This window comes from Xiphophorus maculatus, chromosome 11 (genome assembly GCF_002775205.1).
Source record: "Xiphophorus maculatus strain JP 163 A chromosome 11, X_maculatus-5.0-male, whole genome shotgun sequence".
Classification (NCBI taxonomy): domain Eukaryota; kingdom Metazoa; phylum Chordata; class Actinopteri; order Cyprinodontiformes; family Poeciliidae; genus Xiphophorus; species Xiphophorus maculatus.
In genome coordinates, this window is record NC_036453.1 from 23,042,570 (window position 1) to 23,330,927 (window position 288,358).

General features: G+C 37.3%; 1 protein-coding gene across 1 annotated transcript; it reads right to left on the bottom strand.

The window, feature by feature from the left end:
• Positions 1-20,834: 20,834 nt before the first annotated feature.
• Positions 20,835-146,669, bottom strand: LOC102218453 (protocadherin-1-like). The gene is made up of 5 exons (XM_005803611.2): positions 146,046-146,669; positions 133,260-134,074; positions 128,850-131,036; positions 60,121-60,340; positions 20,835-26,931 (listed from the first exon to the last, which is right to left on the bottom strand). Exons 2-5 carry the CDS (start codon positions 134,052-134,054, stop codon positions 26,561-26,563), a joined length of 3,573 nt encoding a protein of 1,190 aa, XP_005803668.1. The 5' UTR covers positions 134,055-134,074; positions 146,046-146,669; the 3' UTR covers positions 20,835-26,560.
• Between the last annotated feature and the right edge of the window lie 141,689 nt (positions 146,670-288,358).

Here is a 288,358-nt window from a genome sequence, read left to right on the forward strand (position 1 = left end):
TTTTGTTTCCTAATGTGCAAAGCAAACATTTTGCAGCTGTCATTTCATTTTTAAAAGGTTTTGCAATGCATTGATTTAGTTGGGCTACATACTACATATTATATTTTTTATTTAAAAAACTGAATAGGAATAAAATCTATTGAAGTTGTGGTTGAAAAATGTCACAATGCATTTGTTTTAAGTTTAAAGAGTATGAATATTCTTGCAAGGCGTTTTACTTAAAAGATTCAACTTACCTTGAGGAGGTTCAATCAGATATTCTACAGACCAAATCTTTGACCTATTTATGTGGGAGATTTTCCTAACAGGACTGAGAGAAATAAATATTCTGTTTCCTTGAACTTATCAGAAAAGATTCACGTAACTCTGACTGTCAACAGCAAATAAAAGTTTCCTTTTGAGAAGATGACAGTCAGTTGCATCATCATGGATTTAGCGATTAGCTGCAAAAATAACAGTACACTTTCTTGTACAACCTGTTCTTGTTTTCACATTCATTTACTTCATTAAAATTAACATTTCCGTTCTTGTGGTTTTTAATAACTTATTTTGGCAAACCCAATCTGAGTTTCTGTGTGATAGCAGCATGTGTCTTCCTTTGAATTAATTTTGAAACACTCTACATCACCAGCTCTGTTAAGACAAATTAGCTTAAGTGAGGGTTTTAACTCAGGCATTTTGTTTCCCCGATATTGTCACAGAGGGACGGGTAATTATGACGAGTCTTGGGACCATTCAAAGGGTTTACATTAGTCGAGTCAAAGTGGATGGAAGTAAATCTGTTTTCTGTGTGGTATAGATTAAGTTTATCTAAAGCTGCAGCTGTTAACGCTCGCACACATGAACAATTACCAAAATATGTTTTTTAAAAGCAAATGTCTTGAAGATAATGTGTTCTAGTTTACAGGACTGATTAAAAAAATGGCAACTATTTGTTTAAGGATATTAAAATAGCTATTGGAAACAGTCTGTGTCAATAACACAGGAGTGTCATAGCAACAAACCATAGATTGGAATCTCAGAGGACAAAAAAATCTCTAAAGAAAAATAAAGTGTTATCTCAAAAACAAACCCAAAAAAATAACTTGTGCAACTGTTAGTCTTTACGCTGTTTTTTTTTCTCCTCCTTTTGTTTACAGCTCCCTTGTTTACTGCTTCCTCTCCTTCTCCCTCTCACTGATCAGACCTGCCCTCTCTGTCGGCCTTGTGGTTATGCTGCCAGCTCTCCTATTTGAGCTGCCTGACCTTGTTTGCAGTTCCAAGGCAAGCTTCTCGAATACTCCAGGTTGTTTTTTTTCCCCCCTTTTTTTCTCCAAATGTGTATCCTGACTGGCCTATAAGTGTTCAACGTTTTGTCTTTTTAGAGAAATCTTACTCTCCACAGAAGAGTCCCCATTACTGCCTCTTGAATACTTGCTTTTCACTCCACAGCAACACTTGTCTCTGTGTCTGCCTTCCTGTGTGAGCGGCAAAAAAGAGCAGAACACCACAGGTGAGTGTGTCACCATCTGAAGCAAGTCGGCGTAAATGGTGCAGCAAAGCATCATAAAATGGCACATGCATGACTCACATCTCACTGCAAAGTCGCACAGATATTCTGAAGGGAAAGGAAATACATACCTATGTTTTTATCCACAAGCCAACTGAAATTAAAGCTTACCATGGATTCTGTTGATTGGCTGATGACCAAATATATATGTTGATTGTTTATCTGACTCATCATATCTTTAAATTTAGCCACCTTGGAGATTAAGTTTCTTTCAGAAGTGTTTTCCAGCAGTGCTTTTTCATGGTTTTTAAACATTTTTTCTACACAATTGCTTCAGTCCACGCCTGCCCAACATTGTTCAGAAAAATGGGAGTTTTCTTCAGTCAGTACAATTGCACTTACCCTTAGACCAAGGGTCTGAAACTCTTGGCATTGAGTGCCACTGTAAAGCAACTTCTGGAGGCATCCCTGAAGGGTTCATCACTAGGCCTTTGAAAAGTTTGCTGATATGCCAAGGATGTAATTCAGCCTTTTGATTCAGGTGTTTTGAGCAGGGATTCATCAAAAGTCACAAGACAGTTGCACTTGAAGACTGGAGTTGCAGACCTCTGTCAAAAAATCTAATTAAAATCAAAGGATGAATCGGCACCAAAATTTTCATTAAATGTAAAATATTTTTACAAAGAACCAGCTGTAATTTATATCCTGTCATGACATTATTTTCAGACTCGAGTCTGATTAGTTTCTGTTCTACAATTGAGATGTACAATGTAAAACATTTTTTCTGTCTCTGTCAGGAGCCTCAGGCTGAACCCAATTTAAAGTATTTTAGAAAGTTGCTTTCTGCTGATGGAAGGTTAGAGAAAAAAGCCTCAGAGTGATCAAGAGTTTGAACAACACAGTGTGGCCCCACCTGTTTCAGACAACTGCAGGTCTTCTACTGCATTTGTCTTAAGTACAAGAAAGACAGATTCGGCTGTTTGGAAATATTTCCAATTGGAGAAAATTCTGATTGCCATGGTGTGGAGACTAAAGAAGAGTCTCGCTTAAAGTCTCCCAAAATTGCTACTAAATACGGTATAGTCGATGCTGGTGAAATCCCCAGTATAGGCAAGTTGCAATAAGAAGTCATTTTACTTCAAAAGGATTTTCTAATTAATTAAAAAAAGCAAGACAATAGCAATTAGGTGCCAGGAAAAACATGGATTTTAAGATAATACAAAAATAATAACAAAATCATAACAATTAAAATTTTGAGAGCGGTCATTAATAATAATGGAGAAAAAGTAGTTCAAAATATATCTGCTTGACAAACCATAAAAAGTTTTCAAACACAAAATAAAATTGATTCTGTACTTCCCAAGAAGCCAGTGGATTGATGCTAACACAAGTGTAATTTTGTCTCTTTTTCTGGTTAGAAATATGGCTACTGAATTCTGCCAGAATTTAATTCCGAATTAAAGTGAATTACAATCGTCTATCCTTGAGGTTATTAAAGTGGTACTAAAAGTTTTGTGTTTTTTTACTAGTGAGTTTTGAGATATTTCTGAGTCATAAGAAGCAGCTCTTTGTCCACAGATTATTAAATTAATCAAACTTTAAATGGCTGTCAAAAACAGCTAAATTTAATTTATTCTTCCCTGGCTTGGGAAGAATAAATGAAAATGACACTTAGTGGTGGTCTACTAAGGGGTTTGGAGGACAAAAAGAAAAGTGATCATCTCTGATGAAGAATGTCATAAGCAGTCCAGCGTTTTACCTCCTTTATACAGTTCTGTCAAGGGCTTGAGTTGTTTGAATTTGTTTTGGGTTCTTAAGTTCTGATCTGATCTATTTTGATTAGATCAATCTGTTTCTCTTTTTCTTTGGTTCACTACTTTCTTAGTTACTCTAGTTTAATTGTGTTTTTTACCTTAGTTTTTCTTTAGTGTTAGAGTCATTTCCTAGACCCCAGTGTTCTCTCCCTTGTCCCTCACATCCTTTAACTGATCAGCCCTGGTCCTTTGTTCCAGCAGTCACTCTCCCGGTACTTACACACCTATTCTCCTTTTACTCCTCTCTTGTTCTTCCTGTTATCTCCCATCATTCTCCTCCTGTACCTGGTTCCAGTTTTGTTCCTGGTTTTTGTGTTCACCTTGATCATCATAGTTTAATTAAAACATCGCCATCATCAGGATTTAACGTTATGCAAACCTCGATATCTTCTGCAAAACATGAAAAGAGGAAATATTGGAATTATGGAGGTTATGTCCCATATGAGACATGAAGAGTCCATTTAAAACTTTCTTTGAAGAAAACAACTTGCAGAAAATTAAAAAGAAGAGAATTTCAGCTATGTACATAGCATATTAACATGTTGAGGGCTGTGGTTAGATCCAACAAAAAACATCAACAAATTTACCATTATCAAAACACCAGGTTCACCTGTAACACACACCACTGTGTGCACTTTAGATTGTGTGGACAATCTGAATGTATCCATTCCACCTCATTCTTGTGCTGCTATTTGCTAATCCCCTTGTTCTCAGTCTAAGTCCTGGACAGTTGCTGTCTTGCCTGTTTTGTTCATTGTTTTGCTCTAGTTCATGCTGCACTGTCATCTCATGTATTGAACAGGGGATCCGTTAGTACATGAAGAATGATGATAAAGCTTCTTGATCTTGACAGGTTGAAACCAGAATGGATTTTTTGTTCCACTGTTATTATTTAGAAAAGATAGCAGTTGGATATATCTCCTTTACCTCCCTCTGCATAGAGTTTTACATGTTAATCTCTCTGCATACCTGTCTTCATCTGTGGGTACTCCAGCTTTTCATGTTGAAAAACATGACTATTGGGTTGATTGGTCTCTTTAACTTGTCTTTACATGTGCCTAGTTGTTTGTCTTGTGTGTTTCTATGTTACCCTGTGATGGACTCATGATGTGTCCAAGGAGAACCCTGCCTTTCGCTCAATGACCAATAGAAATAGGTACCCCACATCCCTATCCAACACACGCACCCTGCAATGATAAAGTTGGAGATTAGTTTGAAATGATTTAAAAAGATTTATAAATGTAGGCTTTTTCTTTTAAATCATTAGTTGTATTATTGCATGCTTAAATGGGACAAAACAAGCAGCATTAATTCATCACTGCAGATCTAATTCAAAATAGAACACAGATTCAAAAAGGTGGAGCGTGTTACAAACTAATCACTCTGACCCTCTCGTAGTTCGATTTCTGAACACCGATCACATCAAGCACAAAAGCATAGCCAATTTTACACTGGTCAAGAAACCTATGAACACTACTTACATCAGGGTGTGAGTGTAATTAGAAAACTGTTTGATCAGCATTCAGTCCCACATCAAATGACTCAACAGTTCTCAGAAGTATTTACTGGCATGGCTTCTTATTGGCTTCAGAACTGGATCCCCATGTTTTAACTGCAGGTGCTGGACGACTGGAAGACTGTCCTTACCCCTTACCTCACCTTCTTTACACTAACATGTGCTTACTGATCTTAACATTAAATGCAAAGGTTAGGAAAATTAGAGCAGCAGCTTGCGAACTGAAAGACTTTCATTCTGAGAACAAGCTTGGCTACTTACAGAGGGTCCTGATTTTTAGAAACATTACTATAACACAGCCTGTAAGATGGAATAAACCCATCTTTTAATTCTGCCAGAATGTACAGTCCCCATGGATGTAGCAGTAGCAGTGTATTCTTAGTCATCAGTGCACTCAGAGTTTAACAATCTGCTACTGGCCGTTTTTAAATGAGCTATTAAAAAAAGAATTAGGAAAACATTTTTCCAATTTTGCAACTGTGAAATATAACTACAGTGCTTTGCAAAAAAATATGTATACTCTAAGCAAAAAACTAAGAAGACTAACATAATAAAGCCCCCTCAAACACATCATTACCAATGTGAAACATGGTGGTGACAGCATCATCCTGTGTTGATGGTTATGTGAAGATAGATGGACTTAATTACTGACCCACACTGAGGTTACTAACATTTGGGATTGGGGCAAAAGGCTACACCCTCCAGCAGCACAACAGTACTGATACACAGTCAAAATAAATACAAAGTAAATGCAATGGAATAGTTTAGATCAAAACATATTTACATGATGTAATGTCCAGGTCAAAGACCATATTCAAATGTAATTGAGGTTATGTGGCCAGACATGAAAATGACTGTTTGCAGATGCCCTCCACAGAGTCTGACTGAACCTGAGTTACTTAGGCAGACGAATGGGAAAAATCTTCACTGTCTTAATTTGCAAAAGTGATTGAGACATGATTAGGTAGATATGCAATTTTGATTGCAGTGAAATGTGTTTCTACAATGTAATCATTGGAGTGATAAAGAAAGAAATACGTTTGCATATTTTGGTATTTAAAACATCAGTTTTTTGATTGTGGTACTTTGTGTAGGTCTATCAAATACAATCCCAATAACATTTGTTTATGTTTATAATATGACAAAATATGAAAAAGTTTAAGGAGTGGAAATGCTTATGGAAGGTAATGTATGAATAATGAAGTGCTTTTCAACACAAAGCAAGATCTATGTGCTCATCCAAGAGAAGTGAATGCTGTAATCAATGCAATCTGATGCATTACAACCGAGACTTTTTAATCTACTTTAATTAATTAATTGAGTATACTGTACTTTTTGATAACTAGGATCAGTTGAAATGTAATTATGATTGAATTGAACTTATGTTCTTGTAAAGTGTCTTGAGATGACAGTCATTGTCATTGTGAATTGGCATTATACAATGATTCTTATCTAAGAGTTCTTTCCCTATCATTTAGACAAGCTAGCTTACCCCAATATTATTTGCAAGCTTTATGTCTATTCAACAATGTATTTCTATAACAGTCTACAGTACATTCTAATGGGTCTATGGAGAGAAGACCACATACAACTTTAAGAATCAATAACAAAAAAAATCAGGCAGCACAAATGAATGAGAGCCTAGCTGGTAATGACAGAAATATTCTGAACAGGCAGAGAAAGGGGAAAGAACATAAAAAGAAATACAGAATCTAAAAAAATACTAAGTTTAAACAGCTTAATATGGGCTTTTTGTTTACAACATGCTGGGCAAAGTATGGACCAATCCATTAGAGGGCTGATTTAGCACACCAAGCTTGGGTTATAAGTTTGACTTAGTTAGGCTTTGGCCTTTGGAAAACATCAGGACTAAAGATAAGTGAATTGAAATGAATCATGCACATCTCCACATATCTGGATTAAAATGTTCTTTAATGTAGATCTGCATGAAATATGATCACAATGGAAAAAAGACAACACAGTAATAAAGTCCTAAAAGGTTTTCATTTACAAAAAATTGAATTCATATAAGGGCTGGATGATGCTGCATTTGATAGAACTGTTGCATTGCAGTACAAAGACCCTGAGATCTAATCCTTGCCTGAGGTCTTTCTGCACAAAGTTTGAGTCCTCTCTCTGGATATTCTGGCTGACAACAATGCATGCTTGTCCTGGTGAACTGTCCAGTCTGTACCTTCCCTCTCACTCAATAAATATTAATATCTAATCTGAAAATGCCAAAATCAAATGAATAATTAAACATGTGCAGCAAAGAAAAAAAAAACTTTAACATCACAACTGCAAAGACACCTGAAATAGAAATTAATACAGCGTCTTAGCCTTTCTTTACTGTCTTTATGATCACACTATCTTGGCGTAGGTGCAAGTAAGTGAGCCTAACACCGTTTGTGTAAAAGACAGGTATAAAAAGTTTTTAGCTGCAACTGGAAGGAAGGATATATATTCTACTAACGTTAGGCTGATTTATTTAAATTTCCTTAAAATAAAAAAATAAATAAATGAATGCACTGATTATCCTCTGTACTCTGCTACATTTGTTTAACCAGTCCCTTCTATAAAGTATGAAAACTGAACATAGCATTAGCTTTCACTTTGTAATTATTAGACTAATGTTGTCCTAATTGAACAATTCCCTCCTATGAACTGAAGTCAATAACACAAATTACTAACATTAATAATATCACACTGATTTTTGCTATGTTCCCATTTTAAATTTTTTTCTTCTTTTTTTTGTCCAGTGGAGGATGTTTGTTGAAATCTGAGTAGGACATTGCATAATTTAAAGTGGTGGTCTGTGAAAAATGAGGAGGCCCCCTCTGATTGAAGTAAACCAGCAGTTTGTTTAGTTTATCATTATAACTCCCCCCTGTGTACATCTCTGTTTTATTATGTTGATACAAATCTGATTTCATAAAGAGCGAGCTGATTTGGGAAGCAATAGAGCAATAAGTGATTGTTGTGAAAACTATAAGGATGACACAATGGCCACTTTCAGTGTCCACTACACGGTGTGTTTTTCTCTCTATTTTTAGCAACATATATGTAAGGCCAGCTGCTGGGCAAGATTAAATAATTTATGATATTTTACATGAGCCTAATGGGCCTGCTTCACTGGAGTACCCCACGTTCAGAGCAAACGTCACATAATGATGACCATTTCATTTTACTGCAGGAATTTAACGTCAGAAATAGCCAGCTCACATATCTCGCTGAAGTAAAACAAATCATGGGAAGAGATATAAAATGAAACGTCTCAGAAAGCCGAAGAATGAAAGCCTACTTTATGTCAGTGATATTTCAGTTATTAATCATATATACAACCTTGAGTTGAGGAGTTTAAATTATACTTTTCTCTGTGAAGCAGAACAGCTTAAGTGTAGATAGTTGAAACCAAATCTATACATACACTGCATAAAATAACATTATTTATTTTATTGGTTGTCATTAATTCAGAGTAAGCGTTTATTTTTTTAGTGCAGTTAGGATTACTGTAAATTTCAAACTATTGAGCACACCTAAATTTGAAAAGGATAAAGTAAAAAATACATAAAGAAGAAACGATGTGGATGGATAACCCAAAACGTTATTCAGCGTAAAGCACGAAAGGTATGAAAACTTATAAATTTAGTGGAAGAAATTATGGAAGAACTGAAGAAATCATCTTTTTTGATGATTCTGTCATTTATCAAGTAGAAACAATGTTGGTAATTCTACATTTCCTAAAACAGAAAAGACTTAATCAGATTAATTTATGAATTGAAGAGAAAAGTTATTTTTTTTATATTCAGTGTAGATTTAGCTGCATTGCTAGGCTCGTCATTCAGGTGCCCTTCTTTGGTGCTAAGATAAAAATAACTTCTGTAACTTTGCTTTGCTTACCTTAACACAAAGCACTCTTCAAAGAACATGTCATACATAACCAAGCAAAATCCAATCCTTGCTTCAATCCTGTTTTTTTTTTTCTTTTTTCTAATAGCAGACATAGGTTTTGGAGACATTTATTGTTACAGTAACCATAGTGCTGTCTTTTAGAAGCATGCAGGTCCCAGGTGCATGGTTTATTATATTAGACTGCACATGTAGCTAGAAGAAACATTGCTATGTGAAAGTATTTAATTGGAGACTGCATTTTGAGACATCCAGCCCTGCCGCCAGTTTTATTCTAATTGCCAGCAGCAACGCACTTAATGAAGCAAGCGATGAAGAGTGTGGGTAAAAGAGCAAGAGTGACCACGTTTCCAAGGCAACAGCAGTGGCAACAGAGTGTGGGGTTTCATCTTGAGGAAGAGGATACAGGAAAGCTGTGTTTCCCTGCAGCTTCGCGCTGAATAGCTGTAAAATAATAGATACAATTGTGAAGCTATTACACAGTTGAAAAATGTATGCAAACCTGTGGAGTAAGTCCTCTACAATTCACCAGAGGAACAATTTTCCTTAAAAGCAAAGGCTTGTGTAGGCTATTTCTGATGTACACAAGCACCATGTCTTGAAAGCAACTCTGCTGGGATGGAGCTTTGATGTCTGTCTGTCTTAAGGTTGAAACAAAGAAGCAAGATTTTTTTTTTTGTCCCGGTTTTCTTACTGATATATATCTCCCTAGAGCATTGCAGCTTAAGGGACTGTGGGTGTTGTAACACCCCCACTTTTCCTGAAACATTTACCCCTCACACCTTCTCCCCCAAGCATCATCCAGACTTTTCTACAGGTTTAAACAAAACTAGAATACTGAAAGCTTCCCTAGAAAAAGCATACATTGAATGATCTATCGCTGACTCAAAATCACAAGCCTAATCTTGGGTTCATGCTCTGTGTTTCCTCTCCACTGTTAGCTACATCTGACTTTGGTTTGCTGCTTCCGTTTTATATGAGTGGTTGTTACAGCATGACACAAGGTCTCAGTGACTTTGTTCTATGGCAAAAGTAAGCAATATTTTTTATATTTTTTCCCAGTGGGCCATTGTTACCAGGCCACTGGCTGAGCACAATTTTATAAGTATATATTTGATAATAAACTATAAATCCAATTATGATCTTCTAGGGGTACTAGGCATTGCAACTTAACAATAAAACATGGCAATCCATACCAACAACATAAATTTAAATTTTTTTTCAACATAAATACTGTATTTTTCACAAAAGCAATCAAAAATGTGTGCCTTATTATGCTTCCTTCATGTCTGGTTTGATTATTTAAATTCAATTTAGAATTCCTGAGATCAATAATTGTTTCCGGCAAACTTACCACACCACTTTTACATTACTGAATAACTACTTATGTCCATGTTTTATTAAAAAGATGGACATCCTCTATCAATCTTTCTGCTACGTTGCTATAAGACTATTTCCAGCCTTACGTAAATAATAATAATAAAAAATCCTCATAAGACCATAAAAGGCTTTTTCAAACAAAAGGTGTATTCAAATTAGTGGACAAAATAAACACTGGCTGTAAGTTTGACTTCTATGGCGCTGGATGAGTTTACTAACCCTAAAATGCCTAGGTGTGTTCTACAGTAATTGGTTGAATGTTCAAACTCTTAGATCCGAGAATTATTGTGGAAAAAATTTATTTAAAAAAAAATGGAGTGAAAATCGGAGAGGCACTGATCTGAAATGTGTGGCTAATTTCCAATGATTGTTTTTTGTAAAAGTTTAACCTGCCATTTGTATCCAACTTTGATTGGAAGAACCACACCATACTAGTGTTCAAAATATATCTTACTGGCTTTCTTGTCCTAAGTAGTCATGAATGATAGTACCATCTGTCAATTCAACTCCTCTACTCATGTTCTCCAGATTTTATTTCTTCCTGACCATAAAACAATACTGTCCAATATGTGCTTAAATGATGAGAGAAGTTGACCAGTAGCGAGCAAAAGAAAAACTGTAAGTCCTAAAACGCTATCTACAGCAGATGAAAACCATGTGTTAAAAGGGGCAAAAAAAATAAATATAAAAAGTTAAGCTCTTAAAAAGCTTCAATTATCCCACAGCAGAACAGATCTTCCACAATACTTCACAGATGGATTTCAGTGCTTTTCCACATTTTATATCATTTGGTTCATACCAGACCTGCACCTTTTTACAGTTGTGATCTGTGGGCACAAAAGACTTTTTCCTGGCTTGCCATCCAAATAACTAGGTGGCAAGTACAGAGTGTGTAATGGCTGTTATGGGGACTTTGTGACCTGACGATTTTTGCAGTTTTCTCACAGTAAGCTTTGGATTTATTTTGGAAACCTTCTCACAATTTCCTCACTGGTGACTGGCAGAACTTTTTTTTTTTTATCGAGCGTTATTTGTCACACTCGAAGTAACTTTAAACCCTTTTTTTATTCAAGGTCCGGAGAATCTTTGGTTCTTTTTTTATTACTCTTGTTTTATCCAGGGAGTTTTGACATTTGCTTTAATTTGTTAGTTTGAATTGATTACCCTAAAAAAAAAAAAAGTACAGACTAAGCAGAGTTGTAATGATGTGTTGTAAAACCATAGCGACAGGTCTGCTAGAGTTTGTCCAGCTCTGCAATACCAGAGTCACAAAAAAAGCTAAAGGTATTCTTACTGACCCAAATCGCCTTCTTCATCACCTTCTGGTCATATACATTGCGATTTAATGTAACACAAAAAGGTATAAATATTAATTTATCCCCATTAGTGTCTGCCTTCATAATAATTTGAGATAAGCCCAAATAAATTCTGTTGCTATATGATGCTATGTCGATGTTGGTGTATACTATTATTGTGTATTTATCTGCAATTGTTCTTGCTGACTGCAAAGTAAATAGCCCCTTGGGGACACTAAAGTTTATCTAATCTTAAAAAACAAAAAACAAAAAAGAAAATATCTTATCTACAGATATTGCCACGTCTCACAAATTAACACAGAATTTCCTCTCACCACATAGTGTTGTAATTTTCCTCTCACACCATATAGCCCAATTAAATTTTTTATTTAAATTTTTTTTCTACGTTTTCCCGTGTGACATTATGCTACTCCAATAAAAGGTTGGGTTTAAGGCCTTTCACACGTTTACATGTTTATTTGTGCGAGGATGTGTCTAGAAGTCCTCAGGTCAGGTTCAGTTTTGTTCATCTATGAGGAAATTGTTCTCCCTCTTTTGCCCACTCTATCCATCCATGTGTGTCATACGTTCCAAGTAGGACACACAATGCCCTACAGGAAATGCAAGATAAAATTGGTAGAGTGTAGCCAATGTGTTGCATTAGCCCAATGGTTAGTTACAAATGAAATAAAGCAAAACTTTGCTTAAGGGAATGATGCAAAATCCCAATTGATTAAGGGAAGCCTTCCCTAATAGGCAAACATTATGACCTTCTGTTATCCATTATTTCGCCTGTGCAAATAATTGTTAAGTTCTTCAGAGAACAATGCTTATTGTACAAGCAAGTGAGAATAAAAACCTATTTTTAATTTAAAAAGAAAAACCAAGTGTGTGCAATGGGAAAAACAAAAGCTTATTGATATCTACTTATCTACTACAATTTCAGTTATTCAGTAACTTTGAGTAAACTCTAAATAACAAAAAATGAAATTCACATCCATCGATGTGAATTTCTTGTTACAGTCTTATTGTTCCTACTAAGACTGTACTGAATTTGTAAGACTCACTGACAAGGCATAGATTGATTTTTTTTTACCTGTTTTAACATCAAACAAGATGAAACCGTGTTCAGCCAATGCCAGCCAACTACATTGTTAAGTGAAAATGATCTGTAGAATTGAATTGTAACTTAGTCTGTTCATAATATATATATACAGTTATTGATTCAATTTAACGTCTTCAATTTATCATCTTCCTGGCTTCATCTTTATAGGGTTGTCAATTACGGCATGATCCCAGAACTCTCCCGTCCCGTTTCTAGGTGACTCCCATGAATAACAAAACACTTCCATGAGTCAAAAAGCAGATAATAACCATAATACTGAGACAGCACATCCTTCAAGGTAGATTGTCTTCAGCAGAACATATAGGCATTAATAATTGATGGACAGAAAGCCAACATGCAGGACAATGCTGAGAGGCTCAGTGACTACACTGGATAAAAACCTACAAATGAATAGTTTCTTATATTGCAATAATGTGCAAGTAGCTTATACTGTGGAGAAATACAGCTGATACCAGATATTCACATATACTAAAAAAACATATTTGTCTCACTGTCTGACAGTAAATCAGACTACACATTTCCTATTTTAGGTCAGTTAGGTTACCCAAAACTTTTGAAGGCCAGAGTTATGAAACATATAATCTCTTAAGGATCTTTTTTTTTTTTACTTTTTGAGTTTAGGAGTTGACCAAATGATAATGACGCTCTCTTATCAGGAGTAAAAGAGGTCAGTGCCTTTGTTCTGTGGTTGATATGGATACTTCCCATTAACATGTTGTTGGATTTTGTTAGATTTTTTTCTTGATGTCAAGCAAGAAATCTGTGTTGAAGGTCTTGCCTTAAAATATTCACAGAAGTGTCTCCATTTAGTAGAAAGTTTTTCCAATCAAAATATGTCTTCCTTTCATCATTCTGGCATTTAGAACATAAAACTGAAGTGACCTAAAACCAGAAATGTTTAGTCTCATACAAAAAAGAAAGACAAACACAAACAAACAATTGAGATACTACCACCATACACTAAAGTTTTAGTAAAAAATACATTTTGGCCTTCAATATTTTCCCCACTGACCATTACCCTTCTTTATTTTTAACGGTGAAATTTAGGGAAAAGGCTGAATCCCCAAGTCAGTTCCCCACTGCAATTGAGCTCCTGCATGGAGGCTGCAAGAGCTGCAGTCGCTGTCAAAGCTGTCCCTGTCCAGCTGTAAGGTTACGTAGTATTGATGATATTGGCTTTCCCTCACTCCCTGGGATACAAGCGCAGCTAAAATTAGCACCAAGCTAAACCGCGGCATCAGAGCAGATAAACTCAAAGAGGTATTCATGCAAATATTTTGGGAAGGAGCTAAAAGGAAGGCAGCCTTCCAAGGAAGAATTGAACCTATTCAACATCTTGGACATATTCTACCTCCTTCCCAAAGTTGGATGATAATTAGATTATCTCTGCTTAGATTGTAGCTTGTGTAACAGTTGTTTGGGCTTTTCTGATTTAATAGAGATTTTTTATGAGTAATACCACAGAGCCACAGCCTGAGGCAACTTGAAGTTGGCTTGCCAACTTGAAGAGACACTTTGCCAGGGTGTTAATGTTTTACATTATTTTCAGACTGTAATCGATAGTGAGATGTTTCAGTTGTTGTCAAGTGACTCTAGTTATTCACAACAACACTCTGTCATCTGGTCCTTCCATATTTTCTAAAACAATAAGGGGAATCCCACCCTGGCAAATCGTGATCAAGGATTGCTTACCTTGGCATGTGGTTTTACTATTAAAGCAACAAGCCCATCAGACTGGAGGGCAGTGGCAGGAATCAGCCTTCACACACCAAAGCACAAGGAGTGAACTTATATCCTACATGGTTTACCTGGATATGTTTAATAGAACCTCTCTCAAAAGGAGAAACTTAAATACTAATTCCTAAAATCACAACATTTAACTGTAAGTCTATAATATGAGCAAGATTTCAGCCAACCCATCCCCCACATAACCACTGAGCATTGTTGTCTGTGATGCACATCCCTCTTTCCCAGCCTGCACTAAGGGTCTCTAATAAGGCTGACAGGAGCAAGAGTCCATGCACAATACCCCAGAACACTGCATCCTCAGGAGGCCTGGATACCTAAGCTTTGCTATATGTTTAAATGACCATTTTGCCTTTGTTAGAGTTTTGCAACATGTGTGCAGCATGCATTGTGGACATTACAACAATTAATATTTAGAAAATAAATCATCCCTCTTTACTTAAATGGAACCTTGACTATGCAATCCTGTATGGTTATTATGAACATTTATGTTGAATGTAGAAATGAGCAACGTGAAATAATTTTTCATTTTTAAAATATCAGAACAAGGTCTGACCAGTATGTTGGGAAAATGCTTTGAATAAATAACTAAAGTTGTTTCATCCTATATATATATCTATATATCTATCTATATATATATATATATATATATATATATATATATATATATATATATATATATATATATATAGATATATATATACAGTAGATAGACTGTGCAATGATGAATTGCAAGGCACTCATAATATTGTGAAAAATTATTATTATTTTGTATTACTACAAAAAGCCAATTGAGATTTAAAACCTATATTACATGTGTTGACAGAAACAGCACAAAAGTCAGTTACATAATGACATTTTACAACCTTGGTATGGGAAACTATAGAGACTTCCTTTTATTTTTTTGTAGGATTTTTATTCAAGACATAAAACCAACATGCCAACCTGTGTAAGATTTTATATTACACTGAATTCCAGCTAACTCTCAGAAGGCTCTTTTTATTTCTTTGGAACACAATATGTTCATCATTTTGCTGCTTTTATTCTTAAATAACCTACTGTAAGTTTGAAGGATAGCTGTAGTCTGTCGAGAGAAGCAGCGCATTTTGAATATGTTTAGACAAAAAAGAAATGCTGAACATCTACATTCAGAAACCAAGTAAAGAATTCAAAGCAAATGAGTGAGTACACTCACTGTCCTTGTGTGCTTTGATGTGTTTTGGCTGTTTGCGGTTTACTTGCTGCTGGATTGGAACTTCAGTAATGTCAAAGCTAATGGTTTGCTGTATATTTGCAGTTTAATTATTTCCAAGAGAAAACTGTGATCCTTCACATCTGAAATTCAATTAAATTTGATGAGCCATTTTGTGTAGCCATATTGTTTGCCAATGTTCACCGAGATAATGCGAGACAAGAAAGCAGACAATCACTGATTTCAGTGACATCTTTATTTAGCAAAGCAACGCACAGACTGAGCCACAGTGTTCACCAGCAGCTATAAATGAGTGTAGATTATACAGCGGAAGAGGGCCTTTATTTCCAGGGTAGGTATTATGGGCAGTGTGGCCGGCTCAGCTGATAAGCAGCCACGGGTATCTGCTTGATCGTTTAAGCCAATATTATGTGGCTATTATGGAATTTATGATTCTGTCTTCCCCTACGTTGAGTTCTTTGTTGGTTCGCATTTAGCTATTTTCAGTAACTTTGGAAAAACAGCAAATAAATAGAATTTCTAGAACTCTTTTTCTGGCGGAGGACATGAATAAAACATGTAGGGGGTTTTGTATTAGGAGTATGCTGGCATCACTCACCAACATTTGTGGATCACACAACTTAATGCAACATCACACTGTTGAAGGGAGAAGAAAAAAATACCCACAAGTCTGTAATAATTGGTATTTATGCTTCTGCATGCTGCTCAGAAACAGCTGTTGGCCTGGAGCAGAATGTGATAAAGATTCTGTGCTTCTAAACATATTTTCACACATGCAGAGGTGAACCACTAACAACTCACTGATGCTACTCCTAACACCCCCAAAGTGATGCATTTTAAAGTGACGATACTAGCTAATACATTTACAAAGTCTGCTTTCTGTCACTCCTGTGAGCTTAAAAAATACAGGGACTGTTCTGTCAAATGACCTCTTGAAGTACATAAAATACTGGCCTGTTCGGTTATGCAGTGTATGTTGTTAGGTACATGTCCCTTTACCACAAGTTAAATGTAATCCACATCTTATTAGAAAAGCATTCAGAGGTTAAATTATTAACAAAACTGTAAAAGAAAAAAAAAATCCTTTACTTAAAGTTTATACATTCAGACTGTGGACTATTCACAAATGTCCTTTCATTCCTTTCTTGGAAGCTTTGTACAGCTTTGTACAGGGTCGGCTTTTGTTGTTCTTAGAAACTGAAAATTCTTTAGATACTGATCAACAGATGGAGTCCAAAACCAGTAATTTGGAATTTAAATGTCTCATTTAGTTGAAACTTGTAAAAAAAAAGAAAAAAAGCTTAAATAATTAGAAACATTTTGAATTCCCTTCTTAAATTCTTGGCATCCAAATAGGCCTATTTCTTATTGCTAAGAGCTTAATAAGGATCTTGCAGGATCTTACAGTACTAAAATGCCACAATATTTTAATAAGGTGAAGTCCAACTTGTGAAACTCTATTTGTAGACAGCATGAAATAGATTTAAGACATTATTACCAACCCCAGATATGAGGGTGGATACTTTAGGCAATTGACACTCTGAGTTTGTTTGATATGCTTATTCTCCAATAGCACAGAGAAGATCATTTTCAAACCAATACTTTCCTGCCCCTGAATTCCACATTGAAATCACTGCTCCATGTACAGTTAAAGGCCTTCTATGTTATTTGTTTTCTTTTCCTTTATTATAAACTCTGAGTTGCATTTGTATCTGCTGTCGAATCCAAAATATTTAGGCTAGTTAAATTTGAATTTGATTTTCCTAGATTGAAAATATATTTTTTTTAAAAACAGGGTGTTGGAATTTGGCCACATGTAGGAAGGAGGACTCAGATTTCAGCTAGTGGTTTGGTTTTATTTTTTTCCCCTACCAAGTGGAAGCTCATTGTGTAGATAATGATGATAGTGAAAAAATAAATAAATGAAAATATACTTACAAAAAATACACATCCAAAGTCTCCAAAAGAATAAAACTGAATTCACACTACAATTTTCTAAGGCTATATTAGACCCCTGGCTATTGAGCTCCAGCAGTCTGTGCTTCCTGAGGCCAAAACTGCACCATCCTCATGAGGGAGCTTCTACTGCAGGCTTTATATTAGAAACATTTCCTGCAAAAAAAAAAATCATTATTTTGGTGTAATGAATAAGGAAGATAACTGAATAGGAATATATGTAAGTGATTTTACAGTGTCTATATGATACGATGCAATCGACTATGTATTTTTGTATATGAACTTCAGCCGTTTGTCTTCTAAAACGCTTTGAGATGACATTTTTGTATGCACGTAATCTGAATTGAAACAGAGAAAAAAAACAAGAACGGCTCACAATTGCGACTCAGTTTCCATTGTGCTAGAGTAGGTCAAGAGATTTGGTTCATTCATCAGTGTCCCAATTGTAGTACTTTTTATAGGAGGATGTTTTGATTGAGAAAGTCACTGCAAATGTTGACTATTTTTAGCTGAACCAAGATTTTAGCTGATCATGTGTTCAGTTTGTTTTGCAATATTTTTCATCTTATGTGGTACCAAATGTTTACTTTTCTGAGTGAAATGCCTGAAAAGTAAACTTGCAGGTTTGGCACTTTCTACAGAAGGATGCTGATGTACATGCCAAATGTGATTTCAGATTTTATTGCTTGAATAAGGAAGGCATCCTTGAGATAGATGTCATCTGGATGGCAAAATATGTTGCTGCAAAGCCCGCATAAATCATTCAGTATTAATGTTGCCTTCACAGATGAGACATGCCATGTGCACTAATGAGAACCCATTAAAGATTCTGGCTTTTGAACCTTGTGCCTATACCAGCTCTGATGGCTTATCCACCTTTCATCTCTACATTTTCATTTATTAATTTGTTAAACTTTTCTAGATCTTTCTTTCAGCTGAACTGTTTTAAATAACAATAAAAATACCTATAACAGAATTAGATCGGGAGATGTTCAAATTAAAATCTGAACTAAATATTTAAAATCTATGGACATAACAATTTTAATTGATTTTGGAAAAGGGTTCCCTGTTGTGTGAAGGTACCTCATGGAGTTTGAGGATTTGATTGAATTCTTTTTAAAGTTTTAGCCTGCAGCAGACAGGATCAGAGTTATCTCCGTTTGGAAAACAAGGAAGAAACTTTGCTTGAGGAATCAGTCAGAGGGTTTTTCCAAGCACGGTATATTTGGGATTCAATTTCTGCCACCTTAATCAGTTTAAACCACAAACACTACTGCTTAAGTAACACTATGAGATTTTGTGAAGTTACATCTTTGCATCAGATACAGTGGTTGGTTAGACCAGGTAACCCTATGAAAAAAAAATAGAAAATCCTTTTCCCAGCAGACTACAACCCATCTTCTGAAAGTCTTCTGAGAAAATACCAACATGTTGCAAAACTGATGCAAGGGAAAACTACATAACACATTTTCTTTGACTACAGTGAAACTTTAGGGGTTCAAGTTGCTTTCCGTGGTAGAAATTTGCTGTTCAGTGTGTCCTCTTCTGGAAAACAGTTGACTGGACTCCATAAAAGTTTGTTTCTGCATTCCCAGAACTGAGGTGGGAGATTTGATGATTTCTAAATTTCCATGCTGGTCAAGTCTGATTTGGGTAATATTTTAGCAATTGCAGATACTTTAAAACACAGTTTGGGATTTATAAACCCTGTTTGTAGAAACAAATATGAATTCTTATTTGCTTTTATGGAATAATCCCAGACGTAATTCTGGTTTCAACAGAACCAGAATTAAGTCTGGTTCTGTTGAAATGTTACATGCAGATATTCACTAACTTCCTGCAGTCTTATTGTCTTCATTTAGCATAAGGCAAAATGTGTTGATCAAAGTAGCTAATGCTAGCAACTAGTTAAAATGAGGCAGTGACCAAAGCATACTGCTGCTGTCTCAAAATACCTCAAATCTCAAAAATATTGTAGCGATATTCACAATTCTTATTTCACTAACTTTTAAATTGTCATGTTATCATTTTGCAGCTTTGAAATTTTTAGTCATTTCATACCTAAGTTTTATTTTCAGCTTTAAAATTGCACTCATTCATCAGTTTCTACCTGTCTTGGGGACTTATGAAACTGCAGATTTTAAGTTCAAATTCAAATGCTAATCTACCCAAGGAAACAGAAAATACAATATGTGAGACTAATAAATAACATCTATCAGCAGACTATTATTATGATTGGATCAATGGTCATATTCTGATATATTTTATGAGTCAACTGTCCCACGCAGAGATCAGAACCCAAAATAAATGGAAACTTTGTTATTCAATATTTTCAGACAACAATGTACTCTTGAATTGTATTACATATAATATTTAACCATTTTTATGACTATGTATTGTCATAACTCTTTTAAAAATAACGCACTGCTGCAGTGCATAAGCCCTTAATTTTAGTGTAAAATGTCGACTTGTTTGAAAACCACCCAAAGAAAATATGACAATGGTTTCACAAAATTACATTTTCTTAAACAACTATGACGTTGTTAATATAGGAGTTGGTTAAAGATGACAAATGTTAACTTGGATTCAACCTCATTCACCAGTAGTAACTGATCCAGTCATTGACTATGCATACATTTTAACACAATCTCAAAATTCAAAATTACTATATCAACAATATTCTTAAAATCTCGTCTCGTTCACTTAAATCTACTTCTCTGTGTTGTGTTGTCTAATGGTCTGAATGTATCGGTACACCTCCACCATCCTGACATCTCATAAATGAAAAACAACCCCCCCCCAAAAAACCTTGGATGAACTGGATAAACATTCATTGTTTATTACACAAAGTCATGTAGAAGCAAAAGTGATTATGAGTATCAAGTTTTAGGGTACAATGTTTTACTTCACTGGCTTGTGTTACCCTAAAGGCTTAAATTTTAAATTATAGCTGAACTGAAGAAGACAGCGTTCTCATATTCATAGATATCTCAGAATTAATATTACAAGACAGCATCACCCTTGTGAGAAGGACTTGCGTGAATATACAGCCATAGAAAACAACGTTGTGTATTAAACTAAAAGCATAATGAGATTGTGTTCCTCTTACCCGGTGTTTAACTTGTTGAAGTGGTGAATTAAAGTCCAGAGGCTCGAAACTTTTAGCCCTCAAACAACTTGTTTCTGGGCTCTCCTGAATCAGAAATGAGCGGCTGTTCCTTGCATGACAAGAATACAAGTTCTTCTTAATTAGCTCTTGAGCGAGACACATTTCAACTCAAGATAGCTGCAAGGCTGCAAAACCTCTTAAAAATGTAGCAACCACAGAGTTAAAAGTGATGAATAATAATAGAAATCAAAGAAAGTACTGACAACATTAGTTTTTTTTTTCCCTGAAGTGATTTTATTACAAAGTTCATGAGGACTTACAGTATTACAAGAGAATTTGCCAACATGCGGAAAGAGAACAAAGCAGAACACAGGAGTTTAACAAACTGGTAAGAGAAGACAATCCACTGTTCACAATAAACAGAAAAACTGATTAAGTCCTCAGGAGGTGAGAGCCGGTGAATGACTACAGTGCAGGCATAGAACGGCCACATTCACACTGACTCAGCAAAGGTCAATCCAACCAAGGCAAGATGTGCACATCTCAATAAAACATGTTACAATTTTTATATGCCATCGGCTTTTCTCAACTTTTAGAAAGCTTCACTTGTATGTACATAAAACTGTACAAAAACATGGCATCACAAGCATTTTATCCTATATAAATATACCAACATTTAGGATAACAACTAGATTCTCTCTTGCAAAGACATATTTTCAAGGCAATTGTCTTTGTACTAGATGAACTGTGGAAAAAAGATGAAATGTTCAGTCGATTTCAGTTCCGTCTGGGGGGAGTGGGACGTTGAATAGAACTAAAACGAGTAAACAGTTTCTACCAATCATCTTTGGGATTCATGCTAAAAATCGTCGCCCGCAGAACAGCAGACTTGGGGTCGTGAGAATCTATGTACACTAACGCCACCGACAGATTTCATTTTTTCACACAGCCAGTTTGCAGAGAGTCTTTGATCAGTAGGAGAAAAAACAAAACAAAAAAAAAAAACGAAGGGAAAACAAACCGCCTTTGCCAATTTTGTTACTGTAATTTGTCCATCTGTGCACAGAAATGATCACCATACAATACACATTACAGAGAGGTAAAATATACTCAAGTGAATCCAACATTAAATCAATGATAAAGTACAAATTAAACATTATCCAACACACTTCTGAGTGTATTCAGGTGCATCAAACTTTTATCAAGAGGAGCATCTTTGTTTCAGAGAGAAGTAAAAACAGTTCACTTAGCTTGAGTTCAAAAGAAAGGGCATTCCTGGTGATATGTATTTTTTTCCCCATTTGTGGACAGCAGGAGGTCAGGCTGGCTCATCAAGCCAGAAGAAAGGTGGACAAGGTGGGCTTGGTTTTTTATTATTATTTTTATTTATTTATATTTTTTTAATCTCCTGTTCATCCATTTCTGTTCAAACAAGATTTTTACAAATACTGTCAAAATTTAATATAGCTTTAGGACTCATTGTTTGCCATTAAATCAGGCTAAACCTTTTCTGTTATAGATCAGCTGGACTACCAAAAATATTTCTTAATTGCCAGAAAATAATAATGAGAGACAGTTTTTAGAGAATCATTGCAAGTCAGGAGTTTGCATACATTTCCTTAGTATTTGCTAAAATTGCCTTTCAAACTACAGTATATGTCTTTGGTGAAACATTGTGGGTGTGCTTCCTCAAGCTTCTCACAAGAGATTACTAGAATTTGTCTCAGTCCTTCTAACTGAATTTGTGTAACCTCAACAGGTTCATAGGCCTCTTCACTCATACACACACCTTTTCAGCTCTGCCCATAATTTCTCTATAGGACTGAGATAAGGGCTTTGTGATGGTCGCTGACTTTGTCATCCTTAAGCCACTTTTGGCCCTTGTCTGCTAGTGCCTACTCAGTGAGGGTTGACTTGGCTCTATACGGTTCTAAGAGTTTTCCACTATTAAGGGTTATGTGGTACCAGCACCTTTTTTTAGAGTCTAATTTGCTGGAGTACCAAGTGTGTAGAGTTAGGCTGAAAACATGATGTCAGGAGACTGTTGGTCACTGATTGGCTAGTGGGTGGAATCACTGAGTCACAAGATCAACTCCATAACAATAATCTGTAAAAACTCACAATAGCATCCGAGTTTATTTGGAGATTTTGGAACCTGGGACTGCCCAACTCTATGACAGCCTCTCTTATTAGAGTTGTTTCTCAGTTGTATCAGAAAACCAAAACTTCTTGGTTGATGTTGCTTCAACATTGCCCCTTGACCTTCTGTCTTCATTATGACATCTATGTTGCCAAGTACTGTTCACAGTTAAACTGGTGTTCTATGGCTTTTATGTTCCCCCTTTCTTTACTGAATATAGGGCCAAATCTTGTGGCTAAACATTTACATTTTTATGAGACCACCGAACATGTCTACCAAGATTCAAGTCCCTGCTTGTAATTGCCAGTTAGCCTAATGTAAAGTTATTTTGAGGAAACACTTTTTTTTTTTTTTATCAAAACAAGTTCTTCTCTGGGAACCAGAAATTGCAACCTTCCTTAAAAGTAAGATAATTGGACATTACTTAGACGCTTGAAATTGTGGATAATTGGTTGAACAATGTGGCACCTTCAACCATCTAAATTCAAAATAAACCAGACTTGTGGAGATTCCCAATCCTATTCCTGAGATCTTGGTTACTTTTTTTTAATTTTCCATGTATTCCCATCAGAAAGCAGTGTGTTTTAGGTGTGGCTCTAAAACACATCCACAGGCGTGTCTACATGTAAACATGCAATCTGTATGTAAACTTCAAGATTTTAAGAAAGTAATACAAAAAAAGTGTCTGTCTCATTGTTCTTAAATTTTACTTTTTCCAACTGACCTAAAACAGGAAAGGATAATTTAATCTCAGACAGAAAAAATAGTTGTCTTTTTATAAACCATATTTGTGGTATTGGCAATTAAAGAGACCACCAGGGATATTTTGAAGATTTACTTTAGTGATTGTTAGGCTAGAAAAGGGATAAGATTTGATCCTGTTGGTGAACCTGAATAGTGTGAACGTATTCGAATAGACAAAGTTGCGACTGAGGCTTTGTGACATTCATTTTATCACTCATTGCTATCTTTCTCACTTGTCATTAATTCCAGGTCAGCGATCTTACCCGCTGCTTTCCGTTGGTGAATCCACAGCTCCGAGATGGCTGGGGGAAAGGAGGTTAATCACAGTGTATCATGGCTTGTTGTTTGAATTTTTATTTCGGTTGCTAAATGGCTTTGAAAGTGGCATAATGTGCTTTCTCCCCCTGAAGGCAGGATATTTGTTGAGCTTATTTAATCATGGCCATGTCCAGTAATCTCCATATGTTTTCTGTTTTAAACAGCCTAAATGCGGCTTGCAGCGGGCAGAGCGATGAGGTAAGTGCTGTTAAAAATACCCCCGCTTTAAATGATTGTAGCTCCGTGGGTGGATTTGCATTGTCTGGTGGGTGCCTTGTCCTGGGGGTGCACTCACACATGCCCCAGCTCAAGACTCATTACTCACCCTAATTAGGAAATGTCCATTCTCGGCTCCTCCACCCTCACTCGAGGCACAATCTCACTATGGAAATACTCTGCAGAGGTGAAAGGTATCTACAAATCTAATCAAATCGATGTTTAAATCAAAGACACCGACGATCGCTACGATGTTGTAGTGCAGGTTAGTGGAGTCATCATTAGCATCCAATTACCGCCTAATACATAGTGCCCTTCATACATATCCTTCAAATTTACTTGGAAAATCTGTATAAAGATAAAAAAAAATACTCTATTTTAATTCTATGTTCATGAGTCTGAGAATGAAAATGCCTAATAAATGAATAAAAAGTATTGTCCTCAATATAGAGAAACTTATATCTAAATAAGAGCAACACCATAACCATGCTTCGATCCTACACGTGAACTTTCTGTTTAAGTTCAACCCTGTCTTGCACAATGCCTTGCAAGGGTCTGCATACTCTGAGCATTTTCACATTACAATCATAAACTTAAATGTTTCATTGGAGATCAGTGTGACAGACCAACATTTTGTTGCACATAATTGCCATGTATAAAAATAAAGATGCATGGTTTTCAATTTTTTCTATAATTAGAAATCTGAAAAAGAGTTTCCACAATGAGTCAGAACTTTGTAAAACTACCTTCTACTGCAATAGAAGTGCATTCTGGGGATGTCTTTGACAGTTTTTGCATATTTACTATAGAAATTAGTTTGTCTATTTTGTTAAATGATTACCTTGTATACAATTTTAGCCATCTTCCCCTCAACTCTTAACAACTTTTATAAAGAAAAGCAGCCTCTACAACATAATACTGCTACAGCCATGTTTCATTATGTCATTGTGTGTCTTTACCAGAGATACAAAAGCCGGTCAAATTTGACTGATGCATCTAAAATGCAGGCATAATCTTACCCACTTCTCTGCTTCAGACAAAGTAGTTGGACTGCATCATACTTCCACCACCTTGTTTCACTGTGAGAATGGTATATTTAGACTAATGTGTAGTAACAGTTTTGTATCACACACACAACATTATTGGTCTATTCCATGAAAACTCAATAAAATGCATTGAATTTTATGGTTGCAAAGTGAAAAAATCTGAAAAGAATAAAAGGTTTACAAATAATTTTGTACTGAATTATCAAGAATCAAAGGCTGATTTGGAATTCAATCTTTAGTTTAAATATAAATTTTATATTCTTTCATGTCAGGCCCATATTTATTCTTACTGCAATGAACTATGAATTGAATTCCGCATTCAAGGTAAGTTTACCTATAGTGATGTGATAGCTTAAACAAATTCACTGGTATGATATTCGGTTCCAAAAGTAACTATAACCCATGTAGCTCTCAGCACTCAAGTACCCCTTTCATTTTTTAAACAAAAAGTAGATTATCATTCATTAGATCTACATCAATTCTTGTGAACTGCGAGAGTAAGCGAATACAAACAAATTGTGTCTTGCACGTAAAGCCCATCTGATTGTCTCAACAGACAGAAACTTTCTGCAACTGGTGCACTGGTATAATCTCAAGTAGGGAGCAAAAAGCCAATCAGGATGTATCTGGCGAGCTCTGCGTTTGGTCATTGTGACCCTCCGGGTTCTGTGGCCAAGTCAACCGTTTTCATGATGAACGACAGGTCACAGTGCTGCAAGTCAGTGGGACATAATGTCGCTTTAAATGCTGCCACATAGTTTCTCTCCAGCAGTGGCGGAGCTCTACAGGGAGCGGAGGTAAAGGCCATTCTACTATGATTAGGGGTCGGAGGAGTCTGTGTGTGTGGGTGTGTGTGGGGGTGAACGCGCGGGGGCGCGTGGGATACTGCAGAGCAAATACATGCCTTCCACAATATCAAGTCCCTCTCTGGGAGATGGTTTCAGTCAAGTTTACACAGCAGCAGTAAAGAAAAGCTTAAATATGCTAAAATTCAGAGGCATTCTTTGAAGATTATGCCAGACGAAAATATATGTAGTACACACCATTCAAATGTATTTACAGCTCTGTACATTAAGAACGACCATTTGATCTAACTCCTGGTCTCAAGTGTTCTGCCTTCTGATATGGCCAGATTAGCTGTCTATTAAATAATACCTAGAAATGGCACAAGAGCACTGATCACAACTTTCAAGAACTCACTTCACAGACTGGGCCTTGCCTAACTACAACAAGAATTAGTCACTGCTAAAGTCGCTATTTCCACTTGTGATTCTTGTCTAACTTTCTGGATTGTATCCATTGAGAGCTTCAATAAATAAACGAGGGAGTGCATCAATTATCTTTGTGGAATCATTCCAAGATTTGCTGATGAGCTGATAATTTGAGTCAGAAATGACGAGTGTTCATGCCAGTGATTAAATGAGTTACGACCAATAGTTACTTACAACCCAACTGTAGGCTTTAGAATGTGGACAGTCTTTTTTTCCTCTCTCTTCTTCTGAAGTGGGTGTAGCTTTTCTTGGTTTGTGTACCGATCTGTTTCTCACAGGTAAATCTCTCGTTTGGGGGTATGAGCAGAAGGGGACGTGGGCGGGAACTCAGAGGCCACACTCAGGGGCATCTCCTCTACGGGACAGTCCTGACCGGGGTCCTGGCCGCTGCTGGAATAGGCACTGCGGGAGGGCGGAAGGCGCGGCCGGTGCTCCTCTCCACCCAGCCTGGCGCTGCCGTTGGCCAGGCGACCCAGACTCCCTCTCTCCTGGTAAGGCACAAATGTGGAGAGCTTGGGGGGGTTCCTGGTCTTCCGCACGGGGGAGGGATGCCCCGGCATCCAGCAGGCATCCGAGTGACCCAATTCACTGCATTCGGTTGTGCAGTTTCCGGTCATCGCCACGTCAGGGAGGGAGCGGATGTCTGTGGGCAGGTGAAAAGAAAACAACACTTTCAGTGAGAGCTTTACTCTGGAATAATACTCATTGTGGAATTAAATTAGCAAAAAATGGGATTTGTGAACAGAAATGGTGTCATCTTATGCACCCCATGAAACCCCTGTCCCCCACCCCCATCCTTGAGGTCTTTGCAGCTGTTGCTAAGCAGTCAGCAGCAGTTGCTATGTAGCTGTCGCTATGCACTGTGTAATGAGCGCTACTGTGTGTGTAGTCCACAAGCTGGTGTGGTAGATGCAAGAGGCGACCTGCTGTGTCTTTGTCATTTAGAAGTATCCCCCAGCAGTCTGTCTGTTATATTTGTAATATATCATCATATCGTTAATATGTTCAACAGCAACTTATTTCTATTATACGTGATCTCCGTCCTGTGAATAGAACACTCAAAATGTTCCAGCATGGAGGAGGAAAAAAAAAGGAAGGCAGAAGAAATACACACATTACAACAACACACACTGGAAACATGCAGTGTTCAGTTACGGAGGGAATATCTGGATCCTTTAGGGGAAGGGAGAAGAAAAAAAACATTGCTGAATGAGTTATTGATTGACAGCGCTGAAATGAGTTCCCTGCCCTTGATTATCATCCATTTTTTATTCAGCTACTCCTAATTAAATAAATGGGTCCACAACCCAGTGACCTCATTTTTTTACACACAAGTTGAGAAAGCTCCAAAATAAGTTTGCATGAGCTATCACTTCGGCGCAGTCTCACACTTTCTGAAGGCAAACACAGCTCCGGGGAGGCACTCTGTTTGTCGGCCAGAAACGTGCAGCTGGCCATCGGTGGGCTTGCCAATCGTGCACCTGTTGACAAGCTGAGCATACAGCACGGATTAAATGAAAATACCACTCTGTTTATTATTTCTTTTTTTTTATCCCTTTACACTCATGCTGGGACAAGTCGGATCAGTGTCTGAGAGAAAGAGAGGAGCAGATAGCAAAGATCTGTGTCTCTGTGATGCTGCTGACGAGAAAAAGTTGTGATTGCTGTGATAAACGCATTACGCTAATGCCACAAGGCTGTCCACACCATGCGAGGACGTGTCCATTATGGATGCTCCGTTCTTGTTCTGTGGTTGCAGCACAGCGTGCAAATGTTTACACATAGGCCACACATACACACACACAGACACGCATACACAGCAAACTGAGGGATGCGGCTGAATGGGACTGATGCAACCACAAAGGATGACGTACTGGAGGTAGCAACAAGAGTTCAAAGTTAACAGACAGTGCCAGCTTGACGGTAAGCCTGGGAGACGTTCCGCCAGTATTGTACTCATGACCAGTGGCAAGATAATTAGCCCACAAAATGTCAGACCACTGAAGGCAGGAGAATTGCATCTGGTTAGCCACTGCTTCAGTCAATCAAAAGACACAAGTGAGAACAATGTCCCTACCAATTTTCAATGTCCAAATACATACTTATTCAGTCTGAAATGTTCAGACTTCTGTGTTCTTTAAAGCACATTTCAAAAGTAAAACATTCGCCTTTGAATTTATGGCAAATGATTTTGCAAAGTGCTGAATTTAAGCATAAAATGTAGAAAAGCCCACAGACAAAAATAGAAATGCAACAAGGGGAGGGAAAGAATAAAGGACATGCAGTTTGAAGGAAGAACACAAGTAATGAAGGGAATAAGGACACAAGGCATAGGGAAGAATAGAAAAAAATGAAGGACATTAAGCAGGAATAAAGGAGAAACACAAAGAAATAATACAACAAAATATAGAAGGAAAGGACAAAAAGAAGAAAAAATATTAGCAAGAAAGAAAGGGGGGATACAAAAAAGTAGGTGACAAGGAAGAAAAAAGAAACAGAGGACATAAAGAGGGAAGAAAGGTCAAAAGGAGGGGAGGAGAAAAGGACACAGAAAATAAATCATGAAGAACAGACACAAGGTAGGAAGAATGGACCTAGAGAAGGAAATGGAAAGAAAATTTGAAGAGCAACATGTGAGGATAGAAGCAATAAAGGGGACATGGAGGAAAGAATGCAAGGAAGCAGGGCTGATTCTTGGCATAGGCCATATAGATTGTGGTCAACTGCTGTGAAATCAAAAATGAAGAAAATAAAACAAAATAAAATAAAAATTAGGGGGTATGTACAGCTCTGACTTGCATCCTTTACTCATGCTCTGAATTGAAATTGAGAATTCAGAAGCTATGAGCAGCAACCTGGTCTTCCTGTTTTTGCTATTGTCCTTCATTCTGAATGACCTCCCAGAGCCGTCAGTCACATGTGCAAAAAACTTAAACCTACCTACCAATGCACAACTGATTCAACATAGAAGTCTTTAAACCAATTACGTCAAGTTTAAATAAATGTGCAGAGTTTTCAGTAGTGAATGCCAATCAATACTCATTAAAAAGCCATAACTATATTTTTTACTCTATATAAGACCCACTATTATTTATATTGTCACAACATAATTTTTATATTTTTTTTGCCTCTGTCCACACATAGATGCTCTAGTCCTGTTTTACTATGCCAATAAAATCCTGAACCTCTAAGGCTTTCTAAACTCCATGGGGCAAGAACACTAAGTGAACTGTAACTTTAAAATTAATTCAAATTTTCTTTTTAGTACAATTTTGAGACATATTTGACCTTCAACAACCCCATTTTAGAAAACCAACAGTATCTATAATTAAAAACTCTCTTAGAGCTCAGTCTGCAAGGAATGAAGGAAAACGAGGACCAAACGACACAAGGAGGAAAGGATTCAAGGACTCACAAGGAGAAAAGGAGACAGAACACCAGGAAAAAAAGAAGAAGGGAACAAAATAACTGATAAAAGGGCATGAGTGAGACAGAAAGGAAGAAAGAAAGTAAAGAACAAAAGAAAGAAAGGAAGCACAAAACAAAGTAATACAGGGGAGAGTGGCACCACAGAGGATGACTGAAGGAAAGACATAAACAATGGGGTAGGAAATATCTGGAAATAAAAATATTTTCTGATAATCAATTGTTTGTTTCTTCAAACTTATCCAGACCTGCAAAAGACTAAAATCAAATTCCAGATTTTTCTTGGCTGAATATTAAGCCTCTGAGACAGTGTATTTGTGTGTGTGCCAAGACTTTCAACTGCTTCACAACTAACTAACACATAATGGAGGGTATTTCTTTTTATTTCTTTGTCCATATTGATAACTATTAATTTCTTACTTGTAATCCATATACAATTGCCCCATTGTTTATTGCAGTAATAATAACTGGGCGAAGAAGAATGCATAGCTTGAGCCGTTGTTGCAGCTAATCTCATTGTTCCTGTAATCCAAAGCAGCAGGATGTTTAGGCTATTTAATACATTCACCGCACAATTGGGGAATGTTCTGCCTTATTCATGCCTAATTAATTACCAGGATGCTTAAATCAAGGCTTGTTTATGTTTATGAGGCCATAGTAATTAAGCTAGTACTGTTTTCAAATGAATTACCTATAATAATATGTTTGATACAGAAGGAAAGAAAGCTGCTTTATTAAAATATTCATAGCGCCTGAACTTTTCTGCAACAAAACAAATCCCACTGGAACTGCAAATAAATTTCAACATATCATTTTGGGATATTACGTGAAGTATCATTGTAAAATGATTCTGAGCATTTTCTCCCTCTCTCTCTTTTTCTAACAAACGGAAATCTGAAAAGTGTGGCATGCGTTGCTATACTATCTTTCCCTGTGATTGCTTTGCATAAGCAAAACCTTTAAAGAATGTCTCTATGACTTTTAAATAGCAAAATACCTCTGACTCATTTTGCATGGAGAGCAGCTCTTTCCATTTCTACATCATCAGTTGGATTTAGCACTGGACATTGACTAGGCCATTCTATCATGTGGATATGTTCTAAGTTTGAGCCACCTTTTCATTAAGTCTGACCTGTTGCTGAAGAAAAGCATTGCATGACGCTTCTAGTACGGTGTTTCACTATGTTCATGGTGACTTGCGATGTCAGTTTTCCTCTACACACAGCATCGTGAACGAAGACCAAAATTTTCTGGTATTATATGACCAGAGCGCCTTCTTCCAATTTCTTCTGAACACAAATGCACGCCATGCTTTTCGGCATTTTATTTGCACAGAGAATTAAAAAAGAAAAAAAAAATCATCTATCATTTCCCTTCCACTTTTGGTTTGCCTATCACACAAAATCATAATGAAATGCATTGGAGCTTTACATTCTTTTACATTCTGAAATGTAACAAAAGAATAATTAAAAAAAATATCGAGGGATTTGAATACTTTTGATACAGTGGCTGCATAAAATGACGAGCAACTGAGAAAAAAATTTGATCCACATGTGCGTGCCCGTGTGCATGTGTGCCACCTCCTCCTTGATGAGCAGAGTCTCATTTTCACCAGCTCTGCTATCTGCAGGCGTGGTCAGGATGCATCACAGCAGCGAAAATGGACTGGAGCTGCAGGAGAGGTTCACAGGAAGAGAGGTTTGAGGAGCGCGCTTTAAAGTACAAGTGCAGTCGCGTAGGCATCTACCCCAAAACGGATTTCACACTTGATTAAAACTTCTCCACGGCTTCTAGGAGGTTTGCGTCTCACCATGAGGCAACATGTGCAAATCGGAGCAGCTGCACATCTACAAAGCGTTGTACGATGATGGGTGGGGGAGAGGAAATGGAGCACCTTTTTTCAGGGGGGGAGCTTTTAAAAAATGCACCACATGCAACACATATTTGTGTCTTGATGAATTAGAAATTACCAATAAAGATGCACAAGTGATCAGAACTGGCACAAGTGCACGCATCCACATTCACAGTCAGCTTCTGAATCTCTCATGTTTGCCTGTTTCATGAACGCTTTCCCCTTTTAACTCCTGAGTCCAGAGAAAGAAAAGATGAAAGAATCTAAGGTTAACACTGATTGCTGTATCTTGACTGACTGTCAGCCTGGTGATTCACTTCAGGTTGAATGTGTTTTTAGAAAAGATAACATGAAGTTGTTTAAAGGAGTGCCAAGCGAAAGAAAACGCGTTATGAAAAATGACACATTGCACCGGTGACTGGAGTGCGCGCCGCTCACGCTGAGCCCTGCTCGTCATTATCAAGGGGCAGAAAATCTGTGGTGACAGATAAATACACAACTAGTACGCCAAAGTCATGTCACTTTCCTCCAGTATTGCCAAAGCATGCGTTTCATGCCAACAGTTTTCAAGGCCATTTACCGTGTTGGTTAGTCTCTCTATCCCCATTTGAATTGGTTTTATTAAGAGTGGGGCTCTGAGAGAAACCGTCTGTTCTTAACACACAATTTAACAGAGTAGTCTATCGTCAGCTCTGCTCCGTATGATCATTAACGTCCTTTATTGAACGCCACTTTCTTTTACGCACGTCGGTTTTCCCAACAAAGAGCCACTGATTATGTTGCACTGATGCCATTTTATGACAGGGTGTTTTATCGCCATAGCACAAGTTGTGGTTTTTTCTTTTTTCTCCTTTTTGTTTCTCTTTTTTTTTTACGTTGAGCTGACCTTTCTGTCACACTCAGATCCATTTCCACAAAAAACAATCAATGCTGATAATTACACTTTTGTGTCTGTCTTTGTGTCATGGCCATTAGCCGGTAGTGGCTGCGGTGCAGTTCACTTACACCGTGGTGAATTGTTGTCCACTCTGCAAAATAAAAACATGCACCCACACAAAGGTGTCTGAATATTTGGAGGGTGTGATGAAGTAAATGAGTCAACCTCAGGTAAGAGGACCGAGCTAGAAGGGACTGTGGGAAAATTGGTATTTTCTCACCCACTCAGGCCCACATGCTTTTTGTATACATACCTAGAATAACTCAGCCCACACTCTATAACAAGCCTTTTGGATTTTGGAGTTTTCATTTTCATAGACAGAAGGGCAGACAATGGAAAACATATCATCTAATCACAGCACTAAAACAGTGCAGACCACGTGAACTCCTTTTTGTTCACCCGCCTCATTGTATTTGATTGAGATTTTATGTGACAGACCAACAAAAAGTAGTCCATAATTGCAGAGTGAAAGGAAAATTATATCTGCTTTTCAACTGTTTTAAATATAAAAAATAATAGAAAAAAATGTGGCAGGTGTTTGTATCCCCTTTATTCTGATAGCTTTAAACAAACAGTGCAAACAATACAAATGCTCCATGAAGATCTCAGAGGGGGTTTAGAGACAATCAGCGAACAAACAGCATCATGAAGACTAAGGTACACAGCAGAGAGAGCAGAGAGGAAGTTGTGGAGAGAAGCTTAAAGCAGGGTTAGATTATAAAACAATATTCCGAGCGCTGAGCATCTCACAGAGCCCTTTTCATTATATCTATAAAAAGTGGGGAGAAAATGGGACTACAGCAAACCTGCAAACCTGGCAAGAGACGACTGTGCATCTGATCGTAAAGGCCAAGCAATGATAGAAGCAGCTAAAAGCCAGTAGTAACTCTGGAGGAGCTACAGAAAACCACAGCTTAGATGGGAGAATCCACTGATAGAACAACTATTAGTCAATTACTTGATAAATCTGTAAACCAAATAAGGTAAGGCATAAGAAGTCCAGTTTGAAAGTCGCCTTGTTATATGACAATGGCTAATGCCCAAAACACTGTGTTTAACATAAATCTTGGTGCTGCATAATACCCTAAGCAAACTGACAGTGGCAGCATCATGCCATGGGGATCAAGTTGGCCAGAGTAGACAGGGAGATGAAGGAGCTAACAACAGGACGATAGGTCTCATGTCTGGAGAGGAAGACAACTGAGCTAAGTGGTTTAGATCAAAGCCTCTCCAACCGCTAAAATGTTTCTGTCAATCCCTGTTCCAAAATTGAAATGAGAATCTGAAACAACCATTCAGACTACTATAGCAAAGGTGCCTCAGACAGCTTCTAACCTAAAGCTTGTTGATGCATTTCACAGATAAAGTACCAAGGACCAAAAAAGCTGCAGTAGGTAACTTTTATAAAAATATGTTGTTAACATATTGTCACTGCCATCTGCAGTAATACACTGACCAGTAGACTGCAGCTTTGCTAATGGCAGAGAGTTACAGAAACACTGTGGCCGTGTTTGTTAGCCTGCACCTTCACGGTGGGCTCTGCTGTGGAGGAGGATATTTAGCACTGCGGAGAGCAAGGGGAAGGGTTTGAGCCACACATACATGAGCTTGATTGACGATGGTAAGACGCTCCTCCTTAGCATCAGAGGACATTAAGGATGCAGCATGGATGCAGATGGAGAAACACACTGCATTTACTTCCCCAGATGGCTGTAAGACCAGAGGGTCCAAGAGGAGCAGATCATTCCCCCCCAGATTATCCATTTCATATTGTCAGAACACTGACAGTTTGAGAAAATATGTAAAAAAGAATACATTTTTATAAAAGCTACCTAATACCATCAATTTCTGTAAGTTATATCCAATTGTGCCTAATTTATATAATTTGCCTTCTAAGCAAATAGTTAAAATTTCTTCTATAGATAGCTATTCATCGGCACTCTCCTGCCGATCTGACTTAACTTGAGTGATTTTGCAGCAAAGAACAGACAAATACTTCAGCCTCTAAATGGGCAATGCTTGCAAAATACAACAAATGCGCATGGGTGCCAATACATTGCAAGATGCTGATATTACATCGGCTGGCATAGACTGACTAGAGTTGCTTTAAAGAGCAGTGACTCATTGACATTTCTTCCTCTCTGCACAGCAGAACTCTTTTTCCTGTTTGCCTGGAGACAAACTGCACCTCTTTTTACCTTACGCGGTGGTCACTCCTGTCTGCCTTCTTACGGTGGCATCATTAACTAGGAAAACAGCAAAAAATTTACCTCCTCCCACCTTTAGCTGTGTCGCAGTCAACTCACACTGGACATTTTAAAGGTACCTCGACTGCACTAACACAACATGTACATACTGAACAGTGTAGTCACAGAGAGGGGGCTACACATGGAAGCTTAACCCACCGGCCTGACAGATACGTGCAAGGGGTGGGTTTGCATGCTGCTTGCATCAGGGTGCCAGTGGGAGGTGTTGAGTGTCTGAGGCAGGCTTCCTCATCGTCTGATCCCCTGCCCACGGGCATAGAGGGAAGCTGCCTCTTCCTGAGATTTCACACTGCTCCCTCTCTGTTTGATTGCAAATGCTGCCTCTCCCCACCGGCTGCTTTCCAGCGCGAGCGCCACACCGCTATGATCGATGGCGGACAAATATGAGAGAGCCGTGGCTCGCGGAGGGAAGCAACGGCTGGGGAAAAAAACACAGCAGCTCGCATTTTGGGGGAAGAGTGCCACGGATATAAATGTCGCATTTGTGGTGCCGGCAAAGAGTTTATGTGGTAAATGAGTGGAGGAGCTCCAGAGGAACAATGGGAAGCGAGGAAGAAATATCCCTATCTTTGCAGACAGTAGTTCCTGTGGTGGCTATCAGTATGATAACTGGGTGTGACTGCATTCTGTGGTTGTCATCCTCGGCAAGGAAAAACAAGAAACCAGGGTTTTGTATTTATTTAGCTGTGACATGTCAAGTCTTGTTATTCAAGAACTCTCAGTAAGCACAGTAAGCAGAAGCTACCAAACGCAGCTTTTCTTATCTACTTTTATTTTTACTCCCCCTGCGGAGGGGTACATTTTTAAAAGAAAGAAACTTGCTACAAGTGCACAAACATAGTGTTGACATGCACATTTAGCTTGTTCATTGTAACAGGAATCCAGAAAAAAAACAATGGGGGTGTTTGTAACCGTAGATACACACTTTAACCATCCCACCAGCAAAATTACAATGTACAGCAAACTTTTTGTTTTACCATAGCTCTGCAGAAAATTATGTGTAAAGTGATAAAGTGGTATATACCATTAGAAAATCTTCTAGATAGGCTCGGTGGATAATTACAGCATATTTATTCTAAAGCTGCTGTCCTGTTAAGCTTTCCTTTGTGTCTTAATAAAAATAAAGATTGAATGCATCAGTTTTTCAAACCCGAACAGGGATTTCTTGTCTGTCTGAGAAGCACAAGGTTAAATGTTTTAGCAGACACAGGTTAATCAATTCTCAGTCAAGCTGTCTGCAAAAGGTGATGGCAGGATAACAATTGGTCAGAAGCAAAAGTGTCAGAGTATCTCCTTCGCAGATTCACTGAGATCTAAATTCTCGGCTTCCCGAGGAGGCGAGCCTCCCTGCTGACAAATCCTGATGAGTGGACATGTCGGGCCAGTGGCACATCAGGAAAGGAGAAGGAGAAGACAGGGGAAAAGAAAGAAAGGAAAAAAAAACTAAAACGACGCTGTAGCTACTTCAATGGGAGATGGTGAACCTCTTGTCAGATCTCTCACCATCCACCATTTTGTGTTAGACTTCCTCTATTTGAAGACTGCCTTCTGTATCAGTGCATTTGACAAAGCCCTAGCACCTGCTGACAGATCACGCTATGCACCAGCTCCTCCAATTGAGGAGCTGATATGCGGTGTGATGTGTCAACCAACACTAAGGCTTTGTCAAACTGCGGCACGCGCATGCAGCATCTTCAGATAAAAGCGATTCAAAACACTGGTGGAAAGGGACAGGGGGAGTAAAGTGTGCTAAATGATGATATAGTTCCTTTTTTGTAAGGAATAGAATTGTTTCTCCGCTGGCGTGCAAAGGTGTTTGTTGAATGCATGAGTGGAGAGCAGCTTTCAGCCTCTGACCATGTTTGGCTTGATGGTCAATTACTGACTGGAAATTGTGTTCTGGAGCTTCACAACAAGATATTGATTCTTAGTACCTGCCAATGTGAAAATAAATAGAAGTAGCTATTAAAAACATTAAAGAGTCAGTGTTATGATTATCCCTGCGAAGTCCAGTGAACTATTTCCAAACACAGTACCATTTTCATTTCAGAGGTCAATAGCACTGAAATAATTTATTACTTTGTATTACCATTAAAGATGAATTGAGAAATTAGATTATTACCAATATTTGGCCAGTTTTCAGTGCTAACCGCCCTGGCAAGACTAAAACAATCGGTTTCCCTGTCAGGAAACGTGCTTGTAAAGTTGCAGAAATAACACTGTTCAGTGTGAACGCTGTTACTGAGTGAAGATGGGTGTCATATTACCAGTATCAACAAGGGGTTCAAAAATAAAGCTAGATGAAGCAGGGACGTAAGGAGATATTCAAACAGCACCTGTTATTTTCTACATTATGCCAAGTCATGTTTGCACTGAACAGAGTACAGTAACGTTGCTCTGTATTTTTCTTTTTGACTTTCAGCCTCTTTCTGTTGGGAACATAATGTTTGGAAATGCTGGGAAGTCTTCAAAACCTACAAAAGGACCAACATTCTCTATCAAATACAGGGACAGCTGTTTACTGTTGCAGTTTGTGCTAAACCATGCTAACTGCTTATATGATTTCAACATTGTAATCATTTTGTCTTTGCTTTACAAAATGTTTGTAAACACTATTTTACTGCAACCACTCTTACACACATGGCGGTACCAGCGAGGAACATTAGAAAGATCATATTTGGAATGCTCTTCTTTTAAATTTCTATATTAAAGTTGTAGAAGAGAAAACAAGATTGGTTAAACTTGGCTTTGGAAATCTGCAAATTTGTATTTACAGATCTTCTGTAATAATAACACAACATATAGGACAGTACACGTCTCTATCTTATATAAACAATCTAACCTTGGGAGAAGAAGCAGCTTATCTCTTTCACAGAAGTACCAAGGAGATTTTAAACAGTTTTTAAATCTGATATTTTATGTATGGCTAAAAGGTCAAGCTGGGAGTAGTTGATACATAATGACTATTTAAAATTAACATGAGCTGTTTTCCATTTCAGTGAAGCCTTTTCAAATGAACATAAGGAGCACAAAAACAAGTCCTGAAAGTGAAAACTGTTTTCTAAGGACGCATGTTGGCCATTCATTCAGGCTGTTAAGGGAAAAACAAGACAACATTGCTTGCTTTAATAATTTTGAGTTTTTAAACAGTTTTTTAAGAAACATGTTGAACTGGGGAATATTGACAACTTCTTGGAAAATGTCAGACTTATCTTAATAATATGAAGAGAAATGCTTAAGGTATTATCCATCATGATTTTTTTAATGACAAAAAATAGAAAACCGTTTTACAGCTACACTTGCAATGTGACATCTCTTTGTATGAATATGTAATTATTTTCCCAGTCAAAAGGCTAAAACAGGGGCGTGACGTGGTGGCGTAGTGGTTAGCGCGACCCATATTTGGAGGCCTTGAGTCCTCGACGCGGCCGTCGCGGGTTCGACTCCCGGACCCGACGATATTTGCTGCATGTCTTCCCCTCTCTCCTTCCCCATTTCCTGTCAGCCTACTGTCATATAAGGGACACTAGAGCCCACAAAAGACCCCCTGGAGGGGTAAAAAAAAAGGCTAAAAGTCCCGAATGCTGATAATGATAACACTGTTCATCAGGGAACACCAGAATCAGAAAGTAACCAATGAAATCTTGGAAACTAGCCAAAAAAATCTGATCGGTGCATGGCAGATTCTATATTAAGATATTGACACATCTTCCTCTGTCTCATATGAATGCTTCCTTAATGCTGCATTCAAACAATTACAAATGTTGTTCAAAATAGGCTAAAAAATGGAGGAAAAAAAAATTAATTTAAAAATCCAAATGAGGAGTAATGGGGCAAAAATCACTACAACTTAAGCTTGATGAGTTTTATTATTCCCGACTAGCTGCTCATTCAATCTCATATTTAAACTAGCCCAAATAATTACATTTCAAACCATCCTGCTATCCTCTATCCTCCGTTTGTGTTTCTCCCTCCAAGTGAAACAGGAAACCATGCATTTCCCAAAGTTTTCTGTGTAATTTAATTGCAGACGCTCAAGGAAATGCAGACTGCTTTCTCGTGGTGAAGGGTTGCAACTTAATACTATATACAATGATCTTTTCTTCTCTACTCTATATTACCGTACAAGTTCAACGCTAATCTTGCACAGTGTGAAAATAAAGGCAAAGCTGGATAGCAGATGTGCAAGTTAGCTGCAGTCTAGTCGCTTTAGTTTAGCTGAAGATTAAAGTAAACAAGGAGCTGATGAAACTGAGCTACAAAATTGCAAAAAAAAAAGAAAAAAAACATAATCCTTTTGTGAATGTTATGACTGATTTGATAGAAAATCCTGTCATGATAATTAAACACAACGTTTTATCTTCCGACTCACTCTGATTATTGTGTGACATTTACTTGGGAGAGATACTTGTCTATTTTCGTCTAACACCCAACTGTTCCCTCTTCCTCTCGAGTCAATGTCTCTCTCTGTGTCCTTGCCTTTGAAGCTTTCAGCGTGTTTTCGGCCTTTTCTGTAGCCCTTTCACAGCGCCGGCTCTCAATAGCCTCGTGGAAGTTGGTAAAAGACGTTGCATTTTCCAAAAAAACTGAAAGAAAAACCTCAGCATTCAGTCTTCAATCTGTTCGTCTTTGTTGTATTTCAGCTGTTTACTTAATTGATGAATCCCCCCGCACCCAACTCCCTGAGGCATAAACAGATTTGAGATTTTAATAACTCTACTAAAAATATTGAAGCGATATTAATAGTTTCTATCAAATAAAATTACGTTAGTAATATTTTTTCTTGGAAGAAAAAATAATCAAAGGCTTCCTTTCATATGATTTACATCTCTGCTTTTCAAAAACTGTTTTTTTTTTTCATATCTGGGATTTTCCCCATAGAGTACCATCCAATGCACGTCTTTCACGCTCAATATCTTTCACTGACTGATCTTCCTGACATGTTAAACGGTTGTCTTCCATGATCCGTTTGTTGTTCTTCCTCCTATTTCGATTGGGATGTTATCTCATAGCTAATTCTGCCTTTGATCCCCACACCCTGCTATGCAAAACATGGTTAACATGGAAGCACTAACATTAGCTTCTAATTAGCCAGAAACTTGACTGGATTTTTAAGACCATGAATGTGATAAAGTCACTCCAAAACCAACATATTTTCCCACGTCTTCCCATGAAAATAGTATGTCTCCCATTTCAAAAAACTAATCCAAACTTGTCCAATGTGAGTAGGTACTTGGTTTGGTGGGAGCAACTACTATCAAGCATGCAATATGTTTTACATAACTGTTTAAGAATTTTGACCCATTTTTCTTTGCATATTTTGTTTTTCATTCAGCTGTATTGGAGGATTTCTGAGAATGAGTGTATTGGAGGTCATGTCACCATTTCTCAATTGTATTTTAACTAGGGCACTCCAAAAACCTTTTTATTTTGTTTTTGTATGGTTTCATCAGTTATGGCAAGTCACAGAGGACCTGCAAAAAACCCCAAAACTAAACCCCACGTTTGAATGTCAGCATTCCACTCTTTTTCTTTTTCTAGTTTGACACAATGTAACAGGATGCAGACACTTTTTGTTCTCACTCGTTCACAAGTGAGGCAAAAGTTGTCTCATTTGTCTCAAAAAAGTCTTGGAGATCATTACCATGTTTTCTGGAAAACATGAGATGGGGCTTGTGTGTGTTGTTTTTGGTCAGCAGTATTTTAGATATCGTTATCTTCTGTGAGCTCCTTGATGAGTCATCAGTGAGCTGAAGGAGCAATTTTGGGACACCGACCACCCCTAAGTAGGTTTACCACTGTTAAATGTTTTCCTCATTTGTACATAATGGCTCTTCTTGTGGTTCACTTTCCAAAGCCTTGGAAATAGCTTTTTAACCCTTTTCAGACTGTAAATGGCATTGTTTCTTATTTGTTCTTGAATGTACAGTATATAAATTGGTCCAAGATGTGACATTTTAGCCTATCTATTCTTCAGACAGGTCATCTTAAAGTGAATATTTAAAAGATACATGTATGGCAGTAATCAGGTCTTGGTGTGGCTAGCAAAATTGAATCACAAAATTGTTTCAGATTCAAGTTCTACACAGGATCAAGGTTGTTTTGAATAGTTGAATAGCATAAAAATGTCAGTTGAAAACTATGTTTTTTATATATAGAAATACTTTTGATGAATTCACATTTAAGTGTAACAGAAAAAAAAGCAAAGAGCATTTTCTGTTTCAGAGCTGTACAACCTTGCCTTTGGCTGTTGTTGTCTCTTGATATCTTTCATCATTTACACCGTGTTCCAAATTATTATGCAAATTGGATTTAAGTGTCCTGAAGATAAATTTTTTTTGTACTATTAAATTTATAGATGGTATTGTGTGTCAGGGCTCTTTGAACCACTATAATTAATTTCAGAGAGCTGGGTTGATTAGTTTGTCTGGTGAGCTCAATTAAAGGAAATCTACTTCAGAAGGATGTTCCACATTATTAAGCAGGCCACAGGTTTCAAGCAATATGGGAAAGAGGAAGGATCTCTCTGCTGACGAAAATTATCAGATAGTGTAGTGCCGTCTGACAAGGTATGAAAACATAAAATATTTAACGAAAACTGAAGCGTTATCATCGTACTGTGAAGAGATTTGTGGCTGATTCAGAACAAAGATGGGTTTGTACAGATAAAGACATAATGAGGAAGGTTTCTGTTAGACAAATTCATCGGATAAAGAGAGCAGCTGTTAAAATGCCCTGACAAAGCAGCAAACCGTTATTTGAAGCTGCTGGTGCCTCTGGAACCTCAAGGTGGAGGATCCTCCAGAGGGTTGCGGTGCATCAACCTACTATTCGGCCACCACTAACCAGAGCTCACAAGCAGAAACGGTCGCAGTGGGCCCAGCTGAACATGAAGATTAATTTTCAAACAGACTTGTTCACTGATGACTGCTGTGCAACCCTGGATGGTCCAGACGGACACAGTAGTGGATTGGTGGTGGATGGCCACCACACCCCCACAACGCGGCTGTGGCATCAGCAAGGAGGTGGTAGAGTCATTTTTTGGGCTGAAATCATGGGGACAGCATCATTGTTCGGCCCCTTCAGAGACCCTGAAGGTGTGAAAATGACCTCAGCAAAGTATATGGACTTTCTGACTGATCACTTTCTTTCATGGGTCAAAAAGAAGAGCCGTACCTTCAGTAGCAAAATCATCTTCATGCATGACAATGCACCATCTCATGCTGCAAGGAATACCACTGTATCATTGGCTGCTATGGGCATAAAAGGGGAGAAACTCATGGTGTGGTCACCATCCTCCTCTGACCTCAGCCCCATTGAGAACCTCTCGAGTATCTTCAAGCAGAAGATCTGAGGGTGGAATGCAGTTCATATCAAAACAGCAGCTCTGGGAAGGCAAAGAAATTCAAGCAGAAACTATCCACAAACTCACAAGTTCAATGGATGCAAGAATTGTGCAGGTGATATCAAAGAAGGGGTCCTATGTTAACATGTAACTTGCTCTGTTAAGATGCTTTTGATTGAAATAGATTTTGATTTTAATACATGTGATCACTTAATGCTGTGCATTCAAAGAATGACCGTTTGCAGTTCTTTATAATCCGTAAAACGTTTAGAAAATCTGCTTTGCAAAATAATTTGGAACAGTGCATTTTGAGTTTTTTATTTTTGAAAAAAATACTGTTCCCATGAGGAGCTTTGTTCAGTAAAATTTGATTTATACTGTAATAGTTCATGGCTTGAAAATTATACTGACCATCATTTGCATTGACCATTTAAGAAAATCTGAGAAAATATCACTTGCATAATAATTTGGAACACGGTACAGTCATATATCATATTGTTTAGCCAGACACAAAATGGTAATGGTGAGATTTATATCAGAGCGCCGTGTGTACTTGATGTTTTTCAGGGCGAAATGTGAGGATCAGCGCAAGTTCTGCTAACTGTGACTGTGGTCAAATACTTGCAGATTTAGATAATACCATCACAGGAGGTAGATAATTTCCATGTCCAATATGGACAAATATCAACATAATCTCACAAAATCCGATCTTTAGAGCTATGTAAGCTGCCTGTGCTGCAGCTAAAAAACCAACCCCAGAGAGGCGAAGGCTTTATTTGGCCATTTACTGCACATAGAGACTTGCTGCATGACTGACAATTCTCATGGAAAGTCAACACACTATAGGCAGTCAGATGGAAAGCCTCCGCTCCCACAATGCTCTGAACAATACAGCCATGAGTTAGGAGCAGGACAATTCAAATTTATGCTGTGATGGAATATGAAAATTGCCTTTTGTGTAGCAGGAAAAGAACGACAGCAATCTCCACACACGGCTCCACTCGCCATGGCCCGATGCCAGGCAATAGCTTTTCTGTCAGGGCTTTGATTAGTGAGGAAATAGCACATGGGGCTAAATAATATCACTGAATGTTAATCTTTAAAAAGGGAAACTGTACATTTTAGTCTTTAAATATAGATTTGAGGAAAACTACAAAACACAGAAGGCAGTGGGGATGGTCATCAAGGCAGCTTTTAAGGACAGCATGATTCTTCCCTCCTGTGGTCTTCCTTAGTGATGTGTTGTATTCAGCTACCAGTACTTGATGTAGCAAGGTCAAGATCTATGTTCTTTGATGGTGTTGATAAGATCAGACATGTGGTACAATCACTAAAATGAAATATATTCACTCTTATTTCAAGGAACAGTAGGGAAGAGAAGGGGACACTCTAGCTAAGTAAAGTCAACACTTGCACTTTAAAATCCTCTTCCTTATTATAAGAGGATTAATACCGCGATACAACTGTTTTATTATAATCAACAACACTATGCGATTAGGAAAATCTACATTATCAGATAATTACAATTAAGCACATTTGAGAACAAAATAGTTCAAGCCCAAGATGATTGTTCGCATCTGAATCAGTTTCTATTCCTGTTTGGTCAACATCCAGTAGATTAAATGTTACAGTTTGTAGCCATTTGACTGAAGTTGACAATACTTGATTGACGTGTGCCAAATTGACAACTTTATTCAGTTTAAGCTTATTTTGGCTTTATTTAAACCACAAGTCATATTTCTTTAAAGCATTTTTTTATAAGTAATATGATAAAAGGCAAATGGTCTGTACTTGTTCAGTTCTTTATCAAGTCGAGAAGAACAAATGGGCTTCAGACTACATTTAGTGATTTACCCATTCATCCCCACATTCACAGACTGAGAATGAAATCAGTGTACCTATCATTCTGCTATCTTTCACTCTGTTGTACAAAAATGTCCTTGTTTCTGTCTCATTTTATTTCCATTTTTTTTTGTAATCTGTCAGCTTTAATGGGGATTATCACTAATGAGGAGAGTGTCCTTAAGTGGCTCTATTCCCACTATATTTTTGTATTTTTCTGATTGTTTTCAATCTTATCAATTCTCTTCTATCCTTTACTGTCAAAGCATAGAAGAAGAGCACGTTGTGTGTATAGGGTTGAACACCACCCTCTATCAGTGAGGTAAGTGATCGATTAGATATGGCCATCGCAAAGCCCTGATCACAGTCCTACTAAAGGAGCAGTATTTTACAAAATCTGGTTATTTTAGCTTAAAATCATGTTATGAATTACATTCTCTCATCAAAACATATCTGGAGTGTTGCTTTGATTATTCCATGCATGTTTGAGAAGTCCTGGAAATAAATCTCCCATGGCAACTATTCAGCTGTGCAAACGCCTGGTTGGACCTAGTGCCGCCTTTGAGGCTCAGCTCCTTCTCAGAGCCAAACTGTTTGACCCAAGTCAAACAGTTTGTAAACTTCTGATTTTGAAGACTTTGATATATAAATCTCTGGCATTCTCTCTCATTTTTGTGGCATTTCATAAATATACATAATTTTGATTCCATCTGTCTTAAAACAAGATACGTTTGGTCTGATTTAAGTTAAATCAGACCAAGAAAATAAAAGATCTCTTTGTATTCTCCATTTGTAAACTTCTAATTTAATTTTGTGGTTGGTTAATAGTAGCACTAAGTAGATTATAAACCATTTTGTTATTTACAAAATCTCTTCAAGTCCCAAGTTCCTCATAAATTTTGACTCTAGTATTATATTTTAATAGTTCAGTGCATCATACTAAATTTTGAAATGCAGTCTGTTCAGTTATTTTATCATGATGTTCATTTAAATCTTTTCCACAGAATGTTAAGGACAAAATAAAAGTCCAATATTAAAACCTAGAAATTAAGGCTCATAATGTGGTCTAAGTACAATCATCTTGCTCAAAAAAATCTTTTTAAACATGAAACTTTGATGCTTACCACTTGTTCCTGTCACAAACATAATGCCCAAGAACACCGAAACAAAACAATAAAGAAGTCAAATGCACAAGAAGAGCATCATTTTTTTTGTTTCGTTTTTCTTTTCTATGTTCCGTCTCACCATCTGTTACGATCTTGCCTGAGGTATATGTATGATGAGTATCTATCTTCAGGCGAGATAATTTTTCAGTAGACAGCACATCAAGATAAGTGACACATGTTGGGGCATGGAACATGGTGCAGCCATCTGAGAAGGAATGACCCAAAGGAAAACATAAGACAAAGAACAGAAACAGTAAAGAAAAAAAAAACAAAAAACTTCTGATGATTAAGAAACCTTTGCATGATGACGGGCATTTAGACTGTAGATTCTTTGTGGTGAAATCGCACATGCCTCCTAATTAGGTTGGAGATTCTGAAGATGAATGTTGAACCATTTTACACCATCATGTAATATTCTGTCAGAGTTACTCAACTTTTGGCTTGGGAACAAGGGTTCTTTGGAAGTAACTCACAGAGAATACGATTTAAGGTTATACAAGTCAAAAATTCCAGCATGGCAAAGTAATAACTAAAAGTGTGGCACTGAATAAAAACTCTCTGTCAAGGAAAAGTAAAATGTGCTTTGGATTCTTTGTAACGGGAAAGTAAAATGTTACTGTTAATGTTTCAGTGTATTAACAGTTACATTTGTGTTTAGAAAGAAAAGCTAGACTAATTAAAGTATATATTTTGTTTTTAGCTGAAAGCATAAAGATTATTGACTGCATGATACGCCATGTTAACACAACACTGCAAAGTAGGAAATGACACAGGGGTGAAAGTAGAAAATATGTGCTGCCACTTTTGTTTTCCAGAATCTCTTTTCATTTTTACTAGATCCAGTCCTCATCAAGCTTGTGATGCTCTTAAACTGCGGGGAATTCTGACACATCCGCGAGAAAGGCTTAGAGCCACAACGTTTCCACTCCTGCGAGACTCACTGGAAATAAGGAAATGCATGTCAGACCCATACCGTACAACTCCAGTCCCTCAAGTGCCATCCATCATTGAAGGGCAGAGCACTAGTTAGAGGGAGGTTCAGCGACTCAGACTATGATGGAAAGATGACCCTCCGGGCTTTCCTCTGATGCTGGCTTGAGCAGCCCCACCAACTAAGGTTGAAGTGGAACTGGCCCCAAGCCAGCATCCCCTCCCTGATGCACAGCAGTCTATACCTGCTCCACGAATCACATCTGGGGTGAGACTGGGTAAGACCCAGTGAGAGCAACAGAGCTCTACCTCCACTTTCTATTTCTGCCTCCATAATTATCCTTCAAGTTTCGACTTAAGATCCCCTGGAACTGGCCGTACAAAGTCAGCTAAAAGGAACCCCTCCTATGGAAATGAGAGGCACCGGGATAATAAAGATTCTTTACTTCATATGTCTTAAGAAACTTGTCCTTTCAAGCCTAAATTTATACACACATTACCACCTCCGAACCTGCTGCTTCAGCATCCTGCTGCCAAGACTCATTGGCATGGCAGAAGTAGACAGCATACTATCCAATTTTTAAAGCACACAGAGCCATCCACTTTTGTTAGAGTAATACATGAGCACATTTAAAGCTTAGGGATACTGGCTTAGGCACACTGGCTCACTCATTCATTTTACAGGCTTAGTGCTAAAACCGAGCATGTTCGGTGTCCGCATGGTGCTAAAAGCACTATTTATGGAAACTAATGTGAGCTTATATGCATGCACTTTTCTTTTTAGATGTAATTCTGAACATTTATCTGGATTTTCATCCATGTCATCTTCACTTAAGTGAGGAAGTAGATAAGTAAAAATGACCAAAATGAGAAATGCACTACTGGGAAATGTTTATGGCCAAGAACATACAGCCACCAGTGCCTTGGAAAAGTCTTTACGTGCCATGAACCTTTTCGCAGTTTATCACCGTGTACTGTAAACATTTCCTTAATAAGGATTCAATATGCCGTATTGACTCGAAATAGTGTAAAATAGTGAAAAGGATTTCAAGATTTTTTCTTAAATAAATAGAAAATTGTGATCTTTTTTTCCCCAAAGAGCTCCAGCTTAGTCAGATTAGATAGAGACTCTTGAAAAGTATTAGGTGCAAAGCTGGTGAGGCACTGACTATGTAGACCACATGCATTATTGTTTACATAAGGAAATTTCACACAAGCGGACAACGCTGGAGGGGAAAAAGACAATTCTTTTACATACCATCCATAGCCGCGCTGCCACGGTAGAATAATTATGTTAACTCAATGAAACTTGGAAATGTAGATATTATTAATTTCACGCTATGCTCCACAGCAAAGGGAAAAATCATTGAAGTACAACTCAAAACCACTTCTTTCTCATTCTCTGCATTGGCCAGGCTACGCGCAGACTCGTTGCCATAGCAACTGACAACAACGCCCCTAAAAACATTGAAATATGTCCCACATAAATAGCAGAACAGATTCAGTCTGTTGCAGTAGTATGGTTTTAGGCTTAATGTTTATTTTGTGATGTGGTAAGAGGAGAAAACTATAAATATATCGCTGCACTGTACTGTATGGCTAGCTCGCTGCTACTGTCTCTTACTCTGCAATTGAGGAGTCACAATGTCAGGGATCATGAGCGCCCCCTGCCATGAGGCAAGAGAACTACCTGCCTCACCTCGAGTCTGTTCTCTGCCGTTTCTGATCGCTCCTCAGCACACGAAACACGTTACACACACAGTTGGTGACAAAAAGCACTGTACATTATATACAAAGCTAAATTATAGAAAATCAGTTCATATATTAAATGTTTTTTAACTATTTTATTGGCGACGTACAGACAAAAGGAACATGCTCTCAAAGAATGGCAGCCAGTGCAGTTAGCGAAAGGTTGTGCAATCCCAGGTGAGGCTCAGCTCGCTGCTGCCTCACCAGCTTCGCTCCTGAGCGTTTGAATGGCAAAAATTCAGCAATTTTGAAGAAAGAATAATCAAAATTGGTTAAGCTAAATAAAAAATAAATACTTTATAGTACAAACCACAGGGTGAAAATAGCTATATAAATTATTTTATCATTATATTTTTCCATTATGACAGGTGAGGCTCAGCCTCACTTGCCTCCACTGACTGCATGTCACTGTTCCATAAAGCACAGTGGCACCAGAGGGTCAAGAAAATGCAAAAGCCATAACACAACCATAAAGCTAAAATGTAAATAGAAATGCCTCAAAGGAAAAGCAACCAGTTATGTATGATGAACCTGCTAGCACAACTCTGGTTTTAGCATAGCTTCTTTTTTGTCATTTTGTTGTTGTGTTGTAACATTTCATTGTTAACTTTTCTGGGCTACAGTAATAAATAGCAGCTTTGATGAGAGAAAAACTGAAGTTAACATGTTCTTTCACCTGAGCAGCGAGTCTCTGCAGCGAGATGTACAATGGCATTTGGTCCTTTTTTTAAAAAGAGCAATTCTATTTTTTTTTCCTTTTACAACACACCTTTTTCCTATGTTTCATTGGTCTATCACATGAAATCCAAATAAAACACCATAAAGTCTCTGTTCGTGATGTGATGAAATGTGAAACAAAGATTCACTGGTATAATTACTTTTTCAAGGCATCACAAATGAATGCTCTAAGTGTTAATAGTGGTAGAAACACTGACAGACGTTATGACTGCATGAATGACCACAATACATTTTCAGGACAAAAGGATCCTATTATCAGTTATGTTTCCCCAGTCTTCAAGTCAGCTGGACAAAGTGATGTAACTGTGGAGAAATCACTTTAATGTGTCAAAGAATCTGGTATGAAATGAAATGCAAGGGGGGGTTATTGAGATAATGGGACTCCTGCTTGTGTTCCATTTCAATTTCAACATGTGGCTACAATCCTTGCCACACAATAATTTAGTTCAATCAGAAAGACAATAAGCCAATTCTTTACAGTGCTGTAGTTAATGGCCTGAGATGCGATTACATGCCACAAAACCCCCTTTCAAAGGTTCTGGCCTGTCTGCTGTCATTTCACAAATACTGTAATGTGTGTGGTCTAAGTTTAAACGGGGTGCCTTCGCTCTCATTGTCAGCGATCAGACAAGCGAAAGCACATTTTCGATTTCAAATTGGGCGAAGGGAAATGTAGACACATTCAAAACTATGACATGATGACACATCATCAGCGCCACTGGATTCAGCTCCATTGTCCCATAAAGTAATTTGTTAAAAGGGCTATAGTTTACCAGAGTCTATATAGTGTTGGAGCTTAATGTGGGATAGAGAATTTATTTGCGCTCCAGTTAGGTTCTTCCAATGACCTACTTGCTTTAAAATAAAAGCACAGTTGAATCATGGCAAACAGAAGCAGCTAAGTTAAGAAAGGAACAATGATGAAATGACCGTGGAATGATAAGCATATCGCCCATACCAGCTTTCCAAAAGCGAACACTCTATTGGAGCCATTTCAACAGGAGTATCCAAAAACCTACTAGTCCCATGCCCTGTCTCTTTTCTTGTTGCAATAGGCCACAGTGCTGGTTCAGGCTGGAATAAAAGAGGCAGACACTCTGGCAAAGCACAGTGACCTCTGTTTAAGGAAACCCACACCTTTGCATCAGCATTTCAAACTGGCACCTGGGCATCGACCCAAGTTGGCATTCATAGGAAAAACAAGGTCCATTAGCGCTATATTCTGCCCTCCAGTCAAAACAATGTCTTGATTTAAGCCTTTATTTGATCACGCTTTGTTCACAAGAACAAGATGTTCATGTGTTAAATCAGCAATGGCCAAAACAACCTTGCCCTTTTCTGGCACTGATATAGCCAGCAATGAAAGTGCAGGGAAACCCCCTGATGGGAGTTCAAACTGAACAAATATATAATGCTAAAAACATCATCTGTAAGATCTAAGGGAGGAAAATCAGCCAGCATTACCGAAGAACCTCATTATCATGCAAATGCCATTTATTCCATTTTATCTTACCCTTCTCAATAGCCCATATGGCACCGAGTCCACACAGAGGAAGACACAGGGAGACCTCATGCTGGGCAAGCAGCCACATCAAAATTCCTCCATCTGTGGTCAATTGAGTTTGTGTGTGAATGCGTGTGTGGGGGTGTGCAGGGGTGTACACATGCTAGTACCTGCCTTCAGTCCAGCAACACGAATGCTAGCCCTCATATCACTCTGAAGATGACTAACCATGGATCCCCCAAAGGAGTGATTATTGCTGAGCCTGGGCTGAACACAAAGGGATTGATCATCAAATGTGTGATGTGTGCCCCCAAGAAGAGAGACGGGGCACATCGCTGGCCCCAGATAAGTCGAGAGGTTAAATTAGGCTACTGAAGATGTCTGTTATCGGATTCCAAGTGTCTTCTGGAGTGCAAAAAAAAGACTTATTTAATAAAATAAAATGATATGAAATGGGGAAGAAATGTCTTTGGTATATCCCTTAGGATACATAATTAATGAAAGTGAATAAAAGATCATGTGACAAATAAATAAATTCTGATTCTAATCACTAGTGTGTAGAACATATCAATGTGTGGATGAGTCATAACTTTCTCCAGCTGAACAGATACAAAACTGGTACCACTGTTGCCTTGCAGCAAGGCGGAAATGTTCCAGGTTCAAATCCCAGGCTGGGGTCTTTTCTGCATTGAATTTTCATGTTCTCCCTGTACATGCATGGGTTCCCTCTGGGTATTCCAACAATCCAAAGCAATGATTAAGTTAATTGGTCTCTCTAAATTGTAATTAGTATGTGTGTGTGGCACACATACCATACATGTTGTTTGACATGTGTGTCTCTGTGTTGCAGTAGACTTTCGACCTTTTAAGGGTGTACCTAGCCTCTTGCACAATGACTGCTGGATATAGACAACAGCCCCTTTAGGAAAACCCCATAAGGAAAAATGGGTTCAGATCATTTAAAAATATATATATATATTATGGAAAAATATGAATCCTTAGATGTGTCACTTACAATCCCAAAATGGAGGTTTTAAGTTTGCTTTTGTAATGTGACGATTCAAAAAAGTTCAAGGGGTGTGACTAACTTTTACTTTTTTTAGTGAGCATGTTAAAGAAAAGGCACTAAATAGTAATTTCTCTCTGAAATACAATAATACAGCAAACCTTTCGCCATTACAAATTAAAATCTGACCAGAACTGCCTGAAATACAAACAGACTCACTGTACACAGAGAAACCAGTCACCGTTTGTCTGATGTGATTACGGTGCATGATAAATCATGAATCTTGACACCAACCAGATATATAAGATAAGCAGTTTTCATGTTGTGTGAAGCAATCAATTTAAAGGGAATTACAGAGCTCACTGATTATGATCAGAGCCTATTAAAGTTAAATGGCACTGTAATCAAATTGATTTACACATTTGGGTTGTGATGCGACCTCCTTCATAACCCCCAAACACATACCCACTGCTAACAAACACTTCCACTGCACAAACACACTCATGGTAGGCAGGCGTGAATGCATAAAATGTATGTACACAATCCTTGATGCTGCATGCACTAAAAGAGGAATGAGAAATAAATACAGGCCAACTGAAACGGAGATCACTATGTTATCACAAAACAAAGTGAGAACACTAGAACAATGTGAAGATAAGAACTAGGAAATGAGAGAGATGGTTGGGCACATAGAAAAAATAATCCAGAAATTAATTTCTGCAGATAAGGAAGCATCTATAGTCAAAATTGTATTACTTTGATTGGAATTTTTGCTTACTTTAATAGCCAAAATCCATAATGGGCTGTGTTGATGTCAGATTCAATGAAGCTGAGACTGTGACTGACCACACACACACACGCCCATGCAAAAAAAAAAAAACATTCTCTAAGCTAGTAGGTCCAGCTCAAATTTATCAGTTCTGTAGTGAATCGAAAGAGCTCAGTTCTCATTTTGTATAACATAAACAATATAACAATGCATGTTTTTCATTTGTTTTGTGTTAAATGAGAATTGAAAGTTTGATTTAAATAATTCACCAGGGTAAAAATGCAGATTTCGGTAACAGGACAAATGTATAAACTTAGGTGAAGTGCAGGGCTTGTCATAAAGACGTTAAATGCAAAAAGATGTATGAACATCCAAAACATCCATATTTACCCAGTCAGGTAACAAATAACAATAAATTAAAACCCTTTTGGGGGCCAAAGGGGACAGGCTCTTCTTTGGGGGCCATACTTGAAAAGAGCAGAACTTCCATCACTACAAGGTTATATTTCATCAATTTGCAAAAGTCTTCAAATGAGTACAAATTCAGGACAACTTCTTGCACCAGATAAACCCTCAACTACCTATAGCTTAATTTCTAGTATTAAGGCACACCAACGTTTTAGTAACGTTTTCAAAAGCACATAGATGTTATAGTTCCCATAATTTAAAGTTCTTTTAATGAGGCGCTAGCCTAATGGGGGGCTAGCCTGCTGCAGACTGCACACCTGCCTGCAATTCCTCCAACAAAACCATCTCTCGAACACAAATCTTCATCGAGACATCTCCATTCACACTCCACCACTATCCTCACCTACATCCTTCTACCCTTCCAGCCATACTTATTTCAGTACCTCCTGTTATTATTCTTCATCATTTTTATTTCTCATCCAATCTAACTGCTCTTCTCCACTTCCTCCTAGTAGTACTCATATTTCTGGTAAATACTGTGAATAAATCACTTTGCATTCTGCTGTCCTCTGTGCAATTCCATGCGGTGATCAGGAAAATACCTCAAAACCTGACATGTTTATTATTTAGGGAATTTAAATCAAACTGTTCTTACCCACTACCAGCTCTCTCAGGGGACTGTATGTTTAAGGAAGTTTCGATTGGAAGAAAATCATATCCTAATAAAACTTGTTCTCAGTAACAATTATGATGCTTTCTACAGAGGTACACAAAATGTTTAATATAAGATCAATTAAATGCTCATGCATATACTAAAATGCTAAAGGCACAAAGTACAGACAAGTTGACAAAGTTATGTTTAATTAAGCTATTAAGTAACCAAGTAAAGTTATTTATTTTAATTCATGTAGATCTTGAATGTAAATTGAGCTATACTTAGAAGTCAAGATGTTACTTCCAGAAATCCTCTTAATATAATGCCATTTGCAGTTACATTTAGCAATCTGCAGGTAACCTTGTTTCTTACCAAGCCAACTGGAGGATAAACCAAGCAGATAGCCTGTCTATCTAGCTAATTTTGTGTATAATTTATGCAAATAAGTAAAAGAACAATAAGATACATCAATTTTCTTTAATCCACATTCTTATTAAATCAGCCCTGACTATAACCTGCATATAATCACAAAAATGCAACGAAGCCAAAGCAAGAGCTACTGAAATGTCACACAAATGGCCCAACAATAAAACAAATTTTCATGTTAAACGACACAGATGCTCTGTCTGCCCTGATAAAGAATCAGCTTATCTCAGCTGACGAGTGTGATCTTTACACCCCGCATCCCAATGTACATCAACTGTACAAACAATATAAGTGACCTAATGGTGACACCAACTTTACTCCTACCAAGTCTATGAATCAAATAGAAAATAAAAAATAAATATTATGTAGAATATTATAACAGCAATAACTAATGTGCATTTTTAGAAGTTGTAGTATAAGCAAGTAGATTCTGTGATTTTTAACAAAATTAAATCTTTGTAATAATACCATGACTCTAAAAATCAGGGCATTGTTTTTTTCATTAACATACCGTGAGGACCTCATACCAGCCCAAGTATGCTCGTAGCTAATAATATATTCAGCTAATACACCACATATGGAAATTATTTTCACTGTAAGAGATCTGTGCCATTGATAAAGACATTGCCAACACCCCAAGGACCAATAAGTTAATTCTAACTGCAGGCGAGCTGCGCCTGACTGCAAGCATCACTTTGTTAACCAGCAAAACTAAAATGGATTCTGAGAACGTCATGTTCCACTGCGAAGCACCAGCAGTTTCTCAAAATGTAGATTCCCAATTGTCAAAATTTCCCTAGTATGACTAAACACACATCCATGTCAATATTTCCAGGGCCAAGTGATGCAAAAGCTGACAGTCTGGGGTTTATATATTGCGTTTTATCCAACTTAAATGGAGTGACACATCGTGCTCTCCTCCCCATTTTTTGCTTGTCAGTCATCTTTACTGCAATGAATAAAGCTTTGCGCCGGTACAACCTGTCACTCTGCCACTCAAGCGCTTAAAAAAGACTTCATGTCACAATTCAGGTGGAGCTGGGGAGGAATTCCTGTGTCTCATTTGATTTCTCCTTTCCTGTCTAATCTTTCATTTTATGTGGGCTCGGTGTTATCTCCCAGAGGTGGGAATCACATTTTAATTAGGTCTATCCTTGGTTAGCAGTTTATCTCTGCATCTTTCTGCCATATGTGCTCATGTTGTGGGATTTGCCTCTTTGTTGAGGGCGCTCAGTCCCCCACTCCCTGTCAGAACATTACATATCCTCCTCCCCCCCATCTTGTGCCACCTTTTCATTCTTTAACTGCTCCATCTCCTCTCACAATCTTGTTCTCCCGCTGCTGACAACAAAGAGCACCCAGTCTCACAAAAAACCCCTGTGTTTTGCAGATGGGAATAGCACAATAAACAGGCACAACAACAGAAACAATGGAGGGGGAAATGCACGTCTTTCACATGCTGAGGATATGGAGAAAATGGAAATGATCAGCTCCTGGCTCTTGGGTGACCAGCAAGCCTGTATATGGAATGACTAAATCTATTTAATGGGTTCTGAAGCAATCTCTGACCTCCACTGGGCCAGAGGGAAAGGCAATATTGGCAAGACTTATCCCCTCCTGCACAGCCACCACCAACTCCATTCTAGAAGTACGGTGTCTCTAATGGACACAAGCATTTCCAAAAGAGATAAATAAACTAAATAACCAGACTCTACCAAGCTGTCAAAAAGTCCATGCATCACAACGCAAATTGCTGGACTAATAATAGAACCCTGCCGTCTGCTGTTCTGCCGTGACGGTGACACGTTTTATTATTTGATCCCTCAACAGGCTCCTACATCTCTTTGCCTTGAAGTAGTCAAAGATTTTGTTGCACGCATAGATAACAGAGCAGCCCAGAAAATATCAGTTAGAAGGTAAAAATTATACACCCATACAATTAGCTTTATGTCAAATTACCTTAGACAAAAAAAAAATTCTTCTCCCCCTTTTAATAAGGTTGTTCAGATAATCTGACATGGATTATTATCTCTGAAGAGATCATTAGCAGTTAATATTGCACCTGTTATACAGGAGATAACTCTCTTAGTGTCTTTGCTTTGATAAAACATTACAATGAAAGGTCAAAAACAGTTGAAATAACAGAAAGCTTATTTATGTGACCTTACAACAGTTTTACTACAAAAGTGTTAAAGCAATTCATCCTCATGAGGTGAACCGTCAGCACCCTCTTGACCCACTCTGAAAGCCTAGTAATTTTTTTCCGTTTTATTTTTATTCACTTGATCCAATTCTCAAACACTAAATTTTACACTTATACATTAAATATGTTTATTGTAGATTTTTTTGATAAACAAACCAATTGAAATAATATACAACACACATAGCCTACCCAGGGAACTGAGTATATGTTTTTATTTCTGACCAAAATTGTACTTCAGTTGGCTTAAGATTCTGTTGTTTATATGTTGTTTATATGTTGCATATATATATATATATACAGTATATCGTTATCACGCGGTTCACCTTTCACGGCCTTGCTGCTTCACGGATTTTTTTGTGTCGTGTTTTTCACAGTGCATTGTGTTCTGCGTCCTGATTGGCTAAACAGTCTCCGTGCTTCTTCTCTACCTGTGTGTCAATAACGATATGGTATTTAAATATACGTAATACAGCTTGGCAAATATTTTTGCCCAGAAAAAAAAAAAAAAGAGCGGCAACAGCTACCGATAACTATGTTCTTCTCTCGAACAATCACACATGCACCACAGGCTTCAGAAGAAAAAGTCAGGCCGTAGCGTCACAGTCCTCTGACTGTGCACAGTGAAATACGCGAGTCACAATTTGTCCCACTGTACTTCGTATTGATGATTAAAATGATTATTTTACTGTAGTTATTTGTAAGAAAGCATTCTATTTGTTTAAAAAAATACTTGGGCCTGAAAACAGATTTTGTACTTTGGATTCAATGTAGAGTATTTAATTATGCTTTATAATGAAAACAGTTATATATATATATATATATATATATATATATATATATATAAACACATTATACAAACAAATTGTACAAACCAACAAAAAACAAATGAATGCAGGATTGCAAACAGAGTTTGTATAAGGAAGAAATGGTAATGATGCAAATGTTTTAAACCGTCTACCCACCTAACTTACCTTCAAAGTCATGTTGAGTTACAAATTCAATTAGACGTGAAATTTCATTTTAACATTTCTTTCTTGTTTTTGACTGTTTTCATTTTATGTTAAAAGCTTCAACAATAATGTGTAAAATTGACTGAGAATAGTATGTTGAATTTCCTTTTGTTTTGACTATTTTTTAATATCCCATGTAAAGTACTTTGCATTATATTTAGCATTATGAAAAGTGTTCTATAAAAATATGACTGATTGAATTCTCGATTTGCAGTGTACATTTGTAACTTTCTAAGAGTATCATAGCATCAGTCTTATTGCTGCTATTCAGTTAATTGTAGCTCTTAAGGGACTTTGGGAAAGGCTTACCCTCAAAACTGATAACCTATGCACAAAAAGAAAAAGCCCTGCATGATGGTGAGATAAAACCACATTAATGCAACAAAGCAGTGATATAAAAACATAATGAGAGAGGTGAGCTGCAGTAAAATACCGGTATGTTGAAAAATGGAAATATACCATGTGAGTCACTAGCATTGATAATAAATGAGTACTGGATTATGTTTGGCAGCTTAAGATAGTACATAGTTAGTGGTTGGTTATGACATTTTCTTTTTTTTTAATGGACATCCGCTGAGATCATCAGCTTCCGTAGGGATTATTGTGCACAGAAATAATGGCACCTGCAGATCTAAGCTGCTGTGTAGCTTGTGTCCACCCACAGCCAAACATTGTGTTGTCTGCCGGGATGTCATAGGTCAGATTTATTTAGAGGGCAAATGCTCCATTAGTTGAGCTTTTTTAATTAGCACACTTGCGAGAGAGGGTCATTAAGGATGTCTGACAGAGGACCTGCTGATGAGGGGGGATGGAGGCACTGCTTAGACAACACTCACGGATTAGACACACACACGCAGACACTCAAAAAGGCACAGATCTGCTTAAAAAACAATTTTTCACACAGTCAACAACAAACACGCTCAATGCACAGGTGAGAATATCTGCACTACGAAATGACTACAGAGCACAGAAACATCCCTCAGACATACTGTCCTTAAAAATAATGACATGATAAACTATTCATTCTTCTTCAACATTTTCAGTATCTCATGCTGCAGTCACAAGCTTTGATGTGTCTTACAGTTAACTACAATATTTACTTGGCTTGAACATAATGCAAGGATCAGGAGAATGAAACACTAGGTGTGTTTTATTCATATGACAGATCCCATCTTGTTGGAGTAGATGACAAACCCTCTTCACACTCCAGGGTTGCATGTTGAGTTCCACAGGGCTCGGTGCTTGACCCAATTCCCTTTCCTATACAGTAAGAGTTCTGATGAAAATCACAACTTCAAAAGAGCAATCATGTTTGTCCTTTTTTATTTTTTCATTGGCTCCCTCTTAAATCAAGAATAGATTCCTTAATAATAATCAAGCTCCATATGTCAGGGATGTGATTGTTTCATTTGTTCCTAACAGAGCAACTTGCTGTCAGACTGCAGGTTTACTGATGGTTCCTAGAGTTCCTAAAGGTAGAATGGGAGACAGATCTTTTAGTTATCAAGCTCCTGGTGTTAGTCTGTGAGGCGTGCATTGTGTCCCTCTCCAAGTCATAGCAATTGGCTTTTCTTATGACTAACTCTATGTTCTTTCTTTCATCCTACAAACTTGAAAACTGCTTCAGAGCCTATATGCTTAGTTTTGTTTCTCTTCTAGATGAAGTCACAAAAGGAGCTACTATTGTCACTAACTGTTTTAAGATTTTTTGTAATATATAAAATACATCATTGATTTTAGCATGAATGATTGCTGCAAGTCAGTGAGTTAATTCAATCTGCTGGGTTTCCTTAGAAAATCATTAAAAGTTGAATGCATTGTTTGACAGATACGATCAATTTGTAACTGTTTTGGAATTTGTTTGAATGATTGGATTGAATTTACTTCTTTTTTTTTTAATGACAACTGCAAACCTTCCAAGTGCCCATTCACCTGCAGGAGCAGAAAAAGGATTTGATAAGAGAAGCAGCAAAGATCCCAAAGATAACTTGGGAGGAGTTGCAGAGAGCCACAGCTCATGTGGAAGAACCCGTTAATAGGACAATCTTGTTCACAGTCTACCCCACAAACCTGACTTTTATGGAAAAGCAGAAAGAATAAAGACATTGTTGAACGGAGGCCAGATGACCGCCATGCCTGCTTCTTCCTCCGGGGAGGAAGAAGAAGTGATTTCCAACTCTTTCTACTTTTTCCCCTCTTCTCTAGTTGGTTCCTTGTGTAGCCCAATCTCTTGATGTTTGCGTCCAAATCCTATTGCCAGCTATTTTGAGGGAATCCTATCTTCCTCCTTCCTGTGGGGCTCCAAGTCACAGCTTGTCTAGTGATTTTATAAGTGGGCTGGAAAGGAGTATTGCAATTCCACAGCCAATGTCTCCCTCCCAATCTCCCTACACAGGCAGCTCGTTTGTCTATTTCCAAAGGTCACTGTTGTTGATTTTATCTAGCCAACCAATGTTTAGCATGGTTCAGAAGCATCTGTTGATAGAGACTGCCATTTCTTCAAAGCCCTGGTTGTTATCCTTTGAGTTTCAGCTTCAAAAAGGTGTTTCGACCCAACAATGATGTTCACATCAACAAGCTTCCTGAATTCCATTTTTTTAATGTTTTTTTTGTTATGGTTGATTGAATATTGTCCTTGGTTTTGCTAATGTGAGTTTTTACAGCTGCATTTGAGTCACAATGCCTGGTTAGATGAGACCAGAAATAAACTTTTTGCTCTGACTGTGCGTCGGGCAAAACTTTAACTTCACACCATTCAGTGAAACACAGAGAAAGCAGATTTATGGTTCTGGTATGCTTTTATCCAATAAAAAGCAGAAGAAGCCCAGCAGAAATTGGAGAAGTGGTAAGAGAAAAAAAAAATCCTCTGGGTTTTAGCTTCAAAAAGGTTTTTCGACCCAACAATGATGTTCAAATCAACAAGTTTCCTGAATTCCTTTTTTTTTTTTTTTGTTATGGTTGATTGAATATTGTCCTTGGTTTTGCTTATGTGAGTTATTACAGCTGCGTTTGAGTCATAATGCCTGGCTAGACGAGACCAGAAATAAACTTTGCTCTGACTGTGTGGTGGGCAAAACTTTAACTTTGCACCATTCAGTGAAACACAGAGAAGGCAGGTGTATGGTTTTGGTATGCTTTTATCCAATAAAAAGCAAACGAAGCCAAGCAGAAATTGGAAAAGTGGTAAGAGAAAAAAAAACATGATGGAACCTGCATAAGACCTAAGACTGGGATGTAAGTTTACCTTCCAGCAGAACAATGAAACTAAACACATTAAAATGATCAAAGTTTAAACCTAAGTTCTGAACAAAGCACTTCTAATTTCAACATTTTATAAACAGAAGATGTTTGTTAACTGTGACTTTAAGTCAGTACTATTCAAAAAAAATATTTTTTATTACTTTGAGAGTGAAAAACTAAGACTTTTTGGCATTACAATTGGCTTGGAGTCATGATAATAATTTTCTTTCACTTCACAGTTATGCTCTACTTTGCATGAACCAATGAATTTAAATCCCACTAGAGCACACTGAAGCATAAGATTGTGCAAAAATTAGAAAAACATAAGACACGGCACACCATGACGTTCAGCACGCTACCGTTTTCTGGGTGTTCTGTTTCTCCAATGCTGCCATCTGGGGTGGTCCTCTCGTAGTGGTCCTCGGGCAGGGTCAGGGGTCCGATGCGAGGACCAGATGAGGACTTGCTGCTGGGGGTCTCCGACTCCTCTAAGCCGCTGTCATAGTAGCTGTGCTGCGAGGCGTCCTGCAGGTCCTGCACGGGGTTGGCGGTGGAAAAGGTCACGCGACGATGGGGATGCTGCAAAACACAAAGCAACAGATGTTTTTTTTTGTTTTTTTTTCCAACATAAGCAAACATGGCTTCTGACTACATTTTCCAGTTTTGTTGTCTCTGCAGTGGATCGCTCCCCAGTGACAAATGTTATACCTGAAATCGCTCCATTTAACATCACTGAACACCGCTCTCTATAAAGTTCCCTCACCAAAAGTTAGAAAATAGTATCAAATATTAAAACACTATTAAATATTAAAAAGTCTTTTGTACTATTATTATTCTAAATTTTACATAAGGTATAAATATGTGAAGAGGATGGGGATATTTATTTCTGTAATAAGAATGTGCAAATTGGCAGCAGCAGAAATGAATAAACTATCACAAAAACTCCACACCAACTCAGAAGACTTGAATGTGTAAATAGCAGGCAAAGACTGAAACATATTAAATATTATCAGTGCTAATATCAAGAAGGTTCAAAATTGGTTATTATCTGAGAAATAAAGTATAAATTAAGACAACCGACTGGAAAACAGGACCCATGTTTCAAACAATTATTTTGCCATATTCATTTTGAAATCCTATCTATGTTTTGTGTACATAAAACCATTATGAAAATGGTTGGAGTGTTATGAATAAAGCATGTACATATGAGATGTTTACCTACAGAGACAATACCTATTCATATGTATGAACCTGAACGCAAACATTAAAAGACAAACGTCGTTGGGGTGTGTGGGGATAGCAGAAGCCGAGAGCGTCAAACATATTTTCATAGCTGTTATTATCGTCATTAGTCAGTTAGAGGATTCATTTTCTAAATCTGTCACCACCAAATGAATTCTGATGACAGTGATTGGTGCACTAATCAGTAGCCCCAGTGAGCTTCTTCCTCGCAACACATTTTAATATCCCCCTCCCCAAAGCCTCCCATTTCTTCTTTGATGTTTAAACCAGCAAAAAAAAAAAAGAAAAAAAAAAGCCCAAACAATATTTTCCACAATTTAACGCAATACCCAAGAGGCTCTAAATAAGTATAACAAAAAAGAACCTCAGAAGAGTACTGAGAAAACAGTTTGGGACAGGCATCATTATGCAAACGTTAGAACGCGTTATTAGGGGCTCTTTTGTTGTTTTATGCCGATAAGGTTTAATTAAAGATTAAAACAGTGAAATGAACAAACAAAATAAAAAGATGAATTCCAGAATGCGATTGCTTGAAGAGGAGCGGAGCGGCGCGTGATGAATCATTGGAGATCGCACCCTTTATCAAATTGAATGGCTTGTAAATACAGTTAGGAGACCATTAAATTTCCTCATCCAAAGATCGGTTTACTAATGGCTACTTACCACCGATCCACAACAGAAAGATGACTCCTTGCAGGGCGCGTGTAGTCTCACTTGCTGGCCACTCCCCTCCCCGCCCCACACCCACACATGAGCACCTCTCGTAAAAGTCAGGAAAGCACTGATACAGCAGAACAGGCCTGCCTCGGCTCTACTAGTCAGCGCCGATCAATACAAAAGGCCTGCACTTTTTACCATTTCACCACTTTTCGAGCAAACAGTAAAGAAAATAAATGCTTTTAAAGCTCAGGTAAGAGCCATCAACACCCTAATGCCATCAGTAGGCTTCCAAGGTTTCCAGAAGCTCGTGCGTCTTCCCATCATCTTTCTTTTTACAGACAAACAATGCATCTGTAGTGAAATAATGATTATTAAAGTACTGGAGCAGTGAGCAATTTTATCTGCCTTCACCCCTCCTTTTCTGACAGAGGTACTACCACAGAGTCCAGTCAATAAACTGCACACGCTACTGGGTTGAAAATCTTGGATTTTTCATTTAACGGCAACATTACAGTGCCTTGCAAAAGTATTGAACTTCTTCATGTTTTGTCCACTTACAACCACAAACCTCAATATATTTTCATAGGATTTTACACAAACTACCAACACAGAGTTGTGCATGATTGCGAAGTGGAAGGAAAAAAAAGATGCTTGTTTTTAAATAAGTATGAAATGTGTTTTATGTACACACCACGTGAAGGGACTGGGAGCTTTTATAAATTTCTTTGCCAAAATTCACATATAATGGAGTAGAGCTCTGTTCGAGTCTTGGCTCAGATTTGTAGTTTGATTTGCTTGAACAGTAAAAGGTTTGATTTAAACTATTCCTGTTCTTATTGTACTGCTAGTTTTGTACTGTTGAAAGGTGACTCAACACCCCAGGTTCCAGTCTTCAGCAGCCTGTATGAGGTTTTCTTCCAGGATTGCCCTAATTCTCAACATCATGATGCTACCGGACTTCCATAAAGCGCAGTTGTTCTTTTATCAGATTCCCCCACCTGAGTTGAAGATCTTTGCAGCTTCAAACATTTGTTTAATGCCTGTCAGGTTTCTAAGGGGGGCTGTCAAGTTTTGGTAGTTTCACAGTTGTACCCAATAATAAACATTTTTTGAATGACGTATTTAATCCTATGCTGTAAAATGTTCGAAGGTTGGATTATTGTTTTATAACATAACTCTGGTTGAAATTTACAACCTTGATCTTTGGTCTTGCTGTTTGTTTACTAATGTTCTATAACAAACCTCTGAGGGATTCACACAACAGTTGGATTTTTGCTCTTCCAATTACAAACGTGAATTCTTCGTACAGCGTATGGATCTGTTGAAGGCAATTGGTTCCACTGAAGTCGACGAGTCAAAGTACAGGGGGTAGAATGCATATGTATGCCACATTTTCTTATTTTTCGTCATAAAATTATTCCTCCACTGCATGATTATGAACTGTGCTTTGTGCTGATGTCTGAAACAAAAATCAGGTTCATGCACATTAAAGTTTGTGATTGTAACATGGTAGAATGGAAGGGGTTGAATAGTTTTGCAAGGCACAGAATACAGAAAAGAAAAATGTGGAACAGAGCTGTTTTACACAGGAAAATTGTGCTGCATATTTTTTACCGGCATATCTGCATGTAGGGTTCTCATAAAAGAGAAATAGGGCATCAGGAGACTGTAGCTTGTTTTCTTTGGTTTAAAATGTGCTCCGTCATCGGTACATCTACTGTTGTACAAATATGTGCTTAGTAACTCTGCTTCATTCTCAAGAACACACTTTAATACCTAAGAAGTACATGAATTTTATGGACTATTTTAAATAATTCCATACTAAGCAGGAATACGCAGCAGTAAACAGTAAGCAGCAACACATCAGATGAATATGAGTCTGTTTTCTGAAGCCGACTAATGTGGCTCCACCTGATAAATTACATTTGCCAAAAGTGTCCATTCTTAAAATGATTGGACGCTCCCATTAATATGTGAATTTTAGGTGATATTTAGCTGCTCAAATATGGATTCAAGCTTAAACTTCTCCTCAAGGCATCACTCCAAAGAGTCAGCATGATATGATAACCAACTAAAGCTGCAGAGATGTTAAATAGATTCTCATTTAAGTCGGTGCAAAAAAAAAAAAAAAATCTTTTGCCAGGCCTTGGGGGGCTGCCGGGGTGCAGTAAGACGGAAGGATGGAAAGAGGAGGCTGAGCGGGATTGCGGGAGTTGGTCAGGCAGACACGGACATCGCTTTGGCTGGAGGGGACAGGCAGACGGATTAGATTCTGGGAGACTGCAGGCGGGAGAGAGCGGGGTTGTTTGGGCATTGTTGTAGGAGCAAGAAGCTGTGGCGCTGAGAATGGGAGAAGGGACATTAACTGTGACATCTGAATTCATAACCCCATTTAGATTGAGCTAAAATGACCTCGTTTGTAATAAAGCAATCCCAAAGCAGATGGAAAGATACAGCCGGATTGTGTCTTTGCAAGGGGAACAAGACACATTTTAATGCTGTAATAAAAAGCAAAAATCCACTGCCTACCTAGAGCCCAGATTTCTTTTTTTTTCGTTTTGTAAGACTGCCAAAAATATTACCCATACTGCAGTGCCACAGGGCAATTTCAGGCCTATTGATATTCAGTTAGAAACAGAAGCTGCCAATTAGATAACAATGTTTTTATGCCTTTATTTCATTACCATATGCAAAACGCTGTGGTCAAGTAAAAAAAAAAAAAGAAAAAAGTGAAAGTGACTAAGAAAGCTATTTAGTTTGGAAATGTACAAATTAACATAATTTTCTCTTCTTTTATTTACAATTTTTGTTCGAGAACGGTGCCATTAGGCTCAGTGGTGGAGCAGCGTATGCAGAGGCTTAGATCAAGGTTCAATTCCCAGCGCTGGACCGTTCACTGCATGTCGTCTCTCTTTGCCCTTCTTCTTGTGTAGCTACAAATGAACAAAGGCCACCAGCGCCACTAAAACCTTTTAAAAAAATACAGACCCCATGAATACTTTTCATAGTGTCTGGAAAACATGTTTAATTACCTCATTTTTAAACATTGATTCAAGACCTCGTGAAGCAAATAGACAGTTTCTAAACTCAAATAAAAAAGCTTGCAAGCTCTCGTTTAAGAATGTCTCCTCACTCATTTGCAGAGGTCAGTCTTGTTTATTTTGTAGACTCTTGTCCGTACAGAGAATGGCTAATTTTGAATTCTTGAAGGCCTCTTTTAATATCTGACCACACTCAAAGGCTGCTGCACTATTCCTTCTGAAGGCCTCACACAGCCCTTTTAATCTTGCCATGGTGTTCAATCATACTTCAACAGTGAGAAGCATGACAAACTAAATCTCTAAGGTTGGCATAACAAAAATCTGTAACACTTTATTTGAAGGGTTGTGCATAAGACTGGCTTATTACTGTCATGAACATGACATAACACCTGTCATAAACATGAAGGCGTCGTTGTGAATGTCTGACAGTTGTCATGAAGTGTCATTCAGTAGATAATGACACTTCTAGTGCAAGTTGACATTTTTAATGAACTTTTAAAAGAAGTTTTAGTACTTTGCATTATAAGTGTTGTTATTTACCGAATAATGCAAGTTGGCTATTTTAATGGACTTTTAATGCAACTCTTACTACAACTTTGCAGTGTCATTATTTACCAAATGACCCTTCATGGCAACAGTCATACCCTGTCATGTGCAATTTTAGTAATTTTATGTAGGAATAAACATGGGGGCATATTTTTTATTATTATTCTAACATTTTAAAATATCTCATTTTCAGTTTTTGTGCTGTTAACATTTATATTGCACATTCATATGACCAAATGTTTTGTTGTATGGTTTTGATATTATAATCTACAAATGACCTGTTCCAGGCTCCTCTTTACTCTCTGTTGTACTTTAGTAGTTAATCTAAAACAGTGGCTGTCACACATGAACCATGTCTATAACTACAGCAACTGAAGAATTGGCAGAGACAGAGGAGAATCCGCCTGACTCTGGCAAGACGGCGGGAGAAAGGATTGAAATTCTCTGAGAACTTTTATACAACTGGCAAGCTCCACAGAAACATTTGCTTGTTATCACCAGAAACTTTCCTGCAAAGTGTGACATGAAGTTTTGGATTTTGTTTGCTCATTTCTGGCTTTAGTGAGAGAAAGAGAGAGACAGAGAAAGAGAGAGAGAAAGAAAAAAAAATCCATGCAGTTCAGCTTTTATCTCTGGTCTTTGATTGAATCCCCAACATTTTCTTTTTTCTACTCCACCTCTGTTTAATTTTCCAACCCAGTTTCTACACCTGCAGTTGCTCACTAAAACTGGTGCCGTAATTGTCCTGATATCCTTTCCAACCACTTCTAAGTGTGTGTTCCCACAGACGATATTGTTCGGTCTAAAACATATTTTTGACGCATCAGATAAAGCATATCTGATACAAAGTCGAGAGCAGACAACAAAATGGTGCCATAATCTGGCCTGAAATTGGAACTGATAAGGAGTGAAATAAAATCAAGCGCATGATTGCAAGTTATGATATATGTGATGTAAAAGTTGGCTAGGAATATTTGAATCGTATAATTTCAAATTAAAAGTGCATTAAAGGTTAAGTTGAAACTGAGCTCTCAAATATGTTCTTCAGACTTAAAAGCTAGAATACAATCAGGCACATTTTAATACATTTAAAGATAATTGAAAAGGTGTCTCATAATTCAGAAAGGATATGCGAGTATAGACAATGGATTGATGGATGGATTCATATTGCTGTATTGTACACCTTGTAAATTATAGGGTAAATACAGTCATGATGGACAGTATTTACCATATGTTCAGGGGTTTATTTTTCTTTAGAAGTCTGATGAATGTTGCTTACAAAATTACATAAGACTTCCTCAGAATATTGGATACTTCACACTGGACCTCAAGCAGCTTGGTTTGTGTGCCCTTTCACTCTTCATCCAGACTCTGGTAACCTGATTTTCGAATGAAATTTTAACAAATTATCTCAATCTGAAAATACAATTAAACTATATTTTCACTAACAGTTCTATTCCTCTTCAACACAGGTTAGATTTCTTTGACGTCTCTGGTTCTGGAATTGGTCTAAAACAAGGACTGCCATAGTTGTACTCCCTTTCCGCCATGCATCTGCTCATGGTAACTCTTGAAACACTCTCTCCTTCCACTCAACCTTCCATGAATATGCTGGGAAATTGCACATTGTAAACAGAAATTGATGTCTACCTAGCAATAGACAATGTTCTCTGTAAATTGTTGGTGCTATCATATGTGCTTATCATATTAAATAACATTTTTAGAATAGATAGCAATTTCTGGGGTTTTTTAATTAATTATAAGCAATGATAATCAAAATTGAAAGAAAGAAATTCTTGAAATATATCACCCTGTAAGTAATGAATCTGTGTAATTTATAGGTTTCACTTTTTGAATCAAATTACAGAAATATATTAACTTTTCAATGATATTCTGATTTATTCCAAGGCACCAGTGCTTCATTTACTGAGAAAAATTTGAGGCTGGTATCCGGTCCAAAAGCTTTAAGCCATCCCAGCAAGGATGATGAGGGCCAAACCCTCTGCGTAAGCAGCCAGGATAACATCTTGGTGACCAGCATCTCTTTTACAACTGCTGATTTGCAGTACCGATTCCTGCTGGGATAGCAGGTCTCCACTACTGCCGTGCTATCATGTTGCATCGAGTTTCCCCCCCTTCATTCAGACTGCCATGGAGGAATCTGAGACCTCTCTGCCATCAGGTGCCCTGTCACCCGGCCAAGTCTTGCTGATTACAAATGTACTGCACGGCTCTAGAATAGAAAACTGCTTGATTTTGTGTAGGGTGCAAGGTGGTGTTATTATTATTATTATTAAAACAATTACTGTTATTATTTTGTTCTCTAGCATCTAACTTGAGATTAATGAATTACATTAACCAATGAATTTTAATCTAAATTGTCTGACTGTAAACTTGATACAACTCTGATTGCATTTCCATTTATACTATTCCTACTGCGCCCCATAACGTATTTGTATCATCTTTAATTAAAACATTCAAATAATCCATTTAATTAATCTAGTAATCCACATTTTGCATAAAAAGATATGCTAAACTGCTGTATAAAAAAAGGATGCATCCAATACATAAATCTAAATGAATTTCAGTTTACTGCTCTGTATTCCAACACTGTATTGGAAAATAAAATAGTGCGTTTCCTGGAGATGAATTGGCAGCGGCGTAAAGTTGAGTAAAAGTTGTTGTTCTCTTCTGTGTCCAGTGAGAAATGTTGTAGTCTTCACAGGTGAAGTGTTGACAAATGTTTTCAGTTAAATTTTTTATTACACTAAGGTGTTGCTCAAGTTCCTCCACCATTGCCAATGAAGTGAACTGAATCTAAGGATTTACACTTGTAGAAGCGTAGCAAACATGTCTGCATTTTAGATAACTGATAAATAATAAAAAAAAAGACCTCCCACAACTATTACTGAGTTGGCTTCATCTACGAAATAATTTAAAAGAGAAATTTACAGCTTAGGAATAAACAATCTTTTTTTTTTTTTTTTATATGAGAACCATAAAATAAGGACCAACGGGTGGTTGATTCAGTGATTTAAACTTACCTGTGAATGTCATCCTAATCATGGTCTTTTAATTATGCATTTTTTAAATGTTTTATTATAGTGGCCTCACACTAAAACAAAAATATTTTAATAAAACAGAGATTTTATATAGGAGGTGTGAATTTATTGTCAATTTCCCCTCCTTCAAAACAGTTGAATTTATTTATTTTGACCCAAATAAATATGTACTCCTATGCTACTGTTTGACTAAACTCTGTTTTGATTAACAGAGAGTAGGTCATCCCAGGATCTTAAGGTTAGCTTTGTTTGCTATATATACATATATATATATATATATATATATATATATATATATATATATATATATATATATATATATATATAAATAAAACATCTCTGATGTGTTTCGGATTGTGTTTTTCTGAAGCAAAAAGAATTGTCCACCTTTCAACCCTCTAGTAGCTGATTTCAGGTGACGTTTGGGGGTAATCATTCTTTCATCAAATTTTTACCATGCAAAAACAGAAACTCACTCTCAGCATGATGCTACTCCAAATATGCTTGGCAGTTAGTCCCTAGTACTTTGTTCTGAAAGCCTCACCTTGACTCCAAAATAATATAGCATAATGTTTGTCTTCTTAACATAAAACTTTTCTCTAGATCCACTAAGTCTTGTGATGAATGTGGAATTTGTTATGAAAGTTTGCCCATCCATTAGTTGGGTCGCAGGGCAGCAGCCTAAACTGAGAGGCCCAGACTTTCCTCTTCCTAGCCACTTTGACTATTTCTCTCATTTCAAGCATGTGCAATACATATATATATATATATATATATATATATATATATATATTTATATATATGAGCCATCCCAGCAAGGAATATGCTGGGATGGCATATATTCACATAAAACACCTATGTGTGTGTGTTTTATTACTTATTTTGTGTGGTATCTTTAATTGTAAACTGTAAGGTTCAATGGCATCATTAAAAGCCAAAATTAATATGACAGTCTTGACAATAATACGGAATAGAGTGCCAACTTCTGATTGGCACTCTATGTTTTATACAAAAAACATGCAGACGGATGTGAAGTGAATTATCACCAAGTGTAGTCCACAAAATCTATCGCACTGCCTCCCTGCCGAAACATCAACTTTCCAACTGCGGGTAACTCATGTGGCCCTGTTTATCAATACTGAGTTAGGTATATCGTATGTGCACCGGTGCTGAAAGGCAAACTCCCTCCCATTGAATCACAGTTGTGTGTGCCTCTCTCTGATATTATGAAATGGGTTTTCTGCCCATGTTAAAGGAAACGGCTGATGTCTCAGTGCCCCTGTGATATGAAAAATTCAATTTAAAAGGATGAGAGAAAGAATGGTGCACGGCCTATTTTCATTCCCTCACACTGAAAGATATGAGAATGATGTTCCATTGTGTGGAGGAAATGATGCCAATCGTGCTGCAGAGAAATTCCTTCATAATTCAATTCAATTTCTTCTAAATCCCAATGCCAAACTCCTCTGCCAAAGAGAGGCGGAATGACAGAGACAAAAAAAAAAAGAGAAGGGGGAGGGGAGAGCACTGAGTAGAGGTACTACAATTTGGGACTAAGGCAATAAAGATGTGGGAGACATAATCGTGGAGGGGATTGTCTGAAGGAAAGGTAAGAGAAAGAGGCAAAACAAAGAAGAAAAATGTTTGCAGACGATTATTTTAATTGGGTTTAGCTAGTGGAGGAAGTAGAGAAAAACATAGCTTAAATTTAAAATACCATTTTTGTTTTATTTTTTTTTTTTAGTATTTGTAATTTCAAATCAGAGCGGGAGTCAGTACGTCCTTTTAGTTCCAGTCTTTGCAGGTACATCCTGGCGCTGACATTTTGGCGTGTATGTGGGAATCAATGAGCTGCTGCCTCTGAAGGCAGAAGAAAAAAAATGAGCTGCACCAACAAATATGACAATGAAGAAGTGCACCTCTCAGTGTACGCAGCAAGCATAAAACCATAAAGACTAAAGCAGTTGCAAAGGAAATTCACATGGAACTGTTTTTATTTCCCATATCACCATTATGTCCTCCATTCTCATCTCATCTACTGCTCTTTCTCTTTTTTTAACACACACACACGCACGCCTACACGTGCACGCACACACACGGTTGTTTTTGTAGGTGCAATAGCTCCGAGGCAAGCAGCGTGGAATTGGAGTCTTCAAAGAGTCTTGGATTATCAAAGAGACACAGCTACCAGAAAACTAGGGGACACACTGGATAGGGGGGAAGAGAGGGAGGAACATAAGCGTGAGGTGGGGTAGAGGGCTGGAGGGGGGAGGGAGGGGTTGCAGAGGAGTCAGCAAGGGTTGGGGTGGAGGATGAAGTGATCAGACAAGAGAAGGAGATTGGAGGAGTGGGTTGGATTGAGGGGGGGTGGATAAAGACCAGAAGTCCCTTTGTTCGTACACAGTAAATGGAGAGAGAAAGGAGACAGGGAAGGGTTGGAGGGGGGGAGGGCTGGAGTGAATGCATTAAAAAACAATCACACAGACCTTAATGGTCTTGATAGGCAAGACTGGATTTGCATTCTTCAGCGCCTGTGCCTGTTCAGGAGCATTCTCTCTCTCTCTCTCTCTCTTTTTTTTTTTGTAATTTTTTTCTTTTCTTTTAACCCAGAGAATTTCATTACAATGGGAGCGCTGGCCTTGAAATACCATAATGTTGTCACAGTGAAACCAAGTATTACTGCAGCAGGACCTACTGAGTGTGAACATACCTGCCACATCTAATGACAAATCTGACTGTTCACGCAATTCCGCGAGACAGGATGTGGGGGTGTTGGGGTGAATGCATCAGCCTTCTTCAACAAAAAGCTCTCCGTCAGCCTCTCTGTCCCAAGATGAGTTATGGATGTCTCTGTTTTTTTCTTCTCCCTATTACAAGAACACTTCTCACCACAGAATGCACTTCCAAGTTGGTGTGTAAAAATGATTCCGGTAGCTGCGCTGCTGTCAGCTTTGGGGCATTCTCCGGCAATGATCCCATCCTGCTGCCACTGGCTTTCTCACATCAGAGCCGGCCTGAGGTGTATGCGAACTATATGACTGCTTGGAGGGGGAAGGCCCCTGAAGGCCTAATCGGGGGCCCCAGAGCAGTGGAATCTACACAGGACAGGTTTACAATGACATATCAAAAGAAAACTTTCATGTTTTCAAAGTCTTTTTTTTTTTCCGCTGCAGTCGTACTTTACAATTGTACGACTGTAAGTGTACAACAGTAGAAGAACTGTAGAAGAACAGTTCTTCTACTGTTTTTTCCTTCTATTCTTGTCAGAGCTGGGGTAATATTTCATGCTCACCTGAACTGTTTGTAAGTAGATCAACAAGTAATAGCTCTGTATTCCCTGTGCTTGCTTGCCGGCTAAGTCCAGTATGAAAGCCTGACTATATAATAACCCTGAGCAAATATACCACAGTTTCCCAATAGTTGGACAAAAAGTTCAATCAGAATTCACACATTACGTAATTTGTAAACGAAAAAAATATATATATTACCACTGCTGCTAAACCAATCTAACACTGGTTATTAAAGTTAAATGTGCTATAGAAATGAATGTGATTGATTTGTTGGTTGATTGATTGATTTGTTGGTTGGTTGGTTGATTGATTGAGTTCCTTTTCAATATACAATAATTTTCCATAATTTTGGGTTTAAATATTTTTAAGCACAAGTTGATATTAGCTTGCCAACTGCACTTTAAAACATCATTATCTTAAGATTGAGGAGTAGAAAACTTTAGTTTCCACTTTATGGTTATCCAACTGGATATACTTCTTTGTTGTAAGTGTGGGAAAAGTGTAACCACTCCTTTAAAGCCAGCTGACCAGCAGTATCCAGTAAAGCCTGGCCTAGTGGCAGCACAACTCTACTATGTTCCACAAATTCAGGTAACTTGCAGTTTCTCAGTCACATTTTTTAAAAGGATGTTAGACCCTAGGAACAATGTGAAAGGGTTTTATCTAAAATCTAACAATACCAATGGTTCACGAACAGGCTCTTGATATTCTTGGTTGTGACAAAACATTAACCTGTATTCCTCCTCTCAGACTCTCCTGGGTGTATAATAATCGGCTTAGCTGGAACTCCCCACCCCATATGAATTTCTGCTTAGGGTCTCATATAATCTTGGGTCGGCCCTGCCGCACATAAACCTCCCACCTTCACTGACCTGGTTTGAGCCAGATCTGATTCCTTTAGTGTCTAATGAAGGCGTAAAATTCTTCCATCACACGATGCTGAAATCAAATTATAGTGCTTAAAGTAATCTCCTCTGCACAACTCATACTGGCAGAAACTTGTGTGAAGAATTATGCCTGCCCTCCCTCCCATCCTGCTCCTGTTTGGTAATTTTGGGGCATGCCAACACTGCACTGGTGGTGCAGTCATTTGTTCTGACAAAAGGAGGAGGGGTGCAGCAGAGCCATATCTATGGAGAACAAATTGGTAAATGTCACACAAGCCACATGTGGAGACGTTCTGCGCTGTTTTAAAAGAGGCAATGTTTTTTTTTGTTTTTGGATCTTTTCCTTCTCGACTCTTCCGGAGTGGTATGCAGCTTGTGTGCGCATGAAAAGCTCAGCGCAGTTACCACGCCCAAAGCTCCCATACAAGGGTATTCATCTCTCCCACAGGAGGCTGCTCTTCAATTGGCTGAATCACCTTGTGGGCAGTCTACATTTTTCATCTGTTATCCTGATACTTAGAACACATTGTGACAGATTTGCATAATGTTTATATAGTTACCCCTTCTGGCATGCTGCACACAAAAGAAATAACCTCTCTTTTCCAAGCTGCACTTTGTGACCACTTGTGATCACTTGACCATCTGAGCAGGCCTTAACGAGACTTAAATTAGCTTGGAGTGTGTTAAAAATGTTCTGCAGGAACAATGGAAATTTTTTTTAAAATATAGAAGTATGTTTATATATTTAGAAAGACTGTAAAAAAAAAAAGCATACATCAACAAATAACTATGCAGATGCAGAGAAATGTGTTATGTGGAGATACATAAAAAACTGCTGTTCTTAAAAAAAAACAATGTCTAATTTTAGATATTTATTCAATGGGGGAAACTTTGCCATGTTGAGAAATAATTATTCTCAACAAAATCCCCATTTGGCCAATTATTAGGTCTGCTGCTGATACTTTGTACAACTCAAGTTTTTCTATAGGATTTAGAGATTAGGACTGAGATGGAAAGCATGATTCTGCCTGTTCAACTGTGTCTATGCTGATTTCAGCATAAACACAAATGATGTTGAAAAGACCAAGTCATGATTCCTTTAGGTTTACAGATAGATTCCATTATTTTATTTTTTCAAGTAACATGTCCCTATGTCATGATGCAAAGCCCTCAATTGAAGTTCAGGATTGATGCCACTCTTGCACAGCTTGCTGGCATTAAACAGTTATCTAAACTTAATGACCAAGGTTTCACCCTTTGGTGCAGCTCTTTAGAGCATAGAAGATTGGCTTGTACCTCCCTAAACATCCTCCACACACACATTTTGGCAGAATGAATATGAGTTCTTGCTTAGCCCAGTGGCCAGTCGCTAAAAGAAATGACTATGTATCATGTTATATACCGAAGGGAAACTAATTACTAATTAGAAAGTTTTTTAGTTAGAGCTTAGTGCACCTTAAATAAAAATTTATTATTTTACGTCTTAGAGCAGTGAAAAAAAAGATTTTTGTGCAAAAGTAATGAAACAGGAGGAAGAAAAAAGCTGCCATAAAACCACTTAGTAACTGTTGGTTAAAAACAATTTAAATAAAACTATGTTGTATTTCTGTTATTTTAAATATGTTGTAAATATTGGAGTGTTTCTCTAGTAATTATACAATCCTTCATTTGTTCTGTCAGAAGTAATTAGCAGAGGTCTCAGAGGTTCTTTTTATTTGATGTTTTTTACGGATATAAGGTGCATGCACATAATATTCACTTAAAGACACAACTATCTTTCAAAGTAAATAAATGGGAATTTATTTATTTTGTTTTGAAAATGCTCTCTTTTTCAAAGCATAGCAATGAAAGTAAGAATGTGTGTGCATTTCAGTGGCGAAAATAGAGTATAATGTCAAGAACAAGCAAATAATTAAAAACAGCCAGTTTCTAACAAAAATCTAAAATTAGTATGATGCTTTTTTTTCCATTGTTTCATAATTTTAATTAGCAGTCTGTGACTTCCTGTTTTGCTGAGGTGTAACAAAGGTTATTATCTCTTTAAATGGGACACCTTATTTAAACAAGCAAGTTTAAGTAAGGTGTTTGTTGATCTTCATATATCAGGAAAATAACTACAGGAATACATAAAGTGTCCGAAACCTGTCCAGATTTTCAGCCACATACAAGGCTGGAAAAGATCCAGTAATACTTCGTGAAAAGGATTTTGAGGAAGGCAACACTTATTCAATTTTACATTTAGTTTGGGCTTTTTATGCATCTTTAAAGTGCCGCTAATAAACGCGGAGTGTATTGTAAATTACATTTCTGAAACACGATGACAAGATGGAGAAACAGAAATGTCATATTCCTTGTAGTCAGGGGAGATTTGGAGGCGAGGGATCAAGCAAGAGAAAGGATCAGTGGTGAAACTTAATTGGGAAGGCCGCAGGATTAAAATTCTGATTGGTTTAAGGCTTAGGGGGTGATGCCTTCCTACTGACACTTCTATTGTTTTAAACCATGTGGAGTACATATGCTAATGTTAATTAGCTAAAAAGGGCGGCAGGCAATTTTTAGGGGTTGAGGAGGTTGCAAGAAAAGCGTTATTAGAGATTTTGCAAATTAATCCATGTCCAAAACACAGGCAGAACAAAGTAAGCTGATAGGTTTGTCTGGAGGACATGCTGAACAAAGTATGAGAGGAGCATAAAGGGTGAATAAGCTTGAAGGCACTATTAGACATCTGATATCCCAAAATACAGCTCTGGTAAAATATTACTGCACTGAAGCGACGATAGTGTTGAAACCGGTGTTCCCTAAGCAGTCATTTCCTTCATCTTTGCCATTTATTATTTACAATATAAAGTACCACATAAGTTAGGGATGTTATTTGATTTTTGCAATGTGTAGCTTTTTGATGAGCAGACTTTGCACAATGATTTAGAGGAACATTTGTACCTTAACAAAATCTCTGGAGACCATGAGAACAGGTGCATTTAGAAGAGAACTGATGGGAATTAGTGCGGCTATATAGTACTGTGGAAGCAGGCCCACTGGGTACACAGTTAATGAGAAGAATGGAAGGCTATGAGAATGAGACAAATATTTAGAAACCTCTACTATTTAAAGAAGGGAATCTTAACTTTGTTCTTATAAAAGTAATCTAAGCTTCCACATAGAAAACGATAATTGCTTTGCTACAATTGCAAACACATTACACACAATACAGATATCCCCCTTATATAAAAGCCCCAGCAAAATTGAAACACTACAAAGGTAGTGGTAATGATTTGTGTAAAAATACAGCGAGAGTCATTGTTTTCCACCCTGATAAGTATGGAATCACAGCACTGCGCACACAGCAAAACTGACGTTGATTCTAATGAATAAAGAAATTTGGTTTCAGCTTTAAGCCTGACAACATCTCACCTCAGCAGGATATTTTTGGAGACATATATTTGCACTGTGTGACTCTGCACCTCCGAAACAAGAAAATCACTTGGCTGTTCTGTGAAGTTCAACGGAAACACTCAGTCTTCCACTGTCGAAGTGTTCTACCTGCTTCTCATGTGCCTGATTTCAACACTGAATGTAGTCTACAATTTATCCTAATTCGACTTACATCAGTGCACCGCAGGTTAAAGAATGTACATTTTATACTAAAGGTTTGACAAGATCAGCAGGAGATCTTGAAACATTAAGACGGCACAATATTTCTCCTCTTTCTTGCAAAAGTGCTATCCACTTGCTGTCAACATGTGACTGGAGAAAAAGTGTAAACTATAATTATGAGCATTTGGTATAAAGGTGAGTACTTTTAGCTTTACATCTTCTGAATTTTTTTTGCACGGCTAAAGCAGTGCTAGTCTGAAGACTTACCCAAAGCTTTTGCTTTCCGTGACACTGTTTATAGTTTGTTCTTAGTCATTAACTTTCTAATCTTACAACTGTATGTAATTCAAAGGAATTAAAAGCAAGAGAAAGTGAGATATTTCCAGTTCATTTGCATGCACCAGTTGTTAAAGATATCCACTTTGGAAAGTAATAGCTTTGTTCACATGTGGACAAAATTGCAAATGGAAAAAAAAAAAAGAAAACAAAAATAATGTTTTGCAAAAATATCTGGGTTAGCATGTACTGGGCCTCGAGTAAGCATTTAAACCACATTATGCAGTGTAGTCAAAATTAGACTGGAAAGTTCTACAACAATTTTATTAATTGAAATGTTACTCTGTTAAATTTTTTTGTGAAAACAAAAAAAAGTGTTATCTCTGTTATGCTGCCATTTCTTCTTCTCTTGCTAGTTTGAAACCAACAAGACAATCAGTGATTTGGGGTCCTATTGACTTGATAACATATGTATATACTATATATATATATGTTCCATAGCCCCCCAAATTCTCAGATGTGGTTATATTTCTAACCTGAAGAAACATCCCTAAAGCAATGTGGGGATCTAATTTCAAGTGCTGTGCTGCTAAACAAAATGTAATTAAAGCAGAATACAAAGGAACTATTGTAAAGGGGAAAAAAAGGAAACAGAGCTGTACCAGTGGACCCGATTTTCCAGCATTCTGATTGTGTGGAGAGCAAGTTACTACAAACGGTTCATTTGGGCTTCTTTGAAGGCTTGCCACCGACTCAAATATCTTTGACTCAGAGGCTATTGAACAAATCACAGCCTTGTCTGACATGGATTATGACTGAAACCCACACTCCACAATACATTTTCTGTTTGTCTAACCTTGCAAGCAGTTGCTTCAAGTTCTGAGCAACCAATCAATATTTACTGTTTTTAAGCCCAGAGCTGAAGTTGCACCGTCACCGCACCTTAATAGCTGTCTGTGGACTAGTATACACGCCGTCAGTGTATTCTTGTCAGTAAGCTAAATTACGCCAGAGTTTATGTCCACAACCGACTTGATACTTCTTTAAGTACACTCTTAATGTAAACTGTAGATTGCGACGTCATGTGCATATTTCACGCCTCTCAATTTCTTATAATAGGCTGCACTGTAAAGTTCACATCTTCCAAAATGTCTCTCTGGAAGACATATCAGGAGTTGATAATGCCAGAGGGAAGAGATAAACAGAGGAGGAGATGGGATAAAATAAAGAGTCAGACATGAGATAAATTAATCCTCAATATCCACTCCCTGCTGGGTACCTTATTGCCTCTCAAACTTTCCATCTTCAGAGTTAATATCTCTACTGCTGCTGTATATGACTGCAAAGCATGAAGGGACTTTCAATTGTTTGAATCGGAAGAAAGGTGGATTAGAAAGCAGGATGAGGAGGGGGAAGGCTTTCAGCCGTACTTAAAACGTCTTATGTGCGTGCACTTGTTTATTTAAGCATGCACATGCATGTGCAGGACTATTAATAGCATCTCCTATGGTCTGGCTTGTCTCGACTTGTTACCTCGCACCCAACATGTCGCAATTGGCAATGCATTCCTGAGAGCCAGATGATTTGGGCAGCGTGTCTCCATCTCCTCCTCACACTTAGCCGGGTCTCTTTCTAAGCGACTGAATGAGGAGCCTTCATGCACCGCCATCATATCAAAGAACTGAAAAAAAATCATGCCTAATTAGATTCATAGTGACCTTTTTCATCCCAGGCAACCGGCGCTCAGTCAGTGCTGAAGCAAAAATGTGTTCTCGACATTGATCTTTCTGCAGACCTGGGGATTGAGAGGACCAAGTCTCAGGGAAACAAGGCAGAAAAACAACACATCAAAACCATCAGATGAAGAGATTACTCTGTTTGCCAGAGCTTCTCCCCGTGTCGAGGCCTTTCGCAGTTGGCATGTTTTTGTTTTTTTCTGAATATATCTCTGTAATCCACCTACTGCATCATAATCATATAGCAGGCAAACTCTCACTGAAGTATCAAGGCCCACTTTTTTATTTTATTTTTTGGGGGGTTGTTGTTGCCCATTTGCCAGACCTACACATGTAATCCCGCTGCATTTCTCACTGCCACATGGTACTTTCTATCTCGTCTCCCTTTGACATTGACCATCAATCTTCCATCATACAAAGGATAATTTACAGCTTTAGGAAGGAGAAATAAAATATATGAGCAGTTTTTACAGGTTTAACAAGCGTCATCTCCATACACGAAGCACAAACATCAAAAACTCATCACATTTATAAGTACCATGTGTATATAGAAAAAAAGATCAATAAAAAGATTTGTCTCTGTTAAATGAAACAAACTGTTTTGTAAAAGTACTCAACTTGTGTATTTTCTTATATTACAACCACTAACTCCAACATATTTTGCAAATATTTTATATCAGACAGCAGCAAGCAGTTCAGTATTGTGGGCAAAAAGGATGTGTGGTTTTCAAAATTGTGTGGAATGCATTTCATCCCTCCCCCCATTTCCCCTGATGCAAGTCTTTAGGGGTGTGAACTTTATCTAGACTGGAATTTGTTCTCATTCATCTTTGTAAAGTAGCTCACGTTCAGTTAGATAATATGGGTACCATATATGGACAGCAGTTTCCAAGTCTTGCTACAGATTCTCAATCGAATTTTTTGTCTGAACTGTCAAGCAAATAAAGACTCTCTATTCCTATCCATTTTATTTCAGCTCTGGTTGTGTATTTAGGGTTGCTGTCCTGTGAAGAGGCGGATGCCCCCCGTATTGTTCAGGCTTTCTTAGATTCTAACAGGTTTTATTTCAGGATTGTCTTGTCTTTCATTTCAGCCATCTTTCTATCAACTCGTACTAGCTTCCCCATCTCTACTGAAGTGAAGCATCCTCACAGCATGACGGTTGCATCACGCTGTGGTTAGTTACAAGGTGATGTGCAGTGTTAGGTTCAGAAAATTAAGGTTCTCTCTCTTATGACCAAAGCACCACCTTCACATTCTTATTTTGTCTCCAAAATTGCTCTTGGCAAATGGCGAAGATGACTTCTTATGGCTTTCTTTTAATAGTAGCTTTCTTCTTGTCAGTTGTCAAGATGATTGGCAGTTAGAAAGATTTGTGGATTGCTTTGATGATAATTGTCCTATTGTAATCCTCCCACCTGAGCTGTTAATTTGTGTGGCTCCTCCAGAATTACTGTTTTTTCTTTTTGTTGTTTTTTTTCTGATTCTTTGACCAAAGTTCTGCCTGTCAGTTTAGCTGAACGTTTATATCTTGGTAGGTTATCAGTTGTTTTATGATGTTTTTAAACTTTTGGAAACTTGGAATAATATTGTCTTACCCAACTCTCCTTTATACTTTTCCACAGCTTTATTCCAGACTTGGCTGGTTTTCTGCTTCTTCACAATACAGATTGTGCATCAATAGATGTATTTGTGCTGAGGTTGGCTAAACACAAGACACTCACTTTTCCGGTTTTCACTGAAAACAACACTCTAAAACAAAGCATAATTACATACTACCCTGAATTGGTCTACCATAGAAGACTCCATGTGGTTTTACCATGCCAAAGAATGAAAATGTTCAAAAAAATGTCCATACTTAAGAAAGACACCGTAAGCAGATATGTGACACTGTAGCTGTGTAGGGCTGGTAACTCTGTGGGGCAATATTCGACGACACTTGATACAAATGTCTTGTGATATTGATGACAGGTTTGATTAATCCGCTGATGAAATTTGGGTGGAGAGCTCTGTAGTGGGGTTTAGACAGGGCCACAAGCAAAGTATCTAGTATGAATACTCTATTGCCAAATCCTTTCAGAGCTCATTTGAGTCATATCTGACATATTTGTGGCTCATCATGTCATATTGTACCCATCAGAGAACAAGCACCATGAACCATTTAAGTACTGTGGGCCATGCTGTCATCTCCTGTTAGTAACATATGTCTGATAGACGCATAAGAAGAGGCACTCAAGTTGATTCTTTCATAGTGCGGGTGAAGATACGAGAGGCCGGCACTGGCAGGAGCAGTTTCTGCAAGAATGCCTATTTAGTCAAATGAATTATTGACCACTGTTCTGTATATTGAATGACATACAAAGGGTATGTCAGAGCAAAGGGAAACACTACAAATAGGAGTCTTATCAGGATACTGTGTTACGGTATCCCTTTTTTCTTTCTTTCTTTTTTTTAAGTACAACTTAACAGTTGCACCCAAGAAATCTATAATGATCCTTTGTGTTCTCCTTAACAGAGTTGCCTGGCAACAGAACTGGAGCTCTGCAGTGAATTAAAGTGTCAAATGAAATACATTTGTAATCCAAGGGAAACATGGATTAAGTTTTAGATGGTAGGTGTACTTCATGGACAAGATTTCAATAGCTAAGTTGGGTAAAGTGAATTGAGGGAGGAAAAAAAAAACAAAACAAAGCAAACAATTTTCTGGTGCCATAATAACTTTGCTAACACTGACTCACCTGAATGAGAATGGTTGAATGAGCATGAAATAAGTACAGCTAATGAACAGCGTAGGCTTAACATCTGTGCATTGAGCCAGACGCTGAACAAGGAACTGATATATCACACTGTGTCAGATAGCAGAGCCATACCTTTTTTTTTCTTCCTATAGAGCTGATTAAATCATACACAAGTTGCTGCTTGAATGGTATATTTCCCCGTTTTTGTCAACAAGAAACAGCATGATAGATGTTTGAATAAGTGGTTCATAGAAAACAATGGTGCTAATATGCTTTATGCATGAGAGTGAGAAAAAAAAATCCTAGCTTTCAAGCCCCATATCCCCTCCCCTCTGTCTCAAATGCCACACATACACAAATAAGCAGAGTGCTTATTTTCTGCCAAACAATGTTAAACATTTACACAAAGGGACCCAAATGAGCTGCTGATTGAAGATGGAATCAGTGCCCGAGCAGCCCATCGCAGAGCGCTCTCGATCCCACATATGCATGATTAATACATCAAACAACATCAATCCTTCCTCTCCTGCTTGTCAATGGGCGCCCGCCCGCTTGTACACGCCCACGTTCGCATTATGGCTGGCAAACTCTCGCGAATGCAAAAACAAGCATTCACCCCCAACCCTCACACAAACACACGCACACACACACACGCAGAGGGGCATATTGTACCCAAATCCTTCCAAGACTGAGCATGAAACACGCAGACACTGCCCCCTCCATCATGGTTAATACATCAAACAGCATTAGCTTCCTGGATTCCTGAAGCTTAGACAGATATGGTTCTGACAGCGCATGGTTCCTCACTGGCTGTCTACCCCCCCACACGCCCCTTTCAGCTTCCCTACTTTCTTTATTCCCTATGAAGTCTGTTTGGGTGGTTAAAGAACATGCTGCCAAAATAGATTCACTTACGTATTACCTTTTGCTTTTTTTGTAAGCTAGTATAATGTCATGTTAGAAAGACATCTCCACAATGAGATGACATTGCAGTGGAGCTTAAGAAGCCTGAGAGATGTAACAGTAATACCAACAAGCCTCTGATCAACAACTTATTTATTTTATCTTTTTTTGTTATGACATCACCAGCTATTTTTATTTGTAGATACAAAAAAAGTACTTCTTCTTATACCAGCTCTGGTTTAGGAAAATATGTCCCATATGAGTGAGAGAACAAGCAGGGGCCTTCAAATGCATTCAAATCTAACCATTACAATTCAAATAGATTTTTTTATTTTTAATCTATTTTTTAGGCTTGCGACTCTATAGCATTATTGGATCTTCATGGCATGAAAAGAACAGGTAGCTCATTGGATCACAGGCTAATAAAATGGGCATTCATTAGTATATCTTTAGCATAAAGTGCTGTGTAATTACAATGACAGGCCTGCATTTCAGCTCCATTTGATTGTTGAGTGCTTTCAACAGGATATTGATTTGAACTTGATTATAAAGATCCAAGTATAAATGATTAAACAGGAGTCTTTAGCCAGAGATGGTCACTCTGGATTCAGACTTGGACTCAAGTTGCAAAGGCTTCAAACGTTGGACTTGAATTAGACTTGTGGGCAGGGAGTCAAGTTTCATTAACACACACACACATATATATATATATATATATATATATATATATATATATATATATATATATATATATATATATATATATATATATATATATATATATATAGTATATATATACAGTATATATATATATAGTATATATACAGTATATATATATACAGTATATGTTACATTTTATATATATATATATATATATACAGTATATGTTATATTTTATGTAAACATGCGTGAAAACAAGCTGTTACAGACTGAGGTTCTGATAGGTTATACGCTGCTTCCACATATTTTCCGGTGAAAAAAATTAATTTGATATATTAGCTGTTGGCGAACTGTAGGCTGTTAATGGTTTATGACAATCTGTTCATCTCAGCTGTAGCTTCAAATAACGACCACACACAAAGCTCTCCACCTAAATGCTGAATTAAAAGGCTTTGGCTCATTTTGGAACAAAATAAATACTTAACTTGCCTCCAACGAATTAATCTGTTTGTTAAGCTCGCTGTGATGTTGCAAAGGCACTTTAAATTGATCAAAAATAAAAACACTTTATTTTCTGTTCATCATCATAAATTCAACATTCTCACTCATTTAAGGCGCTGCAACAATGAAGACATTTATTTTGTCTCTCAGACGGTTTTAAAATAGTCAATAAATGTTTAGACATGAAAAGTTAAATGTCAGCTTGTAAAATTAGCATAAGGGTAGACAGTACAAAATCTGAGCTACTAAGCTATATTGCAGGGAAAGTAGATAGAAAAACATTCACTATGGTCTTTATAAACTTGAGACCTGAGCTGAACTTGTCAACATCAATTCATATCTTGTACTGAACCCAAGTCACAATAAAAACCATAAACATCGCTGACAAACCGTGCATTTCTGGGACGTTTTCACTAGCAAATTAATAAACATTCTGTTCCCACTTGTCTCCATCTGTTTACCAATCTCTGACAGCTAAGGAATTTGAGATAAAAAAAAAAAAAAACGTCATTTAAAGTTTAAAGCCAAGTAGTTTCCTTATTCCAATACAAACTCCACCATGCTGTTATCTGCAAACTGTTTGTTATCTAATCTTTTTTTCTTCTTCTAGAGTGATTTATGAATGAGCTTCTTGGGCAACAAAGACAGATTCAGCACTAAGTTTTTCCCACAATACTTTCATTGGCTTAAAGTCGTAACGTTAAGGCACTTAGCAGATTGCTTCATGAATTTGAACGCTATCCAGTGTGCATAGCTGCTCAATAAATATAAAAAAAACAAAATGAAAGGAGGCAGTGTGTGTGTCGGAGTGTAGGTGCATGGGCGTGCGCGGGTGCGTGTGTGTGTGTGTGTGTGTGTGTGTGTGTGTGCTATGGATAGCCAACTGAGCTGCTGATAGTGTAGCTTAAGTGCAGGGAAAGTCACATGTGATCCGCTATACTGCAAATCCTCAACAAAAAAAAAAGAGGATAAAGAGGCTTTAAAATCACATTTACAGCACAGGGGCAGCATCCTGCTGATAAATACAGATCATGGTGTTTGACCCTGTCCATCAGCACACAGAAATGCTCATGGCTTCCTCACTATAGAGTCACAAAGCGCGCTCTCTCTCACGAACAGATACGGGGTTACACTTCAGTGACTCTAAATAATAGCACCAGTTTGTGGGACCTGAGGAGCGACCAGGACCAAGTCAACGGGGAGTCCAGGATTTTTCCACGCTTTTGCTCTCTCTTTTCACTTTTTTTCTCTTCTTATCTGCAAAAGTACACATATACTCCTAATTTCAGCACCGAAACATGAACGGGAGGTCTGGCAAAAATATGTTCCAAGTCACCAATCAATAGGCTTTATAATAACTAGCATTCCAAATGGCTTCCCTGTCTGAAATTCAACAACAACCCTTAAACATAAATGCTCAGAGACCTTCTGCTGGAGATTTTACAATATTACCTGAATCAAGTGCATAGAATTACAAAAGTCCAACAGAAGCAGCTGCGTGCACGGTTAGCTAAGTGGTGCACAGTTGTGAAGTGGAAGAATAATGATATGGAATTTTCTAAAATCTGAAAATTATAGCATGCATTTTTTTCCAACTCCCCATAAGTTTCTTTAGGATCAAAATGTTGCCACAATTAGAGCTGTAAGGATTTGTCTCTTAAACATTATACATTTAGAATCTGAAATTTCAAATTATATATAGTTAATTACATTGGATGGATTGTGTGTGAACAGCAATTATCCAGTACTGACAGACATTTTCAAATGGATTCATAGGCAGACTTTTACTAGACCATTCTCATATGCTTTGACATTAACTATACCATTGTAGCTCTAGATATACAGTATGCCATTGTGGTGTCTCTGCCTCTGTTTAGCTCCATTCATCCTCTAATGACCTCTGAGCAACTTCCCCACATCATGATGGAGCCAGTACCGTGCTACACACAGAGAGGTGTCAATGGTGACACGCAGTGTTTGGTTTTCACTACACCAAGTGTTTTGCACCACCAATGAACCTCTGTTGCAAACAACTACAGGCGGATACACTTCATTGACTGTAATTAACAAATCCAGTTGTGGGACAAAAAAGCAACTTAGGTCCCACAAGTCAATATGGAACAATATGGAACTCCCAAATTATTTCTACTCTTTTCCTCCTTTGTTTTGGTCTTTTTTCTTTGAGTGTATTCTGCTACTCTTAACCTTGAAACATGAATGTCTGGTAGAAATGTGGTAGAAGTCCCCCAACTCAATAGGATTCTTAACAGCCAGCATTCCACATGTCACATATGTAACTGACAACCTTAATTGTCAATACTCTGCACCATCTGCTAGACATTTTTCAGTGTTATTTGAATCACCTCAACAAGAATAAAAAAATCAAACAAAAGCAGCCATGTGGATCTAAAACGTCTCAGAGATGTACTGTCTGCTATAGGCCCCTTTCTGTCACAAGAAGCAGTCTGCAAATGACGTAAACAAGTCACCAGTTTCCCTTTGCAATAAATACTAATGATGGCATACTCTTAGTGAATGGCTTTCATATAGTTACATTTGGGATTTAATGACATACATTTCTACAGAGAGATTTCTAAGTGTTTATGAAATATTAATTTTGTATTGCTGGAGAGAAACCACTCAAAGCTGCAATGAAGGTAATTAATTAGCATGATGGGGATTTATGGCGTTTCATCAACCTTGAAATGGCATATTTTAGAAAGATTTTATTTCTACCATTAGTTCTAATTAGCAGACTTGCTGCTATTCGACCAGTGGTTCTCAAACCTTTTACCAAAAGTACATCCTCTACAGAGGTGACTATTAAAGCTACTTAGGCGGTACACAGAGTACTCTAAATATACCCTCTGTGGTACTCTATAGGCGTGACACTAATGTGTTTCCCTATTGTTTGAGTTCATAAAATGTGAAGAAAAACAATGTTATTAGATTGTATTCCCAATAGTAGTTAGGTTGTCAGTTAGCAAACAAGTCCCACTAGTTTTCTGACTCAAATCTTATTTGTTTTTGGTATTATTTCAAGATACACACTTGCAACTTTAGAGGTAAACAAGTAGCTCTTTTTTTCTTAGCTTGCAGTTGTCTGCCTCAGGTTACTCTGTGAGTTTTCCTCTGTCCTTTTCCTTCGAGTAGATTCTATTGTGTTACAACTAATCATTTTTAGTCATTTTGGCTCACTGTATTTAAAAACTTCTTTTTTTATTTACTTTGTAAATGTATGTTAACAACATGAGATCATTCACTTGCTTAACATTTTATTTTTATCTTTTATCAATAAAAAATAGTGCTATTATTTCAGACATCCAACCGTCCATCATCTCTAGACTTTGGAGGGTTGACTAGGAACTTGTATCAATGTCCAGCAGCAGTCATTGGGATGCACCCTGGACAGGTTGCTGCTCAATCATAGGGCAATACAGAGACCCAAGGGATGCCCACACTCATACGTAAGGGCAATTTAAATAGAACAACTGACATAATAGTCATGTTTTCAAAATGAGGAAAATGGACTACCTCAGACACTGTGCAGCCCTCTAGACATAACTAATGTAAAATTATGCATATGGTACATGTCTGTTATACTGTAATAACAATTATTTTTAAAAGTTAGCATCACAGCACCTTTTGTGAAATTTAGAAGAAATATTTGAATTGGAGACTACCAATTCAAATATTAGTAGTCTCCATATTTGAGGGAGGTATTTGGAGAAAACATTCTGTATTGACTTTCCCATTTCTCTACAGTAATTACACTGCTAATAATACAAAGATTTATATTTAAAGTGTTGCATTTTCAAAAACTTATGATGACTTTTTTAAACAACGTTTTAGCAGGTAGATAGGATAAAAGCAGGCCCACAGCATTACACTAACTCTACTGCATTTAAAAGTGAGCATGAACAGCTTTCTATTGAATATTTGTAAAAATTTGTTTATAGGCCTAGAATCACTTAAATTGACTTTGGATAACTAGTGTCAGAATACTAATAACTGTTTGAAAATAACTATTAATTTGACAATTTCCCCAAATTAATAAATATGCACAAGATGTTTCAGTTATGGTAATGCAATAAAAGATTAAGTTACAGATTCTTTTCTTTTAAAGCTCATCTATCACGTAACCTCAAATATTTTATTGCTTTCACTGTCATAAGACAAAATATACAAAGCCACTTTTGTGAGTGTAAGCTGATTTACTGACATCAAAGTTCAAATGCCAAGGATCAGTTATTGACTGAGATAATGAACAACCACTCTAAGATTTCAACTGTTTTCTCCCCTGAAACATTAGAGGCATATGAGAAAAAAAAATCTCTATTTCCCCCGTGGCATTTTAGTGACATTTTGATGTGAAGCTTCTCTGATGAGCTGGGCAGAAATCTACTACATATGTTCAAATAATAAAAAAAAAAAATTGCCCTCTGCCTGATAAGCACCAATTGTATCATCTATGCCAGATAAACTGCTGAAGACAAAATCCAGATGCATGCTCTCAATCGATAAGAAAATTTAATGTGTGTTCTTTCACAAAGCTTCATTGGGTTTCTCTCATAATTAAAGTGTGTTTTCCCACTGCGATGGTGGCTAATGCTGCTCCTGAGCTTAATGAAGCAACGTCAGGGAATAAATGTTGCATTTTTATTTATTTATTTATTTCATTTACAGAGGTTTGGAGGAGGTTTATCATGATATTTCCCTCTCCAAAAGTGAACGAGAACAGACCTAGGTGACTCATTGGCACTACAGTAGTATGCTCTTGCTTTATTTATGAGGGCTGGTGGTTTTCTCCTGCATGTCTCCCAGGTCCAGTGATTCATGAATGGACTAGACGCCTGAGCATGCAATTGTGGTGGTGCACTGGGAGCAGTGGATATTGAGGATTAATTTCTTTCGTGTCAGACTGTTATTCCCAGCCACCATCAAATCCATCTCTCTTTTGCACCCCATCTACACCCGCTTTCTCATTTCTTAGTTTAATAGTGTCAAGCACAATTATTTGTCAACTACCTGACAAATGGTCGAAATATTACAGCAGAATATGCCTCTGATATACTGTAGTCTCCATTATGTATTCAGTGTGAGAGATGATTTAGATGGCATTAATCAAAACCTAGATTGTCTTTAGGTGGATTAACCGTAGGGTTTCATTACATGCAGTGGGAACCAAGTTAGACATGAACAACTGACCCATTATCCCACAAGATGATGCAACCGGAGGATCAAAGCGTGAATGAATCCATGTATCTCAAAGTGCAAAATGCAACAATGCTCTTTTTGTCCTACCACAAGATCTGGACATTTTCTGGCTTGCAGACTAAACTGCGTTCTCAGGGTGATCAAATGGGGAATGCCTATTCAGTTAATGGACCTAAATGTTGAAAATCATGCAATATTCTGTCACAGCTGGAACTGTAACAGAGAGCATTTGAAATGTACCCCGTGAAGCCAGCTTCAGTCACACAATGTGTCCAGAAGCATCTTTGAAAGAGATGAATACGTCCTGGTTTCAACAGCGTGTGTCCCTAGATATTCAGTTTTTTGGCAGATTGTTAAGCATTCCTTTCAAAGTAATGTTTCTTCTGTATCGTGACCCACAAAAATCAAACGGCAGAACAAACAGTGATATCCACATATGGGGTTATTTCTACAGCTGGTGATGATTGCTCCGCTGCTGGCATGCCAGTCAATCACGACAGGAATAGTTTAAGCAGTCCTCTGGACTGCGCTTCAAAAGATATTGCAGATACTCTTCATTTCACCTCAACAAAAACACAAATATCTAAGAAAAACTACAATACCTTTTGACGTTTTGCTGATGTTTTAGCAAGCCTAATACCCTCACGCTACTGCGTACCTGCCTTGCATTTCAATGGCTTTGAGAAATACAATGCCTTAGGTAAAATATTCTCCAGCATCCCTTTCCTACAAAACCCTGCAACATACAGTGGTAGAAAAAAGAAATATTTGGCCTCACCTATTTTTTATTTTATTTTATTTTATTTTTTTTGTCACAAATGTTTCAGAACATTGAGTATATTTTATTATCAGCCTTTTACAACCCTATGGAGGACATTTTCCCCACTCTTTTCCAAATTATTTTATTTAGACACATTTCAGGAATGAACTGAATAGTTCAGGTTATGTTTCAGCATTTCAACTGAATTTAAGTCCAAACATAAACTAAGGCCTTCTACATGTAATTTCCTCTTTTTTTATTTCTTTAGAGGGTTATTTGCTTGGGCACTTTGGACATTTTCCATTGCATAATCTGAGTGTTTATGAACTTCAGGGCATTTGACTAATGGTCAGATGTGCTTTGCATGTGAGCAGAATTCAAGGTTCCATCATTTACAGCACGTGCTCCAAGTTCAAAAGAAGAAAAAACATACCCAGACCAACTTGTTTTGGTTTGTTTTTTCTGAAGGGTTGTGTTGGATTTACATCGATTGACATACAACCCCAACCTTTAAATAATTTATCTTTTTAAAGTCCAAGGAGTATTTGGACTTTAAAAACTTTGGTACTTAGACTAATTAAAGTCTAAATACCAAACGATTGCCAAAAGACTGGGTAATCTTTAAGATTTTCATTTATTTATTTTTTGGTCAGTTGTAGCTTTTGTTTTAGAGTTCTCCTGAATGCTAGTTTTGGGGCAGGACCAGGTTGCGTTGGACAGCTTTTTTTGCCCTTAATATATTACCTCATCATTTGAAAACTGATTTTCATACTTCAGTATCTCCATTGAACAATACAACTTTTTTATAATCCTGAAGAGGTTTGACCAAAAAAAAAAAACAGAAGAAGTCTGTAAAAGGGGTAAATACTTTTATGTGGGACTGTCAGAGGCCACAGATCTGTTTTTTAAACATGTATGATATCCATATCTCTACCTTACACTTACACTTACACTTTTTACCACGAGTACTATAATAGCAATGTCCAACTACTAACATTACTCAAACTTATGCAACAATATGGAATGTCCTTGTCTGCACTGAAGGAGATACCTCAGGGTGCCAAAAGCTTGAAACTGACAGCATGGCTTACTTTTAAAATATTTCAGGTCATTACTATCTGACCACTTACTGACACACATAGAGCATTGATATTTCATACACAGACAAGGTGAGACATCACAACAAATGTAACACATACCATATTGACACAGCTTATTTCACACCCTTTGTCCCACTACACACTCACTCACTATTCAAACTTGGAGCACATTAAAAGCATTATACACACTTCATAAGAAATCACAGAACTTAATGTGCTACAAAAATCTACTTAATTTCTCCACACTTAGACCTGCGCAACACAGATTTTTGAAAATGTCAACATTATTGGCAAGACAGGAAAAACTGTCTGAAAATAAAAAGTAAAGTAAAAGTGATTCAATACTTGTTCAAAGGCGCAGTAGATCTACATATTGTCAGCTCAATTAAACGTTCCTTTGTTGCATTGTGCGAAGCACCATAACATGGTAACAGTTATACTTGGAGATCCAATATCTGCAGTTAAACTGAGCTCAGCCAATAAGATTTACCCAAACAAAGCACTTCTGTTCGACCAAAAGTGCATTTGCATTAATTATAAAAGAAGCAAGCACAGCAGACTTCAAAAGACTGATGAGACTAATTCCTATTGGTCCACTTTGTGTTGTTATTAGATAGCTTCCTGGGTGATCAATGTGTTAATTTGATTTTTAAAGAACAAGATGTATTGAATTTAGCAATTACTAAGTGCTGTTCAAAATGACAGCGGTGGTGCTACACTTACACCCACAAAAAGCCATTTTGTGACTCACTTTAGCTTTGATCTATAAGAAAACATATGCAGATCTGCACATAACCCTCACATCCTAATCCTATTTTGTGGTAAAGCAGTTTTTGAATAATTGTTTCATTGCTGTCATTGTAAATCCAGAGCATAGGAATTTATGGCAAATCTGAGATATTCTTGTGTCCCTAAGTTCCCTTTAATAGTGATGCTCTTCTTATTTTTACTTTGTCCTCTGACATTTTCTGAAGAAAAAAAAGGTATGCCTTAAAAAAATCCAGTTTTTGGACACACTACTCCAGCAGGGTAAATATCATAAGATAAGCTCTGGCTTGCAGTAAGGTGAAGCTAACAACCTTCCAAAACAATACATTAGGCCTATTTTCCTGAGTTATCAGGGTGAAAATGGAATTCAAAAAGCAAAAGTAGCACATGTGTTGCATCAGTATATCTTTCTGCCTCAATAGACATTTGAAGGGGAGATAACTCCATTATTACACAGTTAGATTTGACAAGACGGGTTTAATTTTTGCAGAAAACATTAGGACACTGCATTGAATTGAGGCAATATATAATCAATTTTGGGCATGAACCAAAAGAACATAAGTGTTGGGAAGTTTATTGATATATTTAAGCTTCCATGACCACCTAACTACAATAAATCAAAGATAATATTTTAACCACAGTAAATCAAAATTTGAAGTTTGTTTTAGTGTAGTTAGGTGTACTATACCCAAATTTCCAACCACATCACATTTAACATCATAGTTTTACAGGTTCACCGCAGGAACACATACCTTGTTAACTGTGCATAATTCTCAACGACCACAGCTTAAAATTCAGGAAATCAAACAGTGTAATAACTAATAATCACAAATTTGTCTATAAAGGTCTTTAGCAAAGGTTTGTCTCTTGTTCTATCCAATGACTTTTCCCTTTTTTTATTTGAAAGTTTTATATCTGAGAGTTTGCTTAAAGTATTTGGAGTTTAACAAAAACTTTGTTTATTCTAAACTGTTCTAGCAATATAAATATAGCATCTGTTTTATATATATATATATATATATATATATATATATGACCCAAACTTTAATAGACATGTCAGGTCTTTATGTATTAACATACTAAAGTCATTGTAATACAAAAAGAAAGGAGGAAGGCATGGAGCATGCGTTTGGAAACTTGCTGTTGTTACATCCAACAAACCTGAGGATGAGGCTTGATCTAATGTGTGAAGGTCTGTTGTGTAACAGAATCAGTGTCTCTGTTCAGTGTGGAACTATCCAGTTGTAGTCTGACAAGTCTAAGTATTTCAGTTTTTAACAAGAGCTGATGAAATGTAGTCTAGAATCAATAAATCTTTAGTTTACTGCCGATAGGAAGTCAGGAAGTAACTACACCATTGTTAGCAAATAACAATTTTATCCTTTAAGTGCTTACGAATCAGCCATTTTTTTTTCACCCAAATCCCAAACAATAAACAATTTAGGTGTGGTGGAGTCTTCCACAACATGCATGCATACGTGTTGTCAACAAGCCCAACAAGGAGTCTTTATTCAGCAACTCTGTCAACGCAACCAGGCAAATAAGGAAATACATTATCTTTTACTTCAAAATCCCCTTCAAACATATGTAGATGTAGTCACACCCTTAACATACCATCATGCTAAAAAGAAAGCATACTTCTAACTACTTCTACTGCCTTAATAGCAAGGTTTTTGTTTTAAAATTATTTAAGTCTAACCTCAAACATGCTAAAACATATCATCCTTTGTTACAAAAAGAGAAATCAAATAAATATATATTTTTAAATTAAATTATGAATACCCTAAAAATCTGGAAAAAAAAAAATTCTGAAAAAAAAAAAAAAAAAAACGTTGCATTTAATAGAACATAATAAATGTTAAGTCAGGAATATCATATTTTGTTGCGGATTAAAATGAACACATCACTCTAACTGGGTCACAGCTTTCAGCTATTTCCCCACCCCATTTCTGATGTACAGTTTTATAATTCCCAAAGTACCGACTTGCGGTTAGGGATTGGTAGTCCTCCACTATATTTCACTTTAAACAAATAAACTGCAGCTTGAAATGGCAATCTCTAAAAATAAGTTATTGTTTCATATATTTAACTCTAAGTAAGTTCTCCTTGTGTGTGCTGTCAGACCTGACTAAATGCTCTGGAGGGTTGTGATGAAGCCAAAACCAACAGGATTCAGGGAGGCCTGAAGCCAACAGTAAGTATATATATCCTAAGATAAATATTAGAAGAACAGATAGAAGCTGAATGGCAGCAGAACAACATGACCCAGCTATTCTGTTTCATCACAGCATCTATTTTTTCAATGGTAAATTAAAAGGCAGAATTTCATTTCTTCTCTTTTTCATTTCTTTCTTTCCATCTTTCCACACTTCACTTTCAAAACCCCGATGCTCCGTCACTCACTGTCTGCAGTCTGCTGGGTGCAAGGGCATGTCTGACACATTTCCATTAGTGGGGAGACTATTCAATTACCATAGCTCAAGATATTTAAACCTTGCCAATTACTGAACATCTCCACTTTAAATTATGCATATGCAGAGCTGATAAGGCGGTGCACAGTGATTTCTGTTTTTGATATGTTGCAAAATGCAACAAGTGTCAGGCATGACTCTTCAGAGAGGAAGCTACCTATTTAGTTTGATTAAATCTACCATGTAAGCCTTAGAGTCATAGAGGGCGACATCAACATGAGTGATCACACATGTAGATAATATCCTGCTTAATAAAGTTGTTTTTCTAGTGCTCATCGTGAAAATTATACATTTTGCCCATGTTGAGAATATGAATGTTTTCAAGTTAGATGTTGCTGATTTTACAGTGATATGAGCCCTAAAAATTATACATGCATTTGTTAGTTTTCCTTTAAGTAAATAGTAAATTTGGGCTTTAATTTTTTTAAAGATCACATCTAGCTGATAAATTGCAGGTACTCTGAGAACCACCTTATCCTTTTTCATGTCTCCTAGCAACCTCCATTTCAACACAACTGTAGCAATAATTTTTTAGACTCAATAGTATTGCTGTCTTTTCTACATATTATAAACCAATTTATTCTTGGTGTTTCCAGTTAACTGAAATACCAATACAGAGATATGAAACTCTTCACAAAACAGATTATATGTAATGTATTCAGTTGATCAATTGTTCATCAGTCACCTATTTGTGTAGCCATAAAGAATCCAAAAGTTCCATTATTGTGATCAGCTATTAAACATTTTTTAAAAATAAAATGTTCTTTTACATATTTTTTAAAACTGTTTCAATGTTCCGATAATATAAGAGACAGATAATCTGCAAAAAATACTGAGTTCCTCCATTTCCCCCTAGTGGTACTATTGCCTTCTGAAGAAATGCACCACTCCCGGTCAGAAACAACCAATCAGAGCCAGGAGGAAGGTCTTAGCAACCTTGTGTGCATCCGGCTAAACAACTGTTTCTCTGCCGTCATCGGTAGCAGTGCTAGTTAGTCTGAGCAGTCGTGGCAGGTTCTGCTGATGGAGAGAAGCTGAAGCATAGCGGCGAGCAAGCAGGAGGATGTGAGTAGCGTGTACACCATGATGATTGACAGCTCCTGGGCTCTGATTGTTTCTGACTGAGCTGTGTATTTCTGTAGTTAGCACTGGGAGAAGGCAGAGGAACTAGATTTTTTTCACAGATTTTCTGTCTCATTCTTTACTGTTCTACTGACATACTAACAGCTTTAATAAATATATAACATATATTTTTATAAAAGTGAAATGCCCCATCTTCATTTCCTTGTAGCAGTACTATAACAGACATCTGTGGGTTACATAACTCTCTGGTTATAGAGGGTTTCATTTATATCTTCTTACAATGATTAAATAATTGCAGAATTTATATTTTAATTTGTCTTCCGCATCTTATATTTGTGATTAGCACAAGAAGCATGGCCAGTGTGGTTCACATTACTAACAGTCGTCTGGCGGAAAAGTGGGATTCCTGCAGAGTTAATTGACCTTTACCTTAAATATGAGGTTTCTAAAAGACCACCAGCATTTTCTAATGCAGCGAGACTGATAAAAGGCAGAATGGTCCTCTCCGGGTAATAAAGCAGATTGCATAACAAAAAGGCTGCTCTGTTTTTTCAATTCAATTTTCAATTTTTGGGGGGGAAATGGAAATATTTTGTTGTTATTAATTGCTCTTATAGATAAATTGGAATTGCTAGAATCTGTATCCGTTTATGAAAAAAAAACTATATCTATTCAATTATAAATAAATAAAATCATAGCCACTTTCCTTACCACACTGCAAAACAAGGGTTAATATCAATGCTTTAAGAGTTGTTTTTTTTCCTATCTTCGTTTCACAGTTTAAAGATTGTTGTGGTGAGTGTACCTATTTTACTGGAAAAAGCTCAAAAGTTTCAAATGTAAAATGTCTGAGTTCACCTAGTTTAAGTCTGCCTAAGCAGTTAGATTTTTTTCCCCTGAAACACACTTATGCCTGGAAGCACTCAAACTGATAAAATTACTAAAGTAAATCAACAATTTGTTGGTACCTGGAGAAAAGCTTAGTTGGATTACTGTATCCATTCTGCCCACCACCGCAGAGCAGTAAATTCAAATATATGGAATAGAAGCTTCCACCAGATTTTAAATGACATCTGAATGCACAGAGAGGTTATTATTCTATAAATTATACATAGAAGTTTCCAACATTTTGATATTCCACATACAAAAAGGCCATTTCAGTTTCCATTTGTCTAAATAATCAATATTTAGTCATTGGAAAATGAAACTTTTTATTTATTTCTGTAATTTGATAGTGTTTGTCCCTCAAACCACCGCTCCGGTTTAAATAAAAATCACGCACGGATGATCTGTAACTGGGTCATACACTTTCAAAAACAGTAAAAGAAAAAAAAAAAACATGATGGTGCAGCCATACGCTGTCTGTTTCTGTGAGGCCTCCATGAAGCTCTTGTTGCATGTTTTATCCTAACTGGTGAAGACATTACAGAAAGCCTTGCATATCAGAGCGAAGAACAAGCCTCTGGAAGTGCTTATATCAGTGATGAACAGATGAGCCTTAGGCAGGCAAAACTTTCCTGGATTCTTTTAGCGAGGGAAGCACTTATGACCAACACCAGCGGGCATCACAGCAACATCATGTAACCTCTGATCTTATCCTACAGGAAATGACAAACCTTTGATAAGAGGGAAGGGGTGACTTGAGGGAAGGAAAAAGACTGAGCTGATGAAACGTTCGCATTACATCAAATATTGTCAGTGAGCGCCGAGTCCCATGAATTTCTTGGGCTCTGCAAGAATATTCCATCGGCTTGTGAGTTTTTACAAAACAGCAAATGTCATCAAGATCTAGATTAGAGGTGTCAAGCTATTATGGCTCTAACATATATATGTAAACACGCACAGGCACACACGCATCAGATTGAGAGTGAATGTCTGAGTCTTGATCTCATTCCTGACCTGTTCAATTACCGCTATGGTGACTGGTCACCTAAAAGAGAACGAAACCAATACCTTATAATTACATAATACTGCAAGTCTAATATGCAGGAATAAAAAAAAATAACAGGTTGATTAGGTGGATTAGATTATTTTTTCTTGTTTTAGGTCAGTTAGGATCTGCTAAATTCCCTGACAATGAAAGATTGATTTTGATGTTTTACTTTATTTAATTTCAGAAGGTCCCATAAGTCCCAATTAGTATCCTTAAAAAATTTCTGAAAGTCTTCACGATTATGTCATATGCATTTGATAAATATGAAGATGTAAGAAAGAGAATTGTAAGACTTGGGTACAAATTCCAGGTGCCTCCAACGCTTGACTGCTCAAATATTTTAAAGAAGCATAATCATCAAGGGAATGTTCTGCCATCATATCGTTAAGGAAGATGAGCAGTTCTTTGTATCAGATATGAAGGAGTTTTGGTGCGAAATATGCGTATCATGCCGAGAATGAAAGCAAAAAACCTTGTAAAGAAGCTGAATGAAACCAATAAGAGACCATCATATTAAATGCAGTGAAAAGAGTCTTTTACCAACATGAGCTGAAAGGTCACTGAATGAGGAAAAAGCCATTACTCTACAAGCAATTGAAAAATTGTGTGTAGTCAGAGACAAATGACTTAATTTTTGGAGACGTGTCTTGGGGGATGCTAAGACCAAAATTAAACGTAACGGTAAAGGTAATTTTATTTATATAGCACATTTTCAGCAACAAGGCAATACAAAGTGCTTTACAGGATTTTAAAGGAAATACAAACAAAATAACAAACCAAAGGAAAGAGCAAAAGAAGAAAAATAATATAATGTTGATCTAAAGTATGTAAGCTAGGTGCTCCTGTTCAGGGTTACTAAGTATCCTCTGGTCTAATTCCAATTAGGGTATTTGGGCATGGCAACCTATGTTAAAATTGTTAAAAAAAGGCAGAAGTTTACAAGCTTGAAAATGCCTTCCTAATTACAATGTATGGTGGTGGTAGCATTATGAGTAAAGACCATTAAGACCATATAAGGACAGCAGAACTGACAACAGTGTCATTTTATAGCACAATAAAGTAACCATGTTACCTTCAGTTGTTATAAAAATGTTGTAAATATCAAACATGATTTAAATGAATTTAATACCTTGAAATTGGGCCTCTGTCTCTTTAAGAAGCTCCTACTCTTTTTGACACTTCATGATCCTCCTCTACTGAGCCTTTAACATCATTTTGCACTGAAAAGTAGTCTGTTTGATACATTCAGCAGACATGCAGTTCTACCTGGCATTTGCTAATTGGCAAATTTAAAAAATGAAAATAAAAATAAATCCTTTTGCAACCCCGAATGGCTGCAACAAGACATTCAAGGATTTCCCAATCACGCATTAAAGGATCAAAGCAACATTCCAGGTACGTTTTGGATGAGGGAATAACATAACATGATGTAAAGCTCAAACAAGTTGATTTTACATAATAATGCCCCTTTAAGAAAGTTTACAATTATCTGACTTAAGTCAGACAGAAAAGAAAAAAAAAAAACAGTTGTATGCAAATATCTATTTTCAACTGTACATGCATCCTCGAAGTAAACTTATTTTGTTGTCTTACGCCCGACTGGACATTTCAATAAACAAAGTGAGATCTCCCAGCAGACTCATAAATCATTTCAAATGAATGGAGAAGATTAAGGAAGTCTGTCTCCAGCAAAGCAGAAAAAAACTGAAGCCGAAGGCATTCGTGCTCTCTCATGAAAATCTTATGTATATTATAAGAGAGAGCCAAATGAACTCTGTTATGCATTATTACTTAGGAAATGAAGGAAATTAATTGAATTATTTTCAAGTCGTAAGGGTAATTGTTTCTGAGTCAATGACTGTTTCCGACGGGGAGGCAGACAAGCCGAAAGACACAAACAAGCTCCCAGCTGGAGGGATACAGCCACAAAATCACAGAATCAAGCTAATTGCAAATAGTTTGAAACAAATCTGTACCTTGGCTGTATTAAAAAAAAAAAAAAAAAACACAGAGCTGAAGATACTCCTGTGCTTTTGACAAACGTGTTTTGATGAAAACCATTACTTATTATCACAGTCTCATATTGCTCACAGTGGAGCAGCAAGCCTAAGCCAGATATGAATACAAAAGAGTAGAAAAAAAGGAGTTATTACAACACCACTACTCATCGCCGAGGTGCAACATTGTGAGCATGTTTGTTCAGAACTGATTCGAGTCTCTTCTCAGAGCAAGCCACGGTCAGCTCTCAAAACACAAATATTAATCCATCCGCTTAAGGAAATTCGAACAGAGTTGGGGTCGAAATCGTGGCATTACATGCACTGCGAACACAAGATGATCGCCGTGTGCTTTTACAAAGGGCTCCAGTCAAATGTGGGGCTTATCACTCACTTGCAGCACATTGATTTAAGACAGCTGCTTATCCAGCTCATACAGAATCGCTATTAAAGCTAGACTAGACTATTTTTAACATACTGTTAGGGGCCTTTCACAGCTAGACCCTGAAATATTTGGGATTCTGTTATGTTGTATTTGAGCTTATCCATCTCTGCAGACTGTGTGCTATCCGCTTAACAAGGTGGAAATACTCAAAGGGAAGGCACGACTGAGTGAGGACGTATGCAGCGCCTGTCAGATAACAAATATACCACAGCGATTGTGTATCATCTGTGTAAATCCAGAAACAGGAGACCTTTTTTTTTCTTCTTACCTTCAGCTCAAAAAGCAAAATATGCCTTTTGTAGATTAGCATTTCTTGCTGAGAATCTTGCAGTACCTTTTTTTTTTTTTAAAGCTAGGGGAATCTTTCAGTGATCAAATGGTTGGGGAGGCAAAGAGGGGTTTTGATGTAACTTTTAATGTGTGACGTTTTGTGGTGAAATGTGGACCAACTTTGTTGTCTTCTATCTGCTCTGGTCCCTCAATTTTGTATCTCCCTGCAACTGAAAGAGATTCAGAAGTATGGCTCGACTGGACTTTTTCGTAAAGTTTCTACCCTCTCCAGTTAGGAAGTGAACTTGATGAGAAATAAACTGTGCTTTTACAAAACAAAGAACTCATCTTTGTTCAGGATGTCTGTTAAGTTTTCATAAATTATAATGTTTTTGTTATTTATTGTTGTCAACCGACATTGTGCTATGTAATACTTGGCAATGTTTGGTTCTCTTTGTACTCAGTAACATATTTCCATTGACCAGTTGGAAAGTCAAGAGCAAGTTGAAATTACAACTTGGAAAGTTGGAACTCCCCGAACAGCCCTGATTTTTATTTATTTTTTCTCAAATATGATTGCTATACTCAAGAACATAATATTTCCAGCTATTTATTGGCCCATTTGATGGTTTGTATTTCCGATAAACATTGTGCTGTAAAACACTAATTATATTTTTAAGTGACATCCTGTTATCAGCTTGCATTTAACTTTTTGCACCAAAGGAAATTGCATATCCGACTGTTCACCAATCTGCAACTATAATATTTTACCTTCTGACATTGACTAGAGAATATATTAGCTGACTCAACAACTGGGTAGGAGAGTATGGATTTTAACTGCAAGTTTTAGCTAAAATATTACGTTTTTAGAAAACACACAATCCAACTCCAATTATTTAGCTTTGTGTGGGCTCTGATCAAGATGTCCAGCAAAGCTCAAATAAACAACTCCAGACAACAACGATCTACAGAGAATGTCGATTGGGGATGGTGATAAGCACCTGGTTTAAATATGACTATCATGTTTGAATAAACACAAAGGTTGACAAATAACATTTTGAATCTGTTTAAATCTGGTAACTTATTAAAATTTTCCACTTAACTGATTTTTCTTGTTGTTTTCAATGGTTGTTGGCCTTTATGAAGTACCTTATTTTGATTCTATTGCCTGAATTACCTGTGGTCAACATAATTGCAATCCATTCAGTGTTGAAAGGCATGCTAAATGGCATACTGAACAAAATAAAATCACAAACATTCATAAACGCTTGACTGACGCGGCAGGACTAGAGTAATTGAAAGTCAACATAGAGACTGGAAAACTACATAGGTTCTGGAAAGAAATGCAGATAATCATCTAAAACATCTAATCATTTCAGCATCTATTTTTTCTTTAATAAAAAATGTTTAATAACTCATTTCATACTATCATCTTTTAAGTCTATTTTCATTTCAGAAATTAAGTGGGATATTAAGTCTATCATACAGGAAAAGACCAACGAAGGTTGAATAATAAATCATAAAATACTGAGAAAAATACAAATGGTTGATCTATTTGTTATGAGATATCAAGAAATACATGTTTTCTGAAGGTCAAATGTTGTAATAATAAGATCATTTACAACCAAACATTTAAAAATATATATTGACAGTCCATTGCATTTTTTAACAAAGAAAAAAGAAAGAAAAAAAATCAATTTGTTATCCTCGCAGACAGAAAACATGCCTTATAACTTATGGTGGCAAAGATTAGCTAAGTGTATCACCATGACAGACTTTGACAACATTGCATTCAAGAACCTTATACATTTTAGATGCGGTAAGCAGAGTAACAGAGCTGTTATTATATTCCATCTTTAGGTAGAGTTCCCATTTGGCAACATGAGATGCATATTTTCAAAAACTATATATAGTTTAGTATGCAGCAGTGAATGCAGCTGCATTGGATGCAAACTGCCCGAGCTGCTGCCGGACAGTTGTCTTACTGTAGGGTGCCCTGAAGCTCAAACAGTGCAGTCATGGAAATATCAATGTGCTACAGTAAGTAAAAGAGGCTATAAATGCAACCCCCCCTCAGTCCAGCTGTGCTACCAAACTTCCCAGCAGCTGGAGCACAATATACAAAACATGACATCTCTGTTTCTTTGTCTCTTCTTTCTAAGTTACATTCAGTGATTTTGTTTTTTGTTTTTCGGGCAGTGGGTTTTTTTAGAGATACACTACGTTTTACTAGTCTGAAACTGAGACATTGACGTCCACTATTACTACGATTTATCTACGAAGAAAAGGCTACAAATAAATTATCAAAGAAAAAAGATGTAATACTCTCATTTGATCAGGCCACTATGATCACAGCAGTTTTTTCTTCTTTTTTTCCCTCAATGTACTTGAACAGTGCAACCTTGTGCAAGACTTCAAAGGGGGAATACAATAACATCTCACCATTTTGGATGCCAGTAAACCCTAATTGCACAGAAACGTTATAGTTGGTGTAGTAGTAGCAACAAAGTCAGAAATAAAAAATGGACAGGCGCCTTAGGGAGCGCTCCAGAAAGGCCTGCATCCAAAAATGAGCCAGATGTCTGCAAAACCCATGATAGCTGCAAATAAATAAATGAACAGATGTGTTACCAAAAGCGTCTCCCAGCGATAAGTGAAGAAACGTTTCATGCAGATATTTTCATGGCTTTAAAATGACAGCTTAAAATTAAAATGTAAGCATCTGTTTTTGCAAATATCGTCTTCTAATCTTTTTTCTTCGGCGGATTGCATTTATTAGCACGGCAGAAAATTACACAAATACACATTAAAAGGGAGGGTTTTTGAATATCTTAAAAAGGATAATGAGGAACTAATAGAAAACAGGAGGAGAAGCTGGCTTTGTGATGTTAACAGCATTCCTGGCCAGTGACAACAAAAAAAGAATAAAATAATCAACTTGATAGTATTAGAAGGCTGCCAGTTATTCTGACCTCGAGACAGCACGGCTCACAATAATTCTTGTGGCAAATAATTAGTTTTATCACACAATGACATGGGTCACCCGTAAGGGCTTGATTAGAACAAGAGAACAATATAAGAAAATGTGCGGTTCAGTGAAGCTCTCAGTGGGGATTGCTTCTTCATATCTTGTCAAATTCCAGATGACATTTCATATGACTGCAAACCAGAAACAATCCTTTTCCAGTGCAAGCTGCCGCCGCTGACGCCTCGGAGAGTCATTATGTTGAGAGCTGAAATTCCACACTGCAGTGCTTTAGTCTTGACTCTAAGTGCTCTGTTTGTTCTGACACTTAGCAGAAAGCAGGAAGAGACAGAAATCTGATTTTTATAAATCAATGCTGTTTTGTGGGATTCGCTTGAGCGATGCACGCAAAAAAAAAAAAATAAAGACGGGAAGACGAAATATGGAAATCCTATGAACACATTATGACTTGCCTCGTTTTCAATTAATCTTTGTCTCTAATTGATTGACAGGACTTATTTGAGGTTCTAATATTTCCCGCTCCCCCAATGAGTCGTTTCCTTAATAGCTCGACAGACTGTGACTGCCAAAGAGGAAATGGTGTAGCAGACATGCACATTTTGCTGTTTTATTTACTCTGACTCCAACTGCACCATATTGACCGTATGTTGAATACTATACTCTACTATTTGTTATTCCAATTACATTCAGAGCACTGTATTTTTTAGCTCTGCCTGATGGATTTGCACTCATCTAATGTTTGCAGTGCACTGCTGCTTAAAGGACTAAGAATTTGCATTATAATGATTTAGAACACCAATGCATTTTTAATGTTCATAAACAGTGTGAGCTGTGTTCTTTTTTATTTCCTGCAGAATATGTTATTCACCATTTAACCACAGCATTTGGAGCCACTGCTTAATATAATGTTGTTCTTATTTATATGAGGGCTATACAGATTTTTGTACCCCTCTTCTTAAAAGAAAAAATGCTGGAAATACAAAGACAGATATTTATCTAGAATTCGAGGCATCTTGGAGGTGAGGTGCTGCTGTAAATTACATTGATTTTGGTCAGAGGAGTGCAGAAAATATGTGTAAGCGTGCCTTTAAGAGAAACTTGTAGCTGTGTGTCAATTATCATGGCAAAGAAGGAGACTTGGTGTTCTTGTGGTGCTTAATTTTTCTTTGTAGGATTGTGAATTAAAAGTAAAATGCCATAATGCCTTAAAGGCTACCACCAAACTGTATCCCTGAGGTGTTTTTCCATTGAATGCAATACACTTGACGACTTTTATCTTAATGTACTTTTGGATCATTTCTGCATTCAGTAGCTTTTGATCAGGAGAGCGTAACCTTCCGCCAACCTTTTGTTCTTTCTTATTTTTCTGAGCTCAGGGTATATTAACACTTGTCCCCAATTTTCTGCAGATTGCACACGATAGATTGGAACTCGTGTGGTGCGTTTATTTTGCAATTGTTTTGTATGCTTGCTCCATAAATAAATGTTTAGAATAGAATTTATGTCTGGTGCAGAGCGGGAAAACCAGCAGTGACAGAAACAATCAAACTATAATGGTATTGCTCCGGGATCGCAGCTGTAATATCCTGATTTATACATACAGTATTAGTATTTTTGTCAGTCTGCCAACTGAACAGACAACAACTGCTACAAAAACAAACCAAAGGGAAAATAAATCTATTATCTTTAAATATTAATTTATAAACTGGTCCATTGCCTGTTCTTTCATTACCCTGCAAAATCACATAACGTTTCGCATTTTCAAAGCTTGTGTTACAACCACAAGCTTTGATGAAATATATTCAGATTTTATCTGATACAGCAACACCGAAGTGGCAGTTCATGCATGCGTAGTACCCTGAGCAAACTCCTCTTGCTGCATCGACCACCCAACCAATGAAAATCCAGGAAATCGTCTGAAGATGTGAGAAGGATGAAATGCTGTGCAGTTCTTCACAAATCACCAACTCTAGTCTGTCTTTTCTCAGCAGCAAGCAGAGATTACTCTCTCTGAAAGAAAGATGCAACTGAAAGATAATATGTATATTTTTATCAGTTATTGTGATGCCCCCACTCTACTGCTGCTCTGGGCAACTGCCCATGTGGACTTATGACAAACTCTCTTTACCAGAAACAGCAATAAGTCCTTGTATGATGATAAGAATATATCAAATCAAAATTTCTTGTCTACATATAAAATGCTGCATATGACTGAAAAGTAACACTCTATACACCATTAGTAAATTGTGAGGTTGGTGGCATCACAGTGTTGGGATATCAAAATAAAGAGAATTATTTTCAGCAAAGGGGGCTGAATCTAAATTTATACCACAACTATTGGAATTTTTTCCATCAACTCTGATGATTGTGTATTCTTTTCCTTCGTCTTCACAATTATGCTCTACTTGGCGCTAGTCTGTCACAAAAAAATGTAGCAATAAAAAACATTTCAAAGGGCCTGAATAGTCTTGCAACTCAACAAATGCCTACATAAACAAATGCTTCAGATTTTTTAAAGTTTTCTATCTTAAGTAAAAGCCCACAAAGCAGTCAAATATCTGTAGTTACTTCCTGTTTACCTGAGCTGGACAGCTGAAGTCACACAATGGAGCCACAATGAAGCCAACGTAGTCAGATGAGTGTGTTCATGTATTAGGGTGGCCCTACGCCTGTATCTTATCAGGTTTCGGCCCAATGCACAGGGGATGAAGGCGGGTACAAAAGGAAGTCATGCAATTAATTGTCTTCTCTGCTTGGCATCTCATTTCAGCACTGCAGAAGGTCTATTACAGGAGCAAGTCAATGATTAAACCTTAACAATAATCACTGATGAGCTTATGCCTTCATCCTCTATGCTACTTCAGGGTCTCCTGGTTAATGGTGCCCAACTACAACAATTCCACTCAAACGAAATAAAAGAAAATGTACAACAAAAAGCAATTTATGATATTTAAACACCAGGTTTGTCCCCAATGGAGAAATAAAGCAAACGATTGAAGTAATTATAATGTTTCAGGATGAATCTATCAATAAAAATGGACTACATAATCCCCTAACCAGACAGAATTATCTTTACCAAAAAAGAAAAAGGAAAAACAAAAAAGAACTGAGATACTTCTGAAGCTGCCGAGAGAAAAAAAATAGCGAAGGTAAAAGTCAAAGGCAAGGCAGTGGGCGTGTGCGTGTGTGTGCAATACAGGGAGAACAAAACAAAAAGTAAAAAATATGAAAGAGAAAACTCACTGAAAAAAAATGTGAGAGAGATTGAGGGTGCTTGAGAAGAAAATGGCTAGGGAAGCACAGAGGAGACAAAGGGTGAAAAAGAAGTCTTAGAGGCACAAAAGTGGCAGTTGGAGAAGAGGAGATGGTTCATTTGTCACTGTCAGATCAGTTTGTTTCTCCTTCATAACTGCAAGGACGCAAACTGGCCCACAACCCAGCCCCAGATTTCTCTCCTTCCTGAGCCAACCGCCCATCGCAATGTAGGCTCCAACCTCTGCCAGCACCTGGCCTCGCTGGAGAGGAGGATGCACCCATGCAACAGTGCACATAATATTATCTGCCTGTGTGGCCATGCTCACTGAGCTTAATCAAATGTATGTCCCACTAACAGTTGCAACCTATAGCCTCGAGTCAAAGACTTTGTCTACGGGCATGTCTTAATAATTCTTCTTTTTTTTTTGTACCAAAATTTACAAGTCATGAACCTATTACATTGTCATTATTTCCAAAACTTACATTATGTATTCATTGCATTAAAGAATGAATGAATTAGAGTGGGTATAATGCAAAAACTGAACAGCTGCTTACAGCTCAGCTTGACCGTGGGCCCTATTCCATCTCTATATGGACCTCCTGCAATGAAACTGGAGGCAGCGTGCTGATATAGCACTCCTGGATGCATCACAGGCAGAATGCAACAAACTTTTATTGGCTGAGTGTCTACCCCAACCTGGGTCCTGTAATGAGTACCGTGGTGGTGCTTCCTCAGTAAAAAATCTCTCAGTTGGAGGTTAGAAAATACTTTCTTTGGCTCAGAAAAAGGCAGTGTGGTTGGCAGTCATATTGCATGTTTGGTCCCTTGTGGGTAATGTGCCTAAGCATCCTTCACCAAGTGTAATTAACCCAAACTGTTTGGGGTGTGTGTAGGTAAGGTAAGGCAATTACTGCACCTAACCGTGAGGTGTTTCTGCTGCTCCTGCAGTTATCTGAATTGTTTATACGAATGATAATCCCCATCATTGTGTTTGCTTCCATAAGGATTCCATTATTTCCTTTGGAATCTTTTTTTTCTTTCTTTTTTTTTTTTTTACTTTCTGCTTTGTTTGAAGGATTTTCCTTCCAGCTGTCTTCCTAAGAAAAACAGCCTCTATTGTTTTTGTGCTGTTCAATATTCTTTATAATATACCATCCCTCAATGGTATATAAGTGGTATACAAATAAATATGTTTTTTCTGAAACAGTAAAAGCTACGGGGGGAAAAAAATACTTTAATTATATCAAATGCATAATTTAATTGCTTAAATTGTTAGAGGAGAAGAAAATCAACTTACACAACAGAAATGAATCTTGGAGGGTTTCAAATATTACCTGTTAGAATTACTTAGTTTTCATGCACACTTGTTTGCAAATTTGGAGTTTTGTAAAAGTTAGTCATAATAATTTTTTTTATAAAAAGAAATCATGCCATTTTCATTTACGCTGTATGGTAAAACAACAGAGTATAGAAAATGCTACACTGCATTTATATTGTGGGAGTCTCAAAGACTGACACTCTGTTCACAGCAGCTGTTCTGTTATTCCATAAAAGTTTTAAACTCGGCATACTTAAGAACATAAGTACAACCAGTTAATGAATGTAAACTGAACTGAGCATAATTGCTTCATATCTTTTAAGTGATGTTAGACATGTCAAAATGTCCTCCAGAGACACAAACATTGAACTTGACCAAACTGTCATCCTGTGTTACAATTGTTGAGAGAAAGTTTTGGTGTTCCTCTAATTAGATGAAACTTTGTGAGAAATTCCAATATTAGCTTCTGCTTCACATGCAAAGTATTGAGTGTGTAGGAATTAATGAGATTATTTCCTTTTGACAATTTCTTTTCTTTCTTTCATAAAAAAAAACAACAGGGATAACAGCCCTGAAGTCATCGACATTTAAAATTCTCAATAACAGTAAGTTATTCATTCCCATAGTTGAAGTGATGGGGTAAAAGCAGGTCATTTTTACAAAACGATTACTTATTATAAATTCAGAAGCCACCAGAGGGACAATAATCAGGATTTCCATTTTGCAGATTCTTTCAAAAACCTCTTGAGTGGTGGCTCACAAGATGAGAAGAGGGTGCTAAAAAATAAGTCATGCAGACACATTTTTAAAAAGATTATTTTTGTGCTATTTTAAGTAATGTGATATGGCTCTGTTTACTCTCTCTGCCAGAATTACTATGATTCTATGTCTGTTTTAAAATTATGTTTTGCATATCTCTTTTTGGAATACTGACAATTACTCTAAGCATTGAACTCAAATAATAGGTGGCAGGTGTAATAAAGCTAAATTTGCTCCTGGAGCTGGTGTATATGAATATTTTTAGGGGAGTTTATCTTTCAGAGTTCAAAATTTGGAAGAACACTGGTGTTGCTAACAGAAGAGTCCAAAAATATTTTTGTCAAAACACATTTCTGACATGTAACGCATATCAAAACATTTATTAATTTCAGTTATCACAACCCGCAACTACCAGCACCCTTCCAGACTCCACTAGGGACAAAGGTGTTAGAAAATGGACGGATAACCCGCAACTTATAGAACAGCACCACAAAAAGCAGCACTAAATTTATCAATAAAAGAATCAGATTGTGAAACATTGGTATTGGAAGCAAATTAAATTAAGGTATCTGGATCAAATTTGAGACTAATACACAGTTGAAGAAAATAATTCTTGACAGATGGGTTTTGTGATTTTATACACTAACAACTTTGGTGAATTTGAATTGCCTGTTGCTTATTTTGATCAATTGCTTGTATTCTAGAGATGTGACATTGACTTTGGGGAAAGAGGTACAAACAGTTGTATTATTTACAATTGCTTTAGAGAATGTTTCTATTAAATCTTCATCTTTTGGTGTTTATCATTTTGTCCCTATGGCATTTGTTTCTTTGCAGTTTAGTCAATTTATATCCAACTCTTTTTGGGTACAACAGGAATAATTCTTATGTACTTAGATAATTGAAAATAATTTTCTATGATCTACTGAGTCTACAATAACAAAATGTGGTTATTTGGTAAATAGTATTTGTCAGAAGGATGTGGCTCAGAGTTCCTTCTGTTCTAATATGTCATATTTCATTAGAGTCAACTTTTTTTAAAACATGAATTAGAACGAATGTGAAATGGAAATATGGTGTAATACAAAACTACAAAAGAATAAAAAATGCATGATATTTTAACTTTTATGTGTCTACTTCACAAATAATAATGCTTAACTTCAGAGGCTATTGAACGAGCGTCTAATGGCTTAAGAACATGGGTATGCCCTGGAAGGAGGAAGGAATGAACTAGTAATGCATTTTTGACCCAAAATCTTTTGTGGGCTTTATATCAGGTTTGTTTGGTTCCATAAAAAACAGAATTGACTGGTGTTGGAATGACATTTTGATCATTTTTCACTGAATCTGTCTCAAGATGCAGAAAAATACATAAAAGTTACTGAACATCAATAATAAAGGTTTATCTCTCAGATGCCTCCTGTAATGAAAAACTGTTTGCAAGTGGCCCAGAGGTGAGCTCTGGACACCAGAAATATATCATGCTTAGGTAACCCTTGAGTTTAGTTCTTTTTCTTTTTTTTTTTTAAATTCTCAATGCTAAATGTAGCCAGATGGGTGACTAAAGTATGAAGATTTTAATTTAAATGTGTACTTTTCTTTTTATAAATAAATGTGGATTTTCCTAAATATTCAAACAGGTAACCTGGTTATTGTTTATAACGTGTTCAGAGGCAAAACAAACAAAATGTGCGTCATTGGTCAATTAACATTGCATACACAAACTTCAATGTATTTAATGGGAATTTTATACGACAGGCAGACAAGCAGTACTGCACAACAGTTGAAGGAAGGAAAAGGTTTAATTGTTTCATCCTAAAAAATGTAAAAAGAAAAAGAAAAATCACGGTTGACATAGCAATATCCATTTGTGTGACAAATGACTGTTTAGATGAAAGCGCGATTTTAAATGTCACTCATTAACACTGTGCATAAAAATATTCACAGTGATAATGTGAGCATATTCTTCCTACTAGAAGTATACTGCTAATAGGAATAGAAGTATACTGTGGTTTAGGCTAAAACATGTTATGGATTTTATTGACTGAGATAATAAAGTTTACAGTTGGGGGGGTGATGTCAAGATGACAGAGACAACAGAGATGAATGAGAGGAAAACTGTGCCAAATGGAGCAGATTTTTTTCAGTTAATTATTCTTCAATGACATTTCAACCTTATGTTTGGTATTTACTATAAAATAACACAGCCCTGCTGCAAATCCACCAAGAGAAACTGAAAACTTAAAGTCTGGGCAAGACATTAATTGTACATGCAGCCAAGAGTGCAACTGTGACACAGGAAGAGCTGCAGGGATCCACATCTCAAGTGGAGTCAGAATCCTTTCTCTTCTGCAGTGTTCGACAATTATTGACTGAATCAAAAATTCAAAGTCAATCGCTACACTTACAAATGCTGCCATTGGAGGCACTCTCCAAGGGTTTTGTACGGATTTGTGAAATATGAAATGTCCTGGCATGAAATAACTTTGTTCTGGTTCTTCGCACCTCGAGTGAGTGTTGTGGAGTATGTGCAGGCCTTAACATATGGCATAAGCTTGAACATGCCTTTTTCACAGTGAAAAATGGTAGTAGCAGCATTATGCTATGGGTATGGTGTTGTTTTACAGGAACAGGAAAGCTGATAAGGGGCAAACTTAGATGGAGCTAAATACCAGATTTAGATTGCAAAGATTCTGTGACCTGGTTCGAGATACCTTACAGCAAGTCTGCAACTCTATATATACAGAAATAGCTACAGTGGGATGGTCTAGATCAAAGTATAATCATACTTTAAAACAGAAAATTGAGGGAGTGCTACAGCGCCAGAGGGGTAAAGCATAACCCATGTATGGAGGCCTGATGACCCTGGCCACATCTCATTACCCACTTCCAGTCTGACCATTCTCAAACAAAGTCCACTAGGGTCAATAAAGCCTTTTAAAAGCAGATTAGTCATAGTCCAGACCTATATCCAATTAAGAATCTGAGAGAGGAGGACACTGGTGTTTACAGATAATATCCATCTGACCTGCCATATCCATAAGCTATTTTGATTGTGCAAATATTTCAGCACCCACACATGCAACCCTGGTAGAGACACACCCAAAATGACTTGCAGCTGTAATCGCAATTCCTAGTAGTTTAACATTTTTGAAAACCATCTATTATTTTAGTTCAACTTTACAATGTTTGGCGCTGGTCTATCACATAGAATAGAATGCTTAAGGGGTATAAATACTCTAGCACGGCACTGTATGTAGTAAAACTGGGCTCTTTGAAGGGGAGAGGAGGGCACGGTTGGCAGCTTTACCCAGCTGTTAATCCAAACATGCCCCCAGCATACTTCACAGAGGGCTACAGTCAGAGAGTAGAAAAACTACAGCAGGATGACAGCAACAACTTGCTCCTTTTACTTAATATTTCAAACTATTCTTTGGTCCAATTAAATAGCAGATGTACAAGTCATTAAAAGGTGCTTGTGAGAATTAATTTGCCGATAATGAGAATAAGTTAGCTGTTACCAAAGGCAAAAAAAACCCCACCAAAAACCCACATCAAATTAATTTTAGTTAAGAAATTAATTGTAGCTCCACAAAAAGTTTGTTACAATGAGAAACGCTGAAACAATGCTAATTAAAATCTTTTCATTAGGCAGTGCCTAATGTAAAAAAAATAAAAAATAAATAAATAATTGGTTTACAGATACATAGCACCATGCCATCAAACGCACACGTCCGCAACAGCTGAACAAATATTAAAATCTTCAAAGAAAACAGTCTGCTTGAAAGTATGTCAAAGTATCCCCATTTTCACCAAGCGCCCCAGAAATAGCAGCCAAGTCGGTGATTCACCTTTGACATGATTTGGGATTTAAACGGAAAAAAAAAAAAAAAAGTCTCCATGAAAAAAAAAAATGTGTCTGCCTTTAGAAGATTTGGGTCAGGCTCATCAAACATAATAAGCGGCACACTAATCACATGAGAGGCAGTGTGCGGAAGCCTCACAGCTGTATGCAATTGTTCCAATCGAAGGAGGGTGAACGAGCTCCCATTAGCTGGAGAACATGTTCAAGCAGTTACAAAAGCCCCGGAGAAACCTCAGCTGCGATCTGTTTATGCTCAATAATGCTTATGCTAATTTATATTTGTTGCCGTACTGCACGTTGTGGAATGGTTTTCTAACCAGAAAGTGCAACCATATAGCTGTACAGAACAGCTGTCAAAGTAAAAGTGTAGATTGATTTGAGGATCGGCAAACAAAAAAAAAAGAAAAACGAGCATGCAGCATTGTGATGGGAAACGTTGCTTTTCGGATGACCGTGTTTGACGATGGTCATGTTTTGGAAGAAGCGCATGGCTTTATAATGACAAATCAAATGAGTTTCACATCATATGTAACTGTGCACCTTTGTGGCTGAGTCGTCTTAAAGGTGTCTGTGGGCGAGAGCGCTACCCTAATGGATCTTAATGGGTTTTATGGTGCGCTGCAGGCTTCTAATGGGGTAGTATGTCTGATGGGGATGCAGCCCTCACTCCACTCCCTCCCCGGGGACCTGTCTAAGTTCCTAATGTCACCTGAAAAGAATAATACATAAGGTTCTGCTCTTTGCATAAGTAATTGCTAAAAAATAATAAAAAAAATACAAATAAAAGTGTCCTTTTTTGGAAGGGTTGAGAAGTGGAGGGTGGGGGAAGTGGAGTTAGAATATGTTTGAGTATAAAAGAAGCCCAGGAGTTAAACCAGTGGGGAAAGAAATGGCATATTATTGAGGGACACTTTGGTGCTAAGCTGCTTATTGATAAAAGCACTAATCTGCCTGGCAGAAGGTAAGGAGGCAGGGTGGTGTGGTGATATAATATCTTAGCTACAAGCAATATCATCAGGAACCTGAGCCTCCACACAGCCTTGCCTAAAGGAGTCATTTTGTTTCATTTTTTTTTATTTTTACATAAAAGGTGAAAAATGGCCGACTTGCTGGAAGCAATGAGCCTGAGGAAAAAGTCGGAGTAGATGATTGTGTAAACCGCCGGCTTTTCATCTGACATTTCATCAGACGTGATCAATAGGCAGAGACAATTGTCTCTTTAATATGTGTATGGATCACTTGCATCACTTTAATTATTTTCCTTCTACATGAAAGAGCAAGTCAGCGCGGCTGAGCATTTTGATGACATTAAGAGTGCTCATGGTTGGCAGCCCTTCGACCTCTCTTGTTATGATCTAATATGCCTGAATTCAGCCAGAAACTCACACTAATTTGTGGGTAAATGATTTTCAGTGTGTTGCAGAGAAATCATACAAACTTATAGCCATCAACAAGTACTTCAGATAATTCTGATTGGATATTTGACCACTCTTCCTCTACTATAGTAAAGCTCAGATTTTTTCTTTTTTGGCTTCCTGGTATGGACCAGACTTTCACACACAGTTCACAAACCTTCAGTAAAAATTGAAAATCATGTTTTTTTATTCTTTTTCATTCCAAAACTATTGTTGACTATTTTGACCACAATGAAAAGAAGATTGTTTGTAGAAGTTTAGGTGAGGCTTCCAGAACAATTCAACAGCTGCCAAATTTGACAATCAAAGCATTATGCTGACAGTTTGTTTCTTTCCTAGTGCAACAATGGAGGACTACAGTGGACGCCCACCTATTTGTAATTCGGTATTCACAGATTCGCCAGCTTGTAGATTGTTCTGTGAATTGTGATTCAAAATGTTTTGCTGAAAATTTGCAGGATATTATTTCACAAAGCATATTTAAAATATTTGAACGAAAAATGCAGGTTGGGAAGCTGAAATAACCTAGCTGCAATGCTTCTTCAAACAATTGGCTAGAGTTTGAAAAGTAGCCAAACAGTGCCATTTGTTTTCTTTGGCATTGATTGGTTGTAACCCCAAGAGTGGAGAGAAGGAAGGCAAAGGATGTTAACTCCATAATTGGTGCTGAAACAGTTTCCGCAGTGCATATTAATGCATCTAGATATATTTTGTTTTTAACTATTGAAATATGCAGTTATAGACCATTTCAGAGGTATTTTCAAGTGTTTGCATATTTTAACTATTTGCAGATGACTGTGGTTCCTAATAAAAAGTGGTGGCACATTGCTGTCTTGAATTGTTTAGCTTTATAAATACTCAATAACTGCGTCCTTGCCAGATAATCATTAAATTCTATTTAGCAAGAAGCATGTGGTTTCTGTACAACTCGATAAAGGCTATTTAATCAAATTAAATACAGGGTATGTGTGTGTATGTATGTATTTGGGCTTCCTTGTCAACAAGATGAAATTCAACATCATAAAAAAGAACATGAAAAACATGAAAAAAAAAATTTTGCACAAAAAAACAATCAAATAAATTTTTAAAAGCCCTACATTATTGTCACATTTCTGCTTATCAGTAATTTATGTTAACTTCTAAATGTAGTTGACAAGCCCTTTTTATAATAAATATTCAAAATGTAATGTCCGTGATGTATATGTGTGATTTTCATCAGCTATGAGGTGAAGACATTTGTCCTGGTGAGATGTCATTCCGCTGCTGAAATGTTAATCACGTTGTCGTGTTTCATCATTCCTCGGCTATGACTCCAGCAAATCCAGTTTAAACAACAGGCAAACTGGAAGTAACAAGTGTCACATCGTGTTAGCACACAACACTGGCACATCCTCCAATTCTTGTAAAAGCTTGCTTTAAAAAAAAAAAAAAGAAAAAAAAAAACAGAATACAGGAAGAAAACCACCTTTTCGCCCCGCTGCAGAGATGGATTTTAGGTAGCGGCATAATAACTGCAAAAGAAAAGATTACCTGTTTCACACGCTGAAAAGCTTAAAGCTCTTATTGAGTAAATGTTTGTTTTTATCCATTATTCACAACTGTCAATTGTTTACCAAGGCCAGCTGATCCCAAAGGACCAACTGTGATCATTTGGTGTAAGAGTGAGGCACAAATGAAATCAATGGGTACGTCCTAGTTCAGCAGACCACTCCTTCATTAGAGAGGCTTGTTGATTGAAGACGTCCACATTTGTTCCATCTCCTTTCCTTTCTCTATTTTGATTATTTCTCCATCATTCCGATGAAAGGTTTCATCGGTAACATTTAGAATCTATGCCGAGGGTCTCAAACTCTAATTCTTAAGTGGCGGTGTCCTTCATTCTTCAGATGTGTCCCTGATTTATCGTGCCTGAAACAAATGGTTGAATTAATTTGTCAGTATGTAAAGCAAGTACCCCCTGATCTATGCCTTCTCTTTTAGCAAGTCATTTTTTTTCTTTTTGAATAATACTTTTATGAATAAACCAGGTTTCAATTTTAGGACAACTCCATAACTTAAACCAGAGATGCACTGATCAGACATCCAGCAACTAGTTCTGTTTTACTTGAGGTCTGAAGACCATAACATTAGCTAAGTTGTGCAAAGGTTGTTTTTAATTTAACCACTAAAACTAAAAAATACTAACAATATAAGTACAACCAGATATACTGATGGATATAGTTTTGAATCCAACAGAAATTAAAGGCATGACAAGTTTATTTCCCATTGAAAAATAAAAGCTCGGTCCAACTTTTTCCCTGATTTTCGCTGAGAAACTGTCAGAAACCTTAGAATTAACCATGCATGAACACAGTCAGGTTGCACCGAGAGCCACACTGTCTGGTGTAAAAGGCTGTTACTGAATGAACAACACTGAGCTTGTATTGAAAAGAAAAAATAATTTCATACATCATTACACGGCACGTTTGCTGGGATTTTATGCTGTGAGAGAGTGCTAGAAGCTTTGCAGAAAACAGGAAGGCTAAACAAAGCACAATAAGTTATTTTTTATCATTTTGACGCACATAATGGCTGGGACTTTATATGCATCTTTGCTAACAGCAAGCTTAACTTAGCCAACTGGTCATGAAAAATTGCAAAGAAACTTAATGATCATTTAAAAAAAAAAAATCACAATTTCTTTTATTATTTATTTGAAAATATTGTAAAGCCCTGTTTTTATTGCTCCCTCCACCCCCTGCCCACACACAGCATGATGTTGCATCCACTCCAAATGTAAATAATTTATATTACACACAGCAGAGAGGCTACAACTAAACATGTTGAATCCTTTTGCTATGCTTTATATTTCTATAACAGAAGACGCAAATTAACAACACAGCTGGTGGTCAAAAACAAACAAACAAAAAAGAGCTGAAATCAACCATAGAAGTCCATCTGTAATTTTTATTAAGCTAGAATACACAATATAAAATACTATTCAATGCTTTTAAAATTGTGACTTTTCAATTTTGATGCATTTATTGAGCAGAAGAAAACCTTTGTCTATTCAGGGTTTGAACTGCACAAAATAAGCTTATTTTGATCACACATTGACTTAAGCAAAAATAAAAGGACTTGTTTTAAGTTCTTGACATAATTTGGTGAGATGTAAATAAGCAGTAAGTATAGTTTATGTCTAACTATAAGCAATAAAATACTGCTGTAATTTTCTATTAAAATAGTCTTTTTTCTCTATCATAAGCACAAAACATTTTCCATGTAAAAGATGAATAATTTGTTTATTGTGTTAGAGATGCTGAGCAAGACTGTGTGGGGAATGTTCATTTCGAAACAGAAACTGTAACCCAAGTTCCAACAATGTGGAGGGGAAAAAAAATTATTTCCTGCTTTTTTAAATTGGGTATTTTGTACTCAAAATACCCAATTTGAACTTGTCATTCTAGTACATCACATTATTTAAACATGCTTTTTATACAAACCTGCCAGCTGTCTGCATTAGAGGCACTCTGTATGTACACCCCGACTGTCTTACTTACATCCTAATCCATGGATTCTGACTTTCAACCAACTAAACCCCACAGTAAGCTAGGCATTCCATTGGACTCGTTGTGTAAAGGCAGAATTATGAGCATTATTTAGATGAGCATCTTCTGCATTAAGTAGACTTACAGTCCAAATTAAAGAAACAGCCTCCCTCCAAGTTTTGACACTTGATTAGCCTTTAAATAATGAACACATCCTGGAACATGGCAATCTTTTAGGAGTGTACAAGGAACCGACAGCGACACACGGATCTCGCAGCTACTGCCAAGAACTTGTAATTGTGCTGAGTGTAGCAGGTGATGTATGCATACAGCGCTTCTGCATAAACCTTGATTATTGAGCCGTGCCATCTTTTATAATGTGCCGAGCCAGACTGTGAAGCTGACATCCATCTCCGTCTACTGTATCTCAAGGTAACGCACACACACCTCCTCTATCCTGGCATGATAGCCTACTTCAAAGGATATCTGCAGATGTTCTGTGAATAATATTGGCCTCTCTTTCCACCTGCTTGGCACAATTTTTAATAGCAATGAACAGTTACAAGGATGAAGATACAAATGGGTGGAGTCCAAGGATGTAAGACAACAGCTTGCTATTTTTACCCGCTGATATGATTACTTAACCAGTGAAAATACAGCAATCATTCATATGATCAGTTTTGTGTGCCTGGAATAATCTTGGTGCTATAATTTCACTGACTTGCCAATTTGGGAAAATGTCCCGCAGAATAGGAAAGATTTTAATTTATTTAGCAACCACTAAAGCTGAACTTTTCCTCCCACCTAACACGCTTTACAGAAATTCAGCACCTATCGGTTTTTGGATGAGATGTTGCGGTTTCAGTCCCGCTTCGGGTGCTGTGATGTTGACTATTTCTGTCAGCAAGCTAAATAACTTAAAAGATGCCTTCTTGTCTGCTCTGGACTTACACAGGCTTGGCTGCGGGAAACACACAGCGGCAGATCCAGCTGGAAGGTCAAGGACAAACTTTGATTCGAAAGAAGACTTGAAAAAAGTGAGTCAGAAAATCTCCCAGAGGCAACCTAAATACAGTATATGCTGAATGCCGAATTACTGCATGACTTTAAGTGTGGCTTACTAACTTCGTTACAACTGCGGCTTTTCTATAACTAATATCAAAACCCTGGGAAAAAAAAAATCCCCAGAGCACATGGGGATTTGGTGAACGTACTGGTATGCCTGTTTCATGTTTTGACTTTGTTACACCCCTACCCTGGAAATTCAAATTAAATAAAAATATTATTATTATTACATTCTCTCGGTTTCTTGAGACTTGTGGATCAGCTTTTAACATTAAACTAGTACCAGCTTTAAATGTATTATGTACAAATGCTGTATTCAGTTTCCAACAACGGAGAGTAAACTTTAACTAGAGCATCCTTCGTGCTTAAAGCTGCGTCATGTAACTTTTATAAAAAATGTTAAAAAATTATATATTAGTTGAAATTGTCACTATGTCGTGACAGTATGGTATGAAACAGATAATCTGTGAAAAAATTAAGCTCTCCTGCCTTGTCCCAGTGCTAGCTAGAACAAACCAATCATAGCCGGAGCGATAGTTTTAGAGACGTCAATCATGCCTGTGTACGCGGCACTCATTAAGACATGCTTAATTAGTAAACCATGACTTTTTAATGTGTAAATAAGAGTTTCATAAATATTAAATTTCTACTGGTCACTTCAACATGGGAAAGATAAGAGAATATACCAAAAGAGTTGACCTTTGTAAGCCAGAAAAAAGACTGCAACTTTCCCAGTTATAGAGTCACTAAATACAAATAAAGAATGTTATATCCAGTTTTTGAAATTTGCACTTAGTGTGGAACATCATTTCCAATGTAGAAAATATGTAGTGCTGTTTGGCTGCTTATCTAGCTGAAGCACAGGAAATGCATGGCGTCATTTAAAATACCAGTACATTTTAAGGAAAAAGTATGGCAGTCTTTGCCGAAAAATTGAAAATGTATCAACATTAATTTTTCAGAAGGATCACCTGAGAAAAATCTGCATTTTTCCAGAGACATCTCAGTTCAGTGATCCTAAATATTGTAGAAAACCTCTTTAGCTTCGGTGAGCTAAAGAGAAGAAAGCAAAGGGGAGAATCCAGGACTCTGAATGATTGATTTAATTATGGTAAGAGGAATACATTCACCTCCCTATATGCTACAAACTGATGAAATATAAATAAAACTAGGAGTAGTTTTTAAAAAACGATTGTTTGCATGATGTGCAATTATTTCCCCATTGAATTCAAACCAGGTTTTTCAGTGTGAGATTATACTACTGCAGTATTATTTTAAACTTCATCGTTAAGGAGCAAATAAATGCAGGGAGCACTCAATATTACAGAAAAATACTGCAGCAAAACCAGCTGAAATTCAGTTTAGATATGAATAACAGATATTTGAATGTCTTAGATTGTTCCGTTCTGTTATTTTCTTTTAAATTAAAATTCACCTGCACTGGATGGGCTTGAAAAAAATACTAATTGCAGTCTTTATATAAGCCTTTTATTGGTATGAGCTGGATTTTAAACCATTTATAACTGCCTGAAATGTTCTCGTTACGAAGAAACACGAAGTGTTTTTCTTATCACTTGTGCAATTTCTTGACAAATAAACAAAGAGAGAATTTTTTATTTATTTTTCCCCCCGCTGTTAAATATCCGCAAATCATTTTTAGGATGCATGAAGAATGTTTCGGGGATGCCTTGATGTAATTACTGTCTGCCGGGGAAAGTTGCCAGTTGAGTCTTTGTGTTCACCCATCCTAAACAAAACAAAATTAAAAGCATACAATGTTTAAATGCAAGGCTCTGGCACAAAATAATGAAAGAGCTCTGGGGTTGTTGGATTCACTTTTTTTTTTAATGGGAAACAAAGTGAGACAGCAACAAGGGAGCAGCTCAAACACTAACAACCCATAAGACCTGAGCAGCTCAGTGCTGCACTGCGTTACATTTAGCGGTTTCTGTTATCCAGCACATGACTGGTGACTGGCACTAAGCCCATTGTTGCACTGACAATTTGCATTGTTATCTATTTCTTTCTCTGGTTGTCTGGAGAATACTTGTTGCCAAGATCTTGTCAAAATTACACTGTATTTGACTCACAAATGCATCTACATATTTGAGTCTTCAATCAACTCCTCAGCTTTACACGCAGATTTATACAGTGTTTGTACCTCTTAGCTTTTCATTTTTTTGTCACAATACAAAAACAAACTTCAACATGTTTTATTGAGATGTCTTGCAATAAGCGAGCGGAATGAAAACGGTGGTGGATTATTATTATCTTTGTGCGTCGGCCAAAATATTCAGTTTTGACATAATTTGACCAGAGGGGAACACCTTCTTGCATGTTTGCTGTGTGTCATACATGCCTTTAAACAGGATCTTCTATGACTTTGCTACAACAATGGCTTTCATCAGACCACTTTTTCATATGAGGTAGATCTGTCTAGTTCATGACCAACAGCTGTGGTCTCAGGAGACTACTTATTACTTCTCAGGCGATTTAAAAGAAGACAGAAACTTATTGGCAGTTGTGTCATACTGTCTCCATTTTCAAATGATGAACTGAGAAATGTTGGATTTTAGACAGTGGACACTGAAATCCAACTTTTGGGGCATCAGAGTAAAGAGGGCTGATGTGAATAGAACACTAAAATGTTGTTTTTATTCGCCATCTATGATTATATCTACCCTTATTAACCAGCTGTTCCTTGTCTTTCAGTTAGCCAAAACACAAATATATCTGTAACTTTACTCATTTAAATCCCACAGACACAAATTTAAATTTGTGCTTGTACAATGTGAAAGGGTTCACAGTGTATCGGTACTCTTGCAAGGCATTACACAGGAATAAAATCCACTGAAGCAAGACTTTTCTGTCCTGTTTATCTCCACACAGTCCTTTTTTTTTCTCTCTCCCATTTGCCTGCCGTTGTTTGTCATTCCCCCTCTTGCCAATGTCTGCCCCTCACTGCATCTCACCTAACCCTATCACCTGTCTGCCGGCCCGATCCTCATCATCAATTAGTCCGAGCTTTTGTAGAGGGCAGCTCACTGCCAGGCTTTGCTGCTTTTCTGCGGGCCAGTCCTCTTGTTATATATTTGTCTGTGACAGTGCCTGCCCAGCATCACTTTGGCTGACGTACCTGTTATCTATGTGTCAGCATCTCTCCTGACTACCACTTTTTTTTTTTTTTTGCCAGGTGGCCTGTCTGTAGCCCCTGTCTTTGCTGTATTCCTGATGTTCATGTTTTTTTGTTGTTTTTTTTTTTTTTTAAGGTTTGTAAGACTGGAATTATTCCAACACATTTTAACCCAAGCTTCTAGTGACAGTTACCTGAGAGCCTAAAGTGTGATTTGGACGTTACTAAAGGAGCAAGAGGAACCTGGTATTTATGGAAGCTCGTGGGAGGAAAGCAAGATGATGTAAGAGACGCCAAAAGGCAAACACGTCTCCTGTGTACATTATTTTAAACCTTCATGTTATGTGCTTTCTTCAGTAGTAGATTCCAAGTCAAAAAAAAAAGTGACTCAGATCTATGAAGGGCTTTCTCCTTGAAATCTACTCATGCCATCTTTGGGACTATGTTTGATCTAGCTGTGCCCTGCAGGCTGGATCAAAGAAAAGCACATCTACTGCTCGTAACGCAGCATTCCAGAATCCATTTCAATGTCACAAACAAGCGATTGTGAGTCCATGGTATGTCTTTCCTGCCTCTTCTAATACGGTATTTTAAATGTGCAGTCATATATGAAATATGTCATGCTTCTTTATTTCGTCTGCTAGAAGGAATATATGGCAGCGAAAAAGGGCAGAGCATTAAGCAGTGGTATGGGAGGTTGGAGATGGGTCTGCAGTTACCAACCTCAGCATTGTCTAAATAATAAGTAAATAATTAAAATACAATTAGCCATATAAATAATATATAATACAAACCTACATATTGACCCGTGGAATGGAGCGCACTTTTAATCTAAAATGCATAGTGTGAACGTAAGCATTTGAGAACAATGTAAAGATGTGAAATGGCAGCAGTATTGGAGGCTAAAACAATGCAGAGCTATTTTTCAATCTAATGTAGTGCCAGTGCAATGTACTGAATCACTCTTTGCCACCAGTAAGCAAAACATACAACACAGACAGGGTAAATTACTCCAGCATTACCTCACTTTCATTCCAGCTTCCCCTTTTCTGGGTAATCAGCTCGGACAAATATGTGCAGTGCAAAGAACTGTGAATGTACGAGTGTCTGCATGCATATGCATGTGCGGGCGTGTGTGTGTGTGTGTGTGTCTCATCTGAGGAAAAAATACCGGAAGGCAGAGTGGAAACAGAGATAGGGCGAATAAGTCGGCTGCCCTCTGTGCTTACCTGCGAATGTGGATGACATATCGTCAATGGCTTTCTGGGTTCCGCAGGTCTTGAGTGCAAGTTAGAGTGAATAATGTCACATTCTTGTAGAACAAGTGCAAATTTTGCCTCTGGCTTTGTCTGAAATACACCTCTGCTGACTTCAAACAGCTGTATTGAAGTAAATTGGGCTAATCCCAGCTCAAAGGGATGCCTAAAGTTCACAAAGTGTGGGCCCTGCTTAACAAAGAAGCAGGTTAATTAAGACTCACACTGACTCATTCTGCCCGATTCCTGGCTCAAAGAACCCACTGCACTGGCTTAAGGTAACCGCAAACAGGAATAGAAATGAACGAATAGCCCCAAGGAAGACCACACTTATTCATTGTGGATGAATAAAACATTTTCAATTGTGTGTCTGTTAGTGTGTGTGTATATATGGAGAGACTTCATTGCACATTTTCACAGAGACGTGATTGCTGTGCAACGCACGAACTTTGGCGCCTCACACTTTTGTTCAAATGCAGAATTCTCATTAAGTGTGGTGTGAAATAAAAGGTGTCAGCTCTCGGACCCAAAAGGGCTAATTATCAGCTCTAATGGCTAGAGTCACCGGTTTCTTGAGCAACCATCATGCAATATCACACATTCAAAGGTGATGAGGGGTAAACAAGCACAATGCACATTTCTAAAACCTTTTTCCTTGTGCTGATATCGCTATGCACTATGATTTCTACATGTTATGAATTATGATGGTGCTTCATTTTTAAGCTACCATCACTGCTGGATGCAAGGGGACACTAAATACTGTCAGTTAAACAAAGAACTACAAACATTGTGCTAATAGTGATATTTGGTTTTAAGGACTTGGTGACTTTTAAACTTATTTTGATTTTTTAAGTGGTATGAAAATTAAATTTTATAGAAAGAGAAAGGGAGAGACAGAACAAGTGCTAATATGCGCAATTGTATTACTGTTTCATGGAAATCTGAGCAGTAACATGATATACTAGCAATATTTTTGCAAAAATTCAAAGTTTTAAGAACTTAGGTCAATGTGTCAAAACCAAACAAAAAAAACAGTTTAACAGAATTTGATCACTGATCCACAATCCAGTATATATGTTGTGTCTTTTATGCTTAAAATGTTGATTTAAAAAAAGAAAAAAAAAATTCTCTATTCTTTTTTAAACAGAACAAATGTTTCAAGTATGAAACTCTTTTTGTGCAGAATTTTGTAGATTAATTTTAATAGGCAACATAAAATATACATTCTGATATTAGTAAATTGAGCGTAAATATGGGCTTTGTTGAAAGCCTGCAGTTAGTTCTATGCAGACATACACCTTGTAGTTTTCTAACGTTATTTCTGAAACAGCTTACTCCAGCATGTTTTCTCTTACATAAGGAGGTCTCTGAATGGTTTAGTAAAAAATATTGGAGAGATTTTGATGCTGTAACTGTCTAAAAGCTTTGGCATACTTGATTCCAGTAATTAGCCCACATGACAACTCCGCTGACTGAAAAGTTACAAGTGATAGGTTGCTGTTGCTTGTTTATTGTAAACAATGTACAATAATGTGCCATAGCTACACATTAGTTATGTTCATCAGTTCAAAGGTTATAAAGCACAACATTTTCATATGTTTTTGCTTTTGTGCAGCTTTAATTTTCATCTTAAGTAAAAGAGATTGCTCCAAATCATTCTCACAATTGGAAGCAGAGTTACATCAATTAACACAAGTTGTCAGTTGCAACTGCCTAAAGTAGCAGCTTGTAAGCGTGAAATTTTAAGCAACTACCTTTTACCCAGTAATAGATAAACATTTAGTCATGAGTGATGATTTATTTATGCAAATAAAGCATGATCTGGACATAACGCAAGGTGATTTTTCAATCATGGTAATAAAGGGGTAAATAATACCTTCCTGAGTCAACTTTAATTAGCTACACAGAACACAAATTGCCATGTGTTATACATTTATCCGGCGCAGGATTTTTTTCCAACATAATTATTCCTTTGAAATCCACATTTTCTGAGATGTGAATGTCTGCCCAGGCTCAATAACAAAATTGTGACACACACCTGAGAGCGGTTCAACTTGCCAAGACTGCAAGGAAAATTCCCAGTGTCCCGGCTTTAATTACAATATTACCCAAACAGGTGCAGGCAAATGTGAAAGCAACCGTAAGGGCCTCTGCTGAGATTTAGGAAAGCTACAGCATTATTCTAAATGAGACTAGTCTTTTTTTTTTCATGATTTTCTAAGCGATTGTGGGTTTTCAACTTTGATTCTTTTCACCAAAGCATGTGTAGTAGTTTAAATGCATATTTCTTAGTATTATTATAACTTTTCAATGGTTTGCAAAATGTCCCCCACATAGATATTTGTAGTAATACTTTTATTATGCTCCATTTGCAAAGAGGCTTTAGCTCAGTAGGCAGAAAATGAGCTGTCCATGGTCCTGAATTGCATTGGTTCCAGACATATACAGTGCATGAAAGCCATTGATTACAGCTATGGTAAAAAAAAAAAAAAGGTCTAGACTACTTTTATATTCTATTTCCTACTTTCATGAAGTTTGCTTATTTTTCTGATAATGTATTTATTGAAACAAATAATTCAAAGAAAATGTTTTATGCCATTTGTTTTACCATAAGGCTGTAGGTATACTGCACCCTGCAGTCTCATTTAGAGGGAAGTATGACTTTTGTATAACACTGTGCTATACTCCAGAAAATACATTTCAAGAAATCTTTGCTTAAGTGGGTTAATCTAAAGCAATTAGATGGTGGAAAATTTCTCCATGGAGTCTGATGAGATCAAATGTTTCAACATTTATGGCAGTACTACTTCCTAGTGTTCGGAAAGAAAACAAAGGGTTGCTTTTGCACATATAGCTGGCACATGCTTTGATAGTACTGTGATCTAATTAGGACATCTAACACATCTGTTGGGGCTTTGGCACCCTCAGCAAGCCTTTCTTGGCTATAAAGTATTTAAATATTCAGCCTCGGGCTGTTCTCGGAGCCAGTATTCAAAGGGGAGATGCAGCTCTTAAAATTTAGGAAATCCTCCGGGGAAAATAATAAAAAAAAAATAATAATAATACAAAACCAACAGTAATATATTTTGCTTTGTAAAAGGAAGACTGCATGTTTAAGTAAAAGTGGATTTTCTTTTGGTATTCATATAAACTACCTGCAGCCTGTTGTTTATATAGCCACCACATATTAGTCAGAATGCATTATGGTATGCATGCTTTCACTTTAAAATATCTCATTATCGTGAAGGATGTACATTATTACTGTTATACCTGGGACCTCGTTCACACATTCTTAAGTAAACCATTATAAACAACTGATAAACAGTCATTAAATCAGTTGCTTAATAAGGCAGAAACATTATATCAATAATTAGAAAGATATACCAGTCTGATGAAAAAAAATAGCTATACTTTCTTGCCAAATAGTGCAGTGATCTTACAGAAAAGTGTAGTCTATAACCAGTGTAATTTGATATTCTTTCAAATAAGCATGTTTATCAGTGGAGTTTCTTTTTTTTTTGCTCCTTTTAAATGGTAGTCTAACTGTAATAGAATAAAAGACTTAAACTAAAAGACTTTTAGGACAAATGTTGCGTTCATTGTGAAAAGAGTTTTGACATTTTCCATTCAAGGTAAGAAGTCTGTGTACATGTTTTGCCAAGCTAAATGTAGGTTTGGCTGTTATGCACATGTTTTCAAATCCCCCCACCTTCACCCTGTCATTTTAAACCTATAACAGACTAAAGGATAACACCTTAATGATCAGACCTGACAGATTATGAAGAGTTGTTTCTTGTCCCAGTTTTGCTCATACAGTACAGAACCTGCTGCAGGCAGTAAGTGCAGTTCTGACACATCATGCCCCGATTTGATGAAATTAAAATTTAACAATCTACATTTCTCCACCACAGTGTAAAAGACACATTGTTTTTTTATGCCTGTTGTACCCACCGAAGGTGTCACAATGAGTTATAGGCTGATTTTGGATAGCTTTTTTTTTTTTTGCCCTTAACTGATTGAATCAATATTTAAACGCTGCATTTTGTATTTACGGAAATTATCGTTGTCAAATATTAAAACTTAGTTTGATCTAAAACATTTAAGTGTGTCAGAAATGCAAAGACATAAAAAAATCTGACTGGGACTTTTTATGTCTCGGTGAGATTGCAATACATGTAATTACTCATGTAACGTAGCGTGATTACTCTACATTACTCATGTAGAGTAATTTAGAGCACTCTACGTGAGACGATAGTGTTATAAAGTGGTAGATTTACTGCTATGATTTTTAGTTTTGCAGTGTTATCCACTAAATTAAGCAACGGCCCCCATTTGCTTGCCCTATTTGAATTTTTCTTTTTCTGTGCGTGCCTTGGTTCCGAAACTGGAATAAATTCTCTATTGTTAAATCAAGAGTGTCAAAAATAAACACACTAAGATAATTGGTCAATAGTAGAAAGTAAGTTGAATTGTGCAAAAGTGTACTAGTACCTTTTACACTATCCATCATTTTTAATATACTCTGTTTGACATCTCACTTTTACCAACTTTAGAAAATGTTCAATATTCAATCATATGCTAATAAAGATAACATGCACAAAGGTACACACAAATGTCCATGTCACAGCTTCTATAAACCTGGTATGTAAATACAAATACAACTATGAAACTGTACTCTGAGCATTAGAGGAAGAATGAAAGGATTTTCAGCTTCAAATGGATTTAGAGCTAATAAAGTTAAATTCAAATCCTTTTGTGTTCATAATCTGCGAGCAAACAAGCAGTAATTTTTAGACATAATGTCAAGAAATGAACTGTGCCTCAAACCCAGATGCCTGATCACATTTCAAATGAAAAGCCATTGTTGAGAGCAGCACAGTTAATTAACGCAAGGGCACGACTCTACATCTGTCACATCACTTGGCAGGGACTTTAATTATATATTTTGGTCAATCTGTTCTTCCTGATGTGAGAGGGTACGCCATACACGAGACAACATCTGCTGAGGTATGTCACATGAGCTCCAGCATCTGCCTGTGTTTTCTTTTTTTATTTATTTTTGCGCTGACTGTCAATCACTTGAGCCATTCCTCATTCGTGTTTGTATTTATGAAGTTGAAAAACTTCATACGCAGCACTGTCAAGAGCTGAGAGCTTACAGCTGCGCCGCAGCCACAATTAGCGCTGCTCCAACTAAGCAGCGAGCCGACACACACAAGCCATTGAGATTGGCACTACACACAAAAAAACCAGACACACCCTGTGGCTTGCAGTCATTTTGGTCCCTTATGCTGTCCGTCAAGCAGACAGTGGTGACTCTTCTCCAAACTGACTCCACCCACCAAAAGGCTTGTGATCACCTAAACTGTCAGCAAGCATCTGCTGGAACCACCACCCAGTCAACTGTGAGGCTGGCACTGAAGATGTCTCCACAGAAAACGTGTCACCTGCACATGTTCAGAACTCAGTGTCGCGTTTTCGCCTTCTATTTTTGCTAATTTTCTTTTTCTTGTTTTTCTCTTTTTTCATGTGGCAAACATTATCTCCAAAGCCTCAGAGAGTGTCAAACTGTTTTGTACCTGTGACACTGCGACGTGGGAAGCGTCTTGAAAGCTTGTGTCATCTTGTATTGGGTGGAAACAAATCAGTGTCAAACATTTTCAAATAATGGCCATCCTTTAAAAAAAAAAAAAAAACACTGTGGCAACATGAATACAACACCGTTAGATCTGGTTGTTGTGTGATTCTTAAATATATTGTTGGGTGTAGTTCAGAGATGTCAGTCATATTAGGTTGCTAATTACACTCTACTTGCAACTGTGGTTATTTATGAAAAAAAAAAGCCCTATGTTATGCGGTCTTTTGAACCAAGGCATCTTTGAAGAAATATGATTCTTTTTTGTCTTCTTTTATCATACTGCAGCAAAGGTCAGTGATTTATAAACTGGAAAAAAATGGATGAGTTTCAAAAGCTCCAGTATGGTGTATTAAATGGAAAGGATCAAGACATCTGAACATTTTACTACATTATATACCCCATTATACCATTCGAGGATAATAGTTGCCTGCATAATCCCCATCATGCACTGCAAACTCACATGTACACACGTGTACTTGTCTGGTCCAACACACAACATTCACACAGTTGCAAATGACACAGAAACCTAAAGACACACTAGCTTTCCATCCCTAGACAGTACTTTTTTTTTTACTGTTTGTAATCCCCTCTGAGTCTATTAATATTTTCTGTTACCATGGCAATTTGAATCTTGCCAAATGTTGTCGAGATAAGAGGAGATAAGAGCATAAGGAGCAGGGAGATAAGAGCAAGTGACCTGTAGAGATCCAGAGCACTGGAGGTCGGGTGCAGGAGCGGAATATGTAACAGAAAAAATGGACCTCGTCTGCTCAACTCTACTGCCAGTCTGATGGAGAAACTAAATATGACAGGCCACTGCAGTCCTCTGAAGGTACAGTAAATGGACAAATAGTCTCCATTTCCACTTTTGAACCCTCAAGGGAAAGTTGCATGGGAGCAAGGCACGATGTCCCTGCAGTTGATATCAAAAGAAACATTTTGACCGGCATGGGCACCCTGAATGGATACGCAGCCTTGGATGCAAAAAAACTGCAATGTACTGTGTATTCTTACAAAACCACTGCTAGCTTCTAAATCAAACTAAGCAACAGCAGCATGTCTGCTTGGTCAGACCAATGGACCAAGTTTCAATTCACTTTAATGAACCTCAGCCACTCATTATCCTATTGCCAGTTCACCACAATACTCGCTAGCATGCCTCAAGTCCTTTCATTTGTCCATGTTGCTGCTTCTAACATATCAACCTCAAGACACAATGTCCAGCTGCTGCCTTCTATGTTACACTGATTAATGTGTACAATATTTAAGAGAAAATCAATGCTGTCTACTTCATCTATCTGGGGGTCATAACATTATGACTAATCAGTGTTGAAGCATTATTCCTAAAACAAACCTCATTGCATTTATTCCACTGTCATGAGAAAGTTGGAACACATTTCATTTATCTATTCTAACTTGTGTTGTACATTAGCTCTCTCATCAAATTACAACACTGAGACCTCAACTGAGTAATATTGAGAAAAACTGGAGGAAATGACGAGAACAAATCAGAGGGATTTTTTTTTCTTTTACTATTTATAGCCCAGAATGATAGTAATAAAATATGTGCCATTAACATCTGTTAATATGTTACTTTCCTTTAAGTAAATCATAATAATTGACAGGAGCTTACATCCATGCACAAATCATTCACTCCTCCAATGGCCCATCGTGTTCCAGCTGACCTTACCTGTTTGTTGTTATACTTGGGTTGGCTGGTCTTGTAGCTGTAATCTGAGTACTGGTCTGAGCCGGTAGAGTTGTCATCTCCTCCCGTTCCAACGAAGGTGTTGGCTGCAGGGAGGTCTTGCACGGCCTGGTGCTTCTGAGAAGCTGAAGGGGATTGGGCTTGCAGTTGGATAGAAGGTAAGGGAGAGTTGGATCGGTAATGCCTACCGATGTCGGGGCTTCCCGGGGAATATGTTAAGGGCAGGTGTATGCGGGGACTGTCGTTTACTCCATCAAGATTAAACTTTAGACTCTTTTGCAGGCTGACCTCCTCATCTTCCCCAAGTGGCTTTGGGGACTTTTGTGGCTTGCCTTTTCGCCCTCGTTTGCCTTTGGTGTTTTTTGGTGCTTGCTTGGGAGCATATAGGTCTTTTGTTTCTTTTTTACCTGCTTGATAGCCACTCTTTGTTTCTCTCTGGATGCGGTGGCGAATAAACACCACCACCAAGATCAACATAACAACTCCCGCCACACCGGCAAGGCTTCCAAACAAAATGTTACTGCGATGGGCAGCGAAACCACTGTCAGGATCACCGGCAATGTCCCTGTCTAGTGGAGTGTAAAGACTGTGTCCCACTAAGGCTTCCACTAAGCTGACATTTGAAATTGTTTCATTGACATAGATGTGAACCAGGGCAGTTGCATGACGTGGAGGCTTTCCCCTGTCACTCACCCGTACTACTAAACGATGCAGCCCCCCATGTTTGCGGGTCATCTCCTTTGCCAGAGTAATCTCTCCAGTAGTGGGGGAGATGCGGAACAATTGGTAAGGATTTCCTCCAGCAATATTGAAGACTAACTCTGCATTGGGTCCACTGTCCAGGTCTTCAGCCTCCACCACCTCAACATGGCTGTCTGGAGATGCGAGAGGTGATAAGCGCCTGAATGAAGAGTTGGAGGGTTTGGTGATGACAGGGTCATTGTCATTTTCATCGAGTACATTGATAGTGACACCAACATAGGAGGACTTGGGTGGTTCTCCCCCATCCACTGCCTTTAGACGGAAAGTATAGCTGCTTTCTTTTTCTCTGTCAAAAGAGATGCTTGAGAGAATTGTACCTGTTCCATTCTGAACTACAAACTTCCCTCCATCTGGTTCTACGGAGAGGTGAACTAGGGCATTCTCACCTTTGTCCATATCTTGAACTGTTACCATACCCACAGGACTTAGGGGAGGCATGTTTTCCAGTACTGAAAAGCTGTACCCACTAAGCATGAACTTTGGTTCATTGTCATTGCGGTCAAGAACTTTTACCACAACTGTTGCTGTTCCTTTATGGACAGGTGAACCTTTGTCTGCAGCTGTGACCCGAAACTCATACCGCTCTTTATGTTCACGATCCAGCGGGCTTCGAGCTCTTACTTCACCTGAGTTTGGGTCAATCTCAAACAAACCTTTGATGGCTGAATCTGCAACAATATCGTACAGGAGTTGGGCATTAGTGCCACTGTCAGCATCTGTAGCAGTGACATCCAAAATCCTCTCCCCAGGTTGGTTTTCTTCAGCAAAGTCAACTTCAAACAGTGTTGGGGAAAATATTGGAGAGTTGTCGTTCACATCAGTCACCTGAACTTTTAGGGAGTTTGTACTAGACAGTGCTGGGTTTCCAGAGTCCACTGCAACAATTTCTACTCTGTAGTCCCTGACTCTTTCAAAGTCAAGAGGTGTGGTTGTCTGAAGAAAATATTTTCTTTTGTTGTCAGTGGGAGAGTCACTGGCAGGACGAAGCTGAAAGGGCACATCTCCCGCTACCACGCATGTGACGACAGCGTTCTCTCCTTCATCTTTGTCAGATACTTGTACTAAAGCAACAGCTGTCCCCACTGGCATGTCCTCCGAAATATTGGCCACTCCGTCACTGTGAGTCACCAGACCAATTCCACGAATCTCCACAGCAGGAGCATTGTCATTTTGATCAGTCACTTCAATCGTTACAAATGTCTTAGAGCTCTTAGGTTGAGGACCCTTATCCCTTGCCACCACATAGAAAGACAAGCTGCTGATTTCCTCCCTGTCCAGTGGTCCCTTCACATAGATAATGCCAGTAGACCGATCAATTCGTAAGAGTCTTGGTACTGGGTCCACTGCTTGGTGAATGGTGTATTCAATTTCTCCATTAGGGCCCATGTCAGAGTCATTTGCTTTGACCTATAATCAAAACAGAAGAAAATGGTTAAAAGCCTGGACGACATGCATCAAATCGGGGTCAAATCTGAAAGGAAGCAAGTGATGGATTTTGTTTTTTTAACCACTAAAAATGTATGATTACAAAACTGAATGAATAGCTCAAGGTGTGCGTGAAAACTACAAAACACACCACATACATTTCTTTATGGCCTTTCTACTTTGATCTTGATTGTTGTGTCACTGCATTTATTTTGTGTCTTTATTGCTTTTTCCAGATTAATAGGAAAACATATGGTATCATATTAAAATAATTTCATTTATGACAGTCAGTAAAAATTTCACAGCAATATGCTCAGAGAAAGTTGCACAGAACATCTTACGCCTACATCAAGACACTGTGTTACTGTTATTTCAGGATTTTTTTATAAGAAAACAGCACCACAGCAAGCAATGAGCAGCTTAATTACCTATGAAACCATACTGTTCTAAAGTTGTGTTGCGGAATGGTGGAATGAATAAAAGAGTTAAATGATGATGATATTAAAGCTTATACAAAAGACTATCAGAAAAAGAGTCACAATTAATTCAGAGTGCATCCCAAATTCCAAAAAAGTTGAAGAAATGCAAGGATTTGCAAAAAAAACCTCAGAAATCACACAATGGACATATTAAAATGTTCAAATATTTAAACTAAGATATACATTATTTGAGGGGGAAGAGGGCATTTTTGAAATTTGAAGTCAGTGACACATCTAAATACACAGATTTAGACTGTAAACCATCCCCTCTTCATTTCAACATCTCCCATTAAAAGTTAAAACTAGTTGCTAGAGATTTTAAAGGTGAATGACTTTCCTGTCTTCTAAGAAACATTGGACTCAAATCAAAGTAAGGCTTGCTGTCAGAGTAACTGGTGACTGCGCAGTGCCCAAAAATTAGACTAGCCAGATGAAACTGGCTGCAAAACAAATCTGAGAACATATTCTCCAAGATGAGTCAGACCTGTGATTACACCAAAGTATAGCTAAATAATTGAAATATTGTTTGTTTTATTTTGTTTTCAATGTTTTATTGTAATATGAAATGTTAACAGTTACTGTTCAAAATATAAATTGTTCCAAAAGCTGAGCCAATTACCAGATGCTATCAGTGCAAGCTGAAGACTGGTGAAGAGTAACTTTGCTCCTTTGTGAGCTTATTAGTGAGATTATTCTAATTGTTCTGTGTTTTGATTTCCTTTTCTTTTATTAGCACAAAAATATATGCCTGCAAAGTCTGTAGAAAATGGTAAAGACGGCATTTGTTTTCTTAGCTGCTAATGTTAAAGGCCTGCTGTTACTAACGCTAAAAACCCAGCCATAGCTAACTGTGTTACAGCACTCTTCCTTTCACACTGCGATTGGCCATAGCATGCTGCCACCACTCACATTAGTATATTTTTTGCGGTACATAAAGGTACACGCAAGATTTAGAGAATCATTTATTCAAAATGTTATTGATTTCTAATTTAGTAAATAATTATTTAATCATGATTTAAAAAAAACAAAACTATTAGAGCTGGTGGTTTGAGCAGATACAAATATTTCTTTGCTAGTTTTAAAGCTGATTTGGTCTAATTCCCAAATGCTTAAATTACTATCAGCTTTTATTTGAATGTAATATTAGCTAAATGTATAATATCTTGATCCATAAACCTATGAAAACAACTATAACTAAATTTAGCTGTTGTTCATTTGGTATCTTGCTTCAGTCTATGTACTAGTGTTAAAATTAATATAAAGCAGAAATGTATGGGCAACTTTATTATAACTTTAAGAAACAAAATATTTTCTATAAATTTATGCTTTAAATAAAAACTATTTGATCACAGCACTTACTTTTGATCAACAAGTTTGTATGAAATTAATTAAGTTATATAAAAATCTTATACTGACCCATTGCTACATACCACTTGCTTTTACAGCCTTATGTTGCCTCCCCTTTCCTTTGAAATTGCAGAATTTGCAAGTTTAAACACTTAACATGTTCAACATTTTCCATTGTGGTTAAAATGTGTATTCTATAACATAAGAAAATTACTGCCTTCTATTTTTATTCACATATTATACAATGTCCCTTTTTTGGAATGGAGAATGAAAATTATATTGAGAGAGAATCTGACAAATAAATGTTTAGCTATTTATATTTTCTTGTCATGTAAAATCATAACATTACACAAATATAAATATTCTAAGGCAATCTCACCTGTAACACTGAGTGCCCGACTGGACTGTTTTCTAAAACTTCTGCATCATATGAAGTCTTTTCAAACTTAGGGGCGTTATCGTTGGCGTCGGTAACAACCACTCTGAGCAGAGCACTGCTGTAGCGCTGAGGGTTCCCTCCATCCACCGCCTTTATTGTGAGGTCATAAGAATCCTTTAACTCGCGGTCCAAATTGCCGAGGACGATGAGCTGTGGGAGTTTCCCTCCCCTGTCCTCCGCCACTTGTAAACCAAATAGAGTTGCTGCATCTGGGCCCGCAGTCAGCGCATAGTCAGCCACTCCATTCCTCTCAGAGTCCCTGTCAGTGGCTAGAGGTATGGAGAATAATGCCCCCATGATTGTGTTCTCAGGTACCGAGATGGCGAGCACAGAAGAGGGAAATTGTGGGGTGTTGTCATTGATGTCCTGTACTTCAATACGTCCTTCAATAAGTCGTGGGCTCTGGTTTTGTATCAGGTCTGTTACCGATACTTCAAATTCCAAGTAGCACGGCTTGCCCTTGGCCAGGGATCGACAGTCCCGGAGGGTCTCTCTGTCTATTGGAATCTCTGTAGTGAAAATGTCTCCTGTCTTCCCATCAACTCGGAGATAAGGGGCGCCCACCTCAAGCTTGTAGAGGTGACCTGAGTCTGGCAGCCCCTGGTCCGCTGCCAGACTGCCTATGAGAGTGTTGGGGGGCTGCTCCTCCTGGACTCGGTAGAGGATACTGCCATCGACGGAGCCACCGTGCAGCACCACGACCCAAAACAGTACTACTCGTAAATTCAGTTCCATTAGGTCATCAGAAGATCTGCCTGTAAAAAGGAAGAGAAGAGAATTTGGGTCATGATGATGAGGATTTCTCTTAGAAAGCCCACTTCAGCATTCTCCTCTAGCCAGTTCCCAAATGGAGCAAGTTTCACAGGAAATAATTACATATTTTATCTTAAAGTGAAATCATAGGGCACACATCAGCAGCTCTCCAGAATTTAATATTTAGTCAGCAGGGAAGGGGAGAAAATCATTACATTGTGATCTGGTTGCTGTACGCTTGTAAAGTTATGTATTTTTTTGTTAATACTTTGTAGAAACCTAAGCAGACCTAGAGGAGATGGAAAAAAAAAAAGAAAGAAAGAGTTACTTTTTTTTCTGAAAAAAAGCAATAATAACCATATCCCACAATGGCTTTGTTTCTTTCCCAAAGCTTCAAGAGCTTCAATAAATATCTTGACTTTATGAATTCCATGCAGAAATTAATGTCAGAACATGAAATTAAATCTCGCAAGAACACACATAAAACAAACTGGAAAGCCAGTGTGGATTGTTTCAGCTGAATAATCAAATAAAAATATAATACGAAATCTCACAACCAGAGAGACTCATTATTTCTGTATTATACCATTAGACATTGAGTGTGGGAGCTGTGTGAGCTATGTGTGTGTTTGAGTTTGTGTGTTATGGGTAATTGAAACAGGAGCAAATCATTGAGGTTAAGCATCATGGTCTGGTGCTTTGGAAAACTTAATGGTGGAAACATTTTTTAACCGCTTTGCATATGCAGTGCATCAGGGGAGTGTACCACCAACAATCGTCACGTGTTGTTCAGGTTGACGCCTTCAGTGCCTGCTGTGAGTAATACAGTGGGTTCATGTTAGTGATGCACTGTTTGAATATACAGATCAATACTCGCTCTTACAGCTGAGGGATTAGTCAGGCTAGACCAATCCATAGTCAATACTGTTGCTTCGCCAGTATCTTAACAAAATCATTTAATTTCCTTGTTTTTACTTGAGCTGATAAAATAAAGGAAAATTAAAGGTTGCATAGCCCATTAAAGGCTCTAGGCTATCATATTTTAGCAAGAAAATCAAAAGGCTTAAAAGGGTAAAACATGGATACATTACAATTAACCTTTTAATTGTTTTCTGAGCAGATAAGTGATTTTAAAGCAATGTTTTTGAAAGCAAAAAGAGCCTCTTAATGCAAAGATTTATTGCAGTAAACAGATTGTATTATTTCTTGACAAGAAAAAAATACTTTCTTACAACAATTTGTCAAGTAGATTTGTGATGGCTTATTTGTGATACATAGAGAGAATTTAGTGAGCACTTTTGCTACCAGGAACATCTGTGCTGAAAATGTGGTTTTCGTTTTTGGATATGAATGACCATGATTTTGCAGTCTTGCAAGTAGCAAATGTCTTAAGAAAAGGCACACAATAAAGAAGCAAGAAAGTGTGTAGGTACGGTCAATGTTTTGTCGGAGATATAGTTTGTGCTGGCCAGTATGAAACTCCAGAGGTACATGATTTTAGTGTGGTGTGATGCACATTTTATTCTTTTTTTGTCGTTTTCTTTTAAAGAAAGTGCATGTCTGGATATGGTTTTCCAATTATTGACAGTATTTCATTATCTTTGGGTAAGCAATGAATTTCTATGAGAAATGAATTCATCAAAATCATAATGTTGAGATTTTCCATTGATGAGTGTTGCTGCTAACATCAACCACATCTCTGCCATGCTCACAATCTGCCCACTTTCAGGCCTATATTCATAACAGTGAGGAGCCAACTGTAATGGATACAGACCATTAACTGGTTGTAGTGAGACTTGACAATGGAGAAGCAGCTACAGTTCCTACAGCTTCCTAGGTCTTCCTCTGGCTCATCTCCTGATAGGACAAACTCGGAACACCTCACCAGGGAGGCATCCAGGGGGCATTCTAACTAGATGTCTGAACCACCTTAACTGGTTCCTCTCAATGTGGAGAAGCAGTGGCTCTGCTCTGAGTCCCTCCCATATGGCCAAGCTTCACATCCTATCTACTGTATAAGGGAGAGATCAGACACCCTAAAAGGCCCTGAATTATTTAAATTCCTCCACATGGGCAGGACTTCGTCTCTGGCCCAAAGATACTTCTCTACCCTTTTCTGGCTCGTGACTATGGCCTCGGATTTGGATACACTGATTTGCATCCTGGTCGCTTCACACCCGGCTGCGAACTGCTATAGCAAAAGGTGGAAATCATGATCTGATGAAGCTAGTAGGACCAAATCATCATTAAAAGCAGAAATGGATGCCCTCAACACCTTGGCTGTGTCAAAAACTTCTGTCCATAAAGGTTATAAATAGATCAGTGACAAAGAGGAACCTTGGTGGACTTTCAATGGCAATGAGCCAAACCTATTGCTGGCAATGCAAACCAAGCTCTGGAACCCTACAGCCCTTACCAAGGGGCCCGGTACCCCATACTCCAAGAGCTCTCACCACAGAACTATTGGAGTATGGGGTACTCCAACACAGGACTCCTGTGTTTCCCCTCAGGACTCATGAGTGAAAACATTTACTGAATATGTGGAGAAAGGTTAGAGCTGTGTAATCAGTGCATGTCTTATGTGTTAACACAGTAGTTTTCAAACTATGACCAGTTTTGGATGCACTCTTAGATGTCTTGTTTTTGCTTCTTTTTAAAATGCTTTTTACATATTTCCTAATTCCAGTCATGGATTTCAATTCAACTGTTGTGAGCTACGCCTTCTTTACATGATTAGAAAAACTGCAGTGTTAAATTCTTTTTAACACTGCAGTCATGCCTTCTTCCCCACTTCCCAATTTACATTAAGCCAAATGAGTTTCAAAGCAGTCGTGAGTTAGGTGATATTTTGTGGACTAATATGTAGGTACATGTGGAAAAACAGAATACTGTGACAAAGTTAAATGTTTTTCTATCTCACATTCTCTTTAGAAAATGAAACTCATATTTGATTCATAACACATACTGTTAAACATTTCAAGCAATAATTTCTTGTAATTTTAATGATCATGGCTCAAAGATAATGAAAATTGACTATTCAGTATCCTAGAAAATTTAAATATTGTGAAAAGATTAAATACTGGAAACTCACAGGACTACATTTACATTACCTAATTAACTCAAAACACCTGCAAAGATTTCTGAAGTCTTTAAATGATCTCTCGGTCTGGGTCAGTAGGCTATGTAATCATGGGTAGGACTGCTGACGTGACAGATATCCAGAAGACAATCATTGACACAGAGTAAGCCACAACAAGTCAATGTTAAAGAAGCTAGTTATTCACAGAGTGCTGTATCTAAGTTACCAGAGCAACGTCAACTTGCATTACGCCTCAACACTACCATGGACTAATCCCCTCCATGCTGCATGGATGCAGTAATTTATGTACATGGAAGCTCAACCAAGTATTGAGTGCTTTAAAATAATACTTCTTAAAACCTTGACATTTCTGTTTAAAATATCCTATGCTATTTTTATTGATCTTATGTAATATTCCAATTTTCTGTGGTACTGAATTTGGGTTTTTATTGTCTGTATGCCATAATCATCAAAAATACATCAAATAAAGACTTGAAATATTTTTTTCTCATCACACATGTAATGAATCTCTGTAATGTATAGGTTTCACATACTGAAAAAAATATATAAAACTGATCATCATTATTCTTATCTGGGATGTACCTGTAAATATGTGTATACTGTACAACCACTTGAAGCAGACTAAGTAAAATTCATTTCTCCATTTACATGAAATGACAAGCTAGAGAAGAATAAAATGTTTATTATTAGACACCAAAGCCCAAATACAGAGAAATCCGATGAGAAATCCCATTTCCTTTTGAATACATTGAAATTGGAAGTGCTGGTATTGATGCACTAATTGCTCATGTATTGATGTGTAAGCTTTTACATTTGTGGGGGGAGACCTCTAGTCAATGTTGTGTGAATGGTGAGGGCTGTGAGGGGGTGGGTGTGTGTGTGTGTGTGCGTGTGTGTGTGTGTGTGTTCAAGACTGCATGAGGAACAGACAGGCAAAATAACAAACACAGCAAAGACACTGTGGAAAAACAGTTCCTGTAGTTTAGACTAACATTATTATTGACACTGTAACACTCGTGACACCATTTTAGAAATTGTCACAGTTGGTAGAGTGAAGTGTTGCTTATATCTGTATGTACCTCCCAACAAAATTAAAAGCAATAATTTCCAAAACCTATTTTGAAATAAAAGGCCTTATGTAAACAAAAAGATTTTAGAGCTGCTGTTTCTTTTGCACTGAATTAGACATAGTCAAAATATACTTTTTCCCTTGCTTGTTTAGCTTTAGGAAGAATCTGCAAGAGATGTTTGATTGGGGGTTCTTCTGAGTTTTTCCAGGTTTGGACGTCAGAGGTTCTGCTTTTAATTTTAAAAACATCTTTGCATTTGAAGATGTATTTGCAGCTGAGATGGTGTTGCTCATGCTCATGCTACTGTCAGTGTCGACAACTTTACTTCAACAGAGTTTGCAAATGACGAATCGTTAGATTAGTATCTGAGCTTCTAAAACCGCGGGGTCGTCTGTGAGGTGAAAGTTCAGCAGCTTCCACCTCACAAAGTTAAATGCGGCGCTCGCATCCAAGTGAAATGTTGTAATTCCCAAAGCTCCAGTACTTAACTTTTATTTATTTATTTATTTTTTACATACTTGTTGAATCTGTTATTATGTCTTGACAATATCGTACGAGACAGATAATCTGAGACAAATATCAAGCTCCTCTGCTTTCTCCAAATGCTCCCAGGGCTAACTAGAAACAACCAATCAGAGACATTCGGCAGGTCTTAGTTGCTCCTTCTTCCCTTGCCCTCTCTAATATCACTACAGTTTTTCCCTGTCAACAGATCCTGTTGTGAATGCTTGGGCTAGTTAGCACAGCCACCACTGATAAATGGTTTTGCTGTAATGCTAAGTTGTTTCTCCAGTATTAGCACATTTAGCAGTGAGTACATGAGGACGAGTGACAGCGTTAAGACCGTTCTCCTGGCTCTGATTGGTTATTTTTGGTCAAGAGTGATGCAATTCTTCAGATGGCAATAGTCACACAGGGAGGAGTCGGATAAGATCGCTCTTTTCACATTTTACCTCTTATCATAATGTCACGACATGGTGGTGGTTTTAACAAATATGTGAATAACATGTTCTTTATAAAAATGACACACTGCAGCTTTAAAATATCTCTTCCTCAGTTTCTATTTTTATTTAATATTGACTATTGAGGTTAGTTCTTTACAAAATGGCCATTTAGACATAAAACCCCTAATTGATTTCATTATGTTTTGTTTAGCTGGAACTGTCCCTCAGCTATTACAGCCACTTCTAACATGAGCAGGCATGCTTTGATAGTGACATGATTGTTATGGTTGATGACACTCATGACTTAATGCCTTCCAGTTGGCCTCATGCCTGTCTTCCAGATGGCTCTGTGCCTGGCAGCCCAGTGAATTGGTGTTTTCTTTTTCTTTGTTTACATTAATGCTAAAATTAATGTTGTTAGTGAAACATGCTACCACATAGCAAGAGTTTCTTACAGTAGAGTTTCACTGAAACTATGTCTGACATTTTATTTCAGGTTTTATACCTATGAACATTAGACCAAAAGCTTCAAAAGTATCACATTCTTTTTTTCCCCAAAGCACTCGGAGAGTAAAGAGAATTTCTATTGAGGCTGGTTTCTGCCGAATCGTGTCAGACTTCTAGACCTGCTATATGTCTCACAAAAGTTCGCTACATGAGCAAAAACAATTCAGAAGTTAGAAGTGCTGAATACGACCAGGAGTGGCGTTTCCTGCTTCTCAGCGCTTTTTCCCTTAGAAAAGCTTGGTTATCATCTGCCAGCCCAGATGGTGTGGAGACCCATAAGACTTACAAGCTGATTCGGGCCGATCACAAATCAGCATAAAATCAAAAAGAGGACCAAGAGGTAAGTTATTCCATGGACCGCAAATGTGTTTGTCTTTTTAGAACCCTGACAACTCCCCTTAAATCAAATGTTTCATAGTGAATTTTGAAGTAAAGGTCTTAGCTTCCACTTGAATAAAATGTATAATAATGGGCACAATGCCTGCCATGCAAGGCAAAATATTTAAAAATATTCAGGAGGAGTAAGACGGAGAAAGGAGAACATTTTAAGGCTTTCAAAACTCAACCTGAAAATGCCCAGAAGCAGTGGTAAGAAAAAAAACAAACACTTTTTTGCCATCAGTGAACAGCCCATTGTGAATTGAAAATTCTACCAAAACTTTTTTTGTTGCTGCACCACAGGGAAACCTTGATCTGAGTAATATTTGAAAAAAAAAAAAAAAAAAAAACTGAATGCAAATGCAGTAAAAGTGATGCATTTTCTGTTAACAGTGTGTTGTCTTTTTGGAAAGCTCTTATGGTTCCAGAAAGCCAGTATTAATTGTTTTTCCATCACTATTTACCATTCTGCTAATGCTGTTATTTACTTTTTAATGCTGAAAATGCCAAGAAATGTACTTATCGAAACACCTCATTTAATGTGACCAGGAGATGGAGGAATATTTCAGGAAGTAGCACTTCTAATACAATCGAGCAATCTACAGTTTGAGCAGGGATATTAATTTAACTCTAGCTCTGAAGCAGCACTCAGCAAACAGCCACATGGTGTGATCAGCCAACAGTCCAGATGGTTTCAACATAGAGGGAAAACCGAAGGCATCCCACAACACTGTATGAAAGTAGGCCTTCAAAAACAGCATCAAACTCCATGATGGGATTGTTGCCTTCAGAGAGGAAAGAAGTATAAGAAGGGACTTAAAGCTGACTATAACTGCCAAGATTCAAGAATGTCACCTGTTAAAATCCAGATTATTGAAACTATTGCAAGGCCACTCCATAGAGAAACATCTTTGTGACTCATTCTCAGCGTAGCTGCGGATAAACAAATATGCCTTCACAATTTTAAGATAAATGAAAAAATATATATTTTATTGTTTCTTACAAAACCATTGTGTGGTCATACATTCAGGCTTTAGGAGAGTGTAATGTAGAAGTGAGGCATGGGCCTGTTACTAATATCAAGGTTGAAGATGTTATCATTTTAAAACCTTGAAAAAGTACTGTTATATTGTTTTGTCATTTCAAAGAAATTCTAAAGGCATGTCAGAGAAAGTGCCGGAGTGATGAGACTGTGCTATGCCAGTGAATTGGGTGAAAGACATCCGCAAAATGCTTACAAGAAAGACAAAGATTGCTGTACGAAAATATTTTCAGTTGAAAAATCTCAGACAGTCGTGGCGGAGAAAGTAAAGGAGCGCCAGGCATTATGTGCTAAAATAAAAGTGGTTTAGAGTTAATTATGGCAAGCTATGGGCAGCTTGTCTGTTAAAGAAGCATCTGCATTCAGAAGCCGCTTAGTCTATATTATTTGTTTTTTAGTCTGGTAAGCTAAAACATAGATGACCGTACCATGACTAGAAAGGCATCCTTTAGGATTTAGAATGCCACATTTTTATTAAGCTTCTCCCTGTTTTGGTTGATTTTGATCTCTCTTTAGAAACTATAATATAATAAGACGCAAAAATAATTGTTTTTAATAGCTTTCCAGCTGTGAGTGGTCACTAGTTAGTTTTAGTCACAGAGTTTCAAACTACTTGTGAGAAAACAATGAGCACAGCATTTACAATTTAAAATGTAAATAAATATTTTCAATCATCATTTATTTTACATAGAGACAAACACCAAGTTCAGAAAATACTTAAAATGCCTTAATCCACAGCAAATCCTCAATTCTCCAGCAGAGAAAGAGCTTTGTGCAAAAACATTTGTGTGTGTGTGTGTGTGTGTGACTAAAGATTTCACTGGTTAAATAAAAAGGGAGAGAAGATTTTGAGAAAGTTGTAATGATTTAAAGAGAAACTGCGCAAACAATGATGCACTTTTCTGTATCCCATTCTATTGTCTCTTCTGCTGAGCTCTTCCTTAGCTTGCAGATCTACCAGTTTCTGTCACTGCTTTTCAAAGACAGCATAATCAGCAACCACTCCTTTTCCATAAAGGCTCAGCCAGTACTGATGTTGCATTTTTTTTTTGTCACTGTAAAGGAGGTGAAAGACTTACCCTGCCCCAGATGAAATCTACACACCGTACGCCACCCGGCTGACCCTAACTGTTCACGAGAACACGTCATACGCCGGGATGTTCTGAGTCAACGTCCCTGCGCCACCTCTAAGTGTGTGGCTGTTCTCGGGAGAGCCTGCTTCTTTGCACAAATGAAGCTCAAGTTACCAAACTCCGCCGTGGCAATGACCTGTGAAAAACTTACTACATGCTAAGCTTACTCCTACACTAGCCACAGGAAAACAGAAATATTTTTAGCCCTGCTGAGGATCAGCTCCTGCTCATTCATCCTGACTCTGGGTCGACTTTCCTAAAACACCTCCACATGTGTGTTGCTACAAAAACCTTTTCACTACAGGCAGCTGTCAAAAAGTGTTTGGAAATGATGTTTTCCAGGCAAAGCTAATCATCTCACCATGAGAAGAAAAAAAAAAGAAATGCCGTTTTATTATTATTAGTGCTGATTATTACATTCAGATGTGTAATCTGATTCAACCAATGGAGTTCCAACTAAATCACAGAGGGACAAAGTAAGGGCCTTCATGTATTTCATCAGGTAGTACATTTGAAAATCAAACACATCATCAGTCAAGTGTAATTCCCATCATTTTTTTATTTCATTTAAGCGGCATAAAGACTTAGGCTGTGAAGCTAAATGTTTTGCATTATTTTAAAGGGTTGTTGAAGATCTAAAGCATTTTTCCGGATTGAGAAGCAAAAAAGCAAGTTAGTGGCTTATTAAATGTGTGTTATACTACTAAATATGCAAAATGGAGATAGTTAACACGGAGGAATAATGTAATTGTGTTGCTGCGCATGTCTGCTCTGGTTGCCATAGAGACCGACAGTGTACATCCTGAGTCAACCCAGTGACTGACTGGGTGACATTTGCTCTTTACGTCGGTTCCTCGGGTCCAGGAAGAATAACGACAACAAAAAAAAAGAAAAAAACTCCAATGCAGAATGAACTGAGGCGTCACCGTAGATGATGTAGCATGCGTGAAGGAAAATAATAAAAGGCAGCCTTTAATAAATAGATTACTTTGATCTCATTGCCTTGCCCTGTTTTGCAACAACAGCAAGAGGTGATTCTAATCCCACAGCAAAGCCGAACCCCCTGGCTCAACCTGCGTCTTCACCTGTTACATGCAACAAATCAAGGCCGCGAATTCTCCCTGTAGGATGTGCTCATCGCTGCTTAGCCAGCATGGAGAGATAACGGGTGATTTAATGATTTTCTCCACTGATGTGGTTTGATGTATCGGCTGACTCTGCGCCTTTAGCTAGTATAACAGGTAAAATCCATTACCCTCCCACCTGCATGATTTATGATGGGTAGTATCAGAAGCTATGGGTCCCCCTTAAACAGCTGATCCGTCCAATAGAATTTACTGCAAAATGTTATGGCTGCACATTTGGACTGAGAGCAGAACCTCCCCCTGGCCCCCTCAGCCCTGTAGTAATGAGAAAGTGATGGCCTTTGGTTGGAGAATATTTGCTAGGTGCATTGCCATTTCGTTCAGTTAGATGTAATCTGAGCCACACAAAAAAGCACTGATGGAGGGGCGCTGCAATCAAATGCAAAAAAATCCTATTAACTACATTGAGATCAAAGAGGCTGCAATCAGACATTACATGATTCTGTGAAGAGAAGAATGTGCATAATGACAGTTCATGGTATTCATATTCCTGCTTCCTTACACAGACCAGAACCGAGTCGGACTGAGGCAGAAGCAAACTAAGCCACTGCTTAGGACCCCAAAAACCATCAGAGCCCCTAAAAACAATGGATAGTCACCGGCTTGGTTGCTTGTAAAGCTGCCCAATTAAATGTGGGCTCTTTATCCTGATTAAAACAAATCTGTACTTTATAGCTGCTAAAGATAGATAGAGAGATAGAGAGAGAGAGAGAGATAGAGATAGAGAGATATAGAGAGATAGAGAGAGAGATAGAGAGATAGATAGATAGATTTATTCTTGTAGTTAGCTCAACTGAGTGCTAGCTAAGTCCAACGTTTATGCTTTCACCAAGCATTTGGTCATAAAGTCAATATGGACAGACAATAAAGTACATTGGTAAATATTGAATATTAACTTTAATATCCCCGGAAAATATGTGTGTTCTCTCTATGCATATTCAAATTCTTTTTCTGTGTTCACTGGCTTTTCCCCCAAGATTTAAAACATGGCCTCAGGTAAGAGAAGGAATTCCTTCATTTATAACATTAGCCTTTTTCTTTGCTTAGCGGTTAACTCAAGCTAGTGTCTTCAGTAGTCACGTTTTGATTAAAGGTTTGGTCAAACAGTCATTACGGACAAGCTATGCTCTATAAAGAGTTTTAAAATTGGGGTCTATTTGCTGTCCAAATGCAATTGCTTGTCAATAAAAGTCTTTTTTAAGCACGTTAGGCTGTTTTGCTGTTGGTGTTACTGTTGTGCACTTGTTAGCTCTGTATCTTTGCACCAAGAAGGTCCTGGGTTTGACAAGAACTTAACATATTATTGGTAAATTATTGGAAAATTTTGCAATGACACCAATTGCAACGAATGCACATTTTTTTGTTACAACTCAAATTATTTTCCGTCATAACTATGTTTTTAACACACCCTTTATGATTTGGGTCACTAAGATCTGTAACGAGCACTAAAGAATACCTAATAATATTGACAAGCATGGCACCTGAAATAATAAATAAATTAGATAGATAGATAGATAGATAGATAGATAGATAGATAGATAGATAGATAGATAGATAGATAGATAGATAGATAGATAGATAGATAGATAGATAGATAGATAGATAGATAGATAGATAGATAGATAGATAGATAGATAGATAGATAGATAGATAGATAGATAGATAGATAGATAGATAGATAGATAGATAGATAGATAGATAGATAGATAGATACTTACTTTGAGGCAATGGGGGGGGGGGGGGGGGGGGGGAAGTGGGTTACTGTCCTGGTTTGATCTGCTCTGTTCTCTGTTTGAACGGCTTTGAAGACTCGCCTACAGTCCATATGGGAACTTGAACCGCTATCACTATGTGGCTCACAGACTATTAAAATGTGCCTGGTGGTCGGTGGAGTGGCGAGGAAAGAACAACACCCCTGACTCTCAGCAGCGAGGATGCGCTGATCAAAGATCTGTTCTTCCCAATTACGAGCGCGATGCCTACCCCCTCCGTAGGAAAACTACACTCGACTCTATTTATCACGCGGCTTTTTATTAATATGCGCAGAAAACTGCCTTGCACGGGGAAAGAGCGCCAAATTAAGATCCCCCCCCCCCCCCCCCAATCACTAATGATGGCGATTAGTGTGGTGTTTGCGCCTAGATCGGAGCAAAAAATAAATAAATAAATGAAAATCACAGGAGAGAGGGGAGATACAATTGGATCGCATTTTCTGCTTCACAGAACCGTAATGGTATTATAAAAATGCAATCAGCCCATCGGATTGAAGACTGAAGCGCATGCACTCGTAATGTCGCTCAAGTGCGCTGATACGCAGACTTAATGACTTCATGCCATCACTCACTGGAGGCTGGAAGTTGGATCTCCTCGGATGTGTCTTAATTGAAATGCATCGTCTAATCAATCATGCGGCGGATGCTGAATGTGGGTGACATATCTGGACTGCTGCCTCTCTCCATCAGCACAGCATCTTATCAACCTGTAACACCAACCAGCTGCAGCTCATTTCACCGCACGGTGGACAACTTGTGGCACTTACTAGAAGCGTATCGAACGGCTAGAAAGCAAATGCGAAACCTCGCCAGGGGAACTTCATTTGGAAAATAAAAACTTAAAAGGAAAAAAAAACGTATGTTTTGTTATATTATAAATACCTGAGCCAGAGACTTGTGCGTAAGCGTTTGTGGCAGCTCGTCGGCAGCCTGTATGTCCACAGAGGCAGGTCTCCAACCCTCAAACCTCCGTCAAGGAATCACTTAAAAAAAAATCCACCGAGCTGCAAATCAGAACTTTCTTCATCAAATTGAGGGGATCCTGCGCCCAGCCCGTCGTCTGATGGATCTCGCAGAACGGACAGCTGTTCCTTCTATGGGGAAGTTAAAGTGCAGCAGTTCGTCTGAAAGCTGGGGCTGTCTTTTTTTTTTTTATCTCTCTCTCTCAAAACAAACCTAAATGAAGATTCTCACTCCGTATGGCCATCTTCATTCCTCAAAATAAATGTAGGAAAAGAAGAAGACGAAGAAAATAAAAGCATCTTCCCTGCCAAAATACGCACATTCCTTTTGGTCCAAGTTTCTCCGGAGCTCAACACGCACTCTTAAGGACGCACAGGATGTCTGAACGGCAGCGGCAGGAATTGCATTTCTGCAACGTTTTCTTTCTTTCTTTTTTGCAGCTACTATAAGAAGCCCATCTGAAGCATTTCCAGAGAGCAAGTGATGAGATACTGTGAGTATGTTAGTTGCTCCCCAGCTCTCTTCTCCTCCCGTCTCTCTCTGCCGCCTCTCTCTACTCATCGGAGCGTGGGAGGAGGTGGGGCTCCCACATCCACCACAGCACACACAGCAACTTCACACTCAACATCACATTATGAGCCAAAGCTGTGTGCCCAGAGTAAAAGGAAGAAGAAGAAAAAAATCCCAGCGATTCCATACAGTTTAAGAATATCTCATCAAAGTGGGTCACATCGGTATAGGGGCGGGAATGCACCTTATTAAATGAGTGCGTCGTAGAATCAGTGCGTGAGCTCTTTATTATATTCCTTTCTGCAACAAGGAAATGCACCCTGGTGTAACAGGTAGGCCGCGCACTGACAGTTTACTTGTTGATATGCATTACATGTAGGAATGAGTGGTCTAACATGGGAGCTGCTTGGACACTGTTTATTCATTTGGCGCCACCCTCAGGCGCTTCCGATAAGAAAGACAGGAAGTATCTGGTGGGGGAAATTAGAGGAATGGAATGGAGGTGTTGCTATACTAATGCACGCATTACAGCATAGTGTCAGGGGTGTGGTCAAACGGAAATGACCTGACCCCGGTGCCAAAGATTAATTTAATTAATTTTCCTTCAAATCAAAAACTTCAATATTTATTATAGTTATCTATATTTATGTAAAAAATTATTGCAAGTGTAGAATTTGATTGAATTAAGACAGTACCGAAAGCCAAACTGCAGAGCGGAACTTCCCAGACTGTCCCACACTGGGGTAATTTCTGTGCAACAGCAACAAAAGTGACAGGAAATTAAAACATGGAATTTATTAAAACAGAACAAATAATAAAAAAAAAATACTGTACAGTAAGATCAACATTTCAACACAAACACTTTGCAGTTATTAAAAAAAAAGATTCTACAGCCCAAAGGTTGCTCGAAATGTTCAATGCTCTTACAATTTCAATTAATTGTTCAATAGTGTCAATATTTGCAAAAGTAGAATTTGCAAGTTTAAGATTATTTTAAAGCATGGTTTGCACCACTAATTAATAAAAGTGAGAATATTTACTGTTGATGACTGTAAATATACAGTCACTATATAGTTAGTGAAAGCAGTGATGAAAAAAGTATGTTGGCCTTTCAAAATAAAGTTTAAAAATACTGTTCAAAATTAAAAACCTCAATATTTCATGTTTTCCATTGTTGCAGAGGTATTATTAGATGTACTAAACTAGCGTTGAAAATTGAGTTTTTTTGGTATTTTGTTCCTCAAAATGAAAGTTTCAAAATTGCAATGTTTCAATAGCTATGGCTGAAATGGTGATAAAAAGACGTTTTGCCTTTCAAAATAGAGCTTAAAGATATTTACTCAACCATCTACATACTTCCCCACCTTTAAATGAAGTGTCCTCTCTTTAAAGTAAGATAGAACTAAAAAATAAATAACCTTACACTCAAAAATAAAAACCTTCATATCGCATGAAGTGGATTCCTGCAAAAGCAGGTTCAACATTACCCCAGGCTAAACCAGCCTTTCAAAATAAAGCTTAATGGTACTATTTTAAAATATCGAGATTTACAACATTTTCTGGAGGCACCCATTGCACACTATAATGAACACTTCTCAGTGATGACAAATTGGGAATACGCTAAATGTAAAGTTACATGTTAGTTTGAAATACCAGTCATATCTGACATTATGAGTTAAAACTGCAGAAGTGTGTAAAAATAATAACAAAACAGAGGAAAACAAAAACATTGCTTTGCCCAGGGCTATATATTAACATGGCTCAGCGGGGAGTAAAATCCATTCTATGCAACAGTAACTCTTCCTTCCCTCCCATAAACACTGACGTTTGTGATCATATCTGTTTAAGCATAAAGCAGCGGACCAGGAGCATTGTGGGGTGTGCCACCAAGGAAAGCCTAAAGCAATGCACTCCGGAGAAAACTTGATTTTCTGTCTTCCCGCAGCTATGTTCTGCTGCAGCGAGAGTTTATCACAGTGCTTCCAGTCTGTGATCCTTTACACTCCTCCCCCATCTCTCATTAGCAGCAAACACACAGCTGTTGGGTTACCTCTCCAGGGCTCCCATTAAGGGCTGCCACTCAGGCTTACAGTGTCCCTGAGCCAATCATATTAGAGCTCCCGCCCACGCATCCCCCGCTGCCATGCTCCCATTCAACAGTCATTTTAATAACATTTAGGTGCTTTCACAGGTGGGCCCAGAGTGGTCTGAGTAGAGTGCAGAAACAGAGCAGAAGTATTAGGAGGAAAAAGTAACTCAACCCAGAAAATAATAATACAAAAAAAAGTCAACTAATGTCTATAAAAGTGTAAATGAGTGAAAAGTAATTTAATGTGCTAATAATATTTGAAATCAATAGCTATATTAATAATTGTCAATATAAAAAAAATACATTGTTAATTCATAAGCTGTTCAAAATAATGCATAATTGTCTCATGGTGTCTGCAAGCAAAAAAAAAGGAAGGAAAATCTATTGTTTTCTACATGTACTTAATTGATTATTTTATTTAATTATTCATTAATTTAGTTAGTTCCCGTTAGCAAAAAGTCATAGGCTGGTCTACAGTTTAAAACATGGCACTGTGGATCTTTGCTCAGGAACAATGACATGTTTAAAGAAATATATATAATTTCACTTACAATTATAATTTACGACTCAAAGATTGAATTATTTCATGATTTATTCAATAAATTATAGACACATTTAAATAATTTATACATTTAGCTATGTTTCCTTCAATGCATTCATTTTCATTTTTATGCAAATGGCTCCACCGCTCACAACATATTTACTTATTGACCTATTGATTTGATTGTGTCACGTATGTCTCTTGTAAAAGGAAAAGGTGGGGCTATTTCTATATCATGTAAACAAATAAAACCCAATGAGGGAATAATTAGGATACGTAGAGCATTGCAACAGACTGACCAATAGGCCAGAGTGGAATTAGCAGCATCATCTGTGTGGTTCACATGTCCTGGCTTTTGACAGAAACAATGATGGATGTCTAATTAACTATCCATGCCTCTTAAATTCAACAGATGTATCTCCATCCCAGTGATGTCAGCCAGAGGATCTCTGTCGAGTCCATTCACATTTAATCAAAAAAGCATACAAGGCATAGAAGGGAGCCGTAAGGCTGCAAATCAACAGCGGGTTTGTCCACTTAAGGAGCGAGTGTGGACCTGGATGCTGTAGCATGCAATACCTTTATTAGCCAGCCTAAAGAGCACAGTCTGAGGTGATTCGCCCTCCCCTCTTTCTCGTGGTCATCTTTTGAAAAAAGAGGGGTCGAAAACTGGAAAATGCATGGGTAAAAGGGAAAAGAAGATCAGAAGAATAGCCTAAAATCACCTCAGCCTCTCTCATATTCTCCCAAAAGCGTTCATACCTTCCATGGAGTATTCAGTCTTGAAATCACAGCCTCACACTTTTACTCTTTTTTTTCTTTTCCAAAACTTACTTAGGCCATCCAGTACATTCAATAAGCATCAAGTTTTCTAAAATATATATATATATATATATATATATATATATATTTATTTTATTTTATGTCTCACGGACATTTCTGCCTATTGAAGCTGAAACTTCAGAGTTCGGCAGACGAGAACACTCTCCGGAAAGACTGAGTTTGAGAATTCTAAGGTCATGGTTTGTTTGCTTTTACAGCACAAAGCACAAAAAATGTGATCGATATACATTCACATCCATTTTCTCATGACGTACCCCACCCTGAGGACCTTTCATTTTCCTATACTTATTTTACACATGATATATTCCCAGAGAAAATGCAAGCATAAAGTGAGATCTGAAGCAGAGCAATATACTGCAAAAGTTTGAAAAGCAAGTCCAAAGCAAACTGAAGTTGGTAAAAGAAACAGAAGTAACATTTTTCACTATTAGAATGTGGTTCAAGGTGTATTCAAGCGCCATAACATAACATAATTACTCAAGATAATCAAACTTAATAATACAATTGCAGTGGTAAACTAATAATCACTAGGAGTAGTTATGAAACAAATAGAACAAAGAAAATCCACATCAAGAACAAATTTCTCATTAACATATAAATGTAACAGATCTCATAAAATGTAATTTTGCTAAAGCATTCACGATTCTTTTGTCTGTTTGTCTCATTAAACACACAGCTAATCTTTTGGCTTAGCTTTTCATTTAAGTAACATTTATGACAAAAATATGTTGGCTACAGCAAGCATCCCTAAAGATTTCCCTGTATGTTTTCAACTATGCACTTAAAACACACAAGTTCACTTTGACAAGCTTGGATATCCCATGTGCAACAATTTCAGACGAAAATACCTACTATGACGCCATGGAGTTTGGTCTGAAACATTCAGGCCCGCAGGCTTTAGTGGAGCAGCAGTTCTCTGCCACAAGGAATCTGGTGCAGATCTACTCTTTAAATGTCACCGGGGGGAAAAAGTAAGCAAATAAATAATAAAGTGACATATTTCTGCAGCGGAGCAAAAAAAGAAAAAAACAAAAACAATACAAAAAGAAAAAAAACGATCTTTATCTTCCCTGAACTTTCTATCTGTGCTGACAATGAAGAATGTGTTGTTTTACTAATATGTAGCAAATCAACTCGTATAGAGTTGGAGCTGTAACAAGTGTTACACCGGCGAAAGTGATGAAACTTTGATACCAGGACGTGTAGGTGCCCTTATTGTCATCACAGTCATTGGCAAACGTAGATAAATAAAACATGTAGTGCTTTGAAAAATGTACACACCCCTTGAAATATTTCACATCTGGACATGTTACAAGTAAAGAATAATTACGAAGTGGACTGAAAACAATACGTAGCCATCAAAATTATTTACAAATAAAATAATTTAGCACAAATTCATGTTCAATAGCAGCCTCCTATGCAATTACAGCTGAACATTTTTAAATGTACGTTCATACTGGCTTTTCAGTATCAAGATTTCAGTATCTTGATACTGAAATTTGATTCGTCACTGTATTATCTTGGACTGCATTGTGACAATCATGTGTGCACTGAAAAGAAACTTAAAGAATATGAAACTGATCCTCATTATTCAATTAGAGGAATTGAATAATGAGCTACACCACCTGAGCAGCATCCAGGTAAGTTATGTTGTCATGCAGAGCACCGTGACACATTTACTGAAATATCTGGGTTGAGCAAACACAAAGCTGGCACAAACTACTTTGGCATATTGACTCCTATTACAAACAGAAGCCATCGGGAATGTGTACAAATTGAGCAATTGATGTCATTTCTGAACATAAAACATTTTATGCTGTCACAATAAAATATATTGTTATAGCAGAATATTTACATTACATTAGGTTGCATTACATTGTTATGTAATATCCATTGTTATTATAAAAGACGTTGTAAATGGCCTAAATGGCCCACCATTTAGATATGCGGGACTCCCAAGACAGATTAAAATGGGGATATGTCCCTGCACTTTTTATTTCGAAGTTAACATTCCATAACGTGTCTTTTTCTTTTCCAGAGTCATATTAAAAGCACAATAAGCATAGCAGCTCTAATGTCAGTTTAACAGTTGTGGGTGAGCGAGGGCAGTGATATACGCCGGTGTGTGTTAGGAGTCATGGCAGCAACTAGCTATGCAGTGAGATGAAGGTAATGTTAGCTAAATGATGACTAGTTGATCACGTTTAGCTTGTAAACAAGAATACTAATGTTGTTGCCTATGTTCAGAGGCGAGCTGTAACTAGAAGCATAACTTGAGTCACTTATTTTTTTTAAGTATTTTTACTTCTGTGTGCTTTTAACTTTTACTTGAGTAACATAATAATGAACTATTGCTGCTCTTACTTGAGAAAATGTCTGGATGCTCTAACCAGTACACTTGACTTCAATAAAGAAAGAACAAACACATTTTAACCAGAAATGTATGAGACACAGACACACACCTACAGACCAGTTTCTCTTTACACAAGATTTGTTGTTCTAATATTATTCTCTATCTGCTTAGCCTATTGTACCATTGGGAAATTAATAAAATGCAGTACACACTATATATTGTCACTGGAAGTACATTAGTCTGTTCTGAGTTAGATAATACTATAAATATTAATTTTATATAAAATTCAGTAATAAAAAAATGAGTGAGTGATTTTTTTGGTATTCATTTGTACAGGGGATCTGAAGTTTGCCCAGCTATTGCTGGGCAGGAAGTGGGTCAAACCCTGAATTGATGACCAGCCAAGCAAAGAGAACAACTCTGCATCCATGCAGTAGCTCCAACATTCAGTTAGTGTCACAAATTAATAGAACATATACGATTTATTGATTAGGAAAATGAACTGGAGTATCCAGAGAAAAATAGAGCCACATTTAAACCAGAAATCTTGTGTAGCAACAGTCCAAACCTGTGTTAAAAAAAAAAACAACTAGCAAGTAATTTTGATATTTTCCATGTAAGTGAGACAAAAAAAAATAGGAAAAGAACTATTATTTTGAAAAGGTTGAGGTAATCTTGCAAATGAAATGTGCAAAGTGATCTAACTGCCGGAAATGTGTTGACGGACAACAGATTTCCTGCTGGCAGACTGGCATCTGAGGAGATTTAAAAGAAGTGCGCTCATAAAGCTGTCAGCAGTGCATGAGCATTCACCATCACTCCTTCCATGATTTAGCTCAGCGTATGTGGGCGTGTGCAATTACAAAGGCTCAATGATTTACACTCATATTTTCCTCCAGCAAATGTCACGTTTGATATCGTTTAACACCGTTTGCACTTATCTTTTCCATACAACATCATACTTCAAGAAAGGCTTAGCTGATCTGTACAAAGAAATAAATAGATAAAACTGCATATGGAAAAATATAGCAAAAACAATATTTGCATGCACTGTTTCAACAGATATATGACCTTTTTGTTCTCAAGTTCTGGCTCTGCATGAGACAAACGATTCTTATTTTAGGTTCTGTCATAATTATAAAAGTCATTTTATGTTTAAATGCATGAAAAATAGACTAGTGTCTCCTTAAAAAATTTGGAAGAGCCCAGATGATGATGACATGGCTTTGTTAGCTTCTGATTCTGATGCAAGTTAAACAGATACACTTCTGTGTCAAAAGAAATTCCATTGGATACAAGGATGACAACTATTGAGCTCCACAAGTCTGGTCCATCCTTGGGTACATTGTAAAGATACTTGAAAGTGCACCATTCATCAGTTTTGACCAATATTCAATAAAAATAACTGCATTAGAAAGTTCAGCCATCATAGCGTTCAGGAAAAAGATGAGTTTATTATCCCAGAAAGAAACATGTTTGGAACGAAATTTGTGAATGAACCCCAAAACAAAAACGCAAGGCAATTGGAAAGAGCCGGTAAGTTACCATTATTAATGTCCACAGTGAAACAAGTCCTACAATGATATGGGATGAAGGGCCAATCAACAAGGAAGAAGCCACTAGTCCAAAAAAATGGATCAATGTAATAAAGCAAAAATTATTACAGTTTGCAATCCACTCAAAGACTAGCATCTTTATTTTTTGAGACGTTTCATATCGTCTGATGAAATGAGACATTAAATAATTGGCCCTCATGACCATCATTACATATGGAGGAAAAAGTGGGAAGCTTGCAAGCTATGATCCCCATCCCAGCTGTAAAATATTAGATTTGATGTGGGGATGTAGCAAAATAACAAAACAAATACTATCATGATGAAAAAGCAATAAGTAAAAATATTGAAGAGATACAGGATGCCAGGAAACTACTGAAAGATGCTTACAGGAAAATATCACAATTACCCATTTGAGCCAAATCATAGAAATATCTACCAAATATTGAATAAATAATGAATTTATTTATTTTAATTAATGTCATGCTTCTGACATTTAGCAAATGTTGACTACAGTGAATAAAGGCTGATGTCATCTTACAGAATCTATTTAAATATCTGGCTTCAGCTGGAAGTTGTGGCTGAATTTCTCTTTGCGCGTTTACTCCAAAAGTATTTGATCTGACCATTAACTCTCCTCTCTTCCAAATACAGTATGTGTTGCAGTATATCTCTCCAGTGGATCCTCTGATGCCTTTTATTTATTAGCTGGAATGTACTGTGAACTTCAATCAAAACAAGAGAGAGCATTTGGACTTATGTTTGGCCCCATGTGGTTTGGTTAATTAACAGAATGGGCTCTCTAGCAAGTGGAGTATTAGGAGGTGGGAGGATCCATGTCTCTCTTCCCACTTGTAGAAAATGCACAGTCTGAATTTAAGAAAACATGGTGGAAAATTTGCCTTCATCTTGAGGAACGAACGTTTTAGTAAGTACACACAGTTTATTGCTTTGTGTGAGAAAGTAATCTTATTAGTGACATGTAAATACATCTGCGTGTTATCTTAGACATTCCCATTTTGCGCAGCTCATTTATTCCTGGTTGTGTGTAAATGGGTTAGGATATTGGTATTTTCATCACTGCGAATGGGTGTTCAGACATGCCAGGAGCCACTGTTGTTTGCATTTCTTTCTTCTTGCGTATTGTCTACATCTGCCACTGGGTCAGGATTATGTATTCACACAAACATGACAGTTAGGGATGCAATAGCAGCAACAATAACATTTCTCTTTGAGAAACAGTATGCTTCAAACACTCCTGCTGTCATTTGCTCCAGAACACAGCTTCTAACCCCAACCAGGGAAGAGGGGGAAAAAAAAGGAGAGAGAGAAAAAAAAGCGACTTAGCCTTTTAGTCTTGCTAAAAGATTAAATTATGCTGAAAGTCATAAGTAAATGGTATACATTTGAATGGATTAGCAAATGGTAGCATTCATCTAATGCTGCATTCAAGGAAGCACTAATTGAATTATGAAAAATATCCAAACATCTTTTTTTGTATCTTTTTTTTATTTTATTTTTTTTAATTTTTTTTTTTACTTTTAATTGTCAGCCAAGCCATTCAGTTGATTACAGAAAAAGCTCTAATGGCTGTAAAAAGATTATAAAGTTTTAATCTTCTAATGTAGTTCATTTCAGGTTTTCTAAGCTCTTGTCTGTGAGTCTTAACGAAAAATACTTTCAAGTGTGCGATTGCATGGTTTGACAACAGCGCTTTGAAAAAGTACGCAAACTCCTCAAGCCTTTTCACGTGTCATTTTATTTAAGTTTAAATGGATTTGAATTGGATTACAGTGTGATAAAGTAACACAAAGTGGTGCATGCCTTTAAAGTGAACATAAATGAATATCAAAATAAAAATCAAGGACAAACAACCCCATTAAAATGCCAAAGAAAGAGCAAACAGAGTCCTCCTGCCTGCAATTTTGTATTGCAGGCATGAAATTGCCTGCAGTTTAATTCCAACTATTCTCTTGAAGGGCTCAGAGATTTCACAAGCACTCTTTAGTCCATTGTTTGAAAATGGAAAATGTGTGCTAGCACTGCAAACAACCACAACATAACTGTCAATCTAAATTGTCAGTCCGGGAGAGAATTAATCAGAGAAACAACCAAGGACCTCTTTGGAGGAGTTGTAAATACCAATATCTCAAGCTGAAGAATCTGTCTACGGGTCGCTTGCTACATAATCCACAAATCTAACCTGTGTGGTGGTTTGAAAGATGATAAATGCAATATTTAGGTGTCAAAATATGGAATTATTTTTGGGTTCTGCATAATGAAATAGTTACACTGCTAAATGTTGTAAGAATGTCTATTTTAAGGTTAATTTTTATTAGGCAATATTTTCAGGCTTTCTACCGTCTGAAATGATAGATCTACAGCTCCAAATGTTGTGACTTTTCCAATAGTCTACATAACCAGTTATTAATCAATATGTAATATATAATCAGTTCATGCAATCTTAATAAATACCACAAAATACTTCGCCATGGGAAAAAACAAGATTTTATTAAAAGCAGTTCGAGACTTCGTGTCAGAAATACATTTTGCTAGTATAGTCTAAACCTGAATGAAAGCAATGTCAGGAAAAATATGAAAAGGCTCATTTTTGTAAGACAACAGAACAACATATAAGATAAATGATACAAGCACATCATAGAGACTTGAGCAAATTCTAATAAATTAATCTTTGCTATTGCTGTGCAGTAATTTTTCTGCCTAGATGGTTATTGTGTTTTATCTTTTCTTCTACGTGTTTCACAGACACCGGATCAATACATCATCAGGGTATAACATAAAGTCATATATATTTTCATGAAAATAAAGCAACTTTTGAAGCAGAAATGGCAGGAAATACATAGAAAATGTCTGACAAGAGATTGTTTTTAAGACAACAGAAATTCACTTTGGAACTACCTGCTTTCTGACAAGTTCTTAACTCCTCTCTTAGGTCAAAACATTGTTGTGTTTCGCTGATCGAGAGGCCTCTGAGAATCGCCTGACAAATAATACTGACTGCTAATAATAATTCTACTAATGCCCACTTTTAACAATTATCCCTTTTCAATACTGTAAGTGGCTAGATATTTGCCCCAGGTGTCACTGTAGAGAATGCTGAATCAAGTTCAAAAGAACTCATTAGAGTCAACCTAATTTGTTCTTACCTAGAAAAAATACTCAATTATGCTTTTCCCATATTTGATTCCCATTGAATTATGACATGATGAAATCTCTACATAACACATATAAATACTGGCTCAGATTTCGCTCATGTTCTGCAGTTGTTTCTGGTTGCAATGTTTTTATCTTGTCACTTGCTCTCTGTGCTGGAATTTCACTGGGAAGAGCTCAGGGAGTTCTGTAAATCTACACACATTGGCACATGTTCATACAGTAGCAACAACAGGCACCAGGGTGAACTAAAGGTAACATCTTATTTTTTTCTTTTATATTATCTGCAGAAGAGTAGGTAGTTGATAATGTAGAACGTTTAGAATGCGGATAGGCAATGCAGTATGCAAATTCAAGGACTTTAAATTAAAATAAAACATTCACTCAATACTGCCAGAAGGTACTAAACTAAGTTGTCAGGATGAACAGAAAGTTGTTTTTCAAGGATAACAATTGGCATCACTGTTATTACAAGGTGGAGGTTCTCAGTCTTGAGTGATTCTGTTGCCAAGAAGAACAGAAAGTTGTTTTGCAAAGTCTCTTGAATGTCAGTGTTCAGTAGTAACATCCAACGTGAGTGTATTCTGGTTGCAAATCTGAAAACCAGTGGGGATTTTCTGTTTTGTGTGCCAATAACTGATTCTGGCTAAACACGCTGATAGCAATGTACTTTTCTCAAATTCATGCATTCAAACGCTAACACCTGTTTAGCTCTAAGGTCGGCTCGACAGAAATCTGTGTGACGTAACTGTTATTGTCTGTGCCCGGCCACTAGGGACGGTTTGTGATCTCCCCCAGACGTCTGTGTGCATCCCAGGCTTTGTCACCACATAGGCTGTGCGTGCCAAGTGAAACAATACTCCCAGTTAGAGGTTGGCATAAAACAAAAGAAACAAAGATAATGCAAGGTCTAACCATGAGCAACAGCACAGTGTTGAAAGATATTATTTTTCTAGGGAAAATAATTTAGGTCTCACAGACAATAAGGATACAAAACTTGCATTGCTGTGGTGGTGAGAAACCACAGTGCATTATCTGCCCCAAAAGGGCAACGGTGAAAACTATACAATGCATTAAAGCAGTAGTAGTAAGAGTGTTTAGTTTTTGTTGAGGTCCAAACAGTTTGCATACATAAGCCTCTCTCCAAAACTCAGCCTTCAGCACATAATCACAATATTCATCCATTAAGGCATTTACAACCGTTCATAGCAGCGTTGGACTAAGAACTAGTTTGTATGATAAGTTCAGCGGACTAGCAGTTCCACCAGGTGTTTCTTAATTCTTGCTGCCACTACTCTTGTGGAGCTGAGTAGATGGGAAGGGTGAGCTGACAGGCAGAAGCTCGGCTGGAGACTGTGGCTCCAAGGAGGGGCTTTCTGTGAATAGGCAGCGCTTTGTGAGAGCAAGTGTTTAGGCACCCCCAAAAGATTGCCACGGGAGATTCAAGGATTCCTCAAACATGCATGAAAGAATCAAAGCAACACTCCATGTATGATTTTGATGAGAGAGTAACATTATAACCTGATATGAAGCTAAAAAATAAGTCGACAGTACCTCTTCCTTTAACACACACTGTGAGAAGAGGCACATAATCTTTTACCTCACATTAAATAGGAATAAAATGTTCCTGTTTTTAGGTGGGGTTACATTTATCAAAATTATTTCTATTCACTAAATGGTACAATATCAGGAGGATTGCTTGGGAAAAGCCCACATGATACACAACATTTCAGTTGACTGGAGGTAATTTTTTAACACTTCATACATGGAATCTTATTTTTAAAAAGTATATATAAAAAGAACTCGCCCTTTCCATCAGGAAGAAAACTGTGGTCCTATCTTTACCCAGAGTAAAAGAAGTCCACGACTGAAAATACCACTCAAAGAGGAAAACCCCAACACACTGAATGCAACTTAAAAGCCAGAGTAGTTTGTAAATTTACAGCTAAGACTTTGTTTGTGGAAACACATTCTGTGGTCTAATGAAACTAAACTTGAAATGCTTGGCAATAATAGTCTTTCTTACATTTAGAGGAAACACCATCCCAGCTGTGATATATGGGAGTGGTATTGTCATGGTGTATGGGAGTTTTGCTGCAGGAGGAACTGGTGTGCTTCACAAAACAGATGGCATCAAAAGGAAAGAACCTAATGTGGAAATGCTGAAAACTCATCTCAAGATATCAGGTAGGAGATTAAAGCTTGATCACAGGTTGATATTACAAATGGGTCCTAAGCATACTTACAAATCTGTATAATCTGTGCATATAGCTCCCATATTTATATTTATACACAATATCTATATCTCTTGCTATAATCCCTTATAGTCCATACATACATAGTCTTGTACATCTGTAAATAAATATTTATATCTCGTAGAGCACTTCTGGATAGATGCAAACTACATCTCGTTGCTTGTACTCGTGACAGTGCAATGACAATAAAGTTGAATTCTATTCTATTCTAAATTTGTTAAAAGTGGTAAACGTAAAAGTGTTGGAAGTAGCTTCACAAATTCCTGACCTCAGTGCCATAGACATTTAGTGAGCAGAGCTAAAAATGTTTGATTGAGTAAAGCAGTCTAACTTCCACAACGCCAGATCTGCAGGGACAAATACCATACCATACCAACTTTATTTATAAAGCACTTTAAAACAACCACAGCTGATACAAAGTGCTGTACATCAAAACACAACATAACAATAAAAAAAACATAAAATAAAAACTTACAGTTTAAAAACAAAAACATAGAATTTAAAACTAGATCCCGCTAGAGTTGAAAGCCAAATAAAATAGATGGGTTTTAAGACGAGCTTTAAAAGTGGACAGTGAAGGGGCCTCCCTGACCTGCAAAGGCAAGTTGTTCCATAATTTGGGGCCCATGACAGAGAAAGCCCTGTCCCCTCTGAGCTTCCTTCTTGATCTCGGTACCTCCAAAAGCAGCTGATCTGCGGACCTAAGAGACCGATAAGGTATGTATGGGTGAAGAAGCTCAGAGAGGTAAGCCGGGGCAAGATTATGTAGTGATTTAAAAACAAACATAAGAATTTTAAAATGAATCCTAAAATATACCGGCAGCCAGTGAAGTGAGGCCAGGACAGGGGTCACGTGTTCCCTCTTTCGAGTTCCTGTCAGCAGTCGTGCAGCAGCATTCTGTACTAGCTGCAGACGTGAGAGCAGCGACTGACTAACTCCCAGATAAAGTGCGTTACAGTAATCCAATCGAGTTGAAATAAAAGCATGGATCACTGTTTCAAAATGCTGCCTGGAAAGAAAAGATTTCACTGATGCCAATCGCCTTAAATGATAAAAGCTGGACTTAACCACGGCTCTGATTTGGCTATCCAATTTAAAATCACTGTCCACCTTAAAACCAAGATCTGTAATAACAGGTTTAAAATAGACCTCCAAGGGTCCCAGGTCAACAGAGGAGGACTCACAGGAGCCACTGGGTCCAAACACCATCACCTCTGTTTTGTTTTCATTAAAATTTAAAAAGTTCAAGGCCAACCAAGCTTTAATATCACCTAGACATGCCAGGAGATGTTTGATAGAATGTACATCCTTTTGCTTCAGGGGCAAATAAATCTGACAATCATCAACGTAACAATGAAACGGAATCCCATGTTTCCTGAGGACAGAACCCAGAGGCAGTGAATAAAGAGAGAAAAGCAGTGGGCCCAGAATGGAGCCCTGTGGGACGCCATAAGGCATTGAAGCAGCAGATGATTCAGAGTCACCAATCTTGACCGAGATTGTTCTCTCCTCCAGGTAAGACCTGAACCATTTAAGAACAGTGCCACCAATACCTACAACATGGTGTAATCGCGATATTAAAATGTCATGGTCTACTGTATCAAAAGCAGCAGTTAGGTCAAGTAAAATCAGAACAACATGGTTACCAGAATCACATGCAAGAAGGATGTCATTAAAAACTCTTATTAAAGCAGATTCTGTACTATGAAGAGTTTTAAAACCTGACTGGAAAACCTCCAGAATGCCATTGTAATCTAAAAACTGTTTCAGCTGACAGTACACAAGTTTTTCTAAAACCTTAGAAAGAAAAGGCAGCTTCGAAATAGGCCGATAATTAGCCAGAACAGTTTGATCAAGGCCAGGTTTTTTAAGCAGTGGTTGCACTACTGCATGTTTAAAACTAGCAGGGACCACACCTGATGACAGACTGCTATTTATAATTGCAAGAACAGGCTGCCCTATGCTAGGTAAGATATCTTTAAAAAATCGTGGAGGGACAGGATCACGAGGGGAACCTGATGGCTTAATATGGCCAACCGCGTCCTCTAAAAGTGAGACAGTCACAGGCACAAACTGATCGAAAGCAGCCGAGTGAGGGACCAAAACAGAGGGGTCAGAGTCAGGAGCTGTGATAAGAGCCCTGGTACTACCAACCTTTTAAATAAAAAATGCAGAAAATCATCACACACATCAGGAGACGCTTCCAAACAGGCATTCTGTGGAATATTAAGCAGAGTCAATGGTGTTAAATAAAACACGTTGGTTATGGCAGTTTGAGAGAATAATATTTGCCAAATATTCCCTTTTTGCCTCTTTAACCGTGCTCTGGTGCCAAAATTCCACAAAACTAAAAATATTGCAGAAGGATGTCTAAAATGATTGTCCCAAATAATAGAATTTTAGAAATGATTCAAAATATTATCTCTCACTCTCTTGATATTTTGGTATTGAAGAAATATAAATCATTTTGCAAATGCAAACTTATATAAATGAAGGAGAGTTTAGCCTAATTGAAAGATAATGAAAAATAGTGTCATTTTTTGTTCAGTATATGTAAACATGTACAAAATCTGACTGAAATATACTGGGTAAAAGCTATAGCTTTGCATTATTTTTAAATATTTTCACCAAATAAATAAATAAATATATATTTAATAACAAAATGTATGAAGCTGAAAAAGGAACTATGGCCACCCATTGGGATGCTTAACAAAAAGATATGTGTTCACGTGTGCACAACCAGTCTTTCACTAAAGCTATCATAAAACCCCTAATTTCAAGTTCAAATATATGATGAAGCAGCCATATATGAGGCACGTCTTTGGGAAGAGTAGTTTTTAGATATGAGCCCCAAATGAAAAAAAAAAAAAAAAAACTTGACTCAATTAATGTTTCATTGGGTTTATGAATGTTTCAGCCGCTAATTGCTGAAACTGGCAGTAGATATTGGCTGAAGAAAGAATAAATTATCTGCTGATTCCCTCCCACACAAAGTCATACAAAGACACTGGAGACAGAGAGAGATACAAACTTCTTTGTACTTTGGTAAAGTTTTCAAATGGCTTCTTTTGACCTTCAAAGCCACCAACTTTCTTCACTTAGGCCGAAAAAAGATGTATAGCCTTTTACAGTATCAAAAAACTCAGGGAATGCATTCATTCAATCTATACTTTTCTCCACCCATTCTCAACACTTTCAAGCCATTAAAGATCCTCAAACTACATATAGTTCACAAACTCTGCATCACAAATTTTACCATGTTATGTCTTCAACCAAGTGAGAAATGTATTTACAAATTTCAGTCAACCAGAGGAGATAAGTAGTAAATAAATACACAAATGAAAAGATCTTGCAATATTACTCATTAATTACTTCAGATGAATATAAAGCACAGTCAGAACCAAGTATTGTCAAGTAGGAAAAGACAGATCAGAAGAATTGTTGTCCAAAAGAGTTCTGTGGTCCAAGGTGTGTGTCATAATGTCAGAATGAAACCTTGGGGAAGTGAGGTTAAACACCTCTCAATACGACAGGAGCCTGGTTGCGTATTACATGGGAATACTGAATTTTTTTCCAACATAGTTTCATGGTTACAGTTTTTCTCAGTGGCTTTAGGGCATTTCTCAGAACAGAACTGAGATTCTCAGAACTCCTTCTCAAATCTTCAAATCGTTGTGCCGCTTGTGTACATCCAGAAAGCAGCCTCAGATTCCTATGAACACGTTGCAAATGGGTGAACTACAGCATGAAATCCTGGCCATAGCAATGCAATGCAACACTATTATGGCTTTACATCCTTGTGGCTTGAGAGAGTGAGTTGCATTACAAAAGGCAGCAATGACAAGATTAAAAAGACATTGGGTTAGCAAAAGAGTGGACTGATGTTTTTTGTGCATTAACAAACCTTAAAAAAATACAGTCTTCAGGCTCCATTAAAGGGAAAAGATCAATGGAAAATAATGATAATAATTAAAAAAAAAAAAAAACACCTGGACATAAATGTTATTTTTATAAAATGTTGGGATTTTGTGTTTGTTTCTGATTCTGTATTTTACAGTTCTGCCATTAGGGCTACAATAGGGGTCGGCTGTTTGTGTGGATGTCAAGGAGTGAAGGCATCGGCATTGCTTTGAGCCAATTGCTTCTAACCATCAGTGCACAAATGGCTAAAAGGCAATTTCAAAGATAATATGGAGTCTATCATTCTTCAGTGAGAAAAATAATTCAAGTGTAAAATGTTCAAGATGGTTAACAATTTTTTCTAGAGTGAATGTGCCGGTAAGATGGACCTTGACTTGTCAAGAGACAAGCCAAGGTCGCTTGACAGTGGTAAACTGTCAAAACCATTTAAAGTTTACCAGTTTAAATGGTGAAGTTTATGACCATATACATGCTATACATATTGTGTCAGAAAGCATAATGGCAAAAAAGTTAAACATAACTCTTGCTGCTGCTCACGACTGACTGATAGACAGACATATAGACAGACAGAAGCGTGCTCTAAATGGGTTAGGGTTAGAATTTAGGTGCATCTCTGCAATTTTTCATTACCGCTGTGTTGCCAAACTATACAGACCTCCCTTTGCAGCTGCTTAAGAGGCTATTTCTTTCACTTTAAAAGGGTTTTCTCATTCAGGCTAAGATGAGCAGCTCAGCAGAATGGACTTCTGAATGGTTTTTTTTCTGTCTTTTAATGCTGACCATGCTTTCATAAAGGGAAGAAAATCCTTCATCTTCTCTGTGTCTGGTCATTTGACAACCCCAGTGACTGTGGATAATAGAGCAGTACTTATGAAACCAAAAAAAAAAATCTTTGAAAAATGAATGCATCAGCTTTTATGGACTTGGGTTTTAGGCTTTTAAAAAATAAACTAATGAATGATATAATGTTCGTACTGTTAGTGTTTATTTTGACACAAAGTCAGAAAGGGTGGTGAATATCTTAAAAGCCCAGAGTTAGTGTTGTATCTCTGCAAACTCTGCTTTTCTGGAGAGCAATCAGTTGAAGAACTGACATGGATAGTACATTGCTACAGTATTAGTGAGAGTCTTACATAGACTCTCAGCCATTTCAATTCCAATGAAATTTAAATCATTTAAATGATTTGAAGAGTGAGACATTTATGCTGATTATGAATTTATGTAAACTTCTGACTGGGACTGCAGCTCCATGTATGATTTAAGTTCTTTGTGGTATGGATGGTGTAAAAACAAAAAGCTGAAATTTCAGAACAGTAAAGAGTTCTGTCTGATAATTTGCTCTCACCACAAGATCAACATTTTAATCTAGCTGCTGTTGGGGCAAAATGTAGTAAAGTGCGACTGGAAAACACATCTTATTTATATATATATTTCTGTGCTTTATATCGAGAATATCTCATGAGGGGAAATGGGTTACATCATCAGTGTTTGACAGCATGCAGGACCACTACACAAAAATGGGGTTAGTGATATTCGATTAACTGGAGCACAAATTCCAAGGGATTATCAGCACTGAGCGAATCCACCCAAATATATCCAGAACAATGCTTTTTTCCCTCTTTTTGTGTGGAAAAGGGAGCAAAACCATTTAGATAAGTACCTCGGAGGTTGACAGATCAGAAAACTATGTTCCTGTTTTCATGGAAAACCCTCTGTATTCAGGGGGGGAAAAAAGTAAACCACTCTTGCACTTTAATAAGCTTAATTATTTAAAAACTATCAGAGCCTTGGGACACTAACAAGCAGGTTTTCTTTTTTTTTTTCTTTCCCCCCGCCAGATCCCAGCAGTGTGCTGGAGCATTTTAAAATAAAAAAAAAAAGTATTAAAATATACCCACGGACCGCTGAATACTTTATTAAAATTGCCGAGCTGTTTCTGGAAATAAAATATTTTAATAAATATTGGTTCCGTAATAAAGCTGGTAAAAAAAAAGGAGTCATGCGGTGCCACATTGACATGCTTTAACTTCACAAAAGAGGCTCTGCAGGAAAGCTATTTGGCTTTGGTTTAACGTTTATCCTCTGCTTGCATCCCTCCTCAGTCAAAAATATCTTAAATCATCGGCGCAGATTCATTTCATCACCTCCCAACATGGACTACAAAATACTGTTAAGGAAAGCAAGTTCCATACCAATGGATCATAATTTCTAATCAGTTATATAAAGAAGTGCGAGATGAAAATCTGGTTGGTCTATAACAATAATCTAAAGAAGTTTAAAACATGGTTTAATAAAGACATAATCAATATAATGAACCAAGCGCCACAAAAACAAAGAAGTAGTTGCATCTGTTCACATTGTACTTTTCTTTTTAGTCAATTCTTTAAAGGTTCACTTTGACCTCTTCTATTAAATTAACTTTGTGTTTTTAACTTTACGTGCAATATAGCACAATGACACCAAATACTAACAACTGTAAGCAATAAATTAAAGTCGTCAATCATTAGGAATGATTTAAAAATTTCATCCAGTTCAGTCGTTACAAAGATGAGAGATTGAGATCATAGTAACCATTCTTGTCCAAAATTATGTTAGTAATTTCTCGTCACATCTCTGCTGCCAGTCCAAACTTGAATGCTGCTTGAACAAAAGTGCTGTATTTAAATTCATTCAATGGAAGCAATCAAGCTCTGTCTGGAGAGTTATCTGCTAAGTGTTAAAAAACCAAAACAAAACAACAACAAAAACGTTTTAAAACCTGAGTTTTAATACACCTAGCTGAAGGAAATGCTCAGATGCATGAAACAATTTCAGTCTATAAGATATTTGATGTACAGCTTAATTGTTTTGTCACTCATTTCTCCTTGTTCTTTGCTATCTTGTTTGCTTGGTCATTACCTACGTATATTCACAAATACATAAGTACACCATGTTGTTCCGCTGCATTGTATTAAGTCAATTTATATAGACTCATAACCAGAATCTATGAATACTGATTCCTACTTATATATACAAATGTTTTCTTTTCTACATTTAAGCTTTTTCATTCACATTTCTACCGTGTATCACAATTATCTAAAGTCTGAAATTAAGAATCAAATTAAGGCACAATATAGAAATCAATGAATAAAAAAAAATTTAAAATAAAACTTTTTCTGTTGCTATGACATGCTGTCCTTGTAGTTATTTTGTTTTTTAAAAAAATAACATATCAAGGGAGCTATGTAATATCAAATTTAAATAAAACAATTCAATTAACTTATTATACAACACAAACATCAGTGTTTTGAGTTTTTCTACACAGCATCGAATCAAAAATAAAACTTTTTTTAACTATTCTTTTATATCATGAGCAACAGTGTGTGCAACACACCTACTAATTAAACAACCTGCTCTCGCACAATTTTACTTTCTTCCCTTCTTCCTCCACTTGTCAAGCATCTCACCAATTAGGATATACAGAATTTTGTTAATTGGTTACGTTGCAGATTCCTGTTTTATTTCAAAAGTGAACTTCAAAAGTGGGTGACTAAATTAAAGCTACTGCTTTGCATTTAAATTGCTTGTTAAAGGAAGCAACTTGGGCTTCAGAGCTGCTATCAAGCCATATTTCCACATATGAAGGAGCTCAGAATGGAACTGCCAACAATGAGCCACCCCAGCATAACACCTGATTTATTTTTAATGAGGCAAATTAACAAGCGAAGAAACATTTGAAACCAAGGTTAGCTCCGCTTTTGACTGAAGGAGAATAACAGGGGCTTTCAGAACTTTTCCGTGGTGAACCCGAGGGCCACAGATCAGCAGTTTTGTTAAGCCGGTGGCCTTTGAAATCCATTGCGGGAGTCTTCAATTACCCATTGTGGACCCAAAAATGTTCTAAAATCGAAAACCTGTGGCACGAGGTCACTTTCAGGGAGAGGGTCATGCGGCTCCTTTGAAAATTTAAATGTGAAAACGCCAACTTTACTCAGCCGCGGCACCAAAAGATGTGTTTGCAGGAATTCTCTGGTACTGAAATAGACGGGCCTTAAAAGGTTCTGAAACAAGATCGTGATTGAGATTTCCATTACTGTGAGGATTGTCACATGCTGTTTTGAAGTAGACGCCATGATATGGAGGAAATGAGAGGCTTTTAATGTTTAATTAATAATGCTAATGAAACCTAATTAGAGCATCTTATGAAAAATGCATTCAAATGAGAGATGAGCTTTATCCTTAAATAACAAGCCTCCTGTGCAGGATTTGGTGTCCTATTACATGCTAATTAGACAGCACTGGGGACTGTTAATGAGCAGAGATCATTTCATCTTTACTACTTCATGGTCTTACCAATTGCTTGTGACCATGTTTAATTGCCTTGCAAAAGTATTCATACCCAATTTATATTTCTCACATTTTGTCCACTCAAACGTCAGCGTATTTTGGGAGGAATACGCTGTTTGTGTGGCAGACCGACGCTAATTGGTGCTTAATTGTGAAGTGGAAAATGAACGATGCATGGTTTTCAGCATTATATATAGCAAATTAAAGACCTAAAAAGTGTGGTGTGTTTTTGAATTCAATCCGGCTCTGTTATCCTAAATAAATGAACCTACATGACATAAAAATCCACTTAAAACAAATCTGGCTTTAATGAAAGACTGAAAAGACTGTTGAATTTCTGAATGAAAGCTGTATGATTTCCCCTTGTAGTAGCAACATTTTCTAGTTTTGCTCATCTAGAGACTTTTGAGATTTGATAAAAAACTGTCTGAAAATGTCTTTTTGTTTTCAAATCTTGACACAGATTCTAAATTTGTTTTATGTCTTTAACTGGGCCTTTGTGACACAAGAACAAACACTATCTTGCTTACAATATTCAGTCATCTGCCTGAGTATACATATACAAACCTGAGTGACATTCCTTTCTCAAACCATAGGATTTAATGTAGTATCAGCCCCAGTCTTACAATCTCTTAGTTGTGAGGTCAGACACTAATCTTGGACAAAAAGACCTGGCTCATCATCTCCACTTTAATTCATTCATATGGTGTTTTACTGACATGAGGTGCAGGACAATTAAGTTCTTCCACATGAAACATATGTGTTTATTTCTTTATAGCTCTTGCTTTGTGCACTGCTGTGCAGCCATGTTGGAACAGGAAGGAGCCATTCTCAAATTGTTCCCACAAAGTTAAGAAAATGAACTCTGGAATACCGGTAAATCTCTGTTAATTGGAGAAAACAATTAACAAAATGTTTCATATCTTCTATGAAACATTCTCATAAAATGTCTTTTCATCCTTAATAATCGACATTTACACATTTCCAGCACTGAGAACAAGTAGCCTCAGAGTATTTGGGCATGCTACAATCCTCTGGGATTGCATCTTGAGACAAAATCCTTTTTTTTTTTTTTTTTTTGCTTCAGGCTATTCACTCACAGTTTAAAATTCTAGAGTAAAAAAAGTACATTCAAATAAAGTTATACTATTTTTTTTCCCTTCTTCAGCGCTACATTCCAGATGTGTTTTTGCATGCAATCTTTTATGTTTCTCATGTAAAGTTTCAGCATCGCGTGTTCGGCAAATAAATGTCAAAATGTCAAACATAATAGATTTCTAACGCAAAAGAGCACACCTTTTGATGCACGCTGTGCGCAGTAAGTACATGTAGGGTCTTTATGTAGGGAGACGCTGGTGAACTGACAGAGTGTGTGCAATCTTCGGCTTTATAACAGCTTACTAACATCACAGCTCAATTGCTGAAAATGTCTGTATACCCTGCAGGTAAGGGTCTATTAAATCCTCCTACACTGTGATCCTGCACCCACGCCTGATTCTATCTCAACCTGGAAGGCTTTTGGTCACTAACACCGATTGCAATTTGCTTCCCTTGAATTCCTCCAAATTAACCCTTGCAAAAAAAAAGAGAGACAAAGTAATCATTGATTTAAGGTCAACACGTGACTGTTCAGGATCTGCTAAATCTGCTGTAAGATGTGTACACATGGGCTAATTAACTATATAAGCAGTGTCGTCTTGGTGCTACAGAAAGAGAGGGGGCTGGATGAATGGGTGGATGTGTGTGCTCTGTTTTACACTGTCAATTTGGCAGACGCCTGCAGGGGCTGGTGTGTTGCCATGGTGATATGAGCAAGGCATGAAAGAGCAGCAAGGTTTGCCTAACAGTACCAGTCTTATAAGGACTGATAAAACGAGGACCTTTCTTTAAGCGCCTCACATAAACTACATGCCTATCCAAGACAAACTAGAGCTTCACTTCTAACCACTCAAAGAATGTGACAAATGTGATGAAGACCGGCTCATTTCCTGGTGGCGCAAAAGTAGCTTTAACTACAAATGAAATGTTCTGATTTTAAACTTTTCATACTATAGAATAAAGGTTTTTCTTATTGGTAAACAACTAGCATTTGGAAGAGAATAGTGGCTAAAATAACCAATCAAACTGCAGATTTTACCTTCAGTCTTCCCTGTTTTCTCAGTTAGAAACATAACAGTAACAGTGGGAAGCATGTATTGGACAATATACAGTATATATACAGGGGTTGGACAATGAAACTGAAACACCTGGTTTCAGGGGTCATTGTCCAACCCCTGTATATATACTGTATATACAGGGGTATATATATATATATATATATATATATATATATATATATATATATATATATATATATATACCCACACAACCCCTGTATATACAGTATATATACCGGTATATATATTTCCACTAGCTTCACACATCCAGACTTTGTCCTGTGGGTTAATCTGCACTCCAGACATTAACTTTTTTCCACAAATATTCTTCTTTCTTTAGGTCTATTACCCATTTCATCAGTAAAATCTGTTTCCTTAATCCTGGTAAAGAAAACTTCAGTGGTGTCCTCAGGGTACTGCATGTTCCTCCTCACATAAACCATCCGAAGGCATATAGGTTCTGATTTGGATTTGTCTGACAACAAAAAAAACTTCTTCCACATTTTTGCCCTGTTCTCTACACCAAACATTTCCATCTACTTAGTTGTTCTGTATCAGGTCAAAGAGAAATAGTAAGAACGTTGATTAATTTGTATGCTATTGACAATCAATCTGTGAGAAATATTTTATTCTGAAAACTGGATCTATCCTTTATTTCTTATGTGCTAGGTTTTGCCATTCTGCAACCGATAAAAGGTTGGGGGCCAGCGCCCTATGTGGCTTGTGGAAAACTAAATGGGACTACTTATGACTTTAAAATCCCCAGAGCTTTGTCTTTGTGATGTGTTTTGCTTATATTCTCTAACAAATCTACCACATCTTAATCATAGTGAAGCTATGTGCAAGTTAATGACGAAATGTGATTTTCTGCAGTGTTTTGCAGACAAAAGCCCCGGTGATCTTAATGACATATTGTCCCCATCTTATGTACAAAAACAGTTGAACGTCTCGTGTTTGTTGCTCCGCATTCGCAAAATGAGCAAATTAAATTCTCAGCGACTAAAACAGATAAAACACATCACAGCAGAGAATGGAATAGAATTTGGTCATTTTCAGAGTGTGCCTTCAGGCATTTCTGTGAAGAGACCTGATTTATTAATGCAGAGTGACCAACATGACAGAGGAAATTGCGCCTGACATCTTGTGTCGGGGAAAAAGCAGGTGTGAAATCCGAAGCACTGTTGTATCAAACACTTGGAATGAGAGACAAGTGAGATTGAAAGTTTGCCTGAGAAAGAGCGACAATGGAGACACACACAAAAGGTGCGACATCTTGTTTTCTTTGATTTAGGGGACCAATTCGATTCGAACAGAAGCATAAACATAGTAGTGAAATGATAATTAGTTGCTTATCCAAACTGATTTGATTTTAATTTAACATGACATAATTAGTTTGTTAATTCATCCGATTGTCCTCTCATCATGGTATTGTACACATTTCTATTTTGATATGCTTTTTTCTTGCTAATCTCAAAATTTGTCTTGATAAGGCATAATCAAAAATCTTCTAAAGTGTTTGAAGAATGCATAAACAGCGATATGAGGTGTTGATGTATGTCTTCAGTATAACTGAAGGGTCTGAACCACTCAGATCATTTTACAATGTTTTGGACCTTCCTTTTATTCTTATTGGCAGGATCGTTTAAGCCCGGTCAGGCTGCATGGGGACTGTCAGTGCTAAGCCATTTTCTGCTCCACAGAAATGCTCTCATGCGTTTAGGTTCACACTCTGGCTGGGTCACACTTGATCTCAGTATTGTGTTTTCTTGGCAGTATGTTTTTGAATCACTGTTCAATTAAAATGCAAAAAAAAAAAAAAAAGAAGAAAAAAAAGCTCTAAGTTTTAAACTTTGAACTCATTGGAAAAGGCTTTTATCAAAACTGCCCAAGAATTTTTAGTATGTAGCCTGCCCTGCCGCTCTATTAGGTACACTTCTTCAGTTGCTTGTTAAACCTTAACAACTGGGCCCACCGTAGTGGATCCAGATGTACGATTTGCTGACGTTCAAACCAAGCATTAAGAAGGTGGAGAACAATGTATAAAATATGTTGCCTTTGTTAATTATCCTCAGTGTTAGGTAAAATGCAGTTAAGATTTTTTTTTAAAAAGTAACTATAGACCAAATGCAAATATTCATGATCAAATATCTTAATCGATTGTCACCACTAATGGAAAAATACTTCACTATATGATTTGCTTCTGCTAACTGACCCAATGGGCTGTCGTGCATTTCAGTGAGAGATGATCACTCCACCATGAAGACTCAGAGTTGTTCCTCTGTAATTCTCTCTCATTTACCTGAATGATCTCAGAATTAACTTCAAAATAAATTTGACTTCTTGGACTCTAACATGCTCTAATGTAGCCAGAGGTACAAAATATATTCGAATTTTATTTGTGAAAATGACAAACATGCTTATGTTAATTTTTGGTGCCTTTCCTCAAATTACAGTATATCAACCTGCGTACAATGCCTTGCATCTCATGCCAGTTTTTTCTTCAATCTAACATACTATACACAGATTGTCTTTCTTTCTACCTTCAGAGCTCTTTTGCCTTTAAATCATGGCAGGATATTTGTTTCTTGTGCTATTTATGGGAGCCCTTGGGCAATAATTCGAGGCAATAATAATGACCTCTAAATTATTAGAGGTCATAAGAGTTATCCAACAAATGACTGCAGACACATTTCAGATTCAGATATTTACACATGGGTTGTGTATACTGTCCTGAATCAATAAGTTGTAAGGATAATTCAGTCTTTCATAAAATGTTTCATCTTGCTTCACAGCTAGTTTATCATGTTCAGCGTCAGGCGGGTTTTTGAAAATTTGATGGAAGTAAATTGATAGGGAGCATTTATCAGCTGGCCGACCTAAAAAAATCTAAGAAAATGTATTTTTCTTATTGGACTTATTGATGTACTTATTGGACCTACATCAGATTGGATGAATACTCTCTTTCATTATCTAAACCATTGCATGTAATTTTGGTGGTATGTATGAAGATTAGCTGCAGTCTCAGATCTTTTGCATCTCTTTAATATGCAAAACAACAGTTGTTTTGGAGTTTTTATTATTTGATTCTTGTTCCATTCTCATTGTGTTCCTTGGTTTCTTATTTTGCCTTGTTTCTATTTTACTTTATAGCAAAATAAGAGAGCATTAGTAAAGATCTCTGAAACCCTTATAATGGAAATTGTACACTAATGAGTCTAAACATTTGCTCTATCTTTCTAGGTATTCCACCAGGACTAAATATTCAGCAATGTTTTACCCACACAAAGCTACTTTGAGCCAAACATGCTGGGATGTCAACAATGTCACTGCCATCTGAGGCAACCTAAAAACAAGCAAACACTTTGCAACTGTCCAAGTCGTTCCAGACACCCTGGCACAATCCCAGAAAGAATGCCATCTGAGTTGGCCAGACACCCTCTCCAAATACAACTGAAATTATATTCAGACATAAATTTAGCAAAGGATCGGAGCCTGTGCACTGCACTCGAGGCCCCCACTGGTTGAACAGAACGGGATTTTTAAGGAGTGAATAACGTGCAGTGGACATTTGGAGCTCAAGTCAAGCTGTCAGTGCCTCTGTCATGTGAAAAGATGCAGATGATGTAACTCCATGCTTATGTGCCAGGCTCACACCTCTACATGCAAACACAGGGAGTAGCCTGCAAGCATGAACATATGGCTCACTGAGTAAGCCGTTACCTATGGGGATAGAAGAAAAACACACATATATATATATATATATATATATATATATATATATATATATAAATGAATTGACATACACTTCTTAAGTACATATAAAGTAAAATGTATACACAAAATGAGGATGAGGCAAAATGCATGAGCACAGCTTTAATAAAGCAAAACCTAAAGACATTGCAAATGCATTTATCAACATTGTGCCCAACTGTTATTTTATACTAAAAAGAAAAAAGAAAAAAACAGTCACATAATCTCTACTTAATAATGCAATAATTCTATGTAGTTACTGCAACCATTTTTTTGAAAGACTAGAGTAATAGAAATAGAGTTGATGCTTTGGCAGAACAGATCAGAAAAGTAACTTCATTCATCCCTGCATTTAAAAATATACAATGATAGATAATTACATTTTCAGCATCAGCAGGATACATTTATCCAGCAACACATGGGAGGGAAGTGGCACCTCTCAAATCTTTTAATACCGAGGCAGCAGGGGGGCTTTCCTGATAAATATTTGTGATTCTTTAATCAGCAATGACTCTCCGCCAACACATGTTTGATCTCTATGGTAACCAGTTGCTGTGCTAGCCGATGAATGGAGGCAATCCCCACTACTTCCATTAATGCTTTTATTTCTCACACAGTTTTCATCACAGCATCACGATAAAGGTTTCTGAGCAGACCGTTGTCATCTATACATGCAATTTAGCTGCCAGTCAGCTAGCGCACTTGGTTGGTTTCAGAGATGTTGCTATGGAAACAGAAAAAAAAAAGCACAGCAGACTCTCGAAGGCATGAATGCTGCGTGTGTGATTGCAGCTGTAGATATCTCTCCATTTTCAACTGATTAGTATTAGCTGGGCAAAATTTAGAGCTGGCCTGCATGGAACCACACCACTGCTGTTCCTTGCTAACGGTTTCTGCTACTACGCTGTTGCATTGTAGCGTACAAACTGAAAAATAAATTGACCGTACGTGGATGTGGCCATTCTTGAATCAATAAGCATGTGCCTTATTTTTTTTTTTCCTCTTTAGATGTCACTTCATAAAGAGCTTCCCGAAGAAGATTTGTTTTTTTCCATCATATTGTGTTTGTATTTGATTGTGTCTGCTTCTATGTAATATAATGGAATTTTATTTAACATGTTGTTATTCTTTTTATTTTAATTCTCTTGTTCCATCTACCGTGCACACTAACAAAGAAAAATATAAGAATGTCCAGTTCTGTTTTTTTTTTTTTAACCTCTTTAAAAAATAAATCATGGTTTATTTTCTCTTTTAGCCTCACAGTAAGAGAGAACTTACAATTCTCATTAGTAATTTGCCCCATTCAAGTCATTTTCCAAATGACAGGACAGTGTACCCTTTGGGTGAGCCTAATCCTGTTTTTTTATGCTTGAGTTCAAATCACTGTTTTAACAAACGGACATGGCCTTCAGCTAAAACCATACACTCCCTTATAGCAACCTCAGAAATCCATAAATAAGGATTTCCAGCCAGGACAAACACCGCAGAGAACCGCAAACTCACTAATAACCCCTGATAAAGTCTCTGATATCATGACTGAATCAGGCTTTTATAAGCTTGGGGAATGGTCTCCTAGTGTAAAAGAAACTCTAGCCTCATACAATAAAACACATGAAAAGGTCTAAATTGGATGTTCCTAGGGTTCAGAAAATATTGATAGAAAAGGGCAGTTAGAATGTTGGATCAATCACTCTTGGTGCATGCAGTAATGACGAATACAGCCAAGGATTCAGAGCTAAGACTTTTCTGGAATTGCCAGCTCTTCATTGGTCATATGATCTGTGAATACTCCAGGCTCCAGGAAGCTCCAGAAGGCATCACGCTCAGCCACCTCCTTGTGTCTGCTATTTTCAGCTGTGTTTATCTAATCAAACCAACTGTCACAGAAGAAGAGGAGATAGCCTGGACCAACAAAAAAGCTCCAAAATGTTTGGTTTTTTTTCTCCATTTTATGAAATTACTACATCAAATTAAGGAAACTGTGACAGTGTTTGAGCTCAAAGCCTTCTCTAATTATCACTTACGAGAACAAAATATACCTTAAATGTTGAGTGAAAAAAGTTTTCATATCCACTTAACTTTTCCACAATGTGTCTCATTACACCCATAAGCCTCAAAGTATCTCACTGAGACTTTATCAGACAGACCCACAAACTAGTTGTGAAGTATAAGATTCCTACGTTTTAAAATGTTTCTGTGATAAAAATCTGAAATGTTTGACAGAAACACTGAATAATCATAATCAGCTTTACTTCATTAAGTTTGTCTAGCCAAACAAGTCCATGACTATCCTTACAGGGTCATTAGGGGGGTTGTACCGTTGCCAGCCAGTTGTGTGTGCACAAATAGTTTCATTTGGAGGAGTTTATTACAGTATCTTTTTTTTGTAAATTGTTTAGATGCATTTTTATGATCACCTGTAATCCTTTGTGCTCATTGTAGTAGCATTTTCTCATTCTTTCTAACAAATTGCAGATCATTTAGGACTTGCATAAATTGCTTCTGTGTAATTACCTGCTGCTTTATATAATTATCGTTTGCTCATATCATGTCAGACAAAATGAACAATACTTATGGATTTTGAGTAGTCATTCTATCTGGAACTACATAGTAGTCCTCATTTCATTGCTTAAGGACAAACATAAATAGTAAACCAGTTTTCAATACCCATCAGCTTTATGCATTTCTTTATCATTCTGACCCGATAATGTCTCCCAGATTGAGCAATTTCTCTCAGGTGGACCTTGGCTTTTATTGTTGTCGTTTACAGTTGTGCAGTAAAACTGCAGGCAACAGTCCATCCTGCACACAGTGCATTTTGTGCCTTTCTCTTTCGTATTTTGACAAAAGAGAAAGACCTGTTTGAACGTGTGCAAATGTGAATGGTTTGGAGATGACCGGTATCTATACACAGCAGCCTCTTTCTGGTCCACTTTGCAAAAGTGTTGCAAAGGGCTTACATTTACCACTAATGCAGCACTATGTGAGGTTGTTTGGTTGAAAATAGAGACAGGCGGCTGGATAATTCTACTCTGAGCCGATGCTGTGACGTAAGATTAAGCTGTAAATCTGAACGGCGCAGTGAGTGGCGTGTGTGTCAGGTTTGTGTTGTGATGTAAGACTTTAGAAGAAGTTTCTTTAAAAGTCTAATCAGAGTAGTGTAAGTTCAAGATACACAAGAACTTGGTCAAAGATCAGCATGCAGTCTTTTGTGTAAACCTCTACATTCATTTACTTCTTATTATAATGTTGAACAGTAATGCAGTGCAAATGTATTCCCACACTTTCAACCCTTTCTTTTTTTTTTTTTTTTTACATACTGCAAAAAACTTTGGAAACCACATTTCCATTTTCTTCCACCTCAGAATAATGAGCTACTATGTTGTGTTCTATCACATGAAATCCTGGTTTTCTGGTTAGTGACGTGACAAAATGTGAAAAAACATCAAGGCTTGTGAATCAGTGTGCAAGGCACTGCATGTGTGTTCAAAGGTTACTTTCTTCTGACAAAGAGAAACAATCCCAGTCAAGCAGTTCTGCTTCTCGCATTTTCTATTTTTTTTTCTTTTTTCCATTTACAGACAATGAAATGTGAAGTGGAAAGTTTTCCCCTCAGGAATGTGTGTTTTAGACAGAATGCCCACCGAAAAGGAAAAGCAAAAACGCAGATAAATTAAAGATAACCCTGTTCTATAAGCTAGAAAAGGTTTGGTCCTCTGCAAGATTTATGAATAAAATGAGGCAGATAAATCGCAAAAACATCAAGAACCCAACAGAACACATGATACAGTCCGATAAGTTATCAGCAGGTCATTTTAAGCAGTCTGACCGTAGCTCAGTGGATTGAGTAGTTGTCTTTATCTATTTGTTGTAGGTTTGATTCCAGTTTCCTTCTATGTTATGTCAATGTGCCCCTGGGCAAGGCACTGAACTCCAGGTTGCCTACTGATCTACACATGGGTGTTAGTGAGTGCAAATGTATTGATAGTGTAAAGCACTTTAAGTGGTCAGTATGATTGAAAAACACTATATCAGTTAACCTTTGCATTTTTTCTTTATATTACGCATAATTTGGTTAAATAACATTTATTCTTTATGGTTTCTGTTTTTCTTTGTGAATCTCAGCTCCTCTTCATTTTTTAATTTGCTCTTTTTAGCTCTAAGTGGTCATCTTTCTGTCCTCTTTTATTCCTCCTGATGTGTCTTGCTCTTTGCCTGCTCTTGTGGTAGCTCTCCTCGCAATCCTATCTCACTCGTGCTTCTCTACTCCTCTTATTTATTCCAGTCCTCCAGCTGTCTTTGTGTTCATTACTGTGTGCCTAATCCTGTGCTCCCATTTGACCATCTCTTCTTTATGTCTCCTTTTTTCCCAGCTGTACACTCTCCCACACTTAAATTAACATGAGATGCGAGTACCAAGCGGAGAAACAATTGGGGAGGCTGCTGAATAAATTTGTTTCTTTGTTTTTTTAAGAGTTAAGGTAGAAACTGCCTGAAAAATTAACAAACAGAACAGATACATTTGTGATGGCGGTTATACTTTTTCTAAATCCGAGAGTTCAAAAAGATATTTTTGTTAAGACGAGGACAAGGAGGTGTCAATAGGGAACACAGAGCAAACACAGACTTGTCGGTTTCTTTTTCATTTACAATTTGCTGGGGTTGTGACCGGCAAAGCTGGGGAAACATCGGGAAAGAGATTACGCACATTAAAACACCGGTGAATCACCCTTCTGTGTAAAAATCACTGGATTCATTGGGTTTTAACTCTGCACTCAGTCAAGAGTATGCACATGTAGGTAGGGGTGGAGGACGCACACCACGCAATCTGCAGCTTTGAAGATAACTGCTGCAGAAAAAAGGTTGGATTTCTTCTGAAGAAAGCCTATATATCCTACTGCTGTTTGAATCAATCAACCAGCAGTACGTGTTGAGGGTACACTCTCAAACGCCTTTAATTGTTAATCAAAAATGTTATCAATGCAAAGGGTTCTTTCATACAGTCCAAGCCGAATTTCATGCTGTGTTGATACTGTTGGTTTAGAAAGTGAGTAGCTTTAAACAAACATTACATAAAAAAATGTGACCCAGTTTGTCAAGTAAGAGCAGTAAGAGATCCTCATTATTCCCCACAGACTACCCTATTGAACCACACACAACGATTTAACTGAACCTATAGTTGCCACTTTTCAAGCAGAAAAAATAAACAACGCTTCACAGGGCTGAGGGAGGGATGTTTCACAAAAGTAGAATCAAGAAATCCAGGATAAGAGATAAAACCAGCCTTGACATAGCACCACCACTTCATCCTGGTTTTATCTGTTTCACAAAGAACAAAAATAATGTCCCATTAATACAGCTTGAGGCCTTATAAAGAAAAACTCACGACCATCGCATAGTATTTGACTGACAACTGTAAATTATTGACATTTAGCTAACCTACTACTATACTTTACAAGACCTGGCCTGTCTTATTGAGCTTCTGTTAAAAGAAAACTGGCTTCATGCAGTCAACTTTTATGGGAGTTATAATTCAAAATTATACATGGAGTATGGAGGATTTGACATTTTTGTGCAAATGTGTTGAATTCCGTATTATTTAGCCTCGGTGCAGGTCCCTTTAGTCAAACGATGCTAAGCAGTTGAATTTGAATTGTTGCTTAAAACAACACGTCACATGGTACAGTTTTTTGTTACACAGCCCTGGGTTCGAGTGTTAAAGCGCCTCACTCTAGTCTCACGGCCCCACCTGGTGGTGAGTCAGGATTTTGAATAACGATCGTGGCTGCGGTGAGCGGTGATCGATAATGTTACTAAGCTAAGTTGCTTTGTCCATTGGCGACGGCATGCTGCAGGAGTGGAAAGGTGGGGGGGATCGTTACTCGGGTCACAGCAGCGTTGTTGCCATAAAAGTCTCTAACACAGAAAGAAGTGGCTGGATTTGTCATAAGTTGATACGCTAGCACAGTGTTTCCCCAACGCTGGTCCTCAAGGCACACTGCTCTGCATGTTTTAAATGTGCCCTTGATTCAAGACACCTCATTCAGATGACTGCAGTTCAACAAAACCCTGTAAATCAGGCAACAATTGAAATTATGTGTGTTTGAAACAGAGAAACATTTAAAACATGCAGGGCAGAATGTCTTTAGGACGAGGGTGGAAAACTGCTCTAGGGGAGTCTGCGAAGTTGCTAAATATAGTGGCAAAGTTTAAAAGTTCACCACAATACTGCTTTTGTCCTGACCACAGGAACAATTTTGTGTATCAAAGTGGTTATTTGTAGGTATTCCCTGAAATTTGGTTTATTGTTCTTTATTCACTCAATGTTGACTTCTTTTGCATCTGTATTTGGGTTTTTCAAAGTCTGATGAAAGTAATAACTGCATAATTTGTGAATAATTTAATATGAAAACCTTGTGTATTCCTTGACAAGTTTGGATGTTTGTTTTTTTTTCTGCCTGCTGCAATATCAGCTAGCATTATACTTGCCATAATCACAGAGGTGTCAGCTAACGCACATCTGCTGTGGCACTTGTAATAATAGAGTCCCTTTACACCCTGTCCGCACTAACGTGAATATTTCGCAAACGTGATATTTTCTGTAATGTTTACACCTCTTGTCAACTTGCAAACAGATTTTTTTGTCTGAACAAACAGATTTATAAAACTCTGTTGTGTAAATGGAAGCAAAGAAATCCTTTGTCATAAATTGTGAGAGTCGCTATCTTTTGATGATGAGATATTTTTTGTGTCTTCTTGTTTAATCTGGTGATAATGAGAAAATTATTATATCCTCTGTAATCACAAGAGCTCTTACCAAATGACTCCAGTGAAGTTTTCTGTTGACAATAGCCAGTGCAGATAAATTGCGTCATTTTCAAACTATTCAAGTCATATTTAGAATAAGCAGGAAATTGTTGTCCTAAAATAGAGAAAGTCATTATCTCTTGATAAGATTTTTATCTTGTCATAACATGAAAATTATCCCACTATCACAAGATAAAGCACAACAATAGCAGTCTTTAAGCAGGACCAGAGTAAAGATTCCAGCTACTAGAGGTGAGCCATTTATGGTCATTCTAGAATGAATCATGTAGGTTTATCATCTATATGTATATGTGATGTATATGCGAGTAAATGAGAATATCGTCACAAAAATGAAGAGTTACAAAGTTTACACTTTGTATTATTTTATAGTTTTGGCATTTTATCTTGTGTTAACGGTTACGGCTGAAGCCTTTATAGCTAATTTTAAAAAACAAACAGCCAGCATATTTAACCATATACTAGGTATTTAATAAATATTAATAAATAAGTCAGTCATAAGAAAATGTTCTTGTTATCACATGAGAACAGTAAGATAACTCTACCCTTTGAGCAGGACTGCAATACGTAGCTGTAGCTGTGGGGATTTTTGCACCCAATAATGTCCTAACTCAATATCTGTATCACATTCGGTTAAAGGCTGGAGGATGTGGGGCTCAACAAATTTGTCAGGGAGGGTATGATAACGCAACAGCAGATAATCGGCTGTATTTGTATCAAAGGTATAAGCATCACAGTATGTCTGCGGGGAAGGTAAGCATACCAGTTGGGGCGCAGCCTAACAAGCCTAGAAGTAATTAGGAGCAGTGCTCTGGAAGCAACTGCACACACAACAGCAAACAATGAGATAACACAACCTGAATTTATTTATTTATTTCCTTACCTCTCTGCGGTTTCTTATCAGAAAGTAAACTTTTATTCAGTGCAACAAAGAGATGTCCGGTATGATCCATTAAACCACTGCTTTCGATTTCTAAAGGGACGATACATTGTGACTTCAAAGGTAGTGGAGGCTACTGTTCTTTTTTATATCTGAAACAATTTCATTTTCAGTGGTGGCAACAGGTTTTCCATAAAAAAAAAGGGGGGGGGGGGGCGATAACCGCATCCTAAAACTGCACTTTGCAAAGTGGCTTTTTTTTTTTTTCTTGGCCATTCCCATTAGTTACAGAATCACCATATGTTACCAAAAGTGCATGTTCGGTTGAGGAAGAATACTCTTCTAATGCTTGTGGCATAAGTCTTAAAGTAAGCATACTTTCAAAACCAGCGCATGAAGCTGTGCTCATTTGTCACATTTGCTGTGAAATGAAGGAAACATGAGTAAACAAAGAAAAATGTAGACACAAGTCAGTAAATACCATTAGCTGTACCAATCTATCAATTGTACTAACACAAAGATTTAATGTTACCTTGCAGGTATGTTCCAATTTGCTTTATTTTAACAAAAAACTACCGGAACAAGAAAATGTCACACTCACAAACCACAATCTCATGTGGGGACAAAAAGACCCAACTGAACATTATTGTGGTTGAGAGAAGAAGTGGGCCAAAGATGACACAATGTGTCTGCTGTTAAATGAGATGCAGCAAGTATCCCTAAATCCACCTTATATGTTGGAGAAAAGCAAGAAATTTCTGATGCTACGGAGATGTTTCCACAGGTACTATGATTATTATTATTTTGCAATCAGACCAGGTCTATGATCAGCATTAGCTGCAGTGCCCTGAAGATCTCCCAGAAAAAAAATAATAAAAAAAAACATGTTTCATCATGTTCTAAAGACAAGCAGCCAATGGAATATTTGTACTTTTTTTCCATAGATATTTTATTGAAATACGCTTTTGTTATTCCTTTATTTTTGGATCCACTCAGAGACCTCTCTGAGTTCTTTCAAGGCCCTGAACATTTCTACCTAATTATACCAGGTCCCCAGGTGCATGCACCACTAAAACTGCAGATTGCAGAGGAACAGTTAGTGCGCCGTAGAGTCGCTCAAGGCTTGTTTGTCCAGCTCCAGCCCATTATGCTCTTCTGTAATCTTGTGCTAAAAGCCAGAGGCAGGTTCAGGTTACCTGCGGATCAACAGACAAATCAAAGGTGGAGTTTGAAAGCACGAGCTTTCAGAACAGGTGGCATTCAGAGTAAGCGTTCAATAATCCCAAGGTTAAACCTGTTTGTCTTGTATGTGGTGCTGATGTGGCTGTGATTAATGAACATAACCTCAATGGAGACTATGAAATAACAGAAAGGATAAGAGTACGGACACAAACAAGAAACATGTTGAAGTAAAATAGTAGAAATGAAGCAGGTAGACAGAAGATGGATGGAAGTCTGGTTTCAGAGAACATCGCACTTACATTAGCAGTACCTTAAAGTGACCCTGATCTTACAGTGCACCTGGGGAATATTCACAGTGCTTCACTTGTTCCACATTGTATTAAATTAATCTCTTTCATCAAAGTGTTGCACACAAATACTCCATTGTGACAACCTGCAAAATACATTTTTGGGATTTTTGCAAACTTATTAAAAATAGAAAAAACAAGAAATCACATTTAAGTAAGGGCAGTCTTTGCCACAAAGCTCAAAATGGAAGCATTTCCACTGTTCATCATTGATATGCTCCTACAACTTAAATGGGGTCCACCTGTGGTAAATTCAGTTGACTTGAGAAATGCACACAGCTGTCTATTTAAGGTCCTACAGTTGGCATTACATGTCAGAGTGCAAACACTAAGAATGAAATCAAAGAAACTAGCAGGGTAGTCAGGATACAGGGATTAATGAGGCAACAAGTTGGAGAGATAACTCCCATTCTTTGTATATGGAGTCTCTTCCCTCCAAACACTTTTCTTAACAGTAAGAGCCGAAAACAGCAATCCAAAAATATATTTATTCCTGCTGCTGTAAATTAGATAAATCCATTATATTTTAACCTCCTTGCACTATTTTACTTTTTAATAAGAATTAAGGTGCCAATAGTGGCATGCTCTGTTGTGTTGCAGGAGAAATTAATCTATGAGTATAATCTGAATTATATGTTGGACACTATTTATCTGCTGTACTATATAATATATTTTTTTATAACAGACATTTTATTTTCTGACACCATTTTTATTTATTTTTTGGATCTAGACAACAGAGCAGACTTTGTAAAGAAAAGAATGGGGCCCAATATTTAATTTATTTACTTTCTTTAACTAGAAAAGTCCCATTGAAATGAAAAACCTCTTTCAGTCATTTGACAGTTTTACAAAAACTGCACAACAATTGCACTTAACAAAAACAAAAAAATTTCATACAAAAATGATGAAAAACTGTCCCAATTTAAGTAGTTAATCTGTGGCACTCCCAATTTGGACTAAAAAGTGCTCGAGGACATAAGTTACTTTTTTTTTGTCGGTTTGCTCCATGTAGACAGAGCTGAGTAAAAACTAGCCGTCAATTAAAATACTTTTAAAAGGTTGTAATGCGTTATAAATTGTTCTGCTTTCCCTTCCCATAGTGGTTAGTCACTTCCTGTTCCACTTTAGCCTTCCGAACAAGCCTCAAGCCTCAAATAGCCTACAGACAATGTAGCCATGTTCTTTGGATATATTTATTTCCTCTATGATAATTGTTTCTCCAACACAATAAGAATGCACAGATCAAATATGTGCTTCTCCATGTCAGATGAAGCACGGGACATGGTTTCTTATTCCTTTAACTTGGTTCTTGATGTGCTCCTTTTGCTTCCTGCAAAAATTTTCCAAACAGTAGAAAGGAGAGAACTTCATGTTCCTTTCTCTACTCTAATGAGTCCCTGAATATCATATTTGGTGGAAATATAACAAAGTTTTGGCACAACCTACCCTTTTATATGCAAAAAACTAACTAGAGCCATTTTCACATCAGAGCTACAAATAAGGGTTGACTGTCAAGTGCCTACTTGTGGGTGAGTTAGATTTTAAATTAAGTAAAATTTGTAAATCTGAAAAACAAAACAACAAAAAAAACCCACCTGAAGGCACCTTTTTTTATTTTGTGCTTTTTTCAGCTATCATAATGTCACCTGTGGCAGGTTCACTGAATAGCAACTTATATGTTTTAAAACACTTTTGCTGGTGAAGAATTGGATCCTGGCATTATTACTATTATGAATATTTTGGAGGCAAAATCAAACCCCCACATGGCAACACACCGCCTCCACAGTAGGAGTGCCACCATCAACACACCAGCACGGCGCCAAATTGAAACTGCTTCTCAGCAACTCCAAAATTACAGCAGAGTCTAAGGTGTAGAACTGGCTTCAAATCCCCTTTATGTACCACTTTGAGAAGATATGAGTGTCTCTATGTTAAACAAGGCCAATCTACAGAATCACCAACCGGAACTCAACAAGGTTTCTTTTACACCAACATCCCATTGTCTGATCGCTCTTGTCCTTCTCATGACTGGTTGTATTATGTATATTTAATGTATAAAAAATAAATCTAATATGTGATGAATGTTCATAATGTTAAGCATAACCAGTGCACAGTTGCTCTGAGAACTACACACACTCTCAAAGGGATTGTTTTTTTTTTTTTATGATGAGATCATGATGTTGATTGTCTCATGATTTTTTTCCCCCCATACAAATAATTTAACAAAATCCATTCCTACATCCAAAAGTCTGCATCCTGGATGTCATAGATGTATTCATCATCCAACACTGCTGAACTAATGCACACTTTTGATGACTATATCAGGAATGATCTGGTCATTTCTGGTATAGTCATTCATCAAGGAAATATACCATGCAACACTTTTTCCTAAATTCTTGTTGTATGAGAATATCTTAGAAATAAATGTTGTGCAAGATCTGTATTAAAAATGGAGTTGAATTTCTTAGATATCCATAAACATCCAGTCACTGCTAGGTATTCCAGTGGTTATTGGGTGAGAACATATACCAAAGACAGGTCAACAATCCATCACAGGGCAACACAGAGATACACAAGACAAAACAAAACTATGCATTACCACCCTCAAACCTAATGACAATTTATATTAATCGGTTGACCTAACAGTTGTGTTCATGGACAGTGAGAGGATGATGGAGAACCTGGAAAGAACTCATGGTTGAAAGTAAACTCCATGGAACCAAGCATTGAGACAATTCAACGGAAATAACGACTTTTCCAATGGTTTGACACAAGAAGCATTGTCACAGTAAAGAAATAATCAGCCAAACACAAATGTTCTATTTGTGCTACATTTCTGTCAATATCTTTCAAAACCCACTTGTCCTCCAGTTGTGTTTAATAGAATAGAATAGAAGTACTTTATTCATCCCAGCAGGGAAATTACTTCGCAGTTACAGCATAGAGTCAGCTAGAGTCAGCAGTTACAGCATTAATGTCAGCTAACATGCTAAATCTTTTTCCCCCATACAAATACAAAATCCATTCCTCCATCCAAAAGTCTGTATCCTAGATGCCATAGATGTATTCATCATCCACTTCAGATTTCATCAGCCCAAATACAAACAAAGCAGAATCAGAAGATTTTATCTTCAATGCATCTTTTTAGTGTGTTTTGTAAAGTCCTGCAGTTTACATTTGAACTGCTTCACCCACCCCTGGCTTTATAGTTGGCATACTTTTTGCAGTAAAAGAAACAACCACAATATTGTCTTTAACTTACAGCCTGAAAGTTCTGTGCAAGTATTTCTGGAGGTCCACAATAGAAACTTTAACCAGCACATTAACATGATTATGCATGCCAAGATATCATAGAGTGGAGAAGACACAACGATCCCAAGCTCTGGAAGAATCTTCAGTTTGTTAAAGTTTCCACTCCCTGTGAATCCTGAAACTAAGTAGAGAAAAGCATCATCTGCCACCTGCTGAATGTTTTTTGGTTGCCTTTTTTTTCTTTTTTTAAAGGATTGCCAACTGAATCTGCGTGCCATTTTCTAAAAATGTCCTTTTTCACACTTACACAGTTTTACATTCACACCTGCCACTTGCCAAGTACAGCTGCACTGTGCTGACTGATGACTGCTCAAAAGAGAGAAAAAAAGGATATTTCACATGGACTAGAAAAAGAAGGAATATGGACATATTACAGAAATACCCTACATGCATTGTTTTAATACAATTTTGATTGTTTTACAAAAATCAGCTTTCTGAATACTTGGCTAAGACTGTATGAATTGTTTTTTGTGAACAGGAATTTATTTGTGTTTAAAAGGTACATAAAAGACAAATATAAAAACATTTTCAAATCCTGCCAAACTTTCTCCATGGACATTCTGGTATACAGTATGTGTTCATTTTCCCCCAGACCAAACTGCTGTAAGTAAATGTTAAAGCTTTAAACCTTGCTGAGCTGCTCACCATTGCAAAATCTCACTCTAAAGTTTCTCACATAGATAATACTGTTATTTGTTTTTGGGTATGGAAAGTTGTAAAAAATGCAAAAGTTTAAATTACAAAAATTATTATTGTTATTATTATTATTATTATTATTATTCTGCTCCTGCATGACCCAGAGCATGTAAACATGACTTGGTGGAGCAACATTAAGCTACTTTAAGCTATATTAATGTTTATAGAACAATCTGTCTCATTACCTATCATGTCAGCCCCAGGTTATTAAATCAAATAGACCCTTTAACAAGTTGTCATTCATTTCTAAGTAAGCCTCTGTAGCTTACTGTAAGTGCTTGTTCAATATTTAAGAAAAACAGACAAACTAGGAGGGCTGCACAGTGGCTGAGTTGGTAGCACTGTTGCCTTGCAGCAAGAAGGTCCTGCACGGAGTTTGCATGTTCTCCCTGTGCATGCGTGGGTTCTCTATGGGTACTCCGGCTTCCTCCCACAGTCCAAAAACATGACTGTTAGGTTAATTGGTCTTAAGTAATTAGATGCGAGTGTGTGTGCATGGTCGTTTGTCCTACCTGCGACACAGATAGGGCAACACAGACTGGTGACCTGTCCAGGGACAGGTCTCACCCAGAACGTTAGCTGGAGATAGGCACCAGCAACCCTCCCGACCCCTCTAGGGACAAGGGTATACAGAAAATGGATGGATTAATAACTAAACCCTTCTTAAGTAAATTAAACTTGTCACTATAATTACAAAACATCACATGACAACCAGACATTTCTATACTCTTCAGTATAGCAATGTCTTTCACACTATGGCACTTGAGTAGCAGACCTCAATTCCAACTTGAGTTGGGAATCTTTAGAGCATACATCTGATGTCCTTGTTGTTTTGACTTGCGTGCAAACTGTTTTAATATGTGTGTATTAAGTTCATTAAGTAACCATGAAAATAATATTGGAGTACTGTGCTATGTGTTCAGCAAATCCTCTTTAAAGGTCTCTGCAAATCCTTTTGCTTATATTGTAGAGCTGCATGCAGTGAAAGCCTCCAGCTCCCCTCTCTATTACAGTCTGGCATATTATGTTGGACCCTGCCCTCTTAATGCATAAATACACACAATCAATACACAGTTGCACAGAGGAAGAACGTATGTTCGATTACATTATTGCCAACTTGTGGTTGTTGCACCAAGATTTTCCCTCTGTGTATAAGCCCTGCTGCTGGACTAATTTTGCACTTTGCAACAGTGTTTTCATCTGACTTGCTCAATTTTCCAATCTAACTTAACATGACAATAAAGGGCTTCTTATTCTGTGAAACAAAAGGGGAAAGCGAGTGGATTAAAAAAAAGTATAGATAACCAGTAAATAATAACCTGTAGAACCGACACAGTTCAGTGAGCATCACAGGAAGCAGATATCCCCTGTGTATTGGCTAAAACTAATATTAAATCTCTGTATTTATCATAGTAATGACAGTAATGCAAAATCCATATCATGGTGGAACATGATACCAGTGACTCTGCAGAAGCCTGAGCACCATCAATCTCTAATGTATATTAACATGTAAATGGATATGTGGAAGTCCATAGAATCACCAACTCCAAGCAGGTCCGTTCCTCTTCTTTTTCTCTCCTTCCAACAAACACTCATCATTACAAAGTTGAATGAGAAAATGAGTGTTAATGACTCTGGTGTATTTGTCAATCAGGCCTAACAGTGATTATGAGCGTGGCTCTACATATACTCCCCATGGGAGTATCACACAGGGCCATATATTCTGTTTATTTGCACAGTGTGGGCCTCTGTGCTCTCACTGGTGGGTATATGTCTGTTACCACATCTCTGGAGGCTGTATCAGAGAGGAGACCATCTGTTTGTTTTGTCCTGACATCACCCCTGCTTACAATACCCCAGAGGCCTGTATTTTTTCTTTCCTTTTCTATTTTTAGAAAAAGTAAAACATAATTTAAAGAATATGAAAAACTGGTTCATTCAAAGTGTGTCGTGTTGTTTTTATGTGTAATCCTAAATGGCCTGTGTATGTTTTAGATGCAGATTCCTTTATGTTCTTTTTGAATGATACTACTGCAAAATATGTAGCAACAGTTATAATAAAATACATTTCTCATGATTCCTGTCTGTGCTGATTTTTGGGAGAATAGCTCTCTCCAGCTTCGATCTGAAAGGGGGACTGGGAATTTGGGGGACTGTGGTGAAACAGTCTTGACCAAAAGTTTTTATACCCTTTAACTATTTTTGTCTTTGTGCTAAGAAATGTTAAAACTCCAGACATCATTGGATTTAGCTCTTGAGAATGACCATGGACCTCGTGGTTGATACTGGGATTAATAATCCCCCTTTCTGAACTATTAGCTTAGCTGGTTTACAGTGTCTTGGTAGGTTCCCAGTTGTGCCAGGCTCTTCCTAATTTTGAATGATGGATTGAACTTTGGTCCAAAAGATGCTCCATGGTTTGTACGCAGCGCTGTGAAAAAGCACTTACAAATTTCTTCTATTTCTGTATTGTTGTACTTTTGTCACTAGATAACCAAAGTAAATACAAAATGCCATTTTAAAGATGGTTTCTTTTACTGGGTGTCAAAAACTGTTTTCACACCGACAGTCACCATGCAGAAATGGAGAAATCACAGAACAGTAATGAACCTTCCCAGGAGTAACTGACTGACTTATCAACATTGTCTCATCAATGAGATCTCTTGATATATGTGATGGAAACATGAAATATGCTCTTTAGCAGAAAGTTCTGAATGAAACAAAAACACCTAAATGAGAGTTTTGGAGTGGTCTAGTGAGTCAGCATTTAAATCAGGGATGAGAAAAATCCTCTAATGTGGCTGAACTAAAGCAATTCCTTTATAGCAATGTCTCTTAGATTGAATACCAGATATTGCAGTTGTTTTATGGCAGTTGCTGCCAAGTGTGGCCTCACCATTTGCATATAGGGCTATCTCTATTACTTTGTTTTTTAAATTATTGTCTGAAAAAACCAAATGTTGTCATATCCAACAAAATTAATTAGAGGAACTCTTTAAGGTTCCAATATCTTTTTAGAGCACTGTAAAACTTTGCAGTGCTGCAAAACCTTAATCCTGACCTGCCTACATTTTGTATATTTTTAAAAAAGCAATAAATAAAATGTATCTGTTTAGATAAGGGGAAGTTGAATAATTCAGAAGTACTCATTCTCTATTATTCCATCCAACTTGTGAAATGTACCAGTATCTATTTTCATAAAAACATCAGCTTAATCCTACCATCACCATTTATTTTTCAATTTGAAATCATTGTCAATGTTCCTCCAAACATTCTTCCTTTAATAGAAGCCAAATGCCTACATATCTGTCCCACATCACAGGAAAGCGTTTCACCAGAAGGTATTTTGTTTGCCAATGTGGTAACAGCAACATTAAGTTGAGCTTAAGTATGTTTTGATGCAACTGCTATATGTCTTGGTGAGTCAATGCAGAAATGTCAGTAAAACTGGTCTTCCAACAGTTTCCAGGTCATGTCAGACATGAGTTTCATTGGTTCCATGGTTGTTCGTGAAAATCCCGACCAACTACCTTTTATCTTAATGTGACAGATTGGGTTACAGAGTTCAAACTTGGATGTTCCAACAACAAACCAAAAGAAGTTTTTCAGTTCCATCTTGGAAAAACTGACCACTTTACAGCTAATTCAGCAATAATGATGCCTCCATGATTAAGTGCCACATGCAGATAGCATTCATTGCCCCTATCCTATCACATATCCAGTGCTTTTGAACTGTGTATCATTAGGAAACTGGACAGTTCCTTTCATGTATACCTCTGAGGAGATTGTGGCAACGATTAACCCAGAAGAATTTCAAATCTTCATTCATCAAGATACAGAACAGTTTTCAAATTTGCCTCAATCCCCATTAAATTGTCTTGGACTCTTTATGTTCTACAAGGAACCAGTCGTGAAGAATTCTTTCTTGGCGGCTTCAAAAAGCCATCCTCATTAGTGAGATTATAGAAGTCTGACTTATTTTCTGAGTTGGCATGCTTTGAATTAATTTTCAACTTTATGTAAAACACTGCAACATGAGTCTTTTGCCATTTTTAACTTATTATTGTCATTTATGTATCATAATGTTACAGATATTTTCAGCCAGTAATTAAAGAACTCATACAAAGTAAACACAGGTCTTCTGCTGAAGAAAATACACTCCCTCTGCCATCTATAGTATAATTTCCATATGTGAGAAAAGTGGTTACCATGAGAATTTGAAATGTATGATGTTCCTGCTCTTAAAAGTCCACTGTTAGCCTGCCAAAAAGTGCAAAGATTGCCAGCCATGATGGAAAATTAATATTAAGTGCAATACATCATTCCTGTCTGGCTGGTGATATGGCAGTCCTGGGTGGAAAATTAATTTGGTTTCCACTACAGCCTGACATTGTAAAATGAGGAGCAGTTACACTCTCTGTATTTTCTGCTTGTACCAATCATCACAGTGTCAAGAGTTGCAGATTTCTGTTTTGTATGGGTTTTTTTTTTTTTTTGCGTGTGTTTTGGTTGAATTTTACTCATTGTTTTATCTGATGTTCAAACTCAGTAATTTTACATGCCTAAAAATAAAATATACAATTCACAAACTTAGTTTTTTTTCTCTGAACATTTTAAATGATTTAATGCTTGCTGTTATCTCAAGTATATTTTTTGTGCTATATATTGGAATTTAATTACCGTAATCAACCAACACAAAGGTGTGCATAGTTGGGAAGCTGAAGAAAAACAGATTGAAAGACTGGGAAGAAGAAAAACATTCTTGATGGGTTTCAATTGCAAACTGCAACAAGAAAAGTTAGAAGCACAGAAAAATAGAACCCAAGATTTCATATTTCCTTGAACATACCACCCAGATGGTGAAACATAGTAGAAACATTATCATGCCATGTTGGAATGCCTTTCTTCATCAGGGACAGTAAAGTTGAACTGAAGAGTAGATGGTAAAGCTAAATGCAGGTCAATCATGGCAGAAAAGCTGTTAGAGGTTGCAACAGATCTCAGACTAGAGAGATTATTTGCTTTCCAGCATGACAATGGCCCTAATCACATGGCCTAAGTACCAATGGAAAAGGTTTACAGATGTGTTAGAATGTCCCTGTCCGTGTAGACTCAATAGAGAACTGGTCTGAATTGCTGTTGCCACCAGTTCTTAATTACTGAAAGTAGCTTTTCACACATGCTCTACATCCAGACGAATAGCTCAAGCTATGTTGCAAAAAGCAATGGTCAATTTCCATCTCTGAAAACTCAAAGCTGGTGTTGAGATATGTCCAACTTAAAGCTGGGGTAACAGAAGGTGTTTACACTGGAGGCACTGAGGCACATCTCTGATTTCACATTTTTCTTTGTTTACTTTTTGCTTCAATTTCGCACTACTTTCCAGAAAATGCTTTAATATTTGTGGTTGTAAATGTTGTAAAACATGAGCAAGTTAAAGGGATTTCTTGCTAGTTAATATATATATGCTTTCTCTGAGTTTCCTATTGAAACCCTATTTGGCAAGCAAATGTGCAACAGTGCAATAGCCCCTGCTGTTTCAGTTAAATCCTCCTGCCTTTCCTTTACAATCACAAAGGGGTTAGCTTCCCCTTTTAGCCCACACAGACTTGCAGCTTTCACTGAAAGCTTTCTTAGTTTTTCAAGTCTTGTTTTGACACAGTTCCCTTAAGTAGCATTTCTTTAGCATTTAGCCTTATGAAAACAGTAAGCTGGTACCTTTGTACTCTTTTTCTTCTTTGTATATGCTGCTGGGTTTACCTTTATGTCACTCTCTAAAAACTTAGAACTGTATTTCTGATTTCAGAATGTTGTCTTTGCTGTCAAAACATTGCTTTCTAAACTTACATTTCCAAGATTCCTATCATTATTGCACAGGCAAATATTAGTCAGTCCTAAAGGACATAGAACCATCCTTTATTATAACCCAGAGGACATTTAAGTGACATATTTATTGAAAAATCAAAATGTCCAAAATCGAGCTTACTCAAAGAGCATTTCAGTAGTACGTGCCACACAGCTCTCTGTCAAACAGAACACTCCTTCAGCTTCACAAGAGTGCATAAAATGTTTTCCTGTGCCTAGTGCTGACCAAGTATCAATAAACCAGTGAAATTGCATGTGTGCAACTTCACTGGCTTTAATTCACTCAGTGTTGTGATACTCAATCAATTTTAGCACCACAATCCAATATATTTTGCTATAACAAGCACAAAACATACTTTTCTTCTGTGAATTACTACAACATGTGTATGTGTTAAGACATTTAAAACTGAAAAGGTGGTGCAATGGATCAACTAAATATAGCGCTTGTGGCGGAGCGTTTGAAAGAAAATTTTACTTCACTGTCTTGGTAGCATAAGCTCAGAGCCTTTATGCCTCGAGTGACCCACCAGGAACTTGAATGTGCTCACAGTCCAGAACTGCACACTGCCATAAATGGAGAGAAATAGAGACACTGCTTGAAGACTAAACATTCACAAGTAGTTGTTAAACATAATGATTTAAAATATGGTGTGCTGTTTGTGTGCTGTCTGTACACTATAAAGTGACACAGTGACTGTAGCTCTGGGGAAAATTGGAAAGTAGATACACATGGGCAACTGGGAAACATCGGGAAATATTTGGAAACTTCAGTAAAAAAAAAAAGTCTGCTTTGAATTCCACCAGATCATTTGCACTGGTCTGTAAAGATGGGTTTGTTTTGTATAAAAAAAAATTTTTCATTCATCAAGAAGGCAAAGAAAACAGAGCAGCATTTTGAATGCAACTTAACAGAAAAATACAACATGAGGCTGGCTTTTCAAATGTAAGTAGAAAAAAGAGAATTTTTAAAGTAATATATCCACAACTGTATAGTTTTGATTTGCTTTCTTTGAATGTCTTGTGTTATATCGGTTCAATGTGCAGATTCTCCGTTACTGTTTAGACAAAACCTACAAAGACTCATTCCAAAACATTCCCAAAACACAGCAACTGTGAGCAGCACAAAATAATTTTGTTACAAAAGAACAGCTCTGTGTTTATCATTCATTCATATTCTGTAGTAGAACTAAACAAACTAATAAATATTCTTATTTTTAGATCACTGGTTCCACTAAGAAAACCAAGCTGCTTTGACATCTGACTCTCCAGGAGTAAATATTTCGATTTATAACCATGAACTTAATTAAATTGCTTGAATTTGTCCTGATCTCAGCAAAGTCATCGAGTCTGGGATGTCCTTACCTGCCTTTAATTTCACGGTACATGTCTTTCCTTCATCTCCTGATAGCATCGTTTTTGTCAGATCTATTGACTTACCGACTACAATGTCACCACAAGCATTTGCCCCTCTCCACTCCAAGTTATGATTCCTATCTGCAGTCTGACTTGACATTATGAGGTTCGCCATGAACTCGGGTATCATTGTTGTTTGTTTATGAATATTACAAGAAAGAGTTAGTCATCTTTAGAAAGCTTCTGTATGGAATTCCCTCTTATCATTCCATCAGAATGAGATGTTTGACACTGAATGAGAAGTGAATGCTGTGTGCTCACGCAAACACACTTTTGTTTGTTTTTTTTTTTCCTTTGCTTTCCATATGAACAGACACCACACAACATTCAGAACCAAATTATTTCTCAATGCTTTGGGCGACATGTAGTGTACAGTAGTGGTACAGCGGGGGCCCCATATGAAGGTGTTGATGTTCTTATCCCTCAATGCAACCGTGCGGAGTTCAGTTCCTGACCTTGGGACTTTTTCTGCATCCAAACGTCTCAAAAATCTTAGAAAATGAAAAATATGTATATTTAAATATCCTTCAACACGTTTTGTTTTTTTTCTCATTAAATTACTGTCTGTCTTCCAAGAAATTATCCTGTTGTTGTTTTTTGTGAGCCTGGAATGAGTGTGTTTTGGCCATGATGTCCTATAATTATGTTTCAAAGTCTAAGACTCTTCCAAAAGCAGTGGATCCTTCTTCAGTGGATCTGCAGTCAAACGTTGGCTAGCGTTCTAGCCAACGCTGTCTATGCTACAACTAATTTGCTTATAACTTCAAAATATGAATCTCAAACATAGATACACCAGGGTGTCTATTTGTCTGTACCATGTAAGGTCCACTTCTCATATCTGGAGTCCAGAATGTAGAAAAACTTCTGTTACGCAAAGTTCATTTATGTGTTTACAAATATGCTGAAAATCTTCATAGGGAAACATGAAAAATAATTTGTCCAAACACACACCCTTACCACTGCCAACCCATGCACTTAAGTGATTGCTTTTTTTTTTTTTTTGCAAGGTAATTATCTATGCTATATTATAACAACTAATAGCACGGAACAGTCAAATCAAGGTGAAACATTAAATAACAAACAGTTTCTCTGGGACAATTAACCCACTATTAGACATCAATAATCTTCAAATCTAGGCCTCGAGGGCCTGTATCCTTTTAGAAGTCTTTCTGCTTCAACACGTCCATGTCAAATAATTATGTCATTAGATTCAGGTGTGTTGGACCTGAGCAACCCCCTCCCCCTCCACTTTTATGGGAGGGGTGCCCAGGGCACCAAAAAGAGTAGGACCGCCTCTGCCAGGGACACATCTCAAAGTTGCAGGAGGCCTGGATTTGAAGACCCTGGTTATAGAGATCAGAGAGATGGGCTTTTCTTTTACTATTAACTAAATCTAGAATTTTTAAAAGTGTTTGTTTTATATATAGTTTCTGAATGACAAAAATTATACTATGACTTACAGAAAGCTAGTGCAACAATTCAAAATTTTCATATCACTTCTTTACCACACCTACTGCCTAAAAGAGCTGACACAAATAGCATCTCTATGCTTGGAGTGAAAAAGAAATCAAGTCCACAAACACTTCAGAATGTTGGGTAAAAGTTAGATCGCTCTCCTATTGTACAGAGATTTGCTTCATGAGACAGATTTGTTTATGTGATGCTGCGTACAGAAGCCTCACACGTTTTCAGCCATTGCACACACATCTGTGACGGGTTTGGAAGTTAGCAGCTCTACTGTTGGCTGCTCGGTGTGCCAGGCAGAGAAGAAACATTACAAGAGAAAGAGCACATATATAGGCTCCGAGTGCGAAGTAAAACCAACTGTGTTGGTAAATCATAGCATTTTTTATATAGCACTTTTCAATATATAGATCTCAGAGTGCTGTATACCAAAAGAAACTACATAAGTGATAACCAAGATCCTTAAATGTACTCTGGTGTGGTCCAGACATGCTTTGTTTACATGGATGAATAGTGAATTACAGTAATCCAGTCTCAAAAGAGAAAACGCGTGAATAATGTTACGTCCCGCTACCCTCACCCTGGCTCGTTCTTATTAAATTTTTTTTTTAATGCTGATTACGGGAGAGAAGGGGCCGCAACAAAATGTGTAATAATTTACACAAAAAAAAAGGAACAAAGTAAAGAAAACAGAACTGGGCACTTGACGGAACACACACTGTGGCGGGGGCTTACCTTAGATGTCCGATCAGTAGGTCATATTCCTTGACCAGCTGGCATCCATTGAGAAGGGGCGATCCCTCATTCAACAGCCGCTCCGTTTAATAGTTTTTTTCCCCCTTTATCTTATATATATATATAGTTTTTTTTTCTCTTTACCTAAAAACCGCACCTCTGGTGATTTGGTCGGTGGTTGATCTTGGCAGGCGTGTAACTCCCCGGTGCTAAAATGCTTTAGCGTCCAGCCGGTTTTCCCAAAACAAATCCAAACAAAATAAAACAAACTTCATCCCGGCCAAAACTTCCGACGCTCCCCTCTGGGTGGATCCGTCCCGAGGTGAAGGCACTCTTTTTTTTTTCCGTCCAGAGCCTTCCCGCACCGTATTCTTAATTAATTTTTTCTTCGCCCGAAACTCCGCTGCTGCGGCAGCTTCGTGCACGCCACCATCACTCATTCCTCTCAGGTGCGCCACCAGCCCAGCTAAAACACCTGGGCTGGCTGTGCCCCGCCCCCACCAGTGAACCGTCAAAGGTGCCAACAATAAAAACAAAAATAAACAATCAGGAGGAGGAAGCAAAGTGCGAGCATGTAACAATAATAATTTCCATTTCGGATCCTGAGATGAGTTTACTTAGCTTGCCAATATTTTATAAATGATGGAAACGTGAGCAAACCACTGAACATGACCATCTAAGGTAAAACCAGAGTCAAAATTTACCAAAAGATTCCTGATGGAAGAGGCTAAAGCACCAAGAGTTTCCATTGATAGTGATAACTGGAGCATAACAAGGAATTTCAGTTTTGTCTTCATTTAGTTGGAGAATGTTTTGCCAATCCAGCTTTTTACACAATCTAAGCACGTCTGTTATAAGTTCAGTTTCAATACCTCCTGATCTTTGAAGGAAACATGACTCCCTCCTGTAATACAATAATTTCAATAGTATGTCAGCAAACTTCCTGCCTGCCACTCTGTAGAACATACAGAACAGATGTTGAAGTGACGTGCTGATGGGGCTTTTTGTTTGTGTTCTGTTGCATTTACATTTCTATTCTGCTGTAAACTGTGAAAATCAAAGACAAAAAGATTAGAAAGGCTTTTATTGTTTAAGCCCCATCACACAATTCAACAACATAGTCGATACCAACGGCCACATCTCCTTGGATCACTACATCTCAGGAAATGTCTGCTGCTGTTCGTCTCCCTGGAGGAAAAGTTGTTTATTGCTTTATTTCTATCTGTTTATTTTTAGGACACAAGCAGCTGGGTGCATTTTACATTAAAGCTTGCTGCAGTGTAAGTTGCATATGAGTTGCAAATTTTCAACTGCGTTAAAAACTTGAGAGAGGGACCTTTTACAGTAGATAAAAAAAAACAAAGAAAAAACGCACGATTATTTCTTGTGTAGGTAGAAGTGAATTTGTTTTGTATTTCACTCACAGTAGCAAGTAGCCCTTCATGTTGGTGTATTCTGTGCACCAACATGAACACAATAATTGGCACTTTGCTTAGTGCCAATAATGGTGCTAAGTGCCTGTAAAATACATAATACTGCCCCTTTAAACATGGCTGGTCTCGCAAAGCCTCCATAGACACATGCAGACATTTTGAAAATCGATATTCTAGTTAATGTGAAAATATTATTAGAAAATACAAAGTTAAAACAACTGTATGGTACTGGTGTATATTTACAGTATGACATAGCTTTGTGCGATGTGTTTTATTAAAAGATAATGTTTTTATTAGCAAGCTGTCTGGGATTATCTTTGTCAAATGAATGTGGAAAAACTTATTCTGTATGTGGTGATTAGAACAGTAAGTGTTTCTCTAAATAGAGAAACACTTTAGAAGTGAAAAACTTGAAAAACTTAAGAACAAAAGTTCTTAAGAACAAAAAAGACAAACCATCAGAGATGGTAAATGCAAGATATATGTATGGATGTTACAGTTATATTACCAGTTGTTGAAAGTAAATGCTTGTTAGCTCTAGAGTAAAACAGAATCTTCATTTTCCACCATTTATGGAACCATATAAAAAGCAGTTAAATTACTGACGGTTACTGTATGTTTCTTCTAATGTGAGGACGATAACGGTAGCACGAAGGACGAATAAAACACTGAAAGTTCGTCTTGAGCCGGCGCCAGTGGCTGAACAAGTGGGAAGTGGCCAGCTGAAATCACATTGAAAAAGACAATTAGCGCTTACACAATCATAGAGAAACATATCAGCGAGCCCAAAAGAGCAGAGACCGGCTGAAGAATTTATTTTTGTCATTAGCGGCTGGCAAATTAAATTAGTCTTTTAGACTGGTCCTCCTGAGCACCTCGCAAACCCATTTCCCATTCAGGAGACAACATCTACAGGTCTAATCATGCATGGCCCACAGCCTGCAGTGAGGGAGCCACTCCATTCACATGCTTCTTAAACTGCATCAGTGACACTAGAATCCCGAGGGTGCGCTCTCCACAGCTGCTGCTGCCAGACCTGCTCTACTGTCTACACTCCCTATTTGGAAAGGAGAGATATGCAAGGGGAAAAAAAAAAAAAAAGCACGGCCTTCTTCATATCTTTGACAGCTCATTACCACAGAAACAACCCTGGGCTGGCATCGCTGGCCAGCCCTCCTACCCTCACTGGAGGATACAGACAATAAAAAAAAAATAAAAAAATGAAATGTTGAGCAGAAATTCCAAGCTGATATTACTGGACCTTTAATTAAAAGAAGCCGAGAGAGTCAAGGTATGATATTTTAAGTTGGGAGCTTAGAAAAGGTCAGAACCAACTGGCAGATCTGGCATCTAGGATAAACGTGACAAATTTTGGCTGAGCACTATCACTTGCTTTATTTTGCGTGGGTTAGTGGACTCATCATTTTAAATTGTGAGGTTGTTTTTTTTTTTTTCTCTCTCTCTCTCTCTCTCTCTCCTGTGGATTTAAAGTAGGGAGGAGGATAGAGAATATGAATAAAGGTGGGAAAGCATGTGCGGGATTCATTGCTATTCAAGTGGGAGAACGCGGGGAACTTTAACCTTGAATGTGTGTGAGCAAACAATGAAAATTTGCTTTAATTATCCATATTCAACTCAAATCCATAAGTATACTGAACGTCAGTGGGAATTGGGCTTTCCGTTCAAGGTCCTCTGCCAAAAACTGCGTTAGCATGAAATGGGGTCACATTCTAGAAAAAAAAAGAAAAAAAACCCCGAAAACAATAAGAAGGGCTCCGAATTTCACATAGGGTACATGTGAACAAAATAAAATATTCGACAATGTAGAAGGCCACCAGCAAACTACAGAAGCATTCATGTTTGCACTAATGGATTTCTTTTTTTCTACGTTTATTCCTTTTGAAGTGGCTTGTGTTATATGTGTAGAATATTTCCTGTGGCCTCATTACCTATTCAGCCAGTACAGCTTGAATGATGGTGAAGTGCCCTTCAAAGTTTTATGGTGCACAAAATCATGACGCGGACTTCTTTTATCCGTCACACTTTTCAATGAATTCGGAATAAAATTTGCGGTGCTGTAGAAATAAAGAAACCAACTAACCAGCCAGCAAGAGGAGTTGGAAATGCAACACAGAAGACAAATAGCAGCAAACATCTGCATGGAAGGGTCACAACAAAAGTGCTCAAATTAATCTGCTTCATACCACAAAACACCGACACACGCATGAATTGTCACCCAGTTTGAACAGAAGCCTCATCAATCTTCACAGACAACAGTTTTGATCTCTCCAAGGACCTGATCAGGCTTTAATGAACCTCTTCGACAAGATGAAAAAACATAAGTCCGAGAAAAGTTAAGATAGTGAAATGATACTGTGTAATACCAAAAATATCAATGGGTTGTGTTAATGATTTTAGTTCATAGTAAAGAACAACTTTATTCACTTAGGAGTAGCATAGTTAGACAAGGCCAAATAAAGTTTTAGTGTGTCAGACTGAAAAAAGCACTCTTATATCTAGTAAGTCCTTTACCTACAAACAACAGAATAGATATAAGAACATTCTCAAAGTGAGGGAAAATGTCTTCTTTTGAGAACAACAAAGAAAATCATGTTGTGTAATCCAGGTTATAGATTGTTTTGTAAGCCTTTAACATTTGTAATTAGTCACTTGGGCACGGTGGTGGTGTAAAGCAAGAGGCCTCAGACCTCTATGTGGCCATCACAGGTTCGAGTCCCGGCCTATTGACCTTTGTCTTCCCCCTCTCTCACAACCCACTTTCTTGTCAATTCACTATTAAAAGGTAACCAGAGCCAAAAAAACTGCTTAAAAATGTAATTAGTCACTTTAACCGATACTGTATTGAAAACCTACCTCAGCATGGTGCCAAACCCAGAACGTGACCCTGTTTTACTAAAAATACTGAGATGAATTTGTCTACGTAAAAAAATGCTGGTAACTTGTTTATAACAAACACTCTTGTTTTTGTAACTGCATAGTTCCTATTTTACGATGGTTCCAAAGAGCAAACCACTTCGACAAATCGCTAAACACAACTACATATTAAAAAACACAACATGATAAAAGCACAATCACAAATTAAAAAAGCACAGTGACATTAATCAGGCACAGTTAATTTGTAGTTGTGCTTAGTCAATGTTGTTGTGTCTTTGAATATTTGATATAATAAGCTTTATCATGTGAAATGTAAAAACTGACAGTAGTGAGTAATAAAAATCCATTTCCCTGGAATTTATTAGTCTGTTGGTGACTTATGCACAACACAAATCTGTCCTTTATGGAAAAGTAGCAAATAGAAGCCCCATGCTGAAAGAAAGCTACAAGGTTTGTTACATTCAACCAGAAAAAAATATATGTGTTTGTAGTGCTACATTCAAAATGCAAACGCGATGTCTTGGCAAACGATGCGTGTAAATTACTCTGCATACAAGTCACAGGTGAGTTGAACTGCTTCTCGCAGAAATATTTTACATAACTGAAAGCTGTCTTCTCCTCATGGGCTGCATGGGTTATTGTCTCAAGGAACCCGAAAAAGAATCCCATGCATTTCCAAATAAATGAGCATATACTTTGTTTAGACTAACTGCCTTTCAGCAGCTCTCTAAATCGAATCAGAGGACCTTACAGATGAAACTTATAAATCCTTGATTAATCTTTAATATTAATATGTGTTCCTTTGGATTATTTCACAATGAGAAAAAGGAAAGTACAATTTGAACTACATATGCTTGTCTAAAGATTAGAACTCAATAAATCATTGTTAATGTTATTCAAATGCATGTTGACCCTTGTTCAGTTCAATAAACTCATACCAGGTCCTATATTTGTCAACCTGGCAACCATATGCACGCTACACTTACAGCTTCATATACTGTTAGGGATAATTAATGTTGACCTTTACAATAAACATGCTCCGAACTATTTGGTTGCCTCTTCTCGTCCCTGCGCTTGCTGCCGTGAGTCACACAGCTCCACATGCTTGCAGAGAGCCAAATTACTAGAAATCAAAAGAAGTTCAACCCCTGATGGTAAACCGTGTCACTTAATTAGCATGACTTTGAAGCACTTTCGTTATAATTTGCAGCTATCATAACGAGCAGCTGCTATAAGTGGAAAAATATTCAGCCTATACAGAACGGGCAGCGGGCTGACTGAGAGGGCAGCGTTGAAGACGACCCGCTTCTCTGACCTGAACTTTATGGGTCGTTCAACAGGTGTTGCATAAATTGCTAGGTGAGCTTCTCTCGGCAGCAGAAGTTGATTCACTTTCAGATATAACGAGCACAATGAACATTAACTTGAGCAATAATCTCAAGTCCTTGGCTGCGTGTATGTGTGTGTGTGTGTTCACACTCTGCCATTTTTAATAGGAGAGAAGAGCAGGAGGCAAGAATCGCCCCTCTCAGCCAGACGAGCAGGTTTTCAGTAATCCAAGTTCGCTGCACAGTCCAGTAATGTGTCTCCTGCTATGTATTGTGAATAGCTGACTCAAACCCCACTAGCTGAATATTTAATATGCCAGAAGGGTTGAAAAATGAAAAGTATTAAATGGTTGGAGTTTTATTTCTGCCATGTTACTATTGTAACTAAAATATATATTGCTAAAAAGAACAAAAGAAAAAAGAAAACAGTCATGGTATTATCAAGTCCCTTCTGTTTGTGAGTTTAGATTTTTATTTTTTTATTTTTTTTTTTACATTTGCTTCCAGTGGTTTTTCACCTACATCGTTGCAGATGTTACACACCCCCGCATAGCGCTTCGGCTGGCTTTCAGGGAATCAACTGAAAAGTGAGAAAAGAGGATTCTTAAGGTAGGTGAGCAGGAAACAAAACGACACTGAGAACTCAAGGCTAGGCACAGAGCACAGAGGAATTATGAAAAGAAAAAAAATAAAAGGACTGTTCATCTCCAAGCAATGAGTAAGAAACAGCCAGGCTTAGTCTAGCATCCTTTTCTTCTCTGATTCAATTTGATTGCTAATGTAGAGCAATATGAGTCATAGGAGAGAGAAATAGATCTAAAAGCAGGAAATTATGACACTTTGCCAAAATGACAAAATGTGCAGTGCCTTGCAAAAGGATTCATTTCCCTTAGATGTTTACCCCTTGATCTCTTATTAAAATCGTAATTGTAAATATGTTTGTTTATATAAAACAAACACCTGAAAAGTGTGGGCTGCATCTGGATTCAAGCTCCAAATACGGTTGCAAGTTTTCATATTGGGATATATGCTTATTCCTGCTTTGCACATCTAAATATTGAAGATTTTGTCCATTTTTCACAACATTGCCTTTTGTCTTCAAGCTTCTGGAAAAACTCTGCAGAGTTTTGGGGGGGCGAAAAGTTAAATCTGTGGAATGTCTATGATGATTATCCTGTCTTTCTACATCAACAGGCAACATCCTGAGTATGATTACCTAAGGATGTCTGGATTTATATAGATTTTTTTGTTGTTGTTGTTGCTTGTTGTCACTTGTTCAACTACTGAGAGTGCTGCCGCGGGCTAACACACACACTGCAAGCTGCGTTCATGCCTGCCTTCACTCTTCATATTTCAAAAAATGCCTCCCATATTTGTGAAGCAAATGTCATGACGCGATGTCTTAATTTGGCAGCGAAAATGTCTAATGTTGGCAGGAAGCTTGAACTGCCAAAGGGATGTGCTTAGTAAATAACAGCAGCAAACATCTGGCTCCCTAATTTTAATTAGTCTCGGATTACAACTGGGCCACGCTCTCTGTTGTGAGTCAACTCACTTTCCGTCTGAATTTTCATTTCCAAAAGGTCAAAATGCCTAAAAAATCATTAAGAGATGAAAAAATGAAATCATATCTTGAGCTTTGATTAAAACTTTTTTTTTTTCTTTGTCCAACCTGCACACCTGAAATAGCCATGGCAAATAATCTGTGAGTGAGTTAGGCAATAAAATTTAATTAACAACAAAAGACACAAAATTGCTGAACATCTGTTTTATGTCTCCGTTGCCTCTTTTGGAATAATTATTCATCAATCTGTCTCCAGCGCATGCTTTGTATTTACAAAAATCTGCTTCGACTAAATACATGTCTGCATGCAATCAAAAGAATTGTTCCACTGAATTTATATGGCACAGTTACCTGCACTGAAAAAAAAATCTATGCCTTAATCAGAGGTTGTTGCTGATTATATCGAAATAGGAAATTATGGGCAGACTTAATCAGCTGACTGAATAATCAAGCCAAGAGGGGACATTTACTTTCAAAAAACAGATGTGCTGTGCCGTTGTTGGTGATGGTTTCTAATTTTAGCTTGTGAAAAAAAAAAAAAAAAAGTTCAACCAACAGAACTGCTGTTTGGCCTCACCCTGTGTCAGATGTAAGTCTCAACTCCAGATAAGTGAATAGGGGAAGGACACAGAAAGATAAAGCTTTGTTAAGCATGCAATTCAAATAAATGTCTGCTCTGTCTTTGCTTTGTATTCACATTGTCTCTTGAAGTGTCAAGGGTGTAGCCTCCAAAGTCAGCAAAGTCAAGAAAATCTGAAATCTTAGGCATTGTACTAAGGATCTTTTCAGATGCAAGTCATAAGGCTTGATTCCAGTTTTTAATTTTTTTTATTTTCACTAGTACTAAATTATTCTATTGCATCACATTTCAAAAGCCATGTCTGATTTTTATTGCTTAGTTGTCAGGAAAAAATATTCTTATTAATATTCTGTCAGGTTCAAGTCAATCCAATGACCGCAGTGGGTTATTTGGTCATTAACAGTGGGGTACCAACAATTTTGTCCAGTCACCCCCAATCCAAGGATTTATTTGGTTCTCTACAAACACAATAATGGCCTTCCATTAATAGCACAAGATTCTAAACATATCCCTTTAAGCACCATACCTTCTAAAAAAAATAAAAAACCTTGAAAAATCAGCTGAAGCCTGTCTGACGGGATTGGGCAGCATCTCATGAGTTCATTCTCTGGTTTTCACCAATAACCAAAAAAAAAAAGAAAAGGAAAAACGCTGACATTAAGTTAACTTCAACTTGCTCTTACGTGAGAGTATGTTTATCCGTGGATGTCTCTGTCCTCTCTGTGTTGGCCCTGTAGCATACCCAGCGTACATCCTGTCTAGAATGCATTGCACCATCAGGTGATGAGGAACAAGATTAAGTCTATGCAGGTAATGACTGCATGATGCAATGAAGATACTCCTGGAGGTTTTCACAGTGAAATCATAAAATGGCCACTGCCTTCCACAACAAAATTCTTGTGCCAAAATGTTTTTTCTCCTCATGTGTTTCTCCTTATTTCGACCTTAACTTTGGGCTTTCACATAATTATTCCCCCTCCTCTCTGAAAGACTGGCTTTGTTGATAGGTACCTACTAAACTGTTCAAAAGGTCCTTATATGGCATTCTCAGGAGCATCAACCTTTGGCACCCAACAACTATCAGGCTGTATGAAGTCTGTATAGCTGTCAGATTTTATTGCTCCTTGCAGGCTAAACACAGCAAACTGTCATTATTTGTTCTGAACGTGTGGAGTGTTCTGCCATCAGTTTGCCTCCTAAGGGACATGGTATTAAAGAATGGAAAAGGAGAAGGGAAGGTGAGATGGATTTACTTTATTTTTAGCTGTCTGAAAAAGTACCAAAAAAAAAGGCAAAACAAATGTTACAGCCACAAGTCACTTATTCTGTAAGCTCTTAAAAATTGATTTCTGCTTATTAGATTTTGAAGAAAGACTTTTCAGACTTAATTTCTGTCTATGTCAAGCCACCCACATTTCTTTGGAGAGCTGAATAAATTTTAGGAAAATAAAGAGCATACTTTTGGATGGTGCCAATCAATTCCTTAAGCAGGAACTTTGGAAAGAGTGAACGTAGGCTTTGTTCAGTGGACTGCTGCTTAAACAGAACATGGGTGACCTTTACAGACAGCACAGCAATAGCTTGCATTCTGCAATTTGTCAGTCTAATTTTTTACTTTACCTTGTTATAAAACTCCAGGCCTTTTTCTGTAAGCAGTCTCTAGGGTGCACCAAATAGTTTAAAATAAATCCCCCTGTATAATTGCTCATCTTATCTGGCAATCATCTGCTAATCTGCTTAGAATAAAATTGATTGACAGCTCACACAGTATGCTTTCTTTTCCTTTACCTCTACAGATTCATAGCATTTTTTTTTCTTCTCAGTAACATCATGCCTCAATTAAATGTGATGTTGCACTGCTTAACACAAAGGCTTTTAAACATGAAAACCAATCATCAGAAAACAAGTCATCCAGACCATCAAATCGAGGTCTCAGAGGAAATGCAGTGGCACAAAATTACAAGTAGTCAGTGATGATTTACGGTGTCCAAAGTCAGTGTAACTGTCAATCAGAGAGATGCTTTAATTTTCCAGTATATAGCACCTGTTAAAACTTCCAAAAGTACAAATTCCTAAGATCACTGTGCTTTGCTGGCCTGCAGACTGATCTGATCTAGATTGTAAAGAATAAGATGAGACACCAGAAGCAACAATGCCAAAATTAACTGATGGCCTCTGTAAAAGCAACCTGGACTTCATTAACACCTCAGAAGAGCCACAAGCTGATCACCTCCATGCTGCGCTGCATTGACGGAGTAATTTGCCCAAAAAGGCGTCCAACCCAGTTTTGAGATCATGTACTGTATACAAGTCAAAAAGGTTAAGGTTAGTCAAAATGACCAATTGAATCAACATATGTCAATATTTCATATTAATTTAAATGTACATCCTGTTCAGAAACTTTTTAAGGACAATAGTGTGCCTAGTCTTTCTATAACATGACTTTAACAAAAATCACCCCCCTTGTTTTACAATATATCCAGTATTCCAGTAATCAATTGTGTAAGTGTGAAAAGTGTGTGTATTACTCCACCTACATACATAGCTTCACCTCTTATCTGCTTCTACCATTTTTTTTTAAAAAAACGCCTGCCTTCGTTTGACTGTCTGCCTCCGTCTTTCCTAACTGTCACATAGCTGCTCAGTGCGCACGCAACAAAAAGATAAAAAAGTCAAAATCGCCTCTCCCACTATCACTTAATAATTATCAGCCTTTCTCTCTCTAGGACTCAAGACAGCAGCCTTGCAAGATAAATGCTGTTTTTTTCTTTTCTATTTAGTTTTGCTTGCATACCTCTGGATTCTGTGGCAAAAAAACCAAGGGGACCTAATCTGTAAAATGTTACACAAACCAATGTGTACCAGTTTTGTAAGGATTTTGTAATTCTTTGCGTTTGACATTCCAAAGTGGTACATTTTAGAATTACTATTCCATTTGTGGTGAAATTCAAACATGCCCATTAAGTGACACCTGAAATTAATTACCTTTTTATAGCTGAAAAGTTACATTTTGACAAAAAAAAAAGAAGAAAAAAATATATTGGTCAGAGTAGAAACGTGCTTTAAATTCAACTTGCACACTTGAAAATATTTTTTAAAAATGGTCATAAAACTTTATTTTTGGGGGGATTTCAAAAAAAAAAAAAGTCCAAGTCTATTGGTTGGCAGCTTTGGACTACATCACCTAAAACCAATAGGTTGCACTCAGAAAAATAATAGTGTCCGAATGTAATTACATTTATATATAGAGAGCAAAAATAATCAGCTGTTCTGATTCTTTATCCTTATGTTGGGCCAGAAATGAATTTACAAGACAAAATGAAATATCTAAATTTATTTGAGTCCATCAGAAGCAGAACTTGAGTTTTTTTAATTCCTGAGTGTCGCTGCAAAGAATCAGTTGGTTGCTGCGCGCTCCTATCTCGTCCACAATAATTCTACCAATTTCTAAATGAATATATGTAAGTTGACTTTGAAGAAAAAAGAAAAAAAAAACTAAAAAAATATCTGTTCATTTTTCTGGCACTTAGCTAGTAGAAGTCTGGTGCGAGTCACTCTTTTCAGCTTTTTATTTGTAAAAAAAAGTTGTTTTTAAATCTAATAATGTATGGCTTCTTTCCACTTCACGATAATGCACTGCTTTGTGTTGGTCTATCACTTGGTTGTTCAAGGTGCTTTAATGCTTTTCATGACATTGTGGTGCCTTTGTGCTGCTGTAATACCCTTTAAAAACAAGCTAAGCAGAGAAGCAGCTTATTCATTCATTTTCCATCCATGTTTTATTCTGTTGAGGGTCGTGGGAGTGCTGCGGGCTTTTCTAGTTCTCACTGGTAAAAAAAAAAAACAGAAGTGCAAAGTTTATTGTTCTTATTCCTAATCTGTTATTTTCATGTTTGAATATGCCAATGTCTTAAGAGCAATATTACCTCTTTTTTTATTTTTACTAACCACTAAGCAGCAGTACCCTGTGAAAGTTCTTTTTCAACAATATTTTACTTTATTTATATATATATATATATATATATATATATATATGTATATATATATATATGTATGTATGGGATATTGGCTGTTAAACTGTCATTGGAATTACCTTTCCATGTTAGGTAAAAGTGCCAAAAATTTTCAAATATGAAAGTCAGCGCTAACAGTGAGCATTTTCAAAGGGCATAATCAGAGTAGAGAATTGAGGAGGTGAATGATTCAGATGCTTTAATCTCTGGCGCACACCCGATGTAGGGATGCCTTACCTTATCTTGCCTTTGTGCTGCCGGTATATACCTCAGACAAGAGTTAACAAGAGGAGCAGCTCATTCATTCGTTTCTCATGCATATTTTATCGTGCTCGGGGTCAAGAGGGGGCTGCAGCCTTTTCTAGTTGTCGCAGGGTAAAAGTCGAGTTACACCCTGAACGGGTCATGGGGTCAATCGTAACGCCAACACAGAGAAAAACAAAACGCAATGTAGATTCACACCTACGCCCACAATTAATTTAAAATCAAAAATGTTCCTGGGTTGGTAGGAAGCTGTAGTACTCAGAGAAACCCACGCAGGCTCATGAAGAAGGCCAGGGCATATGCATATTTTGTGGCTTTTACCACCGTTTGGTCTTGATAAATATTGATTGCTCGTCTATTTCAAATGGTGGTCATTAGTACGTCCTTTCACAGAATATGCCATACAGATAACTAACATGTTATTAAAAGGACAGGACTTACAGTATATTTTTGAGTTTACTGTATGTAAAATGAGTAAGTTGTGCTTATTTGAAAGTCATTTTCAATTAATGCTTACATGTCAGTGGAGACATTTGTGCCTCCACTATATTTGAAATGACTATATTTATCTGGTAGAAATAATAGTAACTCTGGAACAAAGTAAAAAAAAAAAAAAGATCAAAAGTAAGGTTCTTTCCCACACAAATGTAAGTAGGTTTGGAATAGGATATGTGTTAACTTCCACACATATAGTTTTATTTTATTTCTTTTCTTGGCTTGCTATTTTTTTTTTTTTTTGAGATATACCAAAATTCATGTGCTTTGTGGGAATACTGAATGTTGTTATGAATATTCACATTTATCCCATATGTAAATATAATTATTTAACCAAATATTGATTTCTGAACTCTTCCCGAGTTAAAACATTAGCCTTGTTGTTTCTAAATGAATATGAACTTGTTTTCTTTGCATTATTTGAGGTCTGAAAGCACTGCATCTTTCACCATTTCTAATTTTCTGCAAATAAATACTAAATGTTTGCTTGGAATTTCTGAGACATATTGCCTGAAGTTCATAGAATAAAGGAACAATGTTCATTTTGCTCAAAAATATACCCATAAACAGTACAATAAGAGAAACTCATAATTTAAAGTGGTATCTTAATTTTTCCCAGAGCTGTATTTTTTAGGCTTACAAATATGTAAAATATAAATGCAAAAAACATTATTAATAAATAAAAGCTCCAGTTATCAGGCAATAGTCAGTGTAGATTGTTCTCCTCTTTTTGAAACTTTATTTTGCTACTTTTTATAGATGATCTTTGAATGTTCAGTAAGTATGCAAATACCTGAGAGGGAGTAAATTATGTGCACTATAGTCCTTAAAATTTCTTTACTACACAATTTTTCTAAATGAATATGCTACCGCACAGACTTCAATAGTGATAATAAATAATTCTAAAACTTCTAAAGTGTGACAGCACTTAATTTGGTATTGGAGAGAAATACAGATGTTTAGGAAGATGGAGTGGATAGTAGATATGCTCTGTAATGACAGCAGCTTGGCTTGGCGGCAAGCACAGGTGCAGCAATTCATCTACTATGGTTTGTTAGAGAGGTTATATTGCAGCATTTTTCATGTCATTCTGTGTTTTTCTTTGCTCAGACGGAAGATGCTGCTCCTGATGTGCCTAAACTGCCACATTTTACAGTTAAAACTTTCTTCCGTCTGTTGGTGACATCACTGTCCACACCACAGAAATATACCAACTTTTCACTGCCTCCTGTCCAGGAACAGCGTCTGCCATTTTTTATGTCAAGTATCAAGATAGTGACCATTTTATGCTTTGTTTATGACCTTTCCCTCCATCTCAAATTCATAACAGTAGTTTGACGCTGCTGTTTTTGTTCCTTTAGAAGCTCTACCTGACTGAATCGATTCTGGTCTAGCAACTGTTGCTGCACACCTTGGAGAATGCTCCCACCCTCTCTTGCACATTTTGTGTACTTGGCTCAGAGAGCTTTGCCCGCAGGCACTACTGCAGGCAGGAGAGCAGCTTGAACTGATGGAGGTCGGGACCACCCTGGTCACTAATGTTGGCTTCGAGGGACTTTAGAGAGTAGCTCTGTGACATGGGTGGCCTGCATATCCTCATTTTCTGAGCAACTCTTGCTTCACATTTCCATCCAAACAGCTCACCCCCGTACCTCTGTGTTGTTCGTAACCATATATCAACTTCTGGTATTTTTATAAAATGAGTAGTTAAAGTTAGAGGTTTAGTTACATGTTTCAGTTTAATAGCACGCCAATCAGTGTCAATGGTCAATACTTTTTGAAGGATACACTAAAAGGGCTTCATTCGTTTAAAAAAAAAAATCCAATTTGGAAACATTTTAGAATCTTAAATCATCAAATTTCAAAATCCGCAGGATCGCTACTGCACATTCCACACGTTTATGCTTTCACAAATCCTCAAGCCAATGGTACAGCGGTTTTTAGATATTGCCCTTTTGCGTAATATGAGACACCTGACTGCTCCAGACCTCTTCATTTTCAGGTAATAAAGGAAAAAGTGGAGTTCTTGTTTCATTTTGTTTTTACTTCTTTGCCAGAGTTTTACTGGTTTTAAACAGAATTGACCCAAAGTTTACTGTACAGCCAGAGCTACAATCTACAACTTAAACAGATCTCCATGTTTACTTAAATTTTTACTTACTAAATGCCAACAGTGACTTGAAATAACCTGCAAAACTGGATGAACTGATTTCTGACATGTTTTATTTTGTCACAATACTTATGGGCTAAATTTATGCCCATATATGTGTGCATGCCAAATGATACTAAATGAAAAAAACCTTGTCACTGCGATGGCTTAATATGAGAAAAAGCAGGAGTCTGATTATTTTGTTTCTCCATGTGATTAATTTAAGCTTTGACACAATAAATGGGAAGATTAAACCATGCCTATGTCAGAACATTTGCAACTTTGAATCTTAAGCATGAGATGAGTTATAATAATTTTCAGACGATTTTATAAAAGTACTACTTCAACAGAGAGTAAAAAATCGACTTAAATGTCACACAAAACCTGCTTAGTTAAAACCACACATGCATGTCATGTCAACATTTACAAGTATAAAATGCGTTTATTGAAATTTATTGTGTCTGACATCTGAGTACTGAATAAGGTTTTGTGTGTGACATTTGTCACTCAAGTGCTATTTGCTGAACTAGTTGGGAGTTTGTTTTATATACCATATACATATCCTGACAGAGCTAGATAATTTCATAAACATATGCACAAAATCTATTAAAATAAGATCTGATAGGCAGTCCAACTAATTATTTATGAGCAACAGGCAGAACTCTATGATTCTTATTCCTCTCCGTGGGATTAATTTCAGCTTTAAAATAATAAATTGGAAAAATGAACCATCTCTGTGTCAACGCGTTTGCAAGCACAAATGCGAGCGTGACATATTGTTACGCTGAATTTTGACAGAGATCTGTTTCTGTCAGTCGTTTCACAGCCCTTAGTCGATGACAGTTACTGTGATCAATGCATTGTCATGCCGTTGTTTGTATCAGAGTGTCTAAAAATATCCTGAAACCTGCAAGTGCCAAATTAAAATCCAACTATTTCTGATGGCCTCTCTTCACTTTGCAGTGTCTAATTACAGTAGCTTACCAAAGTAGTCTTATCCCTTCAGCTCTTTTAGATTTTTTTGCATTACAATTTTAAGTGTTGTTTGTATTTTTTCTGGATATTGTTTATGTCTGTCTCCACCAGCTTAGCACATCAAAAAACATGTTCCACTTCTGTCTTTACATCACAATAATCGACTATATGAAATTGACTTAAAATACAGCCAGATTCAAGTAGTTTGAAGACTTTTAGTAAGCTCTTTTCCTTTATCCAATGTCACAATGGAAAAACTACAAGTCAAGCATACTTATTAACCGACTAAAACTTGACTTTAGTCGACATAAATATTAGCAGCACGTTTTGAATAGTAACCCCTGTCGATTTTCACTTTTACCAGTAAACACTTACTTTATTTTCAAACTACAAATCTAGATGCATACATGAATCAATAACAGTTCATTTCTTTGATTAAACTCTCATTAAAGCAGGGCTTTTTATCTCTGAGTGAAATTACATGCTTTGGTCAATTTTATCAACTTCTCTGATTACCATGTTGTTCTCGACAGTTAGTTCAAGGAAATCTTTTTTTGGTTGCCAATATATATTTCATAAGCCCCAATCAGACGGGGTCCAAATTCATTCTCAAAATATTCTTTCTCACGATTGCATATGGTTAAATATGTTAGATACTATCGATCGCTATGTTCAGCAATTTCTCGTCATTATGGAAATAATTAGGTTCACTGCATTATATATGGATTTAAAAAATATCCCCTACCTTCCAATGTGACACTGGGGACCCCTAACTAATGCTTTGGCTCCCAGACAATAGACGCAAATGTCTTTTGGCACATAAGGGTTTTAGGGAAATCAATTCTTTCACAATAACTTGCCTGGGCAAGAATAGGGACTACACAATGAAGGAAAGCATACTTCTAATGCAAACCCTATTATCAAAGACAGAGATTCATCCATTATTTACCAAATGCCAATTTCACAAGGCTGGTTCAAAAGCAATTCTGAATTATTCATTAATACACAGGCTTTCATGGCTTTTGGATGTAATTAATATTAAGAACAATCAGGCCATCGCAAATCAAGACTATCACTTTTTGTCTCGGATCGCAGAATTTCTGGAGGAGAGGGCGGCGATAGAGTTTCCTGACCGTATGGTTAAATGGGTGCCCAGTGGTGGTGCTCATTTCACAACTAAGGTGAAGTCCTGCAGGTTTATTGATTCCCGTCTATGGTAAAGGTTTAGCTATTATTCTGCAGCTGAAAGGGGATCACCCCTTTAGCCCCAAGAAATCAATGCAGAGCCTGCAGCTATAATTACCATCCACTTGATGATGTTAGTATTACGTTTGCATGCGCTGGAAAAATTGATTATAAATTCCATCAAATACATGTCAGCACACCCTAATCACAGTATCACATGATTAATCATATACTCACAGTAACAACATTAAAAAAAATAAAAATAATTAAAAAAAATAGTTGGACGTTTTCCCTGATAAAAGTGTTGCTTTACTTTTTAAGTAACTTGTTTTATGTCCCACATTCTGACTTTTTTTTTTTCTTACTTTCGACATCTGTCAAACCAAACACAAAAAGAAGGATTTATAGCCACTACTGGTTTTCTAGTGGCCAACTGATATTGTGCCAACTGTTGTCTAAATGTCACAGGCCGCAATCCAGATGCGGACTGTTTCACACGAGGCCTGGAGGCAGCATGATAAAGGTTGCAAATGTCAGTTATGTCTGATAAAGTTTGGAATGGTACAGTTCTGTTATCTTTGCACTCTTATTTCTCTGGTCAGACGCGCACACACACAAGTAAAAAGCTTAAACAAATTGACAACAACAATGATATTGGCTGAAACAATGGAATATTATCATTAGAGCTGTAACAAGAGGTTGAGTATAAAATCATGGCAGGCAAGTGATTCTTATATTGGTGCCTCTTATGTCTTGGGGACGCTGTTGAGCTTTTGCAAAACCCTTAAAATACGTATGTTTGTGGCATGGCTGACATTTGTGCAACGTTTGGTGAGTTTTCTTTTATTCTTAGGCCTCCACAAAGTCAATTTATTTCCCAACAGATTAATAAACACTACAGATACATTAGAGTTTCGCAATGCTTTTGCTGCCCGGGCCTAATTATTTGCAAGAGTGCTTGCATAACTGTTGCTAATCAAACTGCTTGCAATTTTATATGCCGAGGGTAAAATATGACTCTGAATTCATTATTTTGATTTCATGGCTCTAACAGGGACAACTGTGAACAGTTGAAGTGGTGCGGTCAGTGTTCAAATTAGTATCCCACCTATAGAGGACTAAAGGGACACACTCAAAACCTAAAATTGTCCAGAAATCTCCACTACACACATGGGCACTTTACATAATAAAGCAAATGCCATTAAAATGACATAACCAGGACAATAACCCGAGCTTGGCTATAAAAAGGACTCTTATCACATTCTTCATTATACTTGTAGTTCAGTCATTAAAGGTCAACTACGCTGCAAACAAGAGAAACAGACCATGAGTTCAACATGCTGATCACAGAGTTTTAGGGTGCTTATTCTATAGAATCAGTACCTAACTCAACGTTAAAAAGTGCTTAAAGTTAATGTAAAGAAGAAGGTCACTATGCATTAACAGAGACTTGCTGCTAAAGAGCATCCAAGCAAAAGACCACAACATATTTTGGATGACAAAACTGACTTTTACTGTTACTAGTTTGAAAGGAGTCAAATTGTTTGTCTTTAGTCAGATTGTAAAGAATTATAAGGAGGTCTTTTTTCAAACGCATCTCAAATTCCAGATTTCCTAGCATTTGGAGACTGCAATTTGTGAACATCTTTTGGTTTTTTTTTTTCATTTTTCTGAACAATAACCTTTTTAGTGCCAAGAGGGTGGCATATGTGTATTTTTCCTGATGAGTCACTTAGGTATGCCTAGTTGGGTTTTAGTCATGTATGGTTAAACAGATTTAGAGTCATATTTAAATATAACATATCTTTCAACTTATAATAATTCCATGTGCAGTGGATCCCTGCTTTTGTGGTTCACTATCTGGATATCCAACTTTTTACAGATTTTTCTGCAGAAAGTAACTTTAAAATATTGATAGGAAATCTGCTTATGTTGGCTTTTTTTAAGCAAATCTAAAACAATTTGACACTTAAGCACTGAAATACCCAAGCACATTACTACTGAACATGATATTGGTTGCCTGTTTGAAAAGCAGCCAATCCAGAAGCGCTATTAATTTTTCTTTATTGGCTGTAGCCACAAGAGCAACTCTTATATAATGACCAAAATCATTTCCACTACGTGTTAATACAAATTAATATATATCTGACATTTTAAATAGTTATAAATGTTAATTTAACCTATTCTGTGTGGTCTCGTAAAAATGTTACATTTTTAAAGGAAAATATCAGCAAATAAAGTGGTACAAAATTGCCCAGTTGGCTCATGGAAACATAATTTACACTATGTACTACACCTTAGCACTTTAGCTGTCATAGTTTACTGAATTACAAGATAATGAAATTCATTATTGTGGAACATTGGTACGTTGACAACTTTTTACACTTTTTTTTAGTAAACAGAATCAAAGTTAGTTGCCAGTGAGTAACAAACATTTGCAGATAATATAAAAATAACAGTGGAACTGAGAGAATTGTTTGAAAGCAAAAAACAGAACATAATGCACTGTAGGGAGGACCGTAGTCACAGTCTTAAACTTGATCATCTCACGATTTGCGATAGAGAGGTGGTGAGGCAGACGCAGAGGACCCAGGTTGGTGTAAAGGAAATTATGATTTAATGAAGAAATTATGTCAGAAATACAAAGTTCAAAAATCCAGGCAGCACAGGATGAGCAGAAGGGTAAAGCTCAAATCTGGTAGCAACTGGCAACCAAAAGACATCCGACAACAGACTAGACAAGACAGATAAGACAAGGACCTGACAAGGAACAAGGAACACAGGTGGGTTTAAATACACAGGGAGACAATCAGGAGAAACAAGGAACATGTGTAACTAATCAAGGGGTAGACGGGACAACACAGAGACTCTACAGAACACAGAAACCTAAATAAACACAAAAAACAACCAAATCCTTACAGATCAGATGAATTTCTCTCAAAAACAAACTTGTTTGTGAGAGAAAACAAGTTTGCTGGGGTTTTGCATCCATGCCAGGTCCTACTGTGTTTTCCTTCCTGCTGTGAACGCCTTCCTTTCCCCAAGAGCTATGGACAGTCTGTGTGTCCCTCTTCGATCCTCCTTCTTTGGTTGAAAAAACTATATTGAAAAAAGGACTACACTTAAACCGTTAAGACCGTACCTTTAATAGTCATGAGCAAAATCCTTTTGCCAACATTAACAAGAGTGTTGGAAGAGGGAGCAATGATGACCTTCTGTTTTCATATAGATTAACCTCACATATTGAGTGAGACATCTTAAAGTCTGTTGCACAGGGGGAAAAAAATGTTACAAGAAAATATAAAGTACTGAGACAAGGCTCAAAGTCAAGTCTTAAATTGCTTTCTGATTGAAGAAATGTGCTGCAGCTTCTAAAGCCATATGGCAGTGCCTCTTCCAACAGGTTAAATGAAGCAAGTTGATTGCTAGGCACAGTAAAGAAGGCAACACATCTCATTATTCAGCTGGCGTTAGGCAGTTGGTACATGTTTTTGTACTGCATCTGAAGTGATGTCTGGGAACCAGCTTGTCTGATTTGGTAAACATGTAACAGGTTACAAACTGAAGGGATAGATCACAAGTCGTTTCCTGAGAGAAAATGTGCTGTAGACAAGTTTGAGCAAAAGTAAATCTGCTTTTAAAAGTGGGACAGAGAATAAACTTGATTAAAATACAATGAATCTCTGTCATGAAGGATCCTGCTGGAGGATAGCAGAAGGAATGTCACATTAATCAAGACTTGAAAATCCTGGAAAGGCTTCTTTTTTTTAATTTTTTTATTATTGGGTCAGAATTTGTTTAAACCCTTCTTTGAATTCCACGTTTTTGTTTTTACATGTAACGCAGTTGTGGTTTTGCCGCTGATAATGTATTCTCTTTCATGATTTTACATGAGAGAAAGGCCTTGATCACATGAAACGTTAATAGGGAGATACTCCTTGTTTATGTGCATGTAAGGCTGGGGCATGAATAACTATGTGCTATTTTGATTTTTTTTTCCATCTTTGTATTTATGGGTAAGCAATTAAAATAAGTGGGTCGCTGATAAGAGAGCTGGTGCTCACATACAGACAAAAGTTAATACAGTACAATATTGTTATTTTTTTCTGTGCAGAAGGTTTCTGCTTGCTTAATATTAGGATATGAGATTTAAAAAAGACTAGGAATGCATATGATCTTCCATTTATGGTTGTTCTTATCATTATGCAGCACGAATAAAAGATACAGAGCAGGTAGTTGGCCTGTTGCCCTATAAATAGTATGTACAAGCAGGCAATATTAAAAATGTTTGCTCTTGTAACAATGCTCTCGTATTGTGTAATACTTAAGCAGAGGTTGGTTCAAAAACAAGCATAGCTAAAAAATACAGTACACAATGGAAGTATTCATACCCCCCAAAATGTTTTAACATTTGTTATAGATCAAAAATGTTAATGAATTTTTGTTTTTATTATATGTGGCATGTCAATGAAAGTAGTGCATAACTGATGTTAGGGTGACAACTGTGAGCCAAAATATTGTGCAGCTATTCCAGGCTGCTGGCATAGATAAGGGACAAAAGAAAAGGCAATGCAGAAAGAAAATCTATGAGAAGTCCTTATTGCAGTATGCCACTGACTAAGCACAAAACTTTCTGGTCTGTATGTCAATCCACCATGTATGAAATCTAAATCTGTACAACTCTTTTAACACACAATTTCTCTGTTGGTAATCACCTTGGGAGCAGTTTTATGTTGTTGGAATGCTTTTCTTCAGACCTGGAAAGATTTGATGAAAAGATGGAAGAACCTACATAACATAGATGACATGAGCCTGGAAATACAGGTTACAAGTTACAAATGGAGGGGTGTCGAACAAATCATAATGTGTTAGAATCCCCTCGGTCAAAGTCTGGGTCTAAATTCAATTGGGTATCTGTGGCAAGGCTTGAAATAGATGTATATAGAGGCTATTCATTCTTCATTCTCTATCCAGGGTGTACAATTACAAGGCAAGTGATTTTGACCATGTATCATTAACATATGCATATTTTCAAGCTGCATAAACACAAATTATTATTACACACATATCAGGTAATGAGGTGTTGCTGTAATGAGGGAGGGTGTGGCCTAAAGATTTTAAAATGTGCGTAATTATTAGGAAACTTTTAAAGCAAATTGGGCACACCAAGATTTAAATGACTCTTCAACATGTTAGAACTTAATAGTCTTTGAAAAGTTAAAAGTCTTTAAGAATGTAGCATTCTTGAAATTACTCTATACTATTACATAGCAAACTCTAAAAATGGTTGCAATAAACATGTGAAAAAAACGTATTGCCAAAGGTTGGTTTACAGTTACTTTGCTTCTCCAATCTTCTGCAGTACTTGCCTGGAGCGGGCAAGGTTTTGAGTGGCCAGAGACATGGCTAGGGTAAGGCATTCTAAAACCTCAACCCCAAAACAAGATGCATTAGTTGACAGGTAAAAACTGGGCCGAGATATATTTGAAGACTGTTTTTTCCTGCATAGTCTGGGCTTTCTCCTCTTGGCTCGGATTGGATAAGGTAGATTTTCTGTGATATGGAATGTCAGCTTGGTTTTATGGGTTCAGATATGAGTACTTGATACTGGTATCAGGCTCAATACTGGTATTGGTTTCAGGGGACCAGTAGTTTGTAGCCAGTACAGCATGCAGTTGTACTGGACCACTGCATGGTGAGCCAGTGAAGGCCGTAAACTTGAAAGTAAGGCAAGGCAAGGAAAGGCAAGGCAACTTTATTTATATAGCACCTTTCAGCCAAAGACAATTCCAAGACACAGAGGTGTTTACTGTCTCCTTTGTTTTCACCATTTCATTTATAAAAAAGGTGGCAAATTTGTCACAGGCCTTAGAGGAGAAAAAAATCATGGTTAGCGGAAAAAGGTGGATTTGTCAATCTGTCAACAATCAAGAACAGAGCACGAGAGTTGTTAAACTCGAAAGTATAATAGCAAGACTCCCTCCCTTACCTTAAACTAAACTTGAGAACTTGTTGTACAATTTTAAATTTCGAGATTTACGGTGATGGAAAAACAGAACATGTCCTTGAACAGTGAAGCTGTTACATATACAGTTTACCATCAACAGATCCAGAAACTGACAGACTATGAATAGGAGGCCTGAGACTGATATTGAAGAAAGGGCAGATAATTCAAATATATGCCAGACTTTTCACATTTTTATTTATTAACAAAGTGTCCACTGCTTGGTGTTATTGCTCAAATAGTAGCACCCTTATCAAAAAGTAGCACTGGGCCTCCCAGATAGTGACTGTGGTTTGAGAAGACTGACAGCTGGTTGGACCTGTACAACATCCCAAGGCAAACTGATTACCACCCTCCATCAGTACATGGGCTGTCACTGTTATTGAGGGACTGTCAGACTCATTCTCAAGGCCATCAATATCAAATGTGAGCATCAGTCCATGTAAGGCAGCTGGGAGCATCAAACACCCTCTTTCATTAACCCATTAACCTTGTTGTTAAATGCTCAATAATTAAGGTCTTTGATCTCAATGGAATCACTCAGAACTTTCTACTTCCTAAAAATAGTCCTGATATGTTGTTTTCTACACTTTTGTGTAGAACTGTGGGCAGGTGCATTAAAATACAAATGGGCAAACTGTGGACAAAGAGAAGGGCATTTTCCTGCATGTTTAAGATCGTCAAGTTAACAGCCCATCCTCTCGACGCCTGGAGTACAGGCAGCTTCTTCGCTCTTAACCAAACAAACAGGGGCTTACATCTTCTCCCGGCTTCCTGTCTCACAGCCCTGTTTCCTAGGTAACCGTGTCAGATGAATTGAGAGGGGGACTGACGCCCTCCAGAGAGCCAATCCTCTCTCATCCAAAGTTTGTCTCACTTTAGGTCATGTGACATTTGTTCCCATGACAACCAGGTTGGAGGGCAGTCTGGGTATCTCTTTGATCAACGAAAGGGAAAAAAAAAAAAGAACACAGACATGCCAGGGAGCAACCTTGAAATCAAGGAGGAGATGCAGATACACAACGGCTCTTCATCAATATATATAATATGCTCATGTAGGATCAGTCACCAAAGCTTTCATGGAGATGAATGAAGAGGTTTGTGCCATGAAAAAGACTAGATGTGAAGTTTGTTATATAAAGAATTGAACATAGCAAAGAATTTGTTCTAGCAAGAAATAATTGGTGTAAGATTTTGTTCAATCTCAACAGCTTGAAAAAGTCTCACAGCCAAAACATAATAAAAGGAACGCACCTAAGAGCAAATTATAAAAACTGCCTGGATGTCTTTCTTGTCCACTCACAGCAGCATTACTCACCAGCTACAAAATCACAAAACAGATTTTATTTTGTGAGCAGGTGGCCTTAAAGGTCTTTTGGTCTATGATAAGCATTTGGCCTTTCTAAGCCTTTGAGCTCCACACAAACAAAGCCCCATCCCAAACCTCTGGGCCGAGGTAAATGGTTGACTTTTCCAAGCCTTTTAGTCGGCACAAAGCTGTTGGAAAGCGTCCATCAGATAAGAGTTTCCCACGGGCATCCCTTCAATAAAATATGTGACGGGCGACAAATTGGCTTCAGATATCTGTCGTAACGCAGGGAAAGGTTGGTAATTTCACTGCTTCCACGTTCATCTTAGACAGCTGGTAATAGCTGTACATTATTAATAATCAAGAGTCGAAGAAGTAGTCGGGAGCAAGAGCAATATTCATATGCAATATTGTCTCCCCTCAGGTCATATATGCATCAACTAAAGAATGTTTTGTTGCCAACAGAGGCAGCTGAAGCAGAATTACAGCTGCCGTGTTGCCTGCAAACACTGAAAAGGCAATGCACTCTTTGATTCCTCACACAGCCTTGCCAGGGAAAAAAAAGGAGGCTAAGTAAAAAGTATCTAGCTGGGCCACAGTGTAAATCTTAATCAAAGTCAGACCAAAACAGACTCCCACTGAAGGTCTCAGAGAAATTTCATTTTACAGTACTCTCCATTTAGGGGTGATGGACCATATAAGTAGATGTGAGCCAAGATTTAGTTAAATGTTTTAGCCTTTTCTGCCACACATTTCATCTGGTGATGTGCCAGAACTTTCAGGAAAAAAAAAAAGTTATTTTTTCATTCCTCATGTAGAAACTGTTATTAGCATTAATATACTGATCAGAACAATATTATGCTTGATGTAAGGTCCAACGTGAAAAGCAGGTGAAACACTATTTTTGGTAACCAACAAACCCTCACTGAATCATTAATTGAAAGGGACATGTTCAAAATAGCAAGAGTGTAGAGTAACATTGATAGTGTACTATTAGGCCTAGTTTAGCTTACCTGTGAAACACCAACCAGCTTTTAAACCTCAACTTGCTCCTGTGGCTCATAATGGCAAGCAGCCACTATTACATCTGGTTTACTCTTGTACAAATCCTCCTGGCACTGTTCATTCAACATGTGTCAGTTTTCCTTTAAAGTAGTCCTATATTATTATTTTTTATTTTTTTTTACAAATTTGTTAAAACTGTCACTATGCCATGACAATACAGTATGAAACAGATAATATGAGATATTGTGAAATAATTCAATAAAAACACAAAACATCACTAAGCAGCTGCAGGTGGCAGGAATAAAGGACACCTGTGGCCAAAAGCATTAGCCTTTGTATAGTTCATGCCTAATGTTGTGTGCATCCATAGAGAGAGAACTGTGTTTGCATTTTTGTGTCAGATTTATAAAAGCTGTGCATAATCCAGATAATTTAACACATGAACAAATCTGATTTAAATGTTTCTGTGAGGGATTGCTTAATATTCTTATGCTCAGACAGTCTAAAATGATTTTGATTGATTTTTTTTAAAGTCAACACTGCAGAATAGATGCTATTCTGAGATTTAGTTTGTATCCAAGGCTACAAAGAGAGCGGTAAAGGCTTTCACCACACAGGCTGTGTTTAACGTCAGTCAAACTGTGTGCATGAGGTGAAGGTGTACGTTAACCTGTCACCATCTTTGCTGCCTTGCTTTTCCAAAATTGGGAGATGTAGAAAAATCACAGAACTAGATCTCAAATGGCAAAGATTTCAGTAAAAATATGTTGTGGGGACTGAAATTACAGCAACATATTTTTGATTATCTGCCAGGCAGATAGTCAGAATTTATCAAACTGGCCACCACATTGTGGTTTGTCTGTCTCTGAAAACATGGACTTCTAAGGATGATGAGAGGACATAAGCAATTATCTTGCTTGACAGAGCTTGCATAATAATGGTGGACAGAATGGAGGTGGCAACGGTGGTACGATGCTCAATGAAAACACCAAACAAGCAGTCCTGCAATGGGTGGGTTGTTGGTTTGATTCCCTCTGCTTCTGTCGTATCAAGCAACAGGCAAGACACTTCACCCTCTTTGGTAGTGGTCAGAAGTCAGAGCAGCTGTGGCTACTGTTCAGTAGCTTCTGTGTGAGAATGGGTGAATGACTGAATGTAGCGTGAAGCTCTTTGGGGTAATCTGCACTTGATAAAGAAGCTAAAGGTCTTAAAGAAACCAAGTTGAAGTGAACTTCTACTTTCTACCAGTTTGGGTGCTGTCACTCATATCTGTGCATACAAAAGAAGAGCATGTAAAGTGAAGGAGTATAAAAATCAATAAAATAGTTTTCAAGACAAGAAGGAAGATTATTGGCCTACAGGACATAACTGCTTAATGGAAATGTGACAACCTCTTAAAGGTTTGTAAAGCAGCATTTCCATGAACTGCTATGGCATTTTCTGATATTAAAGTTGCTTTAGGAAAGACAAGGAACAATTCAGTCTTGGTCCCTTGGTTTCAGACTGACCATTAGCTTCAGCACCTAGAAACAACAAATCTGGATTTACACCAAATTAAGATAACAAACTAGTCCCCGTGCTGCTGAAATAAGATGCTGTTTATAACTTTCTGACTGAATTTCACTTCAAAATTCTTGAAGTGAAAGGTCAAATATAATCTTTGTGTATCATGCCTTCCTTTGTCCCACAAATACACACTTTTTACCAATCTTTAAAAAAAAAAAAAAAAAAAAAAAAAAAAATATATATATATATATATATATATATATATATATATATATATATAGAGAGAGAGAGAGAGAGAGAGAGAGGTGGGGTGGGTTCTGTCACACCATCAAAGACTATAGCAGATAGTGATTTGAAAATAAAAGAAAGATGTTTGGCAAGATAATCAACATTTCAAAAGAAGTACTGTTTTATTGAAAACGACCTTGGGTAATTAAAAGAAAAACAACGTGTTGCTGTTTTCCATCTTTGTTTTTAAATCATCAACAGAAGAAAAAATTATGGTACTTCTTGAAAAGCAAGCTTGTAATAAGTGAGTTTGCCTTTTTAACGGGTGAGAAGTATTGTTCTGTTTGGTGACAACCACACTAAACATTTACCGCATGTTTAGTGTGGTAGCAAAAGAGAGTATTGTCCTAGGTAACTAGAAGGAAAATAATAGACAAATATGCTAAAGCTGAAGCTAAATTAGACCGTCTCCAAGCAGCTTGATGCTCCTGTTACTGTGTTTGCACAAATCTTTCAGAAGTTTAAAGTCAACAGAACTGTGGCCAATCTCACTGGTAACAAGAGGAAAAATGATGACAAATTGAAGAGAAAAATCATATGAATAATAGCAAATGGCCCAGAATGACCCCCAAAGAAATTATAGGTCATGGTTGTATTGAGGTTCTACGTTAACACTGCTAAACTTGTTCAGTTTCAACTAGAGTGGCTTAAGGCAATGGGTTTCCATGCGATTTTCTAGTAAAGTCAACTAATTTATGTTAACAGAGCACCTTTGTACAACTCTGTCCAGCCTTCCTCTTATCCATGCAAAAGCTTACTCTCTCTCCCACCAAACTGCATGGTATGCATGGTATGACTATCATACCATGTTTGTGAGATTGTCCTCTTTTGTATTGGCACAACACTGACAATACAACAAGGAAAATAAATCACACCCAGTGTATACCAGTAGATTCTGTTTGGATATATCCATCTCAACTGCTTGTTTGGTGCCTGGCTTCCATCTTGTTGATGGCAGCTTTATTTTTAAACTGGTAGGGATTTTCTGTTAGATTCATCCAATCTACTATTGCTTGTACTTAAATTGCCCCCCTCCTCACAAGATTACTTAAAAAACAAAAAAAAAAAAAAAAAAATCAAAATAATTTGAACTTGTAGCTGGGGTCCACACTATATGGCTACTTTCTATGTGGCTGTATGTTATTTATCAACACCAGATATTGGAGTTTCCTATGGAATGGGCTGAGTACTTATCAACTACAGACTGCCTCCTCTGCTATTTTTGAAAATAAATATTGCTATTGTAAGTAACAAGCTCAGACAAGACGGAATTTCTTCAAGATCCAATTAAACCCTTAAAAAGCCAGAAAATAATGACCATCATACCATGTTTGTGAGATTGTCCTCTTTAGCAGTTATTAACCTTCTAAATCACATCCAAGAATGGTGGACATTATAATTAACAACCGCTAATACCAAGAATAACGTTGGCAATTAGCAACTGAACACTATCCACTCTCACTTTTGAAGAAGAATTGAAGTCGCTGCCGAGTAAAAAGTGACTCACCTCAAACAACTTCCAGAGTTGAAAGACGTAGAAGCAAGGTGTCTGAAGTAGTCTGAAGGTCACAGCCTGAGATTTCTTTTTCAACCTTTTACCACATTAAACAAGGAAGGAAAAATGGCTTACCTAAAATTACTGCCACACGCTTGCATGCCTCTGATTGACAAGATTTCAATGTTTGTCTCCTTTTGGCCTATTATCGGGCTCCTCTTTCTTGCAGCTTGAGGTTATGTAAAGCATTTGTCTTTGAACATTTTAGAATCTTGTATTTCACCTTAAACATGAGTCAATCCACAGTTTCTATAAACTTACTAGTTAAACATATATAAACTACACATTGCCTGACATGAATTTTGTTTGCAGCACCTTACTTATTTTATGAAATCCCTTCACAATTGCTATTTCCCTAATTGCTTTTCTTTTTTTCATTTGTAAATTTGTATCCAAACCCTTAAAAGACAGTAAATAAGACTATAATACTACAACTAGTGCCATTCAATAGCTTGTATCATTGTACTTTTTTTTTTATGAACTTCAAACTTTTTCAACATCTTGGATAAATTCGAGCCACAGTCTCGTGTAACAACTTCAACAACAGCTGCGTTAAGGTCCCACACCTGAGGCCGTGAGACCCTTAACTGCAGAGGTCAACTTATCTTCTGCCTTTTGCTCTCTCCTTTGTATCACTGAGAAAATCTGAAACATCATTTTTTCTTAGGCAGAGAAAATAATCCTATTTAAGCAAATCAGGCTGAACGGTAAAAAAAAAAAAATACTTGTACAACTTTTGTGTTTACATTGTATCATCTTTTATTCTGGTCTTCAGTTGCTCCAATAAAGAATGGACCTGCCTCCCCTGACCGCACGTCACTGCTCCTGAAATGTTCGTTGTAACTATATAACAGATTAGTTTTTCTTAAACATCTAAATATATCTATTCCCAAAAGGATTTATTTTCTGAGATTTGAAGACAATCCATCACAACTGGAGGTAGAGACTTCCAGATTCCAGAGACAGAGGGAACAGTGAGGTAGATACAACATGAAGAAAGGAGAGAGTGCGAATAAGTTCCGATATGCAGGAGATTGGACAGATAGGGAGGGGAGTTGTTATAGTTGGCCTTGAATGTGTACAACAGTATTTCATATTGGATTCTGAACATGACTAGAAGCCAGCAAAGTTGTTGCAAGACTGGGGTGATGTGATAAAACAAGTAGGGGGGTTTAGTAATGTTATGGGCAGCTGAACTCTGGACCATTTGACGTTTTCAGAGGGATTTGTGAGGCAGACCAATGGGAAGACAGTTGCAATTATTAGTTTGAGAAATGACAAGGCAGGACCAGAATGGAAGCAGAATATGGGGAAAGGGAAGAAGGTAGTCGGCTGATGTCACAAAAGAAAGGTGTGTGCAGACCTGGTATTGGTATTGATATGAGAGTGAAATGGCAGAGTTCTGTCAAGGATAACTCTTAACCCAAGGGAGTTCTTAATACATAACAAGGAGGAAGGAGAGAATAACATAGTTGCTGACTAAGCCTTTTTGAATTTATCATTAGGTAGAACATACAGGTCTCACAAGTTTCAGTCAAATAAGAGGGGGAAGTATCAGTGGGATGGAAGATATAGCTTAATAATGAAAACAACATCTTAGCATTGTCTTCATTTCAGGAGATGTTAAGCAGATTTAGTTTAAGAAATAAAAAAAAATTTAATGTGATATAAAAGAGCTGTCTAGGTCACTATGGATGGCGAGACCAAATTTTTTTTAGAGTTGCTCCAGTTGACAACATTTATCTTTAATCGACTGGAGTTCCAAAATAAATCAGGGAGTAGCATTAGCAAAGGTAAGAAACCGTGTGAAAGACTGTGTTTTAATAGAAGCAAGAGAATTGAGGATATGGTTCAGAGCAAGACATGCGCAGTGGGTCTTCTGAGTGGGAGAAGATGTCTGTCTAATCATCAGTAATAGAATTTCGTTACATGATCTCCTGATCTTTACTAAGTCCTATAGGACTGAAGCCTCACTGAGTGCCGTTCTTTGCTCTTGTGATGCTCTGCATACACTCCAGTCACTATTATTATTTTATTTAATTAAAAAAAAAAGATTTATTTAATTGGCGAATAAACAAAACAAGAATGTAAGAACGCAGAGCATGCTCATTGCTCTTTGATTGTTTTCGTCACCTATCATGGTGGCAGACAGGGTGAGAACAGTCACGGTGCTGCTTCAGCTTGGTTACATATTGCTTGTTGCGCCTTGTACAGTGTTCATAGTTGAGCGTTGTTTACCGTTAATGCATTGCCTTAATTGCTATGTTTAATTGTGCAGACAGTTGTGTTTTCTGACACGGGCAATATGGGCAACCGCCCAGGGCTTTTTAGAGAAGGCAGGAGATCTCTGCGGATTGTGGCACAGAGATGAAAGCAAAGCAGAACGAAGAAGAGTTTGAATTGATAAGGATACTGGTTAAATTTATTTCAGGTCTAAGTATTTAATATCTAGGTGTTTTTATGGGAATGTGGATTTTTCAAATCAATTTGAGAAGCAATTTTGATAGGTGCACTTAATTTTATTGTGTCATGTAGCGCGGGGCGCTGGCCTTGATCTTGACTTGGTCACGGGTTAGGTAGTATTGACTGCAACACTGCTACATGGCTCCTTGTTTGCATGTCCTCCCTCCCCCATCTTTCCATTACCTTTCTCTTGGATTTCTTTCAAAATAAATGCCGTTAGTGGCAAAATAGTGAAGTTCCTGCTATGTTAGGACAGGAGACAAAATGTTTCCATTCCTGAAATTACGATATGTAGAATCACATATCTAAGTTTAAACTGTCACAGAGAGTAATCACAATAAAAACATGCTTTATCTGTGGCATTGTTCATTAAAATGGCACATTTCTGAATTAAATATGATAGGTACAGTATATTGTATTAGCGATTAGGTAATGCATTCAGCAAGTACTTTTACTTTTAATACTTAAGTATTTTTAAAAGCCAGTACTTTTTTACTTTTACTCAAGTAAAAATGTTAATGTCCTTTTACTTGAGTACATTTTTGTCTGTGTATTTGTACTTTTACTTACGTACATGTTTTGAGTACTTTCTCCACCACTGCACAAGACATACTAGTATGGTATGTTTTTCATTCCATTAGTATGACGTAACGTTAGACATTTGAGTTTATCCCCCCTTATACCAAACCACACCGACCCTGGCAGAAAAACTCACTGGAAATGAGGCTTTAAAGGGAAGCTGGCAGCAGTTTGTGGAGACTGATCACATTTCCAAAAATTTATGGTATTTGCTAATATATCATAAACAGAATAATACAGTGGTAAGAGAAAAGTAGACTTGGCTGTGTTTTCAGTGTTAAATTACAAGTGTGACTTAGTGACTTTTTTTTAGTTGTATGCATTTATTAATAAAAGACAGCTATACATTTGCCCCTTCTGACCCAATATTCTTTGTACTTGCCTCTGTTATCCATATGCATGATCAGACATACTATTATAGCCACTGACAGATGAAGTGACTAACATTGCTCATTTCTTCATCACAGCATCTGGGGTGATCATATTTGAAAGCAAGTGAACATTTTGTTCTCAAAGTTGCTTTGTTAGAAGTGTGAGAAAAAAATGGGCAAGGCATCAGGTGCATAATGGGAAAAAGGCAAACCGGAAAAGGCAGTCAGAAGTGTTCTGCTGGGAAACCTTGAATCATGCTATGTCGATGTTACTTTTGACGTTTTGAAGATGATGTGTGCCACTCCATGGAAGCAGTATTCCCTGATGACGACTGTATCTTTGAGACTGGATCGCACATAGTGACATAAAATCAAATTAGTCCAGATATACTGAGTTCAACAACTATCTTAAGGTGTTGACTTGACTTCCAGATTTGAGTCCCACTGAGCATCCATGAAGTAAAGTCTGTCAAAACGGTATTAGCCATCTTATCTTTTGCCATTTGTTTTAAGACCCTGATATCTTTATTTAGTTGAAAAATGTCAGTGTTATGAGTCATATTTAGCTACTTTTTCCATCAAACACAGGGAGGTGGGCTCACAAGGTAACTGGCCTTAACTTAATTCCTGCACTTTCTGGCTTTGACAAACCATTAAAAAGTTGGAACTTCTGGGATAGTATGATGATAAATTTGGGGGATTTTGAAACCGTGACCTTTTCAAACTGTGGCATATCTTGAGACCAGCCCATGATTGCTCTGCACCAAACACAGAAAGAAACATGAGGTTCCAGCACAATTAAAGAAACTGCTATTAAAGTGAGGCAAATGTGCAAGTGATCACTTGTTCATCTCATTACAAATGCCCTAAGCACAACCACCAAAGAGGGAAGGGAGGATTTAATCATTAGAAAGGTGGTCCAGCAGCCCGAGGCCCTAGATTGAAGCCTCTCTGTTGTCCAATATCCACTCAGCCGAAATGTCAATGAGCAAGGTGCTGACTCCTTACAACTTCCTGAGTTGCTGCTCTATCTGTAGATAGATTGGATCGACTCTAATTTGTGACTGGTGGTTTTTTTTGCAGATGCTCAGTTTTTAAAAGAAAAAAAAGACTCACTGGTAGAGAGATTGAAGTTTGACCTTTCCATAATTTTGCCAGTGTTGGCAGCTGTTCTTTCATATTTCTTGGATTCTATTCTACTTGGGTCCTGCAAATTGCTTATTAAAAAAAGAAACAAACATTAATTTTTAATGTCTTTGTTTCATCGCCCAAAGGCTAAATCATAAAACAGAAATGTATCAATTTTCATACTATTTAGAAAAAAATAAACAATAATAATGACTAAAAATTAAATAAATTAAACCAGCATTTCCAACAGCCACCATTGGCCAAATACACATCAGTTAACGTTTTGGTGAGTATGGCATCAGTAATTCCTGATTCCTGATACCAGGACATCAGCAGACGCATATAAAGAGAGTTTATTTTGAATAAACTGAAATAATAATCACCTCCAAGGGAAATACAGGGACCAATAATGAAGACAGACAAAGAGCAACAGATGGTCAGGCAACAAGTGAGCAGAAAACACAGACCTGAATAGAACGGGGATTAACTGAAAACAGTTGACTGCAATCAAGAAAAACACAAACAGATGTGGATCATGACAACCAAGGTAATCACTGATGTTTTGATAAATACATTCAAATATACAAGTGCAAACACCAGTGGAGATGAATATGTGTTTAATCGTACTAGTCATAATAGTGACTGAGTCCAAATTCCATCCTATTTTTGCATTTGTTACCAACTAATACCATTTCATGGATATTTCACATGTACTAATATCTGCACTGAAGGTACTTTGCAACCGTCTGCTTAACTGTATCTGATTTTATATCACAATGAGTTTGTAGAAAAGCAAAGAAATTCTCAAAGCATCTCAAATCACTGGAAATCTCATTTGAGAATCAACTGCCTGATCAGTTGATCATGAATTCATGCAACCACTGAAAGTCTTGAAAAAATTCAGCAAAGCCATTTTTAATAACTTTGTGCAACTGTCAGCTTGTTGCAAAATCCAAAACTTTTCTCAGTTATTGGCTGACTGATCAGACAGTTTGATACAGCAAAAAAAATTGTCAACAACATTGCTAAAGCATCCTTCGCCAAAAACATTAGCCACAAACAAGAAAAAATGTAGGAAACCTTGAGGAAAAACTCACAATGGATTTTGAAATGAGTTCATGTGCTTGAAAACCAAATGCAAGCGTCAAAATCGAGCACGCAGCTGGGTTCCTTTCAGTTGAACACTATCATTGTGTGATTGCTTTTCCCCACAATGAGAACACATAACTGTATCCACTTAGCAGAGAAATACGCCCAAAAGCGTGTACATACACACCGCGTGCATAGATGTGGACTTGTTAGCACTGTGCTTTAATGAGCATTGTCTTGACCCTACGAGCTCAGAGCGAGTCAACCCGTTTACTCCACTTCTTTACTTGTGACACTTTAGTGGTCACTTGTGACACTTTAGTGGTCACAAGTCAAGGACACTTTCGTCTATCCTGTTAATTCTGATACCTAGAAACCTCAGGACCCATTCACTACCTGGCATGTTTTAGCATAAAGCCCCTTTGAACACCTGATGCATTCTCTTCTGCCATTCGATGATTGTGGCGTACTGCAAAACAAAGCAAAAAAAAAATCAGGTCCAGGAAACATTTGAACATTGAATGAGCCAAGGAAAAATAAAAATACAGAAATGTGATTTTACTTAATATCTGTGCAATGTACTCTTCATGCAAATCAATTAACAGATTTAGATATATGCTGTATGTTGTCAGTCAAATGATAGCATTCTTTTGTGAAGCAAGAAAAGGTATTTAGATATGAAAGGTCATCCCAGCCTTTAAACAGTTTTATAAAGGGGTAAAATAGGATTTTCAAAGCAAACGAAAACATTACATTCCACACCAACGCCACCTCAAGTTTTAAATACTTGTCCAGTGAATCATGTGAAGACCATCAAGAAATGCAAGATAAAAAAATTTCCATGAGTAGAAGGGAAGAAATTACCCTTCAGTATCTCCAGTGTATGTAGCATACTATATATAACTTATTTCACAGTTCTGAATACAAACAATGATATGGTAAAAAAAAAAAAAAAAAAAGGTAGATACAACAATATCTTTGAGAACAAGCTTGATGAAACAATATTAGGCAAAGCACTTAATGCTTTTTTTGTGGAAAATATAATTTCCTCAGTTGTAGTTTTTGAGCTGCAGAGTCACATCCCAGCAAGGCTCTTGGCGTAGTCAGATTCTCATTAAAGCAACGTCTGCTTTTCCCCAAGTGCTTATAGAATTGTTATTGTGTTTTCTCAACTCTGGAATGTTTGTAAATGAGGTCAAGGAAAAGTGATTATGTAAAAGCTATCATCACATACATAACATATCAATAAAGGCCTAGATGGAGGTGTGGAGGGCAGGAGGGGGTTGTCTAATAGCGGTGTCCTCCAGCTCATGCGCGTTCTCCAAAATTTTGTAGGGATTGTGGAAAGCTGGATCAATTCGGCTTCCAAAATGCAACACACATTTTGATCTATTTTATGACATAATAGTTAAATTGTGTTTCCCATCTCCAGAGGTTATCAATAATATACAGTATCTTCCTTCTGATGTGGTTATTAAAATACTCTGAGGAAGAGAGAGGCACCTGTTACCTCTATTGATGTGAAGGCAACAGGTGTAGTTTCATAATGCTTTATCATAGCATTGATGAAGCATGTTTTTTAAATAGTGTAAGTAGATGTGCGATTTTAAACAAGTTGAGAAGTCTAAGAGTGAGAATCAATCAAACTTATGGAACATATATTTCATCAGGTATAAAACAAAATGTTACAGTTTTACAAGTGACTTGGAAATATATACAAAGTTGAGAAGAATGAACAATTGCTAAGAAGAGCAACTCAACTCGGTGTACAACGTGTGTTTTTAATTATTAGTTGTTCTGTGGGAGGAATTTACCGGTACAATTCATTTGAAGAAAAATCCTTAACCATATATTGAAAACACTGAAATGTTACTGGATTATTTGGCAGTAAAAATATTTGGAAGTGGATCACAAAGATATGCCCCGAAGAAACTTACAACTGAAGACACTCTGTCATAAAGCAGTAACACAAAGAGGATTCTCTGTAATTTACTAAATTCTGTGAAGAATTCTGCTTGCACCACAATCTCCAGTGGTTCCACAGCAGTCACCAAAGCAGAACCAAGCTTTCTGTATCAGGCTGTTGAGCTATTTTAACAAGAAGATTGAATTATTTTTGTTAATAAACTGCTATTTTGTTGATAGATTGTCTGTTATTTGGGAATGTCAGAGCTGAACTCGAATCCTTCATCTATTGGTTTTAATACCTAAGCTTTATCAGGCTATTTGGCTATTATTTCTTGATAATCTTGAGGTGATCATAATTACAAATTTTGTTAAAAAATGACTTTGAAATTTATAGCCAAACCAAATCCTTTGTTGGTTTGGCCTGCATTGCTATGGCAGGCCCCAATTACAGGATAAAGAGTGAAATGCACACACAGGGAACAATTCAGTTATGCACAAATCACAAAGGTTGTTTTGAAAAAAAAAAAACAGTAGAGGTGTCATAGCAACACAGTGGATAAGTTGACAACAGTGCCTCACTAATCCCCACACTTGACCGTGTGTCATGGCTACGCCCACTTTGCTGGATTTTTTTATTTTTATTTTCGAGGATGGGATTTAGCTTTCAGAGTAGGGTTAGTTACACTTTAAGTTTTCTTGAAATACAGTTGCAGACAGTTAAGTAAGATGAGGGTTGATTTGTTGTAACTTTAGCCCACGAGCAGTGCTGAACGGACTCCAAGTGCTCCAACAAATGATTGGAGGTAATTGAATTTCAATGATATTTGAGCCCATAGAGAGATATCAACACATACGACGCCTCTAAGACAGACTGTCGTAAAATGCTTTCAATTCCTTTATTGAGTCTCCTTAACGGGTAAAAATATATATATATAATGCTTCTTTTTGTCCTTAAATGTGCACCGTCTACATAATCTCTCTTGTTGTTCCTGATGCCAGTGGATGACTCATGTAGACAATCAGTAATCTTAGAATATATTGCAAATGGTTTAAGGACAAAAATACAGGAAAATGGACCTGTGAATATGTAAATGAAATAAGCGCTGTACATGTCCGTCTGAAAGTGAAAAGGTTGGCTATTACATTCACAATTACAGTCCTATATTCTCCAGCTTGCTTATGTAACCGTATGAATCATATGGCTGCGAAGAGATGAGCCCAGAAAAAGACTGATGAAAATAAAGATGTTAAAAGAGGCAAAGGATTCTACATAGTTTCTCTGAAATGGCAAAAATGGCATGTCTTTGGAGAGGTTCTCAGAGGTTAGTTGTCTGTTTTTGATGAGCACCACATTTCTTCAGTTGTCTTAATTTCAATTCTCAGAGAAAATGTTGAGGGCATCCTGCAGCTAGGATGTAGTTCATAGTAGCAAATATGCTGTTCTCATAACTGCTGATTCATCATGGAGATTATAACAACTATGGCAGAGCAGATCTTAAAATTGCTTAATCACTCCAGCTAAATGCAGTTAGACTTTAACTGAATTTCTGTTTAAACATTTCTCATTAAGAGAAAACTCAGAAGAAGTAGCCACATTCATTTGTGAGAATTTAAATAAAATATATGGTAATGCCTTCTAGGTAGCTTACTGATTGTATAAGTGCGCATAAGGTTTTTTCAGTGATTTTGTTACAATTTTACAAAGCTGAACACCTCCCAGATGAAGACCTATGTATACACTTTTGCAACTTTAAAGCCAGGTTTCTAAAACGTTGTGATTCACAGAACTTTTTGTAATTGTCTTTCTTTTTTCAGTTTTGTCAGTTTTTTGGTTCTTTGGCATTTCCACCCTTACTCAGAAGCTGTGCAATTAAATGTTTTTTTGTTGTTATTTTTAACTTTGATCAACTAATCAATGACATACAGCATTTGCCATCATTATGAGCTCTAAGTTTTTATTTTGGTCTGTGGAGGCACTATATGGGGAGACTGGTTTCAAAGAATGTCAGTCTAACATGATTCTAATGTCTACTCAACTCAAAACACCTAAAGTACTTGAAAAGCTATTGTACGATCAATGAAAAATATATGATGTGATATTATATGATATTATATTATATTATAACAGTATAGATTCAAAAAATGACAGTCTGCCATCTTTAGTAAAGTTTAGTTGGATGAGTGCGTTTCAACAGATTCTGTCCACTAAATCACACTATTCCTAGGCGAGGCGAGCTGAAATTAAAAATGGTCATAGTCCTCATTTCTTACCCAATTTCTCTAAAATATGGCTTAAGATAAAGCTGAGAAAATTGCTGATGTTTTGATATGTAAAATATGTATTCTCCCTCTGTCAGTTCTGTCAAGATCAGAGAGGACTAAGTGAATTTCTCTTCTATATTGGTCATATAATGGTCAATAATTTTATTTTACATAATTGCCACTGTTAAAATTAGTTTGTTAAAATTTAGCCAACTATGGCTCCTGTACTTTATGGAATATTTCATCCTATTTGATGATTGTTCTGACTATAGCCAAGTTCTACAAACAAACGAGGCAATTAGTCCAGTGTCAGTTGTTTACTGAAGGTTTAAAAATCTCAGTGACTGCAGTGTGCCACAAAAGGAAAAATAATGCTAGTAAACAGGTGTAAAAAAAACAACCCTTAAACCACTTATATTCAGTTTTTCTTTTCTCTTTGTGGAAGCTCTACACTACATTGCTATGGCATCCAACAACAGCTCCTCTAACCCACAGAGCAGTTGGTAATATATTGACCAGAATGCCCCGCGCTATATTTTGCTTATTGCTTTTGGAGCAGTCTCTGGTCTACTTGCAGTTGAACCGCGTTCATTTGAACAGAACCGAGGCCGAGGTTCTTAGACTGACCAGAGTTTGCTTTGTTGGCATTCGAGTTCAATTGCTTGTTCCCCATAACAAACCGGATCTTCTAGGCCAGGGGTGTCAAACTCCAGTCCTCAAGGGCTGCTGTCCTGCAACTTTTAAATGTGCCTCTGCTGCACCACACCTGAATAGAATAATTAGGTCATTAGCAAGGCTCTGGAGAACTTATCTACACAAGGAGGAGGCAATTAAGCCATTTCATTCCAGTGTTTTGTACCTGTGGCACATCTAAAAACTGCAGGACAGCGGCCCTTGAGGACTGGAGTTTGACACCTGTATTCTAGGCAAACGATTGAAGCAGACTAAACAGGGCTGGTGTAAATGCACACTTAGAAAAAAAGTTGAGCTATTTTTTTAAATGTCTTTTAAATAACAAAAAACTGATGAAATCTACCGAAATTATAACATCTCCAGTGAAAAACGATAACCCAGATCACAGAAAATTGGTGATACTATATCAGACACAAAAAGGAACTTCCACAAAACAAATTTTGCATTCAGCTCAGAGTCGCCCATTGAATCTGCAGACAAGTTTGCTATCTGACACAACAGGACACTTTGAAAGGTCTTTGGGAGGCCTGGCTTAGAAGGTCAAAGCCAAATTATCTTGTCAATACAAGATGGATCCACACCACTGGTGAATTAAACTGTAGCTACTTAGTTCATATCAAATTTTCCAATACATTGTGAATAATGTGAAAGATTTGAAAGGCCTCAACAGTCAATGAAAGTGAGACCTCACCAGTTAAAGAGCTTGTCATGTTGAATTGAAGCTTTCCAGACTTGTTGCTTGCATGATCATCATTGCCCGCCGGCCTTCAGCAGAAATGTAAAACAACACATGTTTTCTTCTGTTTTGAAACTAACTATGAATATGCATGAGCTAACAATAACAGTAGTTATGGTACAAAAAGACACTTGTTTCAGAGGCTCTAAGAGCCATGCTCAACAAATCCCCTAGCAACTGGATTCCCCCTGGCAGCCACTATAATGGTGGTCTTAACAAGCAACTTCTGATTGCCAGTTTGCTTCAGATATTGATATTGTCAGCCTATAGTTGAGCTCTGCAGGGAAAATCATGGTGGAGGAAGACATTTAGATTGAGTAATCCACTTTAGAAACAATTTCCCAGATACTAAAAATATCTACAATTAGAAAATATGATAGATTGTCCCTTTTTTCCCCACTTTCTTTTAAAGGAAGCTGTCTTATAATATGGAATAATACAGCAATTTCCACGAGTTTTATGGAAACCTTAGTACATTTTCCGTCTTTCACTGATGTAATTTTAAGAAGGACATTCTGCAGAGTGATGAAAAATGAGGAGCTATGCTGATTTCCCTTTTAACATCATACAAATGTCCGTATGCAGAAGTGGTGAATACACTTAGAGCAACCATGAGTTAATGCTGAGTTCACCAAAGAGCCGGGGGGTCGTTGGACGTTGTTAAAATGCTCTAATTTGATTTAACGGCCTCAAGTTTGTTCAGTTGCCAATAGAAAAGGGCTTGCCTGGCAGTGAGTTTACAGCAGTGTGAGATTAGTGCACAGAAGTAATTTGGCTCAGAGGGATGGTCGAAATGTGGGAGCGATGTACTGGGAAGAAGGATTGCCCAGGCTCAGGTAAATGGTGCACTTAAGGACAAGGCAAAACAAATCGGCATGAGATTAGGGAGATTTGGAACAGAGGAGAGGTAAAGATGTTATTTTAATTTGGCTTGTTTCTGTGATGTAGGAGTACGTGATGGAGGGGCCGAATTAAGGGGTAATGTAATGCACCATCATCAGGGGAGAGCAATGATTTAGCTTCAGGACATTAAATAGACATAAATATATATCAATATTTAATTTTGCATCAAATTTAAAGAGATTTATGTGTATATGTAGCTAAAAGAAAAAAGTTTTGATACCAATCGATTCACTTTATATCACACAATAACCATAAAATAATGATAATAATAGTTGTGAAGTGGACAGAAAACCATATTTGATTTTCTAGGATAACAACCAGTGGTAACTCTGGAGAAGCTGCAGAGGCCCACAGCTCAGGTGGATCAATCCTTTCACAAGATGACAACTAGCTGAGCAGTTCAAAACACGGACCTATAAGTGACAAGAAGTCTGTTTTAAAATTTGCCACAGGCATGTAAGGGGCACAACAAACATGTGGCAGAAGTTGCTTTGGGCTGATGAGATCAAAATATATAAATTAATAAACTACGTGTAAAATTACATATGCAAGAAAAACTAAAACTGCATATAACTTTGAATACACCATGTCCAGTTTTAAAAATGGTGGTCGCATCATGTTGGGGAGGTACTTTTCACCAGCAGGATTATTAGGAAGATGGATAAAGCTAAATCCGGTGCAATACTGGTAGGAAAGCTTTAAAATACTTTTGACTGAGGTCAAAGGTCACATTTTAAAAGGATGATGTCTCTAAAACTTACGATGAATGAGATTTAACTGTTTTGGAAATCAAAATGAGCAAAAAAAAATAACAATTTCAAAGCTGGTAGAGATATATCTCCGAAAAAAGATGACTTTACAAAGTATTGACTCAGGATGTCTTAATACTTTAGTACATCACTCGTTTCTCATTTTCATTTGTTACAGAAAATAAACAATCTATTTTTGTTAATCACTTTAAACACCCAAGAAAATGTTGAATTGTGTGGTTGTAAAAAATATTGTAAGGTTCAAGAGGTAATACTACTCCTTCAAAGCACTGTAGTTCTCTATTCTTATACTCCAGCACTGCGTACTTCCCTGTAGACCACTGTGGCTCCAACATGTCACCTTAACAACTGAACAGAACACTTTCTGTCCGATGCCCCCGATCAACGGACAGGAAGGAATGATGTCTGAGTGAGAAAAGGGTCAGAAAGAACTGTCACCTTCTTCCATCCACCCCAGATACTATCTGTGCCAAAGATTTTCCTCTGGGATCGAGGTCACGCATCACCTCAACAGTTCACTCCCATGGGATGTCACACTTCCTAAAAATCACCAATAAACCCTTGCAATCTCCTGCTTCTCTCATTGCCATCCAAGTCTGTCTTAAAAAAAAATATCTCTTTTTTTACGTACTGTTTTGGAGCTTTTTAGCACCGTGTTACAGTATTTACACATTTTCACATTCTTCAAGCGTTACTGTCAGAATTCTGATCGTATGACCTAAGACATTAAAACCTGAGGACATATTTTGAATAATCTGCTGTACTACAGGTGCAGATTTATTGTAGTGTGTTTCTGCATTGCATTGTGATATATTGTAATGAAATCCCAACCCCCCTGCCTGTAAATTAATATGCTTGAACACTGATGTGTGAATATAAGGAAGCACACCACTTCTGAGGAAACCCCACAAGCAGAAATCCACTCAATAAGCAAATATGATTTAGTAAAATCTAATCTTCCGCAACAATGGCTTAAAGGAATTTAGTGACTCGTCTTTGATTAAATTTTTGTATTTTGAGCAAAATTACAAAAAAGCAGTAACTGGATATTTAACTTATTAACACACAGGGCCTTCTCTGTATGTCTATCAGAATCCCTAACATGTATTTACAACCTAGATTATAATTTGTGTTCAATTAAATTATATTAATTTACTTCCAGTGGTCTATTCTCTTTTTAATAACTCTATTGGCTGTGCTGCTTCTCATGGATTATTGGTGTTCCGGCCAATCAGATTCCAGTATCTATGTGTTGCCAGGGGCAGCCTAATCTGCCCAGGGGCTTAAGAATCAGTAGAGCAGGCCGAAATTCAGTAAATGATATAGTAACGGTATAGTTCTTTTAATCAATCAGCTTACAGATTTGCCTCCCAACGCCTTCTGGAAGGCTTTCAGTGATGTCAAATATTTTCTGCCCTCTGATTGTAAAAAAATATATATATAAACAAATAATAAATGTAATACCTTCCTTAGAGTACATAAATTTAACATCTTCATTTTGTGTATATCCAGTATAGCTGATCCCAAAGGCTCAAGATTTCAATTAGCTTGAGAGGTTGACAAACCAAAGTGGACCTCTACCATCCTAAGATAACTAAATCTCAAAAAGTGCCAAAATAGTTTTTGCAGACACCATTTTATGAACCTGCAAAAGTCAGGTTTGTATTGGATGTTTAATTTTCAGAGTATTGCAACTCCCTTAAAAGAAAGGTATGGCAGATATATTTAAATGAAGTTGAAGAGGTTAACTGAAGTGACTAAAAATGGCCTTTATGCAGACAGAAATAATCAGGTCTACTTTAGTACTCATCTAACTTAGACTTCCATCTTTAAAGAATTACAGTGGACCCCCAGTCTATTCACAGTTCATTAATCATAGTTTAATGAAGGTTTTTGAAGGTAGTTTTAAGTATTTGCTGATTTTAGCTGTTCAAATACGCTTGTGGTCCCTAAACCCCGTCAAAGCACCGTACAAACAACCTCATCGCTGAAATCAACTATTGCTGAAGGGGTTACGTTGCAAACCTGGGTCTTAACATAACATGAACATGTTGTCATAAATATATCACCAGAAAAGGATTGTATGACCTTGGATAAGGCTCTGAGGCCTACCATCTGTAAGCAAAAGTGTTTAGATTTCTACTGCATAGCCCCAAGCGATCAGTATGCAGTTTAGCATGCCTCACACATGTCTCACAGCTCGTCTGTGCCATAATTGGAGGACTGAATTTACTTAAAACCTGCCTCAAAACACATTTTGCTTACGATCCGCAATTGAATATTTCAGTTTTTGCTATCCAGAATTACAGATAGAATTTGGTAACAAAAGATTGCATTTTATCACAAAATATGTTTGTGTTATGTAAAGGAACAAGAAAAATGTATCATCATCTCAAAAGAGCAAAAATTAGGGAGCAGTTTTGAAATTAGGTACCATAAATCTCTGACTAAAATGTTTCCATTAGCTGCATTTCTTGAGTTGTAGATGTAAATCTAAGCCTTTTAAAAACTGCTGCCTGAATTTTTCAATTATTTGAAGGAATGCATTTTATTTCAAACTGAATAACTTCACACCTGGGGAGAGATATTTTGTGATGTGGGAGTTTAAATAAATTCCTGTGGCAAATTACTGGGGACAGAAGCATTTCTGAATTATTGTAGTGCAGCAAGTCCTACATGCAAAACTTGTAAAGACTTTGCTGGACTTCACATATGTCAGTCTGGTATGAAAAAAACCATCTATTTTATCTGTATTCAAATCATTTTTCTTTGAAAGAATCTTTTAGATTTTTGTCAACAGGGGACAAATGTCAGAGAGATTGAGGCTGCCGTAAACTAGGTATGATGGCCCCAGGGTGGCTAAACAGCAGAACCTGTTTTCAGCCACAATTACAGGAGAAAATGAAAAAAAGGGGCATGTCTCCAGTTTCAAATTCAGCAGGGATGAAAGGTCTGAAGTAAAAATTGCTCATTTGCATTTGAATCAGAGTACTTCACTGTATGCTGTTTAAGTTCTTTTGCACAATGTACACCTAAAAATGCAATCTCCAGGGCTCAACTCTCCAAAGGTTTTGATGATTATTCCTTTTAAAATAGAACAAAGCTTAATTTTTACTTGATGTGTCCATTTTTCTGTCTTTGGGCCAAGTGGGCAGAAACAGATTTTAAAGTTGACATTCAGAATAACATACATAAAGTTAGGTGTTTTTTTCATATAAACAGTGTAATCAAAGGCATTGAAATGTATTGTCTGTGCCTTTTTTTGTCATTAACACTGAAAAACTACAGTATTCCCCGAAGTAAAACAAAACCTGACCATGGATGATAACCTCAGGCACATGTCGTGTCTCAGCACCTTTGGCATCCAGTAAACAATGTGGGCTTCACAGATAATTGGAACATCTTTTTTTTTTTTTTTTTTTTTTTAGGGAAACACATGCTCTGATTGGGGGAGTTGACATTGTCTCATTTTGTATGGGACAGGCATCGTCTCCATGGACAGAAATTTCATTTCAGAGTTGGGGTGGAACAAGAAAGCGAAGAAGAAAACGAGAGCAAATGTTGAGCTGGAGACTGCCTGAAAAAGCCCCACCATCATCTGCTGTGCTCCTGTCCCTTTTTGCTGCTATTTGAAGTCTCAGGTTTTTCTGCCTGACTCTGGACCCTTCCATCTGTCTGCTTCAATTTGAACAGCGGCTCCCACACACCGAAATAGAAAATCACAACTCAGCACAACAACGAAAGTGCTGTCTTCTGTGTTTTAACAATTCAAAACATGAAAGGGCTCCATTTTTCAGAACACTAATACAACATCAACAACCTAACCTTACTCTGTCTTGCATTGCTGCTGATTTCCACAGTTTTTTTTTTTTTTTTACAGAGCCAACCTTAGTTCTCTCTACTTCTTTATCCTAATGGCACTATCAATAAAGATTTTAAAATAAATTCACCTATTTCTTAGGAAGGCAGTGAAAAAATACCCCTTGTAGTGGTGCAGACATTCAATTACTAAGCATTTGTGGTGCACTGAAAAAGATCAAATGTCTCTTTCACTTGTTTGGTGATAAATTTACACTAAACCTGCCATTATTTGTAACAGTCAAAAGCAACACAATATAAAGCAATAAATTCACTTTTTTTTTTTTTAATTATTTTTCATTTAACATATCTCTGTTTTTGAATATTTTAGTAAAATGTTAGAATTGTAACACAAAACAAATTTGTCAAATGACATGAATCTGTTTGTTTCTGCAGAATGGAAGTACACTTATTAAAAAAAAACTGGTCAGTTTATGAAGCTGATGGTGGATGTTATATAGGATTCCTAGCTCCAAGTGTTAAGGAAACCATTTGAGGTGGGTTTTTTGTGATCATTATAATAACAATGATGGAGGAGCTGCTGAAACTTTGACACATGTGGCTCAACGGCAATGAAGGACAGACGTGCATTGAAACATTGAACAAATGACTGGATTTTATGGGAAACAAATGTCCATCACATTTCTTTAACCAAGCCTTAACAGAACAGATAGAACTGGATATGCAGTAAAATAAATAACTTTTATGGGGCACCAGTACTAAAGAAGTCTGTGCCTGTCTGTGATAAGGAGGGAATGAGAGCGGAGGCTGCTGGAGAGAACAAGGCCATGAATCAGAAAAAGAAGATTTTAAACTTCCCAAACTTTCTCAAGTGAAAACCTTGAGAAAGTTTGGGAATGTGCGATTCAAAAGGAAGGCTGGCAATATATTCAGTTTACAATCCAAGCCACGTTTATTTTTTACAGGTGCTCAATGGTCAGATTTTCCAGATTTACATTTCCTGACTTTCTGCCAAGTTATGATGTGATAAACCAATTACACTTAGTGATTTTGTTGACAACTAGAAATAGGATTTTTAATTATTGTTATATTTTATTATTATTATTTAGTACTGAAGCACAATGTAATATTGGAAAACCTGATACGGCGAGACATATTTTAACCATACTTTAAACTGATTGTTCCTCATCACAATATTGGATGTGTATAACTGTGTTTATGGGGGATAATTGGGTCAGGCTGGCTTACTTTTCAGTTATATTTATATTCACCTTCCATGTTATTACATAGGCAACAGAATGCCTTCATGTTTCCCTTCTCATTCACATTCAAATCTTTGTCAGCTCCTGGGCTGCTGCACATACTCGGGAGGTAACAGTCAAGTCCACTGAAACCTCTGCTTGGTAAAATTGGCTGCATCTATTTTTGAAGCATACTCGTATATTTATCACAATGGAAATGGGATACTCTGAGCTCTTCCTTCTCTCTGCCTAAAGCAGGAACAGGCAATCTGGAGCTCAAAAACATTTAGGTGTTTTTTTTTTAAATGAGAAACAAAAAGTTCCATCAATGGTCTGAGAAGATGTTAAATATTGTGACAAAAGCACTCAGGTTGCAACAATGTGCCAGATGAGATTGCTTTCTGCTTGTGTTTTACTTTAGAAAAGATTGGCTGATGTAACATGGGAGTAGCTGAAGCTGAAGACAACACTGTCACTACAGTCTGAGTAGATCGGCGTTACTGCTTTTAACTGCAAAGCATTATTAAAGAGAAGTTGGGCGAACATTATTTTTACAACTATTTCTTTTTTGCTTTTTTTTTCAAATGTGTATGCTCCCAAAAATGTTTGGAAAGTTCTCTTTGTTTTCTTGTTCAAGATTTAAAATTGCGCAAACAAGTGTAAGTGCACAGAATGCAGCTCCTACTTAGATTAGTTGGATTAATTGATCACAAGGTAACTACGTTTATCCAGCTAAATTTATTTACATTCAGTGCAGAAGAAAGTCATGAGAAATATAGTCTGAGCAGCAGCTTGGAGACCTAACAAACTGACCGTCTACCTGCAAAATAAAAAGTTCTCCGTGATGAGTTTAGTCTGTGTGTTAATCACTATAGTGGCACAAACTACTTTTAAAATTAACTTTAATTAAAAAGAAAATTCTGGCAGGACGCAGGTAGATTACCGCTCTGATTTTGATTAGGCGGTTTCTCCCACCAACTGAGTAACCTGAGGAGCCTTTTATGCACTGGTTGTATAAAATATAGTAGCCATGAGTGTCAATTAAGTGTCACTTATCTACACACAATCCAGACAGACGAAGAAGACGCAGAGTGGTATCAGGATGATCTGGTGGCATGTTTTTTTAATGTCTTATCATGTGAACAAGCTTAGTTACGTTTGGTTTTAATTGGATTTATTTTTTTAATGGAATCACTGCAATTGTGTTCTTTTAGATTTTAGCTGAATGTCAGCAAGGTTTTGCGCATATTTCTAACGGAAATGCAGCTGGTGTCGTCAAACAGAAGGCGTTACCTTCCTGACCCAGAACTTATCAGGATCAAAGATGTCCTTTGTAACATGAAACAGACATTATTCTTAACAAAATGCAAATGGTAAAACAATCTGTGCTTAACTCCACAACATCCTTGTTTCATAACAATTCAAAACTTCACACCTATAGTCCAAATCAACCTTCTCTAACCTTTGGTGTGAAACACACAGAAACAGTGACAACCTGCTGTCACAAGATTTACTGACCAGAACCTACAAAAGTGGAGTAAACTGTTGAGTAGAACAGTTGACAGACTCCTTTGACTCTTTATTATTGTTCTCATCTTGCAAGGTTTTAATAAATCTTCTCATCCAGACTCTTAACATATATTTTTTCCACAATAACAGGTACTAGCCTCCCTCCAATTCTGTGCATGATGGGTAGATGGTATAATGACCAAAATTTGAATTTTGATCGTTTGAATTTATGTGTGTAAAAAGATCTGTTGCAGAACTGACTTTGGAGGTAGAAAAAAAACTTGCCTTTTGAATCATTTTGTAGGTCTTTCGGTTTTCAGTTGTTTTAAATGATAAAAAAGCTTCCCCACTTTCGTACAAGCTGGCTGCAATATGACATCTTACTCCTACTGGTAAAAGAGCTATTAATGATAAGTGGATAAATTCAAATAATCTCACTTCAAAATCGCAGAATTACCCTGTTAAAGGTATCTAAAAATGGACTTTGTTCATGTGAAACTTAGAATAATGATTGAACTTCAAATTCATGTTATTGTCACAAAGAATTGCCATAAAAGGTCTTAAAAATATAGTAACAAATCTTAAAGGAAAAAAGAAAGTCTAACTTTTACTGCAGTGTGCCTATAAGGACAGGGGCTGGCTTTAGATCTTTTCTTTCTAATTGACAGCTGCTTTGGCGAACAAATGTCTGTTTTGTACAGTCCTAATTAGACTTTGCAGGGACAACTTCTTAAACAGCATCACCATGGTACCCCTGATCAATCTCTCTTTGTTGGTAGGCTGAGCACCACAGGTAGTAGAGACTGCTGTAAATAAACCTTGAGATAAAAAGTCATCTCTTGACCGAGGTGTTTTGAGCAATTATAGGCATATTTTTAACCTCCTCGCGATTCCTTAAACCACCTGAATTCCTCAAAATTTGGTCCAACACAGTCATATCTTCTCCGAATAGATCTAGACTGAGCACATTATGGAAGAGAAGCCTGCCAAGTTAATGTTTGTTAGGACTTTTTTATGAGATGATGCACTATTTTCTAAGCTTGTCCAATGAGGTCCTGACACAGCCTATGATTTTTTGAGTGTCAGGAAAAAACTTTGCCAAAGACTGTTGGTGAATTTGTGCATCATTTCTTTTAGGACTGAGGCTTTTCACCACTTTTGGTTTTGGCTACATATGGAGACAGTAAAGGTAGCATCTTGGAAATTCCAATCAAAAGGAAATATTACATTTAGAATCCTTGCTCTACAACTACTGCTTTCAAAGAATATTCTACCCTTACAGATTTATTCATCTATAATTTATTTTTGCTCCTTTGTCTCTCAAATATTTCAGCTTAATAATCAAGTGTTAATATTGCAAAAAGATAACCCTTATAAATAAAAATAATAGGAAATTCTTTGTTTAGAAAGTAAAAAAATAAAAGCTTGCCAACTATCCTTGCCCCATGTTAAATGTAACTTCTGATAACTGGCTTTTGAATCAGTTTGACTAATAACACATCTTAAAACTGCCAGACCTCAAGAAATCACTCATACAAACCCTGCCTGACAACAGAAATTAAGCGAAAAGGTCTCAAAAAGCAAACCAAAAAGAAAGAGAAACAAAGTCACTGACATTTAACGGCCTGAAAAGAGCTTAGGCATTTCTAAAGTCAATGCACATCGTAAATGATGCGTCAACTGATGCCTGTATCACGTACTGGAGGCGTCGTGCGGAAGTGCACTGAAACATGACAGATCTCTCTCCCTGGATTTTTGCCAAATTCAGTTATTTATGCCAGCAGGTGGCATATCCTACCAAAAGAAACCTGAATAATTTATATGCTGAAGCCATTATAATCAAACAGGGAAAACATGGAACAGTGGTGATCCTTCAAAGAAGCTTAAACTTTTGGGGCTACTTTTCAAATTATGTTCACCACACACACACGCCTACAGCTATTCTAAACACACCCCCACTCAACTCACTGTCTTCACTGGGTCCCCTATCCTTATATTGTCTGTATGTTCCTTTATGGGCTGAGGTTTTTTTGCAACCTGACATTGTGTCTACTTGGACACAATGTGACATTTTTTTTCCCTCATCCTATCCTACCTAATGTCATTTTCATCTAATGAAAGTGTGGTGACCCTCCATGTCCCCTTTCAGGGCTGCAGCCTCAGACACCTGTCTTCCCTGTCTCTTTGGACGGGCTGCACTGAAATGAAATTCTGTTGTGCTTCTGTACAATGGCAATAAAGGCATTCTGATTCTGATATAGCTTGTGACAAACAGTAGTTCTTCTGTCTTTCTTTCCATGGTCGCTTTATTCTTGATGCTCTAACCAAAAAGGGGGGTTTGTAGCGAGCACAACTAGGGGGATATGTCTTTAAGGAGCAGCTTTAAAACTGTCTATTCCAGGAAGAAGTCTAATTATTTGCAAATATTAATAAATGTCCACAGGTATAGTACAGGTTGGTAAGAAGTTCTGCAGATAACTGAAGGCTTTCGACAACTTATTGAAAGCAGAAGATGCTCCCAGACAATGACAAGGCCTTTTATCTCAAACACAGAAATGGGAGAGGACTTTTTGGCACTACACCTCCAGATGATGTCCTGCTGGGAAGAGAGGACCTATCCGAGCAAAAGCAGATTAGAAAGAAGGAATGACAGGTTGGGACTTCATTCCTAGGAGATGTAAAGTACCATAGAAGCAAGTGGATTCACAGGAAACGTCGATACTTCAGAGCCAAGAGAGTCAGAACTGATTGTTCTGGGTATCAAAAAAAGGCTTTGAATAAACACATTTTAGGGTTTTATTTGTGGTAAACAACAGAAAACCCTGGTCAAATTTTGTTCCTCTGTATGTACTTCCTTCCAATTGTCTCTCTCGTGAAGTTCAAATAAAATGCATGTGTAATGTTTTAAATGGTGTGACTATATTGAACAAGAGCCAGGGTATGCCCAGAACAAGTCCTTCAACAAATCTTTGGTAAAATTGGTTAGATTTACCAAATTAAAATTGAAGATTGCACTGAGAAGGCAAAGAAATTTACCAGCTCTCACATGCTGCCCTTTATTCTTTTATGTTTACAAAAAGGAAATAATAACACAGCTCTAAAAAGATCATTGGCTTGGAAAATATGCAACTCCAGTCACAAGAAATCCAGCAGAAAGTGCAGAACACCTTGACTTTACTTCAGTGTAGCCTGCAGACACCCTGCAGGCTCAAGTTTATTATTCTGTTAGAGCCAAATATGTCAAAATTTCATTCATCAGTCAAAAGAACCTGCTTCCACTTATCTTCAGCCCAACTCCTGTGTTCTGTTTCTTTTTTTTAAGTTGTTCGTCTTTGCTTACAGACTGAAGACATAAGCATTGTGTTCCATTAAACTTCAGGATGAAGGGCTTTTGGATGTTCTTGCTTCCTGCTGATTTCTACCAATCCTTAAGTATTGGCACAGCTGGACACCTTCCAGTTTCAAAGGAAAAGGTAGTTGGTTGCGTTTTGACTCTTTTGCACCCCACTAACTTGGGCAACCAAAGTGTTCCAATTCATCAGCCTTGCTTATTTCTTTTTGCCTGTGCTTAACAGAGTCAGCTTAGGCAGCACATCTGGCAACAGATGCCTTCCGAGAAAAATGCCGTCTGTGAGAAACTGTGTCGATGAAATTTGAACAGCTACTATGTTGTCGCTTTGTTCAGTATGATCATGGTAAATTACTTTAAAATGAAGCCGTCTACAAAAACATGTCTTTTGGATTGGCACTCTATCTGGTTTCATACACCTGACAGCCTTGTTATGAGAGGAATTTTGGGTAATTATGAGGATTTTCATGCACTGTGAAACTGCGTTGGATCAATCAGGCTTTTATTGAATGACACCGATTTTGCTTTTAATTACGTTTTTAAATTCTGAACTGCCCATTAAGAATTAGTTAGATTTTAGACCACTTAAAATGATCAGCTTCTCTGATTTTACTGTTTATAAGTCTATGTTTGAGTAAAATGAACATTGTTCTTTTATTCTATGAACTACTGACAACATGTCTCTGAAATTCCAAGCAAAATGTTTCTATTTATTTGCAGAAAATGAGAAATGGTCAAAATAACAAAAAAGATGCAGTGCTTTCAGATCTCAAATAATACAAAGAAAACAAGCTCACATTCATTTATGGGGAAAAAAGTGCCTTACGATAATAAATATACCTAGTTTGTGCTTTCTAGCAAAATCTGTCATCTAATATTAAACCAAGAATGATTTTTGCATTGACGAGAGATGCATCTGTGAGCCTGCTCTTCGTTGGCTCTCATTTCATTTTATCTTTAAGTTCTCATCTTCCCATTCCAATTTTGATCGACTAATTTGTCTAAGAATTATAAAAACTTATGGGGAAAAATAATTTCTGAATCTTCCATGCCCCTTACATTTAGCAGATTTTTTAAATAACTCAATAGATTGTCAAAATACATGATGTTGGTTTATGCAATTATAGATTAGAAACTGTGGAAAGTAAGAGTTTTCATGCATTTAATGAAGTGGAAAAAATTTTTCCGATTTCTTGGTACTTGACCTGCCGATTACAGATAAGACCTCAACAGGGAAAAATTCAGATATGTAGATCTAATTCACTGATACTTTCAATATCAATGCTGTTTACTTGAAATGAGATGAAAATATAGTTTTATTAAAATTTTACTTCTTCAGTTTGTTTACTTCAGCAGTTTCTCATTTAATAAGTCCAGCAAAACATTAGCGGATTATAAATTATTAATATCTAATCAAAACGTAACAGCTTCAGTAGTTTGGCTATGTTGTATACAAGATTGGTGTCAGAAAAACAATTTCCATTAAATGTTGGGTCACTGTTTGGCTTAATATAAAATATGATCAAACTTCCACTGACATGTTGTTTTTGAGCTCAAAGTCATACTACATCATGGCAGACTGAGTACAATACAAACAATAATAATAATTTAAAGTAAATAAAAAGGGATGGGTTTCTTTTGAAACAACTTTTTCAAAAGAAAAAGTCGAAGTGGAATATAATTTCATGTGCAGGAGTTCACTAAAATCTAATGTCTTTAAAATGTTTCCCTGATAGTGAAAACTTGGGTCACCTGATGTGACAAGAGAATCATAAGAAATTACAAAGGCAACTGTAGATGGCCAAAAAAGTAATTTAAATGTGATTTTACTTTTTATCTCCTCCTTCTTCTGTAGTGAACACTTTGATGGTTGGCATGCTGATCATCTTCATCGTGACAAACGTTTTCGAGGCAGCTGGCTCCTTTTCATACATAGAAAGCCCCTGCTAGTACCGGACTATAGCAAAAAAGAATCTACTGCAAAGAAAGAATCAAAAACAGGACAGCCAGTCCCACCAGGCCAAAATCACAGCGAACAACAGCAAACAAACAAAGGCTAACAAAAATACTGCATGGCAGGCTGGAGACGTCAGCAGCGGCCAACAGCTACTGGGGACGTTCGCGCACCGCGTCAGGATGCATCCTCGGTAGTGGTGGTGGTGGAGCGAGCGGAATGTCGGTAGGGCCGACTCCAAACATGTCGAAACTCAGCCTATTTATAGGTGGTCCAACAGAGCCACAAATTAATGAGACCAAGTTAATTACAAAAGGAATTATCAAAACTCCAAAGTATATTAAATAAAAAGTCATTCAACTAAAGTCAATACAAAACAATCTAGAAAAAAAAATAAACAAAAATACTTATAATGTGCCCAAAGCACATAACATTGGCACACACATGTTTCTCCAAAAGAGGGTCTTGCGTCATATGCCCATGGAAGACAAAAACAGCACAGGACAAAAATGACGTGATCAACTGACACGATTAATATGTCACAAAGACATATTAATCAAATAACTACCATTAATCAGTAACTCAATCAGATATCGCACCTATTTTAAGAGCCTGGCAATCACAACAACTGTCAGGTTGGTAGAAAATCAATAAAATATGAAACAATATATTCTCACCTCGGACAACTGTATGGCGCAACCCTGACTCCACTGAAAATAAATTACCCCTCACTGGCATTAAATGGAAAGAAAAGACATCACACCCCACCACCACAATGCATTAACATTTCAACAGCTTGTTGACATAGACAGCATCAACAAGAAACAATTCCTCCTATGTATCCATCTAAAAGATAGCAAAAAAATATGTCTGAATAACACTTACTTGGGACTTAGAACAAAGTGTGGAATAAGATTTTTACCATATCCAACCATACTAACATATAGCTATCATAATACAAAATCATCCACAGAACAAACCTCACACAGCACAACATGCACTTCCAGGGCTGCCTGAATCAGATATTTGCACACACAACGACATCGATTACCACCTCCACATGCATTCTGATTCTGTCCACAATACACAAGTTCTAAAAAGAAACAAAAAAAAACCCACTATAGTATCCTGACTCCCTGGCCACAACATCCCGCTATCCCCCTGTCTGTCTTCTCACTAAGCAATCTGGAATAACTGAACATTAACTCAAAACAAATCACAACTGGAAAAAACAAGAAAGAGATCTCCACATCGTAATGGCTGGACCTCCTAACACAGCAGAAGTCAGTGGAGCAACAATCTGCAGTATGTAGAAATCCACTTTTATGCTTCATTAGAATATATTTCACACTTATAAACATTATTTCAATACAGTCAAGTTAATGCCATTACATACATAGTGAAAAAGTGATGGTGAAAAGGGTGGAACAAAACAAGGGAGGCTAAACGATGTCAAAATAGGCTCTTAGTTGGTCATGCTTTTTAAAATTTTTGTTTGTTGCACTTCCACCAAAAAATTCAATTATTTTTTTTAAAGCAAGGAAAATATAAATCACTGCCTAATATGTATACTTTGAAATATATAATTTTGTTGTGACTGTTCTGCAGTGCCTGTGGTCGTCTTAGTACTTCATTTGTTCCTATTTGTATGGGGCTCTTGATACTTGTTTATTATGTAAAAAAAACATCTCAGGTTATCATGCTGTTATATATGTATATATAAAATAACTGGTGAATTCATTAAAACAGCCCATATAGTTAAGGTTGTAAATATATATTTCTGATCTTGTGTGGATTAGAAAAAACACCCTCACACAGTGTGTATATTTTCTAGAGCTCCCTGATTTCCATTTAATTTGTCCGAACTAATTAAAGTGCACACATCCATCGGAACAAGATAATTGTCCTCTTCCACTCTTAAGCAGAAACGACGCATCCTCACAAAGCTGTTTACTCCAGTGCAGCAGCAGATTTAGTGGCGAGCAACGCGAGTGGTATAATCAGTACTTTTAGAACCAACTCTGTAAATGCACTGAGATAATTATAAATTTCTTGTTATAACCTTGCCAGCGCACAGCGGAGGGCTTGCTCCTGAATGTGAAAATTAAGTCTTAATAGTTATTGATCCGCTAAACAAAGGCACACAGCATCAGTATGGTGATATTTAAAATTGATTCGTGGCATCAGGAAATAATGTAATGTGTGTTTGTATGACAGTGAGCTTTCCGCAGACTTGTCAATATATTTTCTTTGCCATGCAGAGGATATCTTTGCTTCTTTAAATCATCTCGGCAATATCCTTCATACATCCTACAAAAGAAGGTATTTATCCCTTTACAAATTTCTTTTGTTTTTGCTTTTTTTGACACATTTGATGTGGCAATTTGGACATCAATCAAATTTGAGCCAAGTTTTAAAATTACGATGTATTTTAGTAAACCTTATAACTGCTTGTATACCGTACAACTGTCATGAAGTGTTTAATATAAGTGTAATCACTATTTTTATCACTGTTGAGGAATTTTGGCTTACTCTTCTTTTAAGTCAGGTACATAGCAGGGTTTTAAGTTTATGCCATAGAACCTCGATGTGATTTAGGTTCAGATTTTGGCAAATCCCCTCCAACGCCTGGGTTTTGTTGTTTTTCAGCATTTTGGAGGTGGACTCACAGCAGTGCTTTGCATCATTCCTAAGCTGTGTAGGTTATGTGTGTGTGTTTGAGTTAAAGGTCAAACGTCTCAAGTTCTAAATTAAGCATTTTCTAAAAACAGTTGTTTGGATATATATATACATTATATAGCAAGGGCATAAGCAAAAGCTGCCCTAGATCACCACACTACCTCTACCATGTCTGACAGCAGGATGTTCATTGTGTTAATACATAAGATGCAACAAGACATCCACCTACCATGTTTCACTGTTGTCTCATCAACCGACAGAATATTTTCCCAGAAGTGTTGAAGATTATTAAGGTGTTTTGGGGAAAACATGAGACAGACTTATTTTTTGTCAGCTATGGTTTTTGCCAAGGTAGGTTTTCTGGTAGGCTAGCTTTTCCCAGGAAGGTCCCCCATTGCTCTGTGTTTTGTCCATTTGTGGATTGCAAGTCACTGCAGTTCACTCCAGGGTCAAAGCCTTAGAAATGACTTGACAGACAGATCGATAGATCTTCATTAATTCCTTTGGAAGGTTCAGATAAGTGTGGCATCCATTGGATACATACTATACACACAATGTCTCCGAGGGAGAAAGACTAAATAAAAGGCAAAAAAAGTGGTTGAAAAATATGACGTTAGAGAGCCTTTTCAAGGTTTCTTGTCTGTTCTTCTATTTACTAAGACCAGGACAAGGAAAATATTTTTTTTTGTGATACTTTAACTCTAGTTATCCTTAGTCTAAAATTAAAACTTGTTTGATAAAATTTCAGTGACAAAACAAAATCTGCCTCAAAAAAGAATCAACAAGGGAGAAAATGCTTTTTCACATAACTGTATATTCTTTACCACACAGGAAGGGTAAACGGTTGCTTTTTTTTTTTAAAACACTCGGTGGCAGTGACTCTGTGAGCGTATACTCACAATTCAGCCCGCACATGGACAGAAATGTGATTCCCGCCGTTAAAAATCGCTTGTATAATGAGGAAGTCATGAATAATACAGTAACAGAGTAATACGTTTCTCATTATTAAGCAGTAATGGCCATTAGGACGGCTCTTTTGTTCCCTCGATACGCAATGCAGCTAATGCTGACCATAAAGGCTCTCTAACAGCAAGGCTCTGTCCTGACCTGCTTTGTTCTGTCATTGCAGCATTTTCTTGGTATATCCAATTCTTTCCTGTTCTTTTTTTGATTGATGGGCTTTTATATCTCTTATATTCACAGACAGTTATTTGACATTTCATTGTTCCCAGATATTCAATGATAAATGACATGCCTGCATCGCCCTTTTCCTTAATCCTACTTTATCAATCTAAGATAATGCAGTCCAGCCATAAATTATACACAAATCCACACAGCAGCTGTACATAAAAGGGAGACCATCTGATAGTCTAAAGAAGACAAGCTTCTTGGTTTAATGGAAATCTTTCTTTTCTTTTTTTGCCTCGGAAACAGGAGCAACTCCTAAGAGGGCAGGGGAGTGATTGTTGTTGACAAATGTAGCTTTTGACCTATTGGTGAGAAGACAGGGGCTTCACGGCGTTCAGTCCTGCTGCCATGGATACCCAGTATCAAATCACACCGAGAATCAATATGATTCATTTTTTCAGCAACAAGTCAGTCATTAATCTTAACATCAAACATGTCAGTTCCTCCACAGCCGCAGAACGACATTACCTAATCAGGCACAGCCTAATAAACACAGATGTAATGACAGAGATAGGGAGCAGACAGATATCCCTCCCACATTCTTATGTAAGGCTTATTTCAATCACAGCCAGGCTTTCATATACACCATGCCAGCAGAGCTATTGAAACTTGTTTGACTGCAGCACCGCATATATTACAATGAGTTGCTTAGGCAAATGCAAGCTGATGAAATTACAGATCTGAGAAGTTTCAAATAATCGGATTCATTGAGGGAAAAAAATAAGAAGCAACAACCCACAATAATCTGGTGGAAGAAACTGTCTGTGCATATGAACTACAAGAGGCACCAGATCATTTTTTACAAACTTTGACAGACAAGAAGAAGAACAGTCACAGGTAAAAACAACTATCGTTTTAGATTTCTTTGGTTGTACACGGTGAATTTAGAACGTCTTCTGAGTAGGGCTGATCCGATTAATCGGACAAATTGCGATGAATAGATTATTGGAATGATCAACTAAATTAGAACAGCACAGTCAGAGCACCAATTAACGCAAAACTGTGCAAACAATGCACATTTTGAATTAATATTTTTAAAAAACATTGTTTGTGTTTAAATTTATATCACCTAAAGTGTTAACTTCACCCAGTTCAAATATAGAAATATATATATAAAAAATAAATTAATTAAAATATATATCTATATCTATATATATATATATTTGCTATCTTAATTATTAATTGGTTAGTCCAAAAATAAACAAACATATTAGCCCTACAATGTTTTAATGTCAATTGAAACAGAAAGTTTTGAACAGATGCATTTTTTGCTAAAAATGTGCATACACAAAAAAGAATGTTGAGCTATTGCCTTTTAGGCAACTTTCTTACTTAAAGAAAGGAACTTAATTATTTGTCTGAATTTTTAATCTACTGTATTTCTAATATTGTATAAAAAGTTTCAAATGAATAATCTGTAAAATGTGCCATATTTTTCTAATTATCAGAAAAATCAATCTGATAATTGATTTTTCTGATCATTTATTTTAGTAAATAATCATTTACTAAAACAATTGTTGCTTGCAGCCCTACTTCTGATGGATTTAATTTTTATCAAAGATAAAATGCTAACTAGTTTGGTCTTCTTAAAAGTCACAGCTTGCAAGCCAAGCCTATAGTTCTAAACTCCTCCAGGTCACAATTCAATATGCAACACATAGAAGTGAGAAACAACTTGCATAGAACACATTTCTTCCAGCATGAACTTCTTTTTTTTTTGTACCACAATAGCATCATTTGCCAAAATAGTTCTGCTTTCAAATTACTGTATCAGTCATTAGTGTCTAAATTTGATAAAATACTTTTCAAGAGCCTGACAGCTTTATAACCAGCTAGCATCAGTTACTCATGATGTCTTTCTAGGACAAACTTTAAGCTTCTATAGCTACTGTACATAAAGTGTGTTGTATGGAAAGAGTCAGTCTTTTGTGTTCAACGTTCCTTCCAATGGAAGGAAAAAGTAAAGCATGTACACTTAATGGAATTGGCTATGAAATCTGAAAATAGTTTTTCAAACCTTTGATTTATTTGTCCACATCTCTTCAGCTTGTGGTATGCTAATATAAATTCTCATACCTTTTCCACACTGAATAACAACCTTGATGAACTAGGTCTTTAATAAAGCATCGACACATGAGCCGCGAATAACATGCCATTTTTTACAGTGTTCACAAATCACGGGCCTTGTCTATTTCAGTGCTTATTTTACTGGACAAAGTCGTGCTGACAGCAACTGGATAAGGCTTGGAGAGACCGCACTTCACCAAGAAATATTGTTGCATTTTAATATCATAAGCTGTCAAGATCATCTCAGATCTTGTCACATCGCTACAAGATGCCATACAATACAAACCCTGTGTTAGTCCAAAGATAATCTAAAGGAGCTCTCAAACCAAACATGGTAATGGTGCCTCTGTGCATCCAAACCATCTATGATGTACTGCATTCACCACTTAAGGGTGCTTAAACCGTCAACTCCTTTGGTCTTGATATATATTGTCAAAACAAAGATGTAACATCTGCCTCACCAGAGCTAGTATTGGTTGGACCACAAATCATAAGCACCGTCAAGGCTTTTCACCAATAGCATCCCCTTATTATTTTGAAAATTTTGCCTTGTACTCGGCTTTAGAGAACTGGGTTTGCTGCTAAGCTTATATATATACAGTATATATATAATATATGACATATATATATTATATATATACTGTACATACATGGTTGTACAGTATATATATAATATATATATATATATATTATATACATGTACATACATGGTTGGGCTGCACAGTGGCGCAGTTGGTAGCACTGTTGCCTTGCAGCAAGAAGGTCCTGGGTTCGATTCCCGGCCGGGGTCTTTCTGCATGGAGTTTGCATGTTCTCCCTGTGCATGCGTGGGTTCTCTCCGGGTACTCCGGCTTCCTCCCACAGTCCAAAAACATGACTGTTAGGTTAATTGGTCTATCTAAATTCTCCCTAGGGGTGTGTGTGTGAATGGTTGTTTGTCCTGTATGTCTTTGTGTTGCCCTGCGACAGACTGGCGACCTGTCCAGGGTGTACCCCGCCTCCCGCCTGGAACGTAGCTGGAGATAGGCACCAGCAACCCTCCCGACCCCATTAGGGACAAAGGGTGAACAGAAAATGGATGGATGGATGGATGTACATACATGGTTGCTTCAAACTTTATGGTTTGAAGCAACCATAAAGTATTCATTTAGAAAGAGCATCATGGTACTTATTAGCCACTTGGTACCTTGTACTTGTACAGCACTTGTTAGCCTAGATTTGACTTAATGAGAGAAATTGTTTTTCATATATTTTTTTCTACATTCTGAGCAAGTACTGCTGGAAAAGTTCTTTTTCCTCCTGGCAGCAGTCTAGCACTTCATGCTGCATTGGTCTGCAGTATTTAAAGCACACTTACATAACAGTAACCTTTTAACATCTTCTTTGATACTTTTCCAGCACTTTCCCTCAAAATTGGCATCTTTTTGATTCAGCTTAATCTTAAATTCTACCTTGCATTCCTTTAAGATATTCAGCCCAACCTTTTTTATTATTTGTCCAATGTCCCCACATTCAAGACTGTCTCATTTTAGAGAAAGTTTTCATTTTTAGCTAAAACTCTAAATGCTGTTAGTGTCCAAAAATATTCACGAATCAACATAGTTGCTCCCTATTTGATATATATATTTATATTTTTTTGTTGTTGTTTAGAAAAACATAACATTTAAGAAAATGTATTCACTTTATGAAACAATGTTTTTAGAAAATTCCTAGTTTTTATACATTTTGGCATCCCTTGTGGATACTACACAATAAATGTAACCAAAAAAAAATCTTTTACTTTCACTTAAGTAGATATTAGAATGTTTAAAAACTTTTAATTTTTAGTTTATTCCTCAGGATGTAAATGTGACCCGACATGTCTTAGCAACTATGCAAAATAGCAAAAGACAAAAAAAGTGAATTCAATAAATGAAAATAATTCACTACACAATACCTAGTGACTAATAGAATATAGAAATGAACCCCCCCCCCCAAAAAAACTATTACGAATAGGACTGGTAGAAGTAATAATTTAGTGCTAGTTCATTCAATCTTTTTTTCCATCCATGTATGCATCCGACATATCAGACATAAGTGCTACCAGGACTAAATTCAGAATGAACAAAATGTTTAGAAATGAAGTCATAGGAGCACAATAGGTACAAGAAGCTCCTAGAAAGGAAAGTCTGTTTTTCTACAGACGTATGTCGGCTGTTCACTCAGGCTGTCACCCGGGTTGCGGGACTTCAGTAAATAACTGGAAACTGGTTGCATTGCAGCAAGGTTCTCTGTTTCATCCATTAAAAGACTGTGTGATAGAACAAGCTGTTTTACTGAATGCTGACATGCTTTAGGAAAGCACAGTTAGCACAAGGGCCTACTAAATCCACTGGGAATACACAGGGGTGCTGCTAGAAATGCTAACAATTTTAATAATGCTTATCATGCTAAGTGCTAATTAGAGGGGTTCAATGCTGACAAAAACATGAGAAAAATCTGACTCTTTGATGAATGTTTGACCTTTTAAGGTGTTGCGAATAAATGTTAATAACTGGCCTCTAACAGACAATGAGTATTTCATTAAAATGTTGCATTTGTTACTGCTGACCTTTTTTTAATCCTAAAAAATAGTGAGACACATTGTGCCTTCCTTTTTATAGTAAACATTACTGATCATTTATAAAATTAATAAAATATTATTTTAGATTCAGATGGAAACTGGACATTAAGTATCTGTTAAGGTATCAGTTTGTTTTTGTTGCACAGTGGAATCTTTGAATACATATTTGATGCTGAAAATGCAATTTGTATGTCGAAAATTTGCATGTGGAAAGATGTTTTCCCACTGAAAATACAATTATAATGATTTGTTCCAACTGCCCACCTACAGTGTACATCCCCTGTGAAATAGTCACAACACTCAAAAGCATAGTAATTCTCAGTACAATACAGTCATTAATCTTATACAACAAGATATTTATCTTTTTAAAGTAAAAAAAACGTATGTAATATGTAATAAAGGTAAGGAACGCAGTTTCTCTGACACACCCGACTGCATAATACAGAAGAGATTACTGAGAGGTATTTTTTTGTGATAGAGAAACAACTTTTATTATGTTATGTGTGTATACTCTCCTTCTTCTGGTATTTTCAACAAGACCCATAAACCAGCAAAATGGCTACAATTTTTGGCAGTGCTGACATTCCACTACCCTTGCACCACCATCCCTATGGCTGCCAATTCGAAATGTCTATACACTTCATGCTGAATGAAACAATAATTTTGCTTGAATTATATAGCACACAGAAGTTCAGCAGTTTTTATAACACTGCAGACCTCTTGATGGTCTGTGCAGACTATTGATGGCGATGGAAGTAAATCTCCACCATCAGTTTCTTCTAAGGACAGTCAAATAGAAAGCATGTGACACAACTCAGAAAAAAAAGAGCATTTGCATCAGTAATGCTGTGGCCCATACTGGCAAAAACAAAGCCGGGGATCGTAAGAGGCAAGCAGTATGGATCATAGTTACTAGACACCTGTCTACTTGTATGCTCTTGGGTTCAATTACATCACAAGCATGACAGCGTTAGGTTCTGAATGGGAATTCTTGAACCTGGGAACCACAACACAAAGTCTGAAAGCTGTTTCTGAGGGGATGGTGCACCCATTACATTTATTACCAATCAAAAGGTTAGGACACACATGACACATGCAGCCTCACTGATAGACACATGCCTACTCACGCTGATCCAGACTGCATTTACTGTATCAGGCCCCTGTTTGTTGTCATGGAAACGTGCTGACTTCTTGTAGTGACTGCTAGGTTAACCTTTTATTCAAGCCTAATACTATATCAGACTGTTTGTCTGGACAACAGGGTTTCTGCAAACAGTTCCACTGTCTTTCACGGTGTCCGTTACTCCAAAATGGCAGTCAAATTAAATTCCTGAATTAAATGAATTTTCCAATAATATTCTAATGTTTTGAGTATATACTATACAGAGCTATGGAACTAGGGAAGCTACATATCTAAGCTAAGTATCGGACTGGTTTTACTTTGTTTACAATGTGAGAATTTACTGGTGCTAAGGAGCATAAATTAAACAACACTTGTCAGGTCTGATCCATGAAGAGGGGATGAATATTTCATATCAATCCATATTCTTCAATTTTTCATAGTTTGTGTACAGCTTCAGAGACACTTATGTTGGTATTTTTCCCTACATTTCCCTTAATTAAAAGTAATTAACATTAATAAAAGCTTAATTCTGATGTTAATCAATACAGACTTCCATGATAACTATTAAACACATGTTGTGCATCTGCAGACTTTGTTGACTTGCTATTACTTCAGTGCAAGCAAAGTAAAAAAAAAACCATCTCCAGTGTATCATTGATACTTTGTCAGACTGAAAAACAAAAATAGTTGTTTCTTACAACTTTTTTCTTTACCAACATTTGTCCTTGTTTACGTGGGTTAAATTTCTCTGAGGTCATGGAAGCATCTAATACATCCTGTTCTGTATTTAGGGGAGCTGTGTAAGCGCCTTTGCTTTGGCGTAGTTTAGTTTTCCTAACAAATGTAAACACCTGCATCACTGCTGTGTCCCCGCTAATTAAAACTATGTCTGTCTAATGAGAGCCGTGCCTGTCAGGCCCCTCCACTCACTCAATAAATCACAGCTCTAAAGCCTGCTTTATCCCACCATACGGAGGTGGCTGCATGCCTCTCTGGTATATGCAACACAGACGCTCTGTCCTGATCTCTTGATTCTTCTCGGCATTCTCGGTGAGAATTCATTGTCTTCTCTTGCTGACTCATGGCAGCACCGATGCAGAGTGGCAGCCCAAACTAAATCTTCTCAGGTGGTGCCGTTAATAAGTGAGACTCTCCGTGACAGCAGACACCATCAGAATGATCATTTAGCCGAACCGCATCTCTGTGCCCCCCCCCCCTTGACTTCTGGGAAATAATAACCCTTTGTTTTTATTTACACATAATGAATTCCAAACAACGGAAACAACAATATTCTCTTTCCTGTTAGCCAGCTCTGCATATGGCAAATGCTCAGACAGATATCAACCCCTAAACACTTTTTCTGCAGTTAAATTATTTACCAAACTAAACACAAAAAACATGAATGCCATCAAACATGTGTTTACATGTATTTGTTAATGACATAGTTCATTGTAATTTGTATATTCCATGGGGATGTGCAGTACATTTTAAGTAAGACCTAATTGTCCCTAATGTATAGTTTTTCTTAGCAGCTTAATTTTAATGTTATCTTGATCTTGTTTTCCAGGCCTTGCAACAATCTTTTGAGATGAGTTTTTCCTGCTTTTCCCCTCATTTTCCCTCCCATCCTTGTCTCTGACTAGGACAGTAGTTTGTGCAATGCATTCAAAAGACTGTCAAACCATATTTTGAACAAATAGGAAAGTATCCATTTCTCCAATGTCAGCACTTAGTCTGCTGGTCAATCTTCATCTCTTGACCTTTGATGTCTACAATAGTTAACCTCATCTATTGAGTTTAACATATTGTGGTTTGTCATTGTCTGTGCCTAAAATTGTTTGCCAACCATCGGTATCAAGCACCTTTTTCTCCCATTTGTAATTCATAACATACATATATTTATTCTTAAACTCTCTGGTACTAGACTAAAAATGCTTAAAAAGGGGCAAATGTGCAAATAAATAGATGTTCCAAAAGCTTTGTTGAAATGACTAATTGTCTGGTCCATGGAAGCTGCAGCTGCAGAGGGTTAAGCACTAAGAGCTCCCATATTGTGTGCATGTAAAATTTTCTAAAACATTTAGTGGGCGTTGTCACCAAGCTATCATTCTCATTGTCTAATTTTACTTCTTTGCAGCTCACACTTTTCCTCTGATCAGCAGCTAGGTGCAAAGAAACAGAGTTTGCTATTTTTCCTTGCAGTGACCTGTGAAACCCTTCCAAAGTCCTATCTATCGGACAGAAAGACTTTGACAAATGGCGTGCAAACTGATCTTGGCCCAGATCAACTAGACATCAAAATGTCTGTTGGCTTTTAATCCTTCGGTGTCGTGGACCATGCTTCTGTGGAGGCAGTTATGCCTACTTACTCTATCTCCTCTTCGTCTGTTTGTGCTTGATTGCAGAGGCAGCGCCTTGAGGCCAGGCCAGCTGCTCTCATTATCTACCTACTCCATAAATACAGGGTTGCTGCATCCGCATGTCGCCAGATCATAGTGCTGCACTCACAGTGAGTCTTGGTCACTTCTCATCAAGGCATGCTTGCTTCCCAAAAAGAAAGGTACACTAGAGAGTGCCATGCCAAACCTTTCCATGCCACCAAGCAAAAGCAAAATCTGCTATTCTGTGATTGCCAGAAGCAAGCAGGAATGTCAGTTAATAACCAACAAATCTTTGTAGAGTTCCTGGTAATGACGAAAAAATTAAATTTTGCAGTTGCGGTGTTTCCATTAAATATGAAATTAAATTTATTTAATTTTAAAATCACACATGAATAAACTTGTTCACATGAAAAGTCATTACATCCATCAGTGCCATGATTTTTAAACAGTTATATGAAATGTATTTATAATTTAGCAATGGCGCTAACACTCATCACCTATCCGCCATAAGAGGGGTCGGCGTCTTATTCAAGCATTTGAGCAACAAGCCACTTATACTTGGGAGAGGCTACATATGCAGCGTTTTGGGGAAATTATAGTTGGCAACTTTGGATTCAACATACAACTTTTTATGAACTGTGTGATGCTGTGAGAGCTCTGGTGGAGCCCGCTGCACATTGTCCAAAACAAACAAAAACAACTTTCCACCAACAACTTTCTGTCCTCTTTGTTAGTATTGTGAGTAGTAAAATCTGGCTGTATGATGAGAAAAAAAAAGTGTCTCCATTGCCGTTTTTGTGAAATACATCTATTTTGATGCACTCAAATAAAGACCGCATCATACCACAAAAACTTATCAAAAAACATACTTTTTGTTTTAAAATGGTGTGTGTCCATTAAGCAAATTTATTTTCGTAATTTCAAATTGCGCAATTCTTTGGTTAATGGACACGCAGCTACTGCCAGCGCTAGCCAGATGAATAACAGACAGCTCCAAACAGAAAAATATGAGTCTTCACACTCAGTGCAATGCAGGATATGAGCCAACATTTGGATCTGATTTTGCTCCTTTTCTTCGGCCTTTTCTTGTTGATGCTGTACATTATGGGTCGATAAGGTTTTGCTGGCCCGGAAACCAAATGGTTTGCAATCCACTCCAATGCAGCCTTCATTCTTAGCCACAAGCAAATAAAAATGCGCCAAAAATACAAAAACGGCCTAATTATGTTTCAGCTCACACATCCATTTCTGTCCAATGCACAAATATGTCCATTTGGATTGGATTAGTATTAGCACAGGACCTTGGACTTCATGAACACATCAACAGTGTGGGGTCAAAAATGTATACAAGATTCCTCCAGGTCATTGTTTCTACCACAATCTACACAAGTGTGTTTTTTACAATTACACAAATAAAAAAAGAAAACAAAAATATATGCTTACATCAGTTACTTTGTTTACTATGGTTTCATTTTTTTTTTATTTTGATAGAAGCTGAAGTAGTTAAAGCCATGTTTCATTTTTATTAAATTCTAGTGACATAACCAATTCATTGCACAGACGTGTATGTTTCTCTTTTTCCAGCAGGTTCGAACATTAGTATTTATGAACATATCCTAAATTATGTGGTTTGAATTGCAAGATGCAAAGTACTTGATGCTGTGGGCAATTTCATTTTAGGCAGTTAAAAATTTATGGCAAGGTATTGCGGCAGTTTAACATCAAAACCTTTTTCTGACTGGTTATAAAAGAATGTGCTTAATGCTTAGTGTCAGCTGATGTTTAGGGATTATATTCATAAATAATATATAATAGAGAATAAAAATTCACACTGAACAATGCTGCACACGTTGTTTGGCCTTACAGAGCAAAAAACAGGTGGAACTAAAAACAGCAGATATTGACTTTCAGTGGTTTAGTCATCACCTCAGTAACAGGTTTTAAAGTCTTCTGTTTTGAGAATGGCGCTGAGATGGTTTTGAAGTTCCATTTAAAGTCTTAAATGCATCTAAAATAAACATTTATATTCTTAATTAATCTTAGTCTCAATTAATACAGATATCAACTCAGAATGTGGTCGGGGTGCTGCACATGTAAGCACCAATCGAAGTTTCATGTCTCAATCAAGTTTCACGTTCTGGACTTAACATGTGCGTTAGAATAAGCGCAGAGAAAAAAAATTCTGTTGCGTGGTTACTGATAGAAGTTCCTGTCGTGCTATTAATGTACCGCTTTAATTTCACAGGCTGTCTAGACACGCTACAGCCTGAAGAGACTGGAACACAGAAGGGCTGAAAGAGCAATTACTGTAGAAATGTGGCATATGGAGAGAAAAAAAAATGTCTTCCCAAGGACAAACCAAACTTTGAAACAAAATGAAGTAAAATGCACGTTTTGGGAAATGAACCATTATAGGAAAAGAATCATGACTTAAAGATGAAAAGAAACTTCTAAGATTGATTATTTTCTTCAATAACATTGAGAGAACATGATGATGAAGACAAAGCTGTAGCTGATTCACAGTAATATAAGCCATGATTCAGAACTTATGATTTTAGTAGCAACCGCAAAAAGCGGCAAAGAATATCTTTCATCTGTGGAATTACATGCAACAAACATGGTGCCATAAAGCTTTTCTAAACTTCAGCACAGCAATGCTGCTGAAACAGTGTTGTTTCTTTTTAGTAGTTGCTTACTTATGGACACTGTCTAAACTGTCAAGCACCTAATTTATCTGCATATAATGTCAAGTAAAAGTGTTCACACCATGTCACATCACAGACTTCAGTGCATTTTATTGGGACTTTTATGTGATAGACTAAAAATATCACGATTGGTGAAGTTGAAGGTAAGGAAGAGCCAAAGTGTAAATGATGACTTAAAAACTTAAAGTTAAAAAGTTGACTTGGACATTAGCGTTCACAAAAGTACAGACATATAAATGCACAAGAATCCCTCACCAGACAAAGGGATGACTACAACTTAAATACTATGAAAGACAAATGAGGAGGATAACTGATCGGGCAACACAGGTAAAAAAAAGATTAAATTAACTGAGACAATCCGAAGTTGAGGAACTTAACAGAAGAAGCTGACTGGACCGAGACGACAGGAATATATGCAAACAAGAACTAAAACCTTACATCAAGAGGATAACAGAACCTGCTCAACACAAATGGAACTAAAGAAAAACAAAACATGGGAAGTAGAACATAACAGAATTGAGGCATAAGGATAATAATAGTCAATGCTAGAACAGTAGTAGCTTTCTGCCAGCAAATTATTTTGCCTCTAGGCTGGACAGTTTAAATTTGATTTTATCTTACATTTTTTTAAATGTTTACCATGTTGTGAGCCCTCCTACCTGATACAACCCAAGTTAATAAAAAAAAAAAAAATTAATTTCACAATTCATTGTCATCATTAATTGTAAGGTTGACATACCACAGTAATCAGTAGCAATCATTTTAACAAGCTGTTGCTGTGTTCATGCAGATATGTGAATTAAAAGTACAATTATTGTCAAACATTTTTAAAAAACCTAGACTTCTTAAGAGAAAAATATAATTTTAAACAAATTAAAGTTTTGTTGCATGTCAGTGACTAAATACTTAAAACACTCAAGCAACACTATATTTAATGTTAGATGTAACACCAACATCACAAATGTAAATCCTCAGAAATTAACTGAAGAACTGAGCACGCATTTTGCCTAGATGAGTCTGAAACAGAGTCATTGTATCAAACTCAAAGGTCATACTCAATGTCTAGCCTGTTTTGTTTTTTCCTTACCTGTACAGCAAACAGTAAATGGATGTCACATTGTGTATCTCTGACTCTTTATCTTCTGACATATGTAATTTATGTATCTTTGCTTTTGTTTATTTTGTGTTGTCATTTTGATGGACTTCCCTCAAGTTTTAGTAGTTATAAGCGATAGGTCTGCTGACTTTCTGAGGCTCCTCCAAAGTTTGGACTCTGGTTTATTTTCCGCTCTTTTCCACTTCCATCAGCCACACAATTTTCAGGGCAGTATTTTTGCTTGTTGCTTTTGGGCCACCAACACAGATATAAATCATTCAAGCACAGCTCCTAACTCAAAAGATAAATCACTCTGTTTGCACATATAAGACAACTTGGTAAAGAACAAATTTCGACCACACCTCAACTTTTTGCTATTTGTTGCAGCCTGCCGCAAAGACTGAAGTTTTACAGATTTCAAAGATGCAATTCAGTGAGAAATTTCCAAAAGTCTATTGGCTGACAAGCTTGGTGTATCCCAGCATAGATGGCAGTAAGTCCTTAAAAATAAAAAGAAATAAAATAAAAAAAACTACAAATATAAGAAATGTCTTAAGGAACAAGTAAACAGAATAGAGAAAAAAAAAACTAACATGGGCTCTGGGAGACTCATTTTCTCTAAGTTAATTCATCTATTTTATGCGTCTCAATTAAAATGGTTTAAGTAGAAGAAGAAAAACTATTTCACAGGCGACAATCAGAAATTTATCAGGGCCATATGTTGTTAGAATGGTTCAGGCAGCATCTGGTATCATTGCTACTCATGAATTGGCTGGATCAGTGTAGTGTAAAAAAACTTGTTTATGAGTGGAGTTTACAAATCAAAGAACTTTGAACAGAACATTGTTGTTTGCGGAGAATCAAGCGAATACAGCTCATCTTGATGCTTGACTCTCTTTGGAAGTGAACAAAAGATGTACACAGTTTAGTTTACAGAGATGGGGGGGAAAAAAACACAAGTTTCCTTCAAGGTGCAGACTGAGTGACTGCCGGGCAGCACAGCAGAGACAGTCCGGCTTTGCTAGGTTCAATATTGGCATTTTAGGCCTATGTGTCTTTCTTCACTTTAAGCTCAACTATGCCGTCTTTTTGAATGCTCAGGCCAGTCAGGTTACACTTAAATGTTTTTAGTGCCCAAACTTTGCTCATTAATGGATGGGAGAGGAAATGCCCATCCAGATAAGAGCTGCAGGTTTTTTTTTTTTTAACTTTTGTTTCCAACACTTCTGAAAGAAATAGAGAGGTACTTAATTTGACATGATTAAAGATGTTACTATCCTTTTTTAAATAAAATATGGTGGTGAGCAAAATTTTGTATGACTCAAATTATATATCTGGAATCTGAATTTATTTTTGATATTATGACAGAATTGTCAAAAGAAAATGTGTGATGAGTACATTCATTCAAGACAACTCCAATTTCAGTATTTGTCAGTTATTTGGTATTACCGTTGATTGTCTGTCTGTGCTTGGATGTAAATAAGTGCTGTGGAATTTGAATACTGAAAACATACCACAGCAAATATATGCAGCAATCAAAGCTAAAGCCTGTCTAGACTATTTTTTCACCATCAAGGCAATAATTTTTTTTTGTTTTGTTTTTAGAAAAAGCCATAACATCTCAAGGGTTTATAATGCTTTATAGCACAAAAATGCACTTAATAATTCTGTGTTTCACTTTGTTATGCAAGAGTTAATGTCAGAATCTTTACAGGATTCACATATAGGTAATAAAAGGAATAGTTTTTCTGTCAAGAATGAGTTACATTAAACAAAAAAGGCAAACTGGGTATTTTATAATATAATATAATGAATGTAGTTTGCTTTATGTCAGAGCCCGTCCTATTTCATAATTAAGTAATACCAACATCTTCTGAAATTCAGCCATATCAAAAACTTCCAGCTGACAGATGTAAGGATAAAGAAGAATTTTAAATGTTCTTCCTCCTACTCTATCCAAGAAATAGTAATGAAAAGGGAGATCACTGAAATTAATAATAGAAAAGTAAAAAATTACGGTTTACATACACAAATAACTAATTTTCTAATGATGATGACATTATTAGTGGAAATAAAATCATTTGTTATGCCTTCTGTTGAATTTGTATGGTATGTGCAATTATATAACCTCCATTTTAATTGGAAGAACTTTATTTCATTCATTAATTGCTCCGAGAAAATCAACCTTCAAAGTTAAATTCTAATTTGGTCACTGTTGCAATATATGGTTTCGCTCCTGAGGGGAGCTGAATTTCAAAGAGACCAGATACAAAGCAGTAGGGAAGAACAAATAGAAATTGTTTTGTCCCTGTGTTTTTATGGTTATCATTCCTTTCTTCACTTATATTTTACGTCAGTGGTCCCCAACCACCGGGCCACGGACCAATTGGTACCGGGCTGCGCAAGAAATAATGAACTACTTCCGGATCTTTTATTTTGAAAATCCTAAACCGGATTTTACCGGTTACGTCTTGCGCATCAAAATTGAACCAACTTGCAGCAGAATGAGAAACAAAACAACATCTGAGTACTGCACCCCCCCCCCGAACAACAGCATCGAACTCGATACTTACGACGCGCACCTCTCCTCCGCCCCCTCCCCGGTCCGCAGCAAAATTGCAAAGGGCTGACCGGTCTGCGCGACTAAAAAGGTTGGGGACCGCTGTTTACGTGATTTACGGCCTTCACTGGAGCGGTACACAGCCAAGTGAGAAGCGTCTGGTATGAGAATCAGAGCCTCCAAATCCAAGGCCATGGTCTTGAGCCAGAAAAGGTCCTCCCAAGTGGAGGAGTTCAAGTATCTCGGGATCTTGTTCACAAATTAGGGGAAAATGCAATGGGAGATTGATAGGTGGGTTAGCGCAGAGTATCCAGTACACCCGTACCTGTTTGTAGTGGTAAATAGAGAGCCAAGTCAAAAGTGAAGCTCTCGATTAACCGGTCCTTCTTCATTTCTACCCTCATCTATGGTCATGAGCCTTGGGTCATGACCGAAAGAACGAGGTCACGGATACAAGTGGCCGAAATGAGTTTTCTCTGTAGGGTGTCTGGGCTTTCTCTTAGAGATAGGGAGGAAGTCAGAGTAGAGCCACTGCTCCTTCATGTCGAGAGGAGCCAGTCTAGGTGGCTCGGGCATCTGGTTAGGATGCCTCTTGGCGCCTCCTTGATGAAGTCTTCTGGACACATTCAACCAAGAGGAGTCCCAAAGGAAAACCCAGTACGTGATGGAGGGACTTCCCTGGGAACGCCTTCGGATTCCCCCAGAGGAGCTAACCCAAGTGGCTGGGGAGAGGGATGTCTGACCTCCCTATACTTAGGATACTATCCCTGCAGCCTGACCCTGGGTAAGCGGGAAAAAAAAAAATGGATGGATGGCTTCCAAAATTCCATTTTAGGTTTGCAAGACTTTTCTTTCTAATTATGCAAATGCTAGGGTTGTCCTTTAAAAGCCTCTCTCAGTCACGCACTCCTTTCCATTAATCAGACGGCAAGTGAACATGTCATTTTCATGTTTGATTGAGCACCCCGTTGCTTTCCCTTAACATTGTGCAACAGCAGTCTGACTGAATTGAACTTAATAACATATACTGAGCGAATCCCTTTCAACACAGCAAAAGTGTGAGCTGCAGGAGCCCCATTAAAGGACAGACATGCACAGCAGTAGTGGGTTAATCTGGCATATAATCAGAGGTTCAGAAGAATCTGACAGATCATGTTATTAAATAAATAACCTAGCTCTCAAAGCTTCCTATTAATTTTCACCTCCAGTAAATGGTTCAATCCGTTCAATAATTAGCTATTGCAGCTACATAGTATTTCATTGCACTGAAGTCTGGGGAACAAAAGAAAACTTTGCTTAGATCTGCAACAGCTAAAGCATCTCTGTGTCAAATAAACTTTTTATGTTTCCTGATTGTCAAGAATTACAATAGACCACTATATAAATAACAAATTTATGCAAATGCATTAGAGTGTTCATAACTTGGGAAACAACGTGCAACTGGACATTCAAGCAATATTGTAGTAGTAACAGAAAAAAGTCCTGGTCAGAGATATCATAGCAGCCGTTTCTGTTCTTAAAAAAACACTTGATGCTTGGCCTACTCATATAACCTGTTGTAACAATATGAAATGTTTTGACTTTGGTGAAATACTTCCCCTTGCAAAATGTCGGACGTGTCTATCATTCTATAGCAAACTTGTTTGAATGAAGTCAGAAGGAGCAATATTGTTGAAAGGAGTTGTTGTCTGAATAACGTAATAGAGCTGTTTGACATGACTGACAATTTTTTTTCATGAGTGAAAAGAGCTGAAAATGAGTCATGAGGTCAGTTTCACACTTATCTAAGGATCACGGTCAAAGAGTTGCTGAATAAGTATTTTTTTTTCTAAATAAGCACGTTTTACTTGATTTCATTTTGAAATTTTATGATTATTGTTGTTTTATGTTGTCTTATTATTACTATTCCTTCCGTTTTTTTCCTGTTGGTGCTGTTTATTTTATGACTTTCACCTCTATCACCTCGGGACTCTAAAATTACCAACGTTCCTATCCTGCACTATGATAATAAAGGTGCTAAAGTTTCAGTTACTGGAAGCATTTTGTTCACCGTCCGCAAAAGTCAAAATGTCAACAACTGCAGGGAAATGGTGTAGTAAAATTTTTCATAATCTCAAACGGCAGAGAAAAACTTCTGAATAGAAAATGAGGCACCCTGAAGCATAAATGTCCATTGCACTTGTGTCCTGAAAAGTGCAATGGACATTTGCACTTTTAAATATTGTCAATTTCTTTTTCTCCATTCCAGACAAAATGTTTTGCTGTTTTACTAAAACAGTAAAAAATACTGTTTTAGTATTTAATTCAATACTAAAACAGCTTGTTTCAACTGTGTATCGAGTTGTTTGTTCCTCCCAGTAATTTCAATGTTGCTGCCTCAATGTTAGATTTGAGTACTGGTATTTGTGGAGTGGCAGCAGTAAAAACACACCACCAGAGATTAAAGAACCTTCCTGTCATTTTGCAGTCAGATTGGAAACACAGCAAAGTGTTTTGATTTGCTTTTTAAAATGTTCTGCCTCTACACCTCCACTCGACCTCCAGTATTCTTCCATTCTCTCATTGTATTATGAACCACGGAATGGCGACGTGAAAACACTTGGCTTCATAACTGTATTGTCTTCACAAGGATGTTTTTTTTTTTCATTGGAGAAAGGAAAACATCTTCAGATAATGCGTGAAGGCTGATTATTGATTGCAATGAAGTTAAAACTCTTCCACCCACCAGAGACTAATTCAAATCTGTCTCCAGTTATCTCAGCGTTTTCCTACACTGACAAAAAACCTTTTCTCTAAATTGAACTTAGTACGTGGGTGCATAGTTGTATATCTATATACATATTGTTGCGGTAAACTTCCAACTATTTTATTAAAATTTAATATTATAAACTAACATTTTATTTTACAAACAAAAGTGAAAAGTGTTACATTCATCTTGCCCTTATACTCTGAACGCATTAAATATAACCCTTTTGTAAATCCAGTTGTTTTGTGAATGTCTGAGGTCTGTTAGAGAACATCTGTGAGCAAACAGCATCATCAATACCACTGAGCACACTAGGCAAGTCAGGGATTACATTTTTGAGTCATGTGAAGCAGATTAGGTCATCAAATCATATCCAAAGTTTTAAACACGTTTTGGAGCACTGTTCAAGTCATCATCCAATAATGGAAAGAGTGTGCCATAACTGCAGATCTACCAAGACATTCATATCCAACTGTTGTATTGACTTCAGAAAAGCAGTCATGAGGCTCTGCAGAAACTGCAAAGAGCCACAGAGTAAAATTGACACAAAAATTATTAGTTTTCCATTCCAGAAATTTGATCCCTACAAAGCATGTAAGAGACGAGTCAGATAAACAGATGATGGGCTGCACAAAACTGGGCTTTTTCACTTACATGGAAAAGGCATCATGTAGGTTACTTTTCTCCCGCAGGTTCAAAGAGATCCTGGAAGAAAACCTGGTAAAGGCAGCAAAACAGTAGAGCACCTTTCAGCAGGAAAAAACCCCCAAAATACATACAGTTAGAGCATTTATAGGATGGGAATGCTTTAAAATTTATATAAGCAAACATTTTTACCAGATTTGCAAAACTACATTTATACCAAAGGAGATAGAATATGTGTTCAGATGAGGTCCATTTGTGCGAAAAGCACCTGTTTAAAATGAGAACCGCTGAGCATGCATTCAACATACTTTTCATTAATCCAACATTACTGTATTCAGTTTTTAATGGTCTGATGTAATATTTTAATTTTAAATATCATAAATTCATTACACTTAAGTGTAAAATATTAATAATTGACAGAAATAAATAGAAAATTAAAACATTCATCTGTGTGTAATTAATCTATGTAATGTTTTTCACTTAGTAATATAGTTTCAGAAATAAATATTCTTTAAATCAACATCCTAATTCATTGAATGAATGTCTAAAAGTTTTGAAAATTTCACTATGGTAATTTTGCCTTGGTGTTGTGTTTTGAGCCTTTTCCTCTTCCTTCTGTCTCAGTTTCTGCTTATCTTTGTAGTCTGTATGAAGCGTATTTAATTTTTTATTCTTGGCCTTATTTCTCTTTGACTCTTTTGCTTGTTTGTTCACTGTATTTTCTGGCAGTAATCATTGTGCCCATTGCATCTAAGAGCAAGCTTTTGTCTGCATCTGCACTTTTCTTGGCCAGTTTGCCTTTCTGAGTCCCAACTTACACATGGACATCCATTACTGGATGAGTGTTTTCTCCTTCTGGAGTCTGAGGCAGCCTTGGATTTTTTTTGTGCATATGTGTGTTTGCACACACCATCATTAAAGCTGTTGTAAGCTTTAAACACGTTTGCAACACCTACCTCCTGTATTCCGCAATCTGGCTGTCTCCTGAGTCTAACAAGCTGGACTTTCTTAGGAAACCCACAACCCAAACAAGCTAATTAACACCTGAGACCTCAATTTGAAAGTGTTCAGGTGCACAGCTTGCCAGATTTTCCCTGCAAAAAAGGTAGAAAAACAAAATTACTTCATAATCCTGTCATTTTTGAAAACAGCACATCATATATTTCTGGTTGATAATAAAACAGTCATTGCAATTTAAGCGATTTCAGCAATTCCTACTGCTTTTTTAAAGTGAAATCCTATTTTTCTGACAATGCAAACTTTAATACTTTATATTGAAAACGAACGCAAACTGATACAGGACTGTTGATGACTTGAAAGGTTGCCAGTTTATCACAAGGTAGACCCCACATTGGTATTCAAACCAATAACTTTCTTGGTGCTACCAACTGTCCCACTGTGCAGGTCGACTTTCAATTTTATTTTGTGAAAATCTCAAACCTAGACTGAAATTTTCAGTGGTTCATCAATCAAAAACAATAATTTACATAGTAATTCTTCCTAAAATTATTTCAAAGTCAGCAAACAATCTTTTTACAATCGGAAGGAGCCTGCATCACGTCCTCCTTTTGCATATTCTGAAAGGTTTACATGGAACTGCATACATCTAAGGAAGGTGTGGCATTACCAGATGTCTCAGCTTAGTCCAGACATCTGCTTTAATGATCTTTCTGAGTGCAGACGGTAGAGAAGATGACAGTGTGCTCACTAATTAATCTGCACAGTTTATGTTGACAAAACATCAGGCTGACATCTGCAGAGAGCTCGCAACACGGTGTTAGCTTGCCAGGCACAGACAGATTGAATACAGTAGCATCCAAACATTGATTAGTTGACCTTCAGAGCTTGAAATCTGATGATTTTGATAATTATTGAAGTTGCGCGTCATATCGTTGGTCCACTTTAGGGAATTAATGCTCGACTTAAATTGTTTATCACACAAAGTGAATTTGAAGTTAATATTGATGAGTTCTAATCAGTATTTTAAACTGCTGATTAGAACTCAGTATTCTGAACATCAGCTTACTTTATACTTTATGTAATAAAATGAAAATATAATGCATTTACTCAGTTAATTTTCTAAACCACCAGAAGCATGAAGCGTGTTTCACATTTCCACATCCTGTCATAGCAAAGCATAATCTTGTGACCTGTTTGATTGCTGAAGATAATCCTTAATAACGAAACACTAAACCAAAACCCAGCCAGCATATAGCTGTACGTCACTGCAATTACAATGAAGAGAAACTGCAGTGTAAATGAAGGCTCCCGCTGTGTTGCTAGACAACAGAAAGAAGGCCACAGGGTCACAGCAACATGGCTGTCAATCTCACTGCATCGTGTTCTGCCCAGATTGGGTTTAATAACACCCAATGGTTTGATTTCTGAATATGATAAAGCTTCAGTGGAGCTTCTTTTTCGGATTATCAGGCTTTGTTCCAGAGTGTATTTAGCCAACGGCGCTCCTTAAAATCTTTAAGATGTCTCTGAGCTGCTGTTATGGACACAAAATAATAAGATGGAAGGGTTTCTTTTGGATTTCTTTAATATGTAACTGTCTGCAAGTACAGCAACAATGTGATTTATGTTTTACAAGCTTATTGATTGACCAAATAACTGATAAAGTCTTTCTCACATTTTTTTTCTCCACTGAAGCACAACATCTGTTCCTCCACAGATAGTGGGACCACTAAAGACTGCCTTAAGATGTTTGCTTCATTTTCATCATTTATTATGTTAAATATTAGAATTTTAGTTGATTTATGTTTGTTAGGACATCATTTGCCAGGATAAAATGACAGCAGCCCAATATCTTGATAGAAAACATAATTTTCTTCTTTGCTACATAATTTGCTTCTTTGCAAATCCTGTCACCATTCAGAATACTAGGAAACACTACTGAAATGTCATTATGCTGAAGGTAAGAGCATCAATGCTGCTGCTTTTCATAAGTGTGCATGAATAATTTTCCCTTGACGCCTTATTGTGAGGACCTAGATGCATATTTAAAATTCAACAATGGCACAACGTATAAAGTCTTTTGCTACAAACATGCAAGCTGTTTGAACAGCCCAGTGAACATTTATGGATTATTTCTGAGCAATGAAAAACAAAACAAACACACACCAAAAAAAGAGAAGAGGAATGAGGGTTAAAATGCTCCAACCAATTTCAAAGGCAATTTTACAGTGACTGCAGAGTTAATGTGAGATGCTCATGTGAGATGCTCATGTGGGTGCTCATACTGGCACTTTGAAAAGAAAACAGTTCTAGGTATGTGATAGTCAGACATTACTTGGAATTGGGAAACTAAAGACCTAAAACGAAAAGAAAGCAAAGCTGAAAGATTGAATTTAGAGCTGGCACAACAGGAGAAGTACATTTATACAAACCATAATATCCTCCATTAATGGAATGAACTATAAGATATGACGGAATGTATACTACATGGGAAAACCATTCTATCAGATTATTAAAATCAAGGCTGTTATGAAGAACATCAATCTGCAACTATAGCTCCACTTGCAATTTCAGTTTAATGATTCAGTTTCAAATGAAAGAATTGAGCATCTACATTGTGCTGAAAAAGTAAGTGAGTTGAAGTGGGGGAGCTCGGGTTTACAGAAATTTACAAAATAAAAGTTTAACAGTTAGCTACTTTATCAACTGTCATCCTTAATCTGAATCTTCCCAATTCAACAGTATTTAAAGGTTTTTGCTGTGGTGTCACCCTTAAATTTTTTCAGTTCATCAGTTGGATTTCAGACCAAAATAACCTAATTAAAAACTGTAGTTTTCCAAAGATGGCTCAATTTATTAGTGGGAAACAGATCTCCAGGCCAACCGGTATACAATAACTAATCCCCCCTAAGCCTGCAAACTAATTGAACAATCTTTGTGGACAACAAAACATGATTTATTGTTTGCAATAACCGTCTTTTTTCTATCTATAGAGGATTTTTTATGGCCTGAATTATTTGAATTCAGTCCCAATGCAGGCTTTTCTAACATGACTGTCTTAGTTAAAGTCATGGCACAGTGTTATGAATTGGGTTAATTGTGGTGAGGGTTCCAGAAATCCGGGCAGCACAGGTGAATGATGAGGCTAGGAACTCAGAGACACTGGTAGCACTGGGATGACATGGGGACAAAATAAACCAAAAAACAACACAGAAACCTAAATCCTCACAGTACCCTCCTGTCAAAGGTCAGCTACCAGATGCCCAGCAATGTCCAGAGACAAAAAAATAACTCAACCAGAGTGGGCGGTGAGGCGCTGGACAGAGGTAGTCCAAAGAACAGACACAAAACAACTCAGTTCAAAATAAACGCGGTCAGGGCGGAGCCTGCCAAAAAGGTCCGGTGGGAGGCAACTTAGGAAGCTTACCATTCGGGAGAGGTCCGGCGACCGGCGACGAAGAAGGCGGACACATCGTGCCGGTTCCGGTGGGTAGCCAAGAGGCCTTGTTGACCCAAGAAGAGACGGCGGAGGGCGGCCGGTAGGCCTCACGGAACCACGAAGAGGCGTGGCAGAGGGCGCAGCTGAAGCCACGAGGAAGTCCAGGAGGTGACTGGAGCGGCAAGAAATACCTGAGCGCCGACAGACAGCACAGGTAAGTGCTCACTAGCTGCTGGCTCTGACTCTGGAAAGCTAGGCTCTGGCTCTATAGACTAGCTGCTGGCTTGGGAAGCTCGCTGGTAGATTTGGAGGGAGGGCTGAGCAGAGCAATAATAGACTGGGATGTTCGGACAGAGCTGATGGCCCGCTTACTGGGGCGATACTGCGGCTGGTGCTGGAGACGTTGAGGGGACTGGAGCTGTGGAGGATGACAGAGGGGGGAAAGCCGGAATGTCTGGCTTAGGGGGCGACGGTTCTCCAATGGGCTCTTTGCATGTCAGCTTCCCTTTGGAGATAAGCGGCTCGGTCGCTTCCGGTCTATTGACAGTTGCATTTTATATTTGGTGCTTCCCCAAGGTAACAATTAATGATGTACCTCGATCCGAAGCTCCAACAAGTAAGCTGGAGAAAGGTTTTAAGATGTACGCCTGGTTATACATTCACAGATACAAAGGTGAATTTTACTTTTTTTTAAACTTTGTGACTAACATTAACTTTAGCTTATGCTAGTAGGCAATATTCTCTGAAATATTTCTTATAAAAATGTGCTACTTAAGTATCTAAACATTTTCAGTCAATGTTTTTACCTTATTTTGTATTTATTTTTAAGTATATTATGTGTGTTTATTGTCGTTAGTGTCAAACAGACAAAGTAACGGGGGAGATTACGGGTCGGACTTTTTGCTTCCAACGCATGAGGAAGCACAACAAGCCCCATAACTTAGAAGTAGGGCAGCACTGGTAATTGTCAGAGTTCAAGTTCAGCGGAATGTTCAGGTTCAAAGTTGTTGCTTTTAGAAAAATATGGCCGTGTTCCCTAAGGTCTCCGTGTTATTTCGTTTTATTACTTTCCATGTGTAGATGTTTCATCTTATCTTTTAACTTGTCGCGAACCTCACCGTCATCTTGGTCGGATCCTTCTGTTGAATTGAATTGGGTTGATTGTGGTGAGGACGGATGCGGTTGGACCCAGGTTGTAGTGAAAATGATGATAGTTTCACAAAAGAGAGAACAGAAATCCAGGCAGTACAGATGAACGAAGAGGCTAAAAACTCAGACACACTGGTAGCACTGGAATGACACACAACACAGGGACTAAATTAACCAAAAAACACAGAAACCTAAATCCTCACACACAGCCTCTTGAATGGATTTAGGTTCAGACCATCACAGTACAATTTCCATTCACACTGCTCTTTTATTAAATGCTTTGTAAAATTTACATTAAGAAGCACACATCATCCTTTTAGTTTTCACATGAATTTGATCTTAATCTTATAAAAGTCTTCTTATGTGAGGCGGGCCTTTGTGTTTCTTTCATCACCAGTGGTTTTTGCCTTGCACCTCTTCCAGGGATGACATTTTGGCACAGTATTCTTCTTATTTTCAAATGGTGAACACACACTGGCCTTAAGAGGCAAGTTAGACTACAGTGGGGTTTTTGGGAGCTCATGGGTGGGTCGATGTTCTTTCTGTAAAATTTTAGTTTGAGGTTCACCGCTGTTCCATGATTTCTCTATTTTAAGTTTTGTAACACTTTTTGACTGGTAAATCTCAGGGACTTTCTTTATCAAACAGGTTAAATACTTTATTGTTTATACAGGTTTGGGAGTAATCCAGTGGGAATGTTGCTAGTAAAATGGAGCTTCCCAAAAATGTTGTTAATTACAGTTAATTCATAATTCAAGAGGGGGAGCCATTACTTTTTCCAGCAGGGTTAGGTTGGCTTGGAGAGCCGTTTCCTATTAATAAATAAAATCATAACTTAAAATAGCTTTTTGTGTCTCATTTATAAGTGTCTCATTTTAAAACTTGTGTAATTATCTGAAATATTTAAATGTGATGAAAAAAAAGCTAATATTTTTACACCGCAATATATGCATGCAGTGATTTTTACTATGTGTCCTGAAAGTGTGAAGATGCATCTCCATCTGCTTTAAAGGGAGATACTAAGACCTTTCTATAATTTTACTTTTCACTTTCTGCCTCAGGTATCAAGGTTGTGAATCCAATCAACCTCTAAATGACTGCAAATGTAATTAACATTAACAGCGAAAGCAGTGGAAATACACAAGACAAGCACCTCAGGTAAAATTGTGGGTTCATGGTAATTTACTTTCATTGGTCCAAAGTTCAGGATAATTCAACAACAGAAATGTACATTTTAAATGACAATAAACTTGTCGCAGAAAATACATTTTCTTGTAAAGTAAAAATAGCACCAACTGTATATTTTTATAGAAAAACATGGAACAACCTCTTCCCAAACACATACATTTTTCTCATTTATAAAAGAAGTACAGTGAACTCTTGCTATATCGCGGTTCACCTTTCACGGTCTCGCTGCTTCACAGATTTGCATCGTGCATTGTGTTCTGCATTCTGATTGGCTAAACAGTCTCTCCGCTACTTCTCTACCTGTGTGTCAATAACGTTGCGGTTTAATATGTACACGTACGTAAAACAGCTTGCCAATTTCAAGAATCTTTTTGCCCAGAAGACAAAAGAGCGACAACAACTACCGATAACTATGTTCTTCTCTCGAAAAAACACACCTGCACCTCGGGCTTTAGAAGAAAAAAACGCTACAGAGCGGAGTGAGGATGCAGCGGCTCAGTCAGAAGAGCAGTGAAATACACGCGAGGCACTATTTGTGCTACTGTACTTTGTATGTTTTTTCATAATCATTTTTCATTTTCTCCCGTTCTAATCCAATGGCTCGGGTCGCGGTGGGGTGATGCTGATCTCCGCAATTTGGAGCCTTCAGTTCGTATTGATGATTAAAATTTTATACAGTGCTTTTATTTGTTAAACAAATGCTTGGGCCTGTAAAAATTTTTTGTTTTTTGGTTTCAATGTATTATGGAGTATATCATTGTATAATAATTGTAAAAAAAATAAAGGTTACTACTTCACGGATTTCTCCTGTCACGGGTTCTTTTTTGCAACGTAACCCCCGCGAAAAACGTGGGTTCACTGTACTGCTAAGACAAAAAAGGTGCACCGCAATTAGCCTTTTGTTAGGAAGCACTATGTTTTTCTCTAACCTTTCTTTTCTAGTTAAAAGTGTCTAAATGTGAACATTCTGGAGCTCGAGCTTGACTGAGTGATTAAAACTAAAACAGCAACAATGTTAATTATTTGAATCCCAGCCTTGTTTTTTTTTCTGCGTGGAGTTTCCCTTGCATGTTTACTCCTGTTTCTTTCCACAGTTCATAAACATCACTATTAGATTAATTTATTTTTGCTAATTTGCACCTTGGGATGAGTGTGGCTGTTTGTTTGATGTGTCCTTCTATCTGCCCTGCCTGTCACCCAGTGACCACTTGGGGTAGACAACACCCCACCCATGATTGCATAAGTGGGTATACACAATGAGAATTATATGCCTGCAGACATCTTTTAATTTTAAGAGTGAATGTAAGCATGACAACATCTGCTTCCGCTAGCATAACACGTGATCAATGTTATCCAAGAAGCAAATGGTTTTGTCTGTTCATAATGTTTATCTTCTGAATTTCTTTTTCAATAGAGCATAAAATTATTATTATTTTGGATCGTCTAGACACAAAATAACCCCAGTGATCTGTGCTACATCACATCTACAGTGTAAAGAGATGCACATGAAAAGGACCTTGATTGCGACTGAGTACCAAAGTGGAATAGTCTATTTGCCTTATAGACTCCTTAATGGTAAAGTACAGGAAAACGCTGGTTCTTGACATTTTGGTACACAAGGTGAGACTGGGTGTATGTGTATGTGATGGGATAGGAATGATGGGGGACGGTGGTTTCAGGGTGCCAATACTCTGTATTCCCTGTATAAACATTTAGTATGATACATTTAGTATCAATACATTTTATTTCATAACTTTTAGCATAGCAGCAGAGTAAAATACATTAGAAGAAATGTTTTTGTCTTTTGGAGAAGGTCAAATATGAGGCAAAACTCTAATAGAAAAACTGCGTGTTGCTGAAATGTATGAATTTGATTGACTGAATATAAAAATATATATATAATCCATTTTTATGTAACATTTCACTTTTTTTTCTGTCTCCATGGAAGTTTAGAAAGATGTGAAGGTTTAGCCTTTTCATTGACAAAACATTTTTCTAAGAGCAATCACGTGGACATATTTGTAAAAAAAAGAAAAAGTCCTCCACGCATTTGTGTCGGACAGATGTAAGACATTTCACTGTAGAAGCAAAATTGCAGCTGCAGCAGACCGACTACTTCATCCTTTCAACATTACAAATTATTTAGTTGAGATTGCTCATTTTGAAAAATAATGGAGACTGAAATACCATATTATCTACAGTAGGATTATTACTAGAGGGCTCACTTCCAATTGAGAATGAAAAACCGAGAGTCACCACACACAGATTGGCAGATTTTAAGCACTCACCTTTATCAAGTGTAATGAGCTTGGTCAAAACCAACAAAAAGCCTAAATTAAGCCCCCAGGTCAATAGATAGAAATGCTATGGTCTACAAACAGGTTTCAAACTCCAGGTCCAGAGGGCCACTGTTCTGTATTTTTTAGATGTGCCTTTCCTGAATCAAATAATTATTCTGTTAGTAAGATTCTGGAAACTTGTCTACATACTGAAAAGGTAATTCACCATTTGATTCCGGCGTGTTAGACCAGTGGCACATCTAAACAATGCTGGACAGAGGCTCTCCAGGACTGGACTTTGACACTGAACTGCAGGAAAAATGCTGGCTGAACAGTCGCAGGAAAAATGCTGGCTGACTGAAACTTTTCACAAGGAGGGCAAGCCACAAAACAACATTGCTGAACAACTTGATTCTTCAGAAACGCTTAATGTACCGTATTTTCCGCACTATAAGGCACACCTTCAATGACTGGCCTATTTTAAAACTTTTTTCATATATAAGGCGCACCGCATTATAAGGCGCATAGAATAGACGCTACAGTAGAGGCTGGGGTTATGTTATGCATCCATTAGATGGAACTGCGCTAAAGGGAATGTCAACAAAATAGTCAGATAGGTCAGTCAAACTTTATTAATAGATTACAAACCAGCGTTCTGAAAACTCTGTTCATTCCCAAAATGAATGCTGTTTTATTATTTTCCCCGAGGTAAAGTAAGTGACGTGGTATTTTCGTGACACAGTTTATCTTTTAACAACAGCAAGGTATAACATATAGTGGAGGGGAACTGTTCCTCGATTCAATAAACACGTAAAAAACAGTCTGATATTGTTACGGTAAATCAAACGTTAGTGCGATCACAATATATATCCACTTCCGCACCATTGATTCGTTCATGTTAAATTCTCTCGCTGCTGCTCTATTGCCGTGTTCAACTGCGTGACTGATCTCCTTGAGCTTAAACTGTGTTGTAAGCGTGTCTCTTAATAGGAGCCATTTTGGGGTCTTTACACAAAACCCAGCGTGCACCGCGCGCTTCTTCTTCTACGGGGGAAAATGAAGTCGGCGGCTGCTTACCGTAGTTGCGAGACCTGTTGTGGCTCAATATTGATCTATATATAAGGCGCACAGGATTATAAGGCGCACTCTCGGCTTTTGAGAAAATTGAAGCTTTTTAGGTGCGCCTTATAGTGCGGAAAATACGGAACTCAAGTATTTTATTGGAAAGTGTGGCGGGTCAAGGAGGTTCACAAACAGCGGTCCTAAGTAAGTTCTTTGTTGAACTGACCCCTGCAGTTCCCACCAGTTGCAAAGCATAAACAATAATCACACAAAAAAACTCATCTTTATGGTTTTGACTCTACAGAGAAATAGTTGATCATCACATGCAGATTGTGATGAGGTGATTGCAGACAGATGAGTGATCTGCAGCAATGAGCCATGTCCTCCAACAAAGATCCTGTGTCCTATGTACAATGTCAGATTAGAAAGATGGTCAAAAATGTATTATTAGACAAGCAATAAGTCATGTCAAGCCACAAAATCATAAAATATCTAAATTATCAAAAATATTTTGGCATATTGTTTTTATAGCTCAATAGATAAACAGATAGTTAGATAGACTGATTTTTTTTAATGTAAAATAAGACCCAAAAGACACAGCAATGTGCAAATTTACATCTGTGTCTCCTGGCAACAATAACCATACCGTAAGATGAAAAGATGATATTTACTTACAGTTTAGAAGATAACTTGCAACAAAATCTAATTCTTATGAGTTTTACATCCAAAGCCGATGTTAAAAATAAATGGCATTCATGGTGTTTGTTCTTTCTATTTTATGATTCTTTTTTTCTGGATCGAGTTCTTATTTGATTGAATTGAATTTATTGCAATCCAACTTAATTTTATCAAAAGGGAATTAAAGTCAGTTGAACATGCAATGTCAGTTTATATAATGTAAATAGTTTGTTCCAACAAGTTAAATACCAACTTATAGAGCTATTTTACCATTACTGTGCATTTGCTTGATTATTCACCATTCAAAACTGATGTTTTCCAGATAGGAGATGAGCTTTGGTCCTTGCTTCAGTGTTTTTCTTTTTTTTCCCCACAAAGCTTATGAGCACATTTGGAGTGGAGAAAGATGATTGCCTGATGTGATGTTAACATCAGGTGGACAAGTGATTTATTGCACTACAGAGAACTCATTGTGGACCTCCCCAGACGTAAGGTTTATGTTTTGATATTGCTTTGAGCAACAAAGCAAAGCAGCCAAAGTCGTTTTCTCCAATTGTACTTTGGAAAGACACCATGAATCAGTCACCGCTGTCCCTTAGCTCAATCCAGCCTGTCGGAGTCTGTGAAAGAGCAAATGAGTTACAGCCATATAAGCAAGAGCAAGCATTGTGAAAGCAATCATTACGGGTCAAACGGTCATCTCTTCAGATGGGTTTTAGGAGTCTGATGTGGTGTGCTGCTTTACAGTCCTAATGTTATAAAGATTTAAAAGAACCGTTACACAAGCCCCAACCGTTTGTCAGCTGTATTCAGTTGTAAACGACGGGAAGCAGTCGGAACACCTAGTGCGATTGTTTATTTGGAGCTATTCAGAAGTTTCTGGCCAGGGTATGCTAATGATACCTTAAAAATAAAACACACACATAGTTTTTGGTTTCTTTACACATATCTTTTTTTTAAAGAATTATGTTAAAAACAGTAACTTGGAAAAGTGCTAATGCCATTTTCAACAACCAAGTATTGTCTATGTTGTCTATCTAACAAAGCTCTGAGGCCTTCACAGGATAACTTTATGCTAAGATTGTATTATGCACGTATGGAATCAATTTACTAATTAGGTAACTTCTGAAGGTAAACAGTTATTTTGGGGGGGGGGGTATCAGAAATAGTGGCTGAGTTTAATTACATCCCACATTTCTATGGATTTTAGTTTTTTTTTTAATTTGCATTATGTAATTTCATTTAAAAAAATTTTTATGGATTTGTTGAAAGTTTCACTATGTCGTAACAGTATGTTATGAGACACTGCCTTCTCCCAGTGCCAACTTGAAACAACAAATCAGAGCCCAGAGGCAGCTATTAGCCCTGTCAATCACAATCTCCTGTGGCGCTGCTCATCCTCCCTTCCTTTCCTCCCCTTGCTTTCTGGTACTGCTACAGTTTTTCCCAGTCAGCAGATCCTGTTGTGAATGATCAATCTAGTTAGCATAGCCACCGATAACAGCGGTGGCTATGCTAACGGTTTTCCTGTAACAATGGTGGTTGTTTTTCCCCATTAGCAGATTTAGCAGCGAGTACTAGCCGATTAGCTGTGTTAAAACACTCCTCCTTGCTCTGATTGGTTGTTTTTGGTCAGAAGCAGTTTATTTCTTCCGACAGCAACAGTAGCACAAGAAAGAGGTGGAGAAAATCGATCGAGATTATCTGTCTCATAACATAGTGTCACTGTTGGGGCCTATTAGGAATTAGATTAATTGATTTTTTTGCTAAATTATTATTGTTACAGATCGAAGGTTATGTGAATGATAGATCTATTGTTTATTTATTTATTTGTTTTGCTTAGACCCTCCTCCTTGTCAGTCAGCCTCCTGCTGTGATTAACAAGCAGAAGCAGCTGCTGTGGTTGATCTGATTGTTTGGTGATGGAATGAGGAGTGAAACAGTTTTTCTACCACCAATTAATGTTTATATAAAAAATTTTTGTAAGTCAACTTGGAGAATATTTCTGTTATTTTTATAAGTAAAGAAAACACACCTTTTTGAAACCAGAAAACTCTCTGCGAGTGCTTTTTAACACTTTAAAAGCTACATACTGCAGCTTTAAAAGATGGAAACTGTTAACAAGATATGCAGCTTTTTGATCGTCTATCAAATAAGACTCCCATTAAAATGCATCAAAATTGGTAGCTCCTGTGCACTGTTGGTAAGCTTTTCTTTTAACGAGCATATGAAGATATGGGAAGATCATGTAGGCATCAACGACTATTGCAGGTATTTCTGTGTATCAAATGCTAATCCAGGAACCCAGCATGGTGCACCCTAAACCTCAAGATCACAGAAATAAGCAGCTTGCAGGTGAAAACTCTCCACCCTCTTGCGTGGGCTCATACAAATGCAAGAAAAGCTGCAATGGACCTAAACATACCTGGGATTATAAAGAGACCTGAGAACAAGGTCAAAGACTCACAGAAGAACACAGAGCAAGTTAAACTTAACTTCCACTTCATCCCCCAGGCTCTGAAAATACTTAGGAGATAGTTGAAGCAGGCTGCGTTGAAAGCTTCCCCGCTGGCACGCAAAGCTTTACTTTTGATGTTAATTCCTTGAAAGCTGTTTCTTTAGCTGGGGATTAGTGCATGAAGAGCCCGGCTTACCATGCTGTGGCTAATAAAGATGAAACATCTAGCACAGGTACTTGTACATACACTCGCATGGGAACAGTGCCCATAAAGTTGCCTTAATTATAGAGAACTGACTTCGCTTCAGTAGCTATAAGAATGGGATGGCTTTTTTTTTAGTTTAAAAATACTGTGGAATTAAATGCTGGAAATCCTCTGTGTTCTTTAGACACAAAATTCGAAGGTAAAAATAATGAGTATATAGGCCCATCACTTTCTCAGCTCATACGATCAAAGCTGCCTTCACACTTTGTGCTTTCAGCCTCCCCAGCTTCAATCTCCTTAGGATTCTGTAAAAGGACTGACAATTATGAAGTGTGTCCATTACAGCCGCTGATTAGCCTCCGTATCTGTTCTGGTTTGAGCGAATGTCGCAGTTAATGATTCCATGGCAGCATGCACTGAAAGCCGACACCACAATTCATCTGCCTGGCCAAAATCTCCATGATTAATAGATGTTTTACAAGAACATTCGGCCCTTTGAATATTTGAAATGCTTCCCCCCATCACTGAGCCCTTCTGCTTTGACAGTTTAGGGAAGTAAATTAATCAGTCCCATCACTGAGCCTACTCCGCTTTCCAGCAGAAGGAAAGGTTTTCCTTTGACTACTTAGCTGTATTTCAATAATTAATGCAAAGATGATTAATTCCTGTGACCTTTAGTCATTAAAATTATAGCTATAATTTAACACCCCTGTCTATATATTGACAAAAATCAGCATATTCCCCAAAGAAGCTTTATGTATTCTGCCCTGTGCATTAACACAACAGCAATTTATGGTAACCTCAACCCAGCTTATAAGATTTTCATTAACACTTAAACCATACAGTTGGTCAGTACTCAACCTGCCTGTGCTTGTTCCTTCTGTTGCTGTTCATCCCCTGGGTAAACGTCACGGCCAAGCTACGTGGTGATTATGGGTAAATCTACGACCCAGTTTGTTGACACTGGAAAAAGCACCAACACTCTCCAGTCACGGTTGTCGACTTGCATACAGCTGTATCATGTGACAGGAAGGCGCAATTACGTGGAAGCCAAAGAGGTTTGTAGGATGATGGTGAATCTTATCCATCTGATTTGTAATGATATGGCTGGAAACCACACAGCTGAAAACAGATATTTACACAAAAAAAACTGCATGAAAAGACACACGACCTCTTTTTCTTACTGTCCGCCATTAAATAAGTAAACTTGTCCTCTTTTGGGTCAGTCAATATTACTAAGCACAGGTATTTCTATTTTGTAAGTTCTACAAATAATGAAAGAAAGCTTCATATCTGTTTATTTTATTTTATTTAAAATGGTCACCTACACTAAGACCTCTATGTCTTAAAACAATTTAGGAAAAGACCCAGACTATGATCTAAGATTCACATGGTTTATTGTGCATCGTATTGGAAATGCAATTTTCACCTACTTTCTTCTGTGATTTCATGGAGAAAAAAAACATCAAAAGAAATCATCCAAGATGTCAGGAAGGCAACTGTGGACCTTAACAACTGTGATACAATTTCCAGATGTCTGACGGTGCCACGTTCATCTGTTCAAACAATGCTACGAACAGATGCATTGTTAGATAATGGAGAGAATGATCACCAGTCATACTGCTGAGGAAGGAGATGGGTTCTGTGTCCCAGAGATGAAAGTGTTTCAGTGTATGGTGTATCCACCCTAGAATAAAAGCAAAACACCTTTGCTGGCTGAAGCTGATGAGACGTTTATTATGTGCAGTAAAAGAAAGTCCTGTACTGACGTGGGATGAAAGCAGGCTAAGGGAGAAAAAAAGCCATTATTCCAACAGTAAGATAAAAAGGCAGATCCAGTTTACAAATTACTCAAGAGTGAATACTTGTGAAATGAAATGAAAATTAAAGAGTTTGACCACAATCATTATTGTTACATTTGGAGAGAAAATAGGAGGACTGCAAGCCCACCACAATTGTATACTACCTGGGTTGCAGTATCTGGTTGATAAGGTGTTTCGCCATCTACTTCCACAAAATAGACGACATCATGAGGAGAGGGTATTTTATGAAAATATTGAAGGATCATGTCAAGACTTTTTCCAGACAAATTCGGTCACAAATTGGTTTTTCAAATGAATTGCGTATGCAAATCTAAATTACTTACAAAGTAGCTTAAAGACAAAAAAATCACTCTTTTGGAGTGGTCATCAAAATGTCCTGACCTCAATGTTACAGAAAACTAGTGTGCAGAGTTGAAACGATGTGTGTGAGCAAGGCAGCCATCAGTTCTTTCAAAAGGAATGGGCCAAATTTCTAGCAAACTATCGTGAAAATCTATCGCAGGGACTGACAAAATCCCTTGACGCAAGTCATAAGTTTTACAACTCATGTATACCAAATGCTAAGAAAATCAATGTAAAATTCTTAGTTTGAAGGAAGGAGAATGCTTTATAGTTGTAGTTTTGTCTTTATGACAGACCACAACAAGCTGAATGTCTTGTTGTACCACTCTTATATCAGTTAGCAAGCCAGTTGGATGCTTTGACTGGGCCCAGGACAAGAACATCTTAGATGGAGTCCCATCCACAGCATTCTTCAACTATTAGAAAATGTGTCATTATTCAGAAACTTATTTAATGCTCACCCATACTCTTCTTTTTCATTCTCCTCCCTTTCATCTGCTTCATTGTTATTATTTTTTGCTTTAGAACAGGTTCTATATTATATATTTTTTTCTTTCAATAGCAGGCTTATTTTGAAAAAAAAATCTTATAATCTTAACTATACTCGATAGTTAGAGGCCCCTGTTCTTGACTCCCGTTCACTTTGGTCTTGGAAAAACTGACCTCGCTGTCAATCTCTTTGTCTATCAGCTGGAATATCTTGCATTTACTGAGATTATAGTTATTATAGAGAGTGTGCAAATCCATGCTGTAAAATAAAATTGCTGATTCTTCTGTCGGGTTCTAATATAAAGTCAAAAAATAAAATGTTAACCTTGCTTTATCAAAAAAAAGTAATCGTTTCAGATGCAATTACTGATCAACAACTCTGTCCTTGTTATAAGTGTTGAACACTTGAAAACTTACATAACACTACAGTAAGACCTTCTATTCCGGACTAAGCATTTATGCTTAGAGAAAACGATAGGAACAGAATTTATTGTAAGTAACTGATGTTACAGCAACATTCACAAAAGTCTAAAGAAAGCATTAGTTACCAGCCTGTTTTCATTGTAAATAGGCTCAGTATTGCAGTATTGTGTTTGGTTGTGAGTACTCCTGACATCCAAACACAAATGTATCTAAAACAATTTCTTACATGTGTGCAAATGTGAGAAAATTAGGCAAGTTCTGGGAAAGATAAGTCCTATAATGTTTTGCTCTGCAGTTATGTATACTGTATTCTATAGGAAGGCTTTTATTTAAGATAAACGGAAGAGCATCCAGAAGTATGGCATTTCATATAAATATGAATTAATGCTATCTTTGTAAAAAAAAAAAAAAAAAAAAAGAAATGTCTGAGTT

What these genes read in the sequence shown, in the direction of transcription:
- LOC102218453 (XM_005803611.2), bottom strand. Translation starts at nt 134,054, where the DNA reads ATGGAACTGAATTTACGAGTAGTACTGTTTTGGGTCGTGGTGCTGCAC. An exon ending in TCGGGCACTCAGTGTTACAG is followed by an intron (nt 131,037 to 133,259) that starts GTGAGATTGCCT and finishes TTTTGATTATAG; the next exon opens with GTCAAAGCAAATGACTCTGA. An exon ending in CCAAGTATAACAACAAACAG is followed by an intron (nt 60,341 to 128,849) that starts GTAAGGTCAGCT and finishes TGTGTTTTGCAG; the next exon opens with CATCCCCATCGTCGCGTGAC.